This window comes from Sabethes cyaneus, chromosome 3 (genome assembly GCF_943734655.1).
Source record: "Sabethes cyaneus chromosome 3, idSabCyanKW18_F2, whole genome shotgun sequence".
Taxonomy (NCBI): domain Eukaryota; kingdom Metazoa; phylum Arthropoda; class Insecta; order Diptera; family Culicidae; genus Sabethes; species Sabethes cyaneus.
In genome coordinates this window covers 236,496,612-236,733,347 of record NC_071355.1, presented here as the reverse complement: position 1 = coordinate 236,733,347, position 236,736 = coordinate 236,496,612, and the positions used below count along the sequence as shown (strand labels likewise).

Genomic DNA, 236,736 nt, shown 5'->3' with positions numbered 1-236,736 from the left:
AATGGCGGACGTGTTCGTAATATTTGAACAGCATTTTTGACATTTCCCTAATACATCGCACGTTTTCTTTCCGCGCGTTCACGGTAAAACCAAAGGAATGAACGGAAAGAAAACGTGCGATGTATTAGGGAAATGTCAAAAATGCCGTTCAAATATTACGAACACGTCCGCCATTACGGCTCGTAAAAAGCTGGATAGAGCAGTGGAGGCTAATCTCCATTCATCGTGGGCCACTCGTCGTTTCCCAGGCGTCTCAGAAGTCAAAAACCCCCTTTCGAATCATCTTTGAGCGTGTTTGAGCCCCTCTGTTTCTAGTGCCAGTAGGGTTATTGAAGAGAGCCGTTTTCGTCGTACTATCCTTTGGCATCCTTACGTGTCCGACCCTCGACTTCTGCCAGATGTACGTTGCGCTTTCGCCACTCTTCGCTTTCACTTCGATTTCCTCTCGATCCAGACATCCTATTGCTATCGACAAACGTTCGCCAAACATTTTATTACGAAGATAATGGTTTATTTATCGACTTTTAATGATCTATGGGCGAATAAATCTGATTACCGCAATGTGCAAATAAAACTTAAGGGGGAACCCTACTCTGGAAGACCGAAAAATAATAGATTCTCTGTGAATGACCTCCCAAGTAACAATTTCAGGCTGATCAAACGCTTTTATAGCTGATTTTATTCAACCTGTGGCTGGTCTACGGTTTAGGTTTAGAAATAAAAACCTTTTTTCAGCTCTTAAACATCTAAATCTGGTGATTTTATCAAGCTTCAGGCTAATTAATAGCTGCTTTCGAAGCTGCAAAGAAGCTTAATAGAAACTTTTTTGCACTTTTAAATAGCCAATTTGCGCAATGCTGTCAATTCTATTTTTAGAACGAGAAATAGTTTTCCAATCTACTTTTCCAGTCGCTTAATCAACGCTTCATCAACCTTTATGCAGCTAAAAAAAATCTATTTTTAAATTAAAAAAATGGACGCGTCATTTTTATTTCGCCGTCAACGCGATATATTTTTAGTTTCGAATAACTTTATAATTCGTACAAGTAAAGCTAGAAAAGCTAGCTAATTAAAAATGCTTGTCTTTTTTTCCGGGAATTGAACCCGCCATCTTTTGATCCAAAAGCACTCACCGTATGATCCGCCCCATTTGCATCTGCAGAACAGATAGTGAGAATGTCTTTACACCTGAAGCCTAGCCCGCCTAGCTTGAAGCAGTCGATAATGTCGATAACTGACAAACTTTTGCTGTCAGCCGAATTGCGAAATTCTATGATCTGACAGTATGTGTGCTGTGAGCCGAAAAAAAAACTCGAAAAAACGAAAAAAGTTTGTAAAGCCACTTTAACGCGCTTAAGCAGCCTTAAAGTAATTTGAAAGCTGTGAGCCTTACGAAAGCTTCCACTCTACATTTTAACACCTTTAAGCAGCCGTAAAACGGTTTGATGTTTATGGCTGTTTAGAAACAGATTGTTTAGCAGAAAAATCCGCTATTAAGCTTGTTTATCATCTTTTGGAAGAAAACTGGTTTGAAAAACTTAAAGTAGCTTCAACATCGCTTATTTCAACACCATTTAAGTGCTTACTTTATGCAGCTTTGATCGCCTTAAACCAACCCGTAAACAGCCATTGCTCTTGCAATTCAGCTACCGTTGTTACTTGGGCTCTATTAAATAGTACCTTGTTAGCGGTACGTGCGGGAACCAACGGAGTATCGCAAAACGGATTTCAAGGATGATTTTGAAGCTTTAGGTCAATACCTAAATTGTTACTTAGCGGTTTTTGAAAATTAGAAAAATTACCAGAATGGCGGCAATTTTTCCAAAATAAAGGTGTTTTTCATCAAAAATCGCCAATTAAGAGCTCATAAAAAATTGAAAAATAGATATATCAAAAAACGGCTACGTAACAATTGAGATAATTCATTTCTACATACTGAAAATAAATCTCAGCCAAATCGGTCCAGTAGATTCTGAGATACACGTAACGCCAGCTAAAGAAACATGGTTTCGGGGAAAACGCATTCAAAGTTTCGTACAGTAATGGACTTCCCTTGAGGTGACGCCACAATATTTGCCGTAAATTTTCAATGAGATCAGATATCAAAGAATCCTTTTGGCATGGCATTTCTGAAGGTAAAAGCGTCTCGAAAATGCAAAAAATAAAATACGATTTTTCCGACCTTCCAGAGTAGGGTCCCCCCTTCATTCAACTCTATCTTGGGCCGCTCGTCGCTTAGTTTCCCAAGCGTCTCAGAAGTCAAAAATCCCTTTTTTGAACCTCTCCATTCCTAGTGCCGGTGGGGTTACTGAAGAGAGCCGTTTTAGTCGTATCGTTATCGTCCGGCATCCTTACAACGTGTCCGGCCCACCGTAGCCTACCGACTTTCGCCAGACGTACGCTCGGAATCTCTCCAAGCAGTGCCTGTAGCTACGCCTCCACCACTCTTTGTTTTCACTTTGATTTCCTCTCGATCCAGGCGATTTATAGCTATCGACAAACGTTCGCCGAATATTTATATTACGGAGATATCCCAAGTAGCAATTTCAGGCTAATCAAACGCTTTTATAGCTGACTTTATTCAACCTGTGGCTGATCTATGGTTTAGGTTTAGAAACAAAAACCTTTTTTCAGCTCTTAAGCATCTAAATCTGGTGATTTTAACAAGCTTCAGATTAGTTAATAGCTGCTTTCGAAGATGCAATGCAGCTTAAACGAAACTTTTTTGCGCTTTTAAATAACCAATTTGCGCAATGCTGTAAATTTTAATTTTAGAACGAGAAATAGTTTTGCAATCTGCTTTTCTAGTCGCTTAATCAACGCTTCATCAACCTTTATGCACTCAAAAAAAATCTATTTTTAAATTAAAAAAAATGAAACGCGTCATTTTTGTTTTGCCGTGAACATTGTCGAATGCGATATTTTTAATTTCGAATAACTTTAATTCGTATAAGTAAGCCAGCTAATTAAAAATGCATGTCTTTTTCCCGGGAATTGAACCCGCCATCTTTTGATTCATAAGCACTCACTCACAGCAGCCAACGAGAATATCTTTACACCTGAATTCCACTCTTCCACACTTTCACGCTACATTTTAACACCTTAAGCAGCCGTAAAACGGTTTAGGCTTAAACGGCTGTTTAAGAGCAGATTGTTTAGCAGAAAAATCCACTATTAAGCTTGTTTATCAGCTTTTGGAAGAAAACTGGTTTGAAAAAGTAGCTTAGACATCGCTTATTTAAACACCATTTAAGTGCCCAACCCGTAAACAGCCATTGCTCTTGCAATTCAGCTACCGTTGTTACTTGGGTAATGAATGGTTGACTTATCCACTTATAATGATCTATGTGCGAATAAATCAGATTACCACAATTTGCAAGCAAAATTTTAATGCGTTTGCTCGTGCCATTGAAGAATTGAATAGTAAACCCTCTAAATGGACATTTACAATGTGAGGAACATAGAGGTTTTTAAAGAAGAATGCCCAAATTTTAAGTCGAACAAGTTTTGAACATAACACCCTTTATGAGGAAAATTATTTAACAAAAATCTTTTCGAAAAGCGTCTAGTGGGGAGCTTTCAATTACATACCAGTAAGATACCATATCATTTTTTATAACAGCATTTTTTACCTTTCCTTAACACAAACTTCAGTCATACAGTTACTTAGACGCTCGTCCTACTTGGAAGGCACGTTTTATGTTGGTTGGTTCTCAATCACTCTCACTAGATCCCGAACTATAATTACAAAGCAAAAGCTTTGGTTTTTTCCCAGCCGCATATTCCTGACCGGACGCCGTAATGGTAGACTTTGCTGCCGCGGTTGCTGGCCGTTTAACTATTCCCAGGCTAGTCGGTTGTAGTTTGGCGCTGCTAACTTTAAGCTTTTTCAACGACTCACTTGATGACGAAGGCAGAGCCGGTCTAGTTAGGATGGCATACCGTCGTTCGCGATCTTTCTCCGCAATGGATTTAGCGGAGTGAAGACGCATCAGAGCGGCCATCTTTCGATCGGAATCGCTCTCCGGAAGAAGTGAAATATCCAAACTGGATTTCGCCAGCAATGCTTTGTCCTTATCATCTTGCTGTTTAATCTGCTTTTTGCTGGCCTGAAATTTCGTATAATATAAATTAAACTCTCAGTTTTAACTTAGTGTTCATACCCTAAATTCCGCCCGAAGTCGGCTGTTTGCCTCGAAATCATCCTTCCAGATGCTGGTGTTTCGCTGATACAGTGCACCCAGTACGGGCTTCGCATCTTCGGCCACCTTCGTGTCCTTTGCCCCGTGTTCCAGCTTGTACATTGCATCGTCGAAAAGTTTCTTCTGAGCCTCCTTCGTTTCCGGTACAATCTGCTCGTTTTGCGTTGGATCCCAGCGGTTTTCCTGCCGCCTCGCACCGGACACTATCACATAGTCCAGGTTGGCCGGGTCCGTTTTGATCTCAAAGTGATTATCACAGAGGTGGCATTTCATTCGGAATTGGAAAACTGGCGTCGAATAGTACCTGTAAATTTTCATAGTCAGAAAATCGTTAAATAATTTTCAAAAAAATGTACAGAGCAACTTACATGCCAACTTTCGTTTTCTCCGCATTGTATCGAACGCCCATTCCGATGTGATTCTTGCAGCCGTCGCACCAAATGTTGTAGGGCATTTCAAAGCGGATGATGATGATACCCAGGTGAATCTTGCGGGCACGCTCCCGCAGGGCGTGCGTTCCGTGCCATTTGTTCAAACTTCCCACCTTCGGGTCGTAATCCGGCGGATAGTAGTGGTTTTGTCCCTTTCGTTCTCCCATTGTGGATCAGTCTAGAAATTTTTGAAATCAAATAAATAACAATGAATAGTCTACACTAAACAGACGAAATATATTCTTAATTTTAACACGGTGCAGTTGTAGTGCGAAAACTCTGTTGGTCATTTTACATATAAGGCGATTAAATCGCATCTTTACAAAGAGGCGAGCCTTCAGAAGCGAGGCTTGGCCAGATCCTAACCCAATTTTCCTAACTTGAGTGACAGACCTCTACTGATGGATTCGTGTATGCAGATCCATTACAATCTACCTTCCATGATGGTATGCACACACTGCTGGATGGCTATAATGTCAACTTTCTGCGACAAATTAATTCTGTGACTAATAAAAATGGTCGAATGCTCAATCTGTGCTTCGTCAGCAATCCAGACTACGCCCCTCGGCTCACTGCTGTTTCTCATCCTCTCGCGAAGACTGTCTATAATCATCCCGCCTAACACCTGACGTTTGAAGTGGATATTTTGAAGAATGTCAATGTAATTGTTCGGACTTTCTCGAATATCCTCAATTATGTTATTGATCAACATGTTCCTAAACGCCTCCATCTATCAAACATACACCTTGGTAGACTGCAGAGTTGCGACGCTTGAATACATCAAAAAGAGCAGCTCTTAGAAGGCTCCTAAAATATGGAGGTCTATTGCAAGAAATGCACCGCACGTTTGCTCGCTCCTCTTCGTCATGTTTACAATTTGTTTCTGTCCACCGGAATTTTTCCGACGCTATGGAAAACGGCATTTATTTTTCCGGTTCATAAGAAAAGTGATAAAAATCGATAATTATCGAGGTATTGCCGCTTCGTGTGCAGCATTCAAACTATTTGAAAAAGTAATTTTGGAACCAATGTTCTACCATTGTAAGCAATTCATCGACGGTTCTCAACACGGATTCATGCCACGTCGATCAACCACGAAGAATCTCCTTTCAGTTGTTACTTGTGCTGCGGATACCATGTCGAGGCGTTTCCAAACGGATGCAATCTACACCGACCTCTCTGCTGCCTTTGATAAGTTAATGCATGAAATTGAGATTTGCCGAAGTCGACAGGTTGGGACTTCTGGCTGTTAAAATCGGAGAATCAACATCCAGCGATTTTAGTGCTGCGTCCGGTATTCCACAAGGCAGTAATCTAGGCCCGCTCATCTTCGTGGTATGCTTAAACGATGTAAACTCTTCGCTTCGAGAAGCCAGACTTTCCTTTGCTGATAATTTTAAGATCTATAGAAAAACAAAGCTTTATCGACAGACTTCGCAACCGGCTATTAGAATACAGGACAGTCAGGTACTAGTGCAACGATCTTACTATCTAGTAGCACCGCCTAGCCGAGATTCGAACATACGACGACTGACTTGTTAGACCAGCATCGTACCTCGAAACCAACTAGGTTGCCATTTTCCTGCAGAGCTTTTCTTAAAGATGTAATGAAAATAGAATGGTGCTCAACATTAGCAAGTGTTCACTTTTGTCGTTCTCCATGAAAAAACGGCCAATCCTTTTCAACTACCATCTAGACGGTGAACTGATTAAAAGAGAGTCCTGTATCAAGAACCTGGAAGTCCCCCTTGACTCACAGCTCAACTACAAGCAGCACATCAGCTACATCGTTACTAAAGCATCACTCATATACAACATTGCTTGAAGAATTTGTACCGCGCGCTTGTCCGTTCGACGCCAGAATCTTGCTCGGCGGTCAGGTTGGAGAAAATACAACGCAAATTCATTTGATTCGCCCTCCGTCGCCTGTCATGGAACAACCTGCACCAGCTACCAAGATACGAGGCGCGGCTGATGCTAATTGGACACCCTAAGTAGCAACCAGGAAAAATCTGTGCCGAGCAAGCCTTGTAGCTGATATTCTGATGGCAAGGCGCAGTTTGTCCATGGCTTCTCAACCATCATATTAGTCTACGAGCTCAACCACGAAGGACATATGGTCGGTGCTAAATCAGACCGAACAAGGTAGCAAAATTTAAAAAAATGAGTTAATGACAACAAACGCTCAAGAATATTCTAAGTTACATTTTCTAATCTGACTACATAAATGTTACAAATAGCCAATGGTATGAGATGATTTTGAACGATTGATAGGTATAAACCATACAGAGTAGCAAACTTTGAACCCGTTTTGTCACTGGGGGTGGCGGGGCAGAAACGGGTAAAACTTTAAAAATACCCAGAGCGAACCCAACGTCTAAAAAGTTTAACCCAGAGAATTTTTGAATGTCCAAATCTGAAATCCGAAATACACAAGTTTTCGAGTTCTATCACTAAATGGACCAATTTTTAATATGCCGGCAAAAAAAATTAAAATGAATAAAATATAAAAATAAACTCAACATTTTTCGAAAACTTCACTGGTTTTTTGACGTAGGACTACGTCTTACGGCAAGTTTTGAGATAGGGTGTCATTCCAAAAAATCGTAAAATGCGAGCGTCACGAAAAATGAAAGGTTTTGAGCGCTAATATCTCAGCGGTTTTCCAATCGATTTTCAATATTCATACACCAATCGATCGGAAAATCTTCTAAGAATTGACCCAAATGAAGAAAAGTATGGATTCTTGATGTTGAACTATCGAAAAATTGAAAATGATGAACCTATGTTTTACCAGAATTCTCGCTTCGTGATTGGTTGGAAGATTCTTTACGATGATCTTAACCTATACCAATTTGATATCTGTGCTTGGGAAGTAAGCCAAAACAAGGGACCAAGTCTCCTCATTTCAACAAGATTTCTTAACACCACGATTCAACCTAGACCATTTTGAAGTCCTTGCTTGGGAAGTATGCCAGAGAGAGTGACAAAGCCCCCTCGTGCCAACAGATTTCTTACGAATGCGATTAAACCTAGTCCAATTTGAAGTCTGTGTTAGGGAAGTGTGCCAGAAAAAATGACACAAGTTCGTTGTCCCAACAGACCGCAAATTCTTTACTGCGAGACGATTAAACCTCGGCGAACTTGATATCTGTGTTGGAAAAATATGCTACAGCTGTACTGTTCAGTTATAATACGACTCCTTATGAATACGCATCTTGATAAAATAGGATTGAATTGGTAAAATCACGTCAACGTGGAAAACTATGGATAATAAAAACAATCTTTAATTTCAGTAAGCTAGCAGGAAAGCAATAGTTTGTGTTCTTGATTTCGTTAAATTGTTTTCAAATGCACAATCTTTTGTGAATTGAACGTATACAATGTTAATGTTACTACTTTGATAAATGTTACATACAACGCATGTAGCATGTATATATGTTGATACTATATAGTGATACTATCACTACAAAGAGACTTACGTAGTCCTGCGTCACCTATATACGCGGTCGTGTCTTGTACACAACCCCTCTGATTTTTTTCTGTGTTGGGTATTTTTATCACTACGATCATTTGTTTGATCTATTGTGATATATCCCCCTTTTTATTATAGCTATGTTGTGATCCAAGATGACGTACCACTATCAGAAGTGATCGTCATTGTTTGACTAATAGCATTTGTCCAGCCCGGTGATGCACTTCGGATGAAGTGCACTACTGCGCTGGGAGATGTTCTCCAAATATCAGAGCGTTCTAACAGCCCTCTTTCGAAGAACCTTAATCTTTTATTGCGAATTGCCGGACATCGGCATAACAGGTGTTCCGAGTCTTGCCACAGAAGCGACATATATCATCTTGAAGTTTTCCCATTAGCTTCAGATGATATCGGCTCGGACTATCCAGCTTTTTACGCGCTATAATGGTGGCCGCTATAAATTGTGTTCGTAATATGCGAACAATCTTTTTGACAACTCTGCATACATCAAATCTGGCACTCTTCTCTTGCAACACTACCGTGCTCTTTCTTTCGTTTACGTCAAAGAAGGAAAGCAAAACTGTGCGAAATGTAAACAAAACTATTGCCTTCCTTCTTTGGCGTAAACGAAAGAAAGAGCAACACTGCCGTACAGGAGAAGAGTGCCCAGTTTTGATGTATGCAGAGTTGTCAAAAAGATTGTTCACATATTACGAACACAATTTATAGCGTCCGCCATTATAGCGCGTAAAAAGCTGGATATCCTGTTATAAGACCAGTATAAATGCTTAGATCTTTCTTCGAAAGCTCCAGGATTTTCCGAGTCATTGAAAAGTTTGGAGAGATAAACCGTTTCGATTGCCTAGCAATGAAAGTGTTATTCCAATTTGATTCCACTTTCGTACATTCCCATGCTTTTAGCTCCATTTTTAAAGAAGAAGCAGATAAACCACATCAGCTCTTTCATTTCCATCGATTCCACAGTGACCTGGGATTCAGTACAAGTTGACTTGGTTACGACAAGACAATTTTTGGAGTGATTGAATACATTCCCAGACAAGGTTTGATGTGCATGTCGCCGACTTTAGCGCGTTTAGAGTTGCTTGGCTATCGGACATGATGCATATATTTGAATGTCTATAATTCCTGCGCAAGCATAGTCGTACATTCTAGAATTGCTTGTATTTCAGCTTGGAATACAGTTGGCCATCTGCCCCTAGAAATTGACATGTCTATTCGTGGGCCAGTTACTCCTGCTCCCACTTGATTTGAACCCCATTTTTGAACCATCTGTATAGAAAGCTGTCGAGCCTGGACGAATATCGGGACCACCATCTTCCCAGGAATCACGTCTAGGCTCAAATACACGAAATATTCGGTTGAAGTTGTATTTTTTCTCCATCCAATCTTCATTACTGGTTACAAGAGGATTAATACTAATAGTTTTTAGAATACTGAAATGACCTGTTAAGTCTTCTTCAAAAAGGTTCATTGATCTTTTGATCCTCAGAGCACTTTGTTCAGCTTCTAATTGTATAAACTGATGCAATGGAAGTATATAGAGTAAAGCATCCAATGCCTTCGAAGGTGTACTTCTCATTGCACCTGTTATTGAGAGAGTGGCTAGCCTTTGAAGTTTTTCCAGCTTTGTTTGGGTAGTTTTCTCTTTCGTTTTTGGCCACCAGACCAACGAAGCATAGGTAATTCTGGGTCTGACATTGGCCGAATAGATCCAATGGATCATCTTCGGTTTCAGTCCCCATTGCTTACCAAACGTTCTTTTACATATCCATCCAGCTTTTTACGAGCCATAATGGCGGACGTGTTCGTAATATTTCAGACTGATGGTATTTAACTACTTTTACTGTAAACTTTTACCTTCTCGTAAATGGTATGATAGTAGTTTTATTGGCATTTATGCTGAGGCCCTGCCTATCACACCATGATGATATCAAATTTAAAGCCATTTGCATTCGGTCAGCGATAATAGAATCAAATTTTCCTCGAACAATTATGACTATATCATCTGCGAAGCCAATTATTTCAAAGCCTAGCGCTGTCAACATTTGAAGATCAACTATTAAAGACCACAATAAAGGTGATATTACGCCTCCTTGTGGACACCCTTTTACTGCTCTAACGCTTATAGATGAGCTTCCAAGGTTTGCTGATATCTCCCTTTTTGATAACATTTCGCTAATCCAGTGGATAATGGATATATCGAAACCACGTTTCGTCAAAGCCGTAATCAATGAATTATGAGATGAATTACCAAATGCGCCTTCTATGTCTAGAAAGGCAGCTAGTGAAATTTCCTTCGCTTCAAAAAACTTTTCTATTTTTTTTACAACAGTTTGTACTGCTGTTATCGAAGATTAGCGTTCTTGATATGCTTGATAACTTGACTGGTTATTAAAACTACAAATTTGACTTTTAATTCTGAATTTGAATTACCCATAAGTTGGGTCAAATTTTCCAACAAATTCGTAACAAAGCACGCGATGTTTCTGATCGTGCGATGTTTTTCGCATTCGCATTCTACTGACCAATACCGTTACACAAATGGATGTCTTTTCCAAACGATTCATTTCTAGTTATTTTGTTTCATCACAATGATTGCAAGCAATTGTAACAATCAGCTCTCCAACACGGCACACAAAACTTACTTGTCTAAGGCCCCGGTTCCTGCTTAATTACGTCCAAATTTCGACGATTCCAAAAAGATTATGGCAATTTAAGTATTCTGCGATGCACTGTTTACTTCTGATTTTTTTGTTTACACGAAATAATTTTGACAACCAATAAATGCATCGAATGCATCGCAATACACTGAAAGAAAAAATACCCGCGCATCAGGCATTACACATGCGCAAAAATGATTACATTGATGACGATGACGATCAATTTGTGTCCACTTTCTGCTAATGATGACAGTTCAACATTCTTCACCGCCAGCGCCACGCACGAAGATATTGCAGCATTTTTCTTTTATCACCAATAGAGCACATTGCGGGTTTTATTGTTAAATTTCATCAGATTTCTCGAATTGTAGTGCAGTGATTGAGTTGGCTGATCCGACTTGGTGATTACGCGATGATTATCTTTACGAATCAGGGAAATCCCCTTGGATTGAAACTACTCATTTGTGCAAAATTCGCTGGTAAAGATGTGGAAGTGAAGACCGTAACTCTGAACGGTAATTGAACCATATTTGGATAAAAAGGTCAAAAGGGTCAATTAATTAGCCTGGTGGTCGTTTCATTTCAGATGATCAGTTGAAAGCGATAAAGCACCTGCCGATCCTTCAGCTGTCGAGTGGAGTTCAGTTGTTTTCGACGGATGTTGCGGCCAAGTATCTGCTGCCGGACGAAACGCCCGTCATCCAGCGCGACGAGTGGCTCGAGTGGTCCAGTACGCGGTTGGCACCGGCCCTGACCCACAATATGGCCGTCGGAAGTCGACAGGATCCGAACACGAAACCGATACTGAATTCGCTGGTCAAGTTCTTGGACGATTGTCTGAGTAAGAATACGTTTCTAACGGGGGAGAAGCTGACGTCGGCTGACATCTCCGTGTGGAGTCTGCTGGCACCGGACGGCACGCTGAAGGGAGCGCAAAATATCGATAATCTCCTGCGGTGGTATCGTGCGATTAACGCCATGCCGGAAGTGAAGCAAGCACTCGAGCAGCTTCCCTTGAAGGAACTAAGTTTCGCCTCGCTGCAGCAATCGAATCGATTTGGCGGTTTGCATCACATTGTACTCGATCCGCAGATCATCGATTTCGAAGGCCAGGTGCTGGTGGATACTTCCGACAACATTGCTGCTACGGTTCAGAAGGAGGAGATTCAGCTGGCCAAGGATTCGTTCGTTGTGGTTGCCGATCGAGCGGGTGAGGAAGAGAAAATTGTGCTGCCAAAGGCAGGGCAGAAGAATAACCTAGTTACTTCGGCGCTGCCGTACGTGAACAATGTTCCCCACTTGGGAAACATTATCGGTTGCGTCCTTTCGGCGGACATTTTTGCTCGCTATTCTCGACTTTGCGGTTACAATACGTTGTACATCTGTGGAACGGATGAGTATGGAACGGCAACGGAGACGAAGGCTTTGGCGGAAAATCTGTCACCTAAACAGATTTGCGATAAGTATTTCGAAATTCACAACTCGATTTATCGTTGGTTTGGCATTGGGTTCGATTACTTCGGAAGAACGACCACGGATGAGCAGACACGGATTGTTCAGGAGATGTTTGTAGATTTGTACAATGGAGGATTCATTGAGACGCGAGCTGTGGATCAGTTGCTTTGTCAGAAATGTGAACGCTATCTGGCTGATCGGTTCGTTGAGGGAACCTGTCCGCATCCGGGTTGTGGTTATGAGGATGCCCGTGGTGATCAGTGCGATGCTTGTGGAAAGCTGGTTAACGCTATCGAATTGATTCGTCCAAGGTGCAAGGTTTGTAACACCTCACCGGTCATCTGCCAGTCAAGTCAATTTTTCCTGGATTTGCCGAAAATCGAACCCACTCTGCGAGAATGGGTTGATCGAGCGGAAACCGGCTGGACACACAATGCTCGCGTAATCACTCGTGCATGGCTGAAGGAAGGTCTCAAATCCCGCTGCATTACGCGTGATCTCAAGTGGGGCATTCCCGTTCCGCTTGAAGGTTACGAAGACAAGGTGTTCTATGTGTGGTTTGATGCGCCAATCGGTTACATCTCAATGACCAGTCGATATAGCAAGGAATGGCGACAGTGGTGGCAGCCAGCTCAGGACACCAAAGTCGATCTCTACCAGTTCATGGCCAAAGATAATGTTCCCTTCCACTCGGTTATGTTCCCTGCTTCGCTGATCGGTATCAACAAAGGCTACACGCTCGTTTCGCACATCATGGCAACGGAATATCTCAACTATGAGGATGGAAAGTTCAGCAAGAGTCGTGGAATCGGCGTTTTTGGAAACGACGCCCAAGCTACGGGCATTCCGGCTGACGTTTGGCGTTTCTATCTTGGTGCAGCTCGACCTGAAGGTCAGGATTCAAGCTTCAGCTGGAACGATCTGGCGGCTCGGAACAACAATGAACTGCTGAAGAATCTCGGAAACTTTGTGAACCGTGCGCTTGTTTTTTGTGAAAAATATTTCGATTCGACAGTTCCACCGATAAAGTTGAACGATGAAGACTACACCATGCTGGCGCTCATTAATCGTGAACTGAAGGGTTACATTCATCAGATGGAGAGGGCTCGACTACGAGACGGGATTCGGCATTTGCTTACCATCTCCCGTTACGGTAACCAGTACATGCAATCGGAAGAACCATGGGTGCTAGTTAAAGGAACCGATGACCAGAAGGCACGTGCTGGAACCGTGATTGGCTTATGCGCAAATATTGCCTGTAAGTATCTGTTTGATTTCATTGATTTTCGTTTTTACTAACAGCGACATCTTATCCCGACAGGTCTCCTGGCAACCCTCATATTCCCCTTCATGCCGACAACTGCCCGCAACCTTTACACTCAGTTGAACGTCCGCCCCGGCCATCTCGACTCAGAAAAACCACAAATGTGTATTCTTCTGCCCAGTGGCCACAAGATCGGCAAACCAGCCGTTCTATTTAACAAAATCGAGCAGAGTAAAATCGATGAGCTGAAGAAAAAGTATGCCGGCACCCAGCAGCAGCAGCCGCCGCAGGCGGCAACGCCCCAATCTCCGAAGGATACCTCTCCTACCAGTAAACTGTTTACCGATTTTCAAGAAGCCCAGAAAGCCGTTGACGAACAGGCCGACAAGGTACGCAAGATGAAATCGGCCAACACCGACAAAAGCGTCTGGATGCCGGAGGTTAACATTCTGATCGAGTTGAAAAAACAGCTTCTGTCCTTCGTCCAACCCCGACTGTCGCAGAGCGTGGCAACGCCAACCGACCAGCAGCAACCAACCGCCAAGACAGGCGCTGGTAAAAAGAAGAAAAACAAACAATAAGCTCGGCTTAGTGTCGATTTCAATTGGAAATTTTCACCATCAAATGTTAATAACGAATGTTCATTAAAATTCGTTTCGCTTATCGTAAAATAAATGTCAATCCGTACTGGTTTTCATTCATTTACCCAATAAATGTGCATATTGATTTCTGATGCCTATTCCCCTCCCATGGGTAGGTGGTTTGACGCGTACTTCGGCCAAACGACCTAAAAATTCTTAGTTCCGCATGTAGAATGTTTATAGTTTAAGTTGGATATATGTGTAGTATGTAGTATTGCATAATTTAGCTTTATGTGTAGCATGTGTCTCGTAAAGCGGAATGGAGCGAAATCGAACGGATTTGATTTTAAATTCAATCCGTTTGGGCCGAAGCACCGGGAGGGCTTACTCGGTTCCCTAGATGAATTGCTGGTATGAACAGAAATTTCTCTAGAAAACTGAAACCAAATCCTACCCACCATTCATGAGATTTTGACTTACTCATGAAAATTAAAATGTATCGCTAGTTAGAACGAACGAGTGTTCAAAAATGATGTGATGTCTTTATTTGCGTAATCGAGACATTTTCTATGAGATTGCCATAGAATTTGTGGCTGTTATGCGATTATGGACAGCACAGCACTGAAAAATATACACACACGTACATGTATACATGTGTATGCATGTATGAGTGTGCATGGGTGTATAGGTACGAATGAATATATGTTTGAGTGTTCTATGATGAGTCGGAAATTCTTCTTATACCTATGCTGCCAAATTACAATTATTAATGGGCAGGAAGTTATAGTCAGTAGCTGTGTTTCCTGTATCAGTTTCCTATGCTATTACTATTATTACTAATATTGCTATCGTTGCTGTTACTGTCACCTCTATTGTATTGTTTTGGATGTAAATAAAATTTTTTTTTTATTTTTTTTTTCTTAGAATGATTTGCATGTCTTGTGACTAACCGCGTTAACGGTATTCAACTAACAACATAAAATGATCATGTTATGACGCTGTTTGTCTCCCAAGGGCCTTCCTAATGCTGATGAGCCTCTGTCGGAGAGTCCATCAAGTCGAACGGTGGCAACTCACCGGCGGCCTGCTCCTCTCCATTCTTGCGGCTGTCGTCGCGGTCGGACTTAGTGGATCACTCGAAAAGATTTATAGCCTCGATATATATCTTGTTCTGTCCATTGCCCAATGCTGGCAGACTTCAACTGAAATTCCATTTCTAACTAAATCTTTTTAGAGTTAAAACTTCTTCAAGTAAAAACAGGTATTCGATTCTCTGGCTGATTCAAGCGATAGCGAAGGGCTGTCCTCAATCATTTCCACTTCCTAAAATGGGGTCATAGTACATAATATATAGCCGTGGTATGAGGATTTTTTTTTTTCGATTCAATACCATCCTCACAGAATTATCAACGTCGTTAACATCTTATTAAGTCTTGCTTTAGTGACAGCTTGCACTTAAGACCTAACACGGCATATATACATATCTCCAAGTGAAGTTCTTTTTGATCCACCTCATCCCTTCTTAGTTACAGAATCATTTCAATTGACCACGGTCTGAAGAGCATACCGACAAATCGGTTGACTACCGCTACAAATATGCAATTAATGCCACCGGGAATAATACGAGCGAGTACCAGTCCCCATTATATCGCATCTGCTCTATTTTTCGGAAGTTCAAGTGGTTTTTCGATAGTTCTGAGCGATAATATTGCTCTTGAATAATATTCCGCACAAAATATTCGAAAATTTACGCCAACAGCTACAATACTGCAAAGATGGTAGATAAAGAAGCGGCTGTGGCTTTTAATGACCATAGGTTGTTGAACAGCGCTGGGTCAATCGTGATGACATGAGTATTTGGGAGATGAGTAACGTCCATCCTAGCGAGTAGTTAGTCGGTAGTAGCATAGGTGATGGACAGACATAGAATTCTCGTGATATTACTAACTTGAAAGTTGCAATCAACATGTTCACTAAAAAATTCCTCTTTTCTTTTCTTTTCTTTTCTTTTCTGCCTGATCTCTATCGCTTCTTCTCACGGCAACAATAATGTTGCCGTGAGGGGAGGCAAGAGACCAGCCACAGATGACCACACTGGTGACAACGATAAAGAGGACGGCCGGCGTGGAGCCTGCTTCAGGTTTAATAGGATTGACTACGAACAAGATGAGGAAACAAACAAAGGAAGGAGAAAACAAGATAAGTACAAGCCATCTTATGCTATATTGACCAAGCACACAATTATATCAAGCCAAGTTCTGTCACTCTTCTTCCGCCCATTAATCCATAATCACCAATACATTATGGAGCTAGCGTAATCCGCACGGATTCTTTTAACATTATCACAACCACCTTATCTCAGCCCTGGACAGACTTGGCTCTAACTGCCCCACCTTGTGCTGCAAACAGAAACAGAACATATTGATTTCTGATGCCTATTCTTTACTTCTAGCAGCATAGTGCCAGGTGCTGGCTGTATCAGGAATTCCTCTCCCCTGTACTCGGTCCTGGGCTACTCGAAGCTAATTCGTTGATCATCTCTATTCCTGATGCCGGTGGGGTTTTTGAAGATAACATATCGGTTCCCTACCCAATCGTCTTGCATCCTGCGTATGCTTCTTGATCGAAGTGTATTGCGGAGGGAAAAATCGAGGCCTCACTTGCAAGTTGAATGCGTCGTTGAATCTCCTTACTCGATTTGTGGTAACCCAATCGTCCTAGCCTTCGTAGCGGCGTAGATTGCCTCTGCCGTCCCACGGTTTTTAGTAATGATGTCTAGGTCGTCTACGAAAGCTACTAGGAGTTGGCTTTTTGCCAACGATCCTTCCTCTTGTTTCGATGCTTCTCGCGATCGTTTCTCCACCTCTCAAATCCTTGAAATTATCCAGTGCACTGTCGTTGCCATTTTTGTAGAGTCTGCCGGGAGTCGGTCCTTTTCGGCGGCTCTGTTATTCTTCACCGATTTTCACCGGGAGTATACTCCTATAGGCCCGTTGTTATCGCTTGCAGGCACTCCTATAGGTTAACTTCCGTTCCATTTCCTTTTATTATCCGTATCCGTATTATATTCCATTTTCTTTTGGTAAAATTTGGCACAGATCCTCTACACCTTCTCGACTTTGCGACAAATTTCTTGCAGTGCCATGATGCCGAACTTTCAGGGTTCTAGCTGTTCCAGCAGTACCCTGTCTCCGCCCACGAAATTCAGCGATCCTGCAGATCCTTCCAGATATAAAGCATTCATTCCATGTTCTTATTTCGTCACCTATGTCCATGCTGAATATTCCGGGTCGAATTTGGTTGATTGTTCATAGTATTTTTAGATTTAGATAGGTTGCCCCACTAGGGCCACGCACCGAGTTAGGTGTAGTACCGAGACAACACATTTCTTATTTTGGTAGCCAGCTTCGGATCAGACGCAGCGTTGAGCCGCTTCTAACCTGGAGTACAACAGAGCATTTGTTTGAGAAATCGTCAAGCCATCAAGAACCGATGCTCAGGCTGATAAGGCTATTTCTCGTTGCTACACTCTGCGTTCGCATGGATTCTGTTATAGACCAAACTCGTGTTTTTAGTCTTTGACCTTGAAAATGCGGTCAGGCATTAATATTAATATTTTTTTTTTTAAACGGTGGTTCTATAATTCATGGAGCGCCGGTAGGGGAAAGAGCGGGAAGCCGGGGGGTGGGGGTTATTGGTAGCTACGCTACGGTATATGACCGGGGTTTGGTTACCACTAAGGTTGCTCGTTGAGTTGCCCTACTGTACAACAATTTACTCACGGTTATTAACCTGCTGATCACCAGAAGTACAGTCACCCCAGTATTACGGGCCACCCAGTATTATGGGCCAGTCTATACTTTACGTTAGTTTTATACATAGAAAACTAACATTTAACCATCGAGTATGAGTTTAATAGACAGAAGCAACATTCCGCTGCATGCTTGACAGCAATACACTTAGTTCCAATGCGCTAATTTTCCTAGTTTTCCGATAATTGTAAGTAGGCTCCAATCGACCGTCGATTTGTTGTTATTTTTGCGGTTGTTATAAAAAGTCGGTAGTGAATTATAAGCTGAATAGCGGCGTAAATTTTTATGTCTGGGCGCAAAATGGATGGGAATCCGTGGAATAGGTATGTATTCATTGAATTACGGTGAAGCCACCTAGAAAAATTCGTTTTCCGCTTTAATATACGAAGTTAAACAATGGCCCATAATACTGGGAGCAAAATTAACTTTTCCCAGTATTATGGGTCAAGCGTATAGAATAGATCAACAGTACTCGCTGTTTTTGACTAAAATTATAATTTGTTTTCAGTAAAACGAAAAAACGTGCAAGGAAAATCAATATACAGACATCGAAGCACTATGATCCTGATATATTGCATCACGCTCTTGATCTAGCAAGACAAATCGAAAAAGTTCAGGAAGTTGCTAGGGATCACAATCTACCGTACAGGAAAGTTCCGCGTTAATTTTGGAAACCATCCAAAACTAATACGCTAGGACCAAATACTTTTCCTCTTCCTGAACTTACTAACTTTACTTAGTTGGTTAGTCGTCCTAAGACAAAGCCTGATGAACAAAGTTTCTCCAATGCATTCGATTGCGGGCCAACGCTCTCCAATTCTTCGGACACCCTGTACTCTCCGCCAGATCTCGCTCCACCTAGTCTGACTATCTTGCTCACTGCGCCCCTGGTCATCTTATTCCTACCGGTTTTGAAGAAAATACCATCTTTACAGAATAGTTGTCCGGCATTCTTGCAACTTGTCCTGCCTATCGTATCCGTTTAGCTTGTCGCTTTTTGTATACTTGGTTTGCCATAGAGACCATTACGTTGATGAAACCCTTTGTGTGATTCGAATGAACTTGACAATCCATTTGAAATCCGAACACAGAATTTAGTACCATCCATCATAGATTGAATCAGTTTGATGAGCTTCCTGAAGAAGAAGCTAAAATTGAATCTAACCTTACCTCACTCGGACAGTTGCTGAGTTCAGTACAAGATACAACAAGATCCCTAAATCGCGAGAATTACACACACACACACATACATACACACACACACACACACACACACACACACACACACACACACACACACACACACACACACACACACACACACACACATACATACATACACACACACACACACACACGCGCGCGCTCGTTTTTCTCGAAATAAAACCAGTTTTGTTTCACTGACTCATAATACTGGGAAATTTGACCCATAATTCTGACCAGGTTTAAAATTGGCCCATAATACTGGGAATGGAATATGCTTACATTTTGTTATTCTGCAAAAAAGTATGGGATTTTGGAACAAGATTGCCTACAGGACATCAATTTATGAAATATTTATAACCAATTAAGTTAAAAATAAACTGTAAATTATTTAAATCTGTGTTTCTACCAATAATTTCATAGCATTATCGTGCTTAACTGGCCCATAATACTGGGATGACTGTAGTTTTTCCATCCTTCTTTCCTTAGTTGGCTTTACGTTTTATGACAAGGCCTGCGAAATATAATTCCTCCATTTGATTCGGTTCATGGCACAGCTGGTCTACGCGGGCACCCAGTGCTCGCCAGATCTCGCTCCACCTGGTCTTGCCATCTCGCTCGCTGTGCCCCTCTGTCTTATTCCTACCGGATTCGATGAGGATATTTTTGCAGGATAGTTGTTCGGCATTCTAGTAGCATGTTCTGCCCAACGTATCCGTCCAGGTTTAACCACTTTCTGAATGCTGGGTTTGTCGTAGAGTTGCGCGAGCTCGTGGTTCATTCTTCGCCTCCATACACCGTTCTCTTGCACTCCGCCAAAGATGATTCTTAACACCTGCCGTTCGAAAACTTCGAGTGCTCCCAAATCCTCTTGTAACAGTGTCTACATTTCAGGCCCGTAGAGGACAACCAGTCTAATTAGCGTTTTGTATACAATATGTACTTTGTACGGAAGCTCAAATTATTCGACCGCAAGTGTTTGTGGAGTCCGTAGCAGGCCCGAATGCCGCTAGTAATATGCCTTTTAATCTCGTTTTCGTTTTAGCAGCCGAGAACCGGGGTGGCTCATGCCGAATCAAGGATTCCTCTCCATTGTATACGGTCCTGGGCTACTCGGCGCCAATTCGTTGCGCGTCTCGACATACGCAAGTCGGTTACAACCTGGTCAAGTCATCTAGCACTTTATTTAGTCGTTAATGACTGAGTAAGTTTTAAACCATATTTTTCCATCTTTCTTTCCTTAGTTGGCTTTACGTTTTATGACTAGTCCTTTGAAATATAATTCCTCCATTTGATTCGGTCCATGGCAGCTGGTCTACGCGAGCACCCAATGCTCACCAGATCTCGTTCCACCTGGTCTTGCCGCCTCGCTCGCTGTGCCCCTCTTCGCCTTGTTCCTACCGGATTCGATGAGAAAATTTTTGCAGGATAGTTGTTCGGCATTCTAGCAGCATGTCCTGCCCAACGTATCCGTCCAGCCTTAACCACTTTCTGAATACTGGGCTTGTCGTAGAGTTGCGCGAGCTCGTGGTTCATTCTCCGCCCCCATGCAGCGTTCTCTTGCACGCCGCCAAAGATGATTCTTAACACCTGCCGGTCGAAAACTCCGAGTGCTCACAAATACTCTCCTAGCAGTAGCCCGTAGAGGACAACCAGTCTAATTAGCGTTTTGTACAATATGCACTTTGTACGGAGGCACAGATTGTTCGACCGCAAGTGTTTGTGTTTGACTACCTCGCACTCATCCACGTCGATTACCACGGTACAACCCAAGCGGGCCCTGTCGCGTTCGCCAGCATATACTTCGTTTTAGACGTACATATTTATCTTCAACCCAACCAGTTTCAGACCGGTGTACTGATCTTCCACCGCCTCAAATGTTCTGCCGACAGCATCCACATCGTCAGCAAAACATATAAATTGACTTACTTATGTGTCCATGTCCACCGGTCCGGCAGAACAAAGGGATGAAATCCGAGATCTTCACTGCTGACGGTTACCCGCTAGGTAAAAGCCAACCTGTCGCCAAGACAAGTTTTCGTCTACAGCCCGGATGTCGTTGACTAGGCTGCGTCGCCATCAGCCTTTGGGTCTGCCTCTTCTACGCTGTCCTTGTGGATTCCAGTCGAGTGTTTCTCTGCAAACCTCGTTCGCTCCTTTCCTCATGGTGTGTCCGATCCACTTCCACCTACGTTCACGAATTTCTGTGGCTATCGGCCGTTGATGACAGCGACGATGGAGTTCCTCATCAGGCCACCAGGCATGAATGATGTATCGCAGGCACCGATTAATGAATACCTGCAGTTTTTGCGTTATCTCTGCTGAAACGCACCACGTTTCGCAGCCATACAGCAGTACGGATTTAACGTTTGAGTTAAACATTCGGGTTTTTGTACGTGGAGTGATCTGGTTTGAGCGCTAAATGCTTCGCAGATCTGCAAAGGCCTTCCTGATCCGTGTGGCTATATCAGTCTTGGTACCACCACCGGGCGTTGTCTGGCTACCAAGATATTATAAGGCGACTACCTGCTCAACTTGTTGTCCCGCTACTGTGAAGTTAGTGGAATTGTCAGTGTTCACTACCATAGACTTAGTTTTCGCTACATTGACTGTGAGACCTGCTGTCTGGGAGCTCTCGGAGAGGTCGGCTAACTTGCTCTGCATATCGTTTCGGCGTTGTGCGAGCAAGACAATGTCGTCGGCTAGGTCGAGATCATTTAGCTGCTCCATCGTTAGAGGACTCCAAGGCAATCCTCGATTGTCAATTGCTCCAACTAATATCTTATCCATAACGGTGAGAAACAGAAGCGGTGATAAAATGCAGCCCTGTGCCCCTGTCTCACGCCAGCAGTAACCCTTATGGGGTCGGACAAGATGCCGTCGTGCAAAACCTTGCATGAGAACGTCTCGTACTGAGCTTCGATGAGATGGACTAGCTTATCTGGAACACCTCTAAGCCTAAGTGCGCCCCAGACGTTTTCGTGGTTGAGTTGGTCGAACGCCTTTTCGAAGTTAACGAGCACCAGCAGAAGAGTCTTGGAATTCGTTGATTTGCTCCAATAGAATGCGGAACGTTGTGATATGATCTACACATGATTGGCCAGCACGGAATCCAGCTTGCTGCCGCCGGGGAGTAGCGTTGATCTTCTCCTGGATCCGATTGAGGATTACCTTACCTTTGAATACAACAGTACGGATTTATTATTTGAGTTGAAAATCCGGGGTTTCGTATGTAGAGTGAACTGGTTTGAGCACCAAATGTTTCACAGACCTATAAAGGCACCGCTGGTCTCCCTGATCGCGTAATATGCGGAGTTGGAGCGGCTGCATCGTTCTCAGGAAACGCGGAAGTTCTACCAGAAACTGAACGGATCCCGCAAAGGCTTTGTGCCGCGAGCCGAAATGTGTCGGGATAAGACTGGCAGTATTCTGACGGACGATCGTGAGGTGACGGATAGGTGGAAGCAGCACTTCGACGAACACCTGAATGGCGCCCAGGCGGAAAACCATGGCGGCGGGAAAGCGATTTCGACGGTGCAGCAAACGGGGAAGAGGTGCCAACCCCAACGATAGGCGAAGTTAAGGAGGCCATCATGCAGCTAAAGAACAACAAGTCAGCTGGAAAAGATGGCATCGGAGCGGAGCTTATTAAAATGGGACCAGAAAAGCTGGCCGTTTGTCTACACCGACTAATTGTTAGAATTTGGGATACGGAACAGCTACCGGAGGAGTGGAAAGATGGGGTTGTCTGCCCGATCTACAAAAAGGGCGACAAGTTGGACTGTGAGAACTATCGAGCGATCACCGTTCTCAATGCCGCTTATAAAGTGCTGTCCCAAATCATTTTCCGCCGTCTATCACCAATGGCGAATAGATTTGTGGGAACTTATCAAGCCGGCTTCGTCGAAGGTCGGTCTACAACGGATCAAATATTTACACTGCGGCAAATCCTCCAAAAGGGCCGTGAATACAGAGTTCCCACGCATCATTTATTCGTTGACTTCAAAGCCGCATATGATACCATCGACCGGAAAGAGCTATGGAAAATCATGGACGAGAACAGCTTCCCCAGGAAGCTCATCAAACTGATTAAATCTACGATGGATGGTACGCAGTGCTGTGTTCGGATTTCGGGTGGATTGTCAAGTTCATTCGAATCACACAGAGGGCTTCGTCAAGGTGATGGTCTTTCATGCCTGCTGTTCAACATAGCGCTACAAGGTGTTATGAACCGAGCGGATATCAACACGCGGGGCACGATATTCAACAAATCTAGTCAATTCGTCTGCTTTGCCGATGACATGGATATTATCAGCAGAACATCTGTGGCGGTGGCTGAACAGTACACCAGACTAAAGCGCGAAGCAGAAAAGATTGGGTTAAAGGTAAATACGTCTAAAACAAAGTACATGCTGGCCAGCGGAACCGAGGCCGAACGACACCGCTTGGGCAGTAGTATATTGATCGACGGCGATGAGTTTGAGGTAGTCGATGAATTTGTCTACCTTGGCTCATTGGTAACGGCGGACAATGATACCAGCCGTGAGATTCGGAGGCGTATTATCAGCGGAAGTCGTGCTTACTATGGGCTCCACAAGCAATTGCGGTCGAGCAGACTAAGTCCCCGTACAAAGTGCACCCTGTACAAGACGTTTATTAAACCGGTTGTTCTCTACGGGCATGAAACATGGACAATGCTCGAGGAGGACCTGCGAGTGCTCGGAGTCTTCGAACGACGAGTGCTAAGAACGATCTTCGGCGGCGTACAGGAGAACGGAGTATGGAGGCGGAGGCGAACCATGAACTCGCACAGCTCTATGGCGAACCCAGTATCCAGAAGGTAGCTAAAGCTGGACGGATACGATGGTCAGGGCATGTTGCAAGAATGCCGGATAACTACCCTGCAAAGATGGTGTTCGCCTCAAATCCGGTAGGAACAAGACGACCAGGAGCGCAGCGAGCAAGATGGTTAGACCAGGTGGAGCGAGATCTGGCGGAGAGTACTCGGTGTCCGAGGAATTGGAGAGCGGTAGCCCTCAACCGAGTTACATGGAGAAATTTTGTTCAACAGGCTTTGTCTTAGGATGGCAAGCCACCTAAGTAAGTAAGTGGTCTTCCTGATCCGTGTAGCTAGCCACTCTTGGTACAACCCTCGGGCGTTGTCTGGCTACCATAATATTGAAATCTGCTTCTGTGAAGTGCGGTGGGTTTTGTCATCTTACTACTCAGAAACAGACGATCTAATAAAACGGCAGATGCTTCTTGATTCCTTAAGAAGTATTGTAGGAAATCCGAAGCTAACTCCTTTAGGACTTGCTAAATTGAGAAGTTTCTGGTACTTCCAAAAACACCAGAATTTCCAATGGTCCTTTATTTTTATCTAAGATTTACCAGAATACGAATACGAAAATCGAAATCGGGAGGAGGAGTGTTAGAAGCAGTAGCCTGTCAGACCATCTAAAAACTAAGTAAAACCTTACGTCAATATGCTTGCTTCTTCTTTCTATTCGGTCACCCTCCGCCATCTTTATGCAGCTCTGATTATCTTCGTACACCGTTGTTGGATCAATTGGCACTTCTCCGACTTCTTTCACCAATCGTCTCAACCAGATGAGCTCCTGACATTCTTCTGCAAGTGCAATAATTTTGGCTTCTGTTGAACTACACAAGTTTGTTGAGAATATCACTTTTTGCACCTGGCTGAAACTGGTGTTCGCATGTAGCATACAGGTAACGTACAATCCTCTTCGCCTCTTTCCAATCACATTGATTCGGACAACTCGATTTTTGCACCAAGATTGACGTGCTTACTGCAATATCTGGTCTCGTGTAAACCGCTACATACAGAAGCGAAAAACGATAAAAATCTGAGGGGTTGTGCACAAGACACGACCGCATTGGTGACAGGACTACGTAAGTCTGTTACGTAGCGATAATAGGATGTATCCATGTATGTATGTAATACGATTCTTCATGCATACAAGCTACATAAGCAACGTTTATCCGAGTAGTAACATTGTATACGTTCAATCTTGAACAGATTTCGGAGTTATTTCCATGAATTGATTGAAACTATTTTATTAAAACAAATCGAAGTCACAGTAAACCAAACAGTAAATAAATTTTTATAATCTCTTTCTACGTTGAATAGTGCTTTTCCTGGTAATCGGTAGACGGTACGCGCGAGTTATCAAAAAACTGAAAAATTTGCGCAAAACTTTTCTGCAGTTTACAAAAGAAGAACACTGATAATAAAGCATTTACAAGCTACATACGTTTTGGAAGTAGCAGAAAATGTCGCCCGTGACCAGAAAACTTATTCCTGTCATTTGTTGGTCGTCCGCAACGGCGAAAAGTTCAACTTTTTCCTCGTTGCTTGTGTTATTATGGTATTACCTGGGCAAGAAAATATTATTAACTCTTCAATCGTTGTGTGATCCTTAAAAGGACCGATTGTTTAATTATCATAACTCTAGATTGCAAAAAACTTGCACTAACGCACCTAACGTAGTTCTCTTTTCGGTAAATTGAAGTACCGATAACCGCTAACCAGGCATGGCTTATTGCAACGGGCCAGCCAGAAAGCCTCGTGTATGGTCATGAGTCACGATGAAATACCGGTTCAGGTGGCCAACTGCAGGTGACGTGGCATAATTCTGGTAGCTTTGTTGTCGCGATCAGCATATTTCCTGCCAATCCCAGAACTTCAGCAGCCAGATATTCCATCACGGCAGTGAGACAAGTGCTCCAGCTCCCACACGCTCAGCATACTTTCCTTTCCTCAACAGCCGATGAACACGACCAACTGACGACGATGTGCACTGTAAGGCAAAGTTTCAAATACAACCTTTAAAATTACGCCACGGATGTGACTCAAAAGCTGCCTGTCCGATGTGTCGCAAGCTAGCTGCTTGCCGATGTGTCGCCAATGAAAGCCGCTGACCGACTAACGATGCGCAGTAAAAGGCATAGCAGCCTAAACCATATCGTTCACTGGCGAATGAGTCGATGGATTCTTCGGTTTGTTGGCGTCTCGCTTGGTAAATTCGGATGTCTTCGTTACCTTATTCGGAGAAGCAGCAACAGCTGAAGCTCAACAATTTTCGATCTGATTCTATTGAGCGTAAATTAAATACAATCATAAGGAAACTTAACCCATACCTTATATCGTATATATTTCTGTCATCCGTGCTAGGGAAGCGCTGACGTGGGAAGGAAAAAAAATGAAAATAATTCTATTTTCCAATGACGCGTATTAAAAATCAATAGTTTTCTATTATTTTCAATTTTTTTCCAAATCGATTTTCCGATCAATTGATGTAAATATCTTGTAAAGCTATTGAAAATTAACTGAATTATAAGTCGAAGTGTGAAAACGCATTTCCACTTTGATGACGTCATTTCCAACAACCAATCACGAAGCGAGAATTCGGGTAAAACATAGGTTCATTATTTTCAATTTTTCAATAGTATTGAACTGTTCAATATCAAGAATCCATACTTTTCTTCATTTGGGCCAATTCTTAGAAGATTTTCCAATCGATTGGTGTAAGATCGGAAAACCGCTGAGCTATTAGCGCTCAAAACCTATCATTTTTCGGACGCTCGCATTTTTCGCGCAGCGAAAAGTAAAAGCCGTATCTATAGCAATGCTTATATTTTGGACCTTTCTAGAAGTCAGCGGACCTTTTTTCGGCTACACTTTGCTTTGGTTTGGTTTGAACGGTTTTCTGCCTAAGAATGCATTTTTCTCCATTGACGTTTGCAATCCGCCTTGGATTTCTTGAAGCAATTTGGTTTTAATACTATCGCCGGTAATCGGAATACCTGAATTTACTAACGCCATAATCATAGGCTTGTATTCTTCCGGTAGTCCTGCCAGCAGTAAGAAACCAATCCATTCCTCGGAAATTTTGACTCTTACGTCCCGTAGCTGCTGAGCAGTAGACACAACTTTCATTAGGTAATTCCCAACAGAATTGCACGAAGTTAGGCTTGTGGTGATCAATTTTTTCGAAGGAGTCCCACTCGTCGAGTCCAAAAGTAATATAATCTTAGCTCGTGCTTTTCGACACTTTCGCTCGTCGATTGCTGGCTGCGTTCCATCTGCATTTTGAATTGGCTTCGCAATTACTCAGAATTCTTCTAACCCCGAAAAAGTTTCAACGGAAAAAAAGTTTATGTCGACCAGTTTTCTCGGCCCATTAAACGTTCGATAGCTGCCGACTTGATAAATGTTGAATTGGTTGCTGAACACCTTGACCATTTCCACCTTGATTGGTCATTTTTGGTCCTGGCTGGGTCTAAAACCGTAAACAGCCGTAAACAAACTCACTGCTTAGTAGATAAAACTGAAGTGAAGAAAATTTATTCTAGGTACCTATAGTTTTACACAGGTTGCTAAGTTTTTAGATGATCTGACTTGGGTACTGTTTCTAACATTTACGCCTGAAATTTGAATTAGTCCTTTTTTTACGGCCGATTTTGTTTTACGTCCCCCCAATAGTAGACGTGAAACGAAATGTGAGTATACTAAGATTCTTACTTGTAGGTTCGAATAAGACAGACAAATCTGAAGGCTATGCTATGCACCGTTTTTGATCGACATGATTCAATTTCTGAATTCAGCTACCGGAAATGCAATGCCTGTTCATGATGACGACTGGGACAAGGTGAGTTAAAATAGGTGATCTAGTTTTCACAGTTTGTAGAAGAGAAGTGCGCGGAACGATTGGTTAGCAACCATCGACGTTGTTTATACATTCAACAGTTTCCGCATTGAAAATTTCGGTGGTCGTCAAGAGTAACCCAGCGGGGGTGAAAAACAAATTTGAACATCAGAAAACCTCTCTTGACTAACCTTGGACTGGGATTTGTTTGTCTTCTGTTGCCAAAAACTGAGAAATTTAAATACGACCGGTTCAATACTTAGGTACTTACCTGTAAAAAAGCACGTACAAAAGGTTTAACACTTACTTCTATGCACAAATAATAAATAAACAAAAAACAACTGCATATCCGGGTCCGGATACGCACAATGAACAGGATTAGGCACGCGATCGGAAAAGAATCGCAATTCAGCGCTAGAAGAATACATTCCGCTATTTCACGTGATGAAAATTTCTTACGGAAAACAATATTGACGGTCACGGCATACTGCGATCCTAATAGCGTATACAAGTGGGTCGATCAGGGTTATTACGTTTCGACGACGGTTCATCAGTTCAGGAATCAGTTAAAGAGGTAGTGATCCTTGAGTGTGGGTCATGTGACAGGAACAAAAATCACAATAGAACGACGTTGTTTTCAAATAACTTTACATTTATTGATGCAGTTTTTTGCCTTTTAAATATTCACATTACTGTAGTAGTTGTTGTATTCACAGGGGAAAATATTTTAACTCTTATCGTTTACTACTCCTAATATTATACTTGTGTTGTTTTGTTTTTACTTTACCTAACCACTAGAAAAAGGAAAATAGTTGCTCGGGGGACAAGTAAAAGTAATTTGTTTGTTTATGATGTATGAATGAGATTTTTGCTTATTTTCCGCTTGTGTTTTTCCGACTGTGCCCCATCGCCATCGGAACTGTTCCGTTCGGAAATGTCTACGATGATGCACACGGCGGTTTGGATTGGACCGATTTGTCTTACTCTCTAACAGAATCTACTGCTGCTTGCTACGTTTACCCGTTCGGGTAATTTATTACCTTCTTATCTGTTTACTAGTAAATGTACAACACACAACGGAAGTGGCTAATTCTATTTAACGAGCTCATCAAATAGCGTAATGAAAAACAGTTCTCTCTATTCAGTACTAATGTCTAGAATATAATTATTACTTTTTTTTTATCAATAGTTCAACTCTTATCGATTTTCAAAACCCACTAGTAATTTACTTCAATTGTACAGGTTGATTAGTTTTTTGTATTTTTCTTTTTCATAAAGGTTAAAACTCTGCTTACATAGTAATCAATTCAATAAAAGAAAAGGGAAGATCGATAATAAAACGATTTTCTTTTAAAACAAAAAAGAAAATAAAGGAAACGTTCACTTCGGAGGCCTGTTCCGTACAACGGTCTACGCTGTACTGGGGGGGTGGGGGGCTGGCCGTCAGAAGCAAACGCACAAATCGCGGCAAAGTATTTTTCTGCATTGTAATACTTTCTTCTCATAGTTGTTTGTATGGTGTTCTCCGTAGTAGTAGTAGTACAAGGGAACTTGTACTGTTTTTTTACTTACCTTCTCCACTACCACCCCATTAGGTAGTTGTGTCTCGGAAGGCGGTACGGTAGGATTGGATTTAGCAGCCCAGATGGTCGGTCGCTTTTTCCACCACCTTGTAACGATTGTACGGCATGTATGGCGTCCGACTGGTGTCGTTGGTTTGCTGAATCACGGTCACATTCTTTACCAGATCGAAGCGCGAGCCCCCGAGCAGCCAATCGTTGCACTGACTGCGCTGGGCCTCGCTAACGTTCCGATCCAGCCACCGCTGGACGAACGCGTCGAAGCGCTGGTGCATGGTTTTCGTTACCGCCGGGTGGGTCTGAGAGAAAAAATGTTTGTTTTTAGTAAATTAGTACAGTTTCAAAGGTAGGGTGGGGAAAACCAACCTGTCTCGCCCGCAGTAACGATTTGCGTTTGTAGAAGATGCGATCCTTGTTTTGTACGTAGCTGATCTTGTAGTTGTTGACGTTCAATCTGAACTGCTCCCGATCGTCGACGTAGTAATTCTGGTCCCCATTGCTGCTGGGTAACCGTTCCGGCGGTGTCTTATTCTTACTGTTCCAGATCGCAACGATGGCGGCGTCTTCGCCGGCTTTTTTACTGGTGTTATTATTGTTGTTGTTGTTATTATTGGTGCCGACCTCGCTGGCGGAGGCGGAGGCACCGGCAACGGTGTTGTTATTTTTCGGACCGACGGTTGTCGTTCCCCCACTGACCAGAGGAGATTTAGTATCCCGATCTGTGCCGCTGCCACTACTGTCCACCGTTGTTGTGGAATCCGTGGAGGTTGCGGCGTTCGGTGCCGCAGCCGTTTGCAACGCTTCCGCCGCAGTGGCGGAATCGGGTTTACATCTGCGAAGATTTCGCTGCAGGAACAGGGCTTTCCGGGGACCACCGGCGAAGTTCTGTTTCGGTAAGAGGATAAAATAAACGGGTGATTAGTGGCCACCGGTGTTGCAAAAGAAAGCGTGATTATACATCTAGATGTCGTAGCAAAAAAGTAATCATGCGAATGAATAAATTCCCAGAATTTCCGAATTGAAATCATGCCTCGTAAGAAACGAAAGTTTTTCCGTGAACTAATAAATACCAAAGAAGCCAACCAACCAAAAATAAGTCTAGATACTGGAAGCAGATGAAACTAAAATTACACCGAAAGTTGCGAAATGTAAAACAATAAAATTACATTGATTCCTCTTCTGGACTAACATTTCCTTTTTCAGGCATTTTTAGGCGGTTATAACGGTTACGATTTGTGGCGGTTCGAAATACACTCTTTGCTAAGTAGTACCAGGTCAAACTTAAGATTAATTTATCGGTTTAATTTTAGTTGCAATTTATTCGTTAAAGGTTTACGAGAAATGCACGACTGGCGTAACGAGTAAAACAAAACAATCTTTCCTAAATAAACATTTCGTTTTAGAGTTGACACTTGGTTTATAGCATTGCCTGCTTAGTTTTTTATTTTCGAAAATTGTTTAGTTTAGGATTGAGCAAAAAGAAAATAGAATTACTGCCGAGACTCAACGAAAAAAAATATAATGAAACAACATGTAGAAAAGATACCCCACCGACTCCGTATTAAAGTGTTTATCGTATGCAAAACAATAAAACAAATACATGGGACTTGGTTTTACAACAAAAGGTAACAGAAAAGAATAATAGTTTCAAAATCATAGGAGAGCGTAAGTTGAAAATTCTAGATGATACCTACTCAGGATTATTTGCTGATCACTGCGCGCTCTTTATTTTTCTTTCTTCGGAATGAACGCTTAAAAACCCGACGATAGAGTCGTGACTGGCGACAGTTTTAACTGACACACAACGATCAAATAAAAGTCTAGCTGATTCAATTTGAAGTTCACAGGATGCGTACTATTTATTTCATAGATCTAAAAGTTTTGCTTTTCTAACACAATAAATTACACCATTTCGTAGTGACGGAGAATTATAAATAGTTCGTGGAATATGATTCAACATTTTTAAGTCTGATATACATTTTCGTTTTTATTTGGAGTACACTTTTAAGTTGTCATTTAATGTCTTTATAGTTTTTTTTACGGTGTTGCATTTTAAAACACTTCACTTTTACCGAAAATAAACACTTTCAGCGTTTAACTTCCGCATTCAATTGCAAAATATTGCAGTCACCGGTTATTTGCTTCACTGGATTTAGTTTTTCGCAATGTTAAAAAAATATCAGCTAAATTCCCTTACTTTCGAAAGGATATTGTTAAAAAAATTACGAACTACACAGAGTCAAATACTGTCTTATTTCTTTCACCACTGCTGATGTAAGAGGAAAGAAAAAATACTACCGTTGATCGGTTCCCAAACTAATTGGATTCAAACTGATCTTTCGTTCTAATACTTAGTTTCCGCTTTGGATATCTCAACTAAACTTTTTACACTTCTTAGATTCCTACGAGAAAAAAGTACTACATACTTTGCCCCAGAACTAGCTAAAAAATGCACATCACATTTTTTTTCATTATTTTTACCACATAATAATGTAGCTCGTGCAAAGAAAAAACAATGCTACGATGAGAATCGATATAGTCTAGCTGCGCTAGCAACGCGTTTCGGTTCCTCTCGATATTATAGGGGAAAGATAGGTTGTGGTAGATGTAATAGTAGTAGTAGTAGCAACAGTAGTTAGGCTCTAGCATGATCGGGATGGTTGATTTCGTGCTAATAATAATGTATGCTCTTCTCCTGGCTAAATGTGCTTTTCTGTGCGATTGTTATTTACAACTGAATCTCTTGTATCTGTGTGTGTGTGTGCTTCACACACACACACACCACCGCCCGCTCCTACGAGTGGGCAATCTTTCTATACGCTCTAACCATCTACGCGATTTGTCTACTGAATATCGTTTCGATTCATTCATTCATTCTTTCTTGTTTGACCTGGCACAGAGAAAAAAAGATCGATGCGAAGAGAAAGCTCAAATTAGTGGATTATGTTCTGAATACTGAGACAAAAAGGATATTACGACGATCCCATCCAAGTCGAGGAGGGACAGTATCGGAACAAATACGCCAAACAATAGAGAAGGAAAGAAAGGAAGGCGCCAAAATGTTTAACCATGAGAGTAAAAAAACTCAAAAGAACGGAAACAAATTCCCGAAGGATGAGACTAAAAGTTAACGAAGGATGAACTGATGCTTTTATAGACTGATAAATATTTACAGAAAAAGAAAACTGGAAATTTTCGCGTGTCAATTTGTGCACCACTTCACAAAGTAGTAAGGTATGTAGTAGTTATAGTAGTAATAGTAGTAGTAGTAGGTGTGTAGTGCGCGAACGAAAAAACAAAACAAACGAACATCATCCTCATCATCATCATCATCATCATATCGTCATCAAACGGTACTGCCGCTACTACTTACCAGCTCATCGTCCGGTTTTTCCGTCTTAATCTCCACATTCAGACTGGCACCGCTTTCGCTGCCGGTTCCGACGGCGGCCGGATTCGCCAGCCGATCGACGTAATTGCTGAAATTTTGCGCGTTCTTAAAGTTCTGCGCCGTATCGTCACTTTCCGTGTCCAGCAGTTCTATCGTTACCCGACAGTCGATTTTGTACTGTTTGAAAAAAGGAAAATCGAAAAGGATTAGTGTCTGTCCCACCTGCATTTCTTTACACTACTTACAATGTAAACTTTGAAGCAATTTTCTTCATGCAGAGCGGACTCGGCCTTTCGCTGGTAGGCCAACTCGTTGGCTACCCGCCGATTGGCGGTGCGGCAGAGTCCACCCGCACCACCTTTACGCTGCTCCAGAAGGAACAATTCTACACATTCGAGCGCACCACGTTCCGTAACGCAGTGCTGCAATTGACGTACTGCATTTTGCACAACCTACGTAGAAAAAAAAAGATCAGCAATAACTAAGCATTCAAGCTTCGCAAAGTCTCAACCGACTGACTTACCCTATCGAGAGTAAATGCAATGTAGGCATGAATGCCAAACATCTCCCGCAGGGAGTCCTCGTAATTGCCGGCCTCCATGTTGCCGTCCAGGACGTTCTTCAGCATCTCCAGGAAGGTGATGTAGAATTCTTCGACCTTGATGTCGCTCTTCGGTTTCAGCCGCAGCGCGGTTGCCGTGCTGTTGGTGCGCGTGCTCTGATAGGCACGCTCCTCGGTGGCAATGATCTGTGCCCGCTCGTAGATGGTTCGTAACCGTTCGCACAGGATCGCGTGTAACCGCAGGAATAGGTACCAGTTGTTGTTGGTGAAGAAAAGGGTGTATGCTTCTTCCTGTTGTTTTTGGGGAGAGGAAAACGTTTGGTTATTAAGAGAAAGCAACATGTTCTGCTAATTAATTACAGGGGTTTAATCTTTTGAACTTTTGTACTTTTATTTAAGAACTAGGATAATAATGGCGCTGTCCCAAGATAGGTCTACAGCACATATTAAGCAGTGTGTAATGTAGGCGTTCGCGGTAGTCTTCAGAAACCACAAACCTAAGAGCCGACATGGCATCCAGTAACATCAAATTCCTGCGCGGCAAGTGCACATTATTTACGAGAATCCACCGCTGAACCCCAACAACCTTGCGCCTCACCGTGGTAAAAAAGATTGATTCATCAATCACCCCAAGGATCCTAAAACAGGCTCCGTAAATCACAGGGGAAGTGACCAGCCTCTAATTTTAGCTAAAACTAATCTTGCGGCATGTCAAAACTTTTAAAATTTTATTGACATTTGCTGTCCGTTTGATTGTCCTATTAATAACAGATCCCAGAAGCCTAGAATTTCAAATCTTCAATAATGTAATGGTAACCAACAAACATGCCTTGTCTCTCCTAAGATACTATAAACACCTTTGTTTCATGACCATGCCCCCTCCGTCGATTGCAAAAAAACTACCGTTATAAAAAAGTATAGTACAAATCTTTATTGTGCTCCAATAAAGAGCCGCATTGCGGTGGTCCCTAAGAACCAGAGACCATTATCGAATATAAGACATAACAAGAGCCATTATTTAAGATTTCTGCAGCGACAAATAGTATTGCAACAGAATAATACAGGGTGGTAAGAAATAACAGACTTTTTACTTTTAATGCCTGATATCACTTCGGATCTCCTTATATGTACATTCAATTTGATATAGAATCAGACAGTTTCTAAAGTTTCGAATTTGGTCTAGCACTCGCTTAACCACCACTTTAAGTCGGCCAGGAGGAGGAATACAAACCGGTGATTGTGTAGTTCAGTGCGCACCAGCTGAACAATTTAATTTTATTTCACCATCTTCGACTACGTCGTACAGACTGTATACTTAATAACACATTACACATCGAACACATTACAAACGTCGGCGAAGGAACGCAATTAGACAATAAAACAATTATTATTCACACCATAATTTGTTCTGTGGAATTGGATGGCCAATAACGGTGGATTTCGTAGCCGACGAGGAGTTCAATTCCACGGTATCTGGTACAGGAGCTCCGGGCAAGCCACATTGCCTGTTATAAGGTCGAATATAAATAGATGCTGCTGTTTGACACGCCGGAATGCGAGTGTATCCAGGCTAATCAGTTGACAACATTCTATGTAACTGGGAAGATTGACTGGATCATTCCACGGCAGCTGACGCAAGGCGAATCGCAAAGTTTTTTTTCTGAATTCGCTCAATCGCAAGGATCTGTGTTACGTGTGCAGGAGCCCAAACCGGAGAAGCATACTCCAAAATGCTGCGGCGTACGAGAGAGCAATATAGCGTTTTGCGGCAATAAACGTCAGTGAATCCAACGTCACATAAAACCAAGCACGGTGTATGCTTTAGCAGTGACTCTACTTATATGCTCATCGAACCTCAATTTAGAGTCGATAGTAACGCCTAGGTCGAGAATAGAGTTAACACGTTCCAGACAATCCGATCCCATGCTGTATTGATGAAGAAAAACAGTGCTACGGCGACTGTATGATATTACTTTACACTTATTGCTGTTAACACGCATCCCATTGTCACTGCACCAGACTAGCAGACGATTAATATCGTCCTGTAATGCGACACAATCGGCAGGGGCAGCAATCACCCGAAAATTTTTTAGATCGTCGGCAAACGATAATTTCGATGATGCCAGCAGCTCGATCAGGTCATTAATATAAATTATAAAGATGAGCGGGCCAAACACACTGCCTTGAGGGACACCAGACGATATGTCAAATGTTCTGGAGCACGCGGAGTTTACTGTAACGAATGCTTTGCGATCGGATAAGTATGAGTAAAGCCATTCGGTAAACCATGAGGGAAATCCGATGTAGTTCAGTTTTTCAATAATGAGGTTGTGTGGTACAGTATGAAAAGCTTTCGCAAAATCAAAACAGATCGTATCCACTTGCCGCTTAGCTTCTACCTCACGTGATATCGCTGTGACGTAGCACATAAGATTTGATGTTGTCGAACGATGCTTCATAAATCCATGCTGGCTGTTAGAGATGATCGGTGCAACTGACCTGTATATAGTTGTATGGAGTAGTTTTTCGAATACCTTGCTGAGGCTGCAAAGTATAGATATGCCACGGTAATTGGTGACCGATTTGTAACTTCCGGACTTATGGATCGGCACGATGGACGCCATTTTCCATGCATTTGGGAACGATCCACTACTGATTGAGCGGTTAAAAACAGCGGTAATCGGCGCAGTTTTTTAAAAATACTGGTGGTAGACTGTCTGTTCCGGGTCCTTTCGATGAATCGAGATCTTCAAGAGTTTTCCGAACCTCGTCTATAGAAAACTGCACTAGTGGTAGATTAATATCACGGAACGATATATGCTCGAAGCAGTTGTGTCGCTGGACTGGTGATGCTTTACCAAATACGCCCTCGAAAAACGTAGCGAAAAGATTAGCTGATTCTGAGCTCGAGTGAGAAGTTGTTCCTTCGAAGTTGACCGACGGAGGAATATTGTTGCCAGTTTTACGAACGTTTCTTAACAAAATTCATGAAACAGGAGGGGTCCTGTTTAACGGCAGACTGAATCCTTAGCAAATAGTTGTCATATGTTGCGGTAAGGACAGCTTTGTACTCATCCTCACGCTCCCGAAGTTTAGCTCTATCGGATTCGCTTTTAGTAAAGAATTATTGGTTGCGCTTTTTACGGAGGTTGTTGCGAAGGTTTCGAAGCTGAGGGGTCCACCACGGTTGCTTGAAGTTGGAGACACTTGTCTTTTTTTGGGCACATGTCTAGTGATAACACCTAAAAGTGAATCACAGACAGCAAATAGCATCTAGTCAACTGAGTCAGTGTTAGAAAATCGATTGTCCCACTCCATGTCCGCAAAAGTAAAGTTCAACAGATCATAGTCACATGCAGAGTAGTCAAATCTGATCTGATCAACTTGGTCGTCAGTAATTGTCGCGTCCATCTTGTCAAGTAATAAAATGAATGGTTCGTGATGATAGTCGACAGGCAACAGTGGAAAGGCCAGTTCTACTATATCAAGATACTCTGGGGTATTGATAAATACCAGGTCCAAGAGCCTACCATTCGTGTTGACAATGAAATGGGCCTAGCACTTATCGACTTTGCTGCCTCCCGTAAGTAGTACCACCTTCCACATGTACACCTGGAGGTCACCAAATTAGACAAAATCACATATCGACCACCTTTTTATCGACTGTCGGCATTCCTCAGACGGCTAGGTACTTCTTATCTACGTCATATTCTATCGAAGCGCTAACGTTGATTCGGACCACTACCCAATGAAGGTTAAGATGCGTCCAAAACTCTCCGTCGTGAATAACATTCGGTACCGACGCCAGCCTCGGTTAGATCTCACGCGGCTGAAGCAGCCCAGACGTCGCTGCAAACTACGCGCATTCCTCGAAGCTGCGCTGCTGGAAGAGTAGGACCGAAAGAGGTGGACGAAGTCCCTCTCGAGGACTGTTGGAATACCATCGAAGTAGCCATCATTAGCAGTGTAGCGGAGAATGCTGCACGGGCGACCAAGATGCACAGTGAGGGTGACCACAGAACTTCTTGAAAAAAATTCTCGACTTTTCCCCGATTGGATTCAAGTTTTTCCCGACAGAAACTTCCTTCGTCTTTCCGTTATAAAATAAAGGAAACATAGGCTGTGTATATTGCAGAACAAAGCTCAATTATCGAAACTATCACTTTACTATGAGTCTACGAAGTGCACTCGTCAATTCTGCCACGAAACAGAAGTGGAAGTTCAAATAATGTAGCCGAAAAGCAGGTATCTTTATGGACAGCCTGGGCACGACTGGCTCTCAAGTCCACTAAGTGTGCATCCAAATTAGTTTAAGAGTGCAGCACAACTAAGGGAACTTTCCCGCTAAAACAAAGTTTCATTATTCAGGGTGCCTGGACACTGCGGAAACGAGAGTAATGAGTTTGCTGACAGCCTAGCGAAACAAGGATCCGCTCAGACAGCAGCTCGTCAACGATACGCCAAGCTGGGGAGGGCTGTTAAGTGGTCTTGTAAGCAGGACTAGAGGGTCAACTATCTAGCTGATGAATTACGATGTTACTGGCAAACCCATCTTTGTCAGCCCAGATGATTCATCATCTTTTTAGCAATACATTAGCAATAAGGGAACTGCAACTTTTCCGATGGACTGGATGCAGGGCATATTGGTCAAAGTCCCTAAAAAGGAGACCTAACTGAATGCGGTAACTGGCGGGGCATCATGTTGCTTTGCCTTACTCTCAAAGTACTCTGTAAGGTAATCCTCAACGGGATCCGGGAGAAAATCGACGCTGCTCTCCGGCAATAGCAAACTAGATTCCCTGCCAATCGATGTGTGGATCATAACACAACTCTCCGTATTATGGTGGAGCAAGTCATCTAAATTCCGACCTGTTTTCTTCTGGTACTTGTTGATTTCGAGAAAGCATTCGACCGAAACACGAAAACATCTGGGGCGCACTAAGGCGTAGATGAGTTCCTGATAAAGTAGTCAATCTCATTGGTTTAGTGCAAATTGCTGCACGATGGCCTCCTGTCGGACCCTATATGTGTTACTGCAGGAGTGACATAAGGCTACATAACTGTTCCTTGTTGTGATGGACGAGATTTTAATTGGAACCATTGACGACAGTGAACCAGACCGTGGATTACCCTGGAGTCTTTTGACTTTGGCCAACGACAATATGATATGCAAAATAACCTTGATGACAACTCAGTCACAGACAGTAGGTCTCATATTCAACGTCGCGACGATCAAGTCAGTGGGATTAAACATTATTAATCCATCCAATTTCAAAGTTAGACACATGTATCCAGATGGCTAGGGATTTGGGACATTGGAATTTGGGAATTTGGGCTCGCCACACAAATCAGATTACCGTAACGATCCTAACACGAATTTTCAATTTAAACGTGTAATTCGTTCGATTGCCTGCAAAACGTGGTCCGTGTCGGTGGAGACAACAGCAGGTCTTCGTTCTGCATCATTCAGGGTTGGTGGCTTCACACTTGGATTTCCATTAGGAACTCTATCGTCAATATCGCCATATAGAAACAGAGATTCAGAAGCGTAAGTGGAGAATGATCTGATATATTTTGAGAAGAGGAGCGAACGAAATCGGCAGGAAGACAGTCAACAGGAGAGCAGAGGAAACAGATCTAGATGCTACCCACTAACGGCGTGGTTTTACTAACTGTATTTAGATTATTATTGGAACTTCATCTGGCGACCTGGTGGCAGAATGCAGAAAACCACGGCAGATAACCGTCCACCAACCAGACTTGATACCTTTGTTCTGCCGAACAACAAGCCAACGGAGATATTATGTGTCATTAGTGAAATGCCAGTGTCATGTCAGTTCGTCAGTGATTTGGCCTCCTAATGTATTGTTTGATAGATTTTGTGGCCAACTGTTAGTGTGTAGAAAAATTGATAGATTCGATCATACGATGACTGGCTTATTTGATCAGTATCGTACCACGAGACCAACTGGAAGGAGACGGTTAGCAATAAATGGAACTTTTTACTTCCGTTGCGGAACTGAACCACTGCGTCCAATATTTTGAATTATTGTAATATTCCCCGTTTTTATCTTGTTGCTGATGACTTAATTTCTGATGTGTTCATCCGTTGGCTTGTGGTTCGGCAGAACAAAGGGATCAAGTCCAGCGACGTATCTTGAAACCATCTGGAAGGCACGCCACAACTACGAAAAGCTAATACAGAGGGTACCATACGCTCACAGTTACAAACGGTTTTCAGTTCGTCTTTGCAGGTGGAGGAAATTCCTGGTACGAAGATTTCGTTCGAGGTCTAAAGATTCATGTGTCTCAGAATTACAGGGGTGTCGACATGTCTCCCAGATTCTATCTAGGAATTCAACTTGAACGTCATTCATAAATTCATAAATTCCCGATTTATAGCTATTTTCACCAAATTCCCGACTTTTTCACGACAGGTTCTAATGCCCGACTTTTTCCCGTATTTCCCGCATTTCCCGAGTCTGTGGCCACCCCGCAGTGACATATCAGAACGTGGAAAGACACAAACAGCAGAAGATGCAACGAAACCAAATTTTACGGGAAAATAGCGCTACCTGGAAGAGCAGGAATATGAATGTGTGTGAAAGTTCTATCAGAAACTGAACGGATCTAGCAAAGGCTTTGTGACGCTAGCTGAAATGTGTCGGTACCTATAAGAATGACAGTACTCTGACGGACGATCGTGAGATTACCGATAGGTGGAAGCAACACTTCGATGAACAGTTGTATGGCGCTCAGGCGGAGAACCATGACGGCGTGACAGATTTGTGGGAACTATGGAGCTATGGAAAATCATGGACGAGAACAGCTTTAGCCACCCAAACTGATTCAATCTACGATGGATGGTACACAGTGCTGTGTTCGAATTTCAGGTGCATTGTTAAGTTCATTCGAATCACACAGAGAACTTCCTCAAGATGATGGTCTCTCATGTCTGTTGTTCAACAGAGCGCTACAAGGTGTTATGAACGGGACGGGATATCAACACGCCTGTCACGATCTTCAACAAATCTAGTCAATTCGTCTACTTTGCCGATGACATGGATAATATCGGCACAGAACATCAGTGGCGGTGGTTGAACAGTACACCAGAATAAAACGCAAAGCAGAAAAGATTGGGTCAAAGATAAATACATCTAAAACAAAGTACATGCTGGCCAGCGGCAGTGTTGCGAAGCCCACACTCGTGTGGTCTAATTTTCTCACACACGTACTCATCCTAACGAACGCACCGGCGGAAGCGTCCCTTTCGGATTCTCACTCGTACTTATTCATGCATTACCACGAGTTTTTGCGAGTGTGTATTTAGCTAACAGCTACGGTCATCACTCTCGTTCTTCGTTGCTGCCAAAGCTGATGATGCCGATTACTTGCGGGTGCTTGCATTCTCACCCGTGCGTAGAATTGGAGGCGAAAAGGAAAAAGAAAAGAAAAAGTAATACAAAATCTGTATCCCAGTGCACCTCTATGCTTCACGGGCTGCCTCAGCGGGATCAGGAGTTATTTGACTCGGGAATAAGCTATGCAAGAAGATGATGTGAGGATGTGCGTGCGCGAGTGTGTCGGTAGCAGAATGTCTGTACACACAGCAACGGTGACTTTATTTTACGCTTGTGTGTGTGTTGAATGCTACACTTCTCATACTCACTCGCGTGAGAATATACAACATTGACTTCTCACTCGATTGGCAACATAGGCCAGCGGAACCGAGGCCGACTGACGCCGCTTGGGCAGAAGTATAATGATCGACTGCGATAAGTATGAGGTAGTCGACGAATTTGTGTCTATCTTGACTCACTGGTAACGGCGGACAATCATATCGGCCGTGAGATTTGGAGGCGTATTATCAGCGGAAGTCGTGCTTACTATGGGTTTCACAAGCAATTGCGGTCGAGCAGACTTAGCCTCCGAAGTGTACCCTGTACTAGACGCTTACTAGACCAGTTAATCTCTAGGGGCAGGAAACATGGACAATTCTCGAGGAGGACCTGCGAGTGCTCCTAGTTTTCAAAAGACGAGTACGAAGAACGATTTTCGGTGGCGTACAGAACGAAATATGGAGGCGAAAGATAAGCCATGAACTCTATGCTCTATAAACCATGAATAGCTCTATGACGAACGCAGTATCCAAAAGGTGGCGAAAGTTGGACGGATACGACGGCAGGGCATGCTGCTGCAAGAATTGTACTAATTTTCTCACACACGCGTACTTGTACGCGTACACGTGTATTTAGTCAAGAGCTGCGGTCGACGCTCTTGTTCGTCATTACAGCCCGAGCTGCTGATACTGATTACTCGCGAGAGCTCGCACGCCCGTGAGTAGAATCGAGAGCTTATATGAAAAAAAAAGCGAAAGTAATGCAAAATCTGTATCTCAGTGTACTACAAGCCATCTCTGATGGTAGCTGATTGCTCACGAGTTAGGTCACTCGCGAGTAAGCTATGCAGAAAGTCAATATCAGGCTGAACGTTCGCGAGTGTGTAGGTAGCAGAATGTCTGCACACAGCTACGGCGGCTGTTTGTCTAACGCTTACGCGAGTGACGTAAACGTTGATTGCTATGCTTCTCATACTCTCTCGCGTGAGAGTAGACATCGTTAGCTTCTCGCTCGATTCGCAACATTGGATATCGGCACCAACTTTTTAAAAGCCCGTATCTGCAGAAAAGCGCTCGACTGGAATCGGGAAATACAGCGAAGAAAAGGGAGGCGGCGCAGTTTAGGTAGCGAATCGAATGGTCTACATTTCTATATACATGTTTTTCTACGCTTATTTTCCACACTTGCCATGAATAATTAACGCATGAACGGTGACAGCGGGTTGCTCCTTCTAGTTGTTTGTAGAAATCACCACTGAATGTAAAATAATTTTCCTCCAATCATACGCCCTTGTATTACGTTATTGGTTGGCAGTTGAGTTACCAACTTTTTAGCGGTCAACTCAGTCTAGTTACTCGACCAGTGCTTAGAAATCTCATATTTAATTTATGCAATACCGAGCTCCCGTATGTCGGTTCCTGGTGTGCGTATTCTAGGTCACGCTTTAGTTCTAGGTTTCAGTCAAGAAATCTTTTGTGGTCCACTAATTTGATAATAAATAGGTATAACCGAGACATCACCCACACCCAAAAGTCTTCTCAATGTACTCACCAAATGTTTACTGATGGCATGCGCTGGTAGTGGCGGTGGATTCGCGCCGCACGCTTGCGATGACGACGACTGACCGGCGGCGGCTTGTGACGCTGCAGCAGCACCAGCGCCACCTGTCGCTGACGAACCCGCCATCCCGGCTGGATCCGCATCGTTCTCCTGCTTGATTTCCATCTTGATGGCATCATCGATGGATGAATTGTCTTTACCACTACTGTTATCCTCGGTCGATTCGCGTTTTGCACCTATACTGGAGTCACCGCCGATACCGCTACCAATGGGAGCAGTAGCAGCACCAGCGCCTACAACGGCGGGTGTTGTAGTTGGACTACTGGCACCCGTACTACTAGCAGCAGCCGTCGATCCGACAGGTGCTCCTGCTGTACTACTTTCGGATGTACCACTACTGCTTGCAGCAGCAGCAGTTGGGGATACTTTGCTGGCACCCATTGTCGCACTTGTACTATCTGGGACTTCCTCCTTTACTTTTGAACCAGCAGCGTCTTTGTTCTGGTCAGCCGAACTACTGCCGCTTCCGTTTCCACTGGCAGGACTATTCCGACCAGTGTTTCCGTTATTTTTATTGCCATTTTTCGCTGTTGTTTTACCTTCTTCTTCGTTCTCTTGATCAACGTCCATATCTGTCAATTGAAAAACAAACGGAAAATGTCAGTAGAATGAAGATAAAACACAACTACAGGTCATAGCCGACAACAAACTCACCTTCTTCCCGCTCATCATCGCTGAGCTGCTGACGAGGAGCGAAGAACAGATCCGGCACAAACTGTCGCAGTATGTGCTTTATGCGGCCCTTTTCCTGCTTTTGGATGCCCGTTTGCCGCTTCACGTGATGAATCAGCAGATTCGCGGCATCATCCAGTATAGTTTTGTCCTTGTAGGGGATAATCAAATGCGGTCCGCTGGTAAGCGGATTGGCGCTGGAACCACCCTCATTCTGATCGTGGCGCTGTTTGGTATAAAAAAAATTAAGAAAAAACTTACATTTTAGTAAAGTCGAAAAACACACAAAATCGGTCGTGATTTTACCTTCATATAACCCACCTCATCAAAAAGAGTTTCAATTTCATTGAATAAGCTTTTCGATCGAAGCGCTTTGATGTCATTCTGCTTAAAGTTAATTCCCTGGTGGTCCAGCGATTTGAGATAGTACTTTTCGTTCTGTTCACGCCATTGCTTGTTGAATCCCTGTCGAAGACAAAATAAACAATTATTTTGCTATCCCAAAAAACAACAGACTGAATCAATCAATGATTACCTTTTGCGCTTCGCGCCATTCCTCCTCCTTGGTTTTTAACCGTCGCAGCACGACCGGAACAGCCACGGCCGGATTCTTCCGCAGCCCCTGGATGATGTCGGCCGCCTTATCACCGTAGATCCGCTTCAGTGCCCGCTGGTGTATCGTGGGCGACGTTCCACCGAGACATTCATCCAGCCGGAACCGGCTAACCTCGTCCGGTGACATCCGGCTGAGCTTCTTCTGGACACCCTCGAGCACCCGTATCGTTGCACTGTTGGTTTCTATCACCACGTCCAGCTCGAAGCGTTCATCCTCGCAGCGATAGATGAACTCTTCGTATTGCGTTTTCCGCGACGTGACGAAGGTGGAATCCTCCGCCCACGTTGGGAACGATACCCACGTGTCGTTCAGCACATCTTTGCACAGATTAGTACGACCGGAACACTTTACGTTTTCGTGAGACTTCGGAAGAGCACAGTAGCTGGCACCGAGACGTTTGCAAGTCGACAGATCAATGTCGGTTGCCAGTTCACTTTGCGAGCGATCTTGTCGCTGTGCCGAAGCTAACGGCACACACTCCGCAACCGTCGAAGGTCCGAGGAAATCTTGGAACCATTTAAGCAAATCCGGAAACCGGCTGAGAAACGGCGTAACCAGCGTTTGCAGCTCCGACTTCGAAACGATCTCCTGATTGAACAGCGTCAAGCAGCGCAAAAAGTTCTCATACACGTCCGGACTTCGTAGCGCTTTCCGTACCTTGTCGAAAAATGCGTAATCATTCAACGTTCCGAACTTCGACGCTTCGGCCAGTGTAATGTCGCGACAAATCGGTTTGTGTCGTTTGATCGGTGGACCATCGCGATCCCGTGAGGACATGTTATGCCCGAGCGCTCCCATTGGCGAGTAGGACGACGGTGACCTTTTCACGGCACCGGCACCGCCCTGACCACCGTGACCCATTCCAGACGCGTTGTGGGCGTACTTTTGATTGCTAACGTGATTGCGGGGTTCCTTTTCCAGCCCAACACTGCCCCCTCGGGCACCACCGGCTCCAACAGGTCCACCGGTAGCGTAATCTTTCTCACTCGGACCATAATCTCGTTCCTGTAAGCGGGCCAGGTTCGCCTGATGCGAACTGTTGAAAGCTTTAACGTTGGCACTCATCATGCTGCCGGACATTTTCTTGCCGTGAGTCTGCTGCGACGGGGGAGGTTGCACCGGTTCATGCATGGTGTGATTCTTATTAACGTGCAGCGGTGCATGGCTTGTCGCATCCGGCAGGAATTGACCGAATTCACGCAGCAAATCTTCTTGATTATCGAACAGTTTAGCCACCTGAGTGTAAACCTCGGCTTCGGTTAGTTGTTTGGCACCCACGTTGCAACTGCCGGGTGGACCTTCCTTGTAGATTTTCTGTTCCTTCTGGTAGGTGTGCAGAATCTCCAGGAACCGTTTGTACTTTTCCGGTTGCGTTTGGAAACGATGTTTGATTTTGTTTACGTACGTGATGGCATGGTTGAATTCGACCGGTTGATTCGGCTGCTGGTTCGTTGCGTTTCCGACGGGGGATGGTTCGGGCGGAGGTGGTTGCTGCGGTTGATGGGATATCACCTGTTGGGAGATCATGCGGTGGAGATTTTGCTGCTGGCCGCCGGTCATTGCGCTGGGATCCGCCGTAACGGAAGTGACGGATCCACTGCTGCTTGGAGGCAGCGTTGGTCCACTGCTTCCACCGGAAATCGTTCGCTCTCGGTCTCTGGAGAAATTTTGCGGCGACTGAGGAATCGTAGAAATACTGCTTACGTTGGAATTTTGCGAAACCGGTGCTCCGGTGCCGGCTGGTTGGATGGTCGTTGTGTGTGCCGATCCCGTTGTGTGACTCCCGTAGGTCATCAAATTGACTGCCGTGTTGCCGGTTTGCACTATTTGACCGCAACCCTGGAAAATGGTGCTGTACTCGTGCGGTGATGGTTGCGGAGCAACAGCCGTTCCGACGGATGTCGATGGCACCGAAACGGATACTTGAAAGGCGTACCCTTGATCGTTGGCTTGAACTTCGATTTTGTAGCCTGGCGGCAAGAATGTATTGAAGCCGACAATCAACTCGGGATGGCCTTTGAACAGGTTCGACACTCGCTTGATCACACCCGGCGTGTCGATGCTTTGAGATTTAAATTCCTTCATGATGTCGAGGAAATCGTTGTAGACTTGGGGTTGATTGCCGAAGCGAAATTTCACTTGGTCCAGATAGCTGAGCGCATCCTCGACCTTCAGCCGCTGGAACTGGGCCTGCCCCTGGGGAGGCGGCGGTGGCGGCTGCGGTTGGGATGTCGGAATAACATTCGTGGGCATCGTGGTTAGGACCTGTCCGGTGCCGGTAGTTACATTCGTCGCTCCCTTATGACTGCCACGGACCTGATTGGTCGTGTTCACTACGTGAATTTGTTGGGTTGACTGCGGTACCGACGGTTGAGTGTGGCCTGTCGTTTTGACCAGGTTCGTATTGCCAATGTTCGTTGTGTACGCTGTTTCGAGAATCGTCAAAATGAATGTCAGAAAAATTAACCCAATCAAAAGGATCTGAAAGCAGATATACTTACAAGTTGTGGTGTATTGAACGCTGGTCTGCTGCTGTTGTTGCTGCTGCTGGGACGGGGCAGCCTGCTGGGAAACAACCTGCTGCTGTTGCTGTTGTTGTGCTTGTTGGGCTGATACTGTCTGCGGTTGAGCCTGCTGGGCTTGACTCAGATTGGCAGCCGGCGTAGTTGTCTTGATAACATTCGGCGATATCTGATACTGTATTGTGGGTCCAGCATTGTGCGGCTGGGTTGTCGTAATAAGACGCTGATGGGGGGCAGTCCCACCGGCTCGCGGTGGCTGCCCGAATTGGATTTCTTCCGCACGGCCACGTTTCATGGCGACGGCATTGTTCCGATTCCGGTTTCCTCTATCTGAAGCAGTTCAGTTGATGTTGATAGTTCTGAAAAAATGATTGAAAAAGAAAAAAAGCACTATAGACCAGGCAAGTTCTTTGTTCTAAATTTCACCGAAAATGTTAACGCAAGACGAAAACATGTCAGCAGAGAGAGAGAGAGGAAACCGTAGGAGAAGCGAGACGTTTTGCGTGCAAACGATTGCGTGCGAGAAAAAGCTAGAAAATAATGGCCAGATAGTGTTGCTGCTGCTGGTTGGTAAAACATCTGTTTCAATGATATCGATCGATGATAGCTTGAAAGACGGACATGCGCTTTCGTGGCATTTTATTCGTCGGCCCGACGAATAACGCTCTGCTACAGCACACCCACATTCGGCATACGCGAACCCTTTTACCTACAGAGCGCTCGCTCCCGATAAGCGTGAGCCGTTTTTCGCCCACTTTCGCGTATTTAGTCCGTTTTGGTGGTTGTGTGTCGTGGCAGGCAATTGCAACCATAAAAAAACTGCACTAACGTCTTCCTGCAGTAGAACGCGAACGAAATGCACAACACACCGGCTCGGCTCGGCCCGGTCCGGTCCGGCCAGTGAAGAGAGGAAGAAAATTTCACTCCTGAAATGGCAGAAAAGCCTCACCGGAATCTGGTTTGCGGTACTTTTTCCATTACTAAATATTGACATCGCGCACGGAACAGGCCAGGCCAGGCCAGGCCATCCAATGCACGACTACAAACGGTCCTTGAATAATAACAAAAACAATCTCACCAGCTTAGCGACTTGAACAACATCGTCTAAGTACCTACCTACATTGGTAGAGAGGCTACAGAGATACGGTCATATTCGTGTGTACGAATCGGCGAATGAACAGCGGCAAAACCAGCTCTGGCTCTGGCTGTGGGGCTGCTGTTGCTCGCGCTCGCACACAGGAGCGGCATTATTTATTGAACCGGTATTTTCGTTCGCGATCCTCTTCTTCTTTTCATTTCATTGCATCAATTATCAGTTTGGCTTTATGTATTATAACAACAAAGTTGCACAATTTCATTATCTCACTTCTATTCCCCGGCTCAGAGATAGGATTTATTTATTTCGATGGATTTGTGCCCGGTACACTATGGAGCTTTGTAGAGCAACAGCAGCTGGGGCACTTTCACCGATGCACTCACCTTCCTATGTAGCAGCACTAGCCAGGAAGGCGATGGAAACGCCGCTTGCGGTTTGTTGAACGTTCTAAAAAATTTACTTTTCATAACATTTGAACGTTGGACTTTAACGGTAGGTATAGAACTTGATTTAGACAGAATTTTTCTTGTTTGATCGATATTCCAAAGGATGTCCCCGATAAAGTTGCATCACCAAAGAAAATACATATTGGCAATATTTGTAATATGATTCAGAAGAATTTGTGCAACGTCAGAACCAGCTTTTTTCCGTGCGTGTGGCATGTTATCTTCATCTCCTGGTCTGTGTCTTTCTTGACAATTTCAGAATGTTTCTGAGATTCCACTTTCATATACTGGCTCAGTATTTCTCAATCGGTCGTAGAAATTCGGGGGTCTTTAGAAGATTGTAATCTTTCGGTACATAACGGTACAGTATAATTCTACCAGTCCTCAACCGTCCATCTGTGATGCAAAGATAGCAAGTCGTCCGAAAGGTTTTCCATTCATTATCAGAAAGTTAGAGGTTTGCTCACTAAAAGAGGTAGCACCGATATCTTCTCCAACCGTACATTCTTTTACTGCGATTCTAAGCCGTCGACCAAGTTTACCTTCAAAAATTGCGTAAAAGATTATTTGTGTGGCTTTGGTCATTTAGCAGCAGCTCAAGCTCGAGCAAATAGCAGTTCCATTAATTTTCACCATCGATCGTACTGCGTTGCATTCCACCGAACATGGCATCTAAAACCTACTCAACGTTAGGTTCGTCGTCCTCTTACTATTTTAAGCAATAGTCTGCATTCAACTCAGCCTCAGTTGACTCGGCACGTTTTTCTCAGGTTTTTCAGACAGAAGTAGCAAATCCCCTTCGACCTGGTCAAGCCATTTCGTACGTTGGACACTTCTGTTGTCTTTTCCTTGAGCCTGTGGGTCCCGGGTTTCATTGTACTGTCCTTTGATTATCCTTATGACTTGTCCCGGTTCACTGTAATCTCCCTGCTTTGCCGAGTGTACAATGGAGTATTTCTCACGTTTGCGATTTCAGTTTGTCTGACCTGCCGCCATTTGAACAGGGCAAGTGCAAGTACGTCCATAAGGAATTGCCGGTTTGGAGAGGGTTTTATACATTGACTTGTGCCAATCATTGTTACTTAGATATGCATTTAGAAAAGCTTATTTTTTTCCTTTTTTTCGGCTTATCCAACTGGTCGCTTAATAGCGCGTATAAAACTCTGCGCCGGGCCCTTTTATGATGCCAACAAAGTGTCAGGGAGACCTCAAACATCAGTTCTACCTGACGAGACAGGCAATGTCGTCCACTAAAACACAGGTAGAGCCTCAAGAAGCATAGCCGACACGTCTATGCCCGCAGGTGGAGGCATTCCGGCCCTGCGCGGACTCCACAAACCAGCTCTGAGATCTCTCTGCCAAAAACCGGAATGTCATATTTTAAATATAATGATGATGATGAGAAGAAAAATGATAGATCGAATTTGTAAATGTGCTTTAGACTTTTTGTACTGCTTGAATTGTAAAATGCAGTATAGTGAAGAAGTGGAGGATTCGTCAGCTCCGTCTAACACTGGTCCTCAAACGCGCGCCTTCGCGCGTTAAAATATAGAGACGCACCTGCCTTCCAACCCTCTAGTCCTAGACCAAAGAGCTAGTGCAGTAAAGCTGTGGGCTTAAACGTCGCTCTAAGACTCGATCCCTCTCCATCGACAGACCCCGTGGCTGGCCATCAGAGCACAGGACAGCCACGGGACCAGTGCAAAAATCCTACTGACTCTATGCAGTAGCACCGCCCAGCCGAGACTCGTACACACGACACGGATTGACCTAATTGACCTAAGCACTTCTATTATTAGACCAAACTCGTGTTTTTAGTCTTAAGCCTTGAAATACGGTCAGGCATTTATATTAATATTTTTAGAAGCGGTGGCTATTATTCTACCCCTCCACTCCAAAAAATTTTCATTACCTTCTCCTACCGTCCCTCCATCAATTGTAGAACCACCGCTTCTAAAAAATATTAATATTAATGCCTGACCGCGCTGAGAATCGCGGCTAACACGCTGACAGACGAACGTCACACTCAGTACCTTGCAAGTCGTAAGGGCCTGCATAGTGTCGTCGTCCTGAAAGTAAAAACAAGTTAGATTTAAACTTCTCGGTCGGTGGTTATCTACAGTAGACGGAGGAAGAGGCACAATTTGTGTCTAAAACCCAACCAGACGCGTCGCTACCTTGATAAGTGGGTTTGCAGTCTCCTTTTGTCCAGCGCCTCTGTGGTTCATAGGTACACGGGTACCAGCGAGCCAGGGTTCAAATCCGGTTATAATCTCAGATTATAGCTTGGTTCGACCCATGCACCTTCCAGCATTGGACAAAAGGTAGAGTCATAACGACTACTTGTTAAGCGCAGCTACCAACCCCCCCCCCTCACCTTCCCACACTTTCCCCTTTACTCCAAAAAATTTTCATTACTTTTCCCTACCGTCCCTCCATCAATTGTAGAACCACCGCTTCTAAAAATATTAATTTCTATTATTACCGGTAATCCCGTAATTGTAGAGTGGTCCTTCGGCATCAAACTGGATCTGCTATCCCGCTTACATCCCCTTACTAACCCTAAGCCCCCGACCGACCCAATCAACCCGGCATTTTTCGGAGATATTTGTGATAGCTGTGATAAATAGGAATAAATCCCAGAAACATTCATCTATTAATTATCAGAGATCCCCATTCTGGCCTTATTCTTCAACAGAATAAAAGCTCTTTCTGAACAACGCAACAATCACATTTGGTAAATTTTTACCCCGAGTCCCACTTGAAACCACAAAAATATTTTAACATATACCCACATTAAAAAGTAAATGTAACCGCTGTTCATTTACTGATTAGTTAAAAAGCCCTACACCACGACAAGGTTCAGTTTTATCGCAGGGACTTAAATTCAGGCGATTTTCAAATGCATTAATACTGATATTAAAGTCGAATTCGTCAAACATTCGATTAAATACTAAACACATTCTTCAAACAGGTTCGTATTTGGTTCTAAAAAATCTAGTCTAATAAACGGCCGAAGTCGAAGATTTCTTGGAGCAACGCTAACGTTAACGTTGGCTCAAATTTTGAGCGTCTATTTCAGCTAGTAGCATTTTTCCAGCGAAAACAGCACTGACAATGTCATGTCTTTTCAACGGAGTCTTCATGCCAAGTCAAGTCGCGCACATCCACGCACATTCACGTAGGGCGGCAAGTCGCTTGGGATATTACAAGGCAGAGACCTTAAGCCCTAGCGAATAAATTTCTTCTGAACCACTTCGTTTCCTTTAATCCACACATCATGGTATGGACTCCACACTAGGACTGCCGTTTCGAGTGTTTATCACACAAGTGAGAAATATAGTGCTCTTAGACAATATGGACCGTTGAATTCCTTGGAAATCAGAAAGATGCAGATTGTAGAACACCAGTTTGCGAACAAGTCTATCATTCATTGTAGCTGCTGGCAGTCTTCAACGGACATCATCCGCAAGAAAATTTTCAGATCACCTGCATAGAATAAGAATAGTCTGCAGCCATCGGATATTAAGAGGCAAACATCGTTGATGAATATGGAGAAAAGCAACGGTCCGAGATTGCTCCCTTGTGGTACACCAGATATGTTCCCAAAAGCATTCGTGGGACCCAAGTTTCACACAGTCAACGGTTCACGAGATATGATGCTGACCATTCCGGCCTTTTACTAAGCCTTTTTTTCTTACACAAATATAGCATTTTCTTCATACTTTTAAGAAAAAATACGGATAAAATGATTCGTCACGGTTTCGAAGGAATTCTCGAACTAGGCCGCGTACACTTTCTTCGTCCATCGTTTTGGCTATCTTATTTCACCAGGTTTTCATCTGATTGCTGTCTTTGATAACTTTTCCCTTTGCCTCTCCTCTTCATGATTGCCCAGCATTTCTCAACAGGGCGGAACTGGGGGCAATTGGGTGGGTGAGGGTCTTTCTTCGGAACAAACTGGGCCCCTTTCTCTGCATACCATTCTTGAACGACTTTGTTGTAATGACAGCTTGCTCAATCGGGGCAAAACACCACTAGATGGTGCTGGGATCGAATGAACGGCAAAACTCGTTTATGGAGACACTCCTTTTGGTACAGTTCCGACGTCATTGCCTTATTTGCAATGAAAGCTTTCATTTTTCTGCCACAGGAGCAAATGCCCTGCCAAATCATAAATTTTCGTGCAAATTTTTCGGCAAAAACAAATTTAAATCTGCTTGGAACATCCCTCCGAGTTGTTGCCAAGTAAAATTTTTGACCTGGTATTTGCCCGCAGTCAGCCTTGACATAGGTTTCATCGTCCATCAGAAGACACCCGGCGAACTTGGTTAGTACCCGGTCGTATAGCTTTCAAAGCACGGATTTTGGCCAGACTACAGTGGACCCCCGTTCGTTTGAACGATTCCTCATGCAAACTAACGGGGTTGCTTTTTAATTTGAACAACTGGTAACCCGAAATATGCTGAAACCTGTGTGAACTGACCGCCCTGCTCTTTGTTATTGTTTTGGTGGTTTGTTTTAGTTGGCAGTTGCAAGTGCGAATATTGCATTTTCCGATCGGATTTCTCTCTTAACCCCTCTAAGGTCTACATCATTTTTAGCACCGCAAAATTCACTAAAATGGCCATAACTTTTTTATCTTTTAATATTTTTTCACCAAATTTGGGAATTTCGCCGAAAATATTTTCTATTTTCATAATATCTATAGATTATGGCCATATGTTATATGGTCCCGGAGTTATTCCGGAGTTCCTTGGGGGACCGAGATATGGCTTTTTTAGATAAAGTTGCCAAATATCTAAAATTTGTTTGAAATCTGTTGATTTTTGAAAACATATCATCGACTGTGGATATATCAGTTACTTTGCCGCAGTTATGAGCCATGGTGCGCGCCATCCGGATGCGGGGGGACACTATAAATCCGGAACCGGTTCCCGTAACGGGACATTTCAGCATCAGTAAAGCATGTCGTGTCGCATATCAAAAAACATCAGCATTCGATAAAATAGCGATTGGTGATCATCTCATGTCTCTCAGAGGTCGTATGACCGGTTCCGGGTCCGGGGAGTGTTTCTTTTCTGATTCAAGCACAGAACGGATTTCGGAGGAACTTGTCCGGGACCTGGAATCGGCCATATGGCCTCTGAAAGACATGAGATGATCGCCAATCGCTATTTTATCGAATGCTGATGTTTTTTGATACGCGACACGACATGCTTTACTGAAGCTGAAATGCCCCGTTACGGGAACCGGTTCCGGATTTATAGTGTCCCCCCGAATCCGGATGGCGCGCACCATGGCTCATAACTGCGGCAAAGTAACTGATATGTCCACAGTCGATGATATGTTTTCAAAAATCAACAGATTTCAAACAAATTTTAGATATTTGGCAACTTTATCTAAAAAAGCCATATCTCGGTCCCCCAAGGAACTCCGGAATAACTCCGGGACCATATGGCATATGGCCATTATCTATAGATATTATGAAAATAGAAAATATTTTCGGCAAAATTCCCAAATTTGGTGAAAAAATATTGAAAAATAAAAAAGTTATGGCCACTCTAGTGAATTTTGCGGCGCTAAAAATGATGTAGACCTTAGAGGGGTTAATCGTTAGGAAAACGAAATACCGATTAAATCATGTTCATGTTGAGAATGACATTTGAACCATTTTTAATTTGCACGTCGTGCAAACCAACGGGGTTCAAATCAAAAAGAGTTCAGATTAAAAATGGTCAAACGAACGGGGGTCCACGGTATTCTGTTTTATGGTTCGGTTTGGCTGTTTACTAGCTCGATAAGACTTGATTCCTTCCTGGAGTCGAATTCTCCTCACGGTACTATGGGCAACACCGAATTTTCTGGCCAAATCACGGTCCGACAGATTGGGATTCCTTTTGATGGTCTTCAAAATCTTACCACGCAGTCTCCGGTCGACAGTTACACTCCGATGATTACCTAGAGGCTTCCGAATTGTCGTCAATGTTTCCTTAGACCGTTTGATAACACTCCATTACGACTTCTTCGTACAGCAGAGGAAGCCACGGCCTGGAGCTGATTAAGTAACGGGCCATTCGGTATTTCTGGGCCATTGTTTAGCTAGCGTAGATGCGGACCACAATGGATTTTCCAAATAACTGTGCACAATTTTTTTCCTGCTTTCGGCTTCCATGTTGTTTGTTTATAAAATACGCCACAGTATGAGCAAAAGTTTATTCGAATTCTAAATGAAGCAAGCTTTACTAACTAGCGTTTCTAGCAGTTTTCACGCAGCACTTAACAAAATTATGCCACGGTTGATAGCGATGTTTTCTCTTTTCTCCCTTTTTGAACACTGGAAACATGATCGAATTCTTCCAGCGGTCCGGAAACGTAGATTTGCTCAATGAACTGCTGCATATGAAAAGCAATGGTTCGCCATAGAACATTTGCATACCTCTTCAGAACAAGCGTAGGAATTCCATCAGGTCCTGCAGTAGCCGACGATTTAATTCTTTAGATTATAACATCAACATCCATAGTAGTAAATTTCGCCACATCGAGGCCTCGAGGTACTAAACGAATAAGAATGAATTACAATGTTTTCAAACAATATGTATTAATTAACTATTTAGCAATTTTTGTAATATTCTAGAATTTCTTTTTACTGAAATTTGATTTAACATTCTCTTTTTTACGTTCGAAATTTAAATTGAAGTCCTCTCCTTTTACGTCTAAAATTTGTCCCTGCATCAGCGGACGTAAAACGGGACTCGAGTGTAAATAGCAAATTGCTATTCGTCTGCATAATGATATGAGAGTAATAACTACTGAAAGATGCGCCGCTGTAATTCCGTACAGCACGGTAAAACTTAAGATAAATAATCGGCTACGATGGTGCCAAAAAAATAGGACCCCGCATTACTTCCTTGGGGTACATTAATAAATTTCTATCTTTACGGAAATTAGGCTATCGACTGGCAGAGATACACCAATTTTTGTTTTTCAACCAATCAGTCAGTTCCGGTAAAGTTGAACGTCTTTTTTTTGGTTTTGGTTTCTATGCCAGAGGTTTCTGCTAAAGTTTAAACTGGTCACCATGTGCATTACCAGCAATAAACGAGTGTTTGCGAACGAAATTTTGACAGACAATTCGAGAAGGATCATAACTGAATCCTTACCCCTAAGAATAACACACGAAAAACAGGTTTGTACATCATTATTAGGTGTTTCACAGATTGTATTTTCACTTTCAACCGGATTGATTGCTACTGTTTATATTGGAAAACATCAAGATGTACGCTCATATGAGAGTGGTGGCATAGGACTATATCATTATTTCGTCAGCTTATTACAATTTGTGATTTCACACAAGAGATGAGTCACCCAGTTATAAATACACATGCTTAGGTGATTAGCAGTAATATCGCACTTCGAAAGTTTTCGCGCAACTTCAAACGCTATATGAAGTGACTTCAATATCAGACTCACAAGTGCATTTTAGTCAATGAACTAGCTCTGTTTGTTGTTTGACAGAAACCCAAAACTTTTTGGAAGAATCTTTATTGTTATCAAGTAGTTTAAAAACAATGGAACAGTTGGGAGTTGAAAACGATGAAACACGCACAAAATGTAATTCTTTTTAATGTGTCCTGCAATTTGTAAAACGAGTAATCAATAAAAGAAGAAAGAATAAATCTGGGTTATTGGTTTTTCAAGTCTCATTTGCATTCATCAGTTTTCTCGAAAAGAGTGAAGTTTTAAATGCAATATTGCAACCCAGTTAACGGACTAGGTCAAGCTTTAGCAGTTTTTTCTTTCAGGACATCAATCTGGTCTAGATTCAAGCAAATCAAAAAACCGCTGACCTGTTGGGACGGGGAAACTCTGTACTTTTTTTTTCTGAAATCAAAGTCATGAATAACACATGTCCATAAAATTTTGTCACGTGCCCGGGAGGCAAAAATTGTGCTTACACGTGATTGATTGATTCGTTAATTCTTGACAGTGCTTGATATTTATGCATTTTTCAATAGTGAATCTTCAAAAATCTGCGGTATTCTTCGTTGCTTGATGTTGCTAAAATCACTCATCCAAATCCGCACTAACCTTTTAACTAACGTTATTCAACTTTTGTATATTGTAGGTCATTTGAACGATTTTAGATACCCTTTTTTACTGACAAAAGGCGCGCGTTCAACTGCACTTTCCGTTAAACGCGTTCCATTTCGGTGAACCTACCAATAATTTCAACTTTCCTGCCACCGACCGCCACCCATTGCGCATTGACCGACCGGTCTTCCGATGCATGATGCGTACATATAACTGCAAAATAACCAAACATGCAACAACATGACCCTTCCAGCGAGATTCTTCTTCGAACTGGCGCGCACAGCAGCAGTGACTGTACGTCATAATAAAACACACACGGTTTTGCTCCGTGTTTTTAGTGTTCTTTGCACCATCATAATCTCCGCAACAACCTCCGCGCACCTCCACGGATCATCCCATCTTCCACTATCACGAACACGAACGGTGAATTCAGCCAGCCAACGACCAATCATCCGGATTGCGTTGAAGATTGTGCACTGCTGTGAACAGCAACAGCCACTAAAATAACTTCCAAATCAAATGAAAAAGAAAAAAAAAACGAGACCAATGTTGTGTGTGCGCTGGAACACCGCACCGCACCGCACAGGCTGATGAGGCAAATGAGGTAACAAAACACAACAATTTGATCTACCGCGGACTGTGCTGTGCTGTGTCTCACGTAGAGCAAAAAATGAAAGAAAACAAGTTCAGTCGTGAAGTAAAACAAGCTCCGCGTAAAGGTTGCTCTAGAAGAAGAAAGGGGAGGGAAGGTTTTATGTACACTTTTCGTATCAAACGAACACAGTGAACGAAAAAAACCAGAACTGTTCACATGTGTAGCATTGACCGTATCACAATCTTTTCTGAAGGATAGCACAAATTCATAGCGAGTGAGTTTGATTGTAGGTGTGCATTGCGTGTGGAATATGCACAGCACAGTGTGCTGTTCCGATATGCGATTAAATCGGTGTAACCGAGGGCAACAGACATTCAGTGTAGCCTCTCTCGGTAGTCTCGTGCTGCCGCCTTTTTCCTTTCACATACTTTATTTTCTACCCAATGCAAATGTATTGGTAATATCGTTCCTGCGAGCTCTTTGTGTTTGTGCGACCATCATACAATCTCCGAGTCGGGCAAGTGTATGGGTTTGGCAAAATATTTTTCTTATTAGATTGGAACATTTTGAGGTTATTTCATCACCAGTGGCCAAGATAGTGAAAACACTGCTTGTTACAAGCCAAGTTATGAACAAGGAAAAAAAATCGTCCCCCTTGTGATGCGCGCTTCTGTTGTGCTCGGTTCAGTTTGATGACTGATCGAAGATTCTACAAAAATTGTACAACAGAGAATATATTTTTCGAGCAATCCCAAGTGCGAAGAAAGGATGAATAATATGAATGTGAGATGACTGTACAGTACACAGTGCAGCTTCTAGCGACCGGGTGTCTGGTCTGGACGGGTGGACAGGACCAGTGCGCGCGGTCGTGAAAATGGTGACATAATACCACCGCATCAGGCATGCAAGCAAGCACAGGCAGCCAGGGGAAGAACGTTTGCAAACGACTCCGCCGCCGAGCATCACAGCACGGCAGAACACGAAAACGCGAATCTTAATCATCGCCATTGTGTGTGACACATACAGAATGGGATGCGCGTTAAAGGAAAAAAACATGAGTGTGATGAAGCTTTTTTGCGCTTGAATGATTGTCTACAACATTGTTGAAAATCGAAAGTAAACAATAGGCACCGCAACATGGAGGATCATTTTTGGAAACTAGTTTTCATGGCCATCTAAAAGACCATACGATTTACCGCGCAATGAATCAATACCTTGAGCGCTAGGCAACATGAATTAATAAAAATGACCAAGCAATATTATGAGGTGCAATAATATAAACAGAAGCTCTATCATCTGTTTTATAGCTGACGATTTTATATTGGTGCGTTTGATTATACATATAAACACTTAATTTTTATTGCTTTCTCCTACAAGTAAAAAAAACGAACCCAGATTCAATGGCTATTTGGCGCAAACGATTCTTTTCGTTTCACTTTTAAATAAACAATTTATTTTTTGTAGTAAAGCTTCGTTTGGACATTATGATGCAATCGAAAATAAAAAACTTGGACTTGCCTCAGCCTATTAACTCTAGGAGGATTAACCATTTATCGATTGGTAAAATTAGCTTTATTGCCGCAGATTCTTTTCATTGTTAGCACCCTTCTACATCTAGCTGGCATAGCTGACTTCGTAACAGACCTCTTCAAATGCCAGCTATTCCTTAACGTTAAACCTTTACTTGTTGGTAGTTTTTTAGCTTGTCAAACGCTATTCGAGTGAAGCGGCAAAAAACGATTTGCCGTCAACAACCCATGCTCGACCAATTCCAGCGGGATGAATGAAAACAGCCTTGAATTTACCACACAGTTCACCTCTGTCGGTACAGTAGCTAACGATTCGTCGTTCAGTTTTCGTACTACCGAAACACATTTAAGTGCTGATTTCACAGCACGAACCAGTCTTTCCCAGTAGCCACCGATATGAGGAGCAGAAGGAAGAGTTAACCGCCACTGGTTTTAGGCATTCGTGATGGTATTGCTTAATTCGCTGAGAATTTTACTGGTTTCATCCTTTACGTCCCGGCTCACCCCCACAAAATTTGATGCGTGGTTGGAGAAAATCTCCTGTGGAGAGCCCTGTCGCACTTTTGAAGTAACGTGGATAGTCCTGGTTGTAAGACAAGTGAAAAGGATCTAGACGATTGAGTTACGCTTCATCCGACCTTTACGATTTTATCGTTGACTGACAAGTTTGTACTTCAGATGATAGAAGCTCATCAACAGTTCTATAATTCAATGGTTTCTTGGCATTGGAAGGATGATAGAAATTTTCGTAGTTTCTTCGCCCTTCGCTTCGATGCACGCAGACATTCAACACAATCATGAAGCCTGTTCAGTTTCATCGTCCCGTCACTAAAACGTGTTAGAATCAATTTCTCATTCAGTGATTTGACTATAACAGACGGAAAAGAGGCCTAAAAATAACTCAACCCGCCGGTGTTGATGAAGTTTGAAATACGTCGCACGCTAATAAGGAGGTTGTAAAGCTTTCTTTTCGTCCAGTCTGCAGTGGTTCAAAGTTTCTCCAATATCTGTAATCCACAGGATTCCAATCCATTTATAATTGGCTCCCATTATAGCTTGGTCCGATCAGCGAAGCCCCTAGCTTGGGTAAAGAGAAACGTTATATAAACTTAGTAAGCATTGCTTAAATGACTCTTAGTTTTCCGCTTTACGTCCTGTCTCACCCTGGAGATGCTATCAACACCTTTGTTTTATTACTTTCTTCTACCGTTCCCTCCATTGACTGTAAAAGAAAAACTACCGTTAAACTTGCTTTTCAAAAAGGCATAAAACTCCCATCTTCAGTCCATATTCAATGCACTGGTAATGCAGCCATAAAAATCTAAGGTTTCTAGGGGAAATGTTAATACTAATTTGTGCGAGGATGAATGGAAAGTCGATCTCACCTGTCAGTTGTTCCACAACAATTACTCTACGAATGTCTCCTCGTTTAGCCTGGGTATCCCTATCTAGCAAAGGGTAGCGTTCAACGTATGGCGGTTATTCTATTGAGTTTCGGCAAGGTAAGCTTTTCAATGCATTGCTGCAGGTGTGTATGGACTCCAAACAGCGGCTGAGGCTTCCAGTATGCAACCAACAAGGGCATTAAATACAGTGCTCGTAAAACAATATGGATCAGTAAATCCTTCGGGGACTCTAATAATAAATTACGAATTTCTATTCGCCTGTGCAATATGGGAGTAATAATCTCTAAGTCATTTGAGTCTCTAACTACCGTTACTCTGTTGACTGCTTCTTCAGATATAGTGTAATTCCATTGGATTGAATTTTTCCTACGTGAAAATGAGATCACAGCGCTCTTAGACACACTCACGACCAGCAGTTTTCGAGTACACCAACCATTGATTCAAGACCGTCAGCATAAATAAGAAATCTAGCTAATGGTATTACCTAGAAGACTTCATTAAAATAATGAAAATAGCGATGGTCCCAGGTTATTCCCTTGTGGTACACTCGAGCAGTTGAACTTTGGGATTGACTTCCTATTTTTACGAATAGGATTTGACCAAGAAGGTGCGATTTTAACCATTTTACTACGGTGGGTGAAGCGCCAAGTCGTTTAATTTTTGCTAATAGGATAGACCACACCATCGAATACCGCTTTTATACCACACATCTACTTGAGCTCCTGGTTCCATTAACCAAACGCCATGCGTTGCTGAACTGTACTAAATTCGTTATTGCAAATCTGTTTACGTAAAATCCACGCTGGTTCGATGAGATATATGCTTTGGCCTCTTGCAACAGTAAGCTACCTACAAATATGTTCAAAAAGCACGAAGAGGGAAGTATTTCCACGATAATTTACTATATTTTGGGAAGGCTGTTCTCTTTTCATTAACGGTTTACTTTCAGGACATCAAACCCGAATAGGTTCGATGTTCAAATGATCAAATCAGTTGAAAGGAAGGGATGGTTTTATACCTGTACAACATTGTTTACTTTCAGGACACCAAGTTGGTCTAGGTTCAATCAAAATATACAGTTCTTGATCAGTAAGATTCGGTCACTTGTTTCGTAGAACCAGTGTTCGCAGGTCGCAGGTGTATAAGACGACAGTACCGGGCCTGGGAAGTACAATCGTGCTTACTTGTGATTGATTGATTCGTTAATTCTTGCTTGTGCGTGCTATTTATACATACTTATTCCGATAGTGACTTGATAAATTTATATTATACTCTCTATAACAATCATTGCATAGAAAAAATTCAAATCGATTGATTCAATCGTCTCTAAAATCCGTTGAAACATGACTGAATTATAAACTTGCAAAACGTAACCACTTTTCATTACGAGTTCATTTCTCGTACTTGTAAAGTGCATCCCCATATAGAAGATAAAAACGTAGTTCTAAGGAAAGATTAAGTGCTAAAATATTACCATTTTCAAATTTTTCCCAACGTAGAAAATACTTGACAGCTGAAAAAGTAGCGTGCGTTTCTATGAATAGTCTACTTTGATTTCTATCTAACAGACCTGGTAGGTTACCATGGAAATTCAAATATTATTGGACACCTACGCCTCACCTCATTGAGGTCATAATTTGTATAAAAAATGTGTAATGCCTTTCCAAAATCAGAGAGCTTTTAATCATTTTTAATCATCACAATGAATTTGAATTTTTCTAATATGTATGCATTGAATCACATCAAAAAGAAACCTGCTTGCTGCAATAAAGCCAATTCCAAGTTTAATGAAGCAAACTGGACACTTTTTTCCATCACTGCTCCGCTTGGCCTTTTAATTCTAATACGAAACACCATCGCCAAAAGCAGCGAAAAAATAAAGCCAAAGAAAAAGGCAGAAAATTTGCACTCCATCATGTAACGCATCATCATCATCATCAGCAGCACCAGCAGCAGCATAAAAAAGCAATCTAATTGAGGAGCCCCAAAAATGCGAATGCTTTTTTTTATTATGCCAAAAAAGACGCCCCACCCAGCCTGATGGACGATGATGCCGCCGCCGTACGATGAAGGCATTTTTTCGATACTTTTTCTCGCTTCGTTTGATTCAGCTCAACAGTCACTGAAAAAAAAGTTCTTATGCGGGGGCATTTTGCACAAACCTGTAATTACTATAGCTTTGAACGCTGTTGTTCTGCAACTCGAGCTTTTATCAAAACTGCAGAAAATTCTCACCACTGTTGAAAGTTTTGATTTTGCCGTAACAATTTTCGTTCACTTTTTACACGGAGTTTTTTTAAGAATGCCTAAACCACTGATAAACTTCATAAAAACTACAATGCACTCCGAATATCTGTTCAAATGTTCATAAATTATGTACATCTAAGTTCAAAACGATGCTCCGTACATTATTTCACGGTGGGAAAAGATTTTTCAACACAATTTCACAAAAGTCGCCAAATTTTTCACTTTCCTATCGGCTTTGTTGCGTATCTCTGCACTCGCTGTCTCGCAAGTGAAGATTTTTTCCTGGTCTCACACCTTTAGACCTTGCAGAAAACACGTACACATCGTACTCACTTTACTGTTGTCTTTCAACTACAGTATGAATGGAACAGAGTATTCGTGTACCGAAAGCCGTAGTAAAAAGCTCATTCGAATAATCATTCACCAATACCATCAATTCGTTCGGTCGTGTTCGTGCCAAGTCGGCAGTTCCGAACCTTTCCCACCAACACTGTGACATCCGCTCGTCAAGGGGTTGTAGTTTGTGTGCCATCTTAAAAATAGCTCAAACAGGCTTGAAAATTTACATGAGTTCTTCTATCCTACCGAACCAAACGTTTTCTCTGAATCGCAATTCCCCCACCACACATCCCATAGCCAACCTCTACCGATCCAACACCACAACCAAAACTGCACTAACCTAACCAACCACATACCCTTCACTCAACAGTTTTTGATCACTTCTTTACGGTCACAAAAAAAAGTTATTCGTACCAATTATCATATGATCACGTTGGTTGTAAAACATATAATTAGGCAAATTTAAGCAAAGATATATTTATTTTAACTTCAAACAGCACCAGCGTAAAGCCGATTCCAACAAATAATTTTGTTATCAGTCCCAATATCTAACTACAAGTCCACGTAGCCAATAATGGTTTACTTGTATTTTGGGTTTTACAAACTTTTTCAGACAAGTCCTACTTCGTCGTTATGCTGCTGCTGCTTACTTTTTATTTACGTTTACACTTTTCATGAAAATACTCTCAATAGTCTCTCCCGCCCCGTGAAAAGAGGCCCACTGTGGGAGGTTGAATTGAACGCAAGCACTCTCGCACACTGACTCAGTTCAAGCTAGCCAGCCAGCTGTGTGCAGTGTGAAAGTGTACGCGTATTTATTTATAAATATTGCCAACGCACACACTTGCTTGGCTTCGAGCGAGCGGCTGCAAGAACGGCACTGTAGTTGTGGCATGTGTGTGTGGCACCAGAGGTGAAGAAAAATAAGTTAAATAAAATTGCACGAATTTCTAAAAAAGGTATCGAGTTCTTATCAAAATCAGCTGCATATGGACTAAGAAAATAGGACATTTGTCACAAAAATGCGTTCTATCGATAGAATTACTAAACGAAACAGCAGTTAAAACCTTTATCTGACCGCACACCCGATGCGTCTCTTTGCGTACGCGCTGTCAATTCACATTTGTGCTAAATTTTTCTGCCACTCACCTGAATTAGTTTGCTGTTTAACAGCGGAAAACTTTCACTCAACAGTTGAAGAACACTTTTCGTTGCGAAAATTACACTTTAAATACCGTTAATCTAGAGAAAACTGATCACGAAATTTTGTGTTTCAAAGTGAGGTCTTTCGAAAGGACGCACTGAAAACCACTGAACAACTGTAACTGCGAACAACCGGATGAAGACTGAACGAATCAAGTTGAACTTCAATGCAAACTAGACAGGCACAGGAAATACCAAGTGCGGTAGTGTATGTTAGCTGTGTGACGTCAGCCGAACAGTACGGTGGTTTTTTGCGGTTTACCTACCACATGTGGTAGATACACCGAAATTGTAATTCAAATAACTGTCACGTTTGTAATTTACAGCGTAAGGTCAGAAAATTACATACTAATTTTACAAAAAGCGGAACAATTCAAAATATGTGTATTTTTTGTACACTGTTTTGAGTAACTTTTACTCCTTTAATGAATGCAACGCAAAGGCTCTTTAATGAGTAACATTGTGTACTTGGAACTGAGTGCTATTGCACTCAAAATTGAGCAGTATTATGATTAAAATATAACTTTGTTAACAGAACGGCTTAGAAGCCATCCATATACCACTTGGACCGGTTAGGCGGACATGGACTTTTTCCAGGCAGATTAACTACAACAAATTTAGCACAGTTTACCTCGCACTGCATTAGGGCTATGGAAAGCGCAGCTCAAATAGATGCCTCATCCTATTGGCGAAAATCGAGCGCCTTGAAGCCTCTTCCGACATAATTGAATGGCTGAAATCACACCTAATTGGCTACATCTTATCTGTCAGAATAGGCGGCCATGAATCACAATGCTTCACAAACTTGTCGGGCGTACTACCAGAAAGTAATCTAGGACCATTTCTTTTTCATTATTTTTTAACGACGTCTGTAAGACATTTAATTTATGCTGACGATCTGAAGCTTTATCTTGTTGTACGCTCGACAGCTGATTGCATCGTACTTCAGCGACATCTAAACTACTTTAGTGATTGGTGTGCTCGAAACTTGCCTACCCTGAGTGTGTCCAAGTGCTCTGTGATCTCTATCTCACGCAAAAAGAACCCAATTCACTGGAATTTACATCCGGAGAATCACTCAGTAGATTAATGGTTGTCAAGGATCTAGGTGTACTTCTTGATGATCAAATGTCACTCAGGAATCTCTATTCCCATGTAGTTGCAATGGCGAATAGAAATTTGGGGTTTATAAAATAAGACGCGCCAAAGAATTCACTGATCCGTACTGCTTACGAGCATTATATTATTCCCTTGTTCGTTCCGGTCTAGAAGCTGCAGCTGACATTTGGCTAGCTGCTTACACAGCTATTTGGTCAAGCAGGATCGAAGATATTCCAACAAGGTTCCTGCGCTACGCGTTAAGAAATTTGCCTTGGAGAAACCCAATGGAATTACCACCATATATTGAGAGCTGCCGCTTGCTTGATATGAATAACCTTAGCTAAAAGAAGAGACGTGTGTACAGCAACTTTTGTGGCAAAGCTTCTGATAGGCGAAATTGACTCCCCTTGTATTCTCTTCCGAATTGGCATCAACACTCCAGCTAGAAACTTACGATCATGGGATTTCTTAGGACTGCAATACCAGCGCACTGATTACGGCAAAAACGAACCCATAAGGGTAATGTGTGACGTTTTCAATAAGTTTTATGTGCATTCTAACTTTTCTATGTCCATTGATATGTTTAAAAATAGTATGAAGAGATTACTCTTGTACAAATCTTATGTACTATCAAATTGATTGATTCTAATGTAGTACGTACGTTTAAACTGTGTGTGACTAAAAATTGATTGTAAACTTTGATGATGGGGCCTGCTTGAGAGCGGTTGATGTATGATCATCTCAAGGAGGCTTTTCCCCATCCATTTCAATTCATGAAGGCCTGGATGGATGGCCAGATGAATAAAAATAATAGATAATACAGGGTGTCGATTATCCAGCGAAAATTAAATTCGCCGCCTTTTCTCGGTTGAAACGAATTTCCCTGACATTTCCAGGTTTTCTATGATTTCCCATTTAATCGACACTGTGAAGTCGTCTCGCTAAATGTTTCTTTTTTGTTATTAAAATAACGAAGCTACGGTTACTTTTTGTCATACAAATTAGATTTTAAGTTGAATTTATATTTTATTAAAATTATGTATTTCTTGAGATTTGGATTTAAGAATTATCTGATAAACAGTGTAGAAGCCGGGCAGGATATAATTTATTAGGTAGAAATATTTACGCCTTCTGGAAAATATGAAGGAATGGAAAAAACCAGGTTTAGTATAGGAAATCAGGTAGTATATTTTTTATTTTATCCGCTTGTAGGTAAAGCTATAGGCTATCTTTGCTTGAATGAAATGGATAGTAGGATAGTTTTGAATTAGGGAAGTAGGTAAAACATTGGTCTTATTTCTCTTTCTCTAGATTTATAAATGTAAGGATCGAAATATTGTATTTTACCTGTAAGTTTGTACTTAAGATTAAGATTTTGGTTTAATAAATTAAGGTAAAATTTGATTCCACTCAAGGTGTGTTATTTCTCTTTTAATTCAATAACCCTGTTTTCAATCTGTCCACCTGGAAAACTCGAACTCACAAATTCCAAGTGCTATTGGCATCTTCCCGTTATCAAGGAGGAAATTTCGAAGTTCCGTTTCAATCTACGAAACGTAAAAAATAAGGGGAACCTTCGCCCCTTGAACTTTGACAAAAACGCCGGCACAGACACCCTGATTATTTTATGATACTAGCTGAGTGCCCGATCTTACCCGGGGCATCTTTGTCTCACAGCCACTTGTACATCAGTTATTGTAACCGAAATGCTTATAATGCAAAAATACCCAACAAACATTTTTGTTGATTAGTAGCTTATTCAACCGTTGTATAGCTAATTATCGGGTTATTAGCGCTTGATAAGCTGTTATATGACAAAAATGTTTGTTGGGTATAACGCTTGTTCCTCTTTTGGACGTGCCTCCCCATTTGTCAGCTTCCCCCTTTTTGTCTACCCGGCCACTTGCACATCTGCTTTCTTTACGGAAATCTTAATAAAACCCTATAAAGAGAAACACTTTTTTCCTATTTGCACCTTCCGCTTTTAACAATGGCCAACCCACCCATAGGAAATAAATATTTCTTTATTGTACTTTTCTGAACACAGCTTTTTATTTATTAGTTTAGTACAGCATCCTATCTTGATATCTGAAAAATGCCATATAAAGCTGGTCATGAGAGAAACATGGTGTTCTCAACACTGTTTGAATGTTTGCCCCTGTAACTCAAATAGAGTCGGCCAACAACCCTTGACACTAATGATCTTTTTATACGGATCATTTTGATGCGAGTCACACTTGACAAATCTACAGCTGCGAGCGTTGTTTCGCAGTTTCGAATTCTGATTTTTTCTGTTGTAGGGATAAATCATGAATTGTTACAGTCATGTGAGCGTTACTCCCCCTTCCTGTTCCACCGTAACTTTTGGGACAACCGTGCAAACATTTCGGAGTCTCACCTTGTTATGGACCCCCCCCCCCCCCCTTTTTTTTTTGTTAACCCTCTCAGTTCTGATTCCCTTATGTCAAGGATCATGTATGCCAAGTTTGACAAAGAACAGTCAAGGGATTATTTAGGGGTTATGGCCTCCCATCCCCTGTTACAACCCCCCCCCCCCCCCTTATCAACCCCCCAGTGCTGATTCCCTTATATTAAGGAGTATGTGTGTCAAATTTTATGGAGATCGATCAAGGCGTTCTGGAGTTATGATGGAACAAGCAAACTCACGTTCACTTTTATATAGGGGAGTCTCGTCGTGGATGGGCCACGTTTTGGAATTCGCCCATAACTTTCGCTTCAAAAGGAATTTTGGAAATCTAAATACATCGTTGCAAAGGTCTAAGAATATTTCCGGAAAGTTTTGAACTGATTTCTTGAAAAATTAAAAAGTTACAGGCATTTATGTGAAGACAAAAAATGTCATAGTCGGACCATGTTGTACAGGTCGAGCCACCGCAGAAAATCTAAGACATACGTATTGAAATTCTATATAGACATGAAAATGACATGAATTCCGTGAACAACGGCTCATATAGGTACAAATATCCTATTTTTATTTGCATTTTTCATAAATTGTGGCGATCTTGTAATATCAATATTGCTACAATCGCCTTTTCCAAAGTGTACAACTACAATGTAAAAAAAAACAAAAATCTAGGTTTTTATCGTATTAAATTTGCTTTATTTCATCTTATTTTACGTGACTGACATTCTCTATCGATTAGCCGACCTTTACAAATAGCGCTTTTCTAGTATTTCACCTTAGCCTACCCAAACACCTTACTGGAGGGGATTTTTCTATAGTCTTCGTGTGCAGCACAACACACTTCATATATTTTCAAAATTTATCTCGTTAATTGCATTTCATGAATCATTTCTTGAAGGAAAGTTCATTGCGCCTGGAAAACTTTTTTGTATGATTTAGTCACTGAATTCAGTACGGGTGTTTTGAATGCACGATTGAAACTCACAAATATTGTGAAAAGTTAGCTATCACAGTAAGAAGTTCTACAATGGTTGTATCATAGATATCATGAGTTACTAAAACTGTAAAATCGTGATGGCTCGACCATAACAGTGGCCCAACGATAACGATAATACCCTATAGAATAGGGTCCCCACAGTTAATTGAATATTACCCAATGCAAACATTTTTCGAAAACTTGTCAAATAACTAAAAGAAGGCATGATTTCTAACTCACATTTGTATCTAGCAAAATTTTTTGCTAATTACTAATTAGACATGATTACATTTAAATCAAAATATGTTGTATATTTATTTACAATCTACACAATCGTATCGGTCAGAGAACCAAAGAACACCTGTCCCGCCAGAAAAAAACGCATACCTTGCGCCAGTGTTACGGAAAAACAAAATGGCGCGCGTGAAAGCAACAATCAACGTTATATCTCACTCGCTCCCCGTTTTGGAAACCCTTCGAAACAGGAGTTCGTAATTTCGACGAAATTGCTCATTTTAAAAGAAAAAATTTTGTGAACTTACCGATAGTTTACCGGGCTAGCCTGCGTTAATCGGCTTACACTTGCAGCCTTAGTTGAGATTAACTTTTCTTTTCGTCAATCACGCCTAACCTTCAACCACTTTTTAGCCTTTTCAGACACTGTCAGTAGGCAGCATTCACAAAGATTCACTTGTTTTAGCTAGAGCACCGGAAAAAATTCACTCCAATTCAACTATTTCGGCTGGATAGAACAGTTTTACACACTTTTCACCGCGAGGCGCGTTGTAAAAGTTAAGTTTTTTGGCTTAAAAGTTCACATAACCTTAGGATCACTTGAAGAAAACGCTCCAATAAACTCGAACAACACTCTTCGTCTGCGATTCTGGTCTCGTTTTACGGCGACGGGCTTTGTATGTTTGGTTGCTTTGCTGCGCTCTGCAAGCGAGAACTGCGAGGAGCATGTTCAGTAACATGACAGAGACAACGTGAGCAAGCGAAATGCAGATACCAATCGAGAAGTGGGATAGCTATACTGCAGAAGTCCTACTTACTCCTTCATGAAATCCTCGCTTCGTTGAAGCGGGCAGACAATTTCAGTAAGCGTACAGTTTGCTGTTTCGTTTCCTCTAGTGCTCTGTTGGCGTATCGTAATGTAGGTTGGAAAAGGAGAGAGCGTATTAAGGTTGCGATATTGCGTACCTTGTTGCGTATTGACTGCTCATCCTTCTCATGCTCACTGACATTTTCTTGCAAACAGCTGATTCTGTTTATAATTTTCGATAAGTTTTTACTAGATTTTTTATAAAATTGTTGCAATAATTCGCTGTAAAACAAGAGTATAATGGAAAACAAAAAGTCAGATTTCGACGAACTTCTACCAGACCCTGGTTCGGAGCGTGTAAGTATTGATTAAAACATTTTGACCGAAAACGTGCGCATTAATCGAAATCTGATTTGCAGAGCATTGTACTGTTCGGGCGAGACCTCAGCCAAATTCCGTGTTTCCGCAGCAGTTTCCTGTACGGTATAAGCATCGGGATGGCCACGGGGTTTGTTGCTTTTATGAGAACGTCCCGGCCGCAACTGTCAACGCACATTGGTTTCGGCACTTTCATGGGTACCACGCTGTGCTACTGGTTCACGTGCCGGTTAGTATGCTTTATATTGTTACCTAATAATAGTTACATATCCTTAATTCACCCATCTTATGCACGTTTTTTTACAGCTACAAATGGTCTAGACAGGAAACGGATGTTGCACTACTGCAGAAACTTATGCAACAGCAGTCAGTGTACGAAGGCAGCGCCATGGAACGAGAATTGGATCAAAAAATTAAGACCGATTCCGTGTAGATTATCAGCAAAAGATGTTACAATTTCTTGTGGCAAAAATAAAATACTTGTATTATTTTCTCTGATGTCAATTTATTCTGGTAATTGTAGAACAATTCCCCGTGACAACACAATAAATACTAAAATACTTATATTGCAAACTTTCGATCACGATCACTACTGTGGCATACTGAAGCCCACGTTACTGTAACCGCTTTGAACATCCTGATGGTTCACCTCCAGTCGCCTTTGTGTGCTGCTAGCTGTTCGTGGTTTTCGTTTGCCTCCCGCTTTAGGTTCGGGTTTCGGAGCAAACTGAACGTTCAAGTTTTTCACGCGCCTCCAGTAGAACCCAAGACTGCCGGGTTTATCGTTACCGGCTTCGGCCTGCCGTTTCACGTACTGTGTGTACATTTTCTTCGGTGACCAACTGGTTGCGGACAAATCAAACGGTCCACCCTGTTCCTGTTGTTCGACGGTGAAATACGACAGGATATCGTCATCCATCGCATCTCGCAGCGTGGTATCGCGGGCAAATTTACCCCGTTTATCGTAGATAGCCTTACCCAGCTCGAGCTGGTGTGCTCGATAAATAACATTACTGAAAAAAAGCGTAATTTTAAAGGAAAAAATCCATAGAACAAAACAACGAGCTCTTACCCACTACCAACCCCATATCCGAGGGTATTCAGATAGAACTGACAGCACACCGGCTGATAGTGGCCACTTTCGTCCGTCATTCGGTAGGAAAAGGTGCAGCTTTTCCGAGCCGATTCGTCCGGGGAAAGTTTTTTCCTCCGCCGCTTGATGGCATGCCGTTCGGTGTGCTCGAGCATGAACATCCGCTGGTCGGCAAAGCTCATGCTCCAGTAGTGATTGTTGATGCGTTCCTGGCGTTCCTTGGTGATCTTCTCCCGGCAGCTTAGGTGACAGTTGCAATCCAGATACATTACGGGATGCAGCTGTTTCCGTTTTACAATATTATTCAGTTTTGCGATGTACTTCTTTGTACGTTTGACTGGAGGATATCCTTCGACCGTTACAGAAATATCCGGATTCATTGCTCTCCATTGCTTCATTGAGCGTGGTTTAGGGGCCGGTTTCGCTGCACTTTCGGTCTTTACCTTGAGTGGTTGATGGTCCGCGGAGAGAATCGTTTCACACTTAAAGGTTGGTTCCTCTTCTACCAGTACGGGATCCTGGCAAACCGAAATTTTCGTTTCTTCGCATTTGATTTCCTGACAGACCGTTGCATCGTAGTAAGGCGACTCGGCATAGCTAGCTTCAGGTGCATTGTTGGAGTATGAGTCAGAGTAATCATCACTGTCCTTATTATAGTACGAACTTGTCACATTTGCTGATTCAATTGACGTTGAATAGTATGGTTCCTGTTTAACACTACCTTCGCTGGTGAGGGGATGATGCAAACTCTCATAATTGGATTCGCCGGTGGTTTGCTCCACTAACGATTCCGAAAAGATAGCTGCCGCTTGATCTGCATCAGAAAACGTTGATTCGTTGAATTGTTGCTTATTCACGACTGGATATAACGCTTCCGCATCCGTATGATTAACCGAAATTTCCATCTCCATGGACCTCTTTTGGCACACTGGAACCACTGGCTTTCGTTCTGGAATTTCAAAATCATCCATTTCCACAAAATGAACATCCATCTCGCGGAGAATTGCACAGTAAAAACTGGCACAACCTGGCTTCTCCCCGACCGCCTCTCTTCGTACTTTAAAATCGGCATGCATTAGTTTTGCGTTCAACTTCGTCGGTAAATAAAGTGCCGTGGCACTGTATTTCAACCCCTTGTGGTAAGTCCTTGGTGAATAGGACAAAATATCGTCCCAGATGGCATCGCGCAGCGATCGATCCCGTTCATATTTACCCCGATTATCATCAAAGTTTTCCCTAGCGTGGGCACGATAAATATGATTGCTAAAAACATACCAATTAAACCACCTATTATTAAAGTCCTACAATTTTCCTACTCACCCGCATCCCTTACGATATCCCAGAGTATTCAGGAAAAAAGTACAGCAAACGGTTTGCAGTTCCTCCTTTTCGTCGGGCAGATAGAACGAATAGGTGTACGCCTTCTTAACGTCTACCCCGCCGAGTGGATCGACCGGTACCCGCCGTCTCTTTACCTTACCCTGAACCGAGTAGCGGCGGACGAACTTCTTCTGCTCGATGTGACCCATCTGCCAGTAGCGCTCGTTCAGCAGCTGCCTCTGCTCGGGGGTGATCTTACGCGGACACGACAGGTAACAGGTGCATGCCTCGGTGATCACCTGTCGGGCCTGACGGCGCTGCACCTGAGCCTCGACTCGTTTTTGCTCTTTCTTCGTTACCAGTACGCGCCGTTTCCGTTTTCGCTTCGATGCTTTTGAGCTGTCGTCGTCCAAGCCCGTTGGCTCGATAGCGGGCGGTAAACCTTCCGAAAAAGCCATCGGTTCTTCGACAGAATTTCCTACATCGGTTGCTGCATTACTGTTCAAGTCACTAGCAGTGGTGAAGTCCTTGAATAAATCTAAAGGATGAGTGGACATTCTTTCCAATGGAGTTAGCTAATTTGAGAAACTATCCCAAAGGTTTTCCATTATAAATTGAGGAAAAACTAGAAAATCTATTTCATTTTTTCGGTTGTTGTTATTTACTACAGTGACGTCAAATAAAATTTCTTCTAAACACGCTAAACTGGATTTCAGTTTTTATGAGTGGAAATTACTATAAGGTAAACTATCCTATCCTAAGGCTCTCTAACTATCCCCAAGACCAAGCCCAAGGAGCCCAAGACTATCCCGCTTACGAAAAAGTCGGATGCCTGGCAGAAATCGAACAGAACCAGTCTTCATTTTTCGCTCGATTCTCTTTATGTTAAATGTGACACTTTGAGGCAGGAGAAAAGTGGTTCATCAGGGGTGACATTGCGCGGCTCGTTTCGAGTGATTTTCGTTCGAGACGCCCATAGAGCTTGCTAATCTGCAGTTGTGCTGGTGGTTTGTTTTCCCCCGGTTTGAAAAACGTCATGGAAAAACCAACAGCCGCAGCAACAAATCGCGTGTACGTATACGCGGGATAGTGTGCGTACGGTAGCTGTCAGCAATCTCAATTTGTTTAACGTGGTCGAAACGAACGAAAATCACTCGAAACGAGATGCGCAATGTCACCCCAGTTTTGCAGTTTCTGGCAAAAAGAGAATACAGCAAAGTTTCGTTAATTGGTGGTTCGTTAATTGGGTGTTCGCTAATTGGGCTATGTGACAACTTGAATGTCAAAATTGTATGGAATTTTCGAGTTTAGAAATTTCTAACAACTGTCAGTCGGCCCAATTAGCGAATCAGCTGGACTGTAATCGTGGCCCAATTAACGAATTCAGGCTGTAATATGAAACATGATAAAACAGGTAATTGTAACCCTGTTTGTTGCACGCTCCTTGCTGCTACCCTCCAAAAAAGGACGGAAACCTGAGTCGGTACAAAGCCGGTTATTATTCGAAACCTCTGGCAGAAATCGAGCAGAAATCCGGCGAAAAATCGTAAGGCGAAATTTCTGCCAGAATCGGTAGTTGCATTTCTGCTAGTTTTCATGGGTAACAGCGGTCAGAAATCTGGCAGAATGTTTGTCAGAAAAAGTTTTTCGCTGCCAGATTTTTGTTCGATTTCTGCCGGACGCGCCTAACCGGGATATCGATCGCTTTCTTTAAAATAAAATTTCGCCGCTGCGTTTCACTCCACACTCAACTGCCAGCAGTCTGATTTGAGCCCGTTGTCGAACTTTGAGTCAATCACACGCTCTAGATGCCCTTAAAATGTACAACCTCAATTGTTTTCCAACCAAAAAATTAACAGGAGGAACTAAAAAGCACGTAATTTGTCACAATAATTCAATAAATCAATGCAGAAAAATTCAATTATCCCAACAAACAATTTTTTTGAATAGTAGCTTGTTCAACCATTGTTCAGCTAATTACTGAGTAACAAGCGTTTGACAAGCTGTTATTTAAAAAAAATGTTTGTTGGGATTGGCAGCAAGTGGCTAAAGAAAACTGAGAATAGATCAAATTTTCTACTAAATGTCGACCAACATTTGAAAGGGGCGGATAAGCCAACTGTCAAACAGAACGAGTGAGAGTTCATTTTCCTATATGCTGCTCCAGCAAAAAATAACTCTCGCTCGGTCTGTTTGACAGTTGGCTTATCCGCCCCTTTCAAATGTTGGTCGACAAATATTTGAGTATCTGCACTTTAACGGCATTTTGAGTAGTTTTAGCCTGATAGAGAGAAGCCATATGGATATCCCAGAATGTTCAAATCGGGTCGAAATACATCCAAAAGTCCATCCAAGAACTCGCGATGAAAAATCCTTTGATTTGATTCCCCATTTACCATATTACTCATGAGAATTCAAAATGGCCAATTTTGAGTTCCGGTAGAAGCGTTACCGGTCACAACAAATTCTTTTTTTACACAGGGGATGCGTCTCGTGTAAAAAAAACCGTGCAAAAAGAAACTGTGTTATTTCGAGAAAACGTGTAAAAAAATCCGTGTTATTTCGAGAAACCGTGTAAAAAAAGTCGAGCAAAAAAAAATCCGTTGAAAAAAACCCGTGTTAAAAAGAATTGGGTATACAACTGTTCCAGCGCCTGCGCCTCTATGGTTCAAAGGTACACGGGTACCAGCGAGCCACACGCCCAGGCCAGTGGCAGGTGTTGTGGGTTCAAATCCAGTTATAATTTCTGATTATAGCTTGGTTCGACTCATGCACCTTCCAGCATTGGACAAAAGATAAAGTCACAACGACAACTTGTTAAGCGTAGCTACCTATTACCCTCCATTCCTTTCCGCTCTTTCCCCTCCTTTCTTAAAAAATTTTCATTACTTTTCCCTACCGTCCCTCCATCAATTATAAAACCATCGTTTCAAAAAAATATTAATATACAACTGTTGGTTAAATTTTAGAAAAACCGTGTTATTTCGAGAAACCGTGCAAAAAGTCATGCAAAAAAATCCGTGTAAAAAAAATCCGTGCAAAAAAAGAATTGGGTGTATTCCGGAGTGTTGGACATGAACTCCTCTACAGGATAGTGTATAAGCACAAACTATTCACTCACTTGAAATGAATCTGGTACCTTAGATTTTGAGCTTTTTGTTCTACGCGTGGTGTCTGTATAGTTTGTGGTATAAGATTCATTTTTATTGACCACAAATGAATCGGATAACTTTTGCGCACTCTGTTAAGCAGATTTCTAGTTTTATTTCACATGCTGAGTATTTCTCGCTGAAACGGGGCCACTACTGACACGAGGTCTTTAAATATTGGAACTTTTGCGCATAATTGATGGTTGAAAATGGTTAAAAAATAAGAATTACACTTTTGATACCTCGAAATAGTGGACCCCTCGTTCGCCAATGGGCCTAACAGTTTCAAAAAAGTTGAATTTTGAACAAACCTTGAGATCTATATCATGTGATATTTCATAAATTTGCCAACTAACACAATGGCCTGATTCTGTAAAGAAGAAGTACAGGGCTTTCAAATGGAATGAAAAAATTTCGGCGGCCATCTTGGATTTGGTCGCCATATTGAATTTTATTAAAAAATCGCCGTTTTCACCATGAGCCCCCAAACCGATTTTCATTTTAAGACCACCATTGGAAAGCTCAGAAAAAATTCTACAAGTAACAATCATAAAATTAGGTGTGCAATGGCATTAACTGAAGAAAACAACCAGTTATTTGTAGCAAGGTTCACAATTTTCATATAATTATTGTGATATTTCAAAAATTTGCTATGAACAAACTACAAACGACACGGTTTTGAAAGAGGAGAGATAGGATAGGGCTTATAAACTTATAAATCCAAGATGGCCGCCAATTTTTTTCACTTCATTTATAAGACTTATCTCTCCTCTTTACAAAACCGTGTCGTTTGTAGTTTGTTTCATAGCAAATTTTGGAAAAATAATAATAATTATATGAAAATTGTTTGCTACAAATAACTGGTTGTTTTATTCAGTTAATGCCATTACACACCTAATTTTTTATGAATGTTTCTTGTAGTATTTTTTCTCAGCTTTCCAATGGTGGTCTTGAAATGAAAATCGATAGGGGAACTCATAGTGAAAACGGCGATTTTTTGATAAAATCCAATATGGCGGTCAAAAATTTTTTCATTCCATTTGAAAGCCTTGTTCTTCTTCTTTACAGAACCGGGCCATTTTTTAGTTGTTTCATGGCAAATTTATGAAATATCACGTGATATAGATCTCAAGAAGGTTTGCTCAACATTAAACTTTTTTAAAACTGTTAGGCCCCTTGACGAACGAGGGGTCCACTATTTCGAGGTATCGAAAGTGTAATTCTTATTTCTTAACCATTTTCAACCAATTAAGCGCAAAAGTTCCAATATTTGAAGACCTCGTGTCAGTAGTGGTCCCGTTTCAGCGAGAATTACTCTGCTACTTATGATGTCAAAAAATCCCACTGCGATCTTGAATATTTCCGGGAAAATTGAACCATAATTTGCCAACTTATTTTTTCATTAAAGGCCAATCTAATATGGTTCTTTTAAGACTAATTGCATAAAAATCGAAAGTAAGTGGAGATAGAGTCAAACGTGTAACTGCAAGTACCATCATTTTTTATGTCGGGGACGTAAAGGTTAAAGTAAGACGTAGTCCTACGTCAAAAAAAGTGTGCCCTGTTGTGAAACACTTCGGAAACTCCATAAAAGAAAAGAAAAATAAAGAAGAACATATAGATATAATATTGCATTCATTTATTAACGGAAAACACTTTACTTGCAAAGTAATTAATCTGTTTCTTAATTTAATCAATCAAATCTGAATTGTATTCAATGCATGTAAAACAGGAAGTTCGAGAGCTCAAATATGCGGATTTCACTTTCAAGCGCCTGAGAAGTGCATTGAAAATGTTTGTGATCATTAAAGTATTGAATAATTGATTTTCTGGATGTTTCATTAGCGGCTAGATTAACTGTTTCACAACCGTGGCGGACGCCAGTTTGTAAACATTTAAATAATATGTTTTGAGTAAATTATTTCGCTTAAAATTTGTTTGTGTGATGAAATAGAGGTCCAAAACTTAGGTTATATGCACTTTACTGCCTTTTTCTATTCTATTTGATACACAAAAAAGAAACAATACCAAAACATTCTACAAAAACTTTTTTCGGCATTTTTTTTACCACATTTCCTACAAAACATTCTATAGGCTGTATTTTTATTGTTGTTTACTCAAAAGCTGGAGCACAATGAGACGAGACGTTGGTAGCAACTTGGTAGTGCTAGTTTAATAAGCACGTCAAAAATGATGGGTGTTTCACAACCGGAGCCGTTTCGCAATCCCCTATATGATATCAGAATCTCATTCATAAGCATTGTGAACTAAAGCATGTCAGACCATTTTCTGATTATTCCGCCCTTTAGACGCATGGTCTAAAATGTGCCATATGGTTTGTAGGAGAAAAGCTGGGAAGAACTAAAGTTGAACGTGCGCAGTTGTCCTGTACACAAATTTGTTGAATTAGAAAGCAGAAGGTGATGGAATATAGCGCCAAGACTATCAGATAAAACTGCTCACAATTTTGATATATTTAATATTTTAAGTATTTTAGATGATTAATCTAACGATGAAAAATATTTTGGCGCGCTGATTTGTTCAACTTTTTTAATATTGAACATATATTAAATCAATATATTTGTATGTAGGTATTGACATTCCACCACTTTGTAGGGTATACGAACAAAATCCTTCGAAATGATTCAAATACATCTAAGCGTTTCTCCTCAGATACTCGAGCAGGTTAATACGACTCAGACTCAGACTCCTTGATGATCATGGGGTAGAGTGGCTCAGAAAGTGAATGAAGATTGGGATCAAAACTTTCACTATTTTTTACAAAAGTTTGTGATTTAGGATCACACAAATTGATCAGATTGTGTACTTCAAGATACATTTATAATTTTTTTGTATCTATGTCTAATAAAGGATACATATAATTTGAAATTTCTTGCTTCTTCAGTTACTTGTTATGAATCTTTGCGATCGCTCATTCCACATGTATCGGTTCTTCAGTGTGTTGGGCAGTTTAAAGCCCTGTCTGTGGTCACGCTAACGAGATAATGTGAAGCAAAAATCAACTGAACCCCGACCGAAGGAAACCAGTCTTCCCGTAGCTCTCAAATCGTTCGGATAGATAGTGCCCATCAAGAATCAGTGAAACAGAAAAATTATTTTGTGGCAACAAGTGTGCACACACAGGTTTATTATTGTGCTACGGAACGCTTATCGTAGGAAAACAATTACCGTGAATCGTATCATTATCATTGATACTAGGTTTAAGTGCCACTAAACCAGACTGCAGAATGCCTTCGTCCGATAGAGAGGATGCAATCCTGAACGAATTTCGAGATCAACAGGCATTGATTTTTTTCGTCAATGGAAAGAAGGTAGGGTAATTGATCTTGAATGGACCTATTTAGCGCTTTTTAACACCACCACTCGCACTCCTGCTCAATTTACTCGTTATTTATAAATAATATGTGGTGATGTTACTATTTGTTGGAAAGTACCACCTTTTTTATACATTATCAGTACTTTAAAAATGTATAATTGATGAAACTTTTATTAAATATATCGTTTTTTGCCAAAGCCTTTTTTTGATCTTGAATGGACCCAACATGATCTTGAATTGGACCTATTTTTGATTTTGAAATGGACCTAAATTAGGATTGTCATAGTTTCTTCCATGTAAATGAACAAAATAATAACAAAGAATTTTTTTTAATAGTACAACTATACTACTGTTATTTATTAATAGGACACAAGGTTGAACAGCTTTTACCTTTCTTATACTCTGTTAGAAAAGTATGAAAGTCGGTTGAAAAATTTGAAATCAGTCACAGTCACCGAGGGTCTTATTTTTATGTCAGCCCAACAATTGAACAATGTTTCAGTGACTTGATATGGGTTGTGTATGTATCTGTGTGTGACATTTGTATATTGGGAATTTATTATTACCTGTTGTTCAGATATGGTTGAAACGATTTCCACGTCATAAAAAAATTATGTCGCCTATTAGTTTCAAAAATTTAAACCATTCATTAAAAATATGTAATATAACTTGTATTAAACGTAGTTTATCAAGTACAGTGGGGTTCGAGTTTTTATTTAGTGACTACATATTTCGAAAGGTCAGACTTTTACTGACGTAGGACTACGTCTTACTGCAAAGCATCTAAAGGTTTGCGACAGCCCCTGTCGAACATTTTGAATATAAAACCGTTGCAATCGTGAAAAATTCGTTAATTAGTGGTAATTATTCAATTTTTGACACATTTATATGCAATTTTTTCAGTTGAAAAATAGTCTAGATTTTGCCACGGTTTCGATTTTGGCAACATAGGCGACACGCATTTGTTGTCAAATTCGAAATCATACTGTAAATGGTGCTTGAAAAAATTAGACTTGGTAATTCTACTAGGTTTAAAGGTAAGCTTAGATACTAGGTTTTAATTTTAAATGATAGTCGATGAAGAACTGTACCAGATAGAAAATAGGAAGTTTCAAAAATGAATATTTTAGATCTCAGAGTCACTCAATTTCGGTAGACAAGGAGGTATTAATTTTGTCACAAGTCAGAGGGGAGAGGTGCTTAAAGAAAACTTTACATCCCCCAAGAAAAAAATCAGAGGGGTTGTGTATAAGATACGACCACGGATGACGTAGTACAACGTTAGTCCGGTTGCATGATTTTGAATATTTTACTAAACTGATTTTTAATCTATCTGTCACTGTTACTTATCGGCGGAATATAAGGCCTTTGCAAAATATTTTTTAAGTTTTTGTCACCCCCCCCCCCCCCCCCCCCCCCTTTGGAAATTGGCTTGAAAAATCGAGGGGCTAAACAAAATTTGGAGGATATGAGTATAAAATCAATTGTCCGTGGGCTCTACAGCCTGAAAGCTCGAAAAATGAGTGTACTTAACACTTCTAGCACGAAACAGAAATGGAAATTCGAATTCGGAGTTTCCGAAAATCGTCCAAAAAAAATTCTCTCGTTTTTGTCTTCTTTTCGTACATTTTTGCATGGAAAATAATAACGTATATATTAAAAGCAAGAACAGATTTGGTTTTCACGCTTAAACTTTAAATAAAAATGCTTCAAACCCATGTTTTTGCTCGATTAAAAAATTCACTTTGTCCCCCCCCTTTAGTGGCCCAACACCGGAAGGACAAAAACTTTATAAAATATTTGTAATGGCCTAATTTTACTTTATTCTGAGCCTCATAATTATTTTAACTAAACTAGAAAATTATCAAATACAATTTTATTTTTTTAGTCATATCCAGTTCGAAAATGGTCCAGATATTGATCCAAATTTTATATTTTTTGCACCATATCATTATCCAGGCCTTTACCTAATTTCTAAATCCTCCATTGACGCACAGATGATTTTATTGCCAAACCGCGTAATTTTGTAGGGCGGTTGGGCATCACAAAGTTTCACGAGGGTGAGGAAGTTGGCGTTCTTAACCATCAGAAGTGGCTGCTTCTTTTTACTCAGACGAGTATGATTTTGTGACTAAAGAATCCGGTTGAATTTTATTGGCCTTAGGGTTTTCGGTCAGCGTGCTAAAGGTGTTTTGAAGCTTTGCTATATGCTTGATTAACGTGTTTAAACTATTTCTCATCTGAGTTTTGTCAAAACTTAAACTTACAGCAAAACTTTTTGCTGTATTTATATGGAAAATACAGGACGTTATTTGTCCATGAAAAAAATTTATGATTCCAACCATTTTTACGATGTTGCCTGTAGATAGTTAAACATGGATAACCACTTTAAATAGAGTTTGGAATATTAGCTTCGTAACTCAATTCGAAGTTCCAATATTAGAGTTTCCTATACAATAAAGCTATATATAAATCTGCAGAATTGTATTCTCAAATAACTTGTTTCATTCTTCTGTGCATTACTTTTAATGATACAAGAATTGTCCCGTTTAGCATAATTTGGGAATTTTTTTACTTAGGGCGAACAAATTGGGAAAATTTTGCTCTACTTATATAGATTACTTATATAGATTATATAGATTACACTTATGCTTCGTGCTAAAACAAATACGTAAAATCCAATTGAAAAATTTAAGTGTAACTGGTTTTGTGCTAAATGCAAATGAAACAAAAATAGCTCTTTTTTAAGGGGCGTAGTACATTTTATACCATATTTTTTGCCTAATTTCAAATCATTTTTTCTCGATAACGCGAAAGGCAAATTGAATCGGTTTTTTTGCATTCGAAACATTGCATTTTATACTAATATTTGCAATTTTGTTTTCATAAGGGAACCTCTTCCCCTTGCCCCTACGGCTCCTTGAAGATAGTCGTTCAAAAAAACCATGAATTGCGGTACCATGGAATGGCGCTGGGGGCCTTATCCGAATTGAAAAATTCCAAAACGACATGAAAGAACATTAAATTATCTCGTGTTTGATCCATCCTTTTTTAGAATTCGAACACATAACAAAATGGCGGACATTGAAACATAAAAGTATGGTTTTAAGCGAAAAAATTGACTTTAAACATTTCTAAAAAATTCAAAAATTACACTATCAAGAAAAGGATGGGTCAAACACTAGATAATTTTGTTGGCTTTCAAACAAAAAAAGAATCATAAGAATTGCTTGAGCCGTTCTTGAGATACTTATGCTACCGACTTTCAAAACCTGGTTTCGAGAAAACGACGTTGAAGTTTTTACTCGTTGTTTAATCGCTCCATGCGCGGTACAAATAGCTGTAACTTTGTCAATATTTGGAATTCATGCAAACGACTTCAAGCATATATGGTCAAAATGTTAATCTTTCGAAATAATAAAAAAAAAATTAGGTTTTAAAAAATTGAAAAGGTACTATGCCCCCTTAACAGAAGGCAGTTAGTATCCCTCTTATCTTTTGATCCATCTTATCTTTTAATCAATGATGGTTAAAATTTTTGTACAATACTGAGAATAAATTAAGTTTATATTGTTTTAAGCATAAAATGACATATGTTAGCTAACTAATTAGGAAGACTTTTTAGTTTCAAAACTAGAGGCTACAATGTACAAACACTATGAAGCAACTACGAAAAAGGATGAGTGATAGTTAGTTTTATCAATATAATTAAGTTTTTATTTAGGCTATAAATCAAGCCTACTTTCAATATCCCGTGCTTATAGATTAATTATAAACGGAGATACTATAGTGACAACAAGCAGTTTTATGGAATATACAACGGCGTGTTCGTTAGTGGTAGGCAATGATAGCTACCGCCAGTGATGTCTCGGAGCGCAAAACTAGGTCCATTCTTAAATCAATACTAGGTCCATTCAAGATCAAAAAAGGGGGTTAACATTTTTAAGGAATTTGAAGATTTTACTGGTTTTACTGAACTTTTAAATACCTAAATTGAAATTACACATATTTTAGCATCATTTTAAGAGTATTGTTTTATTTCAAACCAGAAGGGTTCCGGGTAGTAACAGTTTGAAAATACTCTATGGTAACTGCAAAAAGGCTGAAAAACAGCTACTTTTAAATACGCGGCAATAAAGTGATTTTGGCTATAATTTTAATTTAATTTTAGTATATTTACGTTCAGAAATGATTAAAGATAAACGTAAAAGCTAAATACAGTACAAAGACTTGATAATTATATCCTAAAATTCTTATTTAAAAATAGGTCCATTCAAGATCAGAATTCGACTAGGTCCATTTCAAAATCATTTACCCTAACTTTTTGGTGGATACTCTGTTGTAGCTTATCAGTTTAAACCATCCTAGAACGCGAGCTAGAACGCAACGAAAGCAAAAGTGACGAGAGTAGCTCATCCCGCGAGGGAAATCAATGAGCACACGTTCGTTTGACGCATTAAATTATGGTCGTGACTATATTACAGCGAAAGCTTAAGCTTGCCACTCAAGAGCAAGTCAACATTTTGCTTGCTTGCATGTGGTACCTAGCATCAGTTTGTTTTGTCAAAAGATGAGGCTTGTCTTATCAGTAGTGAGCGTGTTTGTCTATTCTTAAATTCGCAACGCTTAGCCATCTCGTAGCGGAGCAGGACATACGTTGTTGCCTTGCGCATTTACGTTGTTTTCAAAGCAAATAGAATCAAGCCTTCAACGAGATTATTATGATCGATGGCTCGTCAGTCTCGTATACCGAGACTGTATAGATTGGTTTACTGTTTTAGAAAAATTACTGAACCAAGACAGACAGGAGAATGGAGCGTCTCGTCGTATCTGTAATGTCGCTGTATCCAATTAGTTAGTTTCCACGGTTTCCACTATACTTAGATATGTGTTGGCATGCCATAGGCTGAAGTAGTGCGTTGTTGAAGACAGCACTTAAGTATCAGAGCAGTTTTATTTGCAGGCTAGTTTGCTGTACGATTTTTTGATCGATATATAAACTACTTCTACCGAGTTTAATTTTTTACTGAAATTTATCTTAATTTAGTAAAATATTTGTATGCCAGAGTTCTACCTCAATTTTCCTAGACACTTTATGTTTTGCTCATGATATTTTTGTGATATGCGTTTTTTGTATCATTTTTGTGTCTGTCACACAAATGTATTTCTTTTTACAGTCCTTGTATCATTTTAGTTTTTGTATAATTCATTCGTATTACATTTGCGTTGATATTAATGTGATTAGTATAATATTCGTGATTTTTGATTCATTTTTCTTTCAGTAAATGTGTCTTTTTGGTATCGTGCGCCGTTTCCGTGTCAATTTTGTCATGAAATTACAATTTTAGTATCATTTACGTTTGAGTTTTCCTACTATGTTTGTGATTATTGGGGTGATGGGGTCCTTCTTTTTCTGTCTTTTTTATTGTTTTATTACTGCGTTATTATTATATTATTTCTTGTGCCATTTCTGTATTACTCTCAAGCCTTTTTTTACACGACGGATACGTGGCGTGTAAAAGAAAACGCCGTGAATTCAAAAAATGTGAAAAGAAACGCGGTAATTTAAAAATCGTCGAAAAATAAACCATGTAATTCAAAAATCGTAGAAATAAACCTTCTAAAAAAGACTTGAGTGCAGTGCAGAGTGCATTTTTCTGTCGTATTGGATTTTTTAAATATCTTTTGGTATGTTTGCACCTTTTTATGTTTTTTTCATAGCTTATTATTTTGGTTTGTTATTTTTGTATTCTTTGTGAAATATTTTTCATTTTTCAGTTCAGTTTTTCGTTATTTTTGTGTCTTATGAATGTAATGAAAAGACTTTCATTACATATTTTGTATCATTATTACTTTATTTGCGTATTGTTTGGTGAATCATTTTGTGCCATTTTTAAATTTTTTTCTGTTATATTTGTGTTTGGTTTTGTTTTAATATAGCATTATCTATGTATTATTTCTTATATCATTTTCTGTCATTTTTTTATCTTTTAAGCATCATTTTTGGATCACGTTTCTCTTACTTTTGTATCGTTTTGGTGTCATTTTTATATCATTTTGTATCATTTCTGTAATATGGTACAGTAATGACCCGATTTTGTCACCCCCATGATGAATTAAGGGGTGACAAAAACGGGACAGTGACAAAATCGGGTATTTTTTCAATTTCTATTTTTTTGCAGATAACTTAGAACGAACTACATATATTTCATTCTGCTCACTTTTTGATATTTCGTACTTCCATCTGCCTCTCTGTGGACATTTGTCACCTGTGCACAGCACAGCCGCACAGGTATGAAAACTCGCGTTTTTTAATTGCGCCGGAATGGTTGATTATACTGGTTAACTATGTTCATAGAAATTTCATAGCGTAAAAAGCTCTTTCTTTAATTAACCCCCCTAAAAGTAAGATAGAAAATTTATTTTTCAAACAGTAAGAGATAGAGCAAAACAATATTCTACAAAATTTTTGAGAAGATGATTATAAAGAACTTTGCCAAACCAAGTGACCTTTTAGCTATTATAGTTGTGGAGATAAGAAACAACTTTTGTGAAAATTCCACGATAATCAACACAGTTCTTTTCACAGTGTTTTAACACATTTGACATGTTTCAAAATGATTTTCAAACTAAGCTTTTGATAAATCAAAAGCGTGACAAAATCGGGTAAAAAACGTGACAAAATCGGGGGTGACAAAATCGGGTCAAAAACGTGACAAAATCGGGGAGTGATAAAATCGGGGAGTGACCAAATCGGGTTACTACTGTATTTCAATTCTTGAATGCTATTTTTGTTTTCTTTTTTTGTTTTTATTATTGCTTTATTTTTGTATTACTCTTTTCTAAGTCTTTTTTTTAAGTCACTTATATATTATTTTCGACTATCGGCCCGCATATTTCTTCAAGGTTATTTTAGAACGTTTTCTGTATACTTCACTTCGGTATTAGTTTTGTTTTGCTGTTTTAATCTTTTGTACCATTTTTGTGTTTTTTTATTTTTTTACATTTATTGAACATTTTGTGCCATTTTATATAACTTTTGAATAGTTTTCCTGTTTTTTTTTCTTTTTACGCCGATTGTGTATAATTTCTGTATTATTTTTCATTTCTATGTCAGTTTAGTGCGGCCCTTGTTGTTCACCAGGTTCTACCAGCTTAAAGCCGGGGTGGCTCTTGCCGTATAAAGAATTCCTCTCCACTATACTCGGACCTAGGCTACTCGTCGCCAATTTGTTGAGCGTCCACCTGGTTGATTTGTCTAGTACGTTGGACCGTTCTATTCCTGGCTCCGGTGGGTTCTTGAAGAGAACGATTTACACTGCACAGTCGTGCGGCATCCTTACGATGCACAGTGGTCCAAAAGGGCGACAAGCGGAACTTTTTTCCTAGTTTATTTTGCTTTCATTTTATCATATATGGTCTTCAGCAGTTTTGTTCGTATGAATATCCCCCTTAACCTAAAATTGTCAAAAGTTAGTCTTTGCTTACTATAATGAAAATAAAAAATAACTTTTTTGTGTTAGGAAATATAGACATAGTTTTTTCAGCAATGCTGTAAATAATGTAAAAACAAGCTACTTTGCTGAAGAAATAAAATTTCTATCTTTAGCGAGTGATGAACTCTAGGGCATATTCTTTAAAACTTCTTTAAAAATTGATTTTTCATAAATAGCTTTTCTTAGTTGCGTTTAACAAGAATACAATGTTCTAGGCAATTGTCGAAGCACTCAAATTACACGTTTTTGCAGAAGACCGCGAATCTTTTGGACCTTTACTTGCTGAGTTATCGCATATTCAAGCTATAAATTTCCATTGCTTCACGAGCCCATGGGTAAAATGGAGCAAGCGGATTTATGAAATCAGCACTTCATCTTAAAGCTTAAGTCGAGTACTATAAACTTGTATGAGTCTCGCTTGTCCCTGACCACCCAAATAAGAATACGGCAAGCATACGTTTATGTGTTTCACGTTCGCTAAAGCTTCGATACATGTCCATTCTTTTGTGTTAGTTGATAGACACATGGTTCCTTCAGCAAAGTTATAGAAAATATAAAAGCAAACAACTTTGCTAAAGAAATCACAGTTCTATCTCTATCGAGTGCAAAGCTATTATAGAGCATTTTGTTTAGAAATTCTTCAGAAATTAGTTTTTCATACTTTTCTTATGTTAGTTGCATTTTACAAGAACATATATGGTTCTAGGCGATTATTGGAGGACCCAAAATACACGTTTTTACAGAAGATTGCAAATCACTAGGACCTTTCTTTTCAAAGTTATCGCTTTTGGCTCGTGCAGTTAAGGAAAAATAAAGCTTAAATAACCGATTACTTTGTGAGGAAAGGTCCAAGAGGTTTGCAACCTTCTGCAGAAACATGTGTTTTGAGTCCTTCAATAAGCGCCTAGAACCATATATTCTTGTAAAATGCAACTAACATAAGCAAAGTATGAAAAACTAATTTCTGAAGAATTTCTAAACAAAATGCTCTATAATAGCTTTGCACTCGATAGAGATAGAACTGTGATTTCTTTAGCAAAGTTGTTTGCCTTTATATTTTCTGTAACTTTGCCGAAGGAACCATGTGTCTATCTACTAACACAAAATAATGAACATGTATCGAGGCTTTAGCGTTTCTGTGTCATTTTTAGGGTTGTAACCTACTTACTCTATTTTTCTGTGAAACTTAGTTCTAAGTAGGGTTACCAAGTAGACGGTTTTTGGCCGGCCCGACCGGTTTTTCACTTGCAAAGCCGGTGGCCGGTCAATCCTGCAAAAAGGCTGGTTTTCCGACATATGAAGCCGGATTTGTACTTTTTGCCTGATTTCTGAAATTTTCTGATAAATTTATTAGCAATCCTGAGCAGTGGATTATTGAAGATAACCGGTTTTGCAGTGACAATACTTTGCTTCTGGCGGTAATATGCATTAAATTGATCACCAGCACCAGAAGCAATTAGTTATCACTCTGAAACTAGCTATCTTCAATAATCCATTCAATGTTCGTTGTGGTTTCGACTATGATGTCCTACCGTTCGCTTTCTCTACAACTGACTGTTAATCCCATTTACACGGGAAACTGTCTACTAAATCCTCTAAAAATATGCTGCCACAACCCCCGCATTTTTTGAAAGCAGGACGGATTGTAATTTTCAGATTTGGCAACCCTAGTTCTAAGTGAAAAAATATTTTAAAAATTTTCCATGAGGTAGAACAGAGTTTTTCTGACCTTTCTGTGAAGATCTCCGTCACCACGCAAATTTTTGGTTAAGATTATTTTTGGACAGTGTTTTTTTAGATGGTTGAGAAAATTTACTTGCATTTGCATAAATTTTCTTTTGTTCTACAACACTTGGTTCAACAGTTGTAAATTTTTCGGCTAGACGATGGTTGAGGAAATCAAAAACTTTTCTCGAGTTTTCTGGAAAATTAGCAGACCTCGAGTTTTTGTAATATTAGTTTTGGTCATTAGCCCATTTGATAGATTTTCAAAAATGTCCATAATCCAATTTCCTCCGTCTTCAATTGGCAGGTGGTTGATCCCAACCCGGATCCGGAATGTACCCTGCTGACATACCTGCGCGACAAATTGCGCCTCTGCGGTACCAAGCTGGGCTGTGCCGAGGGTGGTTGCGGTGCGTGTACCGTGATGATTTCGAAAATCGATCGAAAAACCGGAAACCGTATCCTTCACGTGGCTGCTAACGCTTGCCTCACGCCGGTTTGCGGCGTACACGGGATGTCGGTAACCACGGTGGAGGGCATTGGAAGTACCCGAACTCGCCTGCATCCGGTGCAGGAGAGGATCGCCAAGGCACACGGATCGCAGTGCGGTTTCTGTACGCCGGGAATCGTTATGTCTATGTATGCCCTGCTGCGCAGTTCGCCCGTACCGACGATGAAAGAATTGGAGGTTGCTTTCCAGGGCAATCTGTGTCGGTGCACCGGCTATCGGCCGATCCTTGAAGGATACAAAACTTTCACGCAGGAGTTTGGTGGCATGCAAAATGGTTCCTGCGCCATGGGCGACAAATGTTGTAGAAATATGAACGGAAATGCTAACGGGTGTGCAACGGAAATAGATGATAAATTGTTTGATGTCAGTGAATTTACGCCGTTTGACCCGTCCCAGGAGCCGATATTTCCTCCGGAATTGAAATTGTCAAATAAATTGGACGACGAAGCGTTGGTGTTTCGATCGAAGACAACTGGCTGGTATCGACCAACAAGACTTGATCAGTTGCTAGCTCTTAAGAAGAAGCATCCGGATGCGAAGATCATTGTTGGTAATACCGAGGTGGGTGTTGAGGTTAAGTTCAAGCATTTTGAGTACCCGGTTCTGGCCAATCCGACTCAGATTGCCGAAATGACACGCATCGATAAATTGACCGACGGTTTAAGGGTTGGATCGTCTGTGACGCTCATGGAGATGGAACGTGTTATGAAGGAGGAAATCGCAACTCGGCCGGAATGCGAAACCCGACTGTACCGGGCGATCGTGGATATGTTGCATTATTTTGCGGGAAAACAAATCAGAAATGTGGCTTCGGTTGGTGGAAATATCATGACCGGTAGTCCAATTTCGGACCTCAATCCTATTTTTACTGCTGCGGGAATACAGTAAGTAGCGTTTTTGTTAATGGATTATAAGTCTGATTTTCATCCGATTTCATTTTCAGGTTGGAAGTAGCTAGTTTGGATGGTGGATACCGAAAGGTACACATGGGAGACGGGTTCTTTACTGGTTATCGCAAAAACACAATTCGGCCGGATGAAATATTGGTGTCTATTTTCGTTCCGAAAACGAACAAAAACCATCACTTTGTAGCTTTCAAGCAGGCAAAGCGTCGTGACGACGATATTGCTATCGTGAATGGAGCTTTCAATGTATTGTTCAAACCGGAAACGGATATCGTAGAACAAATTCATATGGCTTTCGGTGGTATGGCACCAACGACGGTGCTTGCTAAGAAAACAGCCCAATCTATGATTGAACAGAAATGGAACAGCGAGTTAGTGGAAAAGGCTAACACCTTGCTGGTAGACGAGCTTCCGTTGAGCCCGAGTGCTCCTGGAGGAATGATCCTCTATCGCAGATCATTGACGTTGAGCTTGTTTTTCAAGGCATATCTTACCATAAGCGAGGCTTTATCGAAACAGTTCCCTAGTCGAGAGCCTATTCCAGATCGAGAGAAAAGTGGTGCTCACACTTTTCATACTTTGATTCCGAAAAGCACGCAATTGTTCGAAAAAGTTTCCACCAATCAACCCACAACCGATCCAATTCGAAGACCAAAGGTTCATGCATCGGCATACAAACAAGTGACAGGAGAAGCGGTCTATTGTGATGATATTCCAAAATACGGCAATGAGTTGTATCTGGCACTAGTGACCAGTACGAAGGCCCACGCCAAGATACTCTCAATCGATCCGACGGAAGCGTTGGCCATCGAAGGAGTTCATCGATTCTTCTCCGCGAAGGATTTGACAGACGAACAGGGCAAATGTGGACCCGTCTTCCATGATGAATACGTCTTCTATAACGATTTAGTAACCAGCCAAGGACAGATAATAGGTGCCATTGTGGCGGACAGTCAAACTATCGCACAGAAAGCCGCTCGTAAAGTCAAAATTAGTTACGAAGAACTGTCTCCAATTATTGTAACTATCGAAGATGCCATCAAGAAGCAATCGTTTTATCCCGGATATCCTAAGCAAATTGCACAGGGTAACATCGACGAGGGATTCCGGCAAGCTGTTCATGTTGTGGAAGGAGACTGCCGAATGGGTGGTCAGGAGCACTTCTATCTGGAAACCCAAGCGTGTGTCGCTGTTCCTAAGGATTCCGACGAAATCGAAGTGTTCAGTTCTTCGCAGCATCCAACCGAGATACAGCAGCACGTGGCTCATGCTCTGGGAATACCATCGTGCAAGGTGGTATCTCGGGTGAAGAGATTAGGAGGTGGTTTCGGCGGAAAAGAATCACGAGCTGCGATGCTCGCTGTTCCGGTCGCGTTGGCAGCTTATACGCTCCGTCGTCCCGTTCGCTGTATGTTAGATCGTGACGAAGATATGGCCATAACCGGAACTCGTCATCCATTTTACTTTACCTATAAAGTCGGTGCAGATAAGGACGGTCGCTTGCTGGCTGGTGATTTCACAGCATACAACAACGCAGGTTATTCGATGGATTTGTCATTTTCGGTAGGTTTTGATAAATAAACATTAACAACATATACTTGAAACTCATATTACCGACAGGTTCTCGAACGTGCTATGTTCCATATTCAAAATGCTTACAAGTTTCCGAACTTGCGGGTTCAAGGATGGGTTTGCAAGACTAATCTGCCTTCAAATACGGCTTTCCGTGGTTTCGGAGGACCTCAAGGCATGTTAGCCGCTGAAACCATGATGCGACACTTGGCTAGGAACTTAAAACGGGACTATATCGAACTGGCTGAGCTAAATATGTACCAGGAAGGGGACAAAACTCACTACAACGAACCCATCGTAAACTGCAACGTACGAAGGTATGTTTTATGCTCTGGCAGTGCTTGCTTATTTCCTGTACAATTTTTTCCACAGATGTTGGACCGAAGTGATCCAGTCATCAAACTTCCACAAAAAGCGAACCGAAATCGAGCAGTTCAACAGACAACACCGATGGAGAAAGCGAGGCATCGACATTGTGCCTACGATGTTCGGAATAGCCTTCACAGCTCTCCATTTGAATCAATCTGGTGCGCTAATCCATGTGTATCAGGACGGAGCGGTTCTTCTGTCGCATGGTGGAACAGAAATGGGTCAAGGATTACACACCAAAATGATTCAGGTTGCGGCAGCGACACTGAAAATACCATTCGAAAAGATACACATTTCGGAAACCTCCACGGATAAAGTCCCAAATACGCCGCCAACGGCGGCCAGCGCTGGATCGGATTTAAACGGAATGGCTGTTATGAATGCCTGCAAAATCATTTACGATCGTTTGGAACCCTACAGAAAGCAGTACCCTGATGGAGATTGGAATACCTGGGTTAACAAAGCTTACTTCGATCGAGTATCGTTGTCAGCGACTGGATTCTACGCCACACCCGACATTGGCTACGACTTTGCCACAAACTCTGGAAATCCATTCAATTATTTCACCTTTGGAGCTGCATGCACCGAAGTAGAGATCGACTGTTTAACGGGAGACCATCAGGTGATACGTACTGACATTGTCATGGATCTTGGATCTAGCCTCAACCCCGCCATTGACATCGGACAAATCGAGGGAGGCTTCATGCAGGGTTACGGTCTCTTTACGCTGGAGGAAATGGTGTACTCTCCAACGGGAACGGTTTACTCCCGAGGGCCGGGAGTGTACAAAATTCCCGGTTTTGCCGATATTCCCGGCGAATTCAACGTATCGCTGATGACTGGAGCACCGAATCCCAGAGCGGTCTATTCTTCGAAAGCCGTTGGCGAGCCTCCACTGTTTTTGGCATCGTCTGCTTTCTTTGCCATCCGGCAGGCCATCTCCGCCGCACGAAAGGAGGAAAAGCTAAGCGACGATTTCAATTTGGTTTCACCGGCGACCTCGTCCAGGATCCGGCTAGCGTGTCAGGATAGCATCACGGTGAAGGTGGGATTCGAGATTAAAGATCTTCATTTTCAATCATTTCTATTGTCAAAATTTTTTTTTTAATATTTCAGTTTAAGGAAACAGAACCAGGATCGTTTACACCGTGGAACGTGATGCCTTGAATTGGTAAATTGAACAGAAAGTGACAGAAGTGGCGCCTTGCTACGTGAATTATTCTACTTTGAGTTGAATATGAATGTTATAATACTATTATGGGTAACAACCAAGGTGTTCACATTTAAATGACTTATTTCCGAAATATCTCATCGAAACATTCATTTTGGGTTTTTAACAAACTGCAAAACTTGAAATAGCGCGATCACGAAAGGAGAAGGAAAAGGAAATTAAATACAAACTTTGTAAAAATATATTTTTGTAGGTTTCCAACATGACTATTTCGAATTTTAAGTTCTACTATCTCTCTAACTACTGTCACGAATACATGTGATTGAGCTACAACTTAGGGTAAGGAACGAGTTAAGCAGTGTTACCTATTTTAATCAGTTGAACATAAATGATCCGAAAATGCACTTTTTTATTCATATTTTCAAAATATTTTGATAGGATCATCTTCACAAATCACTTAACCATACATTTGATTCACACAAACACAATTTACTGGGTTTCCGACAAGAAATATGATGAATTAAAAATTGTTGTCCAAAAACGTATATTTTTCAGCTGCTCTTCAGCAATCGCCACCTCGCTACTAAAGAATTCATCAAATTTCCAGCACTGATTACAACCACTCTGAAAGTCAAGCACTCAATTGTCACATACCATATTATTCAGTCTCTTTTTTTCTATTATCTAAGGCTTTGTCACTAGCCAAAAGTTTTATTATTTTCTAACAAAACTGAAAACAAATTCTGAATTGACGGAACCTGTTCACCACTAGCAGCAGCTGCAGCACAACTGAAGAACTATCGTATTGCCAAGACACTGTTTCGGTTCTGGAAATAAGAATTTTAAGTTTGAAATTACCTGAAACCTCCTATGGTGAAAACGTGGTTCAATACTTTCAAGAGAAATGTATGTTCATAATTAATTTTTCTTTATTAGACAGCTTTTTCTATAATTTTCGAAGATTTTCTCAGTGATTTAATAAAGCAACGATGTGTTTCAATGTTATTTGCTTTGACAACACTGTTCTGATCGTTTGTACTCGGATCGTTTGTACTGCTATATGTTTACCTCTTTTGTTCTCCCACCATCCTTATGAACAGCGAGTGAGACGTCAAACTCGCAGTTTCCCATAAGAACACCAGAGAATAAAAGAGACGACGAATACCGTTTGCCGAACGGTGTGGTGAGTGTATGCCCCGATAAACAATTTAGACAGATGGCATTTTACGCATCTATGCCGATACGCTATGCCGATTACGCATCAGATGCCGATTAGTAGGTCGCGGATAGGAACGCGAACTTACTGAATAGGGGGAAAAGTTCGAGGGATTTTTTAACGGGACGTAAAAAAATTCAGATTTCAGGATTGCTTAAAATAGCACCTTGCGGGTGAAAATGGGTTCGGTGTGTTCAAAATTAGTTCCGCCGCTCCAACTTTTAAAGCGAAAAATCAAAAGTTTAGCTCAACAATAGTGTCTTCCAATGGTAATAGCTTGAAGAACTAAAGATAGCAAGAAGATTGGTATGCTGATATCCCCCACTTAGTCTCCCCACTTACACGTGAGAGTAGTTATAGAGATAGTAGAACTAAAAGGCATTCAACTCTCGATAAACTCCGATAAACATCCGGCTGCTTGATCAATGAGCTTGTCTCATAAACATAATATAGTCTGGGAAATTAGACCTAGATTTATATTTCAAATTGAATTTGAAATTAAAGTTGAATTTGTTGAAGATAAAGTCCAAGTTATTAAAGTTGAAAGAATCCAAGAAATTAGAGTTGAAATTTTTCAAGAACAAATCCAAGAATTAAAATTGAACTTTAAATTGGAAGTACATTGAATTTGAATTTGACTTGAGTTAGACTTGGAATTATACATATTTTAAATAAGGCTTAACAATGGAATTCAAATTTTGCTAAAAATTGGATTTAAAATCATTGGACTTAAAAAAAAGTTTAAATTTTACTTAAATTGGAAATAAATTAGACTTGAAACTGGATTTAGAATGGGACATGCAACTTGAGATTGGACGTTAAATTTGACTTGAATTTGAACATGGCCACGAGATTAGACCTAAAGCTTTACTTGAAATTAAGATTAACATGTTTTGTCTCACTCTGTAATACGCTTTAGCTCTTTTCTTTTCTTTTTTGCTTTTCCAGTCCCATTTTTCTGCTGTTTTCCGTTTTTCTTCCATTGTGTACTGTTTTCTTGGGATTTGCTCGCGTTTTTTGTTTTCCTTCCGTTTCTTCCTTTTCTTTTTTTCCGTTTTTCTTTTTTTCTATTTTTCTGTCTCGTCTCGTTTCATTGTTCTGTTTTCTTCGTTTCGTTTTCGTCCCTTTTTCATAGTCAGTCCCGTTCATTTTTTGTAATATTCTTTCCCATTTTCCGTCTTTTCTCTTCCATTTTTCCTTACGGTTTAGCCTTTTTCTTTCTTCCTTCTTGAGAATCGTCTTCGTCTGCTCCATTTTTCTTCTTTTAGATGTCCTGTTCTTCTCCATTTCTTTCGCGTTTATTCTGTATTCGGCTTATTTTCCTTATTATTCTTTGCTATCCGGTTTTCCTTTTTTATCTCCAGTTTTCCGACTTTTTCTCTTCAGTTTTGGCTCGTTGTTTGGTCCGTTTTTCTTTTTTGGTTGTCTTTCCTTTCTGTCCCATTTTCAAATCCTATTCCCGTTTCCCATTTACATTTTGTTTTATGTTTATTCCTCCTTTTATATCCCGTTGGGCACCTTTTTCCTGTTTGCCTTATTTTCTCTATCGATTTTCTATTTTGTTTCTCGCTATGCTTCCTTTTCCTTTTGGTTTCTTCTGCTTTTGTTTGTGTGCCGTTTTCCCTTTCTTGTCTCATTTTTTATCTATTTTTTCCCGTTTTCCCATCTTATCTGTGTCGTTTTTTTCCTTTTCCATCCTGTTTTTTCTCGGTATCATTTTCCCTCGTTTTTCCTGTTTTTGATTTTGCCCGCTGTTTTCTCTTTTATTCCCTCTTCTCGTCTTGCTTTTTGTTTTCTGTCTATTTTTTTGTTTTTGTCGGTTTCATTCCTCTTAGCATGTCCTACTTTCCTCCTTTTTTGTCAAATTCTGTTATTATTTTCAGCCAAACGTAGAGCCATCTTCTTCGTTTTCTCTTCTAGTTTATCTACTTGCTCTTGTATTTTCTCCTATTCTATTCCTTTTTTCCTATCCCGTTGTTTTCCTTTTACGTTTTTTTCTCCTTTTGTCCTCATTTTCTTTTTCATTTTCTTCGTTTCCTTTATCGTTTTTCCTTCTTTTCTCTTAATTCTTCCTCCATTCTTTCCATTTTTCTGTTCACTCTCCTTATTTTCGCCACATTTCTTTTTAATCTTCTTTCTCTTTTTACGTCTCGTTTTTCGTCCAATTTTTTCACGATTTTTCTTTCGGCAGTTTTTTCATGTCAATTCTTTTCTTTCTTGCGTTTTTCCTCTTTTTCTATTCAGTTTTGTTCAGTTTAGTTTTGCCTGGTACTTTTTTTTTCACTAGAAGCAACAAGAGACGGACTTCCAGCATTGAAATTGGATATAAATTGGATTCAAATTGCACTTGCATTTGTATTTGTAATTAAACTTAAAACTAGACTTGAAAGTTGGACTTGAAATCAAGCTTAAATTTAGGCTTAAAACTAAACTCGAAGTGTAATTTATAGCTGTACTTAAAACTAGAACTGCTTTTACGCAAATAATTTACTTATAGCAAAAGTAGTGGCAGATGAAATTAAAAACAACGAACTTTTCGGTTACAGAAATTATTTTGTAATAATGTTAAATTTTAATGGAAAGATGGGGCATGTGCTCTAACCTGGGCACGCCAGTGGAGAGAAAAAACACACACTTTGACAATGATTAGAAAATTTCCAAATTTAAAACATAAAAAAATCTTTTATTTCTTAAACTTACTCTGAATCATCGATTCCTGCTCGATGCAGCAGTTGATTAGCTGTTCATGTTCGTCGATGAGCAACTCTGGGCTCTGGATTTTTTTACAAACGCGCGGGTCTCTTCATGAAATTCTGCCTTTTTTGGTCTTCTTAATATAAAACCTTCACTATTGTGTTCCTTCCTTGAAATTACACTCCCTTTAGGCATATTATTGTAACGCAAATGAATTATGACCCCACAAAAGTCACGGTTTTAGAGCAAGGGCATTATCATTATGTACTGGATCATCAAAAATAAAAATAAAAATGTAAGTACATAATCGGTTCTTCAACGTTCTACACACAATCTCGCACTCGCTCGCCGACTTTAAAAAAGCACAGTTTTGACAAAAATGTGCTCAAATTTTGCGTTTCTATTTCAATTACTATACAATTCTAATATTATAACGCGATTTTACAAATGCAGTTTTGAATTTGAAATAAAATAAATAAATGGCCGAACACTGAAATATTTGATAAGTAATTTCCCGGGAGGGAGCAAATTGCATGAGCATGAGCACCGTTCACACATTTCATACCCATATGAAATCTGTCAGAAGTTGCGCAAAGCGCGCAAAGTACACGTCAGTGTTGCCCATGTATGATCAGTGCCACCTGATTTTATTTTTTCCTAATCATTTAGTTGCATGGTATGATGCTTATGCTTCAATGCGATAAAATAACATAATGATGCAAAATACAATATATTTTGTTCCTAATTTAGTTGCAACTTTAAACAAAAGTTGTTGTTTTTATCATCGTGGGGACAAACTTGCCGTGTAAAATTGGTGGAATTTAAAAAATTCACCAACGAATATTCGTTAAGCAAATCTGGCAACTGTGATTGCTCGGAAGCATTACTGATGTCTTGTCAAACACAAAACACTTTTGTGATTGTAATTTTAACCAACTCATTGAAGTTCGCTCTTGTATTAATAATGTGAAAATTCTAAAGATATCTTTATTTATTTTCCAAAAGCGTCGTCAATGGGCTTCGGTAGCCAGTCGGTAAATGGTGCGTGTTTTTTTACAGATAACACAACGGTGCATAATACGTGTAGAGTGAAGGGATAAAGCGTACAGTGGCATATCCTGAATAGTTCTCGGTGCTTTAAAAAATAATTCGCGGTAGATGATTTCTTGCATCCGTTACTGATAATTTAATCCGATTTCGAAAGAATGAAACCCAAATTGCGCTACACCTACTGCACTTTGCTTCTGGTTTCGTTAGTGTCGAGGTAAGAGCGGTTTTAGTCATTTTTAGTAGAAAAGTCCTTGAGCTACGATAGATTTATGAAGAATAACAGTCATGGGCTTTTCCTGTCCCGTTTTCTAAGGAATTGAAATGTTTCAATAAAGTATAACAAGCACTCATTCTTTTCCAGTGGTTTATTGTTTATCATGGTGGCATCGGAAGCATCGAAACCAGTTCGCCAGCATCGAATCGCGCAGGAAGAAAATTTGTCCAATGTCGATAGTCAGAATCGCCGCGAAGCGGTGACAAGGCATGGTCCCGATGCTCCACCCCATCATCGATTGGAAGATATGGTTAATAATGCGCACGAACAAAGTGCTAAAATTGTCAGTGAATTTCAAGAGATAGTGAACGGTGAACGTGATTCGCCACACGGCGACAACGGTACAGCAAGCGAAAGTGATGCGATCGTAAAACGAGTAAGAAAGAAAAGGTCCGCTTCATCGGACCGGACTGCACGTAGAATGAGTTCGCGAAAAAAAGATATCCTAGTGGAGAGGCCAGCCGCCGCCGAAGCAGCTCCGGATCTGAAGGAGGTCATATTTTTGGAAACGGTTTCCAAAAATGCCGGCATCACCACTGAAGGGTAAGTGGACAATAACGAACTTGTGTTTAGCTGTAATTATAATTGTTCTGATAAAAATCGATTGACGTTGGTTTGTGGGCTGATAAGAGCGGTTTTATTTGGTTGGAATTTTGATTTTTGCTTAGTTGTATCTTCGATGGTCTTTATACGAAAAAAAAGACAGGGAAAGATAACAGTTCTCACAAAGTTGAAAATTTTTCAAAATCCTAATATTGATAATGGACAGTGAAATAGTTCAACGTCCGGAATGTAACAATGATTAATTAATCATTGTGTCTGACTTACGTTATCTTGTTTGAATGTTTCAAATAAGAAATTTGATGTTACAATTTTTTTTTTTTTTTTTTTAATTCTATATTAGAGAGGTTTTCAGCCTGCGGCTGGTTCGCCTCTTTGATGTTACAATTAGATGTATTAACAACTCTAGACTTTCCAATAACTCAAGTGAACGACAAGAGAATGCAACTAGTAACTAGCCCCCGCACACGCCTCTTACCGTTGCTAACCTTGAACGCTAGTGACTAACGTAAACAAGCATTGCGCATAATGTTAGCGGCCGATATCTTCCGGCAAAACATTTTCCAACTCAAAAGCGAAACAGCGCAAAAAAATGTTGAAAAGCCCAAGTAAGAAGACGCTATACACGGTTCGTTTTCCTTCAGGTGGAAATGTTTTTCCTTCATCCATCCATGATATTTGCGGGTTTTCTAGTCGTGTTGGTTGTTGCTGCAACAGTAAAAATAGAGAATAACACCGCCGTACGTTCAGCAGCCAGCAGACTGTTATTGTAGGTGAAGTCACATGTCATTCCACCGTAGCTAAAAATATACTGTCCGGAGTGGCATTTTGTTGAAATATGTTGATGTTTTCTCGTATCGAATTTTTTTAGTCTTGACTTGACTTAAGACATTTGCGTGGTCTAGAGTTAAGATAAATCATAATGGTGAATCGTTAAGAAATTTGCGTCATTTTATCGCACATTCATAAATTTATTATATTTTTGAATGACGCGGTATGCAGGTGGTGTTTATTTATGGGTATTTTTTCGAAAAATAAAGCGTTTAGCCCATATTTCAAATATATTTTTTGTTATCTACTCAGCTCAATTTTATATTTTATCTCTTTTAAACATTTTTTGGACATCTACTGTTGCATGAAGCTTATGAAATTTTCATTTTCTATTGGAACGCATAATTGACACATTTACGTGGACTAGTTAGTTTATCGAACATGTCGGCCCATTTTGATTATCAAAAATTTATCGTCTTCCCATATCCGATCCTTCTATAACCAATTGACGGTCAATAAAATCTTGTACTGACCAGCTTATTTGCACGGAGGTCATTCCACTTGTTGTAATTGCAGAGGAGGAAATGAGAGTTTAATTGTTGAACGCGTCATTAAATCTATTGAAAATATGTGAAACCGACAGGTTTCCAATAAAAATCTCTCAATCGAATCTCTCGCTAAATGCACGACGAACATCATTCGACCCAAATGCCCAAAGCTGCTCAACGACATCACACGGTTGTTGTCCTGTCTTGCGGAGAGCGCACACCAATAAAAATACCAAAAACCGGATTTGAGAAGTTCTTAATTTTTTATTCATTTCCCCAAAGATTCTCGGGACGAGAAATGCACAAACAACAGTTCATAAGAAATCACGGAAAGCAAACAATTGCCAAGCCACAGTTCACACGTCCGTCCTGTTAATTGCACGAATGAGGCGATGCAGCAAACTGGCGAATGTGTTTTGGATTGAACGAAGAGCTGCCAGGTTTCGTTGGAAAAGAAAAAATCAGTGCCTGATTATTGTTATCAATAGAAACCAACTCAATCTGGCTAAGTTTTAGTTTTCTCTTAATTCACTATGAAGGTTTTTATTCCATTTCTTAAAAATACGTATAACAACCTTTTTTATGAGCCTTTTTTGAAATATGAGTAAAAAGAATTTTCTCATTTAATTCTACTCTATTCACTTGAATTTATTCACGCGACTGTTGAAAATTTTTTGGGCATTTGTTCTTTGCATATTTACAAACATTTCACAGATAGACAGAGATAAATTTTTTTACCAGGCTTTCGCTTTCTGACCGTGATATATTCAAATTAATGTTATTTCTTGGTAGGAGTATAGGAAAAAGGCCATTTCTTTGCTCATTTTAACAGCTACTAATATGACTTCTAAAATGTGACAGAACTTCATTCACTACTGGCAAGCGAACAAAGCGGTTCTTTATAACCAAGTAGCTGGAATCTTTGTCCTATTTGCATTAATTAGCATTTACTTAGCATTAATCGTTTTACGCGATAATTAGAAGCTGTTGAACATTTAAAACTTCAGAAAAAAACAAAAAGGCCATGAAATGATGACTAAAATAGGAAGAAAACAAACCGAAGAGACGGTGAAAAATAAGATAATGAAAAAGATTGGCGAAAATACACTGAAAATTTGACGAAAGATTACGAAAAAAACGACGGAAATAAAATAAAAGAGCGCCAAAGCAGCGACAAAAAGTGATTGAAAAGCGAAAAAATGCAGAGTGACGTTTAAAAGGCACAAAGCATGTAAAATACGAAAATATACAACAAATGGACGATGAAAGAACGACAAAAAGCCAGTTAAAAAACAAACAGGATGACGAAAAAATGCTCCAAAAATGATGGAACGATAACGGAAACATAGTGAGCCGACGACAAAAACGAAGAAAAAATCATTAACAAAACGAAGAAATAACGGTAAAATGACAACGACAACACGCCTTAACAGTAACAAGAAGACGGACAAAACCGAAAAAAGCCACCAGAACAGCGACAACAATTCCAGAAGTCAAAAACCGACGAACAGACGACGTAAAGACGATGAAAATATGGTTGCAAAACGAACGTAACAAGACGACATGACATAGAGACGCTCAGTTCGAACAAAAGATAACAAAAGAGATGACAGAAGAAGACGAAAAAGTGCCAAAAGAACAATGAAAAAATAACGAAAAGGCGACCAAGGAAAGCAAATAGACGATGAAGAGGCGGCGAAAAGACCGCGAAAAGTCGCCGACAAGCAGACGAATAAACGATGACAAAAAGATGAAAGACGACAAAAAAGACACAAAAAAAACACTTCAAAGAAGTGTCAAAAATTTGTTGAAATCTATATAAAAGGTGAACGTGAGTATGTTTGTATGTATGTTCTGCCATAACTCCAGAACGCCTTGACCGTTCTCCACCAAACTTGGTACACATATTCCTTGACATAAGGAAATCAGCACTGGGAGACAAAGCTCCAAATAAATAAAAGGGGTTGCGTTTTTTTTGCATTTAGACAGATTGCAAGTGTTTGTAGACAGGAAGGCGAGGGGAAGGGGGGGTCCTCCAAGCAAAGATATGTGGCAAAAAGGATTTCTTTCACTTCGTTTATAGGGATTTTTTGTTTGATTATGTTCACTTTAATAACTTGAGTCATTCATGACTTCTGCGGGGTTGGGATTTGGACCCGGATCCTCGGCGTGAATGCCAATCACTACACCGGGATTGACCCCTATAAGGATTTTCAGAGAGCAAGCAGATGTATAATTGGCAACGTGATAGAAGGGGGAAATGGCTGGGAGGGAGCCAACAAGCGGGAGGAACCTGAGTATAAATGTATATTCCGCCATAACTCCGGAACGCCTGGACGGTTCTTCGTCAAATTTGGCACCAATGTTCTTTGACATAAAAGAATCAGTGCAAGGCGGTCAAGGATGGGAGAGGAAGATTTAAATGGGTAAAAAGGTGTGCTTCTGTTGCATTTGAACTGATAGTAGCTGTACAAGTTGGTGGACGAAAAGAGATGGTTTTTTGAAAAAGGGGATAAGGTGGCATTGACAAGAGGGAGGTTCTAAATCGTAAAAATGCTATTTTGCTTTATAGGGTTTATCGGTAAGAAGACAGATCTATAAGTGGTTAGGCGACAACAGTCTGTAAGATAATTCCATCAGGTCGATATTTAATTTATGCTGACGACCTAAAGCTTTACCTTGTTGTACGCTCGACAACTGATTGCATCGAACTTCAGCGACATCTGGACGACTTTAGCGATTGGTGTGCTCGAAATTTGCTTACCCTAAGTGTGTCCAAGTGCTCTGTGATCTCTTTCGCACGCAAAAAGAACCCAATTCACTGGAATTATTCCATATCTGGAGAACCAGTCAGTAGATTAACGGTAGTCAAAGATCTAGGTGTTCTTCTTGATGATCAAATGTCCTTCAGAAATCACTACTCCCATGTCGTTTCAAAGGCGAATAGAAATTTGGGGTTTATTATTAGACTTGCTAAAGAATTCACTGATCCGTACTGTTTACGAGCATTATACTATTCCCTTGTTCGTTCCGTATTAGAAGCCTCAGCTGCCATTTGGAGCCCATACACAGCTGTTTGGTCAAACAGGATCGAAGCTATTCAAGCAAAGTTCTTGCGCTACGCGTTAAGAAATCTACCCTGGAGAAACCCTCTGGAATTACCTCCATACGTTGAGCGCTGCCGCCTGCTTGACATGAATACCTTGGCTAAAAGAAGAGATATATGTAGAGCAGTTTTTGTGGCAAAGCTGCTTTTAGGCGAAATTGACTCTCCTCTTATCCTTTCCAAAATCGACATCAACACCCCATCCAGAAACTTTAGGTCATGGGATTTCTTAAGACTGCAATATCAGCGCACTGATTACGGCAAAAACGAGCCTATAAGGGCAATGTGTGACGTGTTCAATAAATACTACGTGCATTTTGACTTTTCTAAATCCATTGATGTGTTTAAAAATAATTTAAAGAGATTACCCTAGTACGTAAGATTTCTATTAATTGTTTAAAGTAGTCGTAAGTTAAATGTGATCCAAAATGTATTGTAAGCCCTGTAAACGTATACTATGTATTGATATCTAAAGATGATGGGGTTTTTACGCCTGCTTGAGAACGGTCGATGTATGATCATCTCAAGGAGGCTTTTCCCCATCCAATCCAATTCATGAAGGCCTGTATGGCCAGATGAATAAATAAACAAATAAACAAATAAACAAATATATAAAACAAATGCTGTAAAGACTCACACGGTTAGGCGGAATAAAGCAGGGTCCATGTAAAAAGAAACTATTATAGCATAGTTTGACCGCCCGTTTGACCCACGCCCATGCAGGTCAATTTGGGAGGGAAAGGAATGTTAGTCCGACACTTGATGCTACTAGAGACCGAAGAATCCTCTGCATCATCCACAAGTGTCACAGGAAGGAGTTGTTGTTAGTAGAAAGGAAGTGATCTGGATCCACCGAGACAGCTGGTGCGATCGCTGTCATTCGAGCTCGCGTACGATTTGAGGACGTTTTTGGGTACGTGGCCATTGCGAAACAGGTAATGAAGATCCGACATACCGATATAAGAAAAAACTATGAAACTCACCGCACCGGAAGTTATGTGCTATCAACATATTCGAATATTCCATGTAAAAAGAAACTAGTATATCAGAAAAAGTACCCATCGAAATTTATTTAAACTTTTCAACAATACTGACAAAGCTCATATTAACAAATCTTCAAATGGAGCACAAATATCAGTTAAACTCAGTTAAACAGTTAATATTTCAGTTAAATTCAGTTCGATTAAATTTGGCCTCTTTCTGAAATGAAATTATGAACCTTTTTTCAGTGTTAAACACACAAATGGTAAAACTACGTCAAAGTCAAAGTCTGGTAATGTTACTGCTGAGTTGAGGGGATCAATAAATTTTCTCTAGCGTCGCTAGTATGTAATATGTTGCAATGATATGAAGTGGATTTCCATCAGGTCTGACTCAAAGATCAAATCATAACTTTTCGTCGAAGTAAACAAACAACCAGTGGTTGGTAGGATTCAAGCTGTCTCGCAAAAAGAAAAGTGACTTGAACTTTGGAATGGAGTCACAGGTCCATGTGGATAGGAACTACCATTTACGCTCATCCTTTTTGATTCGCTTGTATTAAGGAATGTGTATACCACGTAGTGCCAGTCCCAACGAATGATAGACGAAGTTAAGGAGGCCATTATGCAGCTTAAAAACAATAAATCGGCTGGGAAATATGGCATCGGACCTGTCCCAAATCATTTTCCGCCGCATATCACCACTTGCGAACAAATTTGCAGGAATATATCAAGCCGGCTTTGTTCAAGGACGGTCAATAAAGGATCAAATATTCACACTGCGGCAGATTCTCCAAAAGGGCCGTGAATACAGAGCTCCCACGGGCCCTTTGTTCGTTGACTTTAAAGCCGCATATGATACCATCGACCGAAAAGAGCTATGAAAAATGATGGACGAGAATAGCCTCACCACTCACCAGGATGCTCTTAAAACTGATTCAATCTACAATGGATGGTGCACAGTGCCTGTGTTGTGTTCGGTTTTCGGGTGGATTGTCGAGTTCATACGAATCACACAGATAGCTTCATCAAGGTGATGGTTTCTTATGCCTGCTGTTCAACATAGCGTTACATGGGGCTATGAATCAGGCGGATATCAACATGGGGGGCAGGATTTTCAACAAATCCAGTCAATTCGTCCGTTTTGGCGATGACATGGCGGTGGCTGAACAGTACACAGATTAGGTTAAAGGTAAATTCATCTAAAAACATAGTACATGCTGGCCGGCGGAACCGAGGCTGTCGAAAAACGAGTGCTAAAAAAGAGTATGGAGGCGGAGGTTGAACCATGAACCCGCACAACTCTATGGGGAACCTAGTATCCAGAGGGTGGCTAAAGCTGGACGTATACGATGGGCAGGGCATGTTGCTAGAATGCGTGACAACTTCCCTGCAAGGATGGCGTTCGTCTCAAATCCGGTAGGAACAAGACGACCAGGGGTGCAGTGAGTAAGATATTAGTAAATTGGAGAAACTTTGTTGATCAGGCTTTGTCTTAGGACGGTAAGCCAACTAAGTCTTCTGTGTTCTCTTTGACGATGGTCCAATGTTTCTCGATTGCGACGTTTTTAGATGCATACAACTTCATGGGATTTGTTCCGTAAAAGCAGAATGCTCAGTCCGGCCAAAACAGTACGGAACAATCGTCTTGGGCTTCAAGAAAGGCAGCAGATGTTTTATTTCTTAACGCTCGTTGACCCAAAATCCCTGGTTGATGGTTCTAGGGTGCAAAGAATATGTAGGTTTAAGACCGTTTCATATGCTTGAAAATGTCTGCCATCGTCCGCCATCGGTTTGCCGGACTCCTGTCCAGTAAGTTCTTAAAGTCTACAGCCCAGCTCGTTTTTGAACTCAATGCATGGTTGTAGAGGACACCCCCAGCTTATTTGCGGCATCTCGGGCAGAGAAGTTGGGGCCCGCTTTAAGGCGCAAACCACTCTTTTTGTAATTGCCGTTCAATGTTCATGGTAAACGTTCACCAATCAGTTCTTTTATTACGTTGGCGGTGATTGATTTGATTTTTATTTGCTAACATTATCCGACTACTTGGGCTACATGATAAAATTTACATTACCTTAAATTACGCAAACGATACTTAAATACTTCATAGTTATTAGCAAAATCAAACAGATGATACACATTGTTAAAACAAGCGCACATTGCATGTCGGATGAAACGGTAGGATGTTTGGAGCATCAATTTCACTACAAAGTAACTTTACGATAATCATGCTCGCAAGTCTCGTCTCCTTCTCGCTAAAGCTTTCATATCCAGAAGCTAGCAACGGTCTTCGTATGGGAGAAACTCGAAAGGATTGGCCCACGGTAAACACCTGAAGGCATACCGTATTGACTGTCTTGTATGACTTGTATGACCTCGATTCTAGTGGATCAGATTTTGGTGTAAGGGTACCATCAAACTACTACCGCTGCTTCAAGTATCGAGCGCACCAGCGCACAGTGGTCCCAAAGGTATCGAAACACGAGCCGAAATGGTTGATTATACTGGTTAAGTATGTTCAGAGAAATTTCTCAGCATTAAAAGTTCTTTCATGTGGCATGAACGATTATTTGATTAATCCTCTTAAAAGTAAGATAAAAAATTTATTTTTTGAACAGTAAGATATACAGCAAAACAATGTTTTACAAAATTTTTGAGAAGATTATTATAGTGAACTTTGCCAAAGAAGGTAACCTTCTAGCTATTATAGTTTTAAAGGTAAGGAACAATTTTTGTGGAGATTTTACGAAAACCGATTTTTTGACCACAGTTCTTTCTACAGTATTTATACACATTTGACATGTTCAGCAAAGATTTTTAAACAGTCAAATTACATACTTTTCTAGAATATACTAACTTGCTATCGTCAATATTTGCGGAGCAAATCAAAGTTTTCTTTTGAAAAACATACAACTTTCAATAACAATAACTCCTAAACATGCAAATATATTCAAGTCACTTATTACCCATGTGAAAGTACAAGAAAAATACTACAAAATGCAAAATAAATTAGCTTGATCCTGGCTATCCCTCTACCAAAATACTTGCATTGAAAATTGTTACTCGGTTGAATTTAATATGACGTACTGTAAAAACCGTGTTGAATCTTCAAAGACACTTCGAAATTTGTACACCTCGAACTGCAGTAATTAAATTGCATGCGAAAACGAATTTTGAAAATTATTTTTCTGAATCTCTACAAATAATCCATGCTGCTTAGATTACACATTTTCATTAATTACTTTGCATACTTGCTTGATCGGGGTAACACGGTTTTTACACTACGTCATATTAGATTCAACCGAGTAATAATTTTCAATGCGAGTGTTTTGGTCGAGGGATAGCCAGGATCAAGCTAATTTGTTTTACATTTTGTAGTATTTTTCTTGTACTTTCACATGGGTAATAAATGGCTTGAATATATTTGCATGTTTAGGAGTTATTGCTATTCAAAATTGTATGATTTTTAACAGAAAACTTTAATTTGCTCCGCAAATATTGACGATAGCAAGTTAGTATATTCTAGAAAAGTATCTTATTTGACTGTTTGAAAATCTTTGCTGAACATGTTAAATTTGTATAAATACTGTAGAAAGAACTGTGGTCAAAAAATCGATTTTCGTAAAGTCTCCACAAAAATGGTTCCTTATCTCTAAAACTATAATAGCTAGAAGGTTACTTTCTTTGGTGAAGTTCTTTATAATAATTTTTTCAAAAATTTTGTAGAACATTGTTTTGCTGTATCTCTTGCTGTTCAAAAAATAATTTTTTTATCTTACTTTTAGGGGGATTAATCAAATAATCGTTCATGCAATATGAAAGAGCTTTCAACGCTGAGAAATTCCTCTGAACATACTTAACCAGTCTAATCAACCATTTCGGCGCAATTAAAAAAACGCGTGTTTTGATACCAAAGGGACCACTGTGCAGCGTATAGTACAGAGCCCATACAGCCCATACAGGATCACGGAGCTCTTTGGAAATTTGCATAATGAAGGCAAGATTTTGAAACGCTTCAGTATTAATTATGTGGAAATTTAAGTTTGATGTCCAAAATAGCTCCCAGTTCCTTCACAAGATACTTCCGTTTAGTTGATTGACTGTTTATCAATTATCAGGTTATCACAATCAGCAGCTGAACGGTCATTTGAAATAACTTAAGATCATCTGCGTACACAATTTTACATCCGCAAGAATGTGCGCTGAACATACATCGTTGAAGTACAACGAAAAAAGGAGTGGTCCAACAGTGCTTCCTTGTGGGCATTCTGTAGTTGAGCTTCATTCTTATCAATCAATGTATTGGCTTCGCTATATGTTCATATTTTCTAGGGGGAGTCCCCCTAAAAAGTAAGATTGCTTTTATTCATTCATCGTCTAAAACTAAAATAATTTTTCTCGTCTCGTCTCGGTTGACGCCTAAACCATGCTTAGCTTAACATACTGTTGTGAGAAGTTTCAAAATGTGCTTCGTTCATCGTTACTCTCAGATCGGTTACCATCCGTCATTCCGGATCATTATTGACATGCAGTCAAACCACAAACTACATACAAACAACAGTGATAACTGCAAGTTGTCGAACATATTTTGTTTGTGCTGAAATTTGCTTTTTTTCCTGTATACTAATGTACAGCCGAATAAACACAGATTAGACAATCTAGTGTGTATATAAACATGAGTTATGATACGAATTAATATTGAAGTTTTAAGTCTGTGATGTATGGGTTGCACTTGAGATGCTGAAAGATTTTCGTTGAGAACTTCCTGCTTGTCAATCATTCGCTGTTTTTGTCATCTCCGGAAAAAAATTTTTAAGTACTTCCTACCGTACTGTTTCTACCGTAGTAAAATGAACTATTTATGGAACTCATTTCATCGAACACAATTAGTAGCGTTAAATTGGTTATCACTTGTTTACTTTGTGGGCGTGTTGACCTTTCCAAGTGCGCTGCGCGGTTACAGCATCTCTGAAAAGACACCCGAATTGCGCACAGCATACATATTTTATGTTCGTTTCGTTCTGTTTTGTTTGGGATTGTTGTCGTTGTGCGGAACATATCTCGATGCGATGCGATGGGATGGGGCAGGGGGGGGGGGGGGGGGGGTAGTCAATTTCGTGCGCAACGGAATTGATGAAAAACAAGTTCATCCTAAGAAGATCCGGAGATCGTTAAAGTGTGCTTCAATTTTCTCCAATATATTTCAACCTGTAATTTCGGTTATTTAAAGTTAGTGAATCAAAATTTAAAAGGAATCAAAGGGAGACTGAAACGAAAATGCCAGTGGGTGTCAAGGTTTCCTTTTTAAATCAACCTAATCGGGAATCAACTTGCGAACTGGCATGATACATCGACTCGCTCCCGCACAGTAAACTGCGCGCTCAAGCGACCGCCGAACATGATTGGCTTTCTGCGTTCGAGTCGAGTAGCAAGCAAAAGCATAGCATAGCGGCGTTCAGTTAGTTTCGTTTCAATCACACGACGGGAATGTAGTCACTCGAGCGTTCTACGTCGACCATTTCGGGTCGCTGGTTGTCGTTATCAACACAGTGTCGCGCAAAATAAAACCGGAAATGTTGTTAGTGCCGTTCGATAACATATCGAAAAAAAGAGAACTTGTTCTTGAAAGCTTCGAAACAGAAGTGGCAAAGTATGTTCAATCGGTTGTACGCCCGGGCGGGTGGTAAAACTGTTCGCAATCAGGATCAAGAAAGCAAAAAAAAAAAAAATATCCATACATATAGTGTTGTACATATGCACATGTTAGGTCATAATGCGGTAAACTGGTCTGATGTGGCGATGTCGGGTCGATATTACGACGGGCGACTTGCGGCAAGTGTGATGAAGATGGAACTATGGAACTGTGCTCTGCTGAGGATGCTGCGTTCCAGCCGGTTCCACGATGGCGCTGGTTTTGTTTTTTTTCTCGCAATCGAAAGTGGAAGTTAAAAAACCTTCATTGTAGCACAAATTGGTCTCAGGATATTTATTACGGTGCTCTGTTTCCGGATTAGCTTCGTGAATAAGTTGCTAAATTTATGGTTAACACTCAGCTCGGTGCTAGTAGGTAGAGTTGTTTCCTATGAAACGGTCAGGGATTGCAAATCAATCGAGTACGTGTTCAGGTTTCCAATTTAAATCTCGATTTTATTACAGGCTTTTTTTGCGTGTAAACGTCTAAATCATCAGTTGCCATTTCCAAGACTCGCTCTGAAAAAGTTTTAGTTGACATTTTTATTTACACCCAGCCTAATTAAATAAGAAGTGTCGTAATAAAAAAAGGCAGTTGTGGTTGCACATTTTCTATGCATAAATAAACAATTTAAAATAGTTTACGACAAGTTTCGCGTAACTTTTCCCTTCCAAGCTGCAGCTTGGATGATGGATTATTAAACCCTATCTAAAGTCATTAAAATGCAACCGATATGTGGGCAGAAATAGCACGAAAACCCGCACTTTGAAGCAGACTTGCAACTCGGGGAAAGATCAATAATCGGGTCTAAGCCAAGTTTCTTGTGTGATGCAAAACCTGGGCGGTTTGTATGGGCGTTTTTGCATTTTGCAGTTACCTATCTACTTGCATTCGCGTCGGAAACCAGCCGTTTTTGGAAGAATATAAGTGAAGTGGAAAATTGCATAATGGACGTGATTATCGGAAGTGGGAATTTATTATAAACTCACATGAAAGTAGAGTGGAATGTTCGTTTTGCAGTCAAGTACGTTCCTACTTCTCTTGTGCTGCTGCCGGAATCACTTGAAAAAGTGCGATAACTTCAGCGGCGCTGTGTGGGTGCTAGACGAGATTCATGTGCCATATGCGCTCAGTAGGGTGACAGTAAATTGGATGTCTAAATATGGGCTTTATTACCAAGTGGGCTAAAAATACATATCTTATTTCGATTTTACTCTATTTCCAGGTGTTTCGAGTTTAAATGTTATTGGACGATAGCCGATGGACGGTTCGTTGTCTTTTCCACCTGACATTTCTCCAGTCGTAACACCTGGTCAACCTGATGCATTTACATATCATTTGCAAAAGTTAACAGGACCGGTATCACTCATCGCTTAAGTTTATAGCCGCTAATGTCAATGGTCAATCGGTTATTACGCCGCTGTACTTACGCCTTTTAGTTTTAGTAGGGCAATTTCAAACGCTTTCCACTTACTTTAAAAACCGTTTTGTGGTGCTTTTGAATCGCGTTTCATTTCCTCTGCCCTGAGATGAATTGATATATCACTAGAGTATGGAAATCATAAGGTCTTTCCGCATGACGAGCTTCCGTTGTTGCAGCAAATTTATGTAAAGCAAATGAGCTGGCTGATATTCCTGTAACATTTCCCTCTTCATTATCTTTTAGTCAATGGTTCTTATAGTTTTCTTTTTACGGTGGGTAACATCGCAATGATTATTGCCGTAGTTCTAGGTTACGCATTGGATGCACAAAAAGGAAACAAATCATGAAAAGTTACACGATTTTCAATGCCCGTAACAATGAAATGCTGAATTAAAAAGAAAACTTATATTGGATGCAACGTATGCTACTAGTTTATGATTCGTGAATCATGTACAACTGCGTTTAATCCATGCGATTAAGGGGAGAGAACGGTATGATGGTTCATTTTCTTGTAAAAATGTTCAAGTTACTCGGTGATTCACTTGTTCCTTTTTCTATACTTTAAACATTAAACGTGTTTTTCTTGAAGCCATCAATTTCAAAGTCGTTATTAATCCTCTCTAAAATATTATTGTATCCGTCTTGATAAGTTCGAATGTGTTCCGTTGTGTGCTTCCTTCCTTATTCCTGATCTGCAATCGTCAAGGTACGAACATCGATTCAAGCAACTCTTTACTTAATGGGCAGTATTCATTCGCACTGGCAGTGATCTTAACCCTCTACTAACGAACGGGTAAGGTGGTCTGTAGAAATACTTTCCCTCTAAAGTCTTAGAGTCACACATGAAATTTGTTTTGAATAGATAATATGAAAACTGTATTCAAAATATATTTCTTGACCAATATACTGACCATCTGTTCAATATATCTTACGCTGATAAACAAATTTGCTAATATCGAAATCGTACTTGTCGCCGCACTATGGGCCAGAAATTAAAATTTCGGGACAAAAATATTTGCGGTTAAACAGCATGTCTCAGCTCAATGTGGTCTTCGGCAACTTTTTGAATAAAAAATTGATGCATATTTTGAAGGGGTCGTCCAATATTTACGTGTTACTTAAACAACAATTTAAGTAATAACTTTTTGAGTAAACTTTTTTTTACCTTTTTGGTTTCAAAATATTAAAGATAAACCAATTTCAAGTAATTTTTGTGAAGATATCAAACTTCTACCTTTTACCTTTTACTTTTACTCATTTTCAGCAATAGACCTTTGTTTATAAACGACCCCTCAAAGCACATTTCTTCTTGTAACATGTTTATTTCAACAGACAGCTCAATGTGATGTTCTATAAAATATTTTGCACATAAAAGAGGAATATTTTTGCTGAGGACTGTTTTGCCTTATATGCATTAATTAATAATATATAACTGATTTTAGGTTAAAAACCGTCTGATGAAAAATCCGAATATCTTAGCCATCTGCAAGTATCTGCAATTACTTTGCATTCCAATTTGTAGGCAGTTATTAAAGCTATCTGCCCTAATGTGTATTTCAGAGAATACCTGGGAATATCATGGCTGGGAATACCTGGGAATAGTGCGGATTTTTAGCATACATTTTATAACTTAATAAATATGCGTCCTAGCGTCAAACAGTCTTCACAGAAAATATGTATTTCAACATACTCAATAGCTTTGTAGAACATTTGTAAGCAATAAAATAATCGTGTGCAAAGTTATTGAGTGTAATTGATTTTTAAATGCTTTTTTTTAACACATCATTATATTTCGTAATCGGTAAGAAATAGATAGTTACTTTATTCAGCAAAGTTGCTTATTTTAGTATTTTCTGCAACTTTTGGAGAAAAAAACTTTTTTTTTTAATTATTTAAGAAAAAAGTTTGTATCACCCTAATAGGTGAATTCATGGTCATCCTAATAGTGCAGCAAGATACGCTATATTTTATTATTTTACTTCTCCGAAGACACCACCCTTGAAAAAATACACATTTTTCATCAAACGGTTTTTAGCCTAAACACAGTTATATCTTATTAATTAATGCAGAAAAAGCGAAACAGTCTCCAGCAAAAATATTCCTCTTTAATGTGCAAAATGTTGTCTAGAACATCACATTGCGCTGTCTGTTGAAATAAACATGTTACAAGAAGAAATGTGATTTGAGGGGTCGTTTATAGACAAAGGTCTATTGCTGAAAATGGGTAAAAGTAGAAGTTTGATATCTTCAGAAAAACTACTTGAAATTGGTTTATCTTTAATATTCTGAAACCAAAAAGGTAAAAAAAAATTTACTCAAAAAGTTATTACTTAAATTGTTGTTAAAGTAACCCGTAAATATTGGACGACCCCTTCAAAAGATGCATCATTTTTCCATTCAAAAAGTTGCCGAAGACTACATTGAGCTGAGACACGCCGTTTAACCGCACATATATTTGTCCCGAAATTTCAATTTCTGGCCTATACTGGAAAGTCGGAAAAATCGAATTTTATTTTTTTACATTTTCGAGACGCTTACACCTTTAGAAATGTCATGCCAAAAGGATTTTTTGATATCTGATCTCGTTGAAAACTTACGGCAAATATTGTGGTGTTGAGTCACTTCGAGAGAAGTCCATTGCTGTACGAAACTTTGAACGCGTTTTCCCCAAAACCATGTTTTTTTAGCTGGCGAATTATTTATTATGAATTATCTAAATTGTTACGTAGCTGTTTTTTGATATCTCAATTTTTCAATTTTTTATGAACTTTTAATTGGCGATTTTTGATGAAAAAACACCTTTCTTTTGGAAAAATTGCCGTCATTTTGGTAATTTTTTGAATTTGCAAAGACCGCTACGTAACAATTTAGGTATTAACCTAAAGCTTCGAAGTCATCCTTGAAATCCGTTCTACGATACTCCGTTGGTTCCCGGCACGTACCGTCATTAAGGAACTATTTTCTGCCACCAGCATATTAATCACTATTCTGGCATCCAAAAAATACAAAATATATCTTCAAATATACCCTAACCAATAACTAAACTATCCCAACACTTAACTATAATTCTAGCATCTGAAAATTTTTTACGAAAACCTATTATTCGGTCTTCCAGAGTAGGGTCTCCCCTTAAGCAGCGAGGCTTTTTTGTATGACACAGAGGCATTGGATTGTAATCTTGTGACAAAATTCGGTGCAATATGGTTAATAAAATCAATTAATTTGGGATTTGGGCTCTAGAAAAGAAACGAAACTTTTGACAAAGTTAGACCTACATAAAGCTAGAGCCCCGTAGTTGCACAGCAAATGCGGCGAACTTTCAAGTTCCGAGTTACAAAAGTAGCAGGTAATTCGATATTCTTTAAATGATAACGAGCGGAACAATGTCCAGTTAGGACTCCCGTAATTGAACCAGTTCACTACAAGTTAACTTGAGTAGTTTTTTAGCTACTGTAGAATTTGGACAGATAACTTGTATAACTGTTTAGTCTACAATCCAATTCCAACGGGATGCTTGCTTAACAGCATAATCTAGGCGCAGATAAGTTTTTTTTATCGAAAATTATTCCGTGGAGTTTGATTTCATTACTGAATAGTATGTTTCCTTCGCTTAGTGAATGATAACGACTGTTTCTATGGGTTTTTTTTTATTAAGTCCGTTATAAGCATCATAACACGGTGGTGTTCAGAGCGCCTAAAAACAACTTAACAGTCCTGCATCAAACTTCTGACGGTAAGTTCTACGTCGACGGCCTAAGCAACAAACGGCTCAAAACCAAGCTGCGTTGTCTTGTGAAGGAGAGAGTCGGCCACCAGTGTTCAAAGCAAGGGGAAGAAAACTCCTTGTGAACATCCTTTGATCACCGAAATCGTGACTGATTGTGATGCTGTAATTTCTTTACTCGAAAGCATTGCTTGAATCTAGCTCATTGCAGTGTGTTCGATTCCGTTTTGAAAGAAAGTCGTAATGATTGAAATGAAGGACGATAATAGAAGGCTCCTTCAATATCAAAGAAAACACAAAATGCCGCCTCCTGATATTTGTGTGATTTATCAATTATCGTCATTTTTGCCATTTTGGCAAGTATGTTGTTTTTTTATGCAACGGAGGGATCTTTAAAAGCTCGTTGGGGATAAAGTTATCTGTGATTTTTTCCATCATTGTCAGGCTTATTGGTCTGAAAGCCTTATGCATGGGTTTCTCTTTTTTATCTGCCTGAAGTATGAAAACCACCTCTATTTTCCGCCAGTTTTCCGGAATATATCCCAAGGCGCAACTGGCTCGAAACAGGTTGATGAGCTCGGACATTAGGTCATATGAATAAAAGAATTTTCATTACTTCTCCCATAAGATTTACCTGGGAAAAGCAAAGCAAACTGTTTTATCCATACAGCCTATTATAACGTCGTCCATTTTCTGTAAAAAATAGGTAAAATACCATCCGGACTTGAAGATTTCATTGGTTCAAAAGAGCTAAGTGCCTATTTGATTGAAACCTCCGTAAAAAATTGGCGTGCAAGCTGAGCCGAGTCGTTTGACACATTATGTAATGACCCATTCCAAAGCTGCGAGGCCTAATTTCATCGATTTTTTCTTAACACTTTACACTCTGCAAATCGAAATTTGGAAATCATGCAAATATTTCTGAACAGTCAATTTTGTTGTATACAGCCAGGGATTGTCCACTAGAATATTTTTGACATTTTTCTCTAATCATCACCAAGCGCGAGGCTCCCCTGAAGCGCGAGGCTCTGTGCGACCGTACGGGTTTGCCGGCCTAAACGCCGGCTTTGTCATGGATGATGAGACTTACGTCGAGGCGGACTTCTGGCAGCTTTCGGTGCTACTGTACCGCCCAGGATAAGTTTGATATTCCGGAGGAAGTAAGGATGCAAAAAATTTCAAAATTTGCCAAGAAACACATGATTTGGCAAGTGATCTGCTCATGTGGCAAACGGAGGGCTCCGTTCGTGACTACCGGGACTATAAACGGATAGATCGACCTCAAGGAGTGTCTACAGAAGCGTCTGCTTCCTCTGTCGAAGCAATACAAGGGCCCTACGATCTTCTGGCCGGATCTAGCTTCGTGCCACCATTCAAAGTGGTACGAAGCCAACGGAGTTACTTTCGTACCCAAGGACATGAACCCCCCCAATGCACTGGAACTAAGGCCCATCGAAAAATACTGGGATATTATGAAGTAGGCATTACAGAAGCATTTCAAAGATGTCAAATCTGAGAAAGACATGAAAAAAAAAGTGAGTTTCCGTACACATAGTAGTGTACAGCTGTAGTCAGATGTTGCACAAAACTTTTTGAATGGAGTTAAGTGTAAGGTGCGAGTATATACAGTTATGGTATTGGAGTTGAACGAAATAAATATGCCAAAAGCTTACTAATGGGTTATATTTTATTGTCTGAAAGTTTGAAAAGGATCGGTCAATTAGGTAATTTTCTACAGCGTTTCTTCGGTGGTGCCATTTGATGTAGGACACGCTTTACTATCATTGATACTGACAAAAGCGGAGGGTGTGAAACTTTATCGTCGATGTACAAGTATACTGTATCAATCTGTCTTCTCTTTCAATACTTCAATACAATACAACACTTTCGTCATATGCAAGATTTTTTTCATCTATCATTCACTGACAGCAATCGTTTACGAAAATATGTGTATGTATTCGTCAAACATCAACAAAAAGACTAGAAGTATTTTGAATCACAGCTCAAAATTTCAAGTAGCTACTCCGAATCATCTACAAATTCTAAACAGGTAGGAAAACTCTAAACTCTTTTTGAAAAAATAGTGACAAATAGTATCTTTTGTCGATAATGAAAAGAATATCCATAAATACTGATGTTTCAATATTTAATTGAGTTTCAATGTTCTCGGTATCATAGTTACTTCTAATGCCGTTTTTTCATCCGTAGGATGGCAGCGTAGATAAATACCCGCTCAAAATTTGGCTCAAAACATTAAAAAGTGGTCAGAAATCGAGGACCAGTACCAGTACAACCGCAAGCTCTTCGAAAGTAGCCGTAGTATTGTAAGTTTTAAATGCGTGCGTTTTAACCGACTTTAGCATGGTTTCCCATAAACCGCCGGATGACAATTTGCACGAGATTTGCAAAATTCGTCAACGCGCTAGATATCGTTCAAGAATGATGAATACAGTTCATGGAGCTCTCCTATTTCGCACCTCGAAGGTTTGTTGCATGGTTGGAGTGGAGCCGGCCTAATTTATCCTGGTTGCAAAAAATTGTTCTGCTTTGGTGGATGGCAGATTGACCATAAACCATACTGAACTGATCGGATTATTATTCTGATGGGTAATTTCGCATTAAATGGCCAGTGATGCGGTAAAAATCAGGGCTTCGACCGATCCTTTTTTTCTACCGCAGTCACACCAACGCGCATTCAAGTTCACACCGTCCGTTTAGAGGTGGAATACGAACGCTATGCATAACACAACTGGCAGTTTGCTCAGTCAAACGCCGAATGCACGCAACAGAATGAACGCGTTCTACAGCTTTTTGACATTTTCGTTTCGATCAAGTTGCCTTTACCGTTTGGAGCAGCGAATGACTGCAAAACAGTCAAATGACTGGTAATCACCATGCTAACGAAAAGCAACCGCACAATCGTATGATTCAATACTACAAAAAAACAACCACTACATGTGCATGGAAGAAGTCGGTCGGACTCCGTCCAATACAAACGAATATTTTGCTTGCGTCGGACCGACGTCCGGGTGACAAACTATTACTGTGAGCAGCCGATTTGGAGACAAAAAGAGAAACGAAAAAATACGTCACCGTATGCAGTTTATATTCTCAAAGCGCAAAGCAAAACGGGAGATTGACTGTTTGCTTTTGCTGAGATGCCGCATGAATTGTAAGACGGCAGCAGCGTTAGCGGCAGATTGACTGGATAAGAAAAACAGTCAAATGATCGTTCAAAAAGCGGAGTTTGAATGCGGAAAGTTCGCATTCACGGCAGTCACATTCAACTTGCGATCCCTTTTCAAGCCCTGGTAAAAATATTTCGCAAATTTGTGTAAGTCGTATATGCCACGGCAAAGGATTTCTGACAATTCGTGTAAATTTCGATTTAGAGTTTATTCTGTGTAGCTTCTTCTAGGATTTAAGCCCTCAATAGAATGTCGTCTTTTTGGACCTTAACTTGCTTAACGGTTCAAACAGCAGCTGGAGAAAGCAACTTCATGTCCAGCTGATTGCGTAAAACAGCGTTGTCCGTTGTTGTTGAGGATTTTCTGTCTACAAGATCCGCTAAAAGTGTGTGTCCTCTAGTGGATCTTGTATTTGTCAGTACAGTATTTTTAAATTAAAATATCCTTTTAGAAAAACTGCTGTTATACGACCCATTTTTCATCAGAATAGACCTCGATTCATGTCCCACAGTAAAACTGTTATGTCAACTCTTACGTTTGGTTCTATGCTGGCTCTTGTTTCGGGACTGAAAGGTGCTGGCGTGGTATTCGTTGCTCTAAACTCGCGAAAACTGTTCATACATTAGCTTTAGACTTTTTGGAGGCTTCATGCTGTCATCGAGCTGAGCGTCCCGTCTAGCTGTCATTAATCGATGGTTCCGGTTAAGCAGTTAAAGGAAATCCGATCAGGAGTAATTAACAATGCATCATACGAAAAACTCAAAAGAGATTGGAAATCGATTTTTGCCTCTATGTCCACCAGTAAGGCTTGTTCGCGACAAAATTTAGACACCCCTAAACACACACAGCTTCGGAAATACATTAACAATGAGTGAAATATTTTGCAGTGGTAGACGTATGTCTGTTTTTTTCTGAAAATATAACACTTGTTTATATTACAAGCGCTCAGCGTAAACTGGCGTCGAAAGAAGAGCAGGTGCGAAAAGCAATTGTGTGCGGTCGCAATGAAAATCCGGATCTCTCATTAAGAAAACTTGCCAAAAAGCTTGGATTTCCTCCAAGCACTGTTCACAGTGCTTTAAAATCGTTCGATACTCGCTTGACAACAACTAGGAAGAAGGGAAGTGGAACAAAAACGGATCTGAGGAACCACCACAAGGATGCGAAGGTAAAACAAATATTACGGAGGAGACCAGATCTTTCTGTACGTACCATTGCTCGTAAAATAAAAATATCGCCAACATTCGTGCACACTTCTAAGCAACGACAAGGCATGAAGTCTTTCAAGGTGAGGACTGTGCCAAACCGTAATGATAAGCAAAATACGATGGCCAAAACACGCGCTGTCCTACAAGACTTTAAACAGCTTCCTGGTATGTCTTTTTACACTTCCATGAAACGGAATGGCGTTGCAGAGCATTTTAGGACAAAGAAGAAAGCCAAGTTCCCCAAAAAATATTTAGTATGGCAGGCCATATGCAGCTAAGGTCGAGCAAGCAAAAGTTACATCACTACGGGAACGGTTAACAAGGAAATATACCGTGAAGAATGCCTGCAGAAACGATTGTTACCGTTCCTACACAGTCATGATGTACCCTCGCTGTGTTGGCCTGATTCGGCATCCTGTCACTCCGCCAAAGATGTTTTGGAATGACATGATGCTAATGTAGTCCATATTGTACCGAAGGAGGCGAATCCACTTAACTGTCCAGAGTTACGCCCCATCGAGCGATATTGGGCTTGGGTGAAGAGAGAGCTGTCCCAGCACAAACAACAAGCAACAACTATAGATAAATTTCGAAAATCTTGGACAAACGCAACTAAATTGGTTGCCAACAAGTCTGCACTGGCCCTCATGGCAAGGGTAAACTCCAAAGTTCGCCAATTTTTCATGAAGACCAAATAAGTAATGTTAATTTGTTTGATAATTATTAACGATACACACATAAATGATATAAAATTGTTTCATGGATTAAACTTCTAGCAAATTTATTTTATTGCAAAATTGAGGTGTCCAGATTTTGTCGCGAACAAGCCGTACAGTCGGACGTTCTTCTAAGTTAGCTTAGAAAATACCTATGGTACGTTTTAATGGGCTTTAGCCATGGCAGGGGCGCTTGCTGAGATGATATGCCAATCAATTTCACGACTTATGAAAGACCTGGAGACAAACACACACAATCTTAGACTTTTTGTCAGAATTTGGATGGTCGTAGCAGAGCAACTGAGACAATAATCGGTGCGGGAAGATCATCAGAAACCTTTGGTTCAGCGGAAATAAAACTTTTTCAAGGTTAATTCGCAGTTGTCTAGTTTTGCAAGGTTTTCCTCAAAAGGCAGTTACGTTCTAAATCTTCCTGTCGAATTACGCTTGTATGTGTATAAAAAGTAACACCTCGTCAATCTGCCAGAAACGTTGCATTGAGATCTCCAGTTCATCAATTATAGTAAGATGAAGATGCCACAATGTTGACCATGTTGAAGAACTCGAAAGAAGTGTGGCGATCGATTTTTGTTGATGGCATACAGCATTGCTGTTAGCTAGAGCAGATTTGGCCATTAGACAATTGCGAGCTGTAAATTTTTTAAGTATGTTGAGCCTCTCTATTCCTGGTGCCGGTGGGGTTTTTGAACAGAATGGATTTCACTGCACAGTCGTCCAGCATTTACGACGTAGTCGGCCCACCATAGTCTCCCAATTTTCGCCACGTGCACGATGGGAATCTTCCGAAGTAATGCCTGCAACACGAAGTTAATACGCTTACGCCACTCTCCGCTATCCGTTTGTACTCTGCCAAAAATAGTCCGCAACACCTTTCGTTCAAATACGGCAAGTGCACGTATGTCTTCGCGTAAGCGGCGGCATATACGCTAATAATCGAGGCGTCTTGCGGAGGGAAATGTACGCTCGGCTCTCAGATTGAATGCGATGTTGAATCTACCTACTCGTACTGTTGTCGGCGGTGACCAGAGCCCAAATATACGAACTCATCAACAACTTTCAGTTCATCGCCGTCAATAGTGTCCGTGGGAAGCGAGCGATATTTTCTCTGGAGCCTCTTTCTACCATATATTTGGTTTTCGATGCATTGATTTTTAACCCAATGCTCCAAGCTTCCGTTTTTAGTCTGGCGTAAATTGTCTCCGCTGTTTCAAGGTTTCTAATAATGATTTCGAAGTCATCTGTGAAGACTAGGAGTTGGTTACTTTTGATAAGGATCATTCCTCTCCTTCCTAAACCTTCAATAGCGATGTTGAATAACACATAGAGGGGTTCATCTCGTTGCCGCAACCCTCTGCGTGATTCGAAGGGACTCGAGAGTGCCCCCGAAACACGTACGTAGCACATCATTCGCTCCAAGGTAGCTTTAATCAGTTGCGTCAGTTTGTCCGGAAAACCGTTCTCGTTTCGTGCCTCTGCCGTGGCCGTTTTGTGCTCGACTGTATCGTATGCTGCCCCGAAATCTACGAAAATATGATGCGTGGGCACGTTGTACTCCTGATATTTCCTTGATTGTCCTTTTTGTAGATGAGACAAACCCTACCATTCATTCACTCCTCCGGTAGTTTCTTCTCCTCCCAAAACCTTGAAATTATTCAATGAAGTCCATTGCTAGTGATTCTTGGCAATTTTTGTAGAGTTCGGCCGGGAATCAATCCTTTCCAACGGCTTGTTTACAAATTAGGTTCAATTGGAAGAGAGCAAAGTCCGCTTTTGTCGACTGAGAAGCTTACTGAAATGCACTCATCCACGGAAACCTTTTGACCCCGATCAATTGAGTTGAATCTCAATGATCACATCATTCGGTGCGCATTTGCGTAGTTTTTTGTTCTCTAAAAGAGAAAGGTAAAAACCATCGGAAGGCAATGCCGGCAACAGCCGGTTACTATTTTTAGTGTTTTGAACTTCTCTCCTCGCCTGGATAGCCATTCCATGAAATTACAAAATCGATGCAAAAGCGATGGCGATAGTTAAAAAGTGAAAGCATAATAACTAACTACGGAGCTGCATTCGCCAGTTTCCCACGGACATCGTCCCGCGAACTTTGGAGACCCCTATTCTCAGTATTTAGAGTTACATCACCAGCAACGGTTATCCAAAAAAGTGCAAACCACCCATTAGTTAGTGCATAAAACATGACGAACAGAAAAAAAAAATTAAAATAAAAGTATCGCTTAACTGCAGTTGTCGAAACGAAGAAATAAACGGTTCGGTCTCATACCATAATAGAGGCAGGAGGCAGTGTCTGTCTCTGTTGGACGTAACATTTGTTCGCGATTGGCTCCGCTCCCCGGCGTGCAAACGCAACGGTTAGTGCAAGTGGCACTTGCCATTTCTGATCGGATTTGTGAATGATGTCTCCGCTAGCTGAGTTCGGATTTTGTCTTACCCAAGTCATAGACCTCACGCACCTGCTCGCCGTGTATGTACCTAGTACTATTGCATTGCGCACTGACTATTATAGATAGAGACTTTAATAGCAGATTGATACCTTGAACGGGAAATTGCACATGCTTTTAAAAGGCGGTTACAACTATTCGAAATGCTATTTTAAACCAATCAACGATGTTGCCCAACAGACAGAGATGATGTTGAGACGAGGAGTGTGATAATCCATTCCTTAATTGGGGATGTTCACTCTCGTTGGTATTAATATTTCATAAATATACTATTTAATGTCTTGATTATAGAAAAAGAAATAAGCTTTCACACTAAATATTGTGTATTTGAATTCGAACAAGTTCGTCTTATTCAATCATAGTTGACACTGAATAGTTTGTGACATACACTGACAGCTAGGTATAGTTTATGGTGAGTCACGTATATCGTTTTACAGTGTTTTACATTTGCAATTTTGCGATTGTAAGTATAATAAAACCAAATAATAAAACAAGTTCAAGAAACATCCATTGACGGGTTCGTCTTTGTGTATGGTTTTCTAACAACCTAAGTTGCATTGATAATGAACGTGAATTGTTATTCTTTTTTTTTTGCTACAATAGGGGCATATACATGCAATACTGATAGTGTGCGACACGTCACCGAACTGCCGGAGCTGCTGCTGCTGCCGGCCGACCAACGTATTTGGCATTCAGCAGCTTCACAATGTAAATAGCGAGCGCTAATCGAATTCACCCACGTCATTATAAAAGCGTCTTTTAGGCGGCGACGGCGATAACGTCTGTGACACGAATAAACCGGTGTATTTTTAATCTAAAGCGGTCGGTCGATCGTGATACTATCACAGTGGGTACACAGTCGAAGCCGCTGAACGAAGTTTGTTTCCGAGAGTTGTGGTGACTTTCGAATGCAATTTGCCATTTACTCGCTGCGCCGCCGGTTTGTGGATTTCGGTTACGTTCCACATCGTTGTTTTGCAAGCAATTTGAACCGGCTTGATGTTTGTTTTTGTCTCACTATACTCTCTGTGTGCCTCCGCTTTTTTTTTTAAATACGAATGTGAAGCTCACTACAGCAGCTTGCATGACGGTTCCACTATAGTAAGCTCGATTTTTCAGTCAATAAAATATGAAAACATTTAAAGCTCAGGTTTGCATCAGCTTGTGATGGCAGGCAATGCTACGGCAGTGAGTGTTTACCGTTACCCTTATTGCTACATTACGTGGCAAGCAAAGTGGGTAATGATGGTGCTGCTTTCTGCATTTTGCTGAAAAAAAGAAGACTGTCATTGTCAAGGCCAGCGCGTAATTTATCGTGTATACACAAGACGACGCTTGAATTGAGTTGGACGAACTGCTTTCTAATGTAATCTAGGTTTTAGGAATGCATCGCGTTATCAACAGATAACGGTCAGTGTGAACGATTGTCTACCTCTACCGCCTAGACGATCGTTGTAGAACTTGGTTTCAAGCTTTCTGATAGTCCTGCCTTTTATATGTTGCTAATCAACAGCATTAGTTTAATCGTCTCGGAAAGGATTGAACCTTAGTGTACTTTTTATTACTGCTTATGAATCCTTAGTTCTGAGTCAAGTTCATTTAGTTCTGCATAAGCAGAATTTCTGGAGCATTTGCCATATCAGTTATTCAACTGCACATTTGGCTCTTGAACAATTTCTTCCTTTAATTAGGGTATCGATGTTTAATAACTCACGGATCACTGAATAAATCCCAATGCATGTCCGTTGAATCTCCTATGCACGGTCTCGATTTTTGATATCCAAAGGTGCGTATGCGGGCTCCGAACTGCAGATTTCTTATCAAGAAAGAAAAGTATATAGAAACTAATAAGCAGTAGAGGGGATGCCAATAGTACTGACTATGAAAATCCTTAGCTAAGCGCATAATAAATCCAGCTTTCGGTTTGCTTGCGTTTGAAATCGTAGTTTTGGAAGGTGAGCCTCGATTCTATAAGCTATATCATTCGAGTTTTGCTTCTATTTAATGTTATAACAAACCATTTGAGAATGCTATGGATCTTACAACAAGAAATATTTTGAAATTATCTGCATATGGCAGTTCCTATATGTTATTTTCTCCTATTAGGATGACATAAAAAAATACAAAATTTAAATATATGAGAAAAAAGTAATGGTACTAATTTAAATGTGAGAAAATCCTCTCATTTGAATGCGTGGGAATCGATGTACATCAGCGCCGCAGATCAGCTTTTAATGAATGAAGATGAGGCGCTCATCTCATCGCCTCTCTACCAGTTGACGAAACTGAATCTGTAGCAGACAACAAATCACAATACGTATGCAGTCGACCACCGCTCCGTAGATGGGTTGGGACAAACTCTAAACCGGTTAGCGTAAAAGGTACTTTAAATGTTTTGTAAGTACCATAAGTGCTGTGTCTTGTCTGTCCGTGTTAAGTTGTTCTTACGTTAAAGAAATAAGTCAGTTTATAAGCTAGTTTACTTCCCCGTGGAATGCCAAATTTGAAATAAAGCGTAGATTTGATAAAAAGCTACGATTCGTCAAATATGTCTGAAGCCAGTAGACAAATTCATCAGATATTCATCAGAATAGTCGGTTAGGTTCTCTTGCAGAAAGTAGTGGTTAATATGACTGAAAGCAGCTTCAAGTACAGTGAACACTGCATCAATCTGAGCATCAGATCCCCCTTTATGTCTACAAAAGTTAGAAGTATAAACCGGTTTTTTTAAACACGCGTTTTTCATTATATGAAGAACTCTATTTTATTCAAAGTATTTTGCGTCGTTAGCTATACATTTTTCTCATCTCCCTGGAAATTTGCGGATGTTACGCAAAAAGAACTGCTCCGCTTTAGTAGCAAACCATTTCGTCATATTTTCGTAAGAATGGCAGTGCTGCTCATTAAGTGCATGTCACGTTGATGCAAATAGGGGGTAGTCAGAATGGCCCAAGTATGGTGATTGGGCCGCACGTGAAAGAATTGGGTCCTAAAACTTGAAATAAAAATAATGTGTTTTTTTCGAAAGAACGATAAAGCTCCACGTTGCGACTACGAGTGCACAGCTTTTCCTTTTTTAAAACACCGTACAATCAAAAATTAAAAAAACAAAAAAATTAACTGCAATTTCTACCATGATATTACAGATCTATCTTGACATTAGGGAAAGAATATGTTTTTGGCAACAAGGATAACTATATTTCCACTGGCAACCCTGGTTTGACATTTGACTTTGGCAGCAGTGAAACAGCTGATTATTTTGACAGTTTACCTTGTCTCGGTTAATTTTGCTCGTGAAAAAGTGAACTTTGCTGCTTATTTGTCGCGATCCGATGGTAATGGCTTCACGAAACTGCCAGTTGGCTGCTTTTCGCTAGCAATCGCTTGGTTTTACGCCTAGTAGTAAAGCGATCAACGGACCAGAGCGGTCCGCTTTCGTTGTTCCCCATCTATTTCTAGTTTCACGTCACCGATTGTATTCCAATACCGCTGCAGACGATTTGTCTCCACTGCAGTTGGTTGCTTCCGGTGCTGGTTTGTATCCACTGCAGCTAGTTGTTCCCGCTGCTGCTGGTTATCTTCTGCTGCTGATTATCTACCGCTGCTGCTGCTTACTCCTCGACACTTATTGTCAAAAGAAATAACGAGAAATTTTCAACACCCTCACCAACTGATACTACTAGTTTAGAGAGTCGCCATCTTAAACCGAAAATTCCCATCGAACAGAATCAGTTGTCAAAAGGAAGTCCAATCGAACAGGAGACCGTCAAAACACCGCCTTTAAAAGAGTAACGACTAGAGAGCCTGTTAAAGATAGAGAGATGCCATCTCAAACCAAGAACATTTTTTGAGCAGATGTTTCTAAATTTTTAGCAGCTTTTTATGAATTATTCGATATAAAAGCTTCAGAGAAAGGTTCGTTGGGTACGTTATTATTATATATAGCATCGTAAAACTCAAAATCTTTAATTTAAATGACTGGTTCTCAATAGAATTAGCATAAACAGACAACAGCAGCATAACTATTTACGGTAGGACCAATAACTGTAGTAAAATTATAAAAAGTAATTATATATCTAAATTTTATAAAAGTTATTTATTCCAAATGTTGGTTGATCGCAGAATAATCGGTGCGTGCGGCAACACTGACATACGCAGCTGCATTGTTGCTAGATTATTTGTTTCAGATGGCGACTCTCTATAGTAGTTAATAGAAAGTTCCACAACTAGCGGCGGGTTGATGAAAATGTGGACAACATTGATATAAGCAAGTGTGTTGTAGCTGGTGCCAAAAGAAAAAATGCTAGAGTTTATATCCAAAAATCCTACATCGTATTGTTTTAAAAACTTTATTTGTTTTTGTAAAGGATTTATGATGAACGTTTGTAATTTAAATGAAATAAACACAAGACGTAAACAAAACGGTTTTCGTGACATTTAGAGGCAAACTATGCTTTCTTTTTAAAATGCGTGTTATCTTGGCACAACCACGCAGCGCACTATTGATAGTTGGTTGCCCTATATAAGGTTGCGTAGAAAATTTATTTTTGTTTAAAATTCAAGAAAACAAAAAAAAACGTTTTTTGATGAAAATAAGCCAAAAATATAAAATTTAATATCGAAATATGTGTTTTTAGCCCTAACTTCATCGATACAGACTAAAAACGAGATAGGGCTTTAGGACCCAATTTTCCAATCCAATGACTTAATCGTTTTCTTGACCGGTTTTGCAGTGTGTAATGGAGCTTTATCATGCTACAAAATCACTTTGTGTTGCCTTTTTGTATTCTGGTTTCACAGCCAAAGCTTAATTCAAATTGATCATTTGTTGGCAGTAGCGTTCAGTAGCGCAACGTATTCACCAGGTTTGAGCAACTCCAAATATATTATATTAACAATATAGTTCACTCCTCTATAATCCTGAAGACACGACTACTAGCGCCATTGCGGCATAAAAGGTTACCAAAGTACACCGTAAATTGAACACGTCTATCGGAAACAACTCAACTTTCAGTATAGAGTTTAACCATTTCTAGATAGAATTAACAAAAGGGCGAATGTCACAAATGTAACCCAAACGGATGAGTTATTATTTGCTGGACCAGTATAAGAAAATCAGCTTTCGCTCGGTTTGTTTACGTTTGCCACATTCTCTGGTTTGCTGGTTCTATCTTCAATTCAATTCAATTCATTTCTCCAACATCCCTTTTACACTCATGGAATTGCGCATATGAAGATAGAATCAACAAAAGGGCGAATGCCGCAAGCGTAAAAAGCCATTTGAGAGTTGATTTTGCTAGGCTCGTCCAGCAAAAAATAACTCACGCGTTTTGTTTACACCTGGGGCATTCGCCCTTTTGTTAACTCTATTGAGATATGTGAGTGTAAATGAAGAATTATTGTCAAAAATCTTTGTTTAATGATTTCCTGACCTTGCTTGTTTTGAAGACTAAACATTTACTGGTGGCAGCACCTTATTTTCGTAGCCGAAGTACGAAATACGAAGTGAAAATTTACTAAACGGTTTAAAATAAAAACGTTGCTACAATTTAAACATTTGGTTGGATCGCTCAAACCAAGACTTTTGTCAATTTTTCGTATAACAAACTAATCCTGTTAGTTTTATTATTGTTCAAGTGCTAAATTTGTGAAATGGGTCGCATATACTGTGCAGTTTTCGGATGTTCCAGTTTAAAAGAAACTCCTTCCAGTGTTTTCTTTTTCCGAATTAATTCTATCAAAAGGTAAACTATTTCGATTTCCAGTTATGTTCCTATTTTATTATATCTCTAGGCAAATGGATACGTGGGCAAAGTTTTGTCGCAAACCGTCAATCAGCAAAAGTAGTCTGATTTGTTCCCTACATTTTCATGAATCCGATTTTTTCAATCCTGATAACAAACGTCAAGGGTTAATACAATAGAGCATGAATGAAAAATTATGATAATTATAAATTAATTGTTTTTAGTTTATTCCTGCACGCTACTGAAATGTCAAAAATGTTGTTCAACTATTACGTACACGTCCGACATTATGGTTCGTAAAAAGCCGGATTGTTTCTAGTATTCACAATTAATTTTTATAACTAATGTTACAATTTAGAAGAATGACGTCATAGGGCTAGAGATAGCATATTCAATCTACCGCACCTTTTACTTATGCATTGGTTGCACGCTTAAAAATGTTTGTTACAAAAAGCTTTTAGTCACCTTTTTGTCCGCAAGAGGGTGTTACTTTTGCGTCTTTTCGGATATATATGAGATTTTGCGAAGTGAACTATATTGTTAATATAGTATATTTGGCAACTCATAGTAGATCAGACCCTTCTGCTCATAGTAGAATTAACCTAACACAAAGTACAGTTTTTCGTTTGTAGCGATTTTTAGAATGGAGAAATGACTTCCTGTTGTACCTGGCGCGCAGCATTTCAGATGTGATTTTTCGGTTTTTCTGCTGTCTTTTGTGGACCCTTCTTCTATAAATTCTGGAAGTCTTTTGTATGAATGATAATGGCGTATTGATTCACAACGCGGGGTGTGAGTGGCGGGTTGTGCAAATACGTTTGGTTGAAAAGGACACTTAAGCTCACTTTCATCCATTCCAGTTCACAGTGCTCAATTTTTTTTCGAACGTGCCCCACGCTCTTCGTCTCTCAAAATCGCCATTTAAATTTTTTGAACCACTCAAAGCACTGCCATTTTGTAAGAGGAGTTGTTTAAGTTAGTATTCTATCGAATTTTATGGCCGTTAGAAAAATAGTTTTCAGATGCCTCTCAAGATATCGACCGTCTCCACGTCGAACTTCAGCCCACGTTTTTCAAAGTTTTTCCAGTATATTTTTGAAGATAAGTAATAAAGGAGGAATGGGTATAAAATGAGGAGAATTGGAAGGAGCGCCTCATCGCAGGTCTAAGTTAAAAAATGGTGATCAATAGCCATACCGGAAAATGTTTCATGTACATGCTGCTAAGCTAGGAGAAGCGCGCTTGAGCGCCTGTTCCCCAGTAAAGGGGGCGGCTCAAACAGCGTCTGTCCCGGAGCAAATGGTGGAATACGAAATGCTATACCCTGCAAGCTATACAGAACATGGCAGTAGGATGTAGATATCGAGACCCCGGTTCCAAGAATAACGAAAATGGAAATAGGGAACGGATTAATCAGTATAAGATACGGCAAAGAAGAAGGGAACGGGTAATGGATAAAGATTGGAAACCTGGAATGTTCGAACTCTCCATGAACCGGCACGAACTGGACTGCTTGCTCGACAGCTATGTATATTGACTTGGAGTTAATATCGCTGCTACTCAGGAATTTCGGTGGCAAAATTCTGGAGAAAGGTAGGTACTTTGTTCAAGTACCACATCTACTAAAGTGACGCTAGAAAGGCAAAAGATGGAGTCGTGTAAACGTGGAGTCGCCTAAGGACGAGATCCACGACATGCTCGAGAGGACCCAAAACATGGCAACCTACTTCCACGTCAGTGTTCTCGGAAACACACCTAGAGGCAACCAAATGGCGTCTCTAGCTCTCGGGTCGATCATGTCTTGATTGACGGTCGACATTTCTCGGATGTCATTTGGTCTTTTCGGGGACCAAAGATAGACTCTGATCTCTATCTCGAGTGTAAGATTCGCGCGTGTAAGATGTTGTCGAACGCGGCGAACGCTCCCACTGAGAGAGCGCTGCGTTGATGACAGGGGGTGCAAATTTGTCGGCAAAAACAAATTCAAATTTGCTTGGAACATCTCCCTGAGCCGTTGCCTGGTAAAAATTTTGACCTGACATTTGCCCGAAGTCAGCCTTGGCATAGGTTTCATCGTCCATCGAACTTGGTTAGCACCACCCGGTCGTATAGCTTCCGAGCACGGAGTTTGGCCACACTATTCTGACTGAAGTTTTTGGAGCGTCTTAGTAGAAAACGAAACCTAAAAATAAAAAAATAAGAAAACTTATCCAATTTAATTCTACTATTTGTATTTTATTCACGACAGATACGTATTTCGCCTACGACTTGCAGGCTTCCTCAGTGTCTCAGTGTTCGAAAACAGACACTGAGGAAGCCTGCAAGTCGTAGGCGAAATACGTATCTGTCGTGAATAAAATACACATAGTAGAATTAAATTGGATAAGTTTTCTTATTTTTTATTTTTAGGCACACTATTCTGTTTTATGGTTCGGTTTGGCTGTTTGCTAGCTCGATACGACTTGATTCCTGCCCGGAGTCGAATTCTCCTCACGGTACTATGGGCAGCACCGAATTTTCTGGCCAAATCACGGTCCGACAGATTGGGATTCCTCTTGATGGTCCACAAAATCTCACCACGCAGTTTCCGGTCGACAGTTCCACTCCGATGACTAGCTTGAGGCTTTTGAATCGTCGTCAATGTTTCCTTATACCAATTGATAACGCGTCATACGGTGTTTCTGAGCAATTTCAGCTGTTTAGCTAGCCTAGATGCAGACCAAAATGGATTTTCCAAATAACTGTACACAATTTTTTTCCTTCTTTTGACTTCCATGTTGTTTGTTTACAAAATACAGTCACAGGCGCCAAGAACTTGAAAATCCGTCCACCAAGAGCGCCGCAATATGAGCAAAAGTTTGTTCCAATTCGAAATAAAGCAAGCTCTAGAAGTGGTAGGCACGATGCCTGGAAGATAGCGTAGTAGCTGGTTTCAGGCTGAATGCCAGAGAGTGACAGATGAGAAAGACTAGACCAAGAGTCGCATGCTTACTGCGGCTACACGTCAGAACAGAGAAAGTTATAGAGAGATTAGAGCTGTGGAAAAAGAACCCATCGTTTAAAAAACGCGAGTACGAGGAGCACGTGCTCGCCGGCGCAGATGAGTGAGATTCTATAACATTAGACCGAATACCACTAACCCGAAAGCAACTAGCCCGAATGCAGCACGAGCCCGAATGTAATACTAGCCCGAATGTAACACAAGCCCGAATGTAGCATTAGGAGCTCCATAACCGCAAGGTTGCAGAATCGGCTGGCTGCGAACTCTGTTGTATAAAAACAGACGGCTAAGTTTTGAAACGGAGTGTAGCTAGCACCCAGGCTTTGCTTTCGGATCGGTATTGCGAAGCTCACACTCGTGTGGTCTAATTTCCTCACAGACGCGTACTCATTCTTTCGGACCCTCGCTCTTATTTATTTATACACTCCACTGCAACGAGTTTTTGCGAGTGTGTGTTTAGCTAACAGCTAAGGTCGTCGCCCGAGCTGGTGATACCGATTACTCGCGAGGGTTCGCACTCCCGTCCGCGGGTAGAATCGAAAGCGAAGATGATAAAGAAAAGAAAAAGTAATGCAAAATTTGTATCCCAGTGCACCACTGACCAGCTTCACGGGCAGCTGATTGAGCAATAAGTTTTTTGACTCGCGAATAAGCTGCGCAGGAAGACGGTATGAGACTGTGCGTCCGCGAGTGTGTGGGTAGCAGAATGTCTGCACACAGTAAGGGCGGCTGTTTCTTTTATAAGCGTAAGTGTAAGAGATGATTTGCGGATCGGTGAACTGATTCCTTCAATCGGCGATCAATCTATGTCATAGTAAAGTAAGGTATATCTGTTCGTGTAAGGTATATCTTACCACATTGTCCGAGTTGTGGAACGACTGAATGACAATTCAAAAGGTGACTGTTTGTAGTAATATGTCTTTTATAGAAGAACATTCTTTTGTTTTTTTTTTGTTTTTCAAATCGTATCTGTTACATATACCAGCACTGAAAGGTATCATTCACCTGTCCAGTAAAAAGTTAGCAAGCAACCGAAGCAGAGTGTCATTGTTCTTCCAAGAATGGGTACCATCATCGCTGTTTTACTCTATTTACTGGTGCATTATGTGTGCGATATTAGGTTTCGTTTTCTCGAGTAACATCTTTCGCATACCACATAGCTCAGAAAGAATGTTAAACTCATTTTTTCATCAGTTTTAGTTCTTGACCCGATCGCTCACAATCTGGTTGGTGAACGTACAATTCTAAGTCAACCAAAATTTTTCTAAACTCATTCAGTTGTTAATTGAAAAAGCTTCTGGATTAACAGTACACATTTAGCAACCACGGAACAGAGTGCGGCACCTCAGCAACGACACACGGTGGAGAATGCTGTCGAATCGAAAGGCGAATCGCGTGCGCACACACTTAGCGCCACAAACAGGCACGAATTAGCACCGCCCCAATAAATTCAAAGCCTGTACAATCCTATACAGCATCTGATTTTTATCAGTTCAATCGTAGAAATCCACCGGAACGAACGCGAACGGTTAGTAAGTGTGTGGTGCCGCTGAAAATTGAACTGAAGAGAGACTGACTAAATCTGCGTGTTACGGTGGCACCACCCAACGGCGGAGTTTGAAAGTGACCTAATAAATTGACGCAAAACTGAAAGATACTTAAATTAGCAATGTGTTACCTCGAAGCGAAGCGGTATATGTGACAAAAATACCAAGAAAAAAAACAACAACAACAACAAAAAACAGAAGACTGAAATGTGCAAATCATTGACTGAGTGATAAGTCGGAATTAGCCCGAACCGAATGTGATATGATGATGATACAATTATATATGTGTAGTCTAGTTAGGAAATATATTTTTTAAAAGTGCGACGGAAAAGTTCCTTAGGTTACCCTTCAAGTAAATGTGGTACATTGTCCACCTGTATCTGTTGCTGTTTTTCTACATCGAATGGCACCTGTCGATGCAGCTACTGAACGCCCTGGTGGAACGTATTAGGAGAATGAAGAAGTTAACCGTTTTGCTGGCGTTCTGTTGGGTTCTGCTGGTGTCACAGATACTGGCCATAACCAGTTTGTACAACGACGGGTAAGTTTGTCGTTCATTCTTCTGCCGAATCGGTTTACTATAATATATGGGATGGCAAAGCTCCCTTGTTAATCCTCCCACGCACGTGTTGCAACACGGTACTGACCGTCGAGCGAGAGTGAAATGTTGGGGACGGTCAAGAACGTGCTGGTCCGATCAACCGACGCATACGCTTGGCAATGTGGTTGGTTGGTTGGTTGGTTGGCTGCCTGGCGGCAGTAGATTGAGTTACACACTTCTGATTTGTCTATACAAGCGGAAACGGGTACCGTATTTGAAGCTTGAATTTCAGCACCTGTAAACAAGCATGGCAGATTCCAGCCAGGTGGGTTCGAAGCAAAACTGCAAACAGACTCGGTTCTGTGTTTGCTCAGTACGTTAGCGGCGCGACAGAACGACTGTTGTAGCAAAACATCAAGTTTATCGCAAAAAGTTCGAATCAAATATGATTCAATTTTCGCCTCTCGGAATTTCATAATGATGGCTCTCTTTAAAGTGTTTTGGTTTTATTTTTTCGAAGCTATGTAATTCGCGTTAACCTACGAAAATTTAAACACAAATTAATTTTCGCTTTTTTATTGTTGTTGTTGCAGGTTACAGGACCTTCCGGGTCCACCATCGGTTGTTACTCTGGTAGAGCATCAAAACAACGAAATGCAGATAGAATCTAAACTGGAAGAAAACATCGAAGCAACGCTGAAGAACATCAGCCATCATGTGATTGAGGAAGCTGCGGAAGACCATGCACAGGCATTGTTCGATGAAGTCCCATCGAGGCAAGATTCTACCACCGACAGCATCCCAGTGAAGATTGCACTGGAGCAGGCGGAACGCCTGGAAGAAAAAATCGATGATTCCGGAGGAACGGACGACCCGCCGAAAATCCACCCGGAAGAATCGATCGGCGACGTTCGCAATCTAACCACAGAATCTCAACAGCAACAGGGTTTGGAAGTGAACCTAACCGAGGAGAACCCGATGCCGGTGTTCTCCGAGTGGGCCCAGAAACAGATGGCCGAGGCGGAGAAAAAGCTCGGCGAAAACGTGAACGCTTCGGCAATGAAGCGTAACTCAAAACCGGCGGGAGGCAAAATGCCTCCGCTGCAGTTGCGGGCGAAGAATTACGCCGCTCCGGATTGTGGAGCAAAAATCATCGCTTCCAATGCGGAAGCTCAGAGTACCGGATCGGTGCTAACATCCCACAAAGACGAATACCTACTGAATCCATGCACCAGCAAAATTTGGTTCGTCGTTGAGCTGTGCGAACCGATTCAAGCGGAGCGCGTAGAGATGGCAAATTTTGAACTGTTTTCTTCGTCACCACGGGATTTTTCCGTATCGGTCAGTAATCGGTTTCCCACGCGGGATTGGGCCAACGTCGGACAATTCACGGCGAAGGACGAACGAGACGTGCAAAGTTTCAATCTCCATCCGCATTTGTTCGGAAAATTTGTTCGAGTGGAAATCCACTCGCACTACAACTCGGAACATTACTGTCCGGTGTCGCTGTTCCGAGTTTATGGAACGTCAGAGTTTGAAGCGTTCGAAACGGATAATGCCCCTTCGATAAGCGATGAAGAGGATGATGACGATGTAGAGTTAGTGATTTCCGACGGAATGCATTTAGGTGGCGGAGAAACCACGTCAGATTCGGAAAATTCGGAACCGGAAGAAATCAAACCGAAAAAGACAGAAAACATTCTTAAATCCGCCGGGGAAGCGGTTATGAATATAGTTAAAAAAGCTGCCGAAGCACTCGGGAAAACCAACGAAAACAGTGCGGCGAATGAAACCCATGTCGAAAATAGTCAATCTAGTAATACCGGACTGAGCAACAGCATGCAACAGTCTCGAAGTAGCACCTATTGCTTTTCACTAGCTTACCAGCCTCAGTGTGTTAGTTGTTCGGACGAGCTTCGGAGGCAACTGGAGCGGACGTTAACCTGCAACTATTACCTACTAACTAGTCTATTGAATGTCGAACAAATCAGTGTGTCGTTCGACGAATCTCAGCATTTGCTATGTGCCAATATTTTAGGACACCCTTTGGGTGACGAATACGATTCACAAAGTTTGAATTTCAACAGAAGTTTTCTAAGTTGGTTCCCACCAGTGTATTCGGTAGGAATTTGCAATATCAGAGCTTTTGACCGAGGCTTGATTGAGCCAATTAAAACCGTTGGAGATAAATCACATTCAAACAAGAATTTTGATGATCTTAAAGTCGAACAGCCTAGCTTTCAAGGAGAAACTATCGAACAACCACCGCTAGAACAGGTCGCTTCGGGCAACGAAGACTCCCGCGTTGCTAGTTCTGCAGACGAGGAAGAAGTTACGGCTAAACCGTCACCTCAGGAAGATGTCAATATTTTCACACTTCAAGAAGAGGCGGTCACGGCGGAGGTTCCACTTGTTGAGGATCAACAAATTGTACCGGAGCTCCTGCCAGAATCGCCAACATTAGCCACCACCAACCCCAGTGCACAGACGGAAAAGGATGCCGATGATACGGTTAGTGGTTCCAATGGTACTCAACTGGACGATATTGAGGGATTGCTTTTGGACGAACATCCGCTGGATGGCAGTGGAATTCCGACCATAACTAGTACAACGTCTACGACCCCGTCACCGGAATTGACGTCCAGTGTACCGGCCGCTTCGCAGAAGGGTCAACCGGAGAGTGTCTTTCTGCGGTTGTCGAACCGGATTAAGGTGAGTGTTGTGATTTTTTTGTGTGTAATTGATAGGAAGAGGTCCGATAGCAACGACAAAACAAACGATAAGTTTGTTGGCTAACCGAATTCATGAATTACTAGGTTTTTAACACTCCCCTTCAACCATGAATTCGCTCAACTACTGATGGTCGTCTTGCTTCATGTACTTTTGTGAGAAAACAGCTTTCGTCAGCAGGGATGGCATAATCACTTTGACTCAATTCACATTCATTTGACAGTACCGTCTCTGTCAAGCAGAATTTGAAAAAGTTTTGTGTTGGACGGTTGGAGAACTAGTTATTATCTACAACTTTTCTGAATAATGTTGGGCTGTATCTTTTCTATTTGCGGTGCCACAATGCTAGTAGCTCATTAGTAGCCAAGTGAACGTTCATTATTTCAACGCATCATCTGGTCACTCATGTAGAATCTTTGCTTTAATAGTATCCGCTGGCAGCTTGATTCCGGACGCTTCAAGCTCCATCATCATGGGATCCTACGTTTTCAGTAGTCCCATCAATAGAATACCGGACATCTAACGGTCATTAACTTCGAATCCGCTTGCAACCGACTTGTGCCGAGTGGTTATCAGCAGATTAACGTGACTTCGACCGATTCACACTCTCCACAAGCTTGACCCCGGCAAACTGCCGAAGCAGTCCAAACTTCCGCTGTCCTGAAAAGCCGCCTTTAGGCTATTCCACGCCTACTTAACGACAAGGTCGTCAGAGTACATTTATGGCAGTCAGTATGGCACCGAATATCACCCCTCCCTTCCCTTCTTCAGTGTACCAACATGCTCCCACAGACTCGGTAAACCATCACAAAAAAAAAAAAAAAAACAAAATCAGTTCAACTAACCTGCTAGCCGTAATAAGATCTTGTAACTCAAAGCACTAAACATTGCATTCTATAGGTTCTATTACTTTTTGGGGCACAAATTCCACTAAATATTGAGATTTCTGCCGAATTAAAATTCATCACTATATTTTCACTTTATCGCCGACGATTTTTCTTTAATTTTTTTCGGCCGTTCGATTCATCCATCACTCGCGAAACTTAACTTCAAACACAGAAAACTTTAATTTACCACCCGAACAGTTATCTGGTATAATGTTATAATCTATATATATAAAAATGAAATGCTGTTCGTGTGTCCGGTATAGACTCGTAAACCGCTCGACGGATTTTGATGAAACTTGGCATACATATTGCGTTTGATGTGAGGAATGTTGTTAGCATGGTTTGAGATCCCTCCCCCCTCTAGAAGGGGGGGCTCCCATACAAATGGAACACAAATTTCTTCATAACTCGGGAACTAATCAAGTAAATGGAACCAAGTTTGGCATGTGAAGGTTTTTGGAGGCAAGAATTTTTTCTATGGTAGATTGAGAACCCTCCTTCCTCTAAGGGGGGGGGGCTCCTATGCAAATAATACCAAAATTTCCTCATAACTTGACTAATAATCAAGCAAATAGAACCAAATTTGGCATGTGGGGGTTTCAAGAGACAGGATTTTTTTCTTTGGTTGTTTGAGACCCCTCCCCCTCTAGAAGGGGGGGGGGGTGGGCTCCCATACAAATGAAACACAAATTTCTTTATAACTCGGGAACTAATCAAGCAAATGGAACCAAATTTGGCATGTGAAGGTTTTTGGAGGCAGAAATTTTTTCTACGGGAGATTCAGAACCCTTCTTCCTCTCAAGCAAATGAATTTGGGGGTTACTGGAGGCAAAAGTTTTTTCTATGGCGTATTGAGATTCCTCTCCCCTCTGGAAGGGGGGAGGGCTCTCATACAAATTAAACAGAATTTTTTGCGATATTCAAAAAGCAATCGAACTCGCGAGTGTTGCCGTCAATACCAAAAATATATAAGAAAAATTTGGAACAAAATTGTTAAGAATAAATCGGTGAAGCCTAGATAATGGGTCAAATTAAATAAAAGTAAGATAATATAATACTTATTTTAAAAACAAAATTGAAGAGAAAATACATTGTTAAAATGAAAATAATGTTGAGATTACACTAAGTTTATAGTTTCTGACCAGTTTTCAACTGATTTCAATCGAACTGCACTGATAATTTATTACGATTTTGCCAACATTATCATATTAAGGGTTGGTAATAGAACCCAAATCGTTACGTTGGACTTGCTGCTCGAATCACAAATGCTGATGCGTTGGGTTAGAAATTTGCAGCATGATTTAGGAATATCTTGGGTTGTCAAAAAGAAAGCTCTTGGTTGCAAGATTACAATTAATCAACTCTTCAGGATTATGCATGTACCCCCTTTTCAGAATGGCGTAGCAAAGCGCGCTGGGTCCTCTAGTGTTATAATGATTTTGCCCAAACTGTTCACTTGAATTGATATGAAAAACTACTTCGTTTCGATTGCAATTCCGAATACGCGACGGTCATTGTTGATACGTTACCAAGAAAACGGGAGTGATGCCATATTTACGTTGAGCGTGAAATTGGCCAATAATTTTCACTATTAAATTAACGGTCGTAAAGTGTCGAAAATATACTTATAAAATTCTCTGTTAATAAAATTCACCGTAAACAACATTTTGTGTGATAGAATTACTGACGGATCTAGTTCAATAGCAAAAATAGATACGCGATTCTACGTTTCATAATTGTTCATAACAGATTATTACCTACTACTAGCCACTCTATTCTCAACAAAACGATAGCGGCAACAAGTATTGAAATCAGTAAAAAAGCAACTGGCCTCTGACGACCTTCACCTTAACGGTCGTCGATTCTTGCACCAGGCTATAGTTCATATATCGTCACACCAACAGTTAAATATATCGTCGCAAGAGCTCGTTCCAATAGTTCCTCCGGTGCAGGGATGGTTCGATCACTTTGACTGAATTTTGATTCATTTGACAGTACCGTCTTAACGGAGCCAAATATGACAAAGTTATGTATGGGACATTTGTAGAACAGGTTATTATCTATAATTTTGCTGAACAGAGTTTTGCTGTATCTTTTGTAGTTACGGCGCTACAGTGCTAGTATCTTATTAGTGACTAAATGAACGTTCATTTAGTCACTGATGAGTTACTAGCGTTATAGCACCATATCTACAAACGATACAGCAAAACTTTCTTCAGAAAAAATTGAGATTAGAACTAGTTCTACAAATGTCCCATATAGAACATTGTTATATTTGGCTCGGCTGAGACGGTACTGTCAAATGAATCAAAATTGAGTCAAAGTGATCGAACCATCCCTGCTCCGGTGGATTATCCGCGGTGATGGCTCCTTTCACGAATGAGCAACAGCTTGTCTTTTTTTGACCACGTAATCGCTCTGTTGTCAATAATAACGTACCGCTTCCATGCAGGTGATACTTTACTTACCCACTTTGCCAGCCGAGAGCCGGGCTGGCTCCTGCCGTATAAAGAATTCCTCTCCATTGTACTCGTTCCTGGGCTACTCGTCGCCAATTTGTTGCGCATCTCGACACACGCAAGTCGGCTTCAACCTTGTCGCGCCATCTAGCACGTTGAGCTCCTCTATTACTGGTGCCTTTGGGATTCTTGAAGAGAACGGATTTCACTGCACAGTGTCGTCCGGCATCCTTGCGACGTGGCCGGCCCACCCTAGTCTCCCAACTTTCGCCAGCTTACGATGGGAATCGCTCCAAGCAGTGCCTGTAGCTCGTGATTCATACGCCTCCGTCACTCTCCGCTTTCCGTTTGTACTCCGCCAAAAATAGTCCGTAGCACCTTTCGTTCAAAAACGGCAAGTGCACGTATGTCTTCCGTAAGCAAAATTACTGTCTCAAGTCCGTAGAGGACTACCGGTCTGATTAGTGTTTTGTACTGACGATGTTTGTGCGGTGGCGTATGCTCCTTGATCGGAGCTGTAGTAGATTCAGGTTATCACCCATAAAGATTAATTATTTAATCTTTATGGGTGATAACCTGAATCTACTACAGGAGCGTCTTGCGGAGGGAAAAGTAGTCACTGTCCGTGGGAGGCAAACGTTGCTTTCTCTGGAGCCTCTTCCTACCATATATCCTAGTCATCTGCGAAGGCTAGGTATTGGCCACTCTGGCTGAAGATCGTTCTTTTCGTTTCGATGCCCGCTCGACGGATCACATCTTCAATAGCGATATTGAATAACATACAAGACAGTCCATCCCCTTGCCGCATTCGAAAGGACTCGTGTCCCCGAAACGTGCATGTAGCATATCACTCGCTCCAGAGCAGCTTTGATCAGCCGCGTCAGTTTGCCCGGAAAACCGTACTTGTATTCTCGATATTTCTGGAGGATTGTAGGCGGCGTTGACCAACGTGATGCCGCGGTAATTACAGCAATCTCGCCGGTCGCCCTTCTTGTAGATGGAACAGACTACACCTTCCATCCACTCCTCCGGTAGATTCTCCTCCTTCCAAATCCTAGAAATTATCCAATGAAGCGTCGTTGTTTGTTTGTTGTTCGTAGTTTTGTAGGGCTCTGCCGGGAGTCACTCCTTTCTCGCCGGATCTCTTCGAGATCGGAAGCCGGTGCGCTGTTGTCGTTTGTAGGCACTCCGAGGCTAACTTCCGTTGCATCTTCTTCTGCTGTATCACCGTTGAAGTGCTCATCAAAATACTGCTTCCACCTGTCGACCACCTCGCGCTCGTTTGTGATTAGATTTCTTCCCTACACATGCCTATTCCGTTTCTAGGAGAATATTGTCTCGACATTCGCACAAATTTTCACTTTGTATGGGATCTTCTGCTTGCCCATAACTTAATACCAATACCGATGATCGATGATCAACAAAAGTAGTTGCTATGGTAATACCAATACTGGCGCTAAATTGGTAAATATTCTTAAAGTGCTGCCATAATTATAGATATACAACATAAATAAATCGTAAAACATGTTTGATAGTACGTTTTCTCCTATAATTGATATTCATAAGTAAGATTAGTATTCTCACTTTTATACTGCAAACCATCACACTAACGTGATAACACTATCTTTACAGGCCCTGGAGCGCAACATGAGCCTATCGGGTCAGTACCTGGAGGAGCTGAGCCGACGCTATCGCAAGCAGGTGGAAGAGCTGCAGAATTCCTACGCTAAAACGTTGTTCGAAATCGAAGAACAGAACCATCGAATTCGCGATAGCGAAGAAGCTCTCCGACAGGAAAACAGTCGTTTGCGGGAAGAATTCACCAGCTTTCGCGATAGTTTACTGAACTGGAAAACGCTGGCCATTGCTGTGGGCAGTATTGTCCTCACGCAGCTTCTTGTTTGCTGGGTTGTGCTGCGTGGTTGTCGCAGACAAAATGTGACCCATCCGGATCGCGAAACGATCGACAGAGAACTGGCGCAGATATCAACCAGTGGCAAGCCTATCAGGGGAAAGCTGTTGCGAAGAAAATCGATCGATACTGTAATGGGTGGAACACAGCTGGGAGCCGTAGGATCGCTAAAGAGAAAGCGGCCCAGTGAAGAAGCGCTCAATATCACTGGAACGTACGAAAATTTGCTCATTGAAGACAACGCTAAAGGAGATGGTCTCAAATCGGAGCGAAAAAGAAGTAGACACAAAAATAGGAAAACTTCAGCTCCTCCCGGTTGTGTTCCGCCGGCGGGCAATCTCAAAACAAAACGGGCCACATCGGCTGAGCCTCCTGAAGCTAGATTGCCCGGCAAACCGGATCTGGTACGGACCGAGTCCGCCCCAGAACCGAGACGACCAACACCAGATATGAACAAATCGGAAGAACACAACCGTATAGATGAGCTGCCGTTGTTAGAGGATAACGACGAGTTTATTATTCCAAACTCGGACCTGTCCTACAATGAATTTGTTCCGGATTCCACGTCCGAGCAGATTAATAAGACCAATGGAATGGGTTCTTCGACGTCATCGATTGACTCGAAGCCAACCAGCAAACCCGCCAAAGGGCGGCGCCTTTCGTCGCCGGCTTTCTTCAAGTCCTCATTCCTCCGGGCGAGCCGAAAGTCGTCAGGTAAAAAAATCACACCCAGCCAAAATCTAAGCAGTGCCAGTAGTAATACAAGCAGTAGTGGAAGTAGTAACGTTAGAATCAACATGACTAATATTAATCATTATTCAGACAGTCCGTTCGAGGAACACCGATCGTTGGCGGATGCCAACAACCTAGAAACCAGCGTGACCAACTCTAAAACTAGCATCAACAAAAGCAACAGCAGTGGCACCGAGTGGTACAAGCTGAAAAAGTCCTCTAGTCAAGACAGCAAACTCATCAAACGTAAAGCGAAATCGGAGAGCCCAGAGGTGGTCGTCGAAACGGTCGGAAATGGATCCATCAACGGAGAAGCCGCTGCTGACTCGGAGCGAAAGCTAAAGATGTCAACATCGTTGAACGGTTCGAGTGAAAAAAAGCTATCCGAAAGCAGGCGCAGCTTTCGGCGGCTGTTCCGTAAGGTGTTCTAGTGGGCAGGCGCCCATGCATGGATGATGACGATGGTAAGACCGTGGTTCCTTAAAACTCTGATAGACTGACTGGTAACAGTAAATATGTGTAACGAGTAACTAGCTTTTTAAAAGCGAAGCATGAACGTGGGTCGAATGGGTGGGTGCGTTTGTTGTTATAGTAAGAACGAGTGAAAAGTGGCTAGATGAGATGATCGTGAGCTGCTGAGCGATGGTTACACTGCTGCGCTGGGCTATACATGAAAAATTGTTCATTTTATTCGTAAAAGTAGCTTTGTAGGAAAGTACGTACGTATATCTATATTGGAATATATTTCAATTGTATAATCTACCCTGTGACTGTTTCTATTGGAAGTTAGCTGCGTGCTGGCCGCAGGCAGGTTCTAAATCAAGGATGCTTTCAGCAGTACCGGTATGCGGTGTAATATACTCGATCTTATTTCGCATAAATTGAAGCTATTATATGAATTTTTCTGGCAATATTATCAATATTGTTTAATGATCTTTAGGTACATAGTACTTTGTTGTCGTTGTAAATATTGGGTGTAAGACTTATTTATTGTAAAATTATTGCATTTGTTTGTTATAAATTAAAAAAAATCTCCATGTCAATTTAATTAGGCTTTTTTGATGGTAGATATTAGATAATAGAAAATAACAGGACGGTTGGATTACTGAAGTATTTTGTCTGCAACGATTTCTAAAAATATTGTAGGAAAAATATTTGTATCAATTTTTACTTGAAACATACTGCGTCCCGCATCTTGCTCGGTATTATCTCATGTTGACCTTCGGCTTATCTCGATACGATTTTCATTCATGTTGGCTTAGAAGTTTTCTCAATTCAGTTTTTTTCAAACGCCGGCAATAGGATGTTCCCGCTGTAACCTTTTCAATGCTTTGCTTTGGTCTTCTACTAGCTTAGCTCTCTTTTCTCTTACCATTCTGGTACTAAAGACCTTTGAGAACTCAGTAACGCACAATAACCCCGACAGCACGAACGCAAAACATGAGTGCACCTCCTCTCCTCGTCCGCCATAGGTGGTCTCGATCAACTGTATCGTATACTGCTTTGAAGTTAATAAAGATGTAATGCGTGGGCACGATCCGCCCGCTGTCGATAATTATCTATCATCTACCGGTAACAGCTGGTTCAAAAGGATATGAGAGAGTCCTTTGTATACGGCATTTGTCAGTATTGTCCCGCGATAGTTGCAGCTGTCGAGCCGATTACCCTTTTTGTAGATGGGACAAACAACTTCCAGTAGCCTCCGGTAGCTTGTCATCTTAATCCTGTGTAGAGGATTTCTCGTTTGACCTCTTGTGGATCAGGTATTGGAATGTGCTACTGTATTCCGTGAGCATTCCTAGGTTAACCACCGTTATACCTCCTTCTGCAACTTCGGAATTCGTAAAACTTGCGCGTGTCTGGCTGTTTTTACACCTCAGGATCTCGGTCAACTGGTTGCTTGGTCATCGGTATACTTAGAGGCTTTTCAGCTAGTACCGCGGTAACTATTTTCGAGGGTTGTAGCACCTAACTCTCCAGCAGATGGCAGTGCCTCATCCAGTATTAGCGCGTAGTGATCGGCAAATTGCGGGTTGTTTAGCTGCCTTATGTTCAACCAAGGAGGACTGCTTTGACGTGTTTAGTATAGCAATTTTCAAACATCTTTATTTGAGCTATGGCAGGCCATCACCGTTCTATACATTTCCTGCCTACGGATCTAGACTTTTACATCCTCGATAACGATCTTAACGTCACGTGGTGAACAGTTATCGTACGTTTCCTCCAGCTGCGCGTAGAATGCTCCCTTCTCATCAACGGATGTACCTTCTCCAGCGGCCCCCTTTGGCACTTTTAGTTGAAGAAACTTACTTACGACTGAAATTGGATCTAAATCAGTTGCCACAACTGCTTTATAACAATTGTGCTAGTAGGGGTTTTCCGGGTAGGGCGTTGATGCTGCAATGGAAGAAACGGCCCTTTTTCTCAACAGACACATCCTCGCGTTGATCGCCTTCCAATCAATCACGTGGTCTTGTATACTGTTCAACACGACAAGCGTTTCTGATAAACTTTCTCTCTATTGCGACAGATCTTCTGTAGAGCTACAATGCTGAATTTGCAGGTTGCAAGTTGTTTGAATGCCAAATAACGCGTTTCCGTTCATCGTCCTTGCATTGCGAGCATTGATCGATGCCAAATATTCCACTCCGGAATAGACGCTGTCTTGAGCCGCTCCTAACCCGGAATGCGGGCGCTCGCTATCCGCATCCGCATGAGTGCCACCTTCCCTGTCCGTTTACAACCTTAGTTTTCACCGGGGTTAGTTACCCGATCTCCACTAAGATTGTTCATATTCTGATACTACGGGGAGGTAGGGATAGGAGTTGCTGGATGTAACAGTACTTGTGCTATCTATGGCCTGTGTCTAGTAGCTCTTTCATTGGAAGTGCTACCTTCAGATACCTGTGAGTATTTCATGGCAACGGCGATGTTCCGTACAGCGTGTCTACCCAGTTTCGGAAAAATACTTCTCTGAGACTCCAGCTGGCTACGTAATCCGTAGATAGCCCCATTTGCGGCTGCAATTTGTCGTTTTACTTCGCGACTTACGTCGTTGTCACATGTCACGAGCGTACCAAGGTATATGAATTCCTCCAACTGCTTCATATCGTTTCTCATCCAGCTCCACCTCGACACCAACACCATTTGGATTACCACGTTCTTTGCCAGCAATCATGTACTTTTTGGCGGTGTTAATGATAAGTCCTAATTTCGCTGCTTCCCATTTAAAATGCCCAAAAGGCCTCTTCAACTACTCAAGCGAAAAAGTATGTGAGATTTCGTGATGAAAGTCCCGTTCTTTTCCACGTTTGCTCTTCGTTTTGCACCTTGCAAGGCAATGTTGAATGGCAGGATAGAGAGCGCATCCCCTTCCGCAATTAGTTTCGTCGGAAAATTATGTTCTAACATTATCTGCCACAGTTCAATTTGTTTGACTGAATCGTACGCTGCCTTGAAGTCTACAAACAGACGATGAATCTGCAAGTTCTGCTCCCGGTACTTCCGGTCTAGTAACTGACGGTTAACATCTGATCCGCCGTGGAGCGACCTTCACGAAAACCAATTTGGTACTCGCCGACGAAGGACTTCGCTAGCGGTCTCGGTCTACCGAACAAAATGCGGGAGAGCACCTTATATATGAATATATGGTACTACCACTTAGCAGAAAATCCGTTCATGGCAATGAGCCTATCATGGCAAAAAGAGTTGTACATATCCAACGATTGGTCATGCTTCCTAACTCTTGTATGAAGGGCCAAAAGGGAATTGGTCGATAAGTAACATCATAATAGCAAACATCACTTACACGTACCAGGGATTTAGAGAATCTCCTTCCAAGGGCTAGGTCGCCTGAGTCAAACTTTGAATAAAACGTCTTAATGCAGAATGACTCCAGCAGGTGGGGAGAAGAGCCCGCTTAATCGGAGCAAGATTAACCATAGAAAGTTGACTGTTTCACTCTCCCTAGGCCCACCGTTTCTTTCTCCCTCTTCCCCATTCTAGTTTATTGATGAAATGTGGTATATATGGGTAGAAATAGAACAATCTCACCAGCAGTCCTTCGAATGGAATAGAGTTGCGTCCTTTGAGTTTCCAAAGGTGCTTCTAATAATTAATTTAATTTTTTCTTCTGGTATCCATGTGCAGTATTAGCACTCGTATTGGCCAAAGTTTTCACCATATAGCAGGAGGTGCTTCATAAGCTAGAACGAAAAAAAGAATTAAAATAACTTATATTATGCTTACCTATTAGCAAGGTCGTGTAGCTCCGCCGCCTGCCCAAAACCGCGGTTTTGAAATCAAACAGCCGGGAACCACCCAGTATCGCACCCCCTAGCTTGGCTACTCAATAGAGCATTACCGGGTATGGCCACGTGGATGCGCTAGGTAGGGGCTTGGGATAGCAAGAGCTATATTGGACGTTCCTCATTTGCCTTCCCCATTTCATACCCGGATACGGGAGAGCACCTTATAGGCAAAATTTTCAATTTAAATAAGATTTTAATACTAAAGACTTCTCAAAGGCACTTATACAATTTTCTACAATCCAGGCCCTGGGGGTTATGGTGTGCCAATTCATCAGGATCTGTTCTGCTACTTACAGGTACAGCTGTTGAGAAAAGCTCCCGCTACGGTCTATGCTTCACTCTGATGTTTTTTTTTGAAAATTTTAGGGTTCATTGCATTTTTTGCGTGCCTTGTCTGTGATTGTGTGCCGTTGGTACATGCAACTTGGCTGCTTTTAGTTTCCATAAAATATCGAAGCTGCTGTAAAAATACAAACTGATTTACTTGCGAATCGATATCGTGATAAGCTGAGAGTGAAAAGTAGTGCATTTGCATGTGATATTCAGAAATCTCTTGTTTTTCTTCTTCAATACTGGGAAAGGTAAGTCTAAATATCCTTTTCTCGTCCGGACAGTGGCTTTTCGTTTCTCGTTGATTTTCAATAGACACACCACTTCTGTCGGATGTGAACTTTGCAGCTAGTGTTAATAGGTGTTTAACAATACCTCATTTCTTGCTGTTGCAAGGTTTCTTTCTCGCTTTTTTAAATAAAAGTTTTGATCAATAACCTACCTAGACTTTGGTGTAATATCTCATTACGAGCACCATTTTTTTATCGGCACAGCAAAATCGTATTTCAGAAAATTAAACGTTAATATCCTAGTTATCAAAACAAATTCTTGGTTGTTACGTTAGTCTCAGGCTATTTGATTGCTCACAATATTCAGCATCCCGAAATCTCACTGTATCCAGGGTTGTCCTGCTCTTTGAGGTTCCGATTTAACTTATTTGACTGTATCAAACCTTTTGTTAAAAGCAGTCCAACCTGTTTTATTCATACTGTCCTATTGCTTTACATTGGAGAAGTATCGAAATTGTTGAAACTGAAATAAATATTTGCTCAGAGCATCCTTGAAAAGAAACCGTTAAAAAGCCACTAATTGTACTATTAAATATTGGAAAGTTGTCAAAGCTTTGCGTTACAATAACAGTAAAAGTATACCCAAATTAACATGCTTGACATGTAAAAAAGTGTAGATTCAAAATTGTAGTAAAGTAAGCTGAAAAACTAACCCATTTGATGCGGACTCGTTGAACAACATAACAAAAATGTAGAAAAACCAATGTAAACGCCTAAACGTAGCAAAGCATAGCATAGTTGTTATCACTTTTTAAATTAATGTGAGAAATTCGCGTACGTGTTAAGACATAAGCTGCATTGAAGTGAGTAACGTATGAGAATAAAAATAAGCAAAGCCCATTTTTATATAAACGCAAGCAAGCAGTCGATATTATTGATAATAAGCAAAACCTACATTAAACATAGCTAATACCGTACAGGGCTTTTGGAGGTTTATCTAACAGAACTTGAAAAGAATGATTCGCCAATAATCGATTTTATTCAAAGTTTTAACCCCCGAACGAATTCTTCTAAATCGACCAAGTCATCTCGACTGAGTTTAGCTTTTTTGGCCAAACCATTCAAATCGGTTGCTGATTGTTTCATTGCTTTCTGCCATTTATCAGCGCAGTCAAGAGCTGCGCTATCGGAGCAGTAGAAAATTTCATTAACATCTTCTTCCAATTTGTATGATAAAACATACTTGAATACCGTTTTTAATTTTTCCACCGTGTCTTGGCGCAAAGCATCATCTCGACAGACCAAATTTAGAATAAACATCCCCGTGCCTCTCAGTAGCTTATTAACATTTCCCAAAACAATTGGCTCAACGAAAGCTGCCGGTGGGCAGCTCATTCCCTGGCTGGAATCTTTACTGTCCACATCGAATAGTATAACTCGCCACTGGCTATTAACGTTTTGTGCCGATTCTGCTAGGTAATCTATTCCATCTTTGATTTCCACTTTTAATCGTTCGTCTAGTTTCAAACCAAAATATTGAGTAGCGACTGATAGCATTTCCGGATCAATCTCAACTGCCACCAGGTTGATGGACCTAAAATATTATTTTTGACTTATTCCGAATTCGTCTAATAATGTTGTAATAATCTTACTTGAGACACTGCCGCATAAAAGTGCACAATCCCCCACCGCCTAGACCAACAATAAGCACATCGTTTGATGCGGTTGTCCCGCTTTCCAAATTGGTCGCCAATTGTACACCGATTGTCATATACAAATGATGTTGACACGCCAAGTGGCCCGGATCGATCACCTTTTCCAGCTTTCCCTTAAACTTTCTAACTTTAACCGCTGCTTCCGATTGCACCACGAACTGATTATTGAGGAAAACCAACCTCCGAAAGATGCGCTGGTCATTGCCGAGCACCTCTTCCACGATGTAATTTCCCGACATGGCACTATGACCACTAAATATCGTCTCCCGTTGACCTACATCTGACCCCAGCGAAAGGTACGGAATCTAAAAAAAGTGAAACTGAAATTATTACGGTTTCTAACTCAATAAAAGACTTTAACCCACCTGCGCTCGCAGTCCGGCCGGTGCAAGTGACTTTACACTTTCGGTCAGCTCCTCTTTAACGGAGTCCAAACTATTGTAGGTCTGTCCTCGGTGCGTCGAGACAATCGCCAACCGATCGTGACCAGCCGACGCGAGTAACTTGTGACGGCCCTTCGGGGTTGAAAACAACCATTCCGTTTCGCGTCCTTGAGGAACTATGAACGCTGCATATTTTCCGTTACCGCGTACTGGTTTTTGATCCAGCACATGTATCGTATATCGAGCAGTGTTTTGTCCCGGTTTATGCAGATCGAGGCACACTTCGTTAAACCCTGCAATGCTTCCTCGAGCCAGTCCATTGCAAACCATTGCCGCCTTTTGAGCTGCTAATATGGATAGAGTAATCTCTTCCGCGGTTTGAACTCGCTGAATTTCTTCACCTGCCATACATAGTTCCAGCACCTTCAGAGGTAACTTTTTAAACTTTGTGGCTACCACAACGAAAACTGGCATAGAAGATTCGTCCCCATTTGCTTCCGCAGTTTTTTGCTCGGCTTCTAAACAGCGAATCACTCGAAACACAAATTCGTTCTGAGGAAAATAGTTCAACAATTCTCTCAGGATATGTTCCTGTAGCAGCGAAATGCAAACGTAGCGTCCACCAACGCGCAATACACGCGATAGCTCGGAAAAGTACTTTCGAATGGTGCTTATCGTGGCTTCCGATTCATCCGTGAAGAGCGCGTCCAGTGTACCTTTGTCCAACACGACGGAATATTTTCCGTCGGAGAAATTCATCGCCGTGGCATCCATATGGAACCACAGCATTTCCGGACGTTGCAGTTTGTTTGCTTCTTGCATCTGCTTGATGACGACCTGCGATATGTCGATGTTGGTTATCTGTCTAAAATATCACAAAAGTTAGTTTGAAGAACAAACTGAAAATGATTAAGGCTACACGCACTTGAAACCAACATCATATAAGTCTTGACTTAGCGTAGAGTTTCCGCATCCAACAATCAGAATTTCGTCCTTTGATTTGACGTACTTGTGCAGTTGGCCACATAGTTCCGGATATTCACCGTACCTTGAAACGGAAAATTGTTAATACTCTTCTGATCTATTTAGCAAAAATTGTAATACACACCATTCGAAAGCCTTTTTACCGCGTTTCTTGAAAAAATTGTTCCAATACTCGGTCGTACCGAATTCGGTGGCTGTTTTGGGAAGTAAATTCATCACTTCACACGAACTCTTAAACAGTTCTGTTAAGATTCTAGTAAAAATAGTTCAGCGAGTTTAGCTCATGCCGTATAACCCGTATAACAGGCATGCGGCAACGTAAATCGTAAACATTGAATCATTTTCGTATCCAGTATCAGGATACTTTTGAAAAGTGGTGTGAGAAATGTCAATGACACTACCCGCTACTCGCTACTGAACGCAGGGTTGAAATGGCGTGCGAGTTTTTAGCGTAACGCACTTGCTTCAGATGGAACAGAGATGCCAGGCAAGAAAATATCTAGGGTGATTTATATACTTTGGACAGGCGTTACGCGTACTCTATATTGGATTTTTTACGGCAAAATCAAATGGAAAATGTCCAACATAGAGTAAGCACAGAGTAGGCGTAACGCTTGTCCAAAATGGATAAATCACCCTATCCATTATGTATTTTCGCTGTTAATCGCAGGTTAATCGTAGGAATCAACCAACGGTGATGGAGTATTTGATATATGGTCATCGCTTTCGTTCATCATTGCAACCCGAGCTGATACTGATCGCTTGCGAGGTCCGCACTCTTACCCGCGTGTGTAACCGAGAGCGTAAGATGATGAAGAAGAGAAGAAGTAAAACAAGATCTGTGGCTGTTGGCAGCTCACGAGCCTTTGGTTACACGCTAAAGGCTGTATACGCTAAAGCTAGCTTCATTTAGAATTGGTTCAAACTTTTGCTCATATTATGGCGCTCTTGGTGAACGGATTTGGAAGTTCTTGATGCCCACGTGTCGGAAATTTTGTTAGCTTCACCTATGAATTTTTGACATTCCGCAAAACGACTGTATTTTGTAAATAAACAACATGGAAGCCGAAAGAAGGAAAAAAATTGTGCACAGGTATTTGGAAAATCCATTGTGGTCTGCATCTAGGTTAGTTAAACAGCTGATATTGCCTAAAAATACCGTATGTAACGTTATCAAACGGTATAAGGAAACATTGACGGCGATTCGGAAATGCACCGTGATTTGGCCAGAAAATTCGGTGCTGCCTATAGAACCGTGAGGAGAGTTCGACTCCGGGAAGGAATCAAGTCGTATCGAGCTAGCAAACAGCCAAACCGAACCATAAAACAGAACAGTGTGGCCAGAGTCCGTGCTTTGAAAGCTATACGACCGGGTGCTAACCAAGTTCGACGGATGTCTTCTGATGAACGATGAAACCTATGTCAAGGCTGACTTCGGGCAGATGCCAGGTCAAAAATTTTATTTAGCAACGACAAATTTAAATTTGTTTTTGACGATAAATTTGGACGAAAATTTATGATTTGCAGCTGTGGCAGAAAAACGAAAGTATTCGTTACAAATAAAACAATGACGGTACCACAAGAAGCATCTCCAAAACCACCATCCCGTGAAGTTTTTGTCCAGATTTGGCAAGCTGTCGTTACAGCAAAGTCGTTCAAGAATGGTATGCAAAGAAAGGGGTTTAGTTTATTCCGAAAGACCTTAACTCAGCCAATTGCCCCCAGTTCCGCCCTATTGAGAAATACTGTGCAATCACGAAGAGAAGACTCAAGGCAGAGGGAAAAATTGTCAGACATCAATCCAGATGAAGACCTGGTGGAATAAGATAGCCAAAACGATGGACGAAGAAAGTGTGCGCCGCCTAATGAGCCATATTGGAGGAAAAGTTTGAGAATTCCTTCGAAACCGTGACGAATAATTTTATCCGTATTTTTTTCTTAAAAGTATGAAGTAAGTGCTACATTTGTGTTAGGAAAGATCTTGAATTCAATAATAAATAACTGAAAAACACGCAATTGGTTTTTGTTTCAATACTATCTGAAGCAAGCTTTACGAGGTTGTGAGCGCGCGAGTGTGTAGTGTAGGTAGCAGAATGCATGTACACAACACCAACGGCTGGTTGTCGTACGCATGCGTTGGATGCTATGCTTCTCACACTTGCTCTCGTGAGAGTGGACATCGTTCACTTCTCGCTCTATTTGCAAAATTGGCGAACAACTTGAGCTCCAAATCTCGGAGCTTTTATCTGGCGGAACTGTCGAAGAGGAATGGACCAGCATCAACAAAGATTTCATTATGATTAGAATGAAATACTTAGCGAAGTGCGTAGTAGCCAGCATGAGTGGACTTCAGATGAATTCAGCTTTCCGTCAATACGCCGAATTAGAGAGGGTTAAACAATCTTGGCAGCAGGCGCCATTATTGGCTGAAATTGAAGCAGTATTCAAGAGCCGGAAATTCAAACAAGCGCCAAGAATAAACTGCATTCCAGCTGAGATGCTGTAGGCTGACAAGTAGAAGTATTGTCTGCTTGAATATTGCCTCAGCTCTTCAACAATATTTGGAAACTCGCGACATTTCCATTCTAGAGCATCTTGGTAACAGTTCCCAGGAAAGGGAATTAATTTGAAGGTGGCTGTGTGGTGTGGCATCATGTTGCTCTATATCGTTCTTAAAGTAGGTACTAAGCAAGATCTTTAATCGGATGCCAGAGAAAATCGACGCTACTCTGGCAGCACCAAGCTGGACTGCGTTCTGGTCGATCCAATTTAGACTATTACGACGCTTTGTATCGTTCACGTTTAACTGTATCGTATGCTGCCCTGAAATTCGTGTCCTCTTGACGATGCCTACGAAATCTCTTGCCATTGGAAATAGACAACGTAGCAAGATCCGGGAGAACACCTTGTTGACGGCGTTGATCAGCGTAATTCTGCGATAATTACTGCAACTAAGACGATCGTCCATCCTTTCTATCTATTTCTCTGATAGTTTCTCCTCCTCCCAAATCGTAGAATTCTTCACCAAGATCGGTCACTAGTGAGCAGGTTTCCCTCGTACCAACACATGAAACGTAGTCCTTAATTTTACATGATTTCTTTCATCCTTTTGGTGCAATATGCTTCTCTAGACTGCGGTCAACTGGTTCCACGCTCGTCGATACATGGCCCAAATTCTTCTTCGTGACAATGATTAGTCAAACCCTCCCTCGACCTCACCCTCACCTTTGGATCTCTAATTCGGAACTTCACCTTCGATATTACCAGCAGCCGACAGGAGCAGAAATTCGGCAGCGTATTGGAAGATGGATCGAACATATCTTAAGGAGAGGACTAAGCGAAAAGTCTGCTGGAAGGCTCTAAATTGGAATCCACAGGGACAGTGCAAAAGAGACGGTGAGGCCTTATGAAAGCAAAAGGCTTATAACAGCGACCTGACTGCAGGCGACTATCGACAGTGGAGAAACCCAGTTTCATCCTTTTGTTCAGTCGAGTCGAACTGGCGAGCATGAATAATTTATGTTTATGGGTTTCATCACTCACTTATAAGGCTTCTCATACTTAATTTGGTTACCAAATAATTGGGTAATGAAAACTACAATAAGCGTTGAATAAACCTAGGCGACTGGGCATCGTATTCGTCATTATTGAAAATCTATGGACATCCTCTAATGTTACAGACAGTGAATATTTTTCCCTATCTACTGACAGTTATTCGATGGGACAATGAGTGACTTACTTACGCCCCTTTGAAAGTACCACGAGTTACCATTAGGCACAGATGCAGAGTTGACTTCTAATCTTATCTCACACTAACGCAGCCAATACTTGAAGGCATCCTGGAAAATGCCGATTGCTTAAATCGGTCATTTTTCTTGTCAACGGCCAGGCCAACTGCGCAGCATGTACCGCAGAGAGAATTCCAAAGAATTAAGTGGAATTAAAAATGATACTTAATTCCATTCAACTCATTGAAATCAAGGGGAAGGAAGAAAGCGTGGACCTCCCGTACCAAACGCTTCCCTTGAAGATATTGATTAATTTACAGATTACAAATTGTAGTCGTTGGGAGTACCTTTGCTAATAAAGGTTAGGTGATACTCCGGACCCTCGGGGATGAACTTATGGCATTAACCATAGTCTGGCTGCAATAGGCCAAGGTTATAGCGCCTTTTTTCGCTCTCTGAAAATTGAAAAATTCCGTCTACCTGGCATCATTTTAATTACTTAGTAAAAGAATAAAATTTAGAAATAATAAAATATATGAATGCAGGAAGTCAAATAGATAAACGAGTGAAGTTATGAAACGACCTCACCGGCATTTGTTTCTTCGTCCATTCCATTAAATCCCGCCACTGAACAGCATTTTCGATTAAACTTGAAACAGTTTAAAGTCCTATTCGAAAGCTAGGTTTTGGGTGCCTCCGGGGCAGAACTTCATAAACCGCAAAAGTCACTACCGTATGCACAAGCGTAAATTCGGACCGCTTCCAGTAACAGTTGCCTCCAGTAATTTCGTCTGCATCCAAACATGTAACTTGTTTGTCACTATCTTCAAGGCACATGCTAATTCTATATCTGCTGCCACTGGCCGAAAAACTAATCTGTTTGATTATTTTAACAACTAATCTGCTTGATTATTTCCAACTTCCCAATTCGTACGGAGCCGATAATTCGTTTTATTAAATATTGTTTTTCTCTACGCATTCAAATCTTATTAAGAACATTACTATTTTTAAAGTTTCTTATTCCCACTAATTGAAAATTAATCACAACGCGCACAGAACAAAAACTTAAACCGTCTAAAACACCACCCCATTTTTCTTCCGAAAACCGAACCGACCGCACAGATGCAGAGTTGACTTCTAAGCAGAAAAGCAATGTTCAATATTCGTATTCGAGTCGAAGAGTGTTTGTCGACAGGAAAGAAAGTAAAGGGTGTCCCACATCAAATTACACTACGGAAAAACACTGTAGAAAATTTGAGTAGAAGTAGCATTGAGTGTATTGCTTACACTCTATTTTAATCGCGGTCAGTTTTTCGAAAATTGGAAAAAATGGCGTCACCCGAAAGCAACGTCGCGAGTTTATTTTGCGCAAGCACCTGGAAAATTCTCAACTCTCTCATCATGAATGATGAGACTTACGTCAAGGCGGGCTTCCGGCAGCTTCCGGGGCTACTGTACTTCACCGCCCACCGCAAGTTTGATGGTCCGGAGGAAGTTAGGAAGCAAAAACTTTCAAAGTTTGCGAAGAAATACACGATTTGGCAAGCGATCTGCTTATGTGGTAAACGGAGTGCACTTTTCGTGACTACCGGGACTGTAAACGGGTTGATCTACTAATGGGTTATATTTTGTTGTCTGAAAGTTTGAAAAGGATCGCTCGATTAGGTAATTTTCTACAGCGTTTCTTCCCTGGTTCAATTTGATGTGGGACACCCTTTAGAACCAAACAGACTGTTTTTTTCTAGTCCAGAATATGTTTCACATTCGGCTATACAGTCGATCTTTATAATACAATCTCGCGGATTATTTACAAAACGCGTGTCCACAACCAGTGGAAAATTCTCATCGGAAAATTTCGCGCTCACTGCCCAAATCCAACAGTTAATAAATCGCACACTGGAAAACAGCAGAACAGAAGATCTTGCAATTACGTCGCCTTATGTAGAAAATACAACTACTCGGGCAACAATGCAACCACGTGCGCCCACTAGTGTTGGTAATGTTTATTTTCCACACATGTTTTTCCTATTTTGTTATCGCCAGCTCGGACGTTTGTTTGTTTTCCTTGACATCGCGAAAAGTTGCGCTCTCTCGCTCGGTCGCTCGCTCGCTAGCCCACTCGCAAACTCTCAATTCCAACTAGCACGTGCTTTCGGTGGGTTGTGTTGGTTGTTTACTACTCGGCCACATAGGAAAACGCTGCGCTGGTGTGCAATGGTGCCAACAGTTCGCTCTTGGTACATCAGCAGCAGCCAGGCGATTTGCCGTGAGCGAGAGAGCACGATGGTTTTTACCGCGATGCGATAGGCAGCAGGCCCTAGCTAGCTAGCCAGCCGCAGCGCGACCGTTGACTACTTTCATTCATTCAGTCTCGTGATTTTGTACGCGAATGGTACTTTTCGTTTCGTTTCTCCGCAATCAAAACCAACGGCTACTACTAAGTACTGTAGGGCAGTTCAAATTCAATCTAGTAATCAGAAGCAAAAATGTTCGACATTATGACGTTTGGAGAGTTTTCGAAAGTGATCGATTATTAACGCTCCAATGCCAAGTGCATTTAGTGTTGGTTCAAAATAATTTTAAGTTAAAGTGTATTTAAACAAGCAACATTGGATTTCATTGAATCATATTTTCTGTTACTGACACCTTCTTTCCTCTTCATGTATTATGGTGAAAAGTGTTTTAACTTCATGGAAAAGTACCAAAGTAATGTACAAAAGTTTCAAAATTAAACTCTGGACGTGTTTCAAAAGTCATGAAAAGTTATCTAAAAACTAAACATTTGTGTAAATAGTGATGTTGTTCTGCATCAAATCTAGTTTATAAATAGACCTAATACGACATGAACGGTAGTGTAATATTCAACTTTAAATAGTCCCCATCGAAACAATTTCCAAAGAATGCAGCATTATAGTGACTAACCCCGTCGGCCGATCCCGAGCGCCATGCTGTTTGACGCTGTCCAGAATGGTGACTTAGAAAAATTGGAGACGCTGCTGGACAGCGGTGCCGATGTGAACATTCGCGAGGAAAAGTTCTTCAATACCGCCCTGCACAGGTCGATTTTTGCCAAGGCAAATCGGTTTGAGCTGATTGATTTGCTAATCAACCGTGGAGCCGATTGCAATGCATTGAACAAAAAATATCAAACTGCCTCCGAGTTGGCACTGGAGAAGAAGCAGGATGAGCTGGCGAAGCACATGATCCTGCGGGAAACTGACCGCATCGATAATCATCTTGCATATTACCTGCTGATTCGCCGGGGAAACCTTCAGTTGTTTGAGTTCCTCATATCGATAAAGAGGCTCAAGTATGAAGATGAAATCCAAATCATCGCCAGAGCGTATGCGGAGCTCAAACTCAAAAACGTCCCGCTGAAGGAACACATGGAAGCCTATCTGAACGAGATCCTAATCAACCATGACTATTGGCTAATTAACTCGGCTGCTGGAGGTCGTGGAAAACAGGGCAAAGAGCGAGCTCAAAACACGCACCGCATTCGAGAAATTGTGGAAAATGTCCAACAATTATCTTCTACCTACTGTAACCATAATCTCATGGATGTGGATAGCGTCTTTCTGCTGCGGCTGTCCTACATTCTGGAGAACATCTTTTTCATTCGGAACCACTTCAAAGAGTTACCCCTGCATCACGTTGAATTCTGCATCGGTAAGTCAACACACATTAATCTTTGACAATTAGTTGAAATATTTATGACACACTAAATCAATTATAATTTTGCCTAAGAATTTATCCTAACATTGTAAACTTTTCACCTTCGATTGAAAGTAGTACCAGCGCTTTCGAATCGCCGCGTGTTAAACAACCTCCGCTTTTTAAAATTACATCCAACCAAACTATGGGAACGGAACACGCGCGAGCGATTCCCGGATCCCCAATATAGTCCGCAAAAGCAGAGCAAGGACTCGCGCCGCGCGCTGCGTCGCCCCGGCGTTCGTTGAATCCTTGCGTGTGGCGCGCGTGGTCTTCCTATTCAGCCGTAGAGCATGTGTCGGTGTAGGTGTAGGTACGCACCGTTGCGTTCGTTTGTAGATCTTGAGTTGAAAACTTTTTGCGACGGGCACGGAAGCAGCACGCGGCCCGGCGTTCTCGGTCGCTCGCTTGCTGCTGTGAAACCGAAACGGGCGAGCTGCTGCACAGCACAGATGACGAGATGACGATGGTAAAACCGGGTACTGGGTGGTATCTAACTTCCGCCCGCTGTTCGTCTGTTTCCATTCGTTGCTCTGCGAATAGTGTCGATGTTGCGTTTCGATACTTGCTCTAATATTCGCTGTTAGAAGCTAGTGCGATTGATTTTATGCTGATTGCAAATATTTGAATATTTTTGATAATGTAAAGCAATGTGTGAAATGTATTGAACATTTCTATTTCGTAGTTCAATACAGCTAAAACAAGTCTAAAATATTTTGTTGATTGGTTGAATTTTATCTCAATTTATTGAAAATGTTGGAAAATATTTATGGTTTAGTTCACGAAAAGGATTTAAAAAATCGAAATTAATTATTAAACTTCTTGTATTTGAAATTCTGATAAATTTACTTTATCAGGTTTTTACTGCAGAGCCTCCACGGTCCTTTACGCTTATGACAATTTTGCTTAGAGTCGAAAAGTTGCCTGAAATTATTTTAGGAAGTTCATAACAAGTTTGATACAATTTGAAATAGAACCAAAATGCTGTCTTTTGTCTACAAGCAAATTTCACATGTGTATTTTAGTGCGGGTGCTTCGGGCGGACCTCCAAAATGCTTAATTGGGCAAGTTTAAAGTTGCCGGTTCAACTGTTATACACCGGAACGTATTTCGTTTCCAGCTTTTCGTCATCCAACCAGCAACTGAGTATTTAGATTTACTACCAAAATGTAGGTGGTGCGTCGACAATCCGTACAAGACATTTGTGTTTACTTTATCTTAAATTATTAACGAATTGCTAGACTATTATAGCACTACAATCCTTCAATAAGACAGCAATATTGACACTGAAAATGGACGCTTTCTGAATTTATACTGATGGCATCTTCCCTCCATTTTAAGAATGTTTTACATTGTTCAAATCTGCTACTTACTGCTATTTATTAGTCAACAAATACCAAAGTATCTCGGATAACATCAATTGTGATCAATCAAACACGCTTTTTATAGTCCGTCGCTAAAGAATTCTCTAGTTTTCTGAACTACATAATCGATCGTCATGTTCCAAAATATCTACACTCATTTAGCACTAGAAAGCCTGGCCAAATGTTGCGTTACGATGCCTTATTACATCCTAGACCAGTGGTTCTCCTGGCGAAATTTCCTATACTATTTTGCTTCAACCTAGTTTTTTCTATATTTGAGAAACGCTATTCTAAACAAAGTTTACTCTCAACCAATTTCTGAAACTCTGGTGCCACTGCGATCAACACACTATACAAACGACTATTTTGCTACATGACAACGCTTGGCCACGCCACGTTATCAAATCACTTTATCAAATCTACCCCAAATGCCATTTTCCTCAGAAAATACGTTGCCCGATTGTTGCTCGTTCCCTTCGATGGTCTATAGTATGGCTGATCAAGGGACCTAATTATTCTCACAGTCACCTCGCTCACCTCACTTCACTCACGGGCCGTATTCTTACAGTCATCCTCACCTTACCTTACGGGCTCTATTTGAATTGTACAGTCACCCAGGTGAGGAGGCGGAGTCACCTAGGTGACACTCAGAATTGCAAATTATGCTCTCACCTAAAAAGTTTAGGTCGGGTGACTGTGAGAATAGGGCCTCACCAGTTCCACTGACAAGAATACATCAATACATCATCTTAGATCGTCGTGGAAAATCTTAGAAGACGAAGGCTTTTACCGTAACGGTATTGGACTTCTGCCAGAAAGACGGAAAAAATTGTAGCTAGCGATGGATAATATTTCGAATGAAGCAATTGTAACCATTTTTCTACAATAATGCTACACTTACCTAAAAACGGCCAGAACTTGGTGGCACGTTTTGTATAATTTTTTGATGATAATTAAAAGTTAAGAGGTGTCAAAACAATTATAAATTAAACGTTGAAATATTTTTGTTTTCTATGGACATGGGCAAATCCATGGACTGACTTCGCAGTGAAGCACACACAAAGTATGGGAATTTTTAACCGCTTGGTAAACAACCAAGCGTCACCTTCGATTTCTCAGCAATTCAATGGAGGCGCATGATTACTTTTGAATCGCTCTGCAAAAAATTTATGAATTTATGTCAGATTTCACGATTTCTGAATAAACATTAAAAATATTTACAAACGATATTTTTTTTTAGTTAGAAGAAAGCAGATTCATTAATTGATTAGTTGTCTTTCCGTCTAACTCGGGAACGATGGAAAAAATTGGGACTTTTTCTAAAAACTTGTAGGTAAATTTAGATTTAAAACCCGATTTAATCCATCTATTGGCGAAAGGAACCTTTGTTATACCATCTCATTTGTCATTTAAGTTAGAATTCGACACGCCTTCGGAACATAAATCAACTTTTATAACACTATGGTAGATATCATCAATACATATGCATGTCTATGTAATATACTGATAAATTTGTATAATATTTCAAAGGAATCAAAAAATGTCTTCATTTTATTTGTAATTTGTTATTTTGAGTTGATAGCGGGGTCGCATTCTGGGGTTTGGTTTAAGTTAGAAACTGGCCGTTTTCCTGGATGTATTCGGAACGTTCCTAGACCGTGTCCGGCTGTGGCCAATGTAATCCTGGATACTGACCTGGTTAAAATCCTGGATGATGACAAATGAACTACTTTTTCAATTTTAAGTACTTAAAGCTGTCACATGCTGTATTTTAGTTCAATTCAGAAACTGATCCACGATCCGGATCATTCCCGGACGTGTTCAGATGTGTCCGATGATATGGTCTAGTTTTGCAGTTTCGAGTGCTTGGAGGTGTCGCATGACGGGATTGTTATGATTCAAGATGCTTCTATGTTGAAGTTTCATGTATTCCGGAATTTGTTCCGGACATATCTTTGGAACCGTATATCCGATCCGAATTCTGTTCAATAGAATTCTTCCCAAGCAACAATGTGAGTTTTATTGTACTTTTATGGCGGTCTTCATGACCAATTTTGGTTTTGAACTCCATCATAAGAGTGTAATAAAATCCAAATTGTTACTTGGGTTCTAGGCTACAAAACTTTGCGTTTGGTAGTTATTCAGTCAAATCGGCCCAGGCATTTGATAAAAGCAGATGTTTTTTGTTATATTTTCACTACTGAGACTGTTATGCGTTTATTTGAACTTGTGACTGACATAGTTTGATATTTTTTCAAAATTTTGGGAACAAACATAACATTACTGTTTAAAATATTGAAAGAATAAACATTTTAAAGATGATTCCCAGGCTTACTTCAAAAGTGGTGAAAAATCACATGGGACTGTTATGCGTTTATGGGTAGTAGCAAAGCAAAGCCTAGGTGCTACATTCCGTTATCGAAACTTGACCTTCTATTTTTATACGACAGACTTCGCAGCCAGCTATTAGAGTACAGAACAATTGCAGGGCCAGTTGCTAAGATCCTATTGACTCCAACGGCCTCTCCCAGCTGAGATTCGAACATACGACAACTGGCTTATTAGGCCAGCGTCATACCTCGAAGCCAACTAGAGCACATGATCGCGTTTTTTTCTATTCGGTTCATTGGTTTTCTTAAATAATTTCATCAATGTTTTTCAAATAAGTAAGACCAATTCTAAAAACATTTAGCAGATATATTCACAGCGTTAAGGCCTCTCGTTTGATACTAAGATAATTGAAATCTGATTAACTATCTGGTTGAAATCGTTATAAATAATTGTAAATTTTATTATGCTGCACACGACTGCGCATAACTTTCAAATTAAACATTCAATCAAAAAACAAATCAATGGGGATCTATGGGGCTATATTACCTACCAAATGAGACTAATAGTGCATAAATCGGCTAGGCCATTTCTGAGAAACGTTCGACTAATTGACACCTTGAAAAAGCACATTTTTAAACATAACTTTTGAACCGCTTGATTGTTTTCGATAAAATTTTCCCAAAAAATTGCAGTAGCAAGTGCCTTCATTTGATACTAAAATTGTTGAAATCGGTTAAGCGGTTCCGGAGAAAATCATGTCAGGTAATTTTTACATTTTGACTTATAACTTTCAAACAAAATGTCGGACCGTAAAATTATTCAATAGTGATCTACAAGGTGATAACACCTTTCAAATAAGCGTAATGGCAAAAGAATCGGTTCAGCCATCTCCGAGAAACAGACGACTAAAGTCAAGCGTCACATACACACACACACACGGGGCGCGGTAAAACCCTAGACTGGATTCATATGTGTGGGGGTGGGATTTATCCCGAAATAGTCCCAATACTCAGATCGGTGCTTGTTGAAATAGGCATAGCAAAGAAACCCTGCGAGGGTGGCTGTAACGGAGTGCGCGTCATGTTGGAGGGCACTTTCTAATCGGTACACGTCTCGTCAGGTCAAGAAATCCCGCGAGGGTGGCTGTGACGGGGTGCACGTTATGACTGTCGGCATCTTCTAATCGGTACACGTCTCGTTGGGTACTGCGAGCTAGCTGCGCAAATGACCAGCAACGTTAGCCTGCGTTGATAACTGCAAAGTGCATGAGCACGGCATCCCCTTGATATGCCTGAAGGAGAAACGCTAGAAAGCGTGATAATTGGAAAAGTGCAAGAGCACAGCCTCCCCCTGATGTAATACTTCATTGTGGTACCGGGGGGGTGTAGGCAGAGGGCAAGGATGAGGTTTTGGTGGGTGAGAGTCCCACACAACGTCCGGGTGGGCTCCGGATAAGAACATTAGTTTTCCGAAACCTTGTAAAAAAAAACACACACACACAGATATTGCTCAATTCCTCGAACCTTATCGATTGGTATATGTGACTGGGCCTTTGTTATAGTATAACAAAGGTAATAAAGGTTTAGAAATTGGTCGAAAACCACGAAGTTGATCCGAGGCCCCAATTGATAGGGCTCGACAAACTGAGCAATGCACTATGAGATATCAGGCGGACAAAAATCAGAAAACTGACTTTCACTAATCCTTTTAATGAAATTTTCTATTGATAGTAAACACTTCAATTAAGAAAAATCCAAAATAGCAAGTCTCTATACAGCCACGTAGCCAGAAGGGGGGGCCCGGGGGCCCAATTTTGATTTTAACTGTTTTATGTGCATATTTTTTCGTTTAGAACCACAATACATTAAATGTATTATAATATATTATAGTTATAACCAATAAGATATGCATATAATGTATTAGGAGCCAAGATAGGACTCCTGGCCCCCACCTCTGGCTACGTGGCTGTCTCTATACGATGTTGTTTCTGAGATAGAGGCTGTCAAAGTTGAAAAACGATATGACATATATGCTTTTTGCCATTAAAACACGTTTGGTTTCAAATCAATTTTTGAACACTATTTTCAAAGTTAAATCTTATGTATTATACATCATTAGAAAGGCAATAAATTGAGCTTTCCGAAAAACAAATGGTTTAGACAGCTAGAGTAAAAATATTAATCATAAAAAGAATGAGAAGAAGAAAAACATGGAAAAATAAGAGAATTTTCTGCTTTGTTAGACGAGAACTTTTTTTCTCCAGATATCTCCAGGTCAATTCCACATTCTGTGTTCAGTCTCAAGTATATACTACCAAATTATGAAAGAATTACGTGCCACCATGCGCCACTCTGCGAAATACAGTATTTTGAAAATTTCTAGTCACTATGGGAGATTTCAAGACTAAATATATTTCCAGCGAATCACACACACACACACACACACACACACACACACACACACACACACACACACACACACACACACACACACACACACACACACACACAAACGCGCGCGCTCAGATAACGTGATCAACGTGAAATGATGACAACAGAAGCATTTAGTGTAATCATATTTAGAAACTGGGTTAAGCAAATTTCAATATGAAATAATTCAGAGGGAGTCACCATCGAGATTTCCTACTTACGACATTATTTGAACTATGAAGAAAACATGCGCCCCTGCTGCTAAGTTAATCGAAGAAACGTCTTCGAAAATTTAAAATTCCAATCCAATTGAGTGGGCTGAATTCTTAGACCTATGGCCTATTTTAAGATCTATCTTCTAGATCTGTTGAACTTATGGACCAATTTCGGTAAATCTTACAAAGTTTATATGGGACGAAAGTATTTTGCAAATGAAACATATTGTGTGACATTTGTTTGCGCCATCTCCGAGAAAACGTTGGTAGACAATTGATTACTCAAACGCATATATAGAAACTCATACGTGTATACATAAATTCATATATACATACATACATACAATCAGACATTTGTAGATCTCATCGACCTGAGTTAAACAGTGAATGACACTCGGCCCTTTGGGCTTTGCTAAAAAGTCAGGTCTTCTACCGTGCGGCAATTTTTCTTCTGTTCTGGGTTCCTTTTATGATTTTTTGATGAGTTTCAACATAAAACCAAATTTTTTTGAGTTTGGCCACTGGGAAAAAAATAATTGAGCCGAAAGGCCGATTTTGAAATTTTAAGGAATAAGGGACTTTTAACATTTTATGACCGCCATCTTGTCCAATATAAAAAACATGTATACATTTGAAGACAGGATTTGCAGTCTTAATGCAAAAAAAGATCGAAAATCGGTTGAAAATTGATCATAAAACGGCGATTTTACAAAATCATATATTAGTTTTTCGCATATGACAAAGGTAAAAAGTTAAACCCTTTTCAAAATATGTCAAATGTTTGCAAATGTACTCTAAGAACATATTTTAATCATACAAACTAGGAAAACATAAAAAACCCTAAAAAGAATTCGAAAATATTTTTGGCCGCCTGCTTGTATGGAAATCCCCCATAGTGCAATGTCTGTATGCGTGCGCGCGCGCGTGTGTGTGTGTGTGTGTGTGTGTGTGTGTGTGTGTGTGTGTGTGTGTGTGTGTGTGTGTGTGTGTGTGTGTGTGTGTGTGTGTGTGTGTGTGTGTGTGTGTGACGCTCGACTTTAGTCGTCTGTTTATCGGAGATGGCTGAACCGATTTGATCGCCGTTAAGTTTGTTTGAAAGGTGTTACTGCCTTGTAGATCACTATTTAATTGTTTTGCGGTCCGACGTTTCGTTTAAAAGTAATAAGTAAAATATGAAAATTACGTGACACGTTTGTCTCCGGAACAGCTCAACCGATTTCAACAATTTTAGTATCAAATGAAAGATCTTGCTACTGCACCATTTTTAGGGGCGTTTTGTCGAAAACAAAAATTCAGTTCAAAAGTTATGTTTAAAAATGTGTTTTTACCAGGTGTCAATTAGTCGAACGTTTCTCCGTGATGGCCGAACCGATTTATGCACTATTAATCCTGTTTGAATGGTAATATAGCCTCATAGGTCACTATTGATTTATTTTTAGATTGGGCGTTTAATTTGGAGGTAATGAGTAATCGTATGTAACACAATAAAATTTACAATAATGCATAACGATTTTAACCAGATGAATCAGATTTCTATTATTTATTATCAAACGAGAGGTCTTAACGCTCTGGACATATCTGCCAAATTTAACGAGAAATGGTCTTGCCGGTCAAAAGTTATTTGATAAAAATTGGATGATATTGCTTAAGAAAACTTTACTGATATGAATCAAAGAGAATGCACAGCGGGGCTAAACCTTAAAAACACGAGCGTAAAAATCAAGATTTTTCAAGGGGTGTGTCTTTAGAGAAGTTCATTAAGCGCATCTTTTTACATTATTAGGGTGACCGAGAATCCACCTATTAGGGTGACCCAAATTCTTCATTTTTTTAGTGCATCCAAAACATAAAGTGTCTTAACAAAAGTTGTAGAACATAGTAAAATAAGCAACTATGCTGAACATAGAAATTGTTTATTTCTTAGTAGTTGCGAAATATATTGATTGGTTTAAAAAGCACTTAAGGACTCTACTCTGTAAAGTCGTCGAATAATGGAATTTCGTAATTTTTTCAGATGTTGGAATTGAAGTTAAGTGTTGCGTTTTGTGTTTGAATATGTATTTTGTAATTATTGGATGCAAAAATGGTGATTATTATACTGTTGGCCACTGAGCGTGGGAATACTCACTAGAAATCCCTTATTTTGTGGAAACCAACGGAGTATCGGAGAACGGATTTGAATGAAGATGTCGAAACATAAGGTGAATACTTAAATTGTTTCCTAGCGATAATTGAAAATTCGAAAAAATTTCACAAAGGCTGTCTTTTTTTAAATGGATTTTTTTTTCAACTTTCCAGAGTAGCGTTGGTTCCTCAAATCTCAATAACTGACCATTACCATTTTCCACTGAGCTATTCAGTATATCAAATATAAAATAGTATATTAAATAACGGGTGGCAACTAAAATTTTGGAATTTTTTCGCGGCCCTTATGCTCAACAACAAACGAGCTCAGAGAGAAATGAGAGTGTGTATGTGTTAGCTCTCTTTCTCTCTCCTCTTTTTGTTAATATTTTTTGTTTTGTTTTTGCTTGCCCAGTTTTGCTAAAAATGGCGTCGAAACAAGAAGCATTCCGGGAGCGCGTTGTACACTTCAACGAACTGCAACAGAAATCTCGGCAAAAAGTATACGGTACAACATTTAAAAAGCAAATATGTTGCGGCTTCGACTGTTTACCATGTCCTAAGATGCCCAGCAACTATTCGCAAGCAAGCTAGTGGAAGACCAGCCAAATCTATGGACGCAGAAAGACATCGTTCTGTTTCTCGTTTCTTCAACAGCAATCCGTCTGGTTTGGCTATCAATTAAGATGCACCAGACGAATGTTTTGAGAAAATTTTGATCCCGTTTCTACAAAAACATTATGCAGATGGACAATACGTGTTTTGGCCGGATAGAGCATCATCGCATTTGGCCAAAAAACACAATCGTTCCTGAATACCCATTAGATCCCATTTTTACCCAAGAACCGTGACCCGAGAAATCTGTCTCAGTGCGCCCAATCGAAGATTTCTTCAGGATTTTGCGTTCCTTGGTGTACAAAAATAACTGGAGAGACACGAATTGCAAACAGTTGATTGGTAGAATCAAGAGATGCACTCGTAAAGTTGACATGAAGACCGTACAATGCTCCTGTTTCGGACGTCAAACGAAAGCTTCGCCGAACAGCCGATTACGGATTGTTTTCAAATGTACACTAATTTTTTTTTCAACAATGGATAATGTATCTTTAATTTCGGTGAATCAGATCTTTTTCATGTATCTTTGTCTTCTTTTGACAGCTTTTGAAAAAAATTCCAAAACTTTAGTTGCCACCCGTTACGTATTGATAATATCTAACACAACGTTAACAAGTGTTGAATTATGTTCCGTATATAGACTTGTCGATTTCTAACTCAAATGACTAGTAAGATGATATAGCAAAGGTTCCTTTCACCAATAGGTGGATTTAATCGGGTTTTGTCAGTTGCGTCCGAACGAGCGATAGCGAGTAAGGAGAGGATCACCCCTGCGAAATGGTACTTTCCACGAAAAAGTTTCCCATGAAATGGTACATTCCGCTTAAGGTTTTTCGCGAAACGCTGTACAATCACGGCGAATATTGCTATCTGCTTTCTGGCTAAGCAATGAGGGGAGTTGTTTTCTAGTTTACTGTGAGGAAAAATTGCAAATTTGTATATTAAACTGCCAATCCCACATAACCAATAAGCATTAACATAAGCAGCAAATCAGCATATCTGGCATTTTATTTTGCACGTAGTTATATAAAGCTAGTTATATAAAATATCAACCTACATATTTCTTTATTTTTTTGATTGTCAATAGTGGCCAAACATGGCCCTACTTTGCTCTTTATTTAAGGACTAAGAAGAATAGTTTTTTAAATTTTCAAGCAATCTGTTCCGGCTTTTCCAAAAAAAAAAACATAAAGAACTCAATCTAGTTATTCTAAAAACAGTCGTGACAATACCACGTATTCAAATATGAATTTTTGAACTGGTAATTTAACTTTAACCCAAAAAGTTTAACAATAATCACATCTTATATTTGGTGGCAATATTTGATTAATTGACCACTGCAATTGATACGGTTGAAAATTTGAAGAGAAAGAAGAGTTTCCTTTTTCTACAAAATTATGGTTTTAAAGCACACTTTGATCAAATTCAACGTTCCAAGCATACTGAATAATACCAATACGATTTTTGTACCACCGTACTTACAATACATGACTTAGAATTAGAATCCAAACAGTCGCTCCCCAGAATCACGCATGTCATTGGCAGCATGTTCACAGAAAACCGCAAGATACGCGGTTCAAACCGTGCAAAGCATTGGTGTTTATCATCACTTCATCGCACCATCCTCCGTGTACCTTCGCAACGAAGACGACCTGGCGGTGGTGCCGACGGCATTCTAAGCTGACTTTTTATCCAAACTCCTGCCTGGTCCTACATCGCACACACCTATCGTATGTGTGAGTTGCATAGACGCCCAGCAACATGATGCATTTTGTTGGCACAAACATCACGGCGCTATCGGCTTCGGCTGATGGTTGGTGTGATGGTGAGTGCATCTCTTCGCTTTATTCTATTATAATAGTTTTCCTCTAAGCCACCACCCCTTGGCTGAAATCGGGTGGAGTTGGTCACATACTCTGAAGGGACGTTTTTCCTACACCTCCGTCGGTTGGCCTGGACCGACCGTTACCTATGGTGTTAAGCTAGTCGCAGTTGAACTGTAAAACACAAAAGCGCGAAATGCACCTTTTCACACACAATGCAGCACAAAGTGTGTGTGCGTATGTGTCATTCTAGTTCCGCGCTATCCTGTCTTTCACGCCATTCCACAAGCGCCCGGTCGGTGATCTGAACTAGAAAAAGTATCCCTAATGGTCGGAGGCTGCGAGGGCAATTTGGTGGAGCGCAGAAACCTAACCCAAACCAAAATGACCCGTGCCGACGACAGCGGTGTCACGCAACCCGCACTCCCTGTGCGTCATTGCTTAGGATGGTTAAGAGGGAATTTTTTTTCGTCTTTTACCAAACTCGTGCGCAAATAACCATTTTTTATGAACAACACTTTTCACACCCAAATCAGAGTTTTTAGGAATGCAAAGTTTAACATGAACTACCACCCCAGCAGCTTCGTTGATCGTTCGCATCTGCACTGGTTGTCCTGGCATGTCACAGATGCACTACTCTGAATTGCTCTAATCGGCATCGCGTGCGTATGTAAATGCAATGCGTTTAGACTACAAACACAAAGCCATATGAAAAAAAACAAACTGTGGATCGGTGTAATGGCAATCCTCTGGTGCCGTTCTCTTTGGATATGAAATTTACACTGTTTGCGATTGTTTCGCCAAACAACTAGCTAGCTAGACGATAGCCTGTCTCAATTCCCCTAGCAGCGATGTGTTCTGCGTAATGAATAATGATATCAATTATTAGTGCATCGGGTAAACATTGGAACAAAGGTTTATTAACTGGAAAAAACTGAGGTTGATTGATAATTTTCTCTTGGCGAGTTGGCGAGTTAAATTGTCAACGTCAATAATTTGGAGAGACTTCAACGGTATCATTGTCTAAGGTTTTGCTTAATATCTGATGTCATGGCTGCAATTGATCTCCCACCACTGTCATCAACTTTATCACCTAATCAACGAATTTCTTTACATCGAATTTTTTCGCACGTCAAATTTCATAGAAGAATGACTTTTTCATCAAAGAATTGAAACATATTTCTTAACGTTTGAAAAAATATAAAGTTTTCAAACGTTCGCAGTGGATAACCTTTAAAAAGTTTGCTCAACACCTAAACAAACTCAAATGCAACGCTGTCGGACAACTGGACTGTAACCTAATTCGTTCATGTAAATGCCTCCGCAAACTTTATGTTCTGGGAAACGGATCGATGTGGGTGAAATAATTAGGTTGAAACTTTTCCCTAAATATACCCTTCGTTGGTGTCAGCGAGAAAGGGTCATCGAAAGGTGCACCCGGCGAAAACTGAGGACGGGGTCAGCCTCTTTCGGGATGTCGACGCAACGTCTAGCCGTTTCGGATAACGAAATTATACCCAAAACGCTTCCGGTCTCACAAACTGGCCTAGCCGATCCGATGGATCGGACAAGGGTGCGAATAATGTTTCCAGTCAGTTGGCACGGGCAAACAGAAAAAGTAATTTTCGTTCCTGACCCCGGCTAACGGGTTTTCGGTTGACCCCTTTTTACGCTTGAATAATGTGCTGCAAAATTTGCCACTCCGGCCCTAAGCAGGTGGAATTTTGGCGATTTTTACGTTTGACCAACCTTTCAAATTGACTCAGAATAAGAATCGACATTGAACTAGTATAGTTAAAATAGGTAAAATCAACATACTGTCTAATGGGGCCTTTCAATTCCAACAAACTTGTCGAGATAACATCCTAAGCAGAGGAAAAAAATAGTTACCGTGCACACTCGTAATGGTGGCGGCAAGCGCGAATCGTGTATCTGCACAAACTATGCAGTGTGAACGAATACATCCCAGCGGGCCAGCAGCGCAGCGCTGCGCTGTGGCTGTAGCTGTGGCAAAGAGTGCATTTTTATTGCCATACTCGAGGAAATATAGGCAAAACTGCATTTCATGCAAAAGGCAGTAATAAAAATAATAAATAATAAAAATAGCGAGAAAAAAAACCAACAAAAGTGCCAGCCACAGAGCGTGTTCTATATTGCGCTGGAAACGTCAAACAGCGAGACGACTGGATGCGGGTATAGAGCTATGTAGAGAGATGTACCGCACTCGAATGAGAACATACAGAGCTCGCGTAAACAGTACAGCAGTACACTCACTCGCTAGTGTCTGGAAATGAGAATGTATGTTTTTGCTGGTGCTTTTGTTTAGCTGTAGAGATACCGCGTGTAAAGCGAGGATTAATTTGATTATCCATTATTTAAAATTATTCCCAATAGTCTCAATTACGGAGCGCAATAAACTCTGGTGGGTTTATGTTTAGAACAAAGCCCACGTCCGTTCCTGTTGACTGTTGTTTGCAAATTGGACTTTGCCAGGATTCGAATTAATGTCTAAATTGATATTTTATGACAGGTACTTGTACAAGTTTTTCAATAGAAAGATAAAAAATAAATTCATAAAAGTAAACTTTTCAGAACTCCCAAAACTGACTCTCTCCAAAATTTTATGAAAATTTGTACTCGGGCACAATTTTTAAATTTTGAATTAAAATTTTATTAAATTATTTTTTATTAAGGGGGAATAGTACTTTTTCAACTAAAAAAAAACCGAAATTTTTTTTATTGATTATTTCGACAGATTAACATTTTGACCATATGTGTTTCAAGTCATTTCGATGAATTCCAAAAATGACAAAGTTACAGCTATTTGTACCGCGCATGTCTGGAGCGATTACACAGCGAATAAAAACTTCAACGTCGTTTTTCTCGAAACCAGGTTTTGAAAGTCGGTACCATAAATATCTCAAGAACAGCTCAAGCAATTCTCATAATTCTTTTTTTGTTTCAAAGCCAATAAAATTATCTAGTGTTTGGCCCATCCTTTTTTCGATATTTCAATATTTGTATTTTTTAGAAATGTTTAAAGTCAATTTTTTCTACTAAAAACCTTACTTTTATGTTTGAATGTCCGCCATATTGTTATGCGTTCGAATTTTAAAAAAAAGATGGATTGGGTCAAACACCAGATAATTTAATATACTTTCATGTCGTTTTGGAATTTTTCAATTCGGATAAGACCCCCAGAGCCAATCCATAGTACAGCAAATTTTTCGTTTTTTTCGAATGATCATGTTCAAGGAGCTGTAGGGGAGAGGGAAAGACGTTCACATATGCAAACAAAATTGTAAATATTAGTATAAAATGCAATGTTTAGAATGCAAAAAACCCGAATCGATTCACTTTTCGCGTTATCGAGAAAAAAATATTTGAAATAAGCCAAAAAATATGGTGTAAAAAGTACTATGCCCCCTTAAATTAAAAAAAAATCGAAATTACTGACCTACTCCTAACAAATTTACGTCAGTAGGTACTAACAATCACATTGACTCTAGCTGCACCGCCCAGCCGAGATTTGAACATATGAAGACTGGCTTGTTGGACAAGCATCGTATCTCGTAGTTAACAGGGGGTCAAGGTCTCCTATGTTTCTAAGAGTTCTAAGGGAAAATGTTCAAAATATATGTTTCTTGGTAATAAGCCGTATGAATAAAACAGTTTGCTTTGCTTTTCCTGTGTAAATCTTATGGGAGAGTTTGCTCTAACTCTTTTATTTATACGGCTTAATAAGGTCTTTTAGTCAGTGATTAAAACTTCACGATAGCGTTTTGTTTTGGATTTGTGATACAGAGAAAAAAAGTATCAAGCTAAAATGCAAAAATCTGCTCATGCACAAGTAGCTTGTAATTTACTGTACTGTACCAACGATGAAGCGTCTGGTCGGGGAGGGGAGATAGCTGTAAGAATGTTGCTACCTCTTGTCCTTGCACTCATTATAATTAGTTTCCAAATTTCTTGGCCGAAGCGAGCAAAATTGGTTGAAAAGTAGTAAAAATAGGAAGAAAAAACACCTGAGTGATCGGTGTTTTAGCGCGGATAATAAGTAGATCGCTTATTCATTAGCGATACTACAAAAGAATGAAGTGTGAAATACAGGAAAACCTGGACAATATCACAAAAGATTTTCTTTTGTCAATTGTATAGTTTGTTTAAGTGTCAATTAATACAAATTTAGTTCGAAATCTTAAACTACCTACGTCTACAGGGAATCAAAAATCGTGAACGCACAAGAGACAAGATGCTGTCCCTACTTCAAAATGTTGCGACAATGTATGATGAAAGTTTGTCACTATTGCATGGAAGTTAGGACAATAACAAGAGTTCGTAGCTGTTTATCGTGGATACAGATGTTTCATGACAACCATGTTGTTGGTTACGAAAAAGACACACTGCTGTATGCAATACGTATTGTACGCAACAAAAGCAATCCTGATCATGTCACACTGTGCCGGCAGCGGCAGTGTTTGGTAGTTACCAAGGTAACATTGTACGCCAGACTTTGGATCAAAGCAAGCTAGTCATTTTCTTAAGGTTTTTGCTGTTTATCCCTTTTGTTCAAGTTGCTGATAAAGTATTGTCTAACCAGCCGACTTGCGACAAAAACATATTTTATTGTATACCTCCATCACCAACAACAAGCGCTTGTGAGAGCAAGTGTGTATCAAAATATATTCTCACCGAAATTTATCCTTCTCAGTGGTGTGAAGGAACATTCATTTGTCCTCAGTGATAGATGATAAAAACTCAAAATCTCAAGCTTGTCATCAAGTCAGCTTGATCCTATGCAGAAAAAAATCACGCGTGAGTTTTTCTGTTTTCATAGCAAGAAGGACAAAACTCACTCACATTTCTTCCCGCTTGATCACATTCTGCTTTGCTTCAACTGCTACTCGGAGCTGTGCACATATACATACAACTTCCTTGTTGAACAGCATAGGCATTCTCTCGTGCGATACGTAGCTGTGAGTGAGCGTGAGGGAATGAATCTCTAAATAAATCGCGAAGTTAAACATTTTTATGACACACAACGCGAAACTAGTTATTCCCTAATATTTTAGTTTGTTGTCTATCATACGCGATCAATCAAAGTGAGCTGAGATCTAAGTATTTAATTTTTATCATTAAAGAAGTCCTACCAGCCAAATTTCGTGCGACGAAGAAGAAAATGTCGGCTAATCATTTTAATTTCCGTCATACATAAATGAAAATAACTCATGCAAGGCATTGCTGTTATTCTACAGCCAGGAAAACTTACCTGGCCTGCAGAAATTATGCAGAATAACATTTGTCATGCCGTCCTACACAAATACATACGCGTTAGCTTCGTAAACATTGTTGTGATTTTTAGTTCGGGCGATGAAAAATTTTGATGGACGGATTTTAAAACGGTACGACGAATTTAAGCAATAGAGTCTGTTGCGTAATTTCAATAATAAGCTTTAATAATCGCTTTTTAGTGATTTCAAAGTTCACGGATCGGAAGGTAAGTGTGTTTTAGTCAAATCAGCACAAGAACTTTTGGAGTATTCATTAAATCCATCCAACAAATGATGAAAATTAGAATGGCTTTACTTACTACAACGGGAATTAGAAATAAACCCTACATGTTTATCTAATTCTTATTAGGCTTGTTACTTTCTAGTTAAGAAAATGTCGATTTCCGTGAAGGAAAAATGTAAATTCCGCCAACATGTTTGCCATCTTAATTCATGAATGTGTGCTGCATTTTTCGCTGCTGATGTTTTCCCTGACGGTAGATTCTCTTTTGCTCTCTGGTTCGTTGTATGAAATGCCAGCTGTGGAAGAATTAAGCAAAATGCTCACAGCTGAATTTGGTTCTCATCGCTTAGCAACAGAGACATCGCGTATAATAGCGAGAGAAATTCATATGTGAGTTTCGCGCTTATGATCAAGGTTGAAATTTCATGTGCTTGAAATCTCATTGAGTTTTTTTGTTTCTATGAGTTTCTCAACACTGGACCTAGTATCATTCTTGTTTTGTGCATCGCAGTTTAAAACCTTCGGTTGTGTTTAAGTCGAATTTCAACTCCAATTTCGAATCTAATTTAATTTAATTTCAAGCTCAATTTTAAGAACGTTTTAAGTAATTTTTTTATCGTATCGTATCTGAACAGAGTGTCCCTTGAAAATGGCAGGTATCGTATCTGGATTATGTGTACCTTCAAAATGGGGCTGAGTGACCGAATTACATATCTGGATCTGGAGTTCTTACAGCCTAGTGTTGAGTGGCCGGATTATCACAAAAGAATTGACGCTAAGTGGCTGGACTATCATAACTGGACCTGGTGTTCTCACAAATTGGTGCTGAGGGTCCGGATTATTACAACAAGTCCACAAAAATTAGCACAAATTAGTCTCTTCGAAATTCGGAAAACTTAACATTACGATGTAGGGATGAACGAAACGGATGAAGTACGAAATATCAGTTCGATATCGGATCAATACTGTTTTTCTAATATCGTTGATGCATGCACGATATTTTTACGAGAATATAAAATGTTTGCATTTATGAAGATTCTTGAATATTACTTAAATTACAGTGAGATTACAAAACTTGTGCCAGAAGGATTAACTAGGCTTTTGTTTGCTCATCTTAGCAGTAAAGAGATAGAGAAATCTGCTTCTCACATCGACCCAATGTTTCTAATTTTCTCTTAACCGTTCGCGCTGCCACAGAATGATGCAAAATGGTATTTTCTCTAACAACAACTGATCTTACGATGATTGACCACAACGACAAGCAGACCAGTTTTTCTCCACACACCTTAGGGACTAGAGACTTGCTTCGTACTCTGAAGAGAATAACGAATAGGTATTGTATTAATTTGCTCAGACCCGGAAGTAAATATTGTGTAAATAAATTGTGTGATCCAGATTGAAGATAGTGCAAATCAAGTTTATACCAAACATACGGCAATTCTTTCCTTGGCAAATTAATTAATGGACACTCTAAAAGTAAGGTAAATTGTAAGGGTGCTTTTCATCAGAAATATCTTGAATTGGTAATAAGATTCTTATTATATTCTCGGACAAATTCAATATTGATTGAAATTTCTTCTTCACATTTTCGTCAGTTTTTATATTTTTTATGAAATGGCCCGAAATTACAAAAAAGCGTATATGTGTTTAAATTTTAACAAATATTTATATTAATATACAGGGTGTTAAGTAGCTTAGTGCAGATATTCCAGGGGGTGATAGTGGACCACATTTGACGAAAAAAATCCTTTTACGCATATGGTCAAATCTCAATCATTACAGAGTTATCAAACATTTTTTGTTTTTGACTCTGTTTACCCTAAATTAGCTCTAATACAAAAATTATGCTAGCTTGCTTAGTTCTGTTACTTTCATTCGAAAGCAGGGAAATTTTGTGCTGGAAATTGGTTCTATATCTCCTACTTCATGGAATGTAGTAATTTTTTAGAAGTAAAAAGCTTTGAAATAAATGTTTCTCAAGCTGTTTTTATTAAATTTTTCCTAAAAAGGTGTGCCAAAACTGATTGCTTTATTTACCAATTTGTAGCTCTGATACCGTTCTACAATTCGTTCTTTGACGGGAAATACCTAACTCTTTTAGTTTCGCTGCAGTTTAATTTAGTTTAATGCAGTTAACGTATCGTGTTCAGGGCTTGAAAAGGGATCGAAAGTTGAACGTGACTGCGTGAATGCGTACGCTTTCCGCATTCAAGTTGCGCTTTTTGAACGATCATTTGACTGTTTTTTGAATCCAGTCAATCTGCCGCTTGCGCTGCTGCCATCTTATAATTCATGCGGCCTATCTGGAGAAGCAAACTGTCGCTCTCCCGCTGTGCGCGTTCATATCGAAGAATCTAAACTGCAAATTGACTGCAAGCATAAGATGACGTATTTTTTCGTTTCTCTTTTTGTCCCCAAATCGGCTGCTCACAGTAATAGTCCAATCCAAAGTGTCACCCGGAGTCGGTCCGACGCAAGCAAAATATTCGTTTGTACTGGATGGAGTCCGACCGACTTCTTCCATGCACATGTAGTGGTTGTTTTATTGTAGTATTGAATCATACGATAGCGCGGTTGCTTTTCGATAGCGTAGTGACTGCCAGTCATTTGACTATTTTGCAGTCATTCGCTGCTCCAAACGGTAAAGGCAACTTGATCGAAACGAAAATGTTGCAAAGGTTTAAAATGCATTCGTTCTACCGTTCAAAGCGGAGGCATGATTGAGCAAGCTGATAGTGACTTTATACATAGTGTTCGTATTCCACCACGACGGTGTGAATTTGAATGCGCGATGGTGTGACTGCGGTAGAAAAAAGCCGTGATCGTGTTGATCGTAACGGTGTAAGCCGCGAAGTGAAATGACGAACTGTAACCCCGAGCGCTTCCTTCGGATTACATAGCCAACTGAAGTCCCGTAGTTTGCAAATTCGCAGAAAACTGGCGCTCTATAGAACAGTAATCCTCTCGGTGGACCTGTATGGCCATGAATCATGGACGCTAAAGGAAGCTGATCGACAAGTGCTAGGAGTTTTTGAGCGTAAAATGGAAACTGGAGTGTGGTGCAGACGTATGAACCACGATACAAATTTGCTGATATAGTGAAGGTAGTACAATGTGGCAGACTGCGGTGCGGTGGGCTGGACACGTGGCAAGAATGCCTGACGAAAGAGTAGCCAAAACTTTTTTCAGCACAGAACCAGGAAGAGGCCGTAGACCTCCGGGCACACCCCGCACTCGATGGATAAGCGCTGTCGAGGAAGACGCATGGTCCGCTGGTGTTTGAGGGGATTGGACAGCGGCAGCCCAGGACCGACAGAACTCCAGTACTACTCCAATACTCCAGGACAAAATTCATTCGGTGCAGCATCCATAACGGACCGTTGTCAAGTAAAATAAATATTATGCTATTTTGTTTATAAATTCTAATTCTAATTCCAAACGTTTTATTCAAATTCTATTTATTTCAATATTTAAGCATATTGTATAAGTTCCATGCAATATTTTTACCATAATACCAAACCATCACAGAAACAGTAACAACACAGAATGTAGTGCTAAAATTTTACCTTTTTGCGTATGTCACTCATGACCTCGTTCTATTCTAGTTTTCACATCCAACCCCTTCCCTTCCCGTCCTTCTTCACTCTACCGATTGACTAATTTTTCGCGCACGAAAAACACTCCAACAATATTCATATTGCGGTAGGAATGGTGTAGCACGCAGTGGCAGCACCAAATAAAAGAAAAACACATTTCTTTATGCGCTTAGAATGCACTCCTCTAGTTGCAGGTTCGTAAGTTATCTAGAAGAAGTAAGCGTGGCCGGTATTGCGGCAGTAATGCGAAAACTGCACGATTTAGGAGTGTGTATTCTGCAAAATTAGAATTTTATTTTTATGTTTCGTTCAGCATGCAATATATAACTTTAAAAAATAGTTCCAATCCAGAATCAATTCGGATCGACCAGTTCCAATGTGGGCGGAATTATTCAAATATTTTTTTATTTGACTTCACTCATTTAGAAAAAAAAATATTGATTTATATTATTTTTTGTTATGAATTTTATTATTTTGAATTGTTGCTGATCGTCCCAATTTGTGGTTGCGTCAGTCTGCTCTTTCCCGATGCGAACACTGTTGTTGTTGTTGTTTTTTCCTTGAGATTTATTTTTTATTATTTTTCGCCTTTTCATTGCTTAGAAATGATGGTACCCATTCACTATATTGCAACTGAACAAGCGAAAAGGAGAGAAAGTAAATGCGAGTGCAAAATCGAACCCATGCATGCATGTGCTATGCAATTCTTTTCTCCTTCTGCAAGCCGCTCGATAATGCGTTGCATTCGCGCGTACGACCTACCGTACAGGACAGGCATACAGGCAGCCACGGATACTGTCTGCTGCACCGTATAGTTTCTTTCCTTGTTTTTCCATCAATTTTTATTAAATTTAAACAGTTTTTCTTGTTTTGTTTATTTGCATGCGATGCCGTGAGGGTGAGAGCATCGGGCGCCCAATACGAGTGCACAGCGGCTGTATACTGGCTTGAGCTGCTTACAATATTGCACTTTTTGCCCGGCTAGTAGTAGTAGTAGAATCTTTTTTAGTTTTGCTTACGGCACCCACGATAGAACGCAGATTATTTGACGGATAATGACGCAATTTTTTTTTCATTTTAGCCTTTTATTGTAAAATTTTTCTTATAGGATTAGTTTCTAAATGTTTGTTTTAAAGTTTGTGGAATTCTTATACATGATTGGCTTTTACAAACTCGTAATGTTAAGTGAATCAGTAACATAAATTCGAATTAAACTTGAACTACAGTTTAACTCGCAATATGCAAAGTCCGCAGACTTATTGCGCTCTTCGGTAAATGTCGAAAAAGCATTATCCCAACTCGTATGATGCTATCAGAAACTAATTAAAACACAAAAAGCCAAACTTCATCTTTATTCCTCTGCAAACTTGAACCGGCAGAGCTCAGCCAATTGAACCATAATTGTCTGAAGACGCTTCACGTGCCGTGCCGTGCCGTGCCGGGGAACACACATCCAGGGCCCGGTCACACAAGTAAGCACAATTCAGCCCTTTTTGCTGGCGAGCACACCGCCCCTGCACTCACAGTTCGTACATAAATGTATGCGTTTTCTTGCAAGAAAATCAGATTTAAATTCAAATTTGTTCAATTCCGTTCCCTGAACTCCCGATCCCAGTGTACCAGTGCCAGTGTTTGGTCCAGACTGCGAAACTAACTTGGCAGAAGGACAATGTAAAAGCAGAAGGTGGCAAAATCTCCAGGACACAAACCACCCAAGAAACTGCTCTTTCTTATCTTCCTCGAAATGTCCCCACTTTCACCACCTGCATGTCGCCTTCCCCACTAGAATTTGCCATGCATGCAAGTGAGGTTTGCTATTGGGGTATTATTTTATATTTGCACAAGAAAACTCAAACCAGAGCACCGCACTGGGACGTGACGGTGCCACCTTCTCTGGCCACACCGTAACATACATATGCATGCATGGCCTATGTACAGTTCAAACAATTGCTCTCCAGTGCCTTCCCCAACCCAAGTCGCTTTTTCTGTGGTGCTACGTCCAGTCGTTTAATTTGAAACCATTGCCATACATTTCATCTCACCCGCAAAATCCTGGGCAACGTGCATAAAAGATAAGACACACATAAAACGTCTAAGAAAGTTTCAAGACATAACACATTCCGGTTTTCATACACACACAAAGCGGCAACAGGATGCGGAAGATAGGACGGTGGCTTAAGCATGAAAAAGCTTTATTTCTACTGCCTCCCTTGATCCTTCCAGCACTGCCACCCTGGCCTGGCATGTGTGAGATCCACAAAATGCCTTGAACAACGGTGTGTAACAAACGGGCAAAAGCCCAATAAATACCACCCACCGGACAACCCCATCAAGCAATGGAGTACCTTTATATACTTGCAATGATAATATCATATGCGTGGCCTTTGTGTCTACTTTGGTTCGGAACTTTCTTCCTGCTGCCTGCGCTGCGGTAGGGTGGCGTTTGGTCCGGGCAGCTGGCTCCGGTTGCCGGATTCGTTTTTCACTCTCCAACCCGTCGCATTAATAATGATCAGATGGAACATGTACGATTTTGTTGCCACACAAAACACAGTTACACACGATTGTAATTCATGGTTAAACTAAACGTTGAACGTAAATATTGTTCTGGCAAAGAATATTAATCAAACAAGATTAGTTAGAAGCTCTTCTTGCACTGCCAGTCACAGTCACCGGGGATCGGGGTCCAAGAAAACTCATCCCACCGAAGTCAGGGGCGTGAAATCAATCCTCCCGAGTGGCTTTTTGCTGTTAGACAAACTCAGTAAGTATAAGTTTGGGGTCGGAAAGAGAAACGATATGTACAAGGTACCACCGTATCATCATCGGCCGGCTAGTTTGCATTTGCGTTAATATTTGAAGTGACATTCCTTGTATACCTACGTAGTAGTCGACGCTCTCTTCGTAGATGGATCTCATCGAAAACTCTACAGGTCCACCGTTGCATTGCACATACCTACGCACGCATCCATCTGTCAGTATACTATGTGAAGCGAATTTTCCGAAAGATGCTCAATAAACACTCAAAGATGCTCTCCGGCACATTGTACGCCTCACCAGGAGTCACAGACACGCGCAAGGCAGACGCAGGACGCCGCAAATAACTTACATGAATGGAGACGACAACAGACGGTAAATGTTAATGATAATGGCAAGAATAACGATGATGAAGATAATGATAATACTTTTCGTTTCTGGTGCAACTTTGTGCGGGATGGTTCTTGATTTGAGTTTAGATTTTTCGGATCATAAACCCAGGTCGGATCGGCATCGATAGTAGTTTAAAGTTTAAAGAAGTTAATTTTCACTATCAAAATAGGCGTTCTATTCGTTGCAGAACTGTAGCCCAGTATATAAATATAAAAGTTTTATTCACCCGCCATATTCACCAGACTTGATACCATCCGAATAGCATTTATCTCGAACAGTGTCAAACATCATCACTAGAATACACGTCACTTCTAGGCATTTGTTCTTAGCATAAAAGGTCGAAGGCCTTTTTTGACTTGGAGTTCTCTTTACATTCCTGACTTTAAAGATCTAGGTTTTGTTTGCATTTCGGTTTAGGTCAAAATCTTCGCACATTATGATAATCACTATAACGGTTTCAAGCCAAATACATCTGAATGATACAAGATTTTTAAAACGATACTTTGTTATGCTGTTGTAAATCAAAATAATTCGAGAAAGTTTTCTAGATTAACGTACGCTTTCTAAGGGGATGATGTGGTCTGAAGACATTAGGAAACTGATTTTTGTCGTTGGATTATTACTTACAGGAAGATAATGAAGATCTATTATACATGAGGAGAAGTGGTCAGTTTTTTAATGCTTACAGTTCCTTTAGTTTAGTTGTAGGGTATTGTCGTTATAGTCGGGCCACTGTTATGGTCGGGCCATCACGATTTTACAGTTTTAGTAACTCATGATATCTATGATACAACCATTGTAAAACTTCTTACTGTGACAGCTAACTTTTCACAATATTGTGAGTTTCAATCGTATATTCAAAACACCCGTACTGAATTTAGTCACTAAATCTTAGAAAAAAAGCTTTCCAGGCGCGATGAACTTTTCTTCAAGAAATGATTCATGAAATGCATTTATCGAGATAAATTTTGAAAATGTATGAAGTGTGTTGTGCTGCAACACGAAGACTATAGAAAAATTCCGTCCAGTAAGGTGTTTCGGAAGGCTAAGGTGAAATACTACAAAAAACGTTATTCGTAAAGGTTGGGCCACTTGAGTAGTCATGGTTGGGCCACCATAATTTTAAGCGCAGAAGCGCAATAATCGCTAGAGAATGTCAGTTTCGTAAAATGTGATGAAATAAAGCATAATTAATACGATAAAAACCTAGATTTTTGGTGTGTTTTCATTGTAGTTGTACACTTCGGAAAAGGCCATTGTAGCAATATTGATTTGACAAGATCGCCAAAATTTCGCAAAAATGCAATTAAAAATAGGGTATTTGTACCTATCTGAGCCGTTGTTCATGGAATTCATTCTTTTCATGTCTCTATATAAAATTTCAATACGTATGTCTTACATTTTCTGCGGTGGCCCAACCTGTACAACATGGCCCGACTATGACAACATTTTTTGTCTTCACGTAAATGCCTATAACTTTTTTATTTTTCAAGCAATTCAAAACTTTCCGGAAATATACCTGTTTCTTAGACCTTTGCAACAATGTATTTAGATTTCCAAAATTCCTTTTGAAACGAAAGTAATGGGCGAATTCCAAAGCGTGGCCCAACCACGACGACACTCCCCTAGTATAGAAAAGATTTTTACACCAGTCGACCAGAATATGTTCTACGAGTGGTTTCATATAAAAAGAGCGTATAATATAGGTCGATACTCTAAACATTACTTCTTTACTATACTGAGCATTGTATTTACTGACTATATGGACATCCATAATACCGATTTTTCAATTTTTCCCATTCGCAAAATAGTGTGCTACGGAAAATCGAATTACTCTTTCGTATTTTTTGCCTTTTAGGTTTCATAAAATGTTTACAATTTTTTATTCTCCTAGATAAAGCCAGAAAATTCGACAGTTCCAAGCAAAAAAGAAATTTTCTAATTTAAGGAGGGTGAATTAATATCTGTACTGTGCTTTGTGATGCCATCCACAAGCCGAAAAATGTGCTTTTTACAAAACAATCCGGAAGATCCAGGCCAGGAATGAAAAATGAACATATTCTAGTCCGGATTGTACATCGCGGAAACTATGACCTTTAGGACGCTTAAACTAATATTTTGTTGTTAATCAAATAATTGTACTACTTTTTACTCCATATTACAATTGCCATTATAACAAAAAAATCTGGAATTTGCCCGAATTTTGATTGCGCGCCAGTCTTTCGTTATTGCTTCTTCCAAAAAGAGATTTAGGTATTTTTAATTTTGAACTGCGGTGAGCAGAATTTTCAAGACGTTAACCGAAAACGACCTGCCCCTCGCACAAATTGACTGCTGGATATTTTGCCAGATTCTTTTACTTGTGGTTGCCAGATTTTTGGCAAAGCCTATTGGCCCGCGGATAATCAAATCCTTGGATAATGGAGTGTCCGGATAATCGAGTTCTAATTGTATTATGATTGTCTAGCACCTTATCGATTATCACCAGTATGGACAAACGTGCGCTTATTTTAGAGTTATTTGACCTTTTTTTAAGATTTATTTAAGGTTTTTTAAAGAATTATTTAAATTTCTTTTCGAAGAATTGTTTGAAGTTCATTGAGGGTTGTTTCAAATACTGTTTCGGAGTTATTTGAATTTTTTAAAGTCTTGCAGTTTTTTGAATTCTTTAAAAGACTTGAAACTTTTGAAGTTGTAATAGGTCTTTTTTGAAGTTTTTTCGGAGTCATCTTTTTAGAAAACTTCAAAACAGATTTCAAAAAAGACTTACAAATAAACGCTTAAAAAGACTTCAAAAAAGCAACAAAAAGACAACTACAAATTTCAAAAGTTTAAAAAGTGCAAAATTTGAAATTTTTTTTCAAAGCGTTTATCTGTAAGTTTTTTTTTGAATTTGTTTCGAAGTTTTCTGAATTTAAATCTTTTTTGAAGTCTTTCGAATTTTTTAGCAGTTTTTTTTAATCCTTTGTTTTTGCTGTTTTGATTTTTTTTGTTAAATCTATGTTTTCCAGTCTTCTGAGGTCTATTATACTTTTCTTCTGAAAGTTTTTTTGAAGTTTTTTTTTGCTTTTTTGAAGTCTTTGTTTTTAAATCTTTATTGAAGTTTATTTTCATATTTGTTTTGAAGTCTTTTGAAGTTTTCGGAAATCTTTTTTAGAGTTTTTTTTTGCTTTTTTGAAAACTTTTTTTTCTAAAGTCTTTTACTAAATTCTTACAAACTCGATTTTTAAAGAATCTCTTTAGTTTTTTTTTGCTATTTTTTCGACGTTTTTTAAAGTTTGCTGTTGAAGTCTGTTGTTGCTCTTTGTTTTGGAGTCTTATTTGATTTTTAAAATCTCTTGTAAAGTCTTTTTTGAAGCCATTGGTGGCCTTTTTTGAAATTCTTTTAATCTTGACCTTGAAGACCTGAAGTCTTTTTTGAAGTTTTTGTTTACTTTTTTGAAGTGTTTGTTTTTAAGTCTTTTATTTTGAAATCGTTCTAGGAGTTCTTTAAATTGTTTTGATTTTTCAAGTTTTGAAGTGTTTTGAACTCTTTTGAAGTCCTTTTCAATGCTTTGTTTTTGCTGTTTGGACTTTTTTTTGTTAAATGTATGTTTACAAGTCTTCTGAGTCTTTTAAACTTTTCTTCTGAAAGTTTTTTTTGAAGTTTTTTTTTGCTTTTTTGAAGTCTGTTTTTAAATCTCTATTGAAGTTTGTTTTCATATTTGTTTTGAAGTCTTTTGAAGTTTTCGGAAAATTTATTTTAGAGTTTTTTTTTGCTTTTTTGAAAACTTTTTTTTAAGTCTTCACTAAATTCTTACAAACTCAATTTTTGAAGAACCTCTTTAGTTTTTTTGCTATTTTTTCGACGTTTTTTAAAGTCTGCTGTTGAAGTCTGTTGTTGCTCTTTGTTTTGAAGCCTTATTTGATTTTTAAAATCATTTGTGAAGTCTTTTTTGAAGCCATTAGTGGTCTATTTTGAAATTCTTTGAACCTTGACCTTGAAGACCTGAAGTCTTTTTTGAAGTTTTTGTTTACGTTTTTGAAGTGTTTGTTTTTAAGTCTTTTATTTTGAAATCGTTCTAGGAGTTCTTTAAATTGTTTTGATTTTTCAAGTTTTGAAGTGTTTTGAACTCTTTTGAAGTCCTTTTCAATGCTTTGTTTTTGCTGTTTGGACCTTTTTTTTTGTTAAATGTATGTTTACAAGTCTTCTGAGTCTTTTAAACTTTTCTTCTGAAAGTTTTTTTTGAAGTTTTTTTTTGCTTTTTTGAAGTCTGTTTTTAAATCTCTATTGAAGTTTGTTTTCATATTTGTTTTGAAGTCTTTTGAAGTTTTCGGAAGTTTTTTTTTGCTTTTTTGAAAACTTTTTTTTAAGTCTTCACTAAATTCTTACAAACTCAATTTTTGAAGAACCTCTTTAGTTTTTTTGCTATTTTTTCGACGTTTTTTAAAATCTGCTGTTGAACTCTGTTGTTGCTCTTTGTTTTGAAGCCTTATTTGATTTTTAAAATCATTTGTGAAGTCTTTTTTGAAGCCATTAGTGGTCTATTTTGAAATTCTTTGAACCTTGACCTTGAAGACCTGAAGTCTTTTTTGAAGTTTTTGTTTACGTTTTTGAAGTGTTTGTTTTTAAGTCTTTATTTTGAAATCGTTCTAGGAGTTCTTTAAATTGTTTTGATTTTTCAAGTTTTGAAGTGTTTTGAACTCTTTTGAAGTCCTTTTCAATGCTTTGTTTTTGCTGTTTGGACTTTTTTTTTTGTTAAATGTATGTTTACAAGTCTTCTGAGTCTTTTAAACTTTTCTTCTGAAAGTTTTTATTTGCTTTTTTGAAGTCTGTTTTTAAATCTTTATTGAAGTTTCTTTTCATATTTGTGTTGAAGTCTTTTGAAGTTTTCGGGAGTTTTATTTTAGAGTTTTTTTTGCTTTTTTGAAAACTTTTTTTTAAGTCTGCACTAAATTCTTACAAACTCAATTTTTGAAGAACCTCTTTAGTTTTTTTGCTATTTTTTCGACGTTTTTTAAAGTCTGCTGTTGAAGTCTGTTGTTGCTCTTTGTTTTGAAGCCTTATTTGATTTTTAAAATCATTTGTGAAGTCTTTTTTGAAGCCATTAGTGGTCTATTTTGAAATTCTTTGAAGTGTTTTGAACACTTTTTTGAAGTATTTGTTTTTAAGTCTTTTATTTTGAAAACGTTCTAGGAGTTCTTTAAATTGTTTTGATTTTTCAAGTTTTGAAGTGTTTTGAACTCTTTTGAAGTCCTTTTCAATGCTTTGTTTTTGCTGTTTGGACTTTTTTTTGTTAAATGTATGTTTACAAGTCTTCTGAGTCTTTTAAACTTTTCTTCTGAAAGTTTTTTTTAAGTTTTTTTTCCTTTTTTGAAGTCTGTTTTTAAATGTTTATTGAAGTTTGTTTTCATATTTGTTTTGAAGTCTTTTGAAGTTTTCGGAAGTCTTTTTTTAGAGTTTTTTTTGCTTTTTTGAAAACTTTTTTTAAGTCTTCACTAAATTTTTGAAGAATCTCTTTAGTTTTTTGTTGCTATTTTTTCGACGTTTTTTAAAGTCTGCTGTTGAAGTCTGTTGTTGCTCTTTGTTTTGAAGTCTTATTTGATTTATAAAATCTTTTGTGAAGTCTTTTTTAAAGCTATTGCATTGCTGGTCTTTTTTGAAATCTGTTTTGAAATTCGTTGAACCTTGACCTTGAAGACTTCCAGTCTTTTTTGAAGTTTTTGTTTAGTTTTTTGAAGTCTTTGTTTTAATTCTTTTATTTTGAAATCGGTCCAAAAGTTTTTAAATTTTTTTTTGATTTTTTAAGTTTTGAACTCTTTAAAATTTTTGGAGATTATTTTTGCTTTTGCTTTTTGCCGTTTTTAAGATCGTTTCAGGAGTCTTTTAAACCTTTTATTTGAAATTTATTGTTTAGTCTTTTGAAGTTTTTGGATGTTAAAATGTTTTGGAAACCTTTTTCGATTTTCTTGGACTTTTCTAAAGTGTTTTTTATCTCTGCTTTAAAGTCCTTTTTGAAGTCGTCCTAAAGTCTTTTCTGTAGTTTTTTTCGGAAACCTTTTGAAGGTTTTTGAGGTCTTTTCTGAGGTCGCCGTCCAATTAGCTTCGGGATAAGATGCTGGCCTAACAAGTCAGTCGTTATATGTTCGAATGGTTGGGTGGTGCTGCTATAGAGTCCGCAGGACCTTTTGGAAGTCTTTTTTGAAGTCTTTGTTTTTAAGTCATTTTTCGAAGTCTTATTTTGAAATTGGTTTAGAAAGTTTTTTGAAGTTGTCTTGTTTTTCACCTGTTTTGAAGTCTTTTTTGAATTTTTTATAGTCTTTCGAATTCTTTTATTGAAGTCTTTTGAAATTTTCGGAAATTTTTCTAGATTTTTTAAGTCATGTTCAGGTCTTTTTTGAAGTTTTCCAAGCTCTTTTTAGTGTTTCAAGTCTGTTTTAATGTGTTTTTTGAAATTTTTTGAAGTCTTTAACGCCTGTTTTAAAGTCTTTTGAAGCTTTTAGTCTTTTTTGGAGCTCTTCTGAAGTATTTTTAAAATCCTGTTTGAAGTTTTTCTATGAAGTTTTTACATGTCTCTTTTAAATTTTTTGAAGTGTTCCTAATGTCTTTTTTAAGTCGATTTTAAGCTGTAAGAAGATTTCCAAGTCTTTTTTAAGGGAAGTTTTTTGGGAGTCGTTTTAGAAATCTTTTTAAAATCTTTTTGGAAATTCGAATTCTAAATTTTTTTTTTCGAAATCTTTTCTGTAGATGAGTTTGTTATATTTTCTCCATCAAAATCACCATCGCTAAATAAGTAAAAAAATTGAAATTTGTTCATGAAGTGGAGCATAGTTTTTCCGATTATGCTTTGGAGTTCTTTACTTTTGCGGAATATTTTGCGAATAACTTTTTTCGAATGATATTTTCCGTGGATTGCTGAGAGGGTTTTCTTGCATTTTTATAAAGAAAGTAAGGGGACTCCGGGGACCTAAAAATTGTATAGTTAGAGTTTATTCGACTGTGTAATCTACCCCTATGATAATTTTAAAATTCTAGCGGCACAGAAACTCTTCGGCGGTATCATTTCGAAGGTGCTAGCTCTTTCCCCTCCATTCCAAAAATTTTTCATTACTTTCGTCTACCGTCCCTTCATCAATTGTAGAAGCACCGTTTAAAAAAATATTAATATATGCTTGACCGCATTTCAAGGTCAAGATTAAAAACACGACGTTTGGTCTGTTTTCTGTTTTTTGGAGCTAGGAAATGCAGAAAATAATAAAGTGGATGAAATAGAAAATTACGATATGGGGGCAATCCCAGTGTAGGGGTTAGCATTCATTACGATCACGCTAAGGACCCGGGTTCAAAACCCAGCCCCGCAGGGTCGTTCAATGGCAGGTTCTTTCAGGTGGTACCCGACTGTTTTACTAACTAAACTACTATCGCACCTCTATATTATCTATCTTCTCGGCGGTAGAAACAAAGAGCAATCATACAAAAAATAATTTAAAAAAAATTGTAAATTTTTAAAATAATCTATGAATTTAGAATCAAAAAATCAGTACATTTCCTTTGGAGTTTTCAGAGAAAGTCTCTTACTTTCTTACTATGTCGACATTTTTTTTATTCATGTAGGAATATGTTCACCAGATCATTTGCTATGAAATGTCTTCTTTGTGACTAGTGTTAAAAAATCATAAATATCTGCCACATTTACGAATCATGATAGTTCAACTACTCTAATATGATTCATATTTCGAATTTTGAATATCTAGTGCGTTGTAAAACACTTCCCATATGTCCGCCGATGCCAAACCCAGCTGCCACTAACGTTATATTGAGAGAAAAGCTTCTCGACGTGTGTCTACAACAGAACTCGATTCTAGTTGGGCTCTAAAACAGAACACCAAAGTTGCTCTGCACCATTTCCACCGTAACTTTTTAATTATCACTCGTCATCGATGGGCTTGATAGTGTACTATTGAATCCTGGAAAGCTCCCCCGCCACCTATCGATATATAGTTAGTGCTAAGCAATATTACGCACACACACATGAAAACCAGCAAATAAAACGCGTACCAAAACTGCGTTTGCATGGGTCCAGCTTCGGAAACATCGATTGCTATTTACGAGTATTATCCTACCACCCCACCCTACCAGTCGCGCTTGTCTTCCCAAACCGTTCAACCGAGAACACGCACCGCGTTGTCATCGCGAGGCTCTCCGTGCATCCCGAACGGTGTTTCCGTGATGCCTCGCATTTATCGATTTTCGAATGTCCACGACCACGAAGAAGATGGAGATCCGTCCCACCCGCGAAAAATATTTCCATCGGCCAGTCGCAAGCGGACCCCGCATGAGGTGTGAGCAGTTTTTTTCGCTCTCGCCCCGTATCGACTTGCTATGCTACTTTTTTCCTCTATCGTACGCCGCGCGCTAAACTACTCTCTGGGAAAAGTTTCAGCTCGGAAAACTTTTTGCTCCCGTTGAAGCGTGAATCGTTTTCGGGTACACCAAAATGGACTCACGCACACTGGCGAGCTCGGGCGGAGGAGAAAAAGCCAACAACGGGGAATCATGGGGTGGGAGTTATGGAACGAAAACTGAGAAAAAAAAACAGTACGTCGGATGAAACGAAAAATTCAAACGAACAAACTGTGGCGCTGAAGCACCAGAAGAGTTTTTCTTCGAAGGAAAAAACGGGTGGCACTTGAAAAATTATTTTAATTGAATTTCGTTGCTGGGCAGATTTCACGAATGAAGCTGGGGCGAGTGAAGCACAAAAAAAGGACGTAGAAACGGCGAATGAAGCAAATTTTTAAGCTGTCAGAAAAGGGCAAATATCAAACTGGAGCAAAAGTTTGCAAAAACGTTGTCTGCTGATGATTTTGACTTTGGTTTTGAAATCTTTGTCAATCGTTACAATACCTTGTATTGAGTTTTGATGATTTTACGAACATATAATTTTTAGAGTGGCGTATAGATTTGAAACTCTAACGGATTCGAAGCTTTGAACGATGGGAAGCCTCCTGGTTTTGGATTGCCCGGCGTCGATAATGACGAAAATGACGAAGTTTGCCGCCGGGAGGACAACCTGCATTAGTAGGAGCGCACAATTTTGTTCAGTTCATTGAAGCTCAGCCACAAGTAATCTACTGCGTGTAGGACCTTTCGCAAAGTTGACGACGATAGGCTCTTAATGATAACGCTACCGATGATAATGATGAACTGAAAAGTAAGTAGATGGACCAGTGATGCGATAGTCAAGATTCAAGACGCCTAGGGGGTAACGGTTGGTACGCACAAAAACAGGCGTAAAGCCAAATGGGTGAGGCGTGGGTTGGTTTTCATCACACAAAAGACCACCCACAAGAACGTTTGTGATACTACTAGAAGGAGGCGGGTGGCTAAGGCTCACTCAACCAAAACAGTGGTGTATATAACGGACTGGACCAAGCTCTGCGCTCTCCGGAAGGGAGAAAGATGGCCACACCGGGAGGTGTATTTACCATCCCTTACATCACCATTAAAGTGGGTGTTGTTGTAGGATCGTGGCGTTTGTTTAAACTTTAAGGCGATTTTATTTCTATCATAAAAGCCATTTGCAAGATTTATGTATTTACATTTGTTCAGGCATTTGCTTGTCCTTTCTTCACTTTTTACACTCTCTAAAGCGCATGAGACCGGAAGTTGGCAGATGTTTGCTGTGTTGTAAGTCAAAGCAGCATTGAAGCTGCTGATGACCATTGACTTGCTCACAATCAGATAGATGTTCAGCCAACGTAGGTCACATTCAGACCAGTATTTAATAAAAAAAAACTATTCATCCTTAAAAGTGTCACAATGACGCCAAGAATCTTAAATAACATGGTAGGTACGACTGACAAATGAGGTCAAGTATCAATTAACACTTTCCAATCCAAACTGTTAACTCTGTCGAATAACACTCCACTGGACTCATCCCGATTGAACAAACAACTTTCTGAATAAGCAAAGTTCCGAACATAATACACCAGAAATCATTAACGAAAAACAGCGCCAAAGCTTATTAAATATTAGCCTCAGTTGAATATCTTGACAGTGCAAATTTTCGCTATAGCCAGCAGAGCGAGAGGAAAAATAAAATTTCATAAATTTTATGTACTTTTCTGCAAATGAAATACGAAAAGAAATGGAAGATAATTTAATTTTTTTTCCTCCTCAGTTGGCGCACTCTCCCTGGTGATGGTGCATTTATTTTATTTTTTTTTCTTCTCCGTTCGCCGTTCGGTAACCCTCGACAAACTCGAAACCCAGACCCCGGGTGCCCAGCGAGATGTCCTCTGTTTGCTCAACCTGGAACGGCACGGGCTGGCGGCTGCCACTGTCGACGGCAGAAGTACGTACACCAACGGGCACGAGCGGGCGGGCAATGGCAGAGCGGCACCGGCAACGACCGGGGAGGGATATTAATTTCTTTCAGTTTTCAACTCTATGTCTGTGCAGTATAGTTTTTCCTCGCTCGCTGCAGCTTTTCCATTTTTTTTTGCGCTAAAAGAAACGGAAAAAATAAGCAAGACAATCTATATATTTTCCCGAGCATTCCGCCTTTTTCTCCGTTCGGTTGGTCCGTGCCCGGTTGCCCGGTTTTTACAGCGTGGACGAAGCAGCACAAACTCATCCCCGCATAATGACTGCAGCAGGAGACGATAATGACGTGAGGATGACGATGGGCGATGGGCGATGGCGATGGCGACGACGACGTCGTCGTCGTTGAAGTCGCGTCCTTTTTCAACATCCGCTTGCTCGAGTAGGAAGCCACGCCACGGGACGAAGGGGAAAGCGCAGTGCAGCTGAGAGTGGGCGAGTAGCTTTTTTTTGGCCTTCTCCCGTACTCCAAGCCTTCTGGAAAGCCATTTTTATTCTTAACAGAACTGGATTGGTTTTTATTTTTCAAAGCTCCGATGGTGAGATTTGTTCTTCGTCCAGTGTTCAGTTTTTCTACATAAATCTATCATTTTCATTGCTTTGTTCTACTTTAAAAAATTGTCTAGCGAAATCAAGAAATGGGAAATATTATATCTTTTTTTTATAGCATTTATGTGATTATATTTTGGTATTTAATAGTTCATTTTAACTCTCAAATAATGTACGATAATTGTTTTGATGTTTGAATTCATGTCTGGAGGGTTTGGATAGGTGAATTATGGTTCAATGGGTTATGAGAGATAGACGAAGCGATGGAATTAAAGATCAAGACCAAGCCCACGGCGAAGACAAGGACCAAGACCAAGACCAAGACCAAGACCAAGACCAAGACCAAGACCAAGACCAAGACCAAGACCAAGACCAAGACCAAGACCAAGACCAAGACCAAGACCAAGACCAAGACCAAGACCAAGACCAAGACCAAGACCAAGACCAAGACCAAGACCAAGACCAAGACCAAGATCAAGACCAAGACCAAGACCAAGACCAAGACCAAGACCAAGACCAAGACCAAGACCAAGACCAAGACCAAGACCAAGACCAAGACCAAGACCAAGACCAAGACCAAGACCAAGACCAAGACCAAGACCAAGACCAAGACCAAGACCAAGACCAAGACCAAGACCAAGACCAAGACCAAGACCAAGACCAAGACCAAGACCAAGACCAAGACCAAGACCAAGACCAAGACCAAGACCAAGACCAAGACCAAGACCAAGACCAAGACCAAGACCAAGACCAAGACCAAGACCAAGACCAAGACCAAGACCAAGACCAAGACCAAGACCAAGACCAAGACCAAGACCAAGACCAAGACCAAGACCAAGACCAAGACCAAGACCAAGACCAAGACCAAGACCAAGACCAAGACCAAGACCAAGACCAAGACCAAGACCAAGACCAAGACCAAGACCAAGACCAAAACCAAGACCAAGACCAAGACCAAGACCAAGACCAAGACCAAGACCAAGACCAAGACCAAGACCAAGACCAAGACCAAGACCAAGATTATGCATTCTCTGAATCGATTGCTGTTGGCCAGCCTGGCCCCCGCCAAGGACGCTAGCTCTAGAGGGTGCCAAAAACGGCCTGAATCTCAGTAAAGTTCTTTCGAGTGTAGCGAACTACCGGACATAGGGAGTTGTACGAATCCTGTATGACAGTTTTATTCTAAAAAATAATAAACTTCGGAGGAACCATGTTTTGGACCACAATTTTGAACAAGAGTTTGAACCTAATTTGGGTCCAGATTCTGGAACTGAACCATAATATAAACCAGATTTCGGACCACATTCTAAGCCAAGACAAGATTTTGTGCCTGGGGTAGATTCTGGACCACATTTTATATTAGGTTTTGGTTCTAATTACAAACCATGATTTGGACTATATTTTGGATCAGATCTTGGACCTGGAACACATATTGGGCCACATTTTTGATCAGATTTTGTTCCAGAATTTCTGGTCCAGGTCCAGAATCTGGTCTAAAATTTGATCCAAAGTGTGTCCCAAAATATCCAAAATCGGATAAAAAATGTGGTCTAAAATCTTATCTATAAGCTGATACAGTTTCAAGATCTGGTTCAGGTCTACCAAGATGTGGTCTAGAATCGGGACAAGGTCCACAATCTGGTTCAGGTCCAAAATCTAGTCCTAAGCTTGATAAAAAAGGGTCCAAAATCTTATCCACCTTATTCATCTGGTTCTAATATGATAAAAATGTGGTCCAAAATTAGGTCCAGAATCTGATGCAGGTCCAGAATGTGGTCCTGACTGGGTCTAATCCAGAATAATGTCCAAAATCTGATCAAAGATGTTGTTCAAAATTTGGTCCAGAATCAAAAATAAATCTGTCTCAAAATCTGACTAAAAAACTGGGGCCCAAAAAATCGGATAAAAACTGTGGTTCAGAATCGGGCAAGGTGCACAATCTGGTCCAGCTCCAGAATCTGGTCTAAAATCTTATCCAAAATCTGGATCGAATCTGATGAAAATGTGGTCCAAAATCGGATGCAAGTTCAGAATGTGGTCCAGACCAGGTCGAGAATCTCGTTTCAAAATCTAATCCAAAATCTGGTAAAAAATGTAGTTTGAAATTAGGTCCACAAGCTAACCTAAATCTGTTCCAAAATCTGAAACAAAAGGGGAAAATAGTTGATGATAGTTGGTGGCTTAAAAACTTATCAAAAAACTGGGGCCCAAAAAACTGGGGACCAAAGTTTGGTCCAGAATATGGTTTATATCCTGGTCCAGTTCCAGAATCTAGTCCAAAATTTGATCCAAAATCTGGTCCGAAATCTGAAAAAAATAAGGTCGAAGATGGGATCCAAAATTTGACCCCGAATGTGGTCCAATATCTTGTCCAAAATCTGACAAGATGTGTAGTCCAAAATATGATTTATAATCTGGACCAAAATCTGATAAAAAATGTGGTTCTGAATCTGGTCCAGCTCCAAAATCTGATCCCACATCTTCTCCAAAATCTTATTCGAAATGAGGTCCAAAATATTCAAAACTTGATCTAATATCTGGCCCAACATCTGATAGAGGTTCAACATTTGATTCAGGTACAAAATATGGGCAAAATCTAATAAAAATGTAGTTCAAAATCAAGTTCAAAACTATTCCTGAATTAATTTTAAAAATCTGGAACATAATTTGATTAAAAATGTAGTTCCCAATCTAATTCAGTTCCAGAATACGGTTCAAACCCAGATCCGTAATATGGTGATTAGTGGATCAAAATTTGATCAAAAATGTGTCCCAAAATCTAATTTATATTCTGGTCCAGTTCCAAAATCTGGATCCAAATTTGATTCAAAATCTGGCCCAAAATCTGTTAAAAATGTGGCCCAATGTCGAGGCAAGGATCATAGGGCCCTATTCTGTAAGTCACGTCGAGTGTCACTTTGCTCGACTAGTCGACTTTTGGTATTATGTAAGTCACATGCGACCCGGTTTTGTCGAGTAACTTGACTGAGTCCACCGCCAAAAAGCTAGTGACTAAACGGTTAGCAAATGACGCTTGAGTTAGCTTTGTTTTGGTCCTGCATTGAGTCGCTATGCTGCCCGTTTTTCTTGCACTCGACACTCGACAGTGACTGAGTCGAGCCTAGTTGCTCGACGTGACTTACAGAATAGGGCCCATAATTTGGTCCAGGTCTAGAATCTGGTCCAAAATTAGTTAAAAAATGTAGTCCAAAACATTATCTAGAATCTTGTCAAAACTGCTAACAATGTGGTCCAAAACTTGAACTTGAGAATCTGATGCAGTTCCAAGATTGCTTCTGGTCCTCCAAAAGTTGGTCCAGAATTGGAACAAGGTCCACAATCTGGTTCAGGTCGAGAATCTGGTCCAATATCTTATACAAAGTCTGCTCCAAACCAGATAAAAATGTGGTCGAAAATCTGGTCCAGAGTCTGTGGCAGGTGCAGAATGCGGTCTAGATCAGGTCTAGAATCTGGGTCCAAAGTCTAATCCAAAATCTGGGCAAAAATCTGATCAAAAACGAGGTTTAAAATTTGGCCCAATCTGAAACAATCAAAATCTACAGCAAAAGTTGATTTAAAAGATGATCAAAAAACTGGGGCTCGAAAAATTTGATCAAAAATGTGGTCCTAAATCTGTTCCGAGATCCGATAAAAAATGTGGACCAAAATGAGGTCCGAATATAGAATTTGGCCCAAGTCCAAGATCTGGTCTTAGTTCAGAATGTGGTCCAATATCATCTGGTCTAAAATTTTGTCAAATATGTGGCCCAAAATCTAAACCAGAATCTAGTCGAAATCTGTTTCAAAATTTGCTACAAAATCTGATGAAAAATGTGGTCTAGAATTTAAAATCTTATCAAAAATAATAACCTTGGAAGGAATACTGGTTTGAGAAACGTAGGGCGAGTGCCTTGTCAAAAAAGGGTCTCGATTCTGGCATTTGTTGCCCAATTTGAAATCCTACTGTACTAAATCACGAAGACCGGTTATCTTTTCTCTTCAGCAGCAGCTTTTAAAAAATATTTTTCACGAAAGGATATAATTATGAATTCATCACTGCTTCGTACTTAAACAACTTTCAACAAAAAAAAAAACTCACCAAACGAATGCTTTCAAGTTTCCACGGAATAGAAAAATAATGACATCGCGTCCATTTCTTCGTAATTTCAGTGAATGCATCTTCTTTTTATGATGCTAAATAAGCACAGAGCGCATCAACGACAGAAGCTGGAACTCACTGGGGTCTGGGTGCACTTGGATGAAAAACAAAAATGTCTGCACCATCTTTTTCATCCGTGCTCACCCCGTTCCGGGCAGCGCCGTCTCTTTCTCCCTCGATGTGCGCTCTTTTTCCCTCGAATGGACGGACGGATGGTGGTCCTCCCAGTGCCGGTGGCAAGTCCAGGTACTTGAAATGATGATGCTATTTATTCGGAGCGTAAGAGAAAAAGAAAAACGAGTCAACGTGCCTGGTCCTTATCTTCCTGCCAGCTCAGCGCAGCGTCTTTGTCCCGCTTCCCAAGATGCACTTCATTTGCAGTCTTCGCGTTTTTTCCAGCTCCTTCCATCAGGGTCTATTTTTTCCTTCGTTACTGGACTTCCTAGTACAGCAGTGGAGCCACCTCGGATAAGGAAGGTACGGGAAACGGGCGGAATGGCGAGTGAGGCGAATAAATTATCTCCATTCAATTAAATTTTCTTTTCGAAATAATTAAATTATCTCTCAACGTTTTTTCCTCCTCCGCGCGTCGAGAAAATTTCAAGTTGTACGTTTGGACATCTTCTCAAGAGCTTTGGCTCGGTCACATCTTTTTTATGTTTTTCCTTCCATCGGCACGGATCCTTCGCCCGGAATTCTACAGCTCCAAGACAGTTCTAATGGCCAAATATTTGTTCCGGTCGTCTGGTCGCATTGCACTCCGCCCTTCTGTTACAGATGATACCGGGACCTGGCCGTTGTCTTTCAAAAAAGTAGAAAAAACAGACCCGCGCGAAATACATTTCTCGCTGGCTGCTGTGAAAGGACAGGGACAATCTGTCTGTCCTGTTCGGGTTTGTTCCTTCGCGTTTCTAGCGTCGCGCTGTCGCTAAAGTGGTTCGGTGCGTTTGTTGTTGGCTTCACTCGATTCATTTTTTTCCGGCTCCTCCTCTTCATTCCCGGCGCAGCAGTTTTCGCCACCCGGTCTTACTACCGGAATGGAACGGTTGTTGAATTGAGTTGATGAGGTTTTAATTGTGTTATTTTTTAATTACGAGAAATTTAAAAAGTTTGTCCTGTTGCGAAGCTATAGGTGCTACCGGCACCGTCAGCACCGGACACAGCTAGTGTTGCGAACGTGTTCAACTGCCAACACCAAAGATACTTTTTCTGGTAATATAAGGCCAGACGTTTACAAAAGAAGATAACAATTTACTCTTCAAATGTTTATTTTCATCAGCCTGTCATGAATTAAGAAAAACAATTAATACAAGAAAAATTGTTGTTAGCTTTTCAAAAATCAAAATCAATTTTTTTTTCACGAGGGAAATATTTAAGAAGCATGCCTAATTTCACAAAAATGAATTTCATCATTGGCACCCTAATTAACAGTTCCCACGGTGTTCGTTTCGGTTGAGATGTAACTGCTCTCGAAGTACGAATTCCCCTCGTAACCCTAACCTGGCGGGTGCCCATGAGTTTGTCCACGGTCTTGAAAAAGTCAAGACAAGCAGCATAACGCTAAAAATCGTAACTGCGGAAGAATTAAATTTTTGCTAATTAAAGTCTGCAGAACGCCGACTGCTAATTCCATCCGATTGTGACACAAATGGCAGCCGGTTGGTGCGAAGGGTAGGTGATTCTTTCCAGCCCAAAACAAATGCTTCGCACCGGAATCACGACGAATATTTCACTACCATAATTTTAAGTAAAGTTGGTGCAAGTATGTTTTGGTTTCCGATATAGAATCAAATTGATTTTTATCATTTTAAACATAAATCCACGAAAATCCTGTGAATCGCAGGTCATTTTCAATAAGGTTGGATCCTGATCAGGTCTGATGATGCTTATCGACAGAACGTGGTTCCGCGAATCACATGATTACTCATAAAGTTTGAGATTTAGTTTTACTCACCTTCCGAAATATCGGCTATGGTTGATTGTAAATAAATATTTTTTTAGAAATAACGTATCTTCATAAGAATTAATTAGATATAGATTAGATATATTGGGCTATATCTTCCTGTTCTATACACTTCTGGGTCAGTCAGTTTTCTTTGTTGAAAAAATACGTTTATCGATTTCAAAGCTGCGCATGATAGTGTAAACCGACAACAGGTATGGAAAATTATGGATAGAAACAGTTCCGTACAAAACTCGCACTCTAGAAGACGCTAATTCTCCCGGTGGTACTGTACGGTACTATATATTAACTATTTGCAAGGAAATTGACGAAAGTGAACCAGTGGTAAATTATAACCCAAATTATTTGTTTATTTTTTCCGGTAAATGGTAAACCATAAGTTATGCGCCCAATGACAAACATTTTATGTTTTGAGAAAGATCATTAAACCAGTTAACATTCGTTTCAATCCAGTTACGTAAAGTTGAACAGTACTACAAGTCATACAAAAATTTTCAAAATGCGATATCGATCGATCACCAGAAAGAAGTATGATGCCAAACATCAAACTCCTAGTGGAACTACAAACTCTAAGAAAGGGATAAAAGGGATACAGAGCACGGGCATTTAGGAAATTCAAACTTGGCTTTTTGTATCAAATTTTTAGGAATGTTTCAGAGCATTTATTACAATAGTGCAAATTAAAAATTTGCGTGACAAACATTGGCAAAATGTCAAGCTTTGTTGAACTGAACCTACATTCGTAGTCCTATGTGAGCTCCTCGTTCGTGTCCCTAGGCACAGGCCTTCATACTTTTTACATTAAAAATTGACGCGCTGGAACTAATTTTATCTTCAGGTTTAGTTGAAAATTTTCGGTGAAATAATGATTATTTCATCGAAAATTTTCAACTAAACCTGAAGATAGTGATATTGCGGTGACTTAAAATCAAGGAACTAATTTTAGTCAGGCGAAACGCATTCTTACCACCAAGGTTTCTTAAGTAGTCCTGAACTCTACTGATATATCGCAAACTTGTCCCAAATTATCACTGTTTAAGCTGGCGACCATGACGTAAGTGCTCACATGTTTACTACTGTATAGTATGTGAAAATTGCGTGCTTGACTATTAGAAATACTGTAATCCGTGTTCAAAGTAGCGAGGTGGTGATTCACTTCAGCAGCTGTAAAAATGTAAGTTTTTTGACAATAATTTTTAATTCATCGAATTTCTTGTCACAAACAGTAAATTGTGTTTGTATGAATGCTCTTAACAAAAGATTCTGAAAATTCTGAAGCTGATTTATTTTTTACTGATTAATCCGTTCCTTACCATAAATCAATTAGGCCATTGCAAATCATATTAAAAGTTTTTGTCACTTCCCCCCCCCCTTGAAAATTGGCTTGAAAAATCGGGGGGCAAAAAAATAATTTGTAGGATATGAGTCAAATTTCTTTTTAAAAATCAATTGTCTGTGGGCTCTATAGTCTGAAAAACTCGAAAAATGAGTCTCCGAGTTGAATTAACGCTTCTAGCACGAAACAGAAATGGAAATTCGAACAATGGAATTTCCGAAAATCGTCCAAAAAAAATTTCCTTCGTTTTTGACTTTTTTCGTATATTTTTGCATAGAAAATAATAACGTATATATTATAAGCAAGAATAGATTCGGTTTTCACGTTTAAACCTTAAATAAAAATTCTTCAAATCCATGTTATTTTTGCTCGATTAAAAAATTCACTTTGTTTTTTTTTTCGCCCCCCCCCTTCAGTGGCGAACACCGGAAGAACAAAAACTTTATAAAATATTTGTAATGGCCTTATTGTCAACCTAGAATCAGTATGTAGCTTGAGAAATATGACCTTCGAAATAAATCATCATCGTGTCCGGCCCAATTTTCCAGGCGTCTCAAAGGGGCAAGTCACTTTTGACCTGGTCGAAACATCTTGCACGTTAGGCCCCGTTGTTCCTAGTGCCGGTGAAGTTATTGAAGTGAACTGTTTTCGTCGCACTGCTATCGTTAGACATTCTTACGACGTGTTCGGCCTACCGTAGCCTGACGGCTTTCGCTAGATGTACGATGGGAATCTCTCTAAGCAGCGCCTGTTGCCCGTAATTCATAGCCTAACGCCATTCCGATCAAATTCATAACAGGATGAGTTCTAAATAACAAGTTTTTTATAAAAAATCCCCTTTGCGTTTTGTTAGAAATTTGGTCTCGTTAGTAGCTAAAATAACCAAAATTGTAATAAAATCCACTCGAGGGATATCACAAATATATCAAATTATGGTATAATTTGATCTAGTTGATATCAAGATGAGTTACAAAAACCAGCATTCTGCCCTGCTTTATAACTAAAATCTGTTATAAGTAGGGTAGATGCTCCACTCAGCACAATATAACTTCATTTTTCTTGTTTATTGAGGTATATGCTTCAATTAATGCTTGTGGGATATAAATTTATCAAATACAAGGTATTCGTCACAAGGCAAGACAATTGCTTTCATTGTACGAGAAGCTTTATAAAGAAAAAATGAATTTTTCGATTCAATTATATTGTACCAACACTCAATATTTAGTGAACGGGACATAACACTAATAGTTCTTACAAACGGATAGTTTACCTTTTAAACGGACCGGTTTCGGGAAATATCCCAAGTAGCACACTTTAGGTCCATTTAGTTGACGCAACCGGATTACAACTCAAATTAGTCATAATTCGGTTACCATAACTACTTTGTAACAATTGTGCTAGTAGGGATGTTTCTCATCAACGGGGTGATGTCCCGTTCACTAAATATTGAGTTATCGGTTCTTACGTTGGCATAAAAATAGTTTTTGTAGTGAAATTGTACCAACAGTTGCGCTAATGTTTCCTTAATTAAGTTTGGTGTTCCTTTAATTGTGTTATTTCATATACATTGCTAGGTTACGTAGTGAAAAAACATCGTAGCAAAACCATAGAAATGAGCGCCTACAGTTGTGCGCTCCAACAGCGCGTTTAATTGCTTTAGATTTTGGAAAATTGGCATTTTAGCAAATAATGCTTTAATTTTAAATGGTGTAGTCAAACTACCAATACTTCTAAGAACTTGTTTTCTATAATGAACGCAATTGTTTTATCTAAAATGCTACGGTGACGAAAATATGCATTATTAATGAATAGTAGCGCAACTATTGGTACTACCACAGCTATTGCATCAACTACCCTAACAGAATAAGATAGAATTTTTGTAAATTATTTTGTGTGCCGCAAGTTTTCCTATCACATTAATAACAAACTTTGACAGAAATGTTAACTGGAGCTATAATTCTGTAATATTTTTGTTAGAATCATTTGATCGGGATGCTTCACTTTTTGGTTGTACTCCGCCAAATATCGTCCACAGCACCTTCCGTTCGTACACAGCTAGGGCGTGAATGTCCTCCGTGCGTTGCCGTCATAGCTTTAAGACCATAAAGAACTACAGCCCTTAAATGGGTTGTGTACGCTGTCATCTTTTTACGGCGGCGTCTGATTCTTGATAGTAGCATTATGCGAAGGGCGAAGCAGGTTCGATTTTCTGGCCGAATACCACTAGTGTTATTGTCCGCGATCACCAACGATCCCAATTACACGAACTCATCTACCGCTTCAAGTTCGTTCAAGTTTGGAGATCCTATCAGTCTCGTCAGTTTGACCGGAAAACTGTGTTCGTATATTATCTCCATAGCTGGCCTCGATCGACTGTATCGTATGCTGCTTTGAAGTCAATAAAGATGTTATGCGTGGGCACGTTATACTACCGACATTTTTGCAAGATCTGTCAGATAAGAATTTAATCCTCGACCATGCTTGAAAATCTCTGCTTGTAGGCGGTTCTTACAGGCGGTTTTGTTGGTCTGCAGCACCCAATTTCTCGTTCTCCAGTTTGATCTGTAGCTGTTTTAACGCTTACGCTGTTTTGCTTTAAATGGATCAATTTCAGCATTATTAACATTTAGGGTTATAAAAAACGTCAAACCTAGTCCTATGTCAATCATGTGGTGGTATCTAAACACTTCCCTACTAATTTTTTTCAAGATCGTTCCACATTTTGGACTATTGGTGATGTTTGTCTGATCGACGAAAGATTTCATGTGTGGTTTTAGTTTAATACTAGCTGGGTACCCGATCCTGCTCGGGGCGCCTTTGTCTCTCAGCCACTTGTATATCAGTTATTGTAACCGAAATGGTTATAATGCAAAAATGTAACGCTTGTTCCTCCTGTGGACGTTCCTCCCCATTGGTAAGCGGCCACTTGCACATCTGTTTTCTTTTCAGAAATACCTATAAAACCCTATAAAGAAAGAGAAACAAAGACATTTTTCTTATTTGTACTTTCTGCTTTTAGCAATGGCCACCCCACCCACGGGAATTTTATAGTTTTGTTATTGTACTTTTATAAACACAGCTTTTTATTTATTTACTAGTTTAGTACTCATGCTATCCTAATAAAAAAAAAGTAGAAGGTGCAACAGTGTTTCTTCCATCGATACAACAAACCTATGAAAAATGTTTTTAGTTTCACCACCAGGAGCAAGTACCTATGCAAAAATTGTTGGCTGAGCCCACTCTGGAACATGCCACATAAAGTTGATCAACTTGTTTTCCAACAAGGTGGAAAAAACATGCTGTTCTCAGATCAACTCCACACTGTTTGAATGATAGCCTCTGTGACTCAAATAGAGTCGCCAAATAACACTTAGCACTAATGATCGAACATTTTTTATACGAGTCACTTTGATTCGGTGCATAATTACACTTTACAAATCTACAGCTGCGGGCATTGCAGTTTAGTGTTTCGTATTTTGATTTTTTGTTGTTGTACAGATAAATGGTTACAGTCATGTGGACGTTACTCCCCCCCTTCCTGTCCTGTCAGTAACCTCTGGGCATCAGCTTCCCCTTTTGTCCCACCCTCACTTATGGGTGAACCGTCCAAACATATCGGAGCCTCCCCCTATTATGACTCCCCCTTTTGTCAAGCCGATCATTTCTGATTCCCATATGTCAAGGAACATATGTGCCAAGTTTGTTGAATAACCGTCCAGGCATTTCGGAGTCATGGCCTGCCCAATGTTATGAACCCTTCCATTTGTCAATTCCCTTGTGCTGATTCTCTTACATCAAGGAACATGTGCACCAAGTTTGGTGGTGATCGGTCAAGGCGTTCTGGAGTTATGGTGGAAAATACAAACAAACGTACAAAAATACTTACGCTCACTTTTATATATAGGGTTTATTTCAAATTCCCGGCGGTGTAAGTAAAGCCATTCTAATTTTCATCATTTGTTGGATGGATTTAATGAATACTCCAAAAGTTCTTGTGCTGATTTGACTAAAACACACTTACCTTTCGATCCGTGAATTTTGAAATCACTGAAAGGCGATTATTAAAGAATATTATTGAAATTACGCAACTGACTTTATTTCTTAAATTCGTCATACCGTTTTAAAATCCGTCCATCAAAATTTTTCATTGTCCGAACTAAAAATCACAACAATGTTTACGAAGCTAACGCGCGTGTATTTGAGTAAGACGGCATGACAAATGTTATTCTGCAAAATTTTTGCAGGTCAGGCAAGTTTTCCTGGCTGTAGAATAACGACAATGCCTTGCGTGAGTTAGTTTTATTTATGAACTAGCTGACCCGACAAACTTCGTATTGCCACAAATTAACCTGTGTTGTACATAAATCATGAATCTCGGATGATCTTTGTCACAATCTCGAGTTTTGCAAGCCCCCCAGTGGGCGGCGCTTCCGACAGCGGGTCACCGGCAACACTCGCGACCGTCTCGTCCTAAATCTAGTGTTACTATAGATAGTTTTTGTGGTCTTGTATTGACTAATGTTTTATGGAAGAGTCTCGAATTTCTCGAGTTCGATTAGTTTTTGAGTTTCGCACAAATTTCTGTTTTATTTGTATGAGAGTCCATATCCCCCTACCACAGGGGTGAGAGGTCTCTAACTATCGTAAAATAAATTCAAGACTCCAAAATCTCCCACATGCCAAATTTGGTTCCATTTGCTTGATTAGTTCTCAAGTTATAAGGAAATTTGAATTTCATTTGCATGGGAGCTCCCCTCTTAAAAGGGGAAGGGGTCGTAATTCACCATAGAAAAAAATTCTGCCATCTGAAACTCCCACATGCCAAATTTGGTTCCATTTGATTGTTTAGTTCTCGAGATAAGAGGAAATTTGCATTTCATTTGTATGGAAGCCCACCCTCTTAAAGGGAAGATGGGCCATAACTCGCTTTCTAAAGAAGAGAGGGGTCTCAATTTACCATAGAAAAAAATATTGCGTCCAAAACTACTTACATGTCAAATTTGGTTCCATTTGTTTGATTAGTTCTCGAGTTATGAGGAAATTTGTTTTTCATTTGTATAGCAGCCCCCCCCCTCTTAAAGTGGGGAAATCCATAGAAAATATACCATAGAAAATATTCTTGCCTACAAAAACACCCACATGATAAATTTGGATCCATTTGCTTGATTAGTTCTAGAGTTATGAGGAAATTTGTATTTCGTTTGTATGAGAGCCCCCCTCTTAAAAAGGTAAGGGGTCCTAATTCATCATAGAAAAAATGGTTGCCTCCAAAAACACCCACATGCCAAATTTGGTTCCATTTGCTTGATTAGTTCTCGAGTTATGAGGAAATTTGTATTTCATTTGTGTAGAAGCACCCCTTCTTAAAGTTGGGAGGGGCCCTAATTCACCATAGAAAATATTCTTGCCCTCGAAAACTTTCACATGCCAAATTTGGTTTCATTTGCTTGATGAGCTCTCGAGTTATGAGGAAATTTGTATTTCATTTGTATAGGAGCCCCCCCTCATAAAGTGAGGAGGGGTCCCAGTCCATCATAGAAAAAATTTTTGTCTCCAAAAAACACCCACGTGTCAAATTTGGTTCCATTTGCTTGATTAGTTCTCGAGTTATGAGGAAATTTGTATTTCGTTTGTATAGGAGCCCCCCCCCCTCTTAAAGTGGGGAGGGGTTCTAATTCACCATAGAAAATATTCATGCCCTAGAAAACTTTCACATGCCAAATTTGGTTCCATTTGCTTGATTAGTTCTCGAGTTATGAGAAAATTTGTATTTCGTTTGTATAGGAGCCCCCCCTCTTAAAGTTGGGAGGGGTCCTAATTCACCATAGAAAATATTCTTGCCCTCGAAAACTTTCACATGCCAAATTTGGTTTCATTTGCTTGATTAGCTCTCGAGTTATGAGGAAATTTGTATTTCATTTGTATAGGAGCCCCCCCTCCTAAAGTGAGGAGGGGTCCCAATTCATCATAGAAAAAAATTTTGTCTCCAAAAACACCCAAGTGCCAAATTTTGTTCCATTTGCTTGATTAGTTCTCGAGTTATGAGGAAATTTGTATTTCGTTTGTATAGGAGCCCCCCCTCTTAAAATGGGAAGGGGTCCTTATTTACCATAGAAAATATTCTTGCCCTCGAAAACTTTCACATGCCAAATTGTGTTCCATTTGCTTGATTAGTTCTTTAGTTATGAGGAAATTTGTATTTCATGTGTATAGGAATTCCCCCCTCCTAAAACGGGGAGGGGTCCCAATTCATCATAGAAAAAAATTTTGTCTCCAAAAACACCCACATGCCAAATTTGGTTCCATTTGCTTAATTACTTCTCGAGTTATGAGGAAAATTGTGTTTTTTTGGTACAGGAGCCCCCCCTCTTAAAGTGGGGAGGGGTCCTAATTTACTATAGAAAATATTCTTGCCCTCGAAAACCTTCACATGCCAAATTTGGTTCCATTTGCTTGATTAGTTCTCGAGTTATGAGGAAATTTGTATGGAAGCCCCCCCTTTTAAAGAGGAGAGGAGTTATAATTTCCCTTATAAAGAGGGGAGGGGTCTCAATTTACCATAGAATAAATTCTTGTCACCAAAAACACCCACATGCCAAATTTTGTTCTATTTGCTTGATTAGTTGTCGAGTTATGCAGAAATTTGTGTTTCATTTGTATGGGAGCCCCCCTATTAGTGGTGGGAGGGGTCTCTAACCATCACTAAAACCTTTCCTGGCCCCAAAAACCTCTACATGCAAATTTTCACGCCGATTGGTTCAGTAGTTTTTGATTCTATAAAGAACATCCCGACAGACAGACAGACAGACAGACAGACAAGGCTTCGTACACAAATTACGTAACGCTTAGAGGGGAGGGAGGGGGGTCGAGTTAGCGTTACTTGTCGTTACATAGGGGGGAGGGGGAGTCATGAGAATAGTTACGTAACAAATTTATGAATACCAAAAAGGCAGTTGTCAAATGAGGAAAGGACTTGTTGGAGGTGGAAAACAGTGAATCGGTTTATACTAATGGAAATTATGATACAAAATTATGGTTTGCAGCTACTAAAGATAATCTTACTAAATTTCCAGTTATTACGGCTGAAGACCATTTCAGACTACCCACTTTGCTCCGGGGTACGATGCTGGCCTAACAAGCCGTCGTATGTTCGAATCTCGGCTGAAAAGTGATGCTATAGAGCCAGTAGGATCATTGCACTAGCCCCGTAATTGTCCTGTTCTCTAATAGCCGTCTGCCAAGTCTGTCGATAAAGAATGGTCAAGTTCTCAACAGGACGTTTATACCCATGGCTTTGCTTTTTTACCATTTCGGCAGGTGAAACGGTACTGAATCCAAACATGGCCGGAAAGATGGCGCCTGTGTGAGGATATTGCCTCACATGGGCGCCATTTTTCCGGCCATGTTTAGATTGCCGTTTAGTGCCGTTTCACCTTAACATGGGCCGATGCCTGATTGTGGTTTTTAGTATGCTAATTTGCTAATCTTGCTAATTTGGTTGAATTTCTTAAAAATTAATAAAGAATATGCGGTTCTAGCCGATTTTATTGAATGTTGATGTACGGGGGGGGAGGATTCGTTAACGTTACGTAATTTAATGGGGGGGTTATGCCAAGCGTTACTTGATGTTACATAGGGGAGGGAGGGGGTCAAAAAACCGGAATTTTTGCGTTACGTAATTTGTGTACCACGCCCAAACAGACAGACAGACAGAAATCCATTTTTATATAGTAGATGACGGAAATTGAAACGATTAGTCGACATTTTCTTCTTCGTCGCATGAAAAAACGTAGGAAATTTGGCTGGTTGGACTTCTACAATGATAAAAAGCATTTAAATAGATCTCAGCTCACTTTGATTGATCGCGTGTGATAGACAACAAAGTTAAATATTAGGGAATAACTAGTTTTGCATTGTGAGTCATAAAAATGCTGATATTTTTAATAATTTGTATTGGATAGGACGGGAATAGGCAATTACGACGAAGCAGCAACATACCCTATATAGATTTTAAATTTAAAAATTAATTGTCGCAGATTGATTTCATGACAACTTCTTTCATCTCATAATAAGGTATAGTAGGTAAGATAATTAGTCCACATTCTATGAATATTTTTCTCCGTCAAAACTTCAATATACACTTGGTTAAAATAAGTCAACTATCGTACAGTCATACGGGCATACGGGCATACGGGCATACGGGCGTACGGGCATACGGGCATACGAGCATACGGGAAATAATGTCGTGGATTAATAATATTTAGTCAATTTCTAACGCATTTACATTCAATTTCCTCATATCCAAAATGGTCCCGATTTTGGCACGGTTTCGATTTTGGCAACATAGGCGATACACATTTGTTGCCAAAGTCGAAATCCTACAATACTATAGAAGTGACTAGAGAGTTTACTCATGGGGAACTTATTCATGAAATTACTATTCAATGTCTCTAGACCTAAAAGAGAATCTTATCTAAGCCTGTTATCAATGTTGTCGATCCACTGTTCACTTACGAGTCAGTCTAATATGTATAGTTCCAGACTGTATCTTCCAGCATAGCGCAAAATTTATCTACACATTTTTTAATAAACGTACCTTTTGCCGGATAATGGAGGACATGCAGACAACAACAACAACAATGAAGGCGCGGCGCCATAAGCCAGCACGTATGCTATTTAAAGTTCGCAGTGCACAAAGGAGGAAAAATTATAGGATACATATCGGCAGCGTCCTTGCTCGCGAACCGTCCACAATGTTGCGGTTAAATGAACAAGGCAGTAACATTGCCTGGTGCTGGCTGCGCTGCGGCGTTGGTATGGGGCAAAAAGTATCCTACCCAACAACCTCCCCCCCTCCTTACCCCATCGCACCGCATCCACCGTCTCTTCTCACCTCCGCGACTCCTCCCGCGAAAGCCAAACGAGGTTGTTCATCTTTCTTTCGTTTCCCTCTGGAAACTTATTTTCCACCTCGGTTCGCAACAATGGGAATATGTTGTAACGTAATCACTGGATGGATGGTGCAGAAGAAAAAGGCGTTGCGGAGAGTAATTTTATACGATACTGTCGTTTGTTTCTGTCAAGTTCGGTGTGTATAATTTGAAAAATATCTACTTATTTTTTAACGTGCCGCCATTCGGTGAACTTCAGCAACAGTAAAAAATAGAAACCCTGAGAGTTAGGTAACGGAAGAAATGCAACATGGCACAATGCTTGTATATCTTCAAAACATACGTTTAACTCTAATAAAATTAACTTAAAACCTCAAAACTGAGAGGTTATGTAACTTTTGTAACGGCCAAGCAGCGGGTAAAAAGAATCCAAAAAGAAAAGTTGCTTGGTTCAGGTGGAAAGGACCACCGCAGAGCATCAATAATTCTCCGACCCTTTTTTTTTATTTAAGTTAATGTGAACCCATCAACCTTTCGGGAGGAAATCTCAGAAAAGACAACTCTTAGATTCTAAAGGGTTTCGGCAGTACGAAATAAAACGGGCTGTGGAAACGGGACGAAGACGACGACGACGGGGACGGTGGTTTTTATGTTTTCCACCATCTCGGCACCTGCTAGGTTGCCAGACGGATGAGACCGGCTGCTGGCTGGCTGGCTGGCTTACCGCACCTCAGCAAGAGCCAACCGAGCGGGCAAGAATTGGATACTTTTTCTCTGCTGTCTTTGGCAGTCCCGGTAAAGTCACGGCAAATGAAAAAGGCGAAACCACAGCAGAAGAAGAATTCTGCTCCCGAAGTGATAAATGTTGTATGGATTCCCTTCTGGCGCCGATGCCAGCGAGCGGTGGAGGAGGACTTTTTGCAAGAAATAGACCCAGATGGAGATGTGGCGATGGGTTCCGGTTAGGAATTGGGTGGAATTGTTTTGGGTGGCCTCCCCCAAACGGGTGACGACTGCAAAAAGAGCTTACGTCGGATTATCGGAAATTTTCCGCACTCGACATTCGTAAGATGTTAGATGCAAACACACGCAGTGAGAATCGAAGAACGCGACCGAAAGGCATATCGCAGCGGATAGGATAGGAATACAACAAAAAAACTTAACTTTTTTGCAATCTTTCGAAAATATTTCAGCAAATGACTTATGGTTTCGAACTTTGAACATCTGCTGATGAAAATTGGAAAATCGATAAATCTAATATGTTGTCTAATCTAATGTGCAATGAAAGCATTGGAATTTTAAAAAATAATACTGTTCAGATTTTCTTTAATGAACAGTATTGATCATCTAGTAGGAATTATTATCATATTCAATTGAAAAACTGTAGTTTTGAAGAAAAAATATATTTTAATATATATAAAATCTGACTTTTTTTTAGCATTTTTCAAATTTTTCATCAAAATCACTAATTTACTAGCCAAATTGATTCGTAAGCTAAGATACTACAAAAAAAAACAGCGCTTTTTGTCTGCATCTTTAATTACTGCGCCATTGAAAATTGATTCCATCATCCTGAAGCATCGAAACTTTCCGATAAAGCAAACTACAACTTTGTTCCCATCGCATCGTGTCGTCAACCAAAGAGGCAACCAGGAGAAAGGGACGCAAACGAATCGCAGCAAATCTACCACCCCCCGGAACAGGAGCAGCAGCAGCAGCAGCACACTACCTTCGCACTAACTCACACTAACTCACAATCTCCGACACACCATCGCATCGCACTCGTCGAAGTACGGCCGGCCGATGCGATGTGGCACATTGAATTTCTCCACACTTTCTCAGCACATCACCATCATCATCACTGTGTGCCCGTGTGTGTCTCCTGGCTGGCGTGGCGTCCTAGCGCTCCTCGCTGGCTGGCTGGCACGGTTGCACGTTGACGGGGCCGGTGTTTTGCGTCTTGCGCCTCCTTGCGCCCACCCATAAGGCTTCGACCGACGATCGTCGGTCGACTCCCCCCGCGCATATGTACATATCGGCGCCCACTATCATTTATTATTATTCTAAGGGAAATGAACTTCATAATGAAAGTTGTTTAAAAAGTTGTTTAAAAAATGCGACAGGAAGAAGTTGTTTAAAAAACCTTTCCTTCGAAGTGCTATAAGGAGCGAAGCCGAAAACATCCATCCTCCCAATTTCTTGCGGACTAGGTCGTCGTAAGACGAAGGACACGCAACGACATGAACATCTGGAAGAAGTGTGCCAATCTACTCTACTCCAAGAAGGCATGCAACCGTCCCCGAAGGGGACTCTTTCCTTTACCCACTTGACCTTTACACTTTGCCATTCGAGTTTGTCCTACTTTTGCGCCTCCGTTCAGTTCGTTTCATCGTCTTCAGCTTTCCGTTGCGCCTTTGTACATGTACTGAATATGGACTCCGACTATATTAGCCAACCCGATAGGACTCGACTCTCTACCTGCCTGCCTGCCTGGTTTCGAATTTTCTGTGGACGACAGCGACGAACTGGATGAGCAGCAGACTAGACGGTCCAACAGGATGTATGGCTCCCTCCCAGATCGGAATCTGGAGGAACTAGCAGAAGGGTTGGGTAAAATTTTCGAACTCTTCCCATGTGACATCTTTCGGCACACGGGACGCTATCCCGTCCCGTTGTTGAACGAAAGCGAAAGCGTAGGCAAAGGATTCTTTCCGAGAATGCGGAAGCATGCCAGATTCAGACGTGCCAGATGGTATGATGTGAGGGAACGAAAGCTTTTCGCCAGTTGACGTGTTTGAGTTTCTTCTGAATTGACATGATTGATGAAGGGATTGACGTACGAGAATAAATCGAAATGCGATACCAGGTTTTTAAAAGCACCTTACTGCAAAATGTAAAATCCTAAAATAACGTTTGACAGCAAAATTCTCTATGTAAAATAGTATAAATTGTTTGATAACCTGGATTTCATTTGCCTGTTTGGTTTTAATGTTAAACAAATCAAAATCTAGGTCCTTTATTCTGTTTTTCGAACTTAATCTCCTGTTTTATTTGATAGGATTCTCTAATATTCGCCCGAACGTCACTAACCCAAAAACCAGGAATGGTTCTATGAATTTGACTCAATTTTGATTTTTTTTGACAGTAACTACCGTCACAGTCGAGCAAAATTTGGAAAAATTAACTGTTGTGCATTTGTAAGATTTGGTTATTATCTACAATTTTGTTGAATAAAACTAAGTTGTATCTTTTGTGGGAGTGGAGGGGATGAACGGAATTAATTTTTTTTCGGTATTCCTGCGGATTGCTGTTGGTGGGGGTTTTTGTTTTTTGTAGATAAAATATACTACTTTCCTATGAAAGTTGTTTGGTTTGTAGTCCAAAATTGGTTTTAATAATGCGAATTTTTTTTCTTTAGTATTTCCTAACTCATTAAAAATGCATCCTAGCGGCAAACAGTCTTTAATAACTTTGTACAACATTTGAAAGCACCAAAAAATCGTGTGCACAATTATTGAGCAGAATTGATTTTAAATGCTCTTTTTAAATGACCCATTATATTTCGCAACTAATAAGGGATGATGCTCATTTTAGTACATTCTACAAGTTTCCTGAAAAAAAAATTTTTTTTGGAATTTTTTTCGTTATAAATCAGACTATGAACTCGAAGATCTGTCAGGAAGAGTGCCTGAAGAAACGCTTTCTGCATTATATCAAAGAACTAGCGCTCATTTATAGGGGGGCCCCGGTATTTTTTTCGACCATTTTATTTCGTCGGCATTTTAAAATTAGATGCACTTTACTGTATGGAATCTAATAACTGTGATGCATATAAAATTACTCTCAAGTTTTTATGATCTAAAGTTATCTAATTAGAGTTTTTTTCTTAAATTAAAAAAAACCAGGTTGGAATTTCTAGGGGGGGTTGGGGGTTGGGGGGGTTAAATCCCTCCCCCCTAGTTACACCAATGCTGTCACTACTGCAGAGAAGTATTTCAGTGGTATCTAGATAACGCACAGTGGGATAAAATTAACTCGTAATTCCAATTATTTAGACGCCGCGTAATAACCATATGGAAGCTTATTTGAAATAAACTTAAATACCGTGAACCTACCATATTCTGCGCAGTTAAGACATTTTTAGGATTCTTCCGGTATTCTAAGTATTCTAGATTTAAATTAACAACGTGGATAGCAGCAACGTGTAGTGCTACAGTCTATAATATCTGGTAAAAAATATGGGAATTATAAGTCGACCAACAATTGAGTATATTTTTTGTTTTGTAAACTCATCCACGGTGCCTAATTCTGCGCATGTTTGCTCCTAATTCTGCGCACCCAAAAAGTGAAAATAAATACTCCTGCCATGCTGGTTATGTCTTTATACGCTGAAAGCACACCAAAAAATTAGCCATTACCATAATTAGATCCATCATCCAGCCTTCTTGTGCTGTCCGAGTGGCAAAGGAATATTGTTATCAGTTTGATTGCCTCATTTAAAATATTTTATTCCCGATAACGTGAAGGGCGAATTGATTCGGGTTTTCTGCATACTGAACATTACACTTTAGACTAATACTAAAAATTGTGTTTTCATATAAAAACCACTTCCCCACTCTCTGACAACTTCATGAGGTTGGACATTAAAAAAATAGAAGACATGGTTTAATGAATTGGCGCTCGTAGGTTCGGACCCCGAGACACAGCACAGGATTCCAATCAATGCAAGTTAAAGATTCTACTTGAATTTTCATGCCTCTATACCTCAGTCATTTGGGTGAGGTTGCGTATTCATTCGCGATTTTTTTCGTAGGATACATTACTGCGCAGAATTTGGAACATGAATACAAAATCTGTGCCTAAATCTGCGCATTATTGCATCGCATTTTTCTAAGGAAAGCAATGCTTGCAATCTCTAAAACATGACTAAAACTAATAATTCTTTCTAATTATGCTCGGTAATTTGATCATTGGAAAGAATTTCGATCATAAATTTGTTAATTTTCTAGAAGGACAACCTTAGCGTTGGGGCTAACGACGATGTTTTCTGCCATATAAAATACTTTCAGTTTCACGTTAAATTATTTCCCTTTTAAATATTATGACCCGTTTGTGAATAATGGCGTAATATTTAACAGACATTTATAAAAAAATAACGCAATGATCATCGTTATGCACAATGTTAAAAAATACTTATATAAAGAAAAATGCGCAGAATTAGGAGCTGCGCAGAATTAGGAGCGGTCACGGTAGCTTTCAAATGTTGGCAAGGCAGCAGAAGAACCATGTCCCATCTATTCTGCTCTGTGCGACGCGCAAGAATAGTTCATTTTGCCCAACTCACCTCTAAATAGGCTACCGAAGGGTATTTTCAGCCTGCTGCTAAGTTCAGCCTGCATTCCTTTTCTTGTGCTGCGCTTTCTTTTGCTTTTGTAAATGGTTTGCTGATTCTTATTTAATAAACATCAAAACCACTGTTTCTCCACTAGTACGTAGTTAGACGGAAAAAATAGAAGCAATCTTTTACTTATTGTGCCTTGCAGCAATTTTACGAGCCTCACGCAAATTCATGTTTTAATAATAATTATCCTGTACTTACCAAATTCCCTACGATAAAACTGAACCTTGACGTGGTGTAAGGCTTTTTTAACTAATCAGTAAATGAACAGCGGTCACGTTTACTTCTGAATGTGTATATATGTCAAAATATTTTTGTAATTTCAAATGGGATTCGGGGTAAAAATTTACCAAATGTGTTTGTTGCGTTGTTCAGAAAGTGCTTTTATTCCGTTTAAGAATAAGGCCAGTACGGGGATCATTGATAATTAATAGATGAATGTTTCTAGGCTAATCCCTATTTATCACAGCTATCACAAATATTTCCAAAAAATGTTGGGTTTATTGGGTCGACCGTTTATTTATTTCTCAATACATTTTGGAGGGGCCCGATATTCGTCACGTAGTTTGTAAATGGTCCCTAAGTTGCACCGTTCTTGAGTAATCGAAAAGGACTAATCATGTAAAAAATACTTGAGGGTACTAGATTAAAGTCCATTCACAATAATAATATTTCTAGCGGTCTGTTTAGTAACGGATTTCCGTTATAAATATTGCGCGCTAGCTCTGTGGTCTTGAGGATGGGGTGGCGGGTGCGACTCTATGCTTTAAAGCTTCTGTCGACTACCGCAAACGCCCAGGTCGTGCGGCGCTCAATTTACTTTGTAGACTTAGCTTAGGACAGTGCATAAATGCCAGGGGGATGAAAGTTGAAATTTGTTCCATGGATCGAATCCTTATAAGTTGATAATTACTGATGGTCCGAGAATTGTCCTCCTATTGATTCATTTGTGGTTGTTTGTATTGGAAAATTGGAAAATCATCATTATCATCATCATCATCATCATAATTATTACTATTATTATTGTGTATCCAGCACTAAATTGGACTTCGGAAATAGTGCGCTGTGTAGCACGTCTCATTTGCTATACAGTGCACTGCTTCCGATACTAGGTTTAATGTACGGTAAGGAAGAAAAATCGTTTGCCGTTTTTTCGGAAGTCGAATTTAGTGCTGGCGACACAATATCATCATCATCATATTTAAAATGACATTCCGGCCGTTAGCAGAGAGATTTCCGAGTCAGTTCGTGGAGTCCGCGTAGGGTGGGAACGCCTCCGCCTGCGGGCATAGGCGTGTCGGCCTGTTGTTGGCTCTACCTGTGTTTTAGTGGGCGACATTGCCTGTCTCATTAGGTAGAACTGGTGTTTGAGGTCTCCCTGACACTTTGTTGACATCACAAAATGGCCCGGCGCAGAGTTTTATGCACTATTAAGTGACCAGCTGGATAACCCGAAAAAAAAGAAAATTATACTTACCAAATACATTGAAAATGTGCTTGTCCAGCAAGGAGTGGTGCACTGGGAAGGCAATAACAAAAAAACTGATGGTTCAAATTGCTAAATTGTAAGCATGTGTGGGACACGAAGAAATTACGCACACTCATAATTTTCGCGTGGGAGTCTAAAAAGGTGGAATCTCCGCAATACGTGTATCCGCTCTCGATGATGGTCACAAATGGCCGAAACAACAAATGGCATAATATATCTAATGGCCGAATCACGAACGGCCGAATCACGAACGGCCGAATCACGAACGGCCGAATCACGAATGGCCGAATAACAAAAGCCTGAAACACGAATGGCCGAACGTCATATTTGGCCGAAAATAATCACGGCCTTTACCCTGCACAAATGTTGGGTATATGCTGTCCTTTCACGCTGCCGCTCGTTCGGACTTAACTAAGGAATAATCCCTACTAGTCAGTAAACTTAGGAAAATGCATGCACCTAAATAGTAGTGGTTTCTGCTGAGGGGCTGCACCCCACACCTTTCCGACGGCGGGTCACCGGCGCACACTCGCAGTCTGCGGCCGTCTCACTCTGAATCATCTAAGAAACATTTGCTACTGACACGATCAATAGGCCTCGCACCCTATATTAAATATATTAAACGTAAATAATTCGTTTAGGGGCGTTTAGGGGAACAAAGAATCTTCAATCATCTATACTCTATCTACCAAAATAAAAAATAAGACGCAGAGTATGTCTTGTTTTTCTGAAACTGAGGTACAGAATTTTACGAAAAGCTTTTCTCTTTCACCTATCAATGACGCGAATCATCACAGAGCTGCGAGTGGAATACAAAGCAATAGAGGGGAAAATTTTAAAGGTTTTTCAGGGGGATGTTTCAAATTCTCGGAGAGAAATAAATGAAAAAATTTATTCAAAATGTGTAAGGTCTCACAACATGAGCAATAAAAATGTTGTTGATCTGGGCATTTCGGGAAAATTCGGTCTTTCGTGATTCGGCCATTCGTGATTCGGTCTTTCGTGATTCGGCCATTCGCGATTCGGCCATTCGCGATTCGACCATTCGCGGTTCGGCCATTCGCGATTTGGCCTTTCGTGATTCGGCCTTCTGTGACTGTTGTTCGAATTCGGCCATTTGGATTTCGGCCATTTGGATTTCGGGCATTCGTGATTCGGCCATTTGTGTTTCGGCCTTTCGGTACCAGCCCTACTTATTCTAGAAATTAAACAGCTGTTAATAGAGTATCACAGAATAATTCTTTTTCTTGACACAAGAAGGAACACAAAAACTCTCCTCTGATATGAAATTATGAATCAATTTTCATTCAGTAGCTGACAATTCATCTTGTTGTCAGTTCCAGCCTAAACAAACTGAGGTGCATCAGTTATATTACTGCAAATTACTCTTCTACAATTTGAGTAAAAATTCATGATAATTATATTGCCGGTATGTTGGCATTACTTGAATACCACCAACACATAAACCATCTGACTCCGCTTTGGTCTGCTGCTGCAGTTTACCGAATAGACCCCTGGGTGGTGCTGTTTGGTCATCGCGATTAGTCAGGTTTTTTCAAATATATATAGCTGATAGACAATAAGCTTTTGATAAGCCCCAACAATATGCGAAAAATCAGCTTTATTGCTAATTGAGCAACTAAGAAATTATGGTGGGCGCACGCGCAGTACTACCCATTGAGTTATTCGGGGATTGCTTTATAACTGTTAGGGTTCGTACCATACAGGTGCGTTCGGCCTGCTGGAAATTCAAACCACACAGACACTACAATAGTGTCGCAGTCCTAAAATAGCCGCAGCAACCTTATCATTTCTCGCGCCTATAACTCAAATTTAAAAGCGTTTTATTGAGACCAAAATGCACTCAGATATTTCGTAAATATTGTCCAACCAATTGGTATTAAAATCTTGTCTCGAATAAACATAGTTTCAACGTAATTCATGAGTGTTGTCTGGGTCTTAAGTAGAGAACAACAATTTCCATACCTCATTTAATTTACCTGTGACAACCCAACAAACATTTTTGTTTAGGAATAGCTTATTCAACTATTGTACTGCTAATTCCCGTGGAACAAGTGCTTGATAAGCTATTGTACAACAAAAATGTTACTTGGGAGTTTTATGCTGGAAAACTTTTTTTTTGCCGGAAATGAAACGGTAACTTTACAGCGCAGACTATGTTGCTATCGAATATGTAGTAATTTTTCCCCTGAAACCATCAATTATGACACCAGCAATAATTGACTACTTCACCACTAAATACGAAGTACCCGCGTGGAATGCTCTCGCTCGGCTCAGGCTGATATGAGCCAATATGGAAAATTTTCCACATAAACAAATCATACTTTCATACATATGCACCTGAACGCTACCGGATGTTGCAACTGCGTGGGTGTTCGTTCATGCTGGGTGCGTGCATGCGTGCGTCCGTGCCTGCATTCTACCGCCGCCGCACAAACTTTTCAACAAGGTGCGTGATGGTCAGCCTAGCGCAACGGGCGGGGCGGGTAGGCTTCGACAGAGTTCGGAACAAAGAAAAAAAACCTATCTCCTCCGCAATCACGGGACGTTGCGACTGTGACGGTGAGAGTAAACACCGAGAGGATCCGCGCGCGCCCCGGCAGGACAAAGGCTCTTTACTCTTTACTCGATTTGCTTGGGTACGGGGAAAAAAATTTCCCCACAATACAACAACCACGGGTGGAAACGATCCAGGAACGATGGACATGAGGGAGAACTAGGAAAAAAATTGTGCCGAGTTATATAAAGGAAAAAAATAAAGGTGGGGAAAATGGGCGGTTTTTTTATTCGTTGTAGGCTCTCTCTTTCGAACTACCGTGTTTTACTGTTTAAAAAAAATAGCAGTGAGTCTTCCTGCAGCATTAGCTGCACAGCAGTTAGCTGGGCTTTCAGCGTGTTCATTGAAATATGAGTAAGAGGAAAAACGGACTGGGGGGAAATGTAAGGGAGAGTGCGATTGGATCGATTGTGCCGCAAACGACCGACTGTGTGCAACGGAAGTGAGTTTTTTTTTCTACGCAGAAAACAGGCGTGTTATGCGGATGCGGGAAAATACTTTGCTATGGGACTGACATATTATTCAACAATATTTCACTCCATCCATCGTCAGGAGGGGTCAACTGATTTGGAGATTTCAACGGATGTAGACACGAACTGGGAAATGTGGTTTGCTTGAACTGGGAAAGGTGATCTTCGGCATCATTTGCTTGGAGGTTTATTATACAAAGTAACACGCGTCTCCATAGGACTATTGCACCTTTATTTCTTTTAAAAACTGCATCCCAAAAACGAAAAATTAAGCTTTTATGTATTTTTGATATTTTATGCTTAAAAGTTTCAATTTTCGAAAAAAAAATACATCATAAAAGGCTCTCTTTGGTCCTCAAACCATACACATATGAATGAATGAATTTTTTTTTATGTTTTTGCAAAAATTTTGCAAAAGAAAAAATTATAATTCTTGATTGTGCCATCCAATCAACGCAAAAGTTGCTGTTGATCATCTGGTACTTTGGCCAAAAGTCAATGCGCAAAATTGCTAGCCTGTCTTAAAATTCAGAGCTTATAACCTTGCCCATACATGGCAGTCAACATGGTTTTCAGGAAAAGTTTATCCTTTCGTTACTCGCTTCAACTCGATAAACAGACATGATAGCATAGAACAGAATTCACTCGAATGCTAACACCGCCTGGTGACTAAACACATGTAACTTTGTCACCCGATCGAAAGATCTAGGTTTACTCATCAACATTGCAAAAAACTGCAGTAAACTTCTTTATTGCTAGAATCTAGAGATATGCCTAGATGAAGTTATCGTTCAACATGCGTTGCACAAAATACAACAGCATGAGTAACAATGGGTTAAGCAATAAAAAAATGGCAATTTTTTCGACAATGTTTTCTGATTCTTCGTTATTTTAATAGTATTTAGTTGATCAACGGCTGGGCAGTGCTTAATATCGTGCCTCTGCAGGTATAAAATAGACTCCACAATGGTTCTTAGTCTTTTATGCAGCTATTCCTATCGCTATCTCCTCGTGGCCGGAATACGAGCAATCTGAGCGAAGATCGGGATACCAACCCCGGTGGAAACTACAGTCGTATACCGACAGGGAACGAGGCACTCGTGCGGATGCTAAGTGTAGCAACGGGGAATAGCCTTGTCAGCCTTGAGCATCGGTTAGGTTAGGAGCGGCTTACAACAGCGTTTGATCTGGTGTGTTCAAGCAATTACGGAGCGCATGCTTTCGTGCGAAATTATCAAGCGGGCTTCATTAGTGCTCGCGTTATTGCGAACTAAATTTTTACCATGAGACAGATCTTGCAATAATCTTGGGAGTACAACGTGTTTACGCGTCACATCGTCATTGACTTCAAAGCAGCATACGATACAGTCGATCGAGACCATCAATGACAGATAATGCCTGTGATATCCTGCTTGTTCACCATCAGACGACTAACTGTCTAACTCCTCTATTTAACGCGGGAAGATGTAAACTCACTCTGACTCTTTCCCTGTGTCCTGTTACACGCTACCGGCAACTACCTAAGTAATGTGTAAACGACACACATTACACATTACAGGCAAATCCTCTAATATGGTATAAATACCAGGATGCTACAATGCCCTAACACGGTTTTCCGGTTGAACTGACGCGACTGATCGGAGTGACATTGGATCGAGTGTTGTGTTTCGTGCGCATCTCGGGAACATTCTCGAGTCCCTCGAGTAGCCAACTGCTAGGCTTCGCAAATGACTTTGAAATAATAGCCAGAAACCAATTTCCCAGGAAGTTGGCGACGAGTGGCCCAAAATCCAGTTGGATGGGGAATATGACTGCTTGAAACAGTACGAGTCCCCTGGGCTTTATGCTGGTTACGACGACGACGACGACGACTCTGAAGAAATTACAAAAAGAATGAAAAGTGAATAATGAATACAGGTCGGACTCGATTATTCGGGTTAAAAAAAATTTATTATGTTACACGTTTTGAACATAAACACATTTCAAAAAATCTATTTAAATAAAAAAAATTTCACCCGGGTAATCGAGTCCGATCTGTATTCACAGTATCATAAAAAGTGACAAATGAGCATTGAGATGGAAGTAGTGCGAAATGAATAGAGTTAGTTGCACAGTAAAAATTAAGACATGACAAATGAGCAACAAGATGCGAGTAGCAGGAAGTGAAAAATATGTAGTAAGAAGTGTGTACTGAGAAATGACCAGCAGCTAGTGAGCAGCAGGCTTGATTTTGCTCATCTTAGGCATACAGAAACAGAGCAATCTGCATCTCACAACGACCAAGGGCTTTCGTTTTCTGTTCTACCGATTGTTCTTTCTCCGAATGATGCCTGAATATTGTTTTCTCTTATGACCACTCATCTTGCGCAGAAGAAGCACAGTTACAAGCAGAGACAATCTTCTCTTCGCACGCTGGAGATAATGCCTATTTCCGCTCTATCCAATGCAAATAATTATTAAAAATTTCAGCTTTTTTTATGACACACAATGTGAAATTTGTTGTTTCCTAACATTTGTTGCCCATCATGCGCGTTCAATAAAAGTGAGCTGAGACGTATTTAAATGCTTTTTTTCATTAAAGATTTCCTAGCAGCAAAATTTTCTACCTTTTGTCGTTATTCTGCAGGCGCGAAAAATCGCGTGACCAGCAGAAATTTCTGCAGAATGACATTTTTAGTGCCGTCTGATACAAATACATGCGCGCTAATTTCATAAACATTGTTGTGATTTTTCGTTCGGACGATGAAAATTTTGATGGACGGATTTTAAACCGGCACGACGAATTTAAGAAATAAAGTTAGTTGCGTCATTTCAACGAAATGCGTATAATAATCGCTATAACAACTATTCCGAGCTAATGACACGCGCAAGTTTTATGAGAAGTTGAACCAAACTCTTTAGGGCTACACACTGAAACGTGATATGTGTAGGGACGAGGGAGGGAATTTAATCACAGACAAGCGCGAGATGGTCGACAGATGGAAGCAGTTCTTCGATGAACACCTCAATGGCGAAGTCGCAGAAGGAGCGCCCATGGAAGATAGTAATGTCCTAGCAGCTGATCTCCAAGAAGTCAAACGAGAAATCGGGCTGCTGAAGACCAATAAAGCAGCTGGAAAGGACCGCCTATCGGCAGAGCTTCATGTACATGACGGAGAAACGCTAGCAAAGGCTCTACACTGGGTCATTTCTAGAATTTGGGAGAAGGAAAAGCTACCGGAGGAATGAATGGAGGGAGTGGTTTGTCCCATCTACAAAAAGGGTGATCGGCTAGACTGCTGCAACTATCGTGGTATTACGCTGGTAAACACCGCCTACAAGGTACTCTCCCAGATCCTGTTACGCCAGTTGTCACCGATAGCACAAGGTTTCGTAGGGAATTATCAGGCGGGTTTCATCGCGGCTCGCGCAACTACGGACCAAATTTTTACTATCCGACAGATCTTGCAGAAATTTCGGGAGAACAACGTGCCCACGCATCACATCTTTATTGTTTTCAAAGCAGCATACGATACAGCCGATCGAGACAAGCTATGACAGATAATGCACGAACACGGTTTTCCGGACAAACTGACGCGACTGACCAGAGTTACATTGGATCGAGTGATGTGTTTCGTACGCATCTCTGGGACACTCTCGAGCCCCTTCGAGACGCGGCGAGGGTTGAGACAAGGTGACGGTTTGTCCTGCATGCTGTTTAACATCGCTATTGAGGGGGTGATCCGACGAGCGGGCATCGAGACGAGAGGCACGATTTTTATCAAGGGTAGCCAACTTCTGGGCTTTGCAGATGACTTCGATATCATAGCCCGGAACTTTGCAACGGCGGAGGCAATCTACGCCAGATTGAAAGCGGAGTCTAAATAAGAGAATTGGGCTAAAAATAAATGCGTTGAAGACCAAATACATGAAAGGAAACAAACGCTCCACGGACGGTAACCGTTGACGGCGACGAACTAGAAGTGGTAGAGGAGTTCGTGTATTTGGGATCGTTGGTGACCGCGGACAACAACACTAGTAAGGAGACCCAGCGGCGCATCCAAGCGGTAAATCGGGCCTACTTTGCCCTTCGTAAAACGCTACGATCAGGAAGCATACGCCGCCGCACAAAGCTAACAATGTACAAAACCCTTATTACACCGTTAGTTCTTTATGGATTTGAAGCCGTGACGCTGCTCAAGGAGGACATACGCGCCCTTGCCGTGTTCGAGCGGAAAGTGCTGCGGACGATATTTGGCGGAGTACAAACTGAAAGCGGAGAGTGGCGGAGGCGTAAGAATCACGAGCTTCAGGCACTGCTTGGGGAGACTCCCATCGTACATATAGCGGATGTTCGCAGGCTACGGTGGGCCGGACACGTCGTAAGGATGCCGGACGACAGTGCGACGAAAACAGTCCTCTTCAACAGCCCCACCGGCACCAGAAACAGAAGGGCCCAGCGTGCACGAGGGCTCGACTAGGTCGAAAGCGATTTGCCCAAGACCGAGTTGAATGGAGACGAGTGCTTGAAATAGCACGAGCCACCCTGGCACTATGCTGAATAAGAAGGCGAAGAATCGTTTTTTAGTGAAAGTAAAGTGAACGGATCGGAAGGTAAGGGTGTTCAAGCCAAATTAGCACAAGAACTTGTGAATTATTGGTCAAATCTATCTAAGAAATGAAGAAAATTGAAGTGGTTTTCCATACTATGATCCGAATTAGCAATAAACCCTATATGAACTGAAATGATTTGCTCCGTGACTCCGTGACTCCGGCAGAAAAAGAGAGATGAAACAAAGCTGACGGCTCACTCGTGAGCAGTGAGAAGCAATTAATGACAACTGATTAGTGAGTAGTGAGTAACGAGAAGTGAGTAATGAGTGTTGATTGGTGAGAAGTGAATAGTGAGATACGATAAGTGAGCAGTGTAAAGGAAGTAGTCAGAAGTGTGTAGTGAGAGGTGAGTAGTGCGGAATGAAAATACTTCCGTTTGTCTCGAGTCCTGTGCCCGTTCAGTAGACCTAAGAAAACTATAAAACCTAGATGGATTTGATTTTTGCTTGCTTTTTACGGTGGCTGGAAACATTCACGGTCAAGGATCGTCTCGCTGTGAAACATTTATGAATAATGAATTTAATTGTTTAAGTGCTCCTTTGCCAAAATAGTCTTAGATTCAAGTAGCGTAAAAATCGATTTTATACCAATTATTGTCTGTTTTATGTCTTTTTATCTCTTATATTTCACTCCTCGTTATCCATTCCCTATATCAGAAAGAATCATGGTAAAAATTTCTGAAAAAATAATATGATCTGAACCACGGGCGTAGCCAGAAAAGTTCCTTGGGGGGGGTTTTACAAGAACAAATCTGACATAGCCTAACCGTAAGCAGCTTATTCAGGAAATGGAGAATTATTTTCAGTTAAAAACTATTGTGGTTCAAATTGAGTGTTCTTCTTCAGACAAATGCCGCTTAGTTGGTTTCGAGGTACGATGCTGGTCTAACAAGCCAGTCGTCGCATGTTCGAATCTCGGCTAGACGATGCTGCAAGATAGAGTCAGTAGGATTTTTACACTAGCCCCGTCGTAACTGTCCTGTACTCTAGTAGCCGACTGCGAAGTCTGTCGATGAAGAAGGGTCAAGTCTTAGAAAGGACGTTTAATCCCACGATTTTGCTTTGCTCATCAAACAAAAAATCAAATTGAAATAACAGAGTTAAATTTATGGCTTCCCAGCAGGCATTGAGGTACGTTGTATGTTCGAATCTCGGCTGGGAGAGGCTGTTAAAGTCCATAGAACTGAGTCTCTTCGAGACGCAGCGAGGGTGCTTAAGAACAACTTATCCTGTATGATTCTCAACAATGCTCTTAAGGTGATCCGACGCTTAAATTTCAAAAAGAGTGGTTTGATTCTCAGTAAATGTAGCTAAGCAGATGACTTTGCCAGGTGGCTAATCCGGCGATAGAAACTTTGCCACGACGAAGGCCATCTGTGCTAGACTGAAGGCGGAGCCTAGCAGGATTGGGCTTTAAATCAACGCGCCGAAGACCAAATACATGAATGATAATAACTCAATAATTGGTCGTTGTTAAGTCAGACCGAGCCAAGTAACAAAAATCTCATTTCGAGAAAAACGCGTTCAAAATTTACTGCTCTGTATGGTTTGTAGCTATTAATTGTTCGAAATCATCTCATAACACTGGCTGTTAGCAACATTTATGTAGTCTTATTAGAGTAAAATGCAGCTTAGAAAATTCTTGATCGTTTGCTGTCAACTGCTGTTAACTCATTCTTTTAAATTTTGCGATTCGGTCTGGTCTGATTTAACGCGGACCAAATGACGAACGTGCTACCGCCCAGTTAGCTTCGAGGTACGATGCTGGTCTAACAAGCTAGTCGTCGTATGTTCGAATCTCGACTAGGCGGTGCTTGCTAGATAGAGTCAGTAGGATCATTACACTGGCCCCGTAATTTTCCTGTACTCTAACAGCCGGCTGCGAAGTCTGTCGATAAAGAAGGGTAATGTCTAATGACGGTTTAAGCCCACGGCTTTGCTTTTTTCTTTTTTCGCGGACGGTAATTGTTGACGGTGACGAACCAGAAGTGGTAGATGAGTTCGTGTATGTGGGATAGCTGGTAGCCGCGGACAACAAGACAAATAAGGACATTCAAGCGTAACGGGCCTTTTTTTTTTGAAGGGGATTTGACTACTTTGTTCATTAATTTGAACATTTGTAGTATATCCCTGTTTACCGTACGTGCCATGCAAGCCAATTGCCATTTATAGAGAACTAGTCATTTGCTCCTGCACGTTCCCAGTCAGGTATAATATAGTTTATGAAACCGATAACCTTCCCGGAATTAGCAGACCAAATTTCACTAGGAGATACGCATCTCTTGTCAAGAAATTTAGCTATGCTCATGTAAAGCGCACTACTATTGCAAAACAGGTGCAACGGGCCTACTTTGAGCTTCGCCAAACGCTGCGATTAAGAGGCATAAGCCACCTTAGGAACCTGACAATATACAAACCCCCTATTAGACCGGATAGGCCATGCTCACGGAGGACTTACGCGCCTTCGCGGATGACATTTGACGAAGTACAAGCTGAAAGCGAAGAGTAGCAGAGGTACATGAATCAAGGGCAACATCCCCTGCACATTTGGCGAAAGTCGGTAAACTACAGTGAACCAGTCACGTCGTAAGGAAAACGGTTCTATACAACAACTCCATCGACACCGGCACAGAGAGTTTCAACGTGCGAGATGGCGCGTCCAGGTCTATAGCGATTTTTTTATTTTTTAAGTAAAAAACTGCGACTTCAGACATGCCTGAAAAATGGGCGACGAGTAACCCAAGATCGAATCAAATGGGGCTTAAAACAGCACGAACCACCGAGTTCCCAGTTCACGACGCCGACGGGGATCGTACAATCAGCCCCGTACATTTTCCTGTGCTTTAAACAACAGCTGGCTGTGAAATTTCAAGCTTGAAAGTGTATAACAAATTTTCTCTTGGGGGGGTTTGAACCCCCAAAACCCCCCCCCGTCGCTACGCCCATGATCTGAACATAACAATAAAAGATATGCTTATCATCATCTTTCGAATAATCACAGACTGATCAATCATGATGACGGCATGGAAAAAGCAAAAGAATAACGTTCTGCACGTTTGTCATCATCACATCAGAAATGTAATTTCCATCCAAAGCTTCACCATCAGCACAATAATATTGACGTTGTCAGCTTGCGCTCTTGAATACTTCCGTACGCTTTGACAGTCAGTGCTTTGCTTTATTACATCTTTTTCCGTCCGGCTCACAAACTGCCGAAGAAAAGCACCTTCGCATTCAGTAGGTAGGTACCTACGTACGGTCAGTGTTTCCTCTCCTACACAGAAAAATTAAATCTCCCGGGTGGGTGGGTGGTTGCTTTGGTTGGCATGGGGTTGGTTGGCCAAATTAAATTTTAAAAATAGTACGCAGCAAAAATGCGAAACAGCAACGAACGAACGAACGAACGATCCAAGCAAGCCGAATGTAAACTTTTGCAAATTGCAAACGAATCATCATCGTTCTTGACTCGATTTTTTCGGCTTGGAAAAGGAAACGGAAGGAAAAGCTGGAAAGCATTCCGCAAAAGTAGGTAAAAAGTAGTAGGAAAAAATTGCTAAAATTTAGCTGGAAGCGTGCGGTGGTTGGGGCGGGGCAGGGGGGAAGTGAGAAAGAAAATGAAATACATTTGCAGCAGCTCTTGGGATGGAGCTTTTCCTCCTCGAATGGATGTGGGGTGAGTGGAGGTAACCCAGGTGCTGGGCACAGGTGGGTGGCTTTAATCGACAAAATTTTAAATTATTTTTCGTTGCTTTTTCGTCGGATCTCGGGCTCGGCACAGGCAGTGGATCAGGGTGTGCCGGTCGTGCTGGTTCATCTATAGCTGGGAATGTCCATTTGATAAACCCCAGGTTTTTCGAAAGGGTCATTTGTGAAATCGGCGTTGAACGAAACCTTTCAGTTTGATATAATTTTGGGCGAACTTAAAATGAAACCTAGCTACGTCCTGGGATGGAAAATGTACTCAAGAGAAGCTAGTTCGCCACTACTGTGCTCTGTCCACTGAAGTTTGCTTCGGAGAAATGATTCGCATAGTTTGGATTCGGAACTGTGTGAAGGATGTACGGTAAGCAGCTGGTAAAGGCATCTCGGAACCTTTTTCGTTCCGTTTCTTGGTGGGCTAGTACCGTACCTATAGAGGGATGCAGCTTCGGTGTGCGATTTGTGGAATCATTTTCCGCATGTTTAGTGAAGAAGTTAGCGTTTCCTATAATTTTAGTTGATGAGCAGATGTTTACATGGTGATAAATGGTCCCTAAAATGGAATTTGATGCACTGAAGCTTAGATGATTTCTAATCCTGAGAAGAAATTAAATGTTTTACAAAACAATTAAATTTTAATTTTAATGTTGTTTTAATGAAACTAACGGAAAATTACTTTTGTTTACCTTTCAGGAATATTTCTGCACATTTGGAAAAACCCTCCACATTATGACATCTACAAGTTGTTGATAGACAAACTTCAGCTGCTAGTCTATCTGCGGGCTGTCGCCAGTGAGCTGAAGAAGGTCCTTACATTGCGGTGCTATTCTCCATCATTTGCAGCTGCCACTTCGTCATCCATCGGTTCCAGCAGTGCGCATTCCCGATTCCGGTGGTCATCAGAGCTGAACCAGGAGTTGATGTTCTGCTATTATGTGGTTACCCTGGGCGGACAGAACACGACCGGCTATCGAGCTCGACTACACGAAGTTTGGTGCAGTCGAAAGCCAGCGTACGATCATCTGACAGCACAAAATCTATTCCATCAACTGCAGCGAATTCGGCGAGAACATCTGCTGACGGATGACGCATGCCGTGGGCTTTGCTCGAAAGCTCGTGAGTATGGTTTCGACTTTCACTGTTCTCGGAGTAGGCCACTAAAGGTGTCCGATCGAAATCGGAAAGTGTTCCGGAAGCTTGCTAAAAATTACAGTAGAATGAAGGAACTTCATACGATTAATCGTGCGCTGAGCTATGTCAACTCCGTTGTTGATATGAAGTTCAATGCCGGTAGGGAAGTGGATGTTTTAGCTATGAAACGAGTCGTTCAGGTGCTGGAAGAAACCATTAGAAATAGTAAAGATACCCCACATATTGGAAAATATTTCGTTAGCATACTGAATGTTCTAACTCCAAAATATCTTTTGGGAGACACAAAAATTCGTCACTACTTGTCACATTGCTATGGGGATTTCTCTTCATTGCTAGATGTCACAAGCGGGGAAATTGACTACACAGAGTTGCACTGTAATCTTAGGATTTTAAGGAATCTCTTATTGTACGTTCGAAACTTGAACTACATTTTAACCATGAAGTCGCTAATGAATCGCTTATATAACTGTAAATGTCTTGAAGAAATTAAATCCTACTATGCGTACATTCTTCGTCACAATTCGAGTGACTTCGTGAAAGATCTGGAATTCGCACCGTTTCTTTTGCTAGAGATTAAGTCCATTCTGGACACAATAGACGAAGAACAAAGTGTGTGGGGTTTAAAAGATAGCGATTATGTGAAAGGGATTAAATCTCGTCTTCATAAGGAGATCGATGGTTACAGAAACGTGCATCAGCAATTCTGCAATACAATTCTCGTAGCTGATTGCGTTATTTCAAAGATCAAATCAAACAATAACTTTGATAAAATTCGCCATCTTCTTCGGTCCCACCTGCGAACGGTAAAATTTAATCATCAAGTCGACGATTTGCTTCTCACTTATTTGAAATCAAACTTTCTAAGTTTTCTACACGAAAATGTAAGCACGATTAGTAACGAAAAAATGCAATCTAGGCTTACGCTTCTAGTCAGTAGAATCCTGTATGCCATCGATAATCACTCCGTAAGCCATCAAGTTTCCGAATTTGAATTCCCACTTCAAATCAATTGCACACTCCCCGATCTAGACGACGAATGGTCCAAAAATCAGCTTTCTTCGGATCCAGCTAACCCCCAAACGATAAAACACCGAGCCAAACGAAACGAACTTGTCCGTCAGCAAGTTTCGGAGGAAAAAATCCATCAACTGCAGAGCCTATTCCTGGATGCAAACATGAACATTCGGGCATTCGATCGCATCGAAGAGATCGCCTTCGAAATGGCAATGCTGGAGGCAACTTGGGCCCTTTCGCCGAAGCTACTAAACAACGCCGAAAGCCTTCGGAACCATGTTCCCGTGCTGACGGGAAGGAACCTGCGCAACTACCTGACCCACGGTAGCGTACTGTACGAAGTCCTTATACCGAACATCGGTCCGAAAACGATAGTTCAAAATGCACTTAGTATAATTAAACTTTCCAAGAATATTATCACAGAAATTTACGAACGGCGAAGTTGGAGCTTCGCCGAGCGGCTCGGTTGTGTGCGCCAGCAGGCGGACGTTTTGGATGGGTTTCGTTTTCAAAGTTGCGATGAAATACGCGACACCGTCAGGAAGAGTCAGTACCTGATCGGGCGGGATCATCTGAACCGGGGAATGCTTGATCAGCTGGTGCGAACACAGAGTTGCCTGCTGTTGGGTCACTTGCTTGATCTGGAAAACACCGATGAGCTGTTGAAAATCCTATCCTACTTGATGGAGGATCTCGAGGTAGCTTCGGGTAGTGTAAAATTTCATGAACTTCTCACGGATGGCAGTTTGAGGGTACGTTTCTGCATGGAACTGGCTCTGCTAAGCGATGAAGAGGATGTCGTACTGAAAATGGTTTCCGATTTCGGATTGGATCAGATTGATTCAAGTTCGATGATCTTTGGTTTTGATCAACTGTTCACCAGTTTCCTGGAAAATCGTCCCGATTATGATGTCAATTCGGATGGCAATGCCGAAATTCTGCACTACGCTGTTATGTCGGGAAATGTGGAGCTGCTGAATTTACTGCTCGACCAATGCAATGACCTCAATCAACGGGACGTCTACAATCTTACCCCGCTGGAGGTTGCCTGCAAGCTGAGTAACCTGGAGATGATCAAAACCTTAACCAACGCCGGAGCAAGATGGTTCACAAGTGATCTCAGCCAATATAGGTGGCTTTTCCTGAACAATGATCATGAAGCAATTATTTTTCTCAAAAATAATGATCTACTGAGCGAGAAAATAACAAAGAGTTGCATCAATCTCTTTCTGCAGTACTGCGACGATGACAGGGATGAAATTGTTGAGTTCATGCTGAATTGTGTGGATTACTCCGAATTCTATCCGGTAGCCGCTGGCTTCAGGCGAGTGCAGGTATTGAATTCCCTAGTCGCAAACGATCCCAACGCGATGGTCAACGTCAATCAAAAAGATTGCTACGGTTTCACGGCTCTTCACATTTCCAGCCGAAAAGGTTACCAGGACGTTGTTCAACTCCTGCTAGCCAACCATGGGAATCCCAACTCGTTGGATGCAGCCGGGAATACACCTCTGCATTTGGCCGTTGAAATTTGTGATGTAAAGATGATTAGATTGTTACTAAAATATGGCGCAAAAATTGAAGTAGCAAATCAATTGGGAAAAACACCTCTAGATTTGGCCCTCGTAAGGGGAAACTTGCGAATAGTTAGATTATTACTGAAACGTGCTCAGCCGGATCAGATTGTTCTGTTGCCGGAAACGATACACTCCTTGGAAATTCTATATTTGCTTAAAAATTCCAATGTACAGTACAAAATGGATCGCACTGCAGAAAATCTATACTGCGATTCACTAACGCCTCTACACTGCACTAAAAACGAACAAAGAATACCCTCTTTACTGCGGTTCATTGAAGTGGACATTCAAACTCCAAGATTCATGAATACTCCTCTACACTCGGCTTGTTTAGCTAACTCCTTACAAACGGTTCGCATTTTGCTAAAACACGGAGCTAATCCCAATCTCTACAACTCCAACAATCTTTCTCCGCTGCATCTGGCTGTAATGAATCAACATTTGAGAATTGCCGAAACTCTAGTATCGTGTGCCAGACCACCTTCGGTAGAACTTCTAAATTCAGTCCTAATGATTGCCGTTGGCAAAGCAAATCTTCCGTTGATGAACTTATTGTTGGAAAGTGGAGCGGACATCTCCCTACTGCGACCGTTAGTGAAACAACCTCACAAAAATTTACTGCATTCGGCGGCACGAGCAGGCTTCCTTCGTATTCTACAATACCTCCTACAGGAAGGCATCTGCGATGCCAACGACGAAGATCCAACCGGATCGACTCCAATTTTCGAAGCCATAATTGGTGCGAACATGACAGTTATTGAAAATCTACTCCAATTCGGAGCAGACGTAAGCCACTCAAACAAGCAAGGTCAGAATGTAATCTCAACAGCGACGCTGTTCGATCATCTCGACATCGTAAAGTACTTCGTCAACAACTTCCCAAACATCACCGGTTACATTCTATCCCCGCAAGCGGGTCAAAACACCTCCCTCCACATAGCCACCCTAAAGGAATCCGAACCGATGGTGAGCTATTTCATCAAACTGCACCAAGACAACGGCTTCCATCTGAACGGCCAAAACCAGGAAGGATTCACGGCCATTCACATCTGCGCACAAACGGGAAACGAGCAAATTTTCTGGCTTTTACTGAAACACGGAGCAGACCCGACCATCCCGCTGACCAACGGTCAGTCCATCCTGCATACCGCCGCCTCGAATAACCACCTAAACATCGTACGAACCTGCCTGACTCGGTCGCTCATTGACGTGAACACCGTGGACTGTAACCAGCGCTCGATTCTGCACTATGCGGTTTTCTCGAAAAACCCAGCGCTGATCCGGGAGATCCTTCGGATCCGCGAGCTGCAAACCAATCGTCCCGATTGCAACGGGGATACCGCGCTGCATTTGGCAGCCGAAAATCAGTACATTGACATCTTCAATCTGCTGCAGAAGCGGGTCGATAATGAGTTCCGGAATCACAATCGGAAACGGGCCATCGATGTTCTGCTGCGAAAGTAGAATCCCTTATCCGCCCACACTAGATAATTGTAAATAACTGAATTATAGTTTTTTGCGGTCCCATGTTGTTGGGTGTTCCAGCAGCGATGTGAAGCGCGAAAACTTCATTAAGCCATGTCATATGTGTGACTTTGTGTACATTGTTAGGAAATGGTGTAATTATAGAGTAGATACTTTCCATACTTATGGCTCAACTAAGGTTCACTTGATTTGATCTTCGACATTGTCTGATTTGTGATTATAATTTGAAATTTCTTCCTTTGTGTTGTTGGTTATTAGATTTTTTGTACCCTAGCATACTGCCAAGAAAACCATAACTGTTTCATAAGAAAAACGTCAAAATACTGAATCATAAGCTACGCTAGAGAAGATATGAGATACAAGCTTTTTTTATCAAAATATTCACGTTCACTTTAGGCAATTCTGATCTGCCTAACGCAGTAGCTTGTTTTAAACATCCGCTTTTACTAAAGCTGCTTCAAAAATATACTTGTTATCGGGACGTAATGGCAGCAGAGTACATTCAATTCACTATAAGGAATACTATCAGAATGTACGTGGACTCCGAATTTGAACGTAAATCGATGATTTTGTCATCATATTTGTTGACTAATTTCAATTTTTTTTCTCAATAACGAATGACGGATTGATGAGAATTTAGACTATCTTTGAAAATTGTACTTTTATGTTGGTACCTTTTCCCTTTCGGCTCCTTGAAATTGGCCATTCAAAAATGATATGAAATGTAGTACCATTGATTGGGGCTCAGGGGTTTATCCGAAAAATTTCCAAAACTATTTGAAACTATATTAGATTATCTTGTGGTTGACCCATCCTTTTTTTCTTTTTCAAAATTCGACTGCATAACAAACTGGTGCACATTCAAACGTAAAAGTCTGTTTTTTTAGCTGAGAAATTTAACTTTAATCGTCTCTAAAAATATAAAAATTGTAATTTCGAAAGACGGATGGGTCGTACTCCAGGTAATTTTATGAATTGTTTGAGTCTTTTTTGAAATATTCACGCTACCGGTTTAAAAAAATCTGATTTCGAGAATTGTAATTGTAATTATCGGAACGGCTACATAAACGACTTCTTAAAACGTTAATCTTTCGATAAAACCAGTAAATAAGCTACAGTTGAGAGATATTAGATCTGTTGGATTATCAAATACTGGAGTTCACGAGCATGTGAGCTGTTACTTTAACGAATAGAGTACAAGGTTAGTCCTCATGGGAGAAAGTGCGGGTAACGGTATTTTTTCTTGGGGCTAGTTTTAACAGAGTGAACGGCTGTCACTCACAAGCTACCACAACAAGCTACTCCCGGAAGAACGAATCGCCAAGTTATTTTTTGCTACTGTTTCGGAGTTATCAATTTTTTTGTTTGAAGAAATTTTTTACATAACGAATGGCCGTCTCCCATAGAACACCGAAATTTGAACTTCAAAGGAAATTTGAACTGTCAAGAAATTCTGTGGCACAGTTAAACAGTTTTTCCAATATGTTTATAGCTGGGCCAATTGCTGAGAAATCGTTTAGTTCGTGTTATGGAACCGCAAATTTTTTCACATTCGTATTCCCATGATATGACGAAAAACTTATATTTTACAAATGGAGTATCGTTAGAATGCACACGATCCTGCCTATTTAACCTTTCGATGTCTATTTCCAAATAAAAGTTCTTATAAACTTTCCAGCTATTCTGATACTTCAGCTAGAAGTTTGAAGCACCACTCTGGTAGGGTAATTATTCGGCATTTTTGCAACATGTCCTGCCCACCTACCCCGTTCTTCTGTACGCCCCCGAAGATCATTCTTAGCACTCGTCTTTCGAAAACTCCGAGCACGCACAAGTCCCGTAGAAAACCACTGACCTGAACATTAACCGGATTTCACCACAGTGCACAGTGGTTCAAACAGCGAAATACGTGATCGTGTGATATTGCGCTAAAACGTGAAGTTTTTTGCATGTAGTGTCTTTAGGAACATTTCTTGGTATAATAAACCCCTTCTTGTGAGAGAAATCTTTGGGTGTTTGATTCCCTTAAAAGTGAGATACGAAATTTATTTTCTCATATATTCGAGATACAGATGTGGTACTTTCGGCAAAGTTGTAGTAAATATTAATACAAACAACTTTGTCAAAGACATCATACTTGTATCTCTTCATGGAAATTATCTATGAAGCGTTATTCGTGGACAAACCCTTTAAAATAGTTTTTAAACCCTGACTTATTCTGGTCAATTTTGACGTGTTCATAGTGTTCTAGAAAGTTGTTTATCTTGCTAAAATCAACGTTTCTGTAGAACATTATTATATGTTATTTTTCATAGTTTCGGAGATTTTGAGCTTTTTTGGTGAAAAATAGTACTTCTTTGAGCTTAAATATTTCCCAATGTGGCAAATGGTGGCAGATCAAACAACTCCTACCTAAAAGTACAACAAAAACCCTGTAAAAGCAAGTATCAATTGAATGTATCCGTTTGTATCCTCAAAAGTTATATTTGTTTTAAAAATCCATCTCAGTCATATTTACAGAACAATTAAACTGTACTTCGGATGCAATGAGCGCCATTTTGTTTACGTTTCCATGTAGAGATACAAGTATGGTGTCTTTGACAAAGTTGTTTGTATTAATATTTACAACAACTTTGCCGAAAGTACCACACCTGTATCTCGAATATATGAGAAAATAAATTTCGTATCTCACTTCTAAGGGAATCAATCACCCAAAAATTTCTCTCACAAGAAGAGGCTTATTATACCAAGAAATGTTCCTAAATACACTACATGCGAAAAGCTTCACGTTTCGGCGCAATATCACACGATCACGTATTTCGCCTTTTGAACCACTGTGCAGTGACACCATTGTCGTTGTACCGCACGCTGTACATCGGGAATTTTTCTGAAAAAATGTCGTTTATTTCATGCCAAAAATCACTGATCTGGATTCTGGTTTATGATATCAAAAAAGATATGGTTCTTGTACCATGTTTCAATCATATCGTGTGCATGTGCATGTAAGGTACCCCGGGGCAAGTGGAAACACGGGGTAACTGGGAACGGAGCTCATGACTCTCCACAACCTCATTTTCTCCAACCGAACCTTTCTAGAAATGAAAGATACAACTCAAACGCATGTATTAAAATTATATATTATTTATAACAGGCATTCCAAACATCAAAATTGGACTTTCAATTTGAGCGTTATTTTCAATTTGCGTTGTAAGTTTGACGCACTTTTCTATAAATGATATTTTGGCCACAGGCTTTACGTAAAAATACATGTTTTTCTGACAGTAGGTAAACATAATGAGTGTATTAATAAATTACACCCGAAAACTAGTTGTTTAATTTGACAAACGGCATTAAAAAAATGGGTCGAAATAAGGTCGGCACTTTAACGCACCCGAGGCAAGTGGACCTATTAAAAATAAAGTGTTTCAGTACAAAATTTCCTGTCTTAATACATTTTTTAGATGAACTATCGAACATTTTCAGTTCAATTACCTAATAGTTATACCAGTAAAGCTTTAAAATAAAACCGAAAAAGACTAAATCAATGGGCCCCAAAAAACCACATGCACAGCTTGTGAGGGAACAAACAGTTTGGTCACATTTTGGTTATACCTAAACGATGTTAATTGAATTTGGAAAGTCAAATTTGATATAATTAAGCAAATCTGCAACTGGAATTGAAACAATAAAGTGTTGTGGTTATTAAAACGTAATTATCTCCTATGAGTAGCTCTACCGAATGGGGCATGGTAGAACAAACAGGTCATAATCGTATTTTCGAGCTATTAAACAATGATTAATCCTAAATTACGTCTCGCAAGAATTGAATACAACGACATATTCAACTACATTTCATTACAATAATGCTTTACAGCGTAATTGCTCACGATCTGTGTTTTATATAAATTATAAAGTTGCCCGTTGTGATCTGATTTTGTTACGCTATTTTTGAATGAACCCTTCGTGCAAATATTGTTTTCGATTGCTTCTTGGAATGCTTTAACATTGCTGTATATTAACTTACACAATTTACTATTATTTTACGCTTTTTAATCAAATTTGAATATAGGTCCCACTTGCCTCGGTAAATGGGGCAAGTGGGACCTATCGCCATAATTTTGTAAATTCTCCTCCAGAATTTTGAAATAATCATAGGTATAGAAAACCCAAACTATGCATTTTTTAGGTCCCACTTGCCCCGGTGTACCTTATATTTATTCTGATATCACTGGATTTTGACCAGAAATTTGAAATTTTGCTACTAAATGCGCCACTACTGGTATGCTTACCGTAAATCTCGAGCGCTCTAGAACAATTTTTTTGTGTGAAGATGTTTCTCAACAATCTAGGAAAAATATTAGACGGTAATTTTTTTTCAAAATCTTTCACCACGGTGGAAGTCTCTAAAGGAAAGTTGAAAAATCATGTTCTAACGGGTGGCAACTAAAATTTTGGAATTTATTTCTCAAGCTGTCAAAAAAATGACAAAGATACTTGAAGAAGATCTGATTTACTGATATTAAAGGTGCATTGTCTATTGTTAGTTAGCTAGTAAAATTAGTGAACATTTGAAAACGGTCCGTAATCGGCTGTTCGGCGAAGCTTTCGTTTGGCGTCGAAAACGGGAGCGTTGTACGGTCGTCATGCAACTTTGCGAATGCATCTTTTGATTCTACCAATCAACTGATTGAAATTTGTGACTCTCCAGTTATTTTTGTACACCAAGCAGCTCAAAATCTCGAAGAAATATTTGATTGGGCGACACTGAGGCAGATTTGTCGGGTTGTGGTTCTTTTTTGGGTACAAATGGGATCGAATGGGTATTCAGGAACGATTATTTTTTTGGCGTAATACGATGATGCACGACGATTCTACGTCCATAATTTTGGCTGGTCTTACACAATCCTGCTTGCGAGTAGTTGTTGGGGATCTTAGGATATGGCAAACAGTCGAAGCCGCAACATTTTCGCTTTCAAAATGTTTTACCGTATACATTTTGCCGAGATCTTTGTGCAATTCGCAGAAGTGTACAGCGCGCTCGCGAAATGCTTGTTGTTTTGACGCCATTTTGAGCAAAACTTGGTAGGCTTAAAGAAAATAAAATGTACTGTCAGAAAGAGGAGAATAAGAGCTAACACATACACACACACACTCTCATTTCTCTCTGAGCTTGTTTGTTGTTGTGCATACGGGCCTCGAAAAAATTCCAAAATTTTTGTTGCCACCCATTAATTCTTGATTTTTTTTCTCATTTGTCAATTCATTATCTTTAAGTGAGAAAAATTCCAAGAGAGCGTTTCTTGCTGTTCTAGAGTTATTGGTCGGAAAACTATCACTAACCATTTGTTTACTACAAATGTTCATATCTCAGGAACCAAGCATCGCAGAATAAATGTTCTTTGATGAAAATATAAGTAAATTTTTTTAACTATTCAGGAAAAATACTATGTGAAAACGTAGAAACGGGTGAAAACGTGGGAAAAATTATGTTCTAATTTCGGAAAAAGCTCAGCACTGCAATTTATGAATACATTGTTTTGAAAGGTAGAAAATTGAGAAAGACAAACACTGTCAGCAGTTCAGTAGTCACGTTCATAGGCTGACAGATAAAAGGCAACTACCAGCGGTAAAAATGTATGCGTTGAATGCGTTTTATAGTCGTCTGCATGCAGGGCTGTAAATTTTTTCGAGCACTCCCCACACCATTGGAACTCTTATATCTTTTTAACGTAGGACTACGTCTTACCGGAAGGTAGTGGAGATAAGGGGTCACTAGAATAAGGGATTAACAATTTCTTGATTCAATATTTTTGCATCAATCGATCGGAAAATCTTCTAGGTGTCAACTCCAGTAAAGAAAACCATTGATTTTGCGGTGCGTTTCATTGCAAAATTGAAAATAATGAAGCCTAACTCGAAATACTCGGTATTCGGTAATTCGGTATTGGTCGGAAAAGCCTAGCTAATTTGCGTTGTATGTATCGAAGGTGTTAACATTTTACACGCTAATGACTCAGTCAACCCTCAGTATATTTCAGAGTTCCAAATACTTTATCACTTGGAAGACTTGCACCAACGCGTTTAGTGTAACATCCCTTTTGCAGTGACGTATTGAAAAAAGGAGAACAGCACGACTTATAGTTTGTTGTAACGATCCAACCGGGACGGCGTTCTTTCTGCTTCTTCTTTCTCCTTTGGTTACTTTCCATTGGTTTTCGGTGCCTGCTCCGCAGCAACTGATAGGGCTGCGGAGAGGAAGTCCTTGTTTTATTCCAACACAATTCAGGTACAATTTTAGTCCGTCCCATTTTTTTAGTTTTGCCGTTTCGTTGCGCACATAGCCGAACTTTTTCTTCGATTGTTGCTTTGGTGTATAACGACAGGAAAATCAGTGGTTCTTTT

General features: G+C 40.4%; 9 protein-coding genes across 18 annotated transcripts; 5 read left to right on the top strand and 4 right to left on the bottom strand.

The window, feature by feature from the left end:
- Positions 1-3,655: 3,655 nt before the first annotated feature.
- Positions 3,656-10,868, bottom strand: LOC128743472 (coiled-coil domain-containing protein 130 homolog). Its single transcript, XM_053840064.1, has 4 exons — positions 10,775-10,868; positions 4,571-4,811; positions 4,164-4,506; positions 3,656-4,109 (listed from the first exon to the last, which is right to left on the bottom strand). Exons 2-4 carry the CDS (start codon positions 4,798-4,800, stop codon positions 3,714-3,716), a joined length of 969 nt encoding a protein of 322 aa, XP_053696039.1. The 5' UTR covers positions 4,801-4,811; positions 10,775-10,868; the 3' UTR covers positions 3,656-3,713.
- Positions 10,869-11,082: 214 nt separating this feature from the next.
- On the top strand, positions 11,083-14,190 carry LOC128741311 (methionine--tRNA ligase, cytoplasmic). The gene is made up of 3 exons (XM_053837042.1): positions 11,083-11,304; positions 11,376-13,502; positions 13,566-14,190. The coding sequence occupies exons 1-3, from the start codon at positions 11,202-11,204 to the stop codon at positions 14,087-14,089; spliced, it is 2,754 nt and encodes a 917-aa protein (XP_053693017.1). The 5' UTR covers positions 11,083-11,201; the 3' UTR covers positions 14,090-14,190.
- A 14,229-nt stretch (positions 14,191-28,419) lies between these two features.
- On the bottom strand, positions 28,420-68,679 carry LOC128741164 (paired amphipathic helix protein Sin3a). 6 transcript variants are annotated; one of them, XM_053836773.1, is made up of 11 exons: positions 68,355-68,679; positions 46,335-46,714; positions 43,753-46,259; positions 43,524-43,682; positions 43,200-43,443; positions 42,477-43,117; positions 33,268-33,597; positions 32,990-33,196; positions 32,727-32,921; positions 29,720-30,238; positions 28,420-29,652 (listed from the first exon to the last, which is right to left on the bottom strand). In XM_053836773.1, the coding sequence occupies exons 2-11, from the start codon at positions 46,648-46,650 to the stop codon at positions 29,407-29,409; spliced, it is 5,364 nt and encodes a 1,787-aa protein (XP_053692748.1). In that variant the 5' UTR covers positions 46,651-46,714; positions 68,355-68,679; the 3' UTR covers positions 28,420-29,406. The 6 variants fall into 6 exon arrangements, with proteins under 6 accessions (XP_053692748.1, XP_053692747.1, XP_053692753.1 ...); XM_053836772.1 differs by lacking the exon at positions 68,355-68,679 and adding an exon at positions 63,257-63,414; XM_053836778.1 differs by lacking the exon at positions 68,355-68,679 and adding an exon at positions 63,257-63,414 and having other exon boundaries at positions 43,539-43,682.
- Positions 68,680-69,089: 410 nt separating this feature from the next.
- LOC128742521 (cytochrome c oxidase assembly protein COX20, mitochondrial) lies at positions 69,090-69,753 on the top strand. The gene is made up of 3 exons (XM_053838914.1): positions 69,090-69,211; positions 69,274-69,461; positions 69,539-69,753. Exons 1-3 carry the CDS (start codon positions 69,155-69,157, stop codon positions 69,663-69,665), a joined length of 372 nt encoding a protein of 123 aa, XP_053694889.1. The 5' UTR covers positions 69,090-69,154; the 3' UTR covers positions 69,666-69,753.
- On the bottom strand, positions 69,738-72,269 carry LOC128742520 (uncharacterized). The gene is made up of 3 exons (XM_053838913.1): positions 71,646-72,269; positions 70,305-71,588; positions 69,738-70,245 (listed from the first exon to the last, which is right to left on the bottom strand). Exons 1-3 carry the CDS (start codon positions 72,200-72,202, stop codon positions 69,822-69,824), a joined length of 2,265 nt encoding a protein of 754 aa, XP_053694888.1. The 5' UTR covers positions 72,203-72,269; the 3' UTR covers positions 69,738-69,821.
- Positions 72,270-77,862: 5,593 nt separating this feature from the next.
- On the top strand, positions 77,863-91,972 carry LOC128744508 (xanthine dehydrogenase). The gene is made up of 6 exons (XM_053841570.1): positions 77,863-78,126; positions 87,660-88,747; positions 88,807-90,331; positions 90,389-90,657; positions 90,713-91,754; positions 91,826-91,972. The coding sequence occupies exons 1-6, from the start codon at positions 78,043-78,045 to the stop codon at positions 91,874-91,876; spliced, it is 4,059 nt and encodes a 1,352-aa protein (XP_053697545.1). The 5' UTR covers positions 77,863-78,042; the 3' UTR covers positions 91,877-91,972.
- A 4,755-nt stretch (positions 91,973-96,727) lies between these two features.
- On the top strand, positions 96,728-146,903 carry LOC128744628 (SUN domain-containing ossification factor). 5 transcript variants are annotated; one of them, XM_053841778.1, is made up of 5 exons: positions 96,728-97,054; positions 97,202-97,657; positions 132,935-135,053; positions 140,050-141,043; positions 141,152-146,903. In XM_053841778.1, exons 1-5 carry the CDS (start codon positions 96,996-96,998, stop codon positions 141,490-141,492), a joined length of 3,969 nt encoding a protein of 1,322 aa, XP_053697753.1. In that variant the 5' UTR covers positions 96,728-96,995; the 3' UTR covers positions 141,493-146,903. The 5 variants fall into 5 exon arrangements, with proteins under 5 accessions (XP_053697753.1, XP_053697752.1, XP_053697757.1 ...); XM_053841777.1 differs by having other exon boundaries at positions 140,050-146,903; XM_053841782.1 differs by lacking the exons at positions 96,728-97,054; positions 97,202-97,657 and adding exons at positions 108,575-108,730; positions 131,757-132,341 and having other exon boundaries at positions 140,050-146,903.
- Positions 146,904-146,959: 56 nt separating this feature from the next.
- On the bottom strand, positions 146,960-149,294 carry LOC128742789 (eEF1A lysine and N-terminal methyltransferase homolog). Its single transcript, XM_053839245.1, has 5 exons — positions 149,138-149,294; positions 148,955-149,077; positions 148,012-148,894; positions 147,584-147,951; positions 146,960-147,525 (listed from the first exon to the last, which is right to left on the bottom strand). Exons 1-5 carry the CDS (start codon positions 149,227-149,229, stop codon positions 146,973-146,975), a joined length of 2,019 nt encoding a protein of 672 aa, XP_053695220.1. The 5' UTR covers positions 149,230-149,294; the 3' UTR covers positions 146,960-146,972.
- Positions 149,295-155,686: 6,392 nt separating this feature from the next.
- LOC128743277 (uncharacterized) lies at positions 155,687-230,313 on the top strand. Its single transcript, XM_053839822.1, has 2 exons — positions 155,687-156,410; positions 225,800-230,313. Exons 1-2 carry the CDS (start codon positions 155,687-155,689, stop codon positions 230,311-230,313), a joined length of 5,238 nt encoding a protein of 1,745 aa, XP_053695797.1.
- Positions 230,314-236,736: the final 6,423 nt, after the last annotated feature.

Coding starts and splice junctions, on each gene's coding strand:
- LOC128743472 (XM_053840064.1), bottom strand. CDS start 4,800: ATGGGAGAACGAAAGGGACAAAACCACTACTATCCGCCGGATTACGAC. Junction 4,507..4,570: donor GAGAAAACGAAAGTTGGCAT/GTAAGTTGCTCT, acceptor GAAAATTTACAG/GTACTATTCGACGCCAGTTT. Junction 4,110..4,163: donor GACTTCGGGCGGAATTTAGG/GTATGAACACTA, acceptor ACGAAATTTCAG/GCCAGCAAAAAGCAGATTAA.
- LOC128741311 (XM_053837042.1), top strand. CDS start 11,202: ATGATTATCTTTACGAATCAGGGAAATCCCCTTGGATTGAAACTACTC. Junction 11,305..11,375: donor GAAGACCGTAACTCTGAACG/GTAATTGAACCA, acceptor GTTTCATTTCAG/ATGATCAGTTGAAAGCGATA. Junction 13,503..13,565: donor CTTATGCGCAAATATTGCCT/GTAAGTATCTGT, acceptor TTATCCCGACAG/GTCTCCTGGCAACCCTCATA.
- LOC128741164 (XM_053836773.1), bottom strand. CDS start 46,650: ATGAAACGTGGCCGTGCGGAAGAAATCCAATTCGGGCAGCCACCGCGA. Junction 46,260..46,334: donor CGTTCAATACACCACAACTT/GTAAGTATATCT, acceptor TTCTCGAAACAG/CGTACACAACGAACATTGGC. Junction 32,922..32,989: donor ATTGCTTCAAAGTTTACATT/GTAAGTAGTGTA, acceptor TTTTTCAAACAG/TACAAAATCGACTGTCGGGT.
- LOC128742521 (XM_053838914.1), top strand. CDS start 69,155: ATGGAAAACAAAAAGTCAGATTTCGACGAACTTCTACCAGACCCTGGT. Junction 69,212..69,273: donor CAGACCCTGGTTCGGAGCGT/GTAAGTATTGAT, acceptor TCTGATTTGCAG/AGCATTGTACTGTTCGGGCG. Junction 69,462..69,538: donor TGCTACTGGTTCACGTGCCG/GTTAGTATGCTT, acceptor GTTTTTTTACAG/CTACAAATGGTCTAGACAGG.
- LOC128742520 (XM_053838913.1), bottom strand. CDS start 72,202: ATGTCCACTCATCCTTTAGATTTATTCAAGGACTTCACCACTGCTAGT. Junction 71,589..71,645: donor GGATATCGTAAGGGATGCGG/GTGAGTAGGAAA, acceptor GTATGTTTTTAG/CAATCATATTTATCGTGCCC. Junction 70,246..70,304: donor GGATATGGGGTTGGTAGTGG/GTAAGAGCTCGT, acceptor GCTTTTTTTCAG/TAATGTTATTTATCGAGCAC.
- LOC128744508 (XM_053841570.1), top strand. CDS start 78,043: ATGCCTTCGTCCGATAGAGAGGATGCAATCCTGAACGAATTTCGAGAT. Junction 90,332..90,388: donor CGATGGATTTGTCATTTTCG/GTAGGTTTTGAT, acceptor TATTACCGACAG/GTTCTCGAACGTGCTATGTT. Junction 90,658..90,712: donor GTAAACTGCAACGTACGAAG/GTATGTTTTATG, acceptor TTTTTTCCACAG/ATGTTGGACCGAAGTGATCC.
- LOC128744628 (XM_053841777.1), top strand. CDS start 96,996: ATGAAACCCAAATTGCGCTACACCTACTGCACTTTGCTTCTGGTTTCG. Junction 97,055..97,201: donor CTGGTTTCGTTAGTGTCGAG/GTAAGAGCGGTT, acceptor ATTCTTTTCCAG/TGGTTTATTGTTTATCATGG. Junction 135,054..140,049: donor GGTTGTCGAACCGGATTAAG/GTGAGTGTTGTG, acceptor CTATCTTTACAG/GCCCTGGAGCGCAACATGAG.
- LOC128742789 (XM_053839245.1), bottom strand. CDS start 149,229: ATGAATTTACTTCCCAAAACAGCCACCGAATTCGGTACGACCGAGTAT. Junction 148,895..148,954: donor TTATATGATGTTGGTTTCAA/GTGCGTGTAGCC, acceptor GTGATATTTTAG/ACAGATAACCAACATCGACA. Junction 147,952..148,011: donor CGGCCGGACTGCGAGCGCAG/GTGGGTTAAAGT, acceptor CACTTTTTTTAG/ATTCCGTACCTTTCGCTGGG.
- LOC128743277 (XM_053839822.1), top strand. CDS start 155,687: ATGCTGTTTGACGCTGTCCAGAATGGTGACTTAGAAAAATTGGAGACG. Junction 156,411..225,799: donor TCACGTTGAATTCTGCATCG/GTAAGTCAACAC, acceptor TTTACCTTTCAG/GAATATTTCTGCACATTTGG.